This window comes from Aotus nancymaae, unplaced genomic scaffold (assembly GCF_030222135.1).
Source record: "Aotus nancymaae isolate 86718 unplaced genomic scaffold, 86718_ANA_hifiasm-v0.15.2.pri h1tg000030l, whole genome shotgun sequence".
NCBI lineage: Eukaryota > Metazoa > Chordata > Mammalia > Primates > Aotidae > Aotus > Aotus nancymaae.
In genome coordinates, this window is record NW_026988443.1 from 38,894,291 (window position 1) to 39,180,292 (window position 286,002).

Genomic DNA, 286,002 nt, shown 5'->3' on the forward strand with positions numbered 1-286,002 from the left:
AGATATATGGCCCCAGTCCCAAAGCGTGGAAGGGATCAAACTGGGGCCCTGGAGCTCAGCCCCACACTAAATCTTTCCCATGGGAGGGTGTGACTCAAGGCCCTTGTCTGAGGATGGGCAGACGGCCACCTCCCAGGGCTCTGCCTGCAGAGCTGGGCCAGGAGTACGCTTGCTGCAATTTCCTGCCCTCATTTCAGCATCAATCAAGAGCCTTGAATGTTGTGCAATAGCTGCTGCTCTCCTAGACCGCGCATCTCCACCCCCTTCTCCCCTGCCTGCCAGGACTCTACTCAATCTTTAGAACCGGCTCTGCATCACCTCTTTGGAAGTCTTCCTGGAGCCTTACCTACTGGTTCCCTTCGTGTCCCCACTGTGTCCTGCGCACAGTGTCATCATAACACGTGCCATGTGGTTTTGTTCGTTCTCTGGACTGAGAGCTCTTAGAGGGCAGAGACCCTAAGTCATCTCTCCTTGATATCTAGTGTGGTGCCGGCAAACAGGAGGTACTCAGTCCATGACTATTGAGTCAGTGAGTAATCAGAGGGATAAGGTTGAGTCTCCTTCCTAAGTAGGCTGAGAGCTTCCAGGGAAGGACCTGAGAGTCATAGTCACTCCTGTCTGTCCTGACCCCCAGCCTTTCTCCATGCCTGGCAGTAGGGGGTGGTCAAAATAAATTTGTGGTTGGGTGAGTGGGTAGATGGGTAGGCGGAGGGGTGGGTGGGTAGAGGGGTGGAGGGGCGGTTGGATGGGTGAGTAGGTGGGCGGGTGGGTGGGTAGATGGATGGATAGGTGGGTAGTTGGATGGATGATTGGATGGATGGGTGGGTGGGTGGGTGGATGGATGGATGGATGGATGGATGGGAGGATAGGTGGGTGGATGGGTGGGTGGGTGGATGGATGGGTGGATGGATGAATGGGTGGATGAATGATGGGTGGATGGGTGGATGGATGGATGGATGGGTGGGTAGATGGATGGATGGATGAATGGATGGGTGGGTGGATGGGGGTGGGTGGATGGATGGGTAGATGGGTGGGTGGGGAGGTGGATGGATGATTAGATGGATGGGTGGATGGGTGGATGGGTGGATGGGTGGATGGATGGATGGGTGGGTGGGTAGGTAGATGGATGATTAGATGGATGGGTGGGTGGATGAATGGATGGATGGGTGGGTAGATGGATGGATGGATGTGTGGATGGGTGGGTGGATAGATGGATGGATGTGTGGATGAATGGGTGGGTGGATGGATGGATGGATGAATGGGTAGGTGGATGGATGGATGGGTGGGTGGATAGATGGATGGATGGGTGGATAGGTGAATGGATGGAAGGGTGGGTGGGTAGGTGGATGGATGATTAGATGGATGAGTGGGTGGATGAATGGATGGATGGATGGGTGGTGGATGGATGGGTGGATGGATGGGTGGGTGGATGGATGGATGGATGGATGAATGGGTGGGTGGATGGATGGATGGGTGGATGGATGGATGGATGGATGGGTGGATAGGTGAATGGATGGAAGGGTGGGTGGGTAGGTGGATGGATGATTAGATGGATGGGTGGGTGGATGAATGGATGGATGGATGGATGGATGGGTGGATAGGTGAATGGATGGAAGGGTGGGTGGGTAGGTGGATGGATGATTAGATGGATGGGTGGGTGGATGAATGGATGGATGGATGGATGGGTGGTGGATGGATGGGTGGATGGATGGGTGGGTGGATGGATGGATGGATGGGTGGATAGATGGATGGATGGATGTGTGGATGAATGGGTGAGTGGATGGATGGATGGATGGATGAATGGGTGGGTGGATGGATGGGTGGATGGGTGGATGGATGGGTGGGTGGGTGGATGGATGGATGGGTAGATGGATGGATGGGTGGATGGATGGATGGGTGGGTGGGTAGGTTTGATTGGATGGATGGGTGGGTGGATGGATGGATGGATGAATAGATGGATGGACAGATGGATGGGTGGGTGGATGGATGGATGATGGATGGATGGGTGGATGGATGGATGGGTATGTGGATAGGTGGATGGATGATTGGATGGATGGGTGGGTGGGTGGATGGATTCATGGGTAGATGGGTGAGTAGATGGATGGATGGATGGATGGATGGGTGGATGGGTGGGTGGGTAGGTAGATGGATGATTAGATGGATGGATGGGTGGGTGGGTGGATGGATGGATGGGTGGATGGGTGGATGGATGGATGGGTGGGTGGGTAGGTGGATGGATGATTAGATGGATAGGTGGGTGGATGAATGGATGGATGGATGGATGGATGGGTGGGTGGATAGGTGGATGGATGATTGGATGGATGGGTGGGTGGGTGGATGGATTCGTGGGTGGATGGGTGAGTAGATGGATGGATGGATGGATGTGTGGGTGGATGGATGGATGGATGAATGGGTGAGTGGATGGATGGATGGGTGGATGGGTGGATGGGTGGATGGATGGAAGGGTGGGTGGGTAGGTGGATGGATGATTAGATGGATGGGTGGGTGGATGAATGGATGGATGGATGGGTGGTGGATGGATGGGTGGATGGATGGGTGGGTGGATGGACGGATGAATGGGTGGGTGGATGGATGGATGGATGGGTGGATGGGTGGATGGATGGATGGGTGGATGGGTGGATGGATGGGTGGGTGGATGGATGGATGAATGGGTGGGTGGACGGATGGATGGATGGATGGATGGATGGATGAATGGGTGGGTAAATGGATGGATGGATGGATAGATGGATAGGTGGATGGATGGATGGATGGGTAGATGGGTGGGTACATAGGTGGATAGCTGGGTGGTCTAGCTGAAGGCAGTGAAGCATGATAGGAGTGCAGGTTCTGGCATCGGACTCCAGGAACACAGAACCTGGTTTTCGTCTTCTCTTAGCTGTGCGGCTGTGATCAACCCACTCAACCACTGTGTGTCTTGGATCCTGTGTCAGGTCAAGTTCTGCAGAAGCAGGTCCTGAGACAAACACTCATGTGCTGGGAATTTTTTCCCCCCAGACAGAGTTTCACTCTGTCACACAGACTGGAGTACAGTGGCACAGTCAGAGCTCACTGTAGCCTGGAATTTCCGGGCTCAGGCAGTCCTCCTTCCTCAGCCCCCTGAGTAGCTGGGATCACAGGAGTACACCACCAAACCTGGCTTATGTTCAAATTATTTGTAGAGATGGGGTCTCCCTAGGCTGGTCTTGAACTCCTGGGCTCAAGCAATTCTCCTGCCTCAGCCTCTCAAAGTGCTGGGATTACAGGCCTGAGCTACCATCCCAGGCTACATGCCAGGGATTTATGAAGGAAGCGACTCAACAGAAATTGGCAAGGGAGTGTAGGAACACAGTGCGATGGGGTGAAGTTTTAGGCCAAGTCCCAGGCCTGGCCTCACTCCACTGGGAGCTGTGGAGGGTGAGTTAGGTCTCTGCCTTGTCCCATCAAAGGCTAGGGCCTCCTGCATCACACTTGCCAGTTACCTGGGGGTGAGAACATTTCTAGGCACATCCAGGCAAAGCAGCCCAGGAGCCCAGACTTGGCCTTCAAAAATCTGTAGGTGCTGGGGGTTATTGAGGAAGCCCCCACACTGAGGGAGGGAGGCACCACCCGGGGAAAAGGGGTCTGAGGGGATCTGGATGGGTACCACATTGTCGGCTACGGTTTCCCCTTCTGTAGAATGGGGTTGCCGAGTGCAAATAGATTGTTACAAGGATTAAGTGAGGGCAGAAATCTGAGCACCGGGCCTGGCGGCAGGTCCGCAGTATCACTTACTCACACTGGGCTGCTCTTACCCTACCACGAGCTCCTCTCACTCTCATTAAATTTATTTGCCGAATGAATGAACCAGCTTCCCTACTGGTTTAACTGGGTTCATGAGGCCCGCCCCTGCACCGCCCAAACTGTTGATCAAAAGACCCTTTGTATCCAGGCTGGCTGGTAAAAATGACAACGAGACCCAATTCGAAGAGACACAGCTGTGGTATCCAGTCCCATCGCCCTGGGGGCTCCTCAGGCATCCTGGGGCGGGCGCTTGAATGTGGTCATTGTCCCGGGGTTTTGGCTCCCTTCCGGTTCACTGGGGCCAAGGCACTATGCCGCCTAGGGCCAGGGCTCGCTCGTTCATTCCACACAACCTGCTCTCTGAGTTCTGTTATCTTTCCTGCTTGATTCCCAGCACCTGGAAGTGTGTCTGGTATGTGGAAGGTGCTGGAAAGGATTCCAGGTGCTGGGAATCAAGCAGGAAAGATAACAGAGCTCAGAGAGCTGGCAGTCCCGAGGAAAGAGTGATAAACAGCCCAAGTCAGCGGTAGCAGGGCTTTGGAGGAGAATAAAGCTAAGTAAGGAATGGAGAGGGACAGACGTGTGTTTCTTTTATTTTTTACCTTTGTATTTTGGAATAATTGCAGATTCCCAGGATGTTACAGTTGGTACAGAGAGGCCCAGGGTCCCCTTCACTCAGCTTCCTCCCATGGTTACAGCTTACATAACCACAGTGCCAAATGCAAGCCAGGAAACGGGCAGAGCACGATGTGAGCACAGTGGCCCTTGGTATCCACAGCGACTGGCTCCAGGACCCTGACTCCCAGGATAGCAAAATCCTGGGATGCTCAGGTCCCCCAGGCAGCCCTTCCGGTATCTGCAGGCCTCAGAAACCTCGGATGCAGGGAGGGCCGCGGTGTGTGGTTTCTGAGTCATTTGATCACTGTATAGATTCATGGGACCGCCAGCACGGCTAGGGGAGAGAATGATTCCACCACGCCTAGGTCTGCCTTGCGCAACCTTTGTGGTCCCATCCACACCACCCCTAACCGCAACATTCTCTCATCTGTCCTCCTTGTCTATGATCTTGTCATTTCAAGCATGTTATATAAGTAGAATCACATGGTATGTGACCTTTTGAGATTTGAACATATTCACTGGATTCTCCAGGTCTGTGTGTTCTCTCTCCCCTTCCCTTTTCCTCTCCCCTTCCTTCTCCTTTACCCTAAAAAAACCTCAGGGTGCATTTTTTTTTATTTTTTGAGACGGAGTTTTTGCTCATTACCCAGGCTGGAGTGCAACGGCGCGATCTCGGCTCACCACAACCTCCGCCTCCTGGGTTCAGGCAATTCTCCTGCCTCAGCCTCCTGAGTAGCTGGGATTACAGGCACGCGCCACCGTGCCCAGCTAATTTTTTGTATTTTTAGTAGAGACGGGGTTTCACGTGTTGACCAGGATAGTCTCGATTCAGGGTGCATTTTTAAAAGAACAGGGACATTCTCTTACATAACTAGAGTCCAGTGATCAAAATCAGGAAGTTTACACCAATACAAGCCAAATCTCTACAGAACTTATCCAAATCCACCAAATGTCCCACTGATGCGCTTTACAGCAAAAGAGAAAGGCCTTTTTTCCCCTAATCCAGGATCTGATCCAAAACTGTAATTTGCATTTGACTATCATTGGGGAGCACTTTAGTCTCCTTTATTTATTTATTTATTTATTTATTTATTTATTTTTGAAACAGAGTCTCTTTCTGTCGCCCAGGCTGGAGTGCAGTGGCGCGATCTCGGCTCACTACAACTTCCGCCTCCTGGGTTCAAGCAATTCTCCTGTCTCAGCCTCCCAAATAGCTGGGATTACAGGCGCCCACCACCAAGCCCAGCTAAATTTGTGTATTTTTAGTAGAGATGGGGTTTCACCATGTTGTCCAGGTTGGTCTCAAACTCCTGAACTCAAGTGATTCACCCGCCTCAGCCTCCCAAAGTGCTGAGATTACAGGCCTGAGCCACCACACCCGGCCTTTAGTCTCCTTTAATCTGGAACATTCCACTGCCTTCCCTTGACTTTCCTAATGTGGATATTCTTGAAGAATCCAAGCCAGTCAAACTCCAGGACATCCTGCCCTTGGGTGTGATGCACGTCTTGATGAGATTGAGGTTCAGCCTTGCAGGAGTGCCCCAGACGCGGCACCACGTCCTCCTTTGCAAATCATATTGGGGCACTGATGTCGCTGGTCCCATTCCTGGTAACGATCACGTTGATCCCCTGGCATGGTTGGTGTTGCCAGGTTTCTCAACTGTAAAGTGACTGTTTTCCTTTTGCAAGGAGTAAGTAGTCTCTGGTAGGGACGTACTTTGAGAGCTTCAAATATCCTGTTTCTCATTAAACTTTGACCTTCCTTGTTTTCAGAAGTTTTAATTGAAGTGAAACTTACCTAGAGAAAAGTACACACTGCAGGTTCCACTCAGTGGGCTATTACAAAGGAAACGCAGCGGAAGGGCAGCAGGCAGGTGCACATTATGTGGGGTGCTCAGGGAAGGCCTCCCTGAACGGGGAGTAGTGGGGAAGAGCTGGGGGAAGAGTGTGCCTGGCAGAGGGGCGTAGGAAGCACCAAGGTCTGGAGGGGCACTGAGCTCAGGTCATTTCACAAACAGCCAGGAGGCCAGGGAGAGAAGGAGGGGAGTGGACAGATGGGGCCTCTTGGGCCAGAATAAAAAATCTAGTTATATTGCAAGGGTGATGGCAAGGTCTTCACTTGGGTTCTCTGAGTTCCCGGGGTTCCCCAAAGTAATCCTAGTAAACAGTCTTGGAGGAGTGGGGAAGTGAGGCATTTCACTTCACAGCCGGTGCGGAAGCTGGGGCGTCTACCCATCCCCTGGGGTCAGTCGTGGGGGAATGCCTGGAGGTGGGGGGGATTAATGCTTCCTTATTTCTGGCCCAGGTGCCAAAATAAAGTCCCTCAAGCAGAGAGCCTTGGGTGTTCGCAGTAAGCAGACCTTGTTGAGGGTGAGTGAAGAGGGGCTGTGAGCAACAGCTTCTGCTACAGTGAGCTATGGAGGGCTTGAAGTGGGGAGGGATGCGCTCTGACGTCCACTTTTACCATTGCTCTGTGTTACTGAGAATCGGCTGTGGGAGGGGAGACTACCACCACCCTGTGCCCTTGCTTTGGGGGGATTCCAAGCCCCTCTGAATTCCTCAACAGGCAATTGAGTCTGAGGACCAGGCTACACCAAAGGAAGAGAAAGGAGGGTCCTGCCCCAGCCCCCCGTTTCCACCCGCCCCTCCCGCATTTCTAAGAGCTGCTTTCCTGAGAACTGACCTCACCCCTCAGGCACAACCTAACCTGGGAAACCCAGAGTTCCAGGAACTTACAGAGAGAAACTGGGAACTCTGAACTCTATTATATCAAAAAGTCAACAAAAATCATAGATTTAACTTCTCATCAGGCTTCCCAATTAAAAATACTCATTCATTCATTTTCCATTCAACAAATATGTCTTCGCAGTCTATTTTAAAATGTATTTGTATCAAAACAATCCAAATAAAATTCACCATTTAAAAGTGTGATTCAGTGGGTTTTCCTATATTCACAAAGTCATGCAAACCCTCCTCTAATTCCAGAACTTTGCCATCACCCAAAGAAGAAATGCCAGTAGCTCCAAACGCCCCCTCCCCGCAGCTGCTGGCGACCACTCAATGGCTTCCTGTCTGTATGGAGGTGCCTGTTCTGGGCAGGTCACTTGAGTGGAGTCACACAGGATGTGGCTCTTGTGACTGGCTTCCGTGACTTGGATGGTGTTTTCAAAGCCCATCTATGCTGTCGTGTGGATGGGTGTCTCATTCCTTTCTATGGCTGAATGACGTCCCATCCTCCGGGCATCCCACCTGCTGTCACCTGCTCTCTGTTGATGGACGTTAGCGCTCTTTCCATTCAGTGCCGCCTTTGAAACTTGTAACTGTGGTAAAGTTGCCATCACTTTGCGGAAAGCATTGGTGCAGCGGGGCTCCCGGCTGCAGGAGATCGCATTTGGTCCAGGGATCAGGAGGGGCCTCTCTGGAGAAGCAGCAACTCAGTTACAACCTCAAGTATGCACAGAAGTTGGAAGGGTGAGATTTAGGGGTGCTGGGGCCTCTGGGCCATGTTCTAGACAGAGGGAACAGGTCAGGCAGAGGCTGGCAGGGAGAAAGCATGCACCTGGGGCCTAGACCAGGAAGGAGTTAGACTGGCAGAAGTGGAGAGATGGGGAGAGAGTCAGGCGTCAGGGCTGCAGGGCCCTGGTATGGCCTGTGAAGGAGTCTGGATTTTAAACCAAGGGGATCACTTCATCTCTTGTGAGTTTCAGGATGCCAGGACATCCCACAGTAAAACTGGGACCATCGTGGCCAAATGCAGGTGGTTCCCTCCGTGAGTGACCATTGCAGGCAGGAACTGGTGAGTTTACACATGGAATGCCCTGGGCCTCTTTGCTTTGGATTGCAGTTCTCTTGACTCTGAGTGACAGGCCTGGATGCTTTTGAATTTTTGGAAGTAGAGTAAGTTTGAAAAGGGAGTCACATTTCCAACTATGTGACGTTCTGGAAAAGGCAAAAGATCATAATGGGTCAGCCCGGTGCGGTGGCTCATGCCTGTAATCCCAGGGCTTTGGGAGGCTGAGGTGGGTGGATCACGTGAGGCCAGGAGTTTGAGATCAGCCTGTCCAATGTGGAGAAACCCTGTCTCTCTTAAAAATACAAAAAAAGAAAAAAATTAGCTGGGTGTAGTGATGCACACCTGTAATCCCAGTTACTTAGGAAGCTGAGGCAGGAAGATGACTTGAACCCAGGAGGCAGAGGTTGCAGTGAGCCAAGATTGCACCACTGCACGGCAGCCTGGGTGACAGAGTGAGACTCTGTCTCAAAAAAAAAAAAAGGGACTCAGTTAATAATAAATCAGTATTTGCTCATCGGTGGTATCAATGTGCCACACCAACGCACAATGCTATTCATAAGAGATGTGGGGTGGGGGTGAGGCTGGGAGAAGGGACACATGGACACTATTTTCTGTGTAATTTTTCTATAAATCTAAAATTGCTCTAAAAACTAAAATTTTTTTCTTTTTTTTTAAGGAGTCAGTTTTATACTTAATAATCGCCATGGTGTTTGGTAGACAAAATCCTGCTGGACAACCATCCATTGGCCTGGGAAAGAACTGTGAAAAGAGATCTTGCAGAAATTAAAAGAGCTGGGTCTGGGGGTGCTGACCTGCAGTCCCAGCTCCTCAGGGGGCTGAGACTGGAGATCTCTTGAGCCCAGGAGTTGGAATCCAGCCTGGGCAACCTAGTCAGAAGTTGTCTCTTAAAAAGCTTTTTATAAGGGCCAGGTGCGATGGCTCACGCCTATAATCTCAGCATGTTGGGAGTCTGAGGCAGGTGGATCATGAGGTTAAGAGATTGAGACCATCCTGGCCAACACGGTGAAACCCCATCTCTACTAATAATACAAAAATTAGCTGAGTGTAGTGGTGGGTGCCTGTAGTCCCAGCTACTCGTGAGGCTGAGGCAGGAGAATCACTTGAACTTGGGAGGTGGAGGTTACAGTGAGCCAAGATTATGCCTTTGCACTCCAGCCAGGTGATAGAGTGAGACTCCGTCTCAAAAAAACAAAACAAAACAAAACAAAACAAAAGACACACACAAAAAAACAAACTTTTTTTCTTGACCGGGTACGGTGGCTCACACCTGTAATCCCAGCACTTTGGGAGGCCGAGGTGGGTGGATCACAAGGTCAGGAGTTCAAGACCAGCCTGGCCAACATGGTGAAACCCCGTCTCTCCTAAAAGTACAAAAATTAGCTAGGGATGCTGATGTGTGCCTGTAATCCCAGCTACTTGGGAGGCTGAGGCAGGAGAATCACTTGAACCCAGGAGGTGGAGGTTACAGTGAGTTGAGATCATGCCACTGCACTACAGGATGGGCAACAGAGTGAGACTTTATCTCAAAAATAAAAACAAAAACAAACAAAAAAACCACTTTTCTTTTTTCTTTTTTAAAGCAGGCAGGCTTAGAGAGAGAGAAAAGATCATGAAGTTTGGGAATCCTGAGGTCAGTCTTTCTCTGTTTGGGTCTCTTTCTGCCTCTCCACCTGACTTTTCTCTCTACACATGAAGAGATCCTCTCCTTCAGCCATCCCACTATCTTCTAGAAGGTTCCACAACTCCTACCTGTCCCCATCATTGCTTATTCTGAAAATCCTTTGATATATGGGTTTATTCATTTGCCAGGTGCAAACCATTGTCAGTGACTACTTGAAGTTTGATAAGGAGGATTCAGAGGCCTGTCCCAGCCAAGGGGGACATGCCGCCTGGTGGTCAAATACTGATACTTGCTATAGGTGTCAGAGGAGGGAAGAGGAGCAGAAGTATCTGTGCTGTGTGTTTACCTCCTAGAACCGAGCAAGGCCCAAGGCGTGTTCATTTGGCACCTGGTGTCATGTTCTAAGGGGCAGAGGCTTGTTGCTTCTGCTGGAATTAAGTCCTTCAGAAGCCCGGTGATGCCCACAGCTGCAGAAAGTGCTCTGCTAGCGTTTGCCTGTCATTCAGCAAATAATGGCTATGGAACAGTGGAAGTTGTGAATAGCGCCTGGACACAGGCTGTGTGTGGGGAGCGTGTGAGCGTGCCCATCGTTTTGGTGCAAATGCATAGACTGGTTCATGTAATGGGGGGTCTCACTATTGTGGTGCCAGCAGAGCTGTTTCCACCTCGGGGCCTTAGCTGCTGCCCTTCTCTTTGCTTGGAATACTCCCTCCTCCCCCCAGTACCCACAGAAGTCCCTTGATGCCTCTCCTGACTCCCCTAGCTGTAAGAAGCTTCACTCTCCAGGCCCCATCTTGCTCATTTTTCATTTTTTCTTTTTCTTTTTTTTTGAGGCTGAGTCTCACCCTGTCACCCAGGCTGGGGTGCAGTGGCGCAACTTCGGCTCAGTGCAACCTCCTCCTCCAGGGCTCAAGCGATTCTCCTGCTTAAGCTTCCAGAGTAGCTGGGACTACAGGCACGTGCCACCATGCCTGGCTAATTTTTTATATTTTTAGTAGAGACGGGGTTCCACCATGTTGGTCAGGCTGGTCTTGAACTCCTGACCTCAGGTGATCCGCTCACCTTGGCCTCCCAAAGTGCTGGGATTACAGGCATGAGCCACCGCACCCGGCCTGACTTTTCTTCTTAGTGTCACCCACTGTCTTTGTCTCCTTGGTCTGCTGCAATAAAGCTCCACAAACTGGGTGGCTACAGTGGAAATGTATTCCCTCTCCATTTTGGAGGCAGAAGTCTGAAATGAAGGTGTGAGTGGGGCTGTGGACCCTCCGGAGGCTCCATGAATGGGTTGGGGGGAGGTTCCTCCTGCCTCTTCCAGCTTCTGGTGGCCCCAGGTATTTTGCAGCTTGTGGTCACATCCCTGCCTTCATTTCCCAGTGACCTCTTCTGTCTCTTACCAAGGACATCAGTCCCTGGACTTAGGGCCTACCCAGTTAATCCAGGATAATTTCATTTTGAGATCCTTAATTATATCTATAAAGGTCTTTTTCCAAATAAGGTCACATTCACAGTTTCCCGGAGTTAGGACGTGGACACACCTTTTGTAGGGGGAGGCATTATTCAACCCAGCACACGCACTCCACATGGATTTGTCCGTAGCCCGTCTCCCCCGGTAGGAGATGAGATGCAGGAAAGCAGGGAGAGAATATCGTGTTCCCAGCTCCACCTCCAGTGCCACGTGGCAGGTGCTGAAAAGTATTTGTTAAGTGAATGAAACGGCCTTACCTCTCCAAGTCCCAACGTTCCCGTCTATAAAATGATTACTGCCTGTGTGCACAGCTATTGCAAAACAAACAGAATTGAGGGTTTAAGCAAGGAACCATCACTTCCACCTAATTCCTAAAATTAGAAACAAATTGTACAAATTCTACCTTTGTACAGTGTACCCTTTCCAAAAAGGATGCCTCCAATTTTAACCTTATGGAACTTGTGAGTGAAGTTCGTTACCAAACAAAATACGGGCACCTTGAGGTTACAAAACGGCTTGCCAGCAGGATGCATTGTTGGGGATAATTTGTGGGCAGTGAAAAGACACCACTTTGACATAGAGAGTGAATGGGAGTCGCAGAGCGTGGCCTCATTGTTCAAGGCGCCCAGAGCAGACATTTCAAGAAAGGCTGGATGCCTTTGCTTGGGTCCCAGCCTTGGCGTTCATCGTTGGCCAGTGTGGCAGAATCACCCTCAGGCGTTGAGCTGCAAACCCCAAAAAGTTCTTCAGCCAGCTGTCTTGTCAGATTCTTTGCAAGTGAGCTCTAGAATTTTACAGGCTGAAGGCAGAAGAAATAAACTAAAAACTTGAAAAACCAGAATCTGGAAGTCTGTGGGGATGACCACGGAATACAAACAAAGTGACAGAGCTCAGAAAGGTCGTTTAAGACAAAGATAAATAGCAGGTGTAATCACAGGGAAATGGACAACCACCACAGCAAAGACTGGCTCAGAGGTAAGAGCCTGGGCCAGACACAGGGACTCACCTGTAATCCCAGCACTTTGGGAGACTGAGGCAGGCAGCTAGATCACTTGAGGTCACAAGTTTGAGAGCAGCCTGGCCAACATGGCAAAACCCTGTCTCTACTAAAAAACAAAAACAAAAAAACCAAAAAATAGCCGGGTGTGGTAGTGCATGCCTGTAGTCCCAGTTACTCTGGAGGCTGAGGCACAAGACTCACTTGAACTCAGGAGGTGAAGGTTACAGCAAGCCGAGATCCTACCACTGCACTCCAGCCTGGGTGACAGAGCAAGACTCTGTCTCAAAAAATAAATAAATAAATAAAAGAAGAGTTTGGGTAATCAAATTACTTAGAATATAAAAGGATGCAAAAGTTAGAAAAACAAAAATTAAAGTTGGAAAAGTCCATTAAATCTGGAAAAGGAAACTGAAACAGACCGTAAATACTTGTCTGTATTTCTTAAGTGTTTTCAGGTAGCTCCTAGTAGAACTTTCAGTAAGATGCTTTTTCTAAAACCCAAAGTAAAAATTGACAGCAAATTGAGTGCTTGCCTCAAAAGGCACAGAGATAAAACTTGAAAGAGGATGACAGAAGTCAATCTAACAGTGACAACTATAACAATGTAGACATGATACATTTCCCCATTACAAAGCAAATCATTCATATGAAGCTTCTATTAAATACAAATTTTAATGATCTGCTGTTTACGATAGACATATTCAATAAATATTTTGAGGTATTTGCCATGTTTCAGGCACATACCATAAGCAACACTGGTGGAGCCTAATTTACTCAGTTTACACACCACAAACCTATTTTACCAGCCTGGGCGGCATAGCAAGACCCCATCTCTACATAAAAATAAAAATGAGGCCAGGTGCGGTGGCTCATGCCTGTAATCCCAGTGCTTTGGGAGGCTAAGGTGGGTGGATCGCCTGAGGTTGGGAGTTCGAGACCAGCCTGGCCAACATGGTGAAACCTGTCTGTACTAAAAATACAAAAATTAGCCAGGTGTGGTGGTGAGCACCTGTAATCCCAGCTACTCGGGAGGCTGAGGCAGGAGAATCACTTGAATCCATGAGGTGGAGCTTGCAGTGAGCCGAGATCATGCCACTGCACTCCAGCCTAGGTGACAGTGCGAGACTCCATCTCAAAAAGTAAATAAATAAAAATTTAAAATTAGCTGGGTGTGGTTGTACGACCTGTCCCCCTACTACTTGCTTGAGCCTACAAGTTCAAGCCTGCAGTGAGCTATGGTCGCACCACTGCTCTCCAGCCTGGACTACAGTGAGACCTCGTCTCTAAAATGTATGTGTATATATCCGCCACCTAGAGTTTCCTTCCGGAATGCCCTGGGCATTTTCAAACCCAGCCCAGGAATTCCAGCCTTGACATCTCTGGGCTGGAGCAGAAGCTATAGTGATAGAAGCTGAAAGCCTGGGCTTTCAATATCCCCAGCTCCAGAGATGCTGATCCACCTGGAGAGATGGTAACTGGTTAACAGCTTGGAAAAGCATGAAGATGCCAAGAAGGTATTCTTCTTCCCTGGATCCAACATCATCTTGATATCACAGAATGCCAGTTGGGAAGGACCTGAGAAATAACCGAGCCAAGTTCCCATACATTCTTTTATATTAGTGATATTACAGAAGTGCCTGAGGACCTGCGATGTCGGGCACTACCATGTCTTACTACTGGGTACTCTACCTGTGTACACATTCACTCAGCCTGCACCATACGATGGTGACGTCAGCTGCAGGATGTCTCCTCTTTGTTCCTGTACAGCACTCTTTTTTTGAGATGGAGTCTTGCTCTGTTTCCCAGTCTGGAGTGCAGTGGCTCAGTCTTGACTCACTGCAACCTCCGCCTCCCGGGTTCAAGCGATTCTCCTGCCTCAGCCTCCAGAATAGCTGGGATTATAGGTGCATGCCAGGCTAATTTTTGTATTTTTAGTAGAGACAGGGTTTCCTCATGTTGTCCAGGCTGGTCTTGAACTCCTGACCTCAGGTGATCTGTCCACCTTGGCCTCCCAAAGTGCTGGGATTACCGGTGTGAGCCACCGTGCCTGGACTCCTCTGCACCATTGTCAACTCTTTTTCAGGTTCTCGGCCCGGGAGGCTGCATCCTTGGCTCCACTGCTCTCCCACTTCTGATCCAAGCAGTTTTACTCCGCTGAAGTTATCAGCCCCTCCCCGCCCCACCCCCCACCCCAGCTCCCCTCTCCATCCTCTCTCCTCTCGTCCTTCAGGCTTTGGGTGGGAGCAAAGCCACTTCTCACTCTTTACTTGTCTTTGTTAATGGCACAACCTCTTCTGGTTTCTCCACATCATCCCCACACCTTTGTAAAAAGTCTGTTTCTCAAACTCTCCTCAAATCGCTGTTTCCTACTGGGACCCTGACCTATATAGGTAGTGACATCCCCATTTTATGGATGAGTAAACTAAGGTGGAGAGAGGTGAAGAAAGTTGCCCAAGGTCACACAGCTGAGAGAAACACTCCTGGGATTGAAATCTGGACTGACTCACATCAGAGGTTTGCTATTCCCATTATTCCTGTACCTTTGTTGAAACTGGTAGAGCAGGGGCAGGCAGATACTGTAGCCTTTGTCTCCTTAAAAAAGCAAGATGCAGGAGAAACAAGAAGGGCTGCTGGAACTACCCCACAGGTTTTCAGGGGCTGGAGTCAACCCTCGGGAGTAATTGAAGTAGGTGGCAAATATTTGCTCAAAAGGGGTGGATGAATGTCATGGACAAATGCAGACACCACCTCCTGTAGCCGGTAAGCAACTTCCCTGTAGAGATGAGGAAGCCAGCGCAGAGGGGAGTGGCACAGCCTTAACCAAAGCTCCCCCTCTGCTAAGTGGTCGGTCTAGCTATGGATCTAGTCCCACCTGAAGCCAAAGAAAACCCTTGCACTTGCCGGGGGTTTTGGCTCAGGCCTGCAATCCCAGCACTTTGGGAAGCCGAGGTGGCCGGATCATGAGGTCAGGAGATCAGGACCATCCTGGCTAACATGATGAAACGCAGTCTCTACTAAAAATATAAAAAATTAGCAGGGCGTGGTGGTGCACACCTGTAACCCCAACGACCCGGGAGGTTGAGGCAGGATAATTGCTTGAATCCGGGAGGCGGGGTTGCAGTGAGCCGAGATCAGGCCACTGCACTCCAACCTGGGTGACAGCAAGACTCAGTCTCAAAAAAAAAAAAAACTCTTGCTCTTCAAAGCAGCCACTTGGTGGCTGGCAACTGTCTACACTGCGTGTGTACTCACATACTTTGGGAGTCATCGAGCTCAGCACCTTGTGATGATGATGGTGATGATCATGGGGCTGGTGTCATGAGGACACCCACATACTCTACGCCAAGCCCTGCCCGCTGGGCCTTCTCAGTGTCACTATGAAGGAGGCGCCGTCGTGGTGACCATTCTGCAGCGCAGTAAACCAAGGCGCAAAAAATGTAAGAAACCTGCTCAGGTCCCACGATGAACAAGAGCAGGCGCTGATCCTGCGGATGAGGACAGAGGGCCCTGACCCTCCAAGACCACGCGGTCGCCAAAGGCCGTAGGGTTCTCAGTAGTTCCGGTTCCTGGACCACAGCCAGGGCCCTGGAGGTGGGGTCTTAGCCTCTGCTCCCTGCTTAATGATAGACAAGGCCACGGAGGCTCCGAGAGGCCACGTGACTCGTCCAGCGCGCACAGCCGCAGGTGTGAGTCTGAGTCAGCTCCGGCCACCTGGCTCCCAGCACCTTAGTGCGGCCCACACTGGGCTCCTCAAGAGGATCACCTGGGGCTCGTTAAAAACCCAGCTCCCTGCGGCTCCAAACCCAATGACTGGGCAAGGAGGGGTCTGGGAATCAGGATTTCAAACCAGCGTTTGCTCCTCCACCTCTCCCACTCCAGGTGATTCTTAGGATCTGCAAGTTTGGGAAAGAGCCCAAGCCCTGAGGCGACGCAGCCGCTCCCCGGGCCTTCCCTGGCCAGCCGGGGCCGACCCCAGGGGCCCTGGGGTCCCAGGCGCGCTCGCGGGGCGGGGCCAGGTGAGCCGGCACCTCCCTGTGCGCAGCCCCGCCCTGGGGGCGGGGCCTCACCTGCCACGGGCAGGTAGACGCTACCTGGTAACCCGGGCTGGCCCAGGAGGCTTGGGCGCGCGCAGCCAGCCCGGGCCTCGCCGGGGACCGAGGGACGCAGGCAGCGCCTGCGCCCGCTCACCATGGTCGAGGGACGCGTCTCCAAGTTCCTGAAGAAACTCGGCTTCTCGGGCGGGGACCGGGAGTACCAGGCGCTGGAGAAGGACGAGGAGGAAGCCTTGGTGAGTCCGGGCGACCCCGCGCCCCCTCCGTCGTCACCGCCCCGCCCCTGCCCGGGACCCCGCGTTCGCGCTGCGAGCCGCCACCCCGCCCTCCTCCCCTGGCTCTGGAAAGAAGCCGCCCTCATAGTAAGCACCACCTCATCTGTGCTCCGGCGCGGGGAGCTCAGCATTGCACCCTCACGTGAGCCCTTTTTGCGGATGAGAAACTGAGGCCGAGAGTGGTTAAGGCTATTCCCTTAGGGGCACGCAGCCGGGAAGTGAGCTGGCGGGGAACTTCACCTAGGTTTCTCTGACTCCAGAGAATTAAAACTCCTGGGTCTCCGCCGGGCGCGGTGGCCACGCCTGTCATCCCAGCACCTTGGGAGGCCGAGGCGGGTGGATCACGAGGTCAGGAGTTCAAGACCAGACTGGCCAACGTGGTGAAACCCCGTTTCTACTAAAAACTACAAAAATTAGCTAAGCATTGTTGCTCGTGCCTATAATCCCAGCTGCTTGGGAGGCTGAGGTAGGAAAATTGCTTGCACCGGGACCCGGGAGGCGGCGGTTTCACTGAGCGGAAGTCGCGCCAGTGCACTGCGGTCTGGGCTACAGAGCGAGACTCCATTTCAAAAAAAAAAAAATACAAAAATTAGCTGGGTGTGGTGGCACGTACCTGTAATCCCACCTGCTCAGGAGGCTGAGGCATGAGAATCACTTGAACCCGGGAGGCGGAGGTTGCAGTGGGCCGAGATGGTGCCACTGCACTCCAACCTGGGCGACAGAGTCAGAGTGATGCAAAAACAAAACAAAAGGTTGCTGAAATGTAGCAATAATAGGAAGCAAAGTTGGAGCAGAGGGACCTCCCAGCCTCACTTCCTACCGTCAGGCACTGTTAGAAGGCCACTTAGAGCTGTATCCCTGCTTTGCCACCTCCAGGGGACCCTCTGGGATAAAGAAACAGGGTGCCAAGGCAGGGTGGTTCATGAGGGAGCAACGTGACAAAGCTGTCAGATAAAGCCCTTCCTGTTCCTCGGATTCTTGGAAGCCAGGGCTGAAGCCGGGCTTGAGGGTGACCCAGCAACCTTCTCCTTAGCTTCGCAAACAACTCCTTGCATGATTTAAGGGCAGGGGGCACTGACTTTCTGCAGAAGCGTTTCTCTGCACACCATAGGGGCCTTGCACTTTTTGTTTTCATTTAAGTTTAAGCAGTCATTCAAAAATAAAATTTCTGAACGAGTCCCCTGGGTTGCTAATAAACATGACCCAGGAATGGGCTTTTGACCAGTGAAAGGAAACTTCGAAGGTAAACTTACGTTTTATTAAAAAAAAAAAAAGCTGAAAAAAAATTTGACTTAAACTTTTATTTTTTTTCTCCCAAAGAATGCTAATGTTCAAAACATTTTGGTGGTGAGATTACGTATTCGTGCTTTTTAAAAATAGTGTTTTATACATTGCTGTTGTAAGGATTCTGGTGTTAGGGTGGTAGACCACGGGATCATGTAACTAGCAGTTTTTGAAGAATCTCTGTTTTTCGGAAGGGACATGTTAATATTGATGGGGTATAGAGTTCGGTTAATTTGCTGTGATCCATTTCTCTACTGATAAGCTGCGTGATACGTCCTGCCAAAGGAGTCTGAAGTTTATTTGCCAACACCGGTTGCCTTTCCTACGTTGCCATTCCTTTTCTTTCCCTTTCCATCTTTGGATTTTTGCATCAGGCCAGGATTCGTGAAACACTCCTGATGTGTTGGTTACCATCAGGTTTTATAGGATGTGCAGGTATGCAGGTGCAGGGATGGTGTAACCTTCAAGGGAGATGCTGGAGAGATTTGATCTCTGAGCCAAGTGGACTTCATTCCTTCAAAGCTTTGCAGAAGGGGTCTCAAGGGTCCAACAGGTGTTCAGCTGTCTGTTGGTATGCTCTCCCACCTGGCTGTGGACCGGGGTGTGAGGCTCCGTGGTGCGTGATGATGGGCAGTGTGCAGCACCAGGAGGCGGGTGATGCCAGCAGCCAGCACCAAAGGTCAGCTGAGAAACAAGGTGTGCTGTCTCCAGATGCAGCCTTGTGCAAACCCAGGAAATGACAATAAAGATCAATGAAAAGTGTGAGGAGGGAGGGAGGCGGGGAGGCCGGGAGGCTAGATGAGGCACTCACTTCCTGCCAGGTCGGCTCAGGCCCCAACACCTCCTTGGCTCTCGTGCTGGTGTCCTCTCGTTGGAACTCCTTTCTCCCAGGGATTGGAAAGGAAGCAGTCTGTGTGGAGGTGGTCACTTCTACAGTAGCTGGAACTGTCTTTAATGAGCGCTAATTATATGCCACGGCCAGGATGCCTGTAGAAGGCCTCTAAGCCCTCCCCTACCTGGGCCACCTTGACCACTTACCCCAGTTCTAATAGTGATTGTTACTGAGAACCTGCTGTGTCTTGTCCTGGGCCTCTTACCTCCAAGGTGAGTTTTACGGTAATCATGTGATTAATGAGGACACGAGGCTCCTAGAGGGGCCTCGTTCATTTGCTCAGGGAGCATTTTCTCACAGCCAGTTTTGCCAGGTGCTGAGGAAACAGAGGTGTACAAAGCGAAGTTCGTAGGGGAGACCAGCGGTCAGCCGAGAAATTGGGCGATGCTTCATTTGAGACCCAGTGGTCTTAGTTGCACTGGAGAATCAAGGAGTGGAGAACCAGACAGAGGACTGGGGGTGCAGAGGGGAGCTGGAGAGGACCCTGTGCTGGAAGCACTGGATTTCAGCACTTCCAGGAATGGAAAGAAGGATGTCTGAGCCGGGCGCAGTGGCTCATGCCTGTAATCCCAGCATTTTGGGAGACTGAGGCAGGAGGGTCGCTTGAACCCTAGAGTTCAAGACCAGCCTGGGCAACGTAGCCAGACGCCATCTCTGCAAAAAATTTAAAAAATTAGCCAGGCATGGTGGTGTGCACCTGTGGTCCTAGCCACTCAGGAGGCTGAAGCAGGAGAATGGCTTCCACCTGGGAGGTCGAGGCTGCAGTGAGCTGTGATCATGCTGCTGTACTCCAGCCTGGGCAACAGAGTGAGACCCTGTCTCAAAACAACAAAAAACAAAGAAAGGTGGTTGAGAGGCCTTCTTAAATTTAGTTACTAGAAAAAGCTTCACTCTGCTGACCTGAACATTAAGGTAAGGAAGAAATTGGACCAGAAATTCCTGCTTCCCTGGTGACTCAGCAGCGACTCCGGGGGAAGCTGTCTCTGCCCCTCAGGGCTCCCGTCTCTTAACTGAGGCAGGTACAGCCCCAGTCCAGTGCCTTCCTGGCTGATGAGCAGATTCATCCTGGGCTCTCCAGAGCGAGGCTTGAGTCCCAACAGACACATGTAGTGGCCACCCATCCATTCAACCTAGATTCATGGAGCCCCCACTGTGTGTAATGTGGGTGCTACTGGGTGGGGATAGGGCTAAGGGCGCACAGCTTCCTGCCCTCAGGTATCTCATCCGGGGGACAGAGATGGCACCCAGCAATAGGCATAGTTCACTTTTAATGCCGATGTGTCAGAGCTGGGAGAAAGATGGGATGTTTAAGATGGCTAGGAGTGGTGAAAGTTAGGGTGAGTTGGATGAAAGGCAGGGGCTGTCAGCGAGTTCTAGAAAAAAGAAGGCGAGGCGTCAGGGTTGGTAGGAGGAGGCTGCAGAGGAGGACCCTAGAGAGCCTTTTCAGAGTGTGGGCTTTGTCCCTAGAGCAGCGGGTATCACTGAAGGGTTTTAAGTCAGGACATGACAATCACTTATTTACTTATAGATGGGCCAAACATTAGGAGTGTGATAGATAAAACAGGCACAGTCAGATTCATGTTTTTAAGAGATCACACTTAGTTACGGGAAAAGAGTATATCGTGGGAATTCTGAGGCTCCGGCCCGCACAACCTTAACCTGAGGCTTGCCCAAACTCTCAAATCATCACTTTCTCAGAATTTAGCAATACGTGGTCATCTTCTGAAAGACACGTCCTGCAACCCCACAGTGTTGTCTTAAATGATTTGTATGGAAGTGTGACTTCAACTATAAGCATAAAACTTGTAATAAACGTTAACTGTTAGTTTATAACTCAACTACAAAATCAAGTTCAGTTTAGGCCAGGCCTGGTGGCTCACGCCTGTAATCCCAGCACTTTGGGAGGTTGAGGCGGGTGGATCACTTGAGATCAGGAGTTCGAGACCAGCCTTGCCAATATGGTGAAACCTCAGCTCTATAAAAATACAAAAATTAGCCGAGTGCGGCGGCAGGTGCCTGTAATCCAAGCTACTGGGGATGCTGAGCAGGAAAATCCCTTGAACCCGGGAGGCGGAGGTTTCAGTGAGCTGAGATCATACCACTTCACTCCATCCTGGAAGACAGAGTGAGACTTCTGCTCAAAAATAAATAAATAAATAAAGTTTAGTTTATAATAAAATTATTAAGTACAAATAGAACAACCTTATTTTGATATACTGGTGACGTTCTATTAAAACTCAATCAGGCTGGGAACGGTGGCTCATGCCTGTAACCCCAGCACTTTGGCAGGCCAAGGTGGGTGGACACCTGAGTTCAGGAGTTCAAGACCAGCCTTGCCAACATGGCAAAACCCTGTCTCTACCAAAAATACAAAAATTAGCCGGGTGTGGTGGTGGGCATGTGTAATCCCAGCTGCTCAGGACGCTGAGGCAAGAGAATTGCTTGAATGCAGGAGGTGGAGGTTGCAATGAGCCTAGATTACACCGCTGCACTCCAGCCTGGGTGACAGAGGGACACTCTGTCTCAAAAAAAAAAAAAAAAAAAAAAAAGAGAGACTGGAAACCAAAGTCTTTTTTGAATCTTGTCTCGGGAATGAGGTCTGATAACTTCTGTCATATTCTATTCATTTGATGCAAGTCTAGGTCCAATCTGTACTCAGAGGGGAGGGTTGCACAGGCCGTGGGTACCGGGAGGCAGTGATGACTGGGGCATCAGTCAGTGAGGCAGACTGACTGCCTTAGAGGCCGCCCCTCGGAATAGGAGAAAGAAATATTTCCTTAAATGACATCATTCACATTAAAAAAACAATCCTAGAACCGCATCTGACATGTCATCTGCTCACTAGTTACCTATTTTTGTTAATGTTTTCATTCATCTGGAGTTCTGTTCTTTAAACTCTTTTGTGGGACTTTTGATTTTGAAAATACTGATGCTGAGAATGTCTGCTAATGCATATGTGTGTAGAATGACATTTACATTTGTTAGGAATTTGTTTGCTAGTTTAGGGTAAGCAGCGTCCAACTCAAGTCCAGCTGCCAGAAAGCAGCCTGCGAATGCCAGTGGGGAATGTTCTCATCTGATAACTGTAGAACTGGCTGGTTCACTTGATGATAAGGTCAGTGTTAGGCATTGTTGAAAGGGTATTTCTTCATTGGGTATCTTTTCGTATTTATTACCACACTTACTGCTCATTGACCAGGCAGTTGCTGTGTACAAAGACGGGATTCACGTAAGCCACCTGCTTGCAACACGGCTACAATTCTCAGTTTTTAGGTATCTTAGAGTTTTCTCACCGATCCCACAATCATGCGTGGTGTGATGACTCAGTTCTCCTGCTAACCTTTCTCTCTGAGCCATTGTAGCTTTCAGTGTGTGTCAGCTTTCACCGGGACACTACAGTGTGTGCTGTGATTGTTGTCACAGATGCAAATGTGCACACTGGTGTCATGTCACAGTCCTTAGTTGTAAGCTGGCCACCCAGAAGGTCTGTATTAATCAGACAGTCATTGAAACACATGTTCAAGGTTAGTAAGTTCTGAGAAAACTTGAGGGCTCTTGAGAATGTCTGAAGATGGCATCCTGGAAACTCTGCCCCCAATCCTAATGTCACAAGCTTTTTTATTAAGGGTAATGAATCCTAGAGTCCCACACTCCTAGAGGGAGGAAACTAGAAGGAACTTCCAGTGTGTTATGATGCTTGGTGGCCATCAACAGGGGTTGGGACTGGGAGCTGATGGTGGGGTGGGGGTCTTGTGGTTTTCATTCATGTGCACACAGGTTGTTTGTAGATTTGGTATTTCTCCTAAATCAGAGGTCATCTGATTGAGAACACAGGCATCTGCTCTCTTCAGCGGTAGACATTCAGCTGCTGTTTCTGTTTTATGGACAAAGAAATACAAGTTTGAAACACTGAAGAGTTTGAATTTTATTCTCACCACACCTAATAATCTATCAAAAATGAGAGAAAGAGAATTAGCAGAAAGCTTATTTAGGGACCTCGGAAATCATATAGAGTATTTAGATGAATCTGTCCAAGTCAGATGTTGAGAAGGATGGTATTTGGATGGTTGTTTGAGGGTTAATATAGACACCAGTTAAAAAGGACTTGTCTCATATCAGGTATGATGAAAACAAATACTTTAAAACAAGAAATGAGATGTCCAAAATATTAAAAAATGCCCAGGAGTAGAGGTTGTTTACATATGTTCTGGGATATCTGTATAAGAGAATTCTCACAGGCATTGAAACTGATGGTATAGAAGAATACGTAATGACACAGTGGATGTCCATGATTCTCGCTAACACTTTTAATATGAAAAATGTCAAACATGGCCCGGCCCTGTAAGCCCAGTACTTTGGGAGGCCCAGGCGGGTGGATCACTTGAGGTCAGGAGTTCAAGACCAGCCTGACCAACATGGTGAAACCCCATCTCAACTAAAAATACAAAATTATCCGGGCATGGAGGCACATGCCTGTAATCCTGGCTACTTGGGAGGTTGAGGCAGGAGAATCGCTTGGATCGGGGAGGCGGAGGTTGTGGTGGGCCTAGATTGTACCCCTGCACTCCAGCCTGAGTGACAGAGCCAGACTCTGTCTCAAAAAAGAGAGAGAAAAAAAAGATGTCAAACATACAGGAAAGCAGAAGGACTAGACAGCCATCTGCTCGCCACGTGGATTCCATGATTCTTTTGCCGTCTTTGCCCTGCACGATGTGTCATTCAGTGGAAACAGGGGGTCATCATTTCTTTCAGAAAAAACAACTTTTACAATGTACAGAGAAAATCTGGAAAAAGATCGTTTCGAGCAACATTTTTATCTTGGGGTGACTAATTTTCTTCCTGGCGATCTGCATTTTCCGAATTTCCAGCAACAAACATGGTTTAATTTTGTAACCAGAAGAAAGGAGATGTGAAAAAAAAGAAAAAGTTTGAACAAAAGGAGGGGATAAAAAGGATTGTGGGTTTATAGGTCTGCGTTGCCTTTCTGGGCTGGGTGGGGGTAGCTGGGTGGGAGTGGTATTGTAAACAGTATCATTAGGCAAGAACCCAGATCTAGGCCAGGCACGATGGCTCACGCCTGTAATCCCAGCACTTTGGGAGGCTGAGGCGGGCGGATCACTAGGTCAGGAGATCAAGACCACCCTGGCCAACATGGTGAAAAATACAAAAATTAGCTGGGCATGGTGGTGGGCGCCTGTAATCCCAGCTACTCGGAAGGCTGAGGCAGGAGAATCACTTGAACCCCTGGAGGTTGCAGTGAGCCAAGATCACGCCACTGCACTCCAGCCTGGTGGCAGAGTGAGACTCCATCTCAAAAAAAAAAAAAGAGGAAAGGAAAGAAAAGCCAGATCCCGGGCAGCAGGGGGCAGGGTGTGGGTGTACCAGCAGTGCCAGCACAGCACATGGGGCACCAGTGGGAGAAAGAGGAGATGGGATGGGGTCTGCATGTGGCCGTTTGGGGGCTCCCGCAACCCCTTGGGGCTTCCCAACACAGAGATAAGTAATTTGGGTCTGCACATTCGGGACTTCCACAGGGGAGTCTGAAATGACCAAGGGTACGGTGGAAATGTCTCCGGTTCAAGGAAGGCAGGAGAGGCGATGCGGCTGACATGAGGGCAGGGCTGGCTATAGAACTGGTGGGGCTGACTGCCAACAGCAGGAAGACACGTTCTTCTGTCTTCTGTGCTCTCTCCCTTGACTGTCCTGGCGGCTTCCATTTGCTATAGATATGACCACCGGGTGAGCGTGGACCAAATGTGTTCAACCCACAGCCCAGGATAGCTTTGAATGCAGCCCAATACAAATTCGTAAACGCTCATCCACTATCATTAGTGTTAGTGGATTTTATGTGTGGCCCAAGATAATTCTTCTTCCACTGTGGTCCAGGGAAGCCAAAAGATTGGACACCTCTGGTGTAGACCCTCCCAGGCGTCCCCCATGGGGGAGGGCGGTCGTGGTCACTGGGTGGAGGAGGGGAGGTGCCAAGTCCCTGGCACACATTGCCTCATGGGACTAAATTTCCACACACACACATTCGGATCCAGTGATGATGCATTTCCAGATGGCAGCTATGGAGCGTGAAGCCTCAAGCCCAGCACCCATCCCACGTGGGGATCTCTGTGCAGCTGCACTGGCCTCATGCTTATGAGGCTGGCCCTGCCAAAGGGTTCTGCTTGGAGAGGAAACATCAAATTGATACTGCCCTTGTGGACTGTCAGCGGTTCTTCTGAACTGTCCCAGGGTTAACCTGGGCCTGTGGACACCTCAGGGGCTAAGAATCCCAGCACCTCTGGTCTCCAGCTCATCTCACATGATGGTGATAAGAGCAGTGGAAGCCATGTGCTAAGACTGAGCAGTGGAAGCTGTGTGCTAAGTCTCAGTGAGTAGTGATAGTCGTGTGCTAAGTCTCAGGGAGTAGTGGAAGCCGTGTGCTAAGTCTCAGTGAGTAGTGATAGTCATGTGCTAAGTCTCAGGGAGCAGTAGAAGCCATGTGCTAAGTCTCAGTGAGTAGTGATAGTCATGTGCTAAGTCTCAGGGAGTAGTGGAAGTTGTATGAAGTCTCAGGAAGCAGTGGAAGCCATGTGCTCAGTCTCAGAGAGAAGTGGAAGTCGTGTGCTAAGTCTCAGTGAAGTAGTGGAAGTCGTGTGCTAAGTCTGAGTGAGTAGTGGAAGTCGTGTGCTAAGTTTTAGCGTGTACTGGAAGTTGTGTACTAAGTCTTCCATAGTGAGAGCTGGTGGGAGCTTTCAGTCCAGATCACCTGTCTTCTCTCTCCCTGGCTGGAAGGTGGAGGGGGCCGGAGAGGCATCTTTGTTGCCAGTAAATGTGAATCTCAAAGGTGTCCCACCAGCTGCCCTCGCTGGAGACTTCACCTCCTCACAGGTCTTTCGTTGTCTCAGTTCTGGAGGCCGGAAGTCCAAGGCCAAGGTGCCAGCAGGGTCGGTTCCTCCGGAGGCCGCTCGGCTTGGTTTGCAGATGGCCGCCTTCCCCCGTGTTCTCATACGGTTGTCCTCTGTGCATGTCTGTGTCCTAATCTCCTCTTATATGGACACCAGTCGTATTGGATTAAGGGCCACACCAGTGACATCATTTAGCTGTAATTACCTCTTTTGTGGGTGGGGAGGGAGGGGACGGAGTCTTGCTCTGTTGCCCAGACTGGAGTGCAGTGGCACGATCTTGGCTCACTGCAGCCTCTGCCTCCCAGGTTCAAGTGATTCTCCTGCCTCAGCCTCCCAAGTAGCTGGGACTACAGGTACCCACCACCACACCTGGCTAATTTTTGTACTTTTAGTAGAGGCAGGGTTTCACCATATTGGCCAGGCTGGTCTCAAACTCTTGACCTTGTGATCTGCCCACCTTGGCCTCCCAAAGTGCTGGGATTATAGGCGTGAGCCACCACGCTGGCTGTAATTACCTCTTTAAAGGCCCCATCTCCAAATACAGTCACATTCTGAGTCATGGGGTGTGGAGTTTAGGGCTTCAGCCTGTGAATGGTGGAGGGTTGGACCCTCAGCCCAACACCATGTTCTGTGTAGAAATTGACTTGAAAGGCATGTTTTTCTTTGAGGCGCTATGGGCGACATGGAGCAATGTGTAACAGTTTTCTCTTGAGGCTGCAGCCTCTCTGGAAGTGTTTAACACCGCTGCTGTCGGCCGCAAGTCCTCAGGCAGGAGATGCGGGGACTGCGCCCCTCTAGCGGTGCCATATTCTTGTGACCTTCCCTAAGACCTCCCTGTGGCCTATTGGAGAGAAGAGAACTAACTCAGCAGGGCCCGTAAGAAAGGAGGTAGATGTGGCCCGGGTGCGGGGACAGTGGGAATGCGACTGTTAAAGTCCACTGCCATCTTGAAGACTTCCTGGAGGAGGTGGCAGGAACTCAGAGAACTGAGACTTGCATTTGGGCTACACATGCTCCTGCATTTATTATTTTTTTAATATTAGCCACATTTTGCACACCCTGGAGCCTACAGCCTGACCTGCAGGAGATTTCAGGGACGATAAGCTGGCTTCTCTCCCCTTTGATCTGGGAGGTGCCTGCTTCCCAGGGAAAGTCTCTAAATAGCCAGTCTGCTTCAGCAACGCCCATCTCACCAGGGCTTCTCCTCCGTCCGTCCCCGCCCCCAAATCCCAGGTATTGACATTTGAGTGACAGTTTTGCCTTCACTTATTACTGAATTCTGCTAATAGTAGTTGCCGTTTGCTATCTTGTGTGAACCAGGAACTACTTTTTTTTCTTTCCCTTTTTTCTTCCTTCTTTTCCTTTCTAAACTTGTCTTATTTTCTGTTCATAAACCACAAATAAAAATTGGCACAATCAAAAATTCCTCCTTCACTCCCCCACTTTATGGATCCCATTTTCCCCCTTGACTTGGGGTTGGGGGAAGCAGAGGGAGGAAGGTCCTGTTGGTTTCTGATCAGTTTGCAGTAATCAGGCTACTGTTCGCTTGGGTGTTCTTGGCCCTGTTCTGTTAAGTCCAGAGCTAGGCTGCAGGATCGTGGTTAAGAGGGTGGGAGTCTGCAGCCCAGGCTGCCTGGATGCACATCCTGGTTCTGCCACTTGCCAGCTGTGAGACCTCGGGCAAACTTAACTTCTCCTTGCCTCTGTTCTTCTGTACAGTGGGGTAGTGGGTAACTGTACATACATCAGGGGTCCGTTGTGGGATGGAGTCATTTACTATGCATCGAGCGTGTAGGGTAGCACCTGGTGGTGGTGGGTTTTATAAGTAGTAATTCTTTAATTATAATCAATTTTTTAAATTTTTCAAGACGGAGTTTCGCCCTTGTTGTCCAGGCTGGAGTGCAATGTCACAATCTTGGCTCACTGCAACCTCCGCCTCCCGATTCTGGCAATTCTCCTGCCTCAGCCTCCCAAGTAGCTGGGATTACAGGCATGTGTCACCATGCCCGGCTAATTTTTTTGTATTTAGTAGAGACGGGATTTCATCATGTTGGTCAGGCTGGTCTCAAACTCCCGACTTCAAGTGATCTACTTGCCTCAGCCTCCCAAAGTGCTGGGATTACAAGTGTGAGCCACTGCACCTGGCCATTATTAATTATTATACAGCTACAGGCCGGGTGCGGTGGCTCACGCCTGTAATCCCAGCACTTTGGGAGGCTGAGGCAGGCAGATCCTGAGGTCAGGAGTTTGAGATCAGCCTGACCAACGTGGTGAAACCCTGTCTCTCCTAAAAATACAAAAATTAGCTGCGTGTGGTGGCGAGCGCCTGTAATCCCAGCTACTCAGGAGGCTGAGGCAGGAGAATTGCTTGGACCTGGGAAGCAGAGGTTGCAGTGAGCCGAGATCACACCACTGCACTCCAGCTTAGACAACAGAGCAAGACACTGTCTTGAAAAAAATTTTTTTAAATCATATGACTACATAAGTGTCTTCCTACATCGGTTCGTGCTGGGCACGCTCTTCAGCCCACTCCACGCTCCCATGTTCCTGCAATGTATGTGGGTCAACACATCATCCTCAGTGACTGTGTAGGCATTCGTATTTAACCCGTTTCCTGCCGACATACAGTTAAGTGGTTTCCTTTTTCGATTTTGAGAACAATGTTATAATGAATATCTATGGATACACCACATTGTTTTGAATACTTACAAAAATCCCTGTAGAAATCTGAGGCTTAGAAAATGAAGTAACTTGCCCAGGGCCACACAGCTCTTCATGGAATCGGGCCCAGGGCTGCCTGAATTCTAAGTTTGATTCCCCTGGACTGCTGGTAGATGTTAGGAATACCTCTGCTTCAAATGCATTCTTCACAGAAACCTCCCCACCCGCTTTGAAGAGCAGCTGAACTGACTTGACTCATACCTCTCAATCCCCTCCCCTTTGGCAGTTTCTCAGGGTCAGTCCTGGGGCAGGATGGGTACCCAGGTTCCTCCTGGCATGGGGGCTGATCTGTTCAGCTCAAGACCATTGCAGCCAGGCCTCAAAGGCTGACCATAGAAATGGACAAGCCACAGGCAGATGTGGTGGCTCACGCCTGTAATCCCAGCACTTTGGGAGACTGAGGTAGGAGGATCACTTGAAGTCAGAAGTTTGAGACCAGCCTGGTCAACATTGTGAAACCCCACCTCTACTAAAAATATGAAACATTTAGCCAGGGAAGGTGGTGGGCACCTGTAGTCTGAGCTACTCAGGAGGCTCCGGCACCAGAATTGCTCGAACCTGGCAGGCGGAGGTTGCAGAGAGCCAAGATCTTTTCACTGCATTCCAGCCTGGGTGACAGACTGAGACTCTGTCAAAGAAAAAAAAAAGAAGGAAGAAAGGAAGAAAGGCAGGGAAAGGAAGGAAAACAGGGGAGGGGAGCGGAGGAGGGGAGAGGGAAGGAGAGGAGAGAAGAGGAGAGGGAAGGGAAGGGAAGGAGAGGAGAGGGAAGGAAAGGAGAGGAGAGGGAAGGAAAAGAGAGGGGAGGAGAGGAAAAGAGAGGGGAAGAGAGGAAAAGAGAGGGGAGGAGAGGAAAAGAGAGGGGAGGAGAGGAAAAGAAAGGGAAGGGAAAGGGAAGGAAAATAGCCAAGCCAGGAGGAAGAGCTGCTTCTCTCCCTGGACCACCCAGGTAAAGGCAGCCTCAGGAGACACCAGCAGGAGTCTATAGCTGGAGCCAGGGGCGTGCCTCCTCTCCCGGGACATGCTGTGACCCAGTGCTGGGCTTGCCCAGGAGCAAAGCTAGTGGGTTCCTGGAGCCACTGTCCCTGTCATCCTGGGCACAGCTCAGTGGCCCTGCTACTTTTTGCTGCTTAGGCCACAAGCAGGTCAACTAGGAACCAGCCTTACTGTCCCAAAAGTGTGAAGTGTGAATCCGTGCCAGGGAGGTCCAGCTGTGTGTCCAGAGGCAGAGAGCGGGGCTGGCAGGAAAGCCTGCATCAGACCCTCGCTCCACACCCACCTGCTGTGACCTTGGGCAAAGCTCTCAACTCCAGGGCCTCAGTTTGCCCTCCCAACAGAATGGGCACAGCACCTGCCAACCTGAACTTTTGGTCAGATAGAAGAGGGAAGGTGTGCGTGAGGATAAGCAGTCGTGTTTGGTTCATAGTATGTGCTCAGCCAATGCGGATTGAACCTGAATATAGGAATGGACCTGGTTCCTCCCAGCCACACCATCATTCTGGAATCATTTCTTCACTTAGTGTCTGGAAGTAATTTCAAATGGACAGAAAAGCTGTAAGGAGATGATCACACAAACACGTCTGCAGCTCCTTCCTCCGGGGTCTCTCACCATTGTGAGCCCCTTTCTGCACTGGCTACATCGTCCTCGGCCCCACCACCCCGACTTCGGCATACACTGTAGACGTGACACTCTGCCATTCCTGAACGCATCTGCATGTGTGGATTTTTGTTGTTGTTGTTGTTAGTTGTTTTTTTTTTTTTTTTTTTGAGACAGAGTCTTACTCTGTCACCCAGCTGAGTGCAGCAGCGCAATCTTGGCTCACTGCAGCCCCGACCTCTCGGCCTCAAGCAATTCTCCCACCTCAGCCTCCCAAGTATCTGGGACTACAGGTATGTGCCACCACACCCAGCTAATTTTTGTATTTTTGTAGAGATCAGGTTTTGCCATGTTGCCCAGACTGGTCTCAAACTCCTGAGCTCAAGCCAGCCTCCTACCTCAGCCTCCCAAAGTGCTGGGATTACAGGTGTCTGCTACTGTGCCCAGCCTATTTTCTTTAACTGACAATCTTCACTAATCACAACAGCACCCTAAAATCAGGAAGTGGACATCCACGCAACATGACCGTCCAGTCCACAAGTGCCAATCAGCGTTGTCCCGGTAACAGGGAGAGGAGGTGGCTCTTAGTTGCCATGTCCCCCGGTCTCCTTCTGTGTGGAATACTCCTGTGGTTTTCCTTGTCTTCCTTATTCTTGACCTTTTTGAAGATTCCAGGCTGAGAGAGTCATAGGATCGCCCTCGATTTGAGTTTGTCTAATGTTTCCTCAGGATTTGGCTCAGGTTACGTGCTCTTGGAGAAAGCCTTGTGGCGTGACGCTGTGCTCTCCTTAGTATATGATATCGGGGGCCCACCCAGCTGTTTGTCTCGTTACTGGTGGTAGTAACGTTCGCCCCTTGGGTAAGATAGTGTCTGCCAGGTTTCCCTTTGTATGGCTATTATTTTCTCCTTTGTAGTGATTAAGTATTTTACAGAGACATGTTGAGACTGTGTCAGTATCTGATTCTGATTTTATCTTCACTCCTTAAGTTCAGCATGCATGGACTGTGCTTGGCTGAATGGATTACTATCATAATGTTTGTTGAATGGTGATTTTTAAAATTCCATCTGTATTACTCCATTCTCACACTGCTGTAAAGAAATACCTGAAGCCAGGCATGGCGGCTCATGCCTGTCATCCCTGCACTTTGGGAGGCCAATGTGGGCAGATCACTTGAGGTCAGGAGTTTGAGACTAGCCTGGCTAACATGGTGAAACCCGGTCTCTACTAAAAATTCAAAATTAGCTGGGCATGGTGGTGCATGCCTGTAATTCCAGCTACCTGGGAGGCTGAGGCAGGAGAATAGCTTGAACCCAGCAGGTGGAGGTTGCAGTGAGCTGAGATTGCACCACTGCACTGCAGCCTAGGTGACAGAGTGAGACTCTGTCTCAAAATATACACAAAAAGAAGAAATAGCTGAGACTGTGTGATGTATAGGGAAAGGAGGCTTAATTGGCTCACAGTTCTGCAGGCCGCACAGGTAGCACGGCGGCTTCTGCTTCTGGGAAGACCTCAGGACGTTTCCAGTCACGGTGGAAGGCAAAGTAGGAGCGAGGTCTTACATGGTGGGAACGGGAGCAAGAGAGAGCAGAGGGAAGCGTCACATGATTTTAAATGACCAGATGTCATGAGAACTCAGTCACCAGGACAGTACTAAGGGGATGGTGCTAAACCATTCATGAGACACCTGCCTCCGTGACCCAGTCACCTCCCGCCAGGCCCACCTCCAACGTTAGGGGTTACAGTTCTACGTGAGATTTGCTTGGGACGCAGATCCAAACCCTGTCACCACCATCATCATTCTGCCTTCATTTATGGTCTTCGATGAGGAGGAGCTTTCTCTTCTCCCTGTTGACTTGGGCACTGATTCATTGGTATCAGTAGGAATGCAAGGAGTCTGTTAGCCCCTTCCTGTGCTGCCATGAAGAAATGCCTGAGACTGGGTCATTTATAAAGAAAAGAGATTTATTTGACTCATAGTTCCACATGCCTGGGTGGCCTTAAGAAACTTGCAGTCATGGCAGAAGTCACCTCTTCACAGGGCGGCAGGAGAGAGAATGAGCGCAGAGCAAAGGAGGAAGCCGCTTGTGAACCCCTTAGGAAACCATCAGCTCTTGTGAGAACTCACTCCCTATCAGGAGCATGGGGGAGCCGCTCCCACCATCTAATCACCTCCCATGAGGTCCCTTCCCCAACACGGGAGGATTACAATTCAGATTATAATTCAAAATGAGATTTGTAGGGGGAGATGCAGAGCCAGACCATATCAGACTCCTAGCTGATTAAATATGTGAGGACTTATTTTGATGCTTGATTATCTTAATTTTGCCGCTGGAAACCCTTCAAGTTCCCATCGAACTTGATAAAGGAGAAGTGGTTCCCAGCCGCTTCCATGTCCTCTTACGTTTTTTCTGTGAGCCTTTGAACACTTCCCTTCTGGCGTGATGAGAAGCATCAGCTTGATTTTGTACTTTCTGTACCTTGGCCCTGGAAGAAGCCATTTCTCCCAGGATCCTTGGCTGTCTTTATCAGGAGAATTATATTCAGAAAGCAAGATCTGGAATTTTGTGTTCACTGTTACTGGGTGTTGTGGCTCCTGACCCTCTCTGCGGAGCGGGTGTAAGTGTGTGTATGCTGTGAGATCTATATACTGAGTTTTACATCTTTCTCTCTCTCTATCTGCATAGATTCCAGTCCAGTAAGTGCCACAGGCTTTGTGCCAGCTCTTTGTATATTTTTAACTCTTTCACCAACAGTAAGAACACCAGCTACCATTACCATTATTTTATTTCCTTACTGCACAGTTTCCCTGTATATCATTCATCTCCTCACCTTGTCAACAGTCGCACTGGCCACCACTCTGCCTAGCCATCTCCTCTTGGCCCAAAGGCACCAGCCACCCCTGAGCAAGGTGACTCTGTGTAACTCACTTTGTCCTGTTGATAGCTCCTTGCTCTCCGGGGTCACGGTACCACTGCACTTGCACACACACACACAGATGCACACAGATACTACCTAGAAAGGACTTCAGGGGCTCTGATGCCCCTCTTGACCTGAGGCTGAAATTTCACAAGCCCTTCCTCACATCAGTGCTGGGGCGAGGTGTCATCATTTCCACGTTAGAGGGGAGGAGACTGAGACTCAGAAGAGACAAGGGGCTTGCTGAGGGTCACACAGCGTAGGTCGGGGAGCCAGAATTTAAGCTCACACCAGGCTGAGTCTGGGCCTGGTGATGCCTCCTCTACCCTGTTGGCTGCATTTAGGGGTTTTGTCCTTAGCATTAAGAAGTACTCAGGCAGGCCCTTCTGAGTTCACTTGCGATGTTCTTCCCCGTTTTCCCACATGGTCTTAAGCTCAATTGTCAGCACTCACCTGTGGACAACGAGGTCGGGAGGTGCAGATCTGAGGGAGAAACTGTTTGGCAGTGACGACCATCACTGAACAAGCATGCCACACTCAGAACCTTAGACCGAGAGAACCCTAGACTTAGTTCCGCTTCTGAGCACATCTGGGCACTCGTTATCCCCTGGAAGGCTTGAACATGAATGGTCACAGGAGGGTTCTGTGTAAAAGCCCAAACTAGGCCGGGCGCAATGGCTCACACCTGTAATCCCAGCACTTTGGGAGAATGAGGCAGGCTGATCACCTGACTCTGGAGTTCAAGACCAGCCTAACATGGTGAAACCCTGTCTCTACAGGAATTAGCCAGGCATGGTGGCGGGTGCCTGTAATCACAGCACTCAGCGGGCTGAGACAGGAGAATCACTTGAACCCGGGAGGCGGAGGCTGCAGTGAGCCTAGATCACGCCATTGCACTCCAGTCTGGGCGACAGAGTGAGACTCCATCTCAAAAAAAAGAAAAAGACCCAAACTGGGCACATAATGCCAGCCACGTGCACGTAGTCAAATAAACTGTGGTAATGCCATGAAGCAGAATACTTAGAACACTATGGAGCAGCAAAAGAGAATGACTGACAGTTATTCGTGGAAAGGCACCCGTGAGGTTCACTGCCTTTTCCCTTCTCCACGCTTGTGGCCCCTCAAGAAGAGGGCCTTGCTGGGCTGGCGTTTGAGTGCGTCTCCCAAGACAGGCCTTCTCAGACAGCTCTGGGTACATTTTAGAATATTAGAACGGTCTAGGGGACTGGTTGTGGTGGCTAATGCCAGTACATGATACTTTGGGAAGCTGAGGTGGGAGGATTGCTTGAGCCCAGGAGTCCCAGGCCAGCCAGCCTAGGTGACACAGTGAGACCCCATCTCTACATTTTTTTAAAAAATAGAATCACGTGGGGGCTTTTGGCATCCTGATGGCTGGGCCTCACTCTTCTCTTGGTCTGGGGCGAGGCCATGGCAGGTGTGTTTTTATAAGAAACCAGTGGCAACTTTTGGCTAGGCACAGTGGATTATGCCTGTAATCCCAGCATTTTGGGAGGTCAAGGTGGGTGGACCTCCTGAGGTCAGGAGTTCGAGACCAGCCTAGCCAACATGGTGAATCTGTACTAAAAATACAAAAATTAGCCAGGCATGGTGGCGGGCGCCTGTAACCCCAGCTACTCGGGAGACTGAGGCAGGAGAATCACTTGAACCTGGAAGGCGGAGGTTGCAGTGAGCTGAGATCATGCCACTGCACTCCAGCCTGGGTGAAAGAGCGAGACTCGGTCTCAAAAACAAAAAGCGGCAGTTTTTGAACGCATCAGAGTCCCCTATAGAACTTGCTGAAGCACAGACTACCTGCCCACCCCCAGGACCTCTGAGGTAGTAGGCCCAGAATAGGGCCCGAGTTTGTGCATTTCCAACAATTTCCAGGTGATGCTGGCCTGAGGCCCACACTCTGAGAATCCTGGACTAAGATAAAACTGAGGATTCCCAGGTCTGTGCCTTGGGAGAGAAGGATAGAGGAGCCTTGGAGAGAAGGAAGCATTTGCCTGGGGGGCGGCTCATTTGAGGTGTGTCTCTGATGTCACCTCTGTCAACCCACTCGATTGTTCTTGTGTCATTGTGACCCTTGAACTGATTCTCTCCAATGGCATCGATCCCAATAATTACATGCCCTATATTGTGAAATTCTGGAAGGATAGGAGCTGGAGGATTCACTTGGCCCGGGGCTTTCTCTACCTGTTCTCTTTCTATGAAACCCCCAGGGGCCAAGTGCTTTCCACAACCCAGGGCACTGGAGATTCCCGCAGGAGCCGCTTTCTTGTTCCAGCACCTTCACACCTGTTCTTCCTTCAGCCCCAAAAGTCCGTTTGCCACTCCCCAGGGACCTCATTCCAGTACCTCTCTCAACCGCCTTCTCACAATTCCGGTTGCCCTTCTAGATCCCCCGCGATCTGCACTGGGGCCCGCCCATCTCCTTCGTGGTTAGCTGCACCCCAGCAGGGCACCACCATGCGAGTTTTGAGCGTCTCTCGACTTGTTCATGCCTGGTGTGGTCAGATTTACACAGGACACACATTCGTGGTTGAATTTCAGAAGGTGATTTTAGTGCACGTGCGTCCGGCATGGTGCTTGGTGTGTGTGTAGACTGGAAAATCATCGGGTGTTTATCTGGAGTGCAAAGGTGACTGGCACCTGTATTTTCACCTGTGAAATGTGGCTGGCCTCTTTGGGCCCCTTGGTGTTCTCTGAGGACTCCTGCTGTCCCCACTGCTGGTCACCGGATCACCCTAAGGCTCGTGTGTCCTCAGCGTCCCTGGTGCAGAGCACTGTGCTGGGAACCTCACGCTCACTGTTTCCTTTTTTTTTTTTTTGAGATGCAGTTTCATTCTTTCACCCAGGCTGGAGTGCAGTGGTGTGATCTCAGCTCACTGCAACCTCTGCCTCTCAGGTTCAAGCGATTCTCCTGCCTCGGCCTCCCGAGTACCTGGGATTACAGGCATGTGCTATCACGCTTGGCTAATTTTTTTATATTTTCCGTAGAGCTGGGTTTCACCATGTTGGTCAGGCTGGTCTTGAACTCCTGACTTCAAATTATCCACCTGCTTCGGCCTCCCAAAGAGCTGGGATTGCAGGCCTGAGCCACGGCACCCAGCCTCACTTTCCTTTATCCCACGGCAGCCCTGTGGATCCCAGCTGTTATACCTCCGTTCCCCCACATTCCAGAGGAGGAAAGTGAGGCATGAGCTAGGCTTCGGCCAAATACGTTGAAGAAACGCATATCTGCATAAGCCCTCTAACGGGGAAGATCATTAGGGTGTAATGCGGTCCAAGTTCAAAATGAACAGAATCCCAGGGCTGGACGGGAGCACGCTGCGGCAGCGCTGGGCTGAGAGAGGCTGTTGGCCCGGAGGTGCCGCTGGCTCCCTTGCTCTGGAGTGAGCTCACGGCTCACTTTTCCTGCCAACACACCTTTCAGCAAGGGCCATACGTGCCCTTCGTGGTCCCCTCGGGAGCCTCTGGTAGGTTAAACATCCGTCCTGAGCGGCGCTTGTTTGCTGCAGCTTCTCTCAGGAGGTTCTAGAGCATGTCCTTGGGGCTAGGGAGCCCAACTCACCATCACCTGTGTGGCTCTGTCTGCAGCAGGCAAACAACATCCTGGGGGGTCCCAAAGGAGATACAAACCTAGAAGATGGATGTGAAGTAGGCAGGACCATGACATCCAGAGACAGGAAGCAGATGAGTCATTCCAGGGGCTGCAAAGGGCGCGCGGAGTGCCTGCTTCCTGGGCACAGGGTTTTCTCTGGGGTTGGTGAAGTGTTTGCGGACGAGTGCCACGTGGTGCTTGCACAGCATTGCGAAGGTACTAAATGCACTGAACTGTGTATGCTCTAAGACAATTAATTTTTTGTTATGTGGATTTCATCTTATAAAAAGCTTTGAAAAAGAAAAACACAAAAGAGAAGGGGGCCAGGCGGGGTGGCTCACACCTGTAATCCCAGCATTTTGGGAGGCTGAGGTGGGCAGATCACCTGAAGTCAGGAGTTTGAGACCAGCCTGGCCAACATGGTGAAACCATGTCTCTACTAAAAATACAAAATTAGCCGGGTGTGGTGGTACATGCCTGTAATACCAGCTACTCAGGTGGCTGAGGCAGGAGAATGGCTTGAACCTGAGGGGCGGAGGTTGCAGTGAGCTGAGATCACACAGCTGCACTCCAGCCTGGGTGACAGAGTGAGACTTAGTCTCAAAGAAAAAAAAAAAGGGAAGGTTTGGCTCTGCCCAAATCAGGTGTAATGGAGAGGGAGAATTAGGGACGCTTTCTGACCTTTACCAGGATGCGCCACTCTCACTGCAAAAGGGACACATTGACATTCACAGTGGACTGATGTCTGCCATATAACAAGAGGCTACAGTCTCAGACCCTTCAGCCCCACAGCCCTGGGGCAGCTACCGCCATCTCTCCCACCTTCTGTGGACGCACGTACGTGCCGTGATGGTCAAGCCGTGTCCTCCCCAAAACGTGCTGAAGCCCTAACCGCTGGTACCTGTGAATGCAACCTTATTTGGAAATAGGGTCTCCATCCATGCAGTCAAGTTAAAATGAGGTCACACTGGATTCGTGTGGGCCCTAATCCGATGACTGGGTCTCTGTAAGAAGAGCAGACAGGGAGGCTTGGGAATACAGCCGTGTGCTTGCGGAGGCAGCGACTGGTGTGATACGTGCACGTGCCAGGAGCGCCAAAGATTGACGGCCACTGCCAGAAACTGGAGGATGAAGGAGGGATCTCGCCTGCAGGACTCAGAGGGAGCATGGCCCTGCCAGCACCTTGATTTCAGAGTTCTAGCTTCCACAACTGAGAAAATAAATTTCGGTTGTTGTAAGCCCCTCAGTCTGTGCTGGTACTTTGCGACGGCCCCGGAAACCAAGCATCCGTGGGAAACTCACACACAAAGTTGAGTTGAAATTGTTTTGTTTCTTTTATGTGAGTGCCTCCTTGCTTCCTCCCTACCTTCCTCCCTCATTTGACTTTCTTTCCTCTCTTTCTTCCTTCCTTTATCTTTCCTTTCTCTCTCTCTCTTTTTTTTTTTCTTTTAAGAAAACTAGTATTATACTACGAAGACTGCTCTGCAAGGTATTTTTTTTTATTTGATAACATATCAGTGACATCTCCTTAGGTCAGATCCTATAACACCTCTTTTCTCTTTAATTTTATACTATTTAATTTTGTATTTTGTATTGGAGAATTCCAATCATATGCAAAAATAGAATAACGGAATGAGCCCACTTGACTCATTTTTCAGTGCCCACGAGGGGAGCCAGTCTTGATTCCTCTCTACCCCAGATCGCTTTGACACCAATCTCAGGCTTCCTAGCATTTCATCTGTACATATTTCTGCATATGCGTGGCTGAAGATGAGCACTTTTTAAAATATCACAATTATGATCATATCATGAAATATTAACAATTACAGAAAAATCAAATATTGGCCAATGTTCAGGTTTCCTTCGTGGGTTCCTACACACGGCTTCACGGTGTTTATTCAAATCAGGGCTCAAGTCAGGTCCCCAGCCTGCGCTTGGCTGGGGTCTCTGATGTTTCTCTGCATCTGGAGGTTTCATCCTTGTGTTTTTGTTTTGTTTTGAGATGGAGTTTTGCTCTTGTCACCCAGGCTGGAGGGCAGTGGCACCATCTCGGCTCACTGCAACCTCCATCTCCTGGGTTCAAGTGATTCTTCCACCTCAGCCTCCCGAGTAGCTGGGATTACAGGCGTCTACCACCATGCCCAGCTAATTCTTGTATTTGTAGTAGAGACAGGGTTCCACCATGTTGGCCAGGCTGGTCTTGAACTCCTGACCTCAGGTGATCCACCCGCCTTGGCCTCCTAAAGTGCTGGGATTACAAGCGTGAGCCACCGCGCCCGGCCCATCCTTGTGTTTTTGTGGTAGTTTACGTGCTGGGGAGGCTGGGCTGTGTGTCCTGCAGTTCCCACGGTCCAGTGATCGTGCCCCTGTGGTGTCATTCAGTGTGTCTGTTATCTCCAGTATTTCCTGTAAACTGGTGGGGGCGCCTAGACTGGAGGCTTGGTGCAACTCAGAGGATGCTTTCGGCTGCCCAGCCGTGTAGGTGCGGCACAGTTGATCAGCCTTCCCCACGGATATACCCTGACTTTGTTTCCAGTTGTTAAGTGCACCGGCTTTAAGGTGGGCCATTCTGGGTCATGGCCGTGTGCTGATCAGAAGCAGGAATGGGCCCATTTGGAGAGAAAAAGTGAGTGTGTGTTGAGGGTGGTTACAGGGATGGGGGCGGTACCAGAGTCTGCAGTTTCTGGAAACAGAGTGGGCGATCCTGTTTTCAGTGAAGTCAGCAGGGCTGTGCTCCCTCTGGAGGCTCCCGGGGAGAGCCTGTTCCACACTTCTCTTAGAGCTTCCAGCACGGCCAGCAGTCCACAGCGTTGGTTGACCTATGGACATGTCACTCCAGCCTCTGCTTCCGTCATCACAGGCTGTCTCCTGTGTCTCCACGTGGAGTTCCCTGTGTGCATGTTTGTCTTTGTGCAAATTTCTCCTTCTTGCAAGAACATTGCTCATATTTGACCTCATCTGAACTTGGTCATTTCTGTAAAGACCCCATTTGGATGAAGTCACATTCTGGTGTATCACGTGGTAGGCTTTCAATGAACGGTTTTGCAGAGGCCACAGTTAATAACATCTGCATGCGTTGGTATTTCATGACTGTTCAAAGCTGAGTTGATGCTCTGCTGCCTGGATGGACCACATTTCGCTCCTCTGTCATCTATGGATGTAGATGGGCATTGGGCAGTATCTGACTTTTGGGTCTCATGAACTGTGCTGCTGTGAGCAGAGTCCCTGTTTCCAGTACCCTTGGCTACAGAGCTAGGAGTATGTAGGTGGCTTTTACTCACAGAGGGAAGTTGGAGGATGGGTCCTCTCCCCTTTGGGCTTCGGACTCTGTCCCCCGAGTCACGAAACACAGGGGAGTGAGGGAGGTCTCTTCCCCTCCAGTGTCACCATGGCATGGCACCCTGCCACCCCATGCCCTCCTCAATCCACCTGGCTCATTCTCCAGGGACGTGTGGGCAGAAAACCTAAGGCCTTCAGATGTCCAGAGCACCTGAGAAAGGTTGGGGCTCCTGCTAGTCCTGCCCTCAAAGGCAGGGGTTTGGGTGCCTTTGATCCTTTTCTTCTGGATTTCTTTCTTTTTTGAGACAGAGTCTCACTCGGTTGTCCAGGCTAGAGTGCAGTGGCTCGATCTCGGCTCATTGCAACATCTGCCTTCCGGGTTCAAGCAATTCTCCCTGACTCAGCCTCCCAAGTTGCTGAGATTACAGGCACCCGCCACCATGCCTGGCTTATTTTTGTATTTTTAGAAGTGATGGGGTTTTGCCATGTTGGCCAGGCTGGTCTCAAACTCCTGACCTTAGATGATTCGCCTGCCTTGGTCTCCCAAAGTGCTGGGATTACAGGCAGGAGCCACCATATCCGGCCCTTTTCTTCTGGATTTTTATCGTGGCAAAATGTACAGAACATAAATTTCACCATTTCAACCATTTTTAAGGGCATGGTTCACTGGCATTAAGTATATTCCCATTGTCGTGCAACCATCACCAACATTCACCTCCAAAACTCTTTCATCTTTCCCGAAGAGACTCCGTAGTCATTAAACATGAACTCCCCAGCTCCTGGTAACCTCTGTTCCCCTTTCTGTCTCTATGAGTTTGACTATTTTAGGGACTTCCTGTAAGTGGAATCCTGCAGGATTTGTCCTTTTGGGTCTGGCATCACCAGGCATAACGCCTTTAAGGTTCATCCATGTTGTAGCATGTGTGGGATCTGGGCTGGCTCTTGTCCTGAGAGCCCTGGAATCTAGGCAAGTGTTTTCAAGCATGAGGTATGTGTGTGTGTGATGGGATTTATGTGTTTCGAGCCAGGTGCAGTGGCTCACATCTGTAATCCCAGCATTTTCACAGCCTGAGGTGGGCAGATCACTTGAGGTAAGGAGTTCAAGACCAGCCTGGCCAACATGGTGAAACCCTGTCTCCACTAAAAATACAGAAACAAATTAGCTGGGCATAGTGGTGCGCATCTGTAGTCCCAGCTACTGAGCCAGGAGAATTGCTTGAACCTGGGAGGAGGAGGTTGTAGTGAGCCGAGATCACACCACTGCACTCCAGCCTGGATGACAGAGCAAGACTCCATCTCAAAAAAAAAAAAAAAGAGGAAAAGTGAATTCAATGTAGTGGTGAGAAATGGCAAGACCCAGGCTGTTGAGGGAGTGTGGGGGATGGGGAGGGTGGCAAGCCCCCAGCCTGCCTCCACCTGTGGTGTGAGCAAGAATCAAGCACTTTCTTTGGCATAGCGGAACCAGATCTTTAGAATTGGGGGAGGGGAAATGTCTTATTGTGCAATGCAGATTTTTCTTTGAAGTAACTCTACAAAGAACGCAATGTTGACTTAAGGAAGGCTGCCAAAGGACATCTACGTCTGCTGAAAGATCTGTGTAATTGCTGCTGTGCTCCCGGGCACTGGACATGAGTGAGAAGCACCAGGAAACGGAGGTGGCTAGCAGAGCTTTTCTAAGCAAACAAGCATTTGGGAGGAGACAGTTTGGGGATGGGGAGGGTGCTGGCAAAAAGGAAGAGAGGGATTTGCAATCTCTATTACAGCTAAAGGAAGAAGTTAGTTAGTACCTCTCCTGCTTCCTCCTTCCCAGTTTCCAGTAACCTGGTGGAAAAGGAAAAGATGATTATCACATCCTGGGTATCAGGATACTAGGAATGATATTGGAAAAATACCTTGTGCTTTCCTGATTCTCAGATCTCGTTTGTGTTAGCAAAGCCTCCCAAAGCCTCCAGGTGTTTCACATGGCTTCCTTCCAGCCCCGTGGGTCTCAAGACAGAGTGCTGGGACTCCCGGAACTTGGCTGTGTTTCCCCTCCCCTTTTCTTGGGTTAAAGTGTCCCATAGAGCCAGGCTGCAATACCACCTATCACCAGCAGGAGGCTCTCTCTACAATATGGTGCAAACTTGATGGAGAATCCCAGAAGTTCAAGGTTCAGGATTCTAAATATGTGTATTGTTGCCCTACTCCGTCCACTTACAAGTTTCAGTTCTGTTAAATAAGTTTGCTCAGCCTGGGCAACATAGGGAGACATTATCTCTACAAAAAATTAAATATTAGCCAGGTATGATAGCATACACCTGTGGTCCCAGCTATTCAGGCGGCTAAAGCAGGAGGATTCCCTGAGCCTGGGAGGCTGAGGTTGCAGTGAGCTATGATTGCATCACTGTACTCTAGCCTGGGTAACAACAACAGCAAAAAAGCTTGCTTAAAAATAGATGCATCAGTATCAGCCAACAACTAACAACTGGAACCCAAATGTTTATCAACAGGAGAACAAATAAATTGTGATACACTCATACAGTGGAATACTAAGCTGCTGTGAAAATTAGCAAACTGTTGCTACATGTAACATCTTGTATGAATCCACTAACAGTGTTGAGTAAAAGAAATCAGACACGAAAGGATATATGAGTGTACGGTGCATGTTACCACTTCCATAAAGTTCAGACCTAGTCTATGAGGATAGAAACCATGATAGCAGTTACCTTTCAGGTAGGTGGGTAACCCGAGGGAGCATCTGGGGACCGGTCATGTCTGTTTCTTAATTTGGAAGCTGGTTATAAGGGTTAGTTTGTGAGTTGCACACGTGTATACTTTTTGCGTGTATGTTATACTTTTAAAAACCACATCTGGATGGGCACAGCGGCTCACACCTGTACCCCTAGCACTTTGGGAGGCCGAGGCAAGCAGATCACCTGAGGTCAGGAGTTTTGAGACCATCCTAGCTGGCCAACATGGTGAAACCTCGTTTCTACTAAAAATACAAAAAAATTAGCTGGGTGTGGTGACGCGTACCTGTAATCCCAGCTATTTGGGAGACTGAGGCAGGAGAATTACTTGAACCCAGGAAGCAGAGGTTCCAGTGGGCTGAGATCACACCACTGCACTCCAGCCTGGGTAACAGAGCGAGACTCCATCTCAAAAATATTAAATTTAATTGGAAAATAAATGCATCAGTATGAAAGTTCAATTTGCTAAACAGCAACCCTGCTCTTTTCACAGATTGATGAACAGATTGAGCTGAAAGCCATCGAAAAAGAGAAGAAGGTGACAGCCCTGCCCCCAAAGGAAGCGTGCAAATGCCATAAAGAGGATTTGGCCAACGTGTTTTGTGTAAGAATTGAATTTGCGTCTGGTGCTAATTATGTTTAAGAGAAAACAACGCAAAGCCCTGAACAGTGGTCTGAAATTCCATGTTATCATACAATTTTATCATCCATGTTGAAAGAGATTGTTGATGTTGAACAGTTGGGATTCCAGGGGTAGAATATCAGTACTTGTCAGTAGAGCTAATCCTCACCAGGCCCTTACCGGAAGACAGGCGTCCTTTCAGGCTCCCTGTGTACACTGCTTCTCTTAATCCTCACGTTTGTTGGCAAAAACATGAAGGCATGGACGACGAGGCTGAGACGCAGAAAGCAGCACAGCGCAGCGTTAGTGGTCACACAGCCCAGCATGGAGTGTGGGTGTTTCCCATCAAAGCCAAACTCTTAGTCATCCCGTATTCCCACCCCGTCATCTTTTGTAATCCATGGAGTTGCCAGGTACTGAAACCAAGTTCTCCCAAGTTTCTCAAGTGAGTTGGAATTCCTGGCCAGTGCAAGACAAGAAACATTTGCATTGCACAGAGTGTGTGTGCACGTGCGTGTGTGGGTGTGTGCATGCGCACGTGCATATTCATAACCACTACGCTTTGGGAGAGTAAATAAACCCACCTAGTAAAAGGACTTGGTACAATTTCGGGACGATGGAAGCTGACATTTCATGCATCTTTTCTTGAGAATAACTCAAGTCTGTTTAAATTCAAGCCCTGTTTATTAGTATTTGAAGACGGGGAGGAAATACTTCTTCTCTACCTAGACATTATCCCTACCTAGGAAATGAGCTAAATTTTCTTCCACTGTTCCAAAGAATCTAGAAATCAATTGTTTTCCCTATTACCTCTACCAGTGAGTACTGTTTTCTTGTTAGTGACTTTTCAAAAACAAGGACACCTTTGTTGTGACCAGAACAACAAACTTCTTCCATTGTTACTGACTTATAAATTAGCTGTGTTTAATGAATTTGTTTACAGAAAGAGCTTGAGAGGCCGGGTACGGTGGCTAACGCCTGTCATCCCAGCACTTTAGGAGGCTGAGGTGGGCGGATCACCTGAGGTCGGGAGTTTGAAACCAGCCTGACCAACAAGGAGAAACCCCATCTCTACTAAAAATAGAAAATTAGCTGCGTGTGGTGGCGCATGACTGCAATCCCAGCTACTTGGGAAGCTGAGGCAGGAGAATCGCTTAAACACAGGAGGCAGAGGTTGCAGTGAGCCGAGATCATGCCATCGCACTCACGCCTGGGCAACAAGAGAAAAAGAAAAACTCCATCTCAAAAAAAAACAAAAAAAGGAAAGAGCTTGAATGGTGTTGGGCACGGTATAATTGTTTTAGCTACTGTTTCTTTTTTATTTTTAATTTTTATGGGTACATAGAAGATGTATATACACATGGGTTCCAGAGATACTTTGACACAGGCATGTAATGTGTAATAATCATGTCAGGGTAGATGGGGGTACCCGTCCTCTGAAGCATTTCTCCTTTGTCTTACAAGCAATCCAGTTATACTCTTAGTTATTTTTAAATGTACAATCACATTATTTTTGGCAATGGTCACCCTATTGTGCCAGCAAATACTAGGTCTTACTTGTTCTTTCTAACTATATTTTTGTACCCATTAACCCTCTCCACTTTCTCCCACCTGCCCTTACCAGGCTCTGGTAACCATCCGACTATCTCCATGAGTTCAATTGTTTTAATTTTTAGTTCCCACAAATCAGTGAGAACCTGCAAAGTTTGTCTTTCTGCGCCCAGAGGTCACTATGTTATTTCATTTAATGTGATGACCTCCGGTTCCGTTCATGTTGTTGCAAATGACAGGATCTTATTCTTTTTTCTGGGTGCATAGTACTCCACTGTGTATATCCTCCACAGTTTCTTTATTCATTTGTCTATTCACGGGCACTTAGGTTGCTTCCAGACTTTGGCTATTGTGAATAGTGCTGCAATAAACATGGGAGTATAGCTGTCCCTTCAGTATTCTGATTTCCTTTCTCTTGGTTGTGTACCTAGGAGTGGGATTGTGGACCATATGATAGTTGTATTTTTAGTTCTTTTAGGAACCCTCCGAACTGTTCATTAGAGTTGTGGTCCTAGTTTACATTTCCACCAACAGTCTACAAGGGTTCCCTCCTGTCCACATCCAGGATTTGTTATTGAAAAGGCCATTTCAACGGTGAGGAGACGATACCTCCTTGTAGTTTGGATTTGCATTTCTCTGATGATCAGTGAGCACCTTTTCATGTACCCGTTTGCCATTCACATGTCTTCTTTTGAGAAATGTCTGTCCAGATCTCTGCCCATTTCAAAAGCAGATCATTAGATTTTTTTTCCTGTAGAGTTGTTTGAGCTCCTTATATATTCAGGTTATTAATCCCGTGTCAGATGGGTAGTTTACGAATATTTTCTCCCATTCTGTGGGTTGTCTCTTCACGTTGTTGATGATTTCCTTTGCTGTGCAGAAGCTTTTTAACTTGATGTGATCCCATTTGTCCATTTTTGCTGTGGTTGCCTGTGCTTACAGGATATTACTCAAGAAATCTTTGCCCAATTCAATGTCCTGGAGAGTTTCCCCAATGTTCTCTTGGTAGTTTCATAGTCCATAATCTTAGATGTAAGTCTTTTTTTTTTTTTAGATGGAGTCTCACTCTGTCACCCAGGCTGGAGTGTGGGAGTATGTTGGTGCAATCTCGGCTCACTGCAACCTCCGCCTCCTGGGTTTAAGCAATTCTCCTGCCTCAGCCTTCCATAGTAGCTGGAATTTCCACCTCCTGGATCAAGCAATTCTCCTGCCTCAGCCTCCTGTAGTAGCTGGGATTACAGATATGCACCACCACACCCAAATAATTTTTGTATTTTTAGTAGAGATGGGGTTTTGCCTTGTTGGCCAGACTGGTTTTGAACTCCTGACCTCAGGTAATCTATCCACCTCATTTTTAATCCATTTTGATTTGCTTTTTGTTGATAATAAGAGAGAGTAGTCATCTCAAATTTTATTCGACCCCTATCAAATTTCACTCTCCTTCATATGGATATTTAGTTTTCCCAATACCATTTATTAAAGAGATTGCCCTTTCCCCAGTGGATGTTCTTGGCACCTTTGTCAAAAATGAGTTCGCTGTAGAGGTATGGATTTATATCTGGGTTCTCTCTTCTGTTTCACTGATCTCTATATCTGTTTTAATGCCAGTACCATGCCGTTTCAGTTACTAAAGCTCTGTTATATAATTTAAAGTTAGGTAATATTCCTCCAGTGTTGTTCTTTTTCCTTAAAATAACTTTGGCTATTCTGGGTCTTTTGTGATTCCACGTAAATTGAATTTTTTTTTCTATTTCTGTAAAGAATGTTGCATGTTCTCACTCATAAGTGGGTGTTGAACAATGAGAACACATGGACACAGGGAGGGGAATATCATACATCAGGGCCTGTTGGGGGGTGGGAGGGCTAGGGGAGGGATTGCAGGGGGTAGGGGGGATCAGGGAGGGATAGCATTAGGAGAAATACCTAATGTATTGATGACAGGGGGATGGATGCAGCAAACCACCATGACGTGTATACCTGTGTAACAAACCTGCACACTCTGCACATGCACCCCAGAACTTAAAATGTAATTAAAAATGAGGGAAAAAAAGAATGTCACTGGTGTTTTGATAGGGATTGTGTTAAAGCTATAGATTGCTTGGGGTAGTGTGGACATTTTAACAGTATTGATTCTTCCAGCCCATAAACATGGAATAGCCTCCATTTTTCTGTGTCTTCAGTTTCTTGCATCAGTCTCTATAGTTTTCATTGTAGAGGTTTTTTACTTCTTTAATTCCTATATATTTAATTTGCAGCTATTGTAAATGGGCTTACTGAATTCATTTCTTTTTCACGTTGCTTGCTCTTAGCATATAGCAAAGCTACTGACCTTTGTATTTTGAGTTTGTATCCTCCAGGTTTACATGGAATCTTTAGGTTTATTTCAAACGTAAGATCGTATCATCTGCAAACAAGAATCATCTGATCTCTTTTTCAATTTGGATGCCCTTTTTCTTTTATTCCCGTCCGATTGCTCTAGCTGGAACTTACAGCACTTTGCTGAATGACAGTGGTAAAAGTGGGTATCCTACAGGAAAAGCGTTCATTTTTTTCTCATTCACTATGATACTAGCTCTGGGTTTGTCATATATTGCTTTTATTATGTTGAGATACATTCCTTTTATACCCAGTTTTTTTTTAGGGCTTCTTACGAAGAGATGTTGAATTTTGTCACGTTTTTTCAGCATTAATTGAAATGATCACATGGTATTTGCCCTTCATTCTGTTGATATGACGTATCGCATTAATGGATTCGTGTGTGGTGGACCATCCTTGCATCCTTGGGATAAGTCCCGCTTGGTCATGATGAACTTTCTTTCTAATGTGTTATTGCATTCGGTTTGCTTGTATCTTGTTGAGGATTTTTGAATCAATAGTCAGTGATGTTGGCCAGTAGTCTTCTTTTTTAAATGTGTCTTTGTCTGGTTTTTGTATCAAGGTAGTAGTGGCCTCGTAGAATGAGAGTATTCCCTACTCCTCTGTTTTTTGGAGTAATTTGAGTAGGATTGGTATCAGTTCTTTAAATGTTTCATGGAATTCAGCAGTGAACCCGTTGGGTCCTGGACTTTTCCTAATGGAGGACTTTTTATTATGGCTTCAATCTTACTACTTATTACAGTTCTATTCAGGTTTTGGAGTTCTTCCTGGTTCAGTCTTGGTAGGGTCTGTGTGTCTAGAAATGTATCCACTTTTTCTGTATTTTCCAACTGACTGGCCTGTAGCTGCTCATGGTGGCCACTAACGGTCCTTTGACTTTCTGTGATATGAATCGTAAAGTCTCCTTTTCCATTTTTGTTTTTGGATGTTCTTTTTTCCTTAGTCTGGCCAAAGGTTTGTCAGTTTTGTTTATCTTTAAAAAAAATACTCGTTTCTTAAGACGGGCCTATTTTTTGAAATCTCTGTGGCAAATACACAACATAGAATTTACCATCTTAACCATGTTTTTTTTCCAAGACGTGGTCTCATTCTGTTGCCCAGGCTCAAGTGAAGTGCTGCAATCAAGGCCCACTGCAGCCTCAACCTCCTGGGCTTAAGCAATCCTCCTGCCTCAGTCTCCTGAATAGCTGAGACTACAGGAGTCTGCCACCACCCTGGGCTAATTGTTTAAATTATTTGTAGAGCCAAGGTCTCTATATTGCCCAGATTAGCTCTGAACTCTTGGGCTCAAGCGATTCTCCCACATCAGCCTCCTAAAGTGTTGGGACTACAGGTGTGAGCCACTGTGCCTGGCCTTAACCATTTTGAAGTGTACATTGTAGTTGCATTAAGTACATTCACATTGTTGTGCAACCATCACCTCCAGAATTCTTTTTTTTTTTTTTTTTTAACATTTGCCAGTTTATTATAAAGGCGATCGCCAAGGATACAGATGAAGAGATGCATAGAGCAAGTAATGGGTGAACGGGGGCAGAGGTTCCATGCCCAGTGCTGCTATGAACAGGGTTGTTCAAACATCTCCCTGGGTGCCACTCTCCAGGGACCTCCCCGTGTTCAGCTACATAAAACCTCACTGAAGTCTGTCTTTGGGTTTTCAGGGAAGCTTCCTGACATCGGCATTCCTTCCCCCAGATTATAGGGTGCGACCCTCTCATGGGAGGGTCTTAAGACCCAGTCAGCAAGTTGGGGGGTACGTTAGCATCTCCAGAATTCTTTTCATCTCGTAAAACTGAATCTGTCTCCATTAAATACTCACTCCCTGTTCCCCCTCCCTCTAGCCTCTGGCACCCAGCATTCTACTTTCTGTCCCTATCAATTTGACCAGTCCAGGTAACTCATATGTGGAATCAACAGAACTTGTCTTTTTGTGTCTGGTTTATTTCACTTAACTTCAGCCTCAAGGTTCAACTTAAAGGTGTATCCATGTTGTAGCCTGTGTCGGCATTTTCTTTCATTCTGAGGTGAAATATTTCATTGTATATGTATACCACATTTATGCATTCATTCAACCCTTGACAGACTCGTGGGTTATTTCCCCCTTTTGGCTTTTGTGAACAGCGCTATGAACGTGGTTGTACAAACACCTCTTTGAGACCCACTTCCATTTCCTTTGGATGTACACCCAAAAATGGAATTGCTGGATCTATAACTCCCTTTTTAAGTTTTTGAGGAACTGCCACCCAGTTTTCCATAACAGCTGCACCATTTACATTCCCAAGACCTGTTGGAAACAGGTTTATAACGTTGGGAAGAATCCACACCGAGACAGTGGATCACTCAGCAAGGCTAGCTTTCTTCTTGCAGAAAGGGTGCAACTCGCTGGCAGTCTTGCCACGAGAGCACACCTGAACAAAGGAGACAAGGACATTCATAACTTTCATAACCTGACACAATTGCCCTACTGCTGTGTCCAGTTTCCATTGGCCAGAATGGGACCTCACATTCTATGCTTGACCCGATTGGCTAAAAACTTGGAAATTTTCTGAAGAAATAAAGGCAGAGGAGAACAAAGGAAATGAGAAAGTAACTTGAGGAATTCTCAGAGAAGTGATAACATTTCCAAGTAAGGAAGGGGAATAAGCTATGACCTAAGACTTGCCTGGGCTTGTCCAGACATGTCAGGGCAAATATCCAGGTTGAAGGGTAAGAACTAAGAACACGGATGCACTTATTTCTTTATTATGACTAACAGCTACTTTAAGATTATTAGCAAAAGCTTTAAAGTAAATTAACGTTTGAATAAACTGTTATTTATTTGTAATGAACTAAGAGAAAAGCTTTGAAGAAGAACTTTTTATTTATTCTTATTTCCTACAGACCCATTTTTTTTTTTTAAGAAGAAAGTCTAAGTTTCGGCATTTCAGGAAGTCCACACTGCAATTCCATTTGTCGAAATCTGAGACAGGGGTCATCTTTTCTGCTGTGATTATAATGGTGACTGGACTGTGCATTTTCCTTCTCTCTCTGTCCCATCTGCACAGGGTCTTTGAACAAGTCCCAGCACCTGGGTGGACGAGCCCGTGTCCCCGCCCATCACGGAAGCCACTGCCTTCTAGAGTGGGAGTCTGTGCCTTGCGGCCTCATTCCTTGCTGGGTCCATCAGTGAGCTTGTGCTTCACCTCTCCCTCCAGGTGGACTTACACACTGGGCTGTCGGAGTTCTCGGTGACGCAGCGCCGGCTGGTCCATGGCTGGAATGAGTTTGTTGCTGAAACTACAGAGCCTGTATGGAAGAAATACCTGGATCAGGTAGGACCAGAGGTGTCATTCTTTGCATTAATAAGCCTAAGCCAGGGAGGGTGGGGCAGCCATTAGTTCTTGCAGTGTTGACTGAAGGCATCTTTGGACTGGTCCCTCCTCTTTCGGGCTGCTCCTAGTCAGCATGAGCATCCCCCATGAGCAAATCGCCAACTCCTCAGGAAGCCATGATCAGGAAAAACAGTGATCACATTCATAGACAGTATAGCAGGCAGGCTCCAGGCCCCATGCTAAATGAGTAGGTGAATAAGTAAGCGTGCACTTAAAAATCCTCCTAATCCTGGCTTTGCACATGAGGAAAGAGAAGTACAGAGGTTCAAAGATTTCCCCAGAGTTGCCAGGTTTAGCAAATAACAATATAGAATGCCCTGTTAAATTTGAATTTCAGGCCAGGCGTGGTGGCTCACGACTGTAATCCCAACAATTTGGGAGGCTGAGGCAGGTGGATCACTTGAGCCCAGGAGTTGAAGACCAGCCCAGCTAACATGGCAAAACGCCGTTTCTACTAAAAATACAAAAATTAGCTGGGCATGGTAGTGAATGCCTGTAATCCCAGCTACTCAGGAGGCTGAGGTGGGAGGGTTATTTGAACTCGGGAGGCAGAGGCTGCAGTGAACTGAGATTGCACCACTGCACTCCAGTGTGGGCAACAGAGTGAGACCATGTCTCAAACAACAATAGCAAAAACCTGACAAAGTAAATTTCAGATAGGGAAGAAGCAATTTCTAGTGTAAGTGTGTCCCAAATAATACAGTGGACATGCTTCCACTAAGAAGAAAAAGTTCCTTGTTGATCTGAAATTCAGATGTAATTGGGTGTCCTATGGAATCTGTAACCTGAGCCCAAAGTCACATAGCAGTGAGGGGCAGTGCAGAGAAGTGCAGCCAGGGAGCTGCACCCAGAGCCCCTGCCCTTGCTAGCTGCTGCCACCAGTGCTGTTGTGGCACTGAATGAATGGCACACAATCAAATGCCTGGAAGCCACTAGGAAGAGGAAAGAAAACACTGCAATTGACATGGCTCCAAGTTCCAGTCGAGAAGTCTGCACCCCCTGCCACCTTCCTAGGACACGCTCAGAAAGGCCCAGTGAACAGGCAGGATTTTCCAGGTGTCTGATGGCAATTAGATGGCCTTAGATTCCCTTTTCCAGCCTTTTGCTTGCCCTTGGCCCCATCCCTGACGTCTCCCCTCATTCATTCTCTGGCCCCTGGGCTGCCCCAGGCTTCAGCTGCCTTCCTATTGGCTCTGTGTTTATAGCTTCCTCAATTGGTTGATTCAGGGACCAATCACAGTCCTCCATGTAGCATGCTTAGTCTCCACTCTCCTTGTGGTCTCCTCCCTGATCATGGCTCAGTTCTCAGTGTTCTGGGGATGTTCTTCATGGGTGCATTTTGGCACCAAAATAGGTTTCTGGATATGCAGGTGGCTCTGGGCAGCCCAGAAGCTTCCTAAAACTGCAGGGCTGAGAAGAGGCAGTGGAGGCTTCCGGAAGCTGGGGTTCAGGAAAGGAGGCTGAGACATGGACTGTGAGGGAGGAGCTCCCCTCTGCGGCTGGAGCCCTCTTCACTTTGCCCTGGCACCCCTTCCACTAGGACCCACTCCCCCCACTTCCCCTGATTGTCCTCCTTCCCCTCTGCCCTGTCAACCCACCATGAACATCTTCCTTCACACCAAGGGTCCTCTTCTAGCCTCCAGCCAGAGTGTTCCCCAAAATCAAATCTCTTAAATTTCTTGAGAGCAGAGGACCTGCTCATTCATTTTATACCTTGTTGATTCAGCAATGTATCTGTGTGAATCCTCGTAGGACTGGATGGGAGCTCCCGATGGCTGGGTTTTCCTGCCCTGAATGAGTATACAGATTCTGTCTGCACTCCCTTACTAATTCCTTACATGTGTTGAGTTCTTGCCGTGTGCCAAATGTTGCGATTCTCCTGTCTTTCCACCAGTAACAGGGAACTTACCACCTCACAAGGTAGCCCTGTTCCTCTGTCTCAGGAGTCTCACCAGTTGGAATTCCACCTTAGCACAACGTAAGGCTCTGGATGGATTGGCTGGGTGAATGCTCTGGATGGGATGGCAGGGAGGCACTAGGCTGGTGCTCTTGGCAGAGACCTGAGTGAAGTGAGAAGCTGTGTGAGGATGTGGATGGAGGGCGTCACTGGAGGGCAGGGTGCAGAGGCCCTGAAGGGACAGGAGCCTGGCGGCCTGGGAATCAAGGTTCCCAGACCTGGTGCATTATTATTATTATTATGATTATGCCTGGGATAGGGTTTCATTTTGCTGTCCAAGCAGGAGTGCAGTGGCACAAACGCGGCTGACTGGAGTTTCGCCTTCCTAGGCCCCAGTGATCCTCCTGCCTTAGCCTTCTCAATAGCTGGGATCACAGGTGCACACTACCATTCCTGGCTAATTTTTTCATTTTTTTTTTTTTGTAAAGATAGGGTTTTGCTGTGCTGCCCAGGCTGGACTCAAACTCCTGGGCTCAAGCGGTCCTCCCATTTCAGCCTCCCAAAATGCCAGGATTACAGCGTGAGCCTCTGCACCAGCCCTTGTTAATATATTAACTCTCTTCCTGATCCTGATCTGTGGTCTGCCCTCTGAAACTGCTTTTATACGTTCATGTTCCTTTCAAACCTCTGGAAGATGCACTACCATGAGATGTCTCTGAAATGAAGGGGCAGATATATAAAACAAAGTAAAAATCTTATCAGGGAGTTTTGGGAATAGCTGTTTTAAGGAGGGGCCTCACTGAATCCACAGAGGCTGTTACCGGAGCAGGTGGCACTGAGTTTGGTGACTGGGACGTGCAGGATTTGGGGAGCCGGTGTGGTGAGAGAGGATCCTTGGCTGTGCTGAGCCAGGATTGGCATCTTGCTGAAGGTCCTGGCCTGGAGTGTCGTGTAGATGTAGAGAGGCGAGCCCAAGAACTCAAAGGCAGGGCCGAAGCCGACGTCTTGATGTGGACAGTGTGATGACAACTCCCGGGAGGGTCACTGGGGTGGAGTTCCAGGCAGAGGAGGACCATTGCATAGGGGCAGTCTCCCCAGTCCTTGGTCACCCTGGTGTTGACCTGGGCTGGAGCCTGGCTTCGAACTGAGAACCCTGTCACACACGCTTCTGCGCGGTAAGAAACCCATTCCGGTTCCTGAGACTAAAGAACGTGCCCCGCCGTGTATTTCCTCTTCAGTTTAAGAACCCCCTGATCCTGCTGCTGCTGGGCTCTGCCCTGGTGAGCGTCCTTACCAGGGAGTACGAGGACGCCGTCAGCATCGCCACGGTGAGTTCCCCGACAGCCTTTGGCTCCCGGGCGGGCAGCCCCAGGTTTGCTGAGTCTCTGCTTGTTATTATCATACAAAGAAAAAAGGAGTTTGCTGTAGTGGGGGGAAAGGAACACACAGAAGAGAGAAAGGAAAGCAAATCCACGTCCTCCTTTACCCCCCTGTCAAGGAGCCCTGGTTTATCCGGCCGCCGCTTGCTTGGTGGACGCACAGGTGCTTCTGGGTCTTCGCTGGAGCAGTGCTGCAGGGAATTCCTTTCCCGTGACCCTGGGATGGGGGACATAGACACTGGGCTGTGCATGTTTGCCTTCCAAAGAATAACACCCTTGATCCATTACCCAGAGACAACCACTGGGCACTCTACATTTTGTTTTATTTAGGTGAAATTCGCGTAATAAAATATTGACTGTTTCACAGTGAACAGTTCAGTGGAATTGAGTACATTCGTGACGTGGTGCAACCACCACCTCGGCCTAGTTCCAGAACATTTTCATCACCCCAGAAGGAAACCCTGAACGCACCAGGCAATCCCTTCCTATTGCCCTCCTGCCAGCCCTTGGCAACCACCCTATTCTGGATATGTCACAGAAATGGATTTAGACAATACATGGCCTTTCATGTCTGACTTCTGGTAGCTTTTTTTCTTTCTCTTTTTTTTTCTTTTTTTTTTTTTTTGAGACAGAGTCTTGCTCTGTTGCCCAGGCTGGACAGCTCACTACATGAGCTCAGCTCACTACAACCTCTGCTTCCCGGGTTCAAGTGATTCTGCCACCTCAGTGTCCTGAGTAGCTGGGTTTACAGGTGCCTGGCACCACACCCAGCTAATTTTTATGTTTTTAGTAGAGATGGGGTTTCCCTGTGTTGGCCAGGCTGGTCTCGAACTCGACCTCAGGTGATCTGCCTGCCTTGGGCCTTCCAGATAGCTGGGATTATAGGTGTGAACCACCACACCCGGCCTGAGCACCTTTTGAAGGGTATCATTGCCCACTTTTTTCTGTTTGTTCAAGCTGGTGTTTTAAAATACAAACACAGACTCATTCTCCACGATGGAATTTGCTGTTTCCAATTAAAAGGCTGTGGTAGGCCGGGCACAGTGGCTCATGCCTATAATCCCAGCACTTTGGGCGGCTGAGGCAGGCAGATCACAAGGTCAGGAGATTGAGTCCGTCCTGGTCAAATGGTGAAACCCTGTCTCTACTAAAAATACAAAAAAATTAGCTGGGTGTGGTGGTGCACACGTAGCTACTGAGGAGGCTGAGGTAGGAGAATCACTTGAACCCAGGAAGCGGAGGTTGCAGTGAGCCGAGATCACGCCACTACACTCCAGCCTGGCGACAGAGCAAGACTCCATCTCAAAAAAAAAAAAAGAAGGCTGGGGTTAGATCCATGTCTCCATGTCTGCTGTGGAGAAGGACGTTTGAAGCACGTTCAGTGAAAATGGCAGTTTATAAAAGAATATGTCCATATTATATGATGCAGTGCCTTAAGGGTGTCTACATAGAAAAATCTAGATGGGAACTCCAAAATGTGCACCTCTGGGTAGTAGAATGTAGTGTGAATTTTTCCCTGCTCTTCTGGCTAGTTTATTTTCTGAATTTCTGCACTATGCACTTAATTTGCAAGAAGAATGGAAATGTATCATAAAAGAGAAGCCCCTCGCCTGCCACGCCCCATTCCCGCCCTCACTGAGCCTCTGGCACCCACTCCCTTTTCCGTTTGCCCTCTAGGCAGTGCTCATCGTGGTCACCGTGGCCTTCATCCAGGTGAGTATTCCCCGAGGTCCCGGTCAGGGTAACCCGGGCAGGGCAGGAGCTTCGTGGAGTTCCCACCTCTGAACAGTACATCTGATGTGCTTCCTGCCAGGAGTACAGGTCAGAGAGATCTCTGGAAGAGCTGACCAAGCTGGTTCCTCCAGAATGTAACTGGTAAGTCCGGGCCTCCCTTGGACTTTTTGGCTCATTGGAGGAGCCAGGGAGCTGGAGAGTCTGGCAAATGTTTGGTGAAAGTTGTTTCCTTGGTAATGTCAAACTAGAGAACCACATCTCACTGGGAGTTCTAAGGTCTGCTCTCCGCCTGCCAACAGGTTGCTGTGTGTCCTTGGGCATATCACTCAACCTCTGTGGGCCTCAACTCTCCCATCCGTGTCTAGATCAGGGTACCTAGCCTGAGGGCCACAGGTGGCAGGAGTGACTCTGGGAAGAGGGTAGTCCACAAAGCCTGTGAAATAGTATGTAGAACTGTGTGTACTTTTTCTAGGGAGAGGGCGTGGAGGTTTATTTGAATTCTCAATGAAGGGACTCAGGAGAGAGTAAGACCCAGGGCTTTAGCAAGCTGAGGCATCAGAACACCGGCTGCAGCGTAGGGCACAGAGAGTGAACTGGAGCAACTGCTCAGTAGCCGCAACAGCCTCTCTCCTGCCCACACCTTGCCACAGTGCTGTTTGGTATTGCACGGCTCTTACCAAAGATGTTTAACAAGGAAAGAGAAAAGATTCAAATGTCTGCCAGTATCACATGGGCATTTCTGCTTAGCCTAGCCCTGTGCAACAGAACTTGCAGGAAACATTCTGTTAATATCATCTGCCCTGTCCAATGTGGCACCTGACAAGCTAAATTTTTTTTTTTTTTTTTTTGAGATGAAGTCTTGCTCTTGTTGCCCAGGCTGGAGTGCAATGGCACGATCTCAGTTCACTGCACCCTCCACCTCCTGGGTTCAAGCAATTCTCCTGCCTCAGCCTCCTGAACAGCTGGCATTATAGGCATGTGCCACTACACCTGGCTAATTTTTATATTTTTAGTAGAGATGGGGTTTCATCCTGTTGTCTAGGCTGGTCTCAAACTCCTAACCTCAGCTGATCTGCCTGCTGCAGCCTCCCAAAATGCTGGGATTACAGGTGTGAGCCAGCACACCTGGCCAACAAACTAGATTCTTAATGTTATTTAATTTTTATTTAAATATGCACATGGACCTAGTGGCTGCCATATTGGGCAGCTCGGCTTAGAACAGCTGCAGGGGCCCTTCTAGGAACAGCTGCCGTTGGTGGAGGAAGCTGGCAGGCCCAGGAGGGAAAATGACCTTTTCTTTCTTTTTCTTTTCTTTTTTTTTTTTGAGACAGCGTCTGGCTCTGTTGCCCATGCTAGAGTGCAGTGGCAGGATCTCAGCTCACTGTAACCTCTGCCCACCTCCTGGTTTCAGGCGATCCTCCTGCCTTGGTTTCCCGGCTTACTGGGAATACAGGTGCATGCCACCACACCTGACTAATGTTTTGTATCAGTTGGTGCAAAAGTGATTGCATTTTTTGCATTTTTAATTTTTAAACCTGATCGTGTGTGTGTGTGTGTGGAGATGGGGTTTCACTGTGTTGCCCAGGCTGGGAAAACAGCTCATTCTAAGCTTCCCTTTTAGCATCACAGTGGTCCAACAGCTCGTTCTGCTTGTGGAAAATGAAATGATTTCAAAAATGGCCGAAGTCTTCTCCCAGCCCCTGCTAATATTGGTTGGGGTTGTTTCAGGCTGATTTCTCTTTCCCGAACATACGTTGCTGCTCAAAGTGATAGAAAGTATCCCATGATTAGCCGGGCACGGTGGCTCATGCTTGTAATCCCAGCACTTTAGGAGGCCAAGGCAGGCGGATCACCTGAGGTCAGGACTTTGAGACCAGCCTGGGCAACATGGTAAAACCCTGTCTCTACTAAAAATAAAAAATTAGCGGCCAGACATGGTGTCTCATGCCTGTAATCCCAACACTTTGGGAGGCTGAGGCAGGTGGTTCACCTGAGGTCAGGAGTTCGAGACCAGCCTGACCAACATGGTGAAGCCCTGCCTTCACTAAAAATAACAAAAATTAGCTGGGTGTGGTGGCTGGTGCCTGTATATCCCAGCTGCTTGGGAGGCTGAGGCAGGAGAATCACTTGAACCCGGGAGGCGGAGGTTGCAGTGAGCTGAGATCCTGCCATTGTTCTCTAGCCTGGGCGACACCGCGAGACTTCGTCTCAAAAAAAAAAAAAAAAATTAGCTGGGCCTGGTGGTGGGCGCCTGTAATTCCAGCTACTTGGGAGGCTGAGGCAGGAGAATTGCTTGAACCCAGGAAATGGAGGTTGCAGTCAGCCGAGATCACTCCATTGTACAGCAGCCTGGTGACAAGAGCAAAACTCTGTCTCAAAAAAGAAAAAGTTTCTCGTGATCTGGGGTGCCTGGGAACAACTCAGCACACCCTCTTGAGTCTCCAAGACCCATTTCCAGCATTTCCAAATATACGGCAAGTCTGTATGTTCTGAAGGATAACCTTCAGAGAGAGCTGTGGTGTGTATCTGGGCACATATTGTGCCACTGAGCCATGGGGCCGCAGTGAGATGCGGTCCCACCTCTCAGAGAGTCAGCATTCAGGGTGGGGTGTATAATACAAGGCAGAGAATGACGGAGGACCAAACAGAGACAAAAAGGGGATGCTACAGAATTGCGTCACATGCGGGGGTGAGTCCATTGTAGAAGGCCTGCCGGAGCAGTAGCAACGTCTGGACTCACTGGTCTCATGGACGGCGCTGTCAGAAATCCAGATGTGCGATGTCCTTAACTGAGCAAACGGAAGCATACATGATTTATGTGATCTGATGATCCGACCTTCAGCTTAAATATCAAGTCTTGGCCTTTCAGGAGACTAGTGTGCATTATTGATGTCTCCCCGGGAGGTCACTTCTGAAAGACAGTTTTGTTTACAAAAACAGCAGTGTCGGGCAGCCCGGTGGAGTTGAAAGAGTGCTGAAGAGGTGGAGCCCACCTCTGCGTCCCTGAGACCCATTTCCCAGTCAGGGGAAACCCTGCAGTGCGGGACCCCTCCCTGTGGTACTCCATCCCTGGTGCAGGCATCAAACATTCATTGAGTACCTACTGTATGCCCGGGGAAAGGGCACTGAGGTCATACAAGTGGAAGAAATGAGGAGGCCTCGGCCTTTGGGGAGCTCACATTCCGAGCAAGGGACTACATAACGAGCCAGGGAAGAAACAGGATGATTTTGGAATTGTCCAGGTACATGAAAGCCAAAAGATACCCAAAGCCACCAAAATAAATAAAAATGCACCACTGCGAGGTAATAGTGACTGGTGGCAGGGTGAGGACAACCTAAACAGCTGTTGATCAGGCTGACATTTAGAGAGGAGGTGACATTTAAGTTGAAGCCTGAGGAACAGGAGCCAGCCATGGGAAGAGCTGAGGGAGCAGCAGGTAGCTCTCTGGTAGGTGCCCCTGGCTACAAGGAACAGAAAATCCAATTGCACAAACCCCAAGGAAACTACATTGTCTCATAGCCAGGGATCTGAGGAGGGGGCTGTGGGCTCAGTTAATTCAGGAGAGCACCAAGGGCCTGACCCGTTCAGCTCCTTACCCTGCCGCCTTCATCTCGCAGGGGTTGGGTTGGTTCTTGGCTTGCTCCCCATCATGGTCCCAAGATGGCTGCCACAGCTCCAGGCATCACAGCCAAACATGCAAAGGCCCTTTAGAAGAAGAGGGTGTGTGTGTATGTGCACGCACATGCAGTAAGGAAATCTTTTCCCACAAGTCCCCAGCAAACATTCACTCATGTCTCACAGGCCAGTGTTGCTTGATGTGCTGATACCTAAACTACTCATGGGCAGGGGTCTTAGCCAGGCATGACCCACTCCCTGGAGCACAGGGCTATGGAGAGAGGGTGGATACCTGAACAAGATCGAATTCCATTAACAAGGAAGAGGGGAATGTCTGCTCCTGCATTCGAGGTCTGCAAAACCCCTGAGACCAGACGGACGGAGCCTGTGTGTTTAAGGGGGCTGCATGGAATGAGCTGGGAGCTGCAGGAGGCTGGTCTGCCCAGGAGGGGATCTTCGAGTTTGGTACCAAGGTCCTGGGAAAGCTATTGGAGGGTTGGGAGCAGGAGGGAGTTGGGATCTGTTTGGGGCTTCTAAGAGCTCTCTGGTTGCCATATGCAGGATGGGTTGAAGGGGCCGGGTGGGGGACAGGTGAGGGGCGGTGGTGTGGGGGGGATTCCAGTTGGAGCCTGCACAGAAGCACATCTGTCGTCTGAGGGCAGCTGGTCATGGCCCTGAGGGAAGGGAGGTTCTGGGCTTCTTAGGCATTTAAGATGCTCCTCCCAGCTATGACAAGGCTCTGCCACCCCTGACTTCCCGAGACAGACTCTGCACCCTGAGTGCTGTGTGCTCTGAGGACAAAACTCTGCCGGATGCATTCGGAAGCTTTAGAACCACTGACCTTGACCCCAGGAGCCTCCCTGGGGCATGTGGCCACCTGGTTTCCAGGCAGGGTAAACACAGTGGCCTCATCTTTTAGATGGGGCCCAGGAGTGCCCAGAAACCACATGCTTTCCTTAAAGTCCTTTAGGATGTGTTAATTTCAAAATAATCACATCCTAAAGGCACAGAATTGGTGTGTAATTAAAAGAAAAAAATGTGTTTCTGTTCTCCTTGCTCAAATGCATCAAAGTGAGTAATGTCTGCATGAGTGATTTTGCTTTTTACCATGTCAAATGCAGCCTAAGAGAAGGGAAACTCCAGCATCTGCTTGCTCGAGAACTGGTTCCTGGAGATGTGGTATCTCTCTCAATTGGAGACCGGATCCCTGCAGACATCCGACTCACTGAGGTGAGTGGTCCCAAACCCTTGTCGATGGGGTATTAGATTGGTTGCGGGGGTGGGGGGTCAGGGAGCAGACGCTTAGCTTATTGTAGGCCTGCATATTCTCTCTCATACACACGTTCTCAAACATGCATGCACACGCACATGTATGCACACAAGACAGGAAGGAAGTTAGCAGACAAGCTTGTTATACACGAAAACCCCCCCAAACTGTATTTCTTTTTTTTGAAGTTGAGTCTTCCTCTGTCACCCAGACTGGAGTACAGTGGTGCCATCTCAGCTCACTGCCACCTCCACTTCCCGGGTTCAAGTGATTGTCCTACCTCAGCCTCTCAAGTAGCTGGGATTATAGGCGCCTGCTACCATGCCCGGCTGATTTTTGTGTTTTTAGTAGAGACAGGGTTTCACTATTTTGGCCAGGCTGGTCTCGAACTCCTGACTTTGTGATCTGCCCACCTCGGCCTCCGAAAGTGCTAGGATTAGAGGCGTGAGCCACCACACCCGGTCCAAGCCATATTTCATAAATTGTTATTCTCACTTTAAGCCTAACAAATTTTGTCTATGTGGTTTTCCAGTTTAAAGCAGGCTACAATAACAAATTAAACTGAGGTAGGCTTGGGGAATGTCACAAGAGTTGCCTCTCAAAACAAATACACAAATGTTAGAAGTGATATTAGAGACAGGTGGATCACCTAAGGTCAGGAGTTCAAGACCAGCCTGGCCAACATGGCAAAACCCCATCTCTACTAAAAAGCAATTATTAGCCAGGCGTGGTGGTGTGCACCTATAATCTCAGTTACTCAGGAGGCTGAGGCAGGAGGATCACTTGAACCTGGGAGGCGGAGGTTGCAGTGAGCCGAGACCACGCCACTGCTCTCCAGCCTGGGCAGCAGAGCGAGAAGCACACGCTTTTAGGGTAGCGAGGTTTGGGGACGTTGGCTCTGGGGCAAGCTTTGTGGGTCTCTGGGTTTCACAGAGCCATGCCTGAGGCACTCTGCTGAGATTATCCTGGGTTCTCAAGAGGTTCAATCAAGTTCAACATGATTTGTTGATGGGAGTAATCTATTTCAAGAATCCGTCCAAGAATGTGTAAGGACTGTTCAAAGCTTTGCGTGATGAAGGATTAAGCACAGATTATCTGCCTGATTTATTTACTGGTGGGATGTGTTCTCAGAAACTGAAGGATCAAGGACCTGCTGTTAAAAGGGCAGTGTCAGGGAAGGGGATGGAGCCGCTCCCTGGGGCCTGCGTTTACAACATTCCCAGCCTGTCTGTGAAATGGGTGGTGGCCAGAGCCACTTTATGTGTGGCCACTTGGGCGTCGAGCCTCTCTTTCCTGACCACCTCTGCCCAGATTTCCAGGCAGGGCAGGGATAGGGTACAGGATGTTCAGGTGCCACAGTGAAAGAGGGCTCGCAGTGCCCTTTGCCGCACCGGAGATAGATCCTTTGTGGCCCCCGCCTCTCCCCGTGTTCAGCTCCAGCAGTCAGTGTGTGACCCCAAGTCTGGGGTGCGTGGATCCGGCCAGAGGAACCACTGTCGGCGGTCAGTCCCCACCTTCAAGGAGGACGGGGGAAGCCGGTGTGATGTTTTCCACTTTTCTCCTGAGAGGGGGGTCCTAACAGTAGATACCCCAGACGCCAGGCGGTCCATGAGAAGGACACAGGTCCCCACAGGTGCTGGTGCAGAGGCAGAGAGAGGCCGTGTGAGAGGTGCCCAGGGACCCGCGGCTAGGCATTAGCCTGGGCTTGAGCCCTGGGCCCATCATTCAAAGCTGTGTGACCAGCTGGGCGCTGTGGCTCATGCCTGTAATCCCAGCACTTTGGGAGGCCGAGGCGGGTGGATCACCTGAGGTCAGGAGTTTGAGACCAGCCTGACCAATATGGTGAAACCCCATCTCTACTGAAAATACAAAAATTAACCAGGCTTGGTGGCGCACACCTATAATCCCAGCTACTCAGGAGGCTGAAGCAGGAGAATCCCTTGAGTCCGAGAGGCTGAGGTTGCAGTGAGCCGAGATTGCACCACTGCACTGCAGCTTGGGTGACAGAGTGAGATTTTGTCTCAAAAAAAAAAAAAAGAAAAAAGAAAAAAGCTGTGCGACCTTGAGCAAGTTACTTAACCTCTCTGTGCCTCAGTTTTCTCATCTGCAAAATGGGGAGTGGTGATGCCCAGAGGATGCTTGTGAGGATTAAAAATGTTCAGAGACATCAAGTGCTGAGAACGGTGCCTGGCATGGGTGAGTGAGAGGTGAGCGCCAGGCTGCCATTGCTGCAGTGTGTGTTGGGAGTCAGAGAACCCTGAGCCCCGCTCCTAGGGGGTGACTTGGGGAAGGAATTCACCTCTCTGAGCTTCGATCTCATCTCTCAAAGGGGCCGATGTTGGTTCTCATTTCACAGGGTTATTGTGAAGATGGAACAAGCTATGATGTGCTGTGCTTAGCACGTGCCTTTCATGGGGCTAACAGCCACCAGATACTAGTGATTGCTTTTCTTCTTATTATCGGTCTGGTCTACGTAACGGTTCTTTGAAATAGCTTTTTAGACCCCAGATCACGTCCTTACTACTTCAGTTGGCTTTCTGTCTGCCCTGCTTATATTAAATTAAACTGTGGCTGGCCACAGTGGCTCACCCCTGTAATCCCAACACTTTGGGTGGCCAAGGCAAGCAGATTGCTTGAGCCCAGGAGTTCAAGTCCAGCCTGGGCAACATAGCAATACCTGATCTGGACAAAAAATATTGTACGTGTGTATTCATATCGTGAAGGTTATTTTAAGGCGACTGGCTGTGAACACTCTGGGTTTACCTGGTGGTATTTTGCAATTCCATTGAACAACCAACACCTTTGTCTGTTCGGTGCAAAGTCCTCATCAGCTGTTCAGCTCCGAGATCCAGGACTACTTCAAATGTACATTTTCAGACCATTTAGGTCCAGCAGATTCGGCAGGAAGCAGTGAGTTCAAGAAAGCTCTTTAAGTAATAGTCCCTTTTGCGCAGTACATGGGGTCCCAGAACATTTTTTGCCCTTTCCCAGAGTTAAAGCAGAGGAAGCCCTCAGTCAGAGATGGAGCTGGGTCACTGGTCATTCTTTCTCCCTACCCATGTCTAAAGTAAAAAGGGAATTGGGTTGGGGGTGACAGGATGCCAACGGAGGCTTTGTCTTGGAGGTGGGCATGAGCCCTGCGTGTGGGGGATGGGAGGTGAGCCCGTGACTGTTCCCCCGTCTTCAGGCTGGGCCCACCTCTTTGGTGGCCTCGGGTTCTGTGGCCCCGACTCTATTCTTGCCCTGTCCAAGTTCTTCCCTCACCCCTCCCTGCCTCTTACCTGAGATTGTGCCCTGGGAGCCTGGGAGGTCGCCTGCAGCCCCTCCTGCCCACCTGCCGAATACACACACACAACCAGCTTCCCGTCTCTTGGTCTGGAGGATCCAGCTAAACTTCTGCCTGCCTTTATTTTTCTCATGTAAAGACGACAAATGTTTTTCACTATATGAGGTCTGTGCTAACAGACCAGTCTATAAGGTCTGTATGAAAATTGCCTCGTTTCATTTCCAGCGCTGTGACTTTTCCTCCTTGTTACTTTACTACATGGACACAGCAGCCCCGCGAGGTCACATGCCAGTGGGCGGCGGAGGGGACTCGACCCTGGGCCTCTGCTCCACAGCCCACGTCCTTACCCGCAGGACGTTTTCTCTCTCCGTGTGAGCAACTCTTTAGACTGGTCCTGGCACTGCCTCTCCCCCGGCTTTCCTCGGTGTATCTGTTGACTGCAGCTCCTGTGGCAAATGACCACTTACTTAGGGGCTTAAAACAAGGCGAAGGTATGGTCTGACCTTCTGGGGGTCAAAATTGAAATTGATTTCATCGGGTAGAAATCGAGAGTGTTAGAGTGTTATCAGGGTCCAGGCACAGTGGCGCACTCCTGTAATCCCAGCACTTTAGGAGGCCGAGGAGAGCGGATCACTTGAGGTCAGGAGTTTGAGACCAGCTTGGACAACATGGCGAAACTCCCATCTCTACTAAAAATACAAAAATTAGCTGGGTGTGGTGGCATGCGCCTGTAGTCCCAGCTACTCGGGAGGCTAAGGCAGGAGAATCGCTTGAACCTGGGAGGTGGAGGTTGCAGTGAGCCAAGATTTCACCACTGCACTGCAGCCTGGGTGACAGAGCAAGACTCCATCTTAAAAAAGGGGGATAAAAAGGTGCTATTGGGGCCATGTTCCTCCAGAGGCTCCAGGGGAGAAGCTGTTTTCTGGCCTCTCCCAGCTTCTAGAAGCCGCCTGCATTCGTTGGCTCATGGCCCCATGTCCCCACAGCACTCTGGTTCTGTTACCACACCTCCCTGATGTCAGACATTCTCCAACCCTCCTGCCTCCCCCTCCCTTATGGGGATCCTTGTGATCTCACTGGGCCGCCCCCCCCAAGTCACCCAGATCAAGGTCCCCATATCAAGGTCCCCATATCAAGGTCCTTCAGTTAGTCATATCTGCAAAGTCTCTGTCACCGCAGTAGAGAACACGTTTCCAAGTTCTGAGGATTAGGATGTGGATCATGGGAAAGCTGGGGGGCGGGGGACATTATTCAGCAGGCCACTCTCGGGCCCTTCTCCGGGTCCCCTCCTTCCTCCTTTCCTGCCTTGGGGCCCCCAACCTCACTCCCCATCCACATCACTCATTCATTCCACAAGTATTTCCTGAGTGCCTACCATATTCCAGGCCCTGGGCTGGGTGCCGAGGACACTGTGCAGGAAGCAGACCTGGTCCCGGTGCTCATGAGTTTATAGCCCAGAGTGACAGACCAACCTAAATCTACTCATGACAAGCACTGTTCCAGGACTGCTAAGGGACCCATGAGTGGAAGTACTGGGAATCCTGGATTTACGAAATGAGAGAGACTTGCCTGGCCTGGTGCAGTCAGGGAGGGCTTCCTGGAGACAGCAGCTTTTGGCAAAAAGCTGTTTTAGGCAAAGGAGGCCCAAGGTACTTGTCTCACTCTGACCTAGAAGCCTGATAAGTTGTTGCTTTCAGCTGCCATGGGGGTGCCTGAAACCCCCTCCCCAGCACATGTGACTCAGCCTGCCTCATCCAGAGGCCTCCGCTCCTGTCCCTCCTCCCAGGCCTTCCCCCGACAGCCTCTTCTGAGGGGCCTCCCTCCCTGCTCTGCGCACGTTGGTGTTCATTCCAGTGCTGGTCTATCGTCAATCCCTCCCCGTCCTCCATGGAGTATCGTCTTCTTGAGGCAGGGATTCTGTCCCATTCACTGCTGTATTCCCAGTGCCCAGAGGAGTCCCTGGCCCATCGCAGGGTACGGATGAACACATCTCACCTGCATCCCCATCTGCACAAACCCACACCCACTCCCCACCCTGCGTCCTCCTCTTTCAAACGCCTCCTTGTTCTTCCTTCTCTGCTAGCTGCCTTCCTGGGGTGGGGTTCACCTTTGCTGTCTCTCTTTCTTCATTATTTTAAAAAGGAGTATATTGTTTAGAAATGTTTTAGATTTGCGGAAAAATTCAGCTCGGGGTTCCCATGTACGCATTGCCCAGGATCCTTTCCCGTTAATACCTTACGTTACTCAGGTGCATCGGTCACAACTAAGGACCTGTATCAATGCCTTCTTGTTACCTTGAGTCCGTGCCACTTTCTGAGCACTGTGGATTTCCCCCGTGTCCTTTTGCTGCTCCAGGAACCCACGTGACATTTAGTGGTCATGTCTCCTGAGGCTCTTGTTGGTTGTGACAGTTTCTGACTTTCCTGGGTTTTGATCTTGACCTTGACAATTTTGGGTTTTTCTTTGTTTTATTTTTGAGACAGAGTCTCACTCTGTCACCCAGGCTGGAGTGCAGTGGTGCGATCTTGGCTCACTGCAACCTCTGCTTCCCGGGTTCAAGTGATTCTCCTGCCTCAGCCTCCTGAGTAGCTGGGATTATAGGCGCCCACTAGCATGCCCGTCTAATTTTTGTATTTTTAGTAGAGACGGGGTTTCACTGTGTTGGCCAGGCTGGTCTTGAACTCTTGACTTCAAGTGATCTGCCTGCCTCAGCCTCCTAAAGTGCTGGGATTACAGGCAAGAGCCACTGCACCCGCCCTACCTCGACAGTTTTGAGGAGCACCAGCCAGGTATTTTTCAGAATATTCCTTGAGCCTCCTTCAAAGATTTTCCCCAGCATCACTCAGTGACTTCTTATGCTTGATTATCCAGAGCTGGAGCCGTGGGAGCCACAAGGAGGCAGGAATGTGGCTGTGCAGCAGGGGCTGACCTCCCCAACACTGTGGGGTCCATTAGGAAGGAAGCGGGGAGACAGGCATTACCTGGACAAGTGGCGGCCCCTGTCGTTCTTGGGGACTGAGATCCTATGGCAGTGCACATGTTTTTAAAAGATTATTACTAAATTTAAACATTTTTAAATTATAGAGAAGTCACAGGCCCGTTTGAGAATCACTGATCTAACTGGTTCACTGGTGTTTTGTGAAAGATGGCTTCTCTCTAGGTTGGTGTTACATCCTTACGTGACCAGGTCCCAAGGGTTAGGCCCACCCTAGCCCCACTCTATGAACTTACAGGTGTCTGGCTTGGTTCTGGCCCCAGGAGCCTCACCTTGGGAGTGATGCGTGCTAAGTGTCAGGTCACGTGGTTTTGCAAGATGGTTAAGAGTATAGTTTCTGGAACCAGAGCTTTGGTTCAAATCTCTGTTCTGCCGCCAACTAGCTGTGGAAAGTTGAACAAATTACTTAATCCCTCCATACCTCAGTTTCCCCATATGCAAAATGGGGACGGTAATAACATCTTTCATTGGGGGTGGTGAGGTCTGAGGGCTAAGCCTTGTGGGGAGCTTAGCACAGGGCTTGGCACATAGTCCGTATTCTACAAACGTCAGGACCTCCCTTCCTCTTCCCAGGAAACGTGGGTATCTCTGCCTCCCGGTCTGTGTTTCTGGTGTTAATATTGCCCTAGATTCTCACCGAATAGGCTGGCTCAGGGATTGTGTGGGAACCGCACAGCTGGTACAGACATCTCCAAGGTGAAGAGGAGCTGCGTGTGAGGAGATGCACACACGTGTTTTGGAAGATATCTCCTAAAATAGCCATCGCTTTTGTTTTTTTTTTAGATTGTATCCAAATTTCAAACAATATTAAGAGAAGGTATAAGACTTCTTTGTTTTTAAGAGGGGCCACTCATTGAAAGTGTTTCCAACCCTGGAGGACCCAGAGGCCATCAGTGTGACGCTCATTCCCAGAGGTCCCTGTGTTCTCTGTTTCATGTCCATTGAGGTGCTGGTCCCATTTTGTGCTTTTAACACCAATTCCTCAGGTGACAGGGAGATTCCACAGGCTTTTCCCCTTGTTCTCCTAGGTCACGGACCTCTTGGTGGATGAATCCAGTTTCACCGGGGAAGCCGAGCCATGCAGTAAAACAGACAGCCCCTTGGCAGGCGGTGGGGACCTCACCACCCTGAGCAACATTGTCTTCATGGGGACCTTAGTGCAGTATGGGAGAGGCCGGGTAAGCCCCGGGGCTCCGAGGCCTTGGGCTCCCATAACCCACAGACTCCCTGCTGTTAGGTTTCATGCTTCGCTCTCTCTCCTGGACACAGGGGGTCGTGATTGGAACAGGGGAAAGCTCTCAGTTTGGAGAAGTGTTTAAGATGATGCAGTCTGAAGAGGTAAGGGCAGGAGGGGGCTGTGGGACTTTTGAGTTTGAGATGATTATAGGCAAATAATACCAGCCCTGACTACTCCTTAGGAATGAGGGGCATGTGGTTAATGTGAGTATACTTTTTAAAGATTTAATTTTTTTTTTAATATACAGACAAGGTTTTGCCATGTTGCCCAGGCTGGTCTCGAACTCCTGAGCTCATCTGCCTCAGTCTCCCAAAGTGCCATTATTACAGGCATGAGCCACCAAACCTGGCCTCTTTTTAAACATTTAAGACATTCATTAGCATTTTCATAAAGATACAGCTTTCAGACAGTAACACGCACAGATCTTCAGTGCAGAAGTCAATGAATGTTGACATACGTCTACCCCATAGTCATTCAAGCTGTAGGATGGCAAGGTGAAGACATTTTGAACAAAGGCAGGCAGAAGCTGGGCTGTTGTCCAACTAACCCATTGTGCTCACCCTTTCAGACACCTAAAACTCCTCTGCAGAAAAGCATGGACAGGCTAGGAAAGCAGCTGACACTCTTCTCCTTTGGCATAATCGGTGAGTGAAGCAGTTTCCGCACTGGGTTCTGGGAAAAGCTGTAAATGCTCTGCAGGTGGCAGGGCGCCATCACGGGGCGGCCACCATGACCATTTCTTAAATATCTTGCTACTCAGCTGAATAAGGCTTGGGGATTGGGATCAGAGGTGGTCCAAAAGCAACAAGAGCTTTCTGTACAGTTGGACCAGGCCGACCGCTGTAAGAAGCAGCCCCTACATTTTCTTGGCTTACCATAGTAAACGCTTGTTCCTTGCTCATGCCGCAGTCTGTGGGTGTATTCCTGGTCCAGTGGCTCTCCTGGATAGCTCCCTTATGAGCACTGACTTGTTGCTCTGTCTTCCTCTGGGTCCTTAGAGGCCATATTTCTGTTCAGCCAGCAGATGGTGAAAGAGAGGACATGGAGGCTTGTGGGGGACCTTTTTAACGCCTACGCCAGGAAGTGGAGTCATCAATTTGCCCATCTTTTATTGGCCAGAATGGAGTCACATGGCCTATGTAACTGCAAAGGAGACTGGGAAATGTAGTTTAGCTGTGCACTCAACCATATTTCTATGCTTCTAAGCAGCCTGTGCCTGGGCTGGGACTTCCTGACCTTTGGTAACATGCTCAACAGCATTGATATGATACTGCAGTCCTGAATCTAGATCTTAAGCCTTAACATCCCCATGGTGCTGCCCCAGTCCCTTCACAAGCTTCTTCCTGCTGTTTCCAGCTCTGGCCTTGCTTCTGTGTCCTTTATTCCAGCCTTTAGGATTAAACATTGCCTGGCCTCTAATAGATAGATTCTCAGTAAATATTTGTTGAGAGAAAAATTTAAACAAGGAATAAAGCAACAAATCACTGCCTATAGCACGTGCAATAGTGAGGAAGGTGCTGGTGAATGTGGCCGAAACTGTGGAGCCAGAGAACGGTCTTGGGAGAAACAGATTATGTAAGCCTATGTTTCTGTAGTTAAATTAGAACTGAAACTGACGTGTCCAGAGCAAGGCCTGTGATACTACTCAGACTTTTTTTTTTGAGATGGAGTCTTACTCTGTTGCCCAGGCTGGAGTGCAGTGGTGTAATCTTGGCTCACTGCAACCTCCACCACCTGGGTTCAGGTGACTCTCCTGCCTCAGCTTACTGAGTAGCTGGGATTACAGGCGTGTGCCACCATTCCTGGCTACTTTTTGTATGTTTGGTAGAGACAGGGTTTTGCCATGTTGGCCAGGGCTGGTGTTGAACTCCTGGCGTCAAGTGATCCACCCACCTTGGCCTCCCAAAGTGCTAGGATTACAGGCTTGGGCCACCACGCCTGGCTTTTTTTTTTACATTTTGAGAACTGCTCTAGCAGAGGGAGAGTTTTAAAACTCAGTCCCATGGACCCCCTGGAAGGCCCAAGGGCAGGTGCAGGGAAGCAACGCCATGCTTGTCAGTACTTCTAGGGGAAAGTAACATTTGCCTTTTATCCTGTGTTGTAAATACTCTCTGCTTGGCCATTTCAAGCTACTAATATGTAGATACAGAACAGGGATTTTGGAAGAGATGAACATAGTTGATTTTTGTGAGCTCCTGTGAGGAATCTCCAGCTTTCTACTATGGGAAGGCCATGAGGGTGGGGTAAGTTGCTAGCAGGGGTGGCTCCAGGCTCACTGCCTCAACCCTATTTCCAATAGCACTCTCCTTGCTAATCTGTTTCATCTGAGTTCATTTGGGTTCTAGCTAAGATTTCAGTTGATGACTGAGTTTAATAGCTGATTGTAGGATGCCCAAAACAAAACTACCAGATACTGTGGCAGCCCCATCCCCCAACACACATATGCCCACACACTACTACCACCCAGCAGAAAACATCCCTGGCTCCCTGTCCCCGGCAAAGCAAAGCTGACTTTCTTTAGCAAGCTCTCCAAGGGTGTCACCTGGCAACCCCACCCACCTTCCCAGTCCCTACTCACTCCTTCCTATAATGATGGCAACAAGAGTTAACAGTTAGGCTGGTGTTTGCTGTAACCCAGGAGCTGTGCTGAGCACAGACTGTCACACTTTAAACCAGGGAGCTACTCTTTGAGGAACCCATGTCCATTAGCCCCGTTTTACAGATGAGGAGACCGGGCAACCCGAGCACATTCCCCAGATGCCAGAGCATCTCGTGACATTTCACAGGCCCCCTGCAGCTCTTGCCATTTGTGCCTTGAGGGTCTATCTGTGATCACCTCCCTGTCTCCTACACCTAGGGAAGTTCCTGGCGTTCAGTAAATATTTGGTAAATTATTAATGAAGGAAAATGGAAATGGAGTATGTTTAATCGTGAGTGCCACAGAATAAGATAAAACAACAGTGACCCATCTGCCCATCACAGGAGCAGCTGCGTTGGCCACAGCAAACACCACACAGGGGCATGTCCTGGATACACACAGCAGGTGGGAAACTTTGGGAATAAGATGTAGATGCTTGCAAACAGTCCAAAATAAACGAATCGGGTCTTTAACTTAAACTTGGCTTGGACCTTTCCTGAGAAAGTAAAACCAGGTTTTTTTTAGGTGTAAAGGTATCTCCCTTAAAGAGAAAGAAGGAGAGGGTTTGAAAGTGTTTGAGGCTATCAGTGGTTTCTCTGTGCATGTGTCCTGTAAACTCTTTAAGGAGGTGGGCTTGAATGCCTCCAGGCATCAGCGCGTGCTGTGCATATGCAGATAAGGGTGTTTCTGTCTCTTCCTAGGTCTCATCATGCTCATTGGCTGGTTGCAAGGGAAACAGCTCCTCAGTATGTTCACGATTGGGGTCAGGTAAGGATGCCGTGGCCACCCTTTCTTGCCAGGGTGGTAATGAAGCAGGACCGGCCTCGAGAAACAGACCTCTCAAACACAGAACTGGGAGGGAAGAGGTGTTATTATTATTATTATTATTGCTATTACTATTATGGCCGGGAGCCAGGCGACAATTTGTCTAAATGACCAAACTCGCCTAACGAAGACAGGCTCTGTCTCTACAGGCTTACACTCTAGATATTACACATGAAAGAATCTTAGGTTTACAGGCTTAGAAATTACAGGTGAAAGGGTCTTGGGTTTACAGCTTTAGAAATCACATATGAAAGTGTCTTGGGTTTACAGTTTTGAAATCACATAAGAAAGGGTCTTGGCAGGTGGAGGAGTGGGGCGGGGTTTTGATCTTGTTTAAGTAAAAACAATGTCTTCCGGAGAGATTCCCCCCCACCATGCCTGCTATTTACAGGAAGGTGATTTAGGAGGCACCAGTTGGCCAGCCTTTTCTTCTATTGAAATGCAGTGTGGAAGGCAAGGGGGAGGTGATCCTAGATGCCTGGGTCTCCTTCTTCAGTAAATGAACTCTGAGCCTTTCCCTGCAGCAAGAGAAGGTGGGGAGGCTGCAGAACAGGAAGGTTTGGGGAAGGTGCATCCCGGTCACCCAAACCCCAGTCTCCCAGTAGCACGTTCTCTGACCGGTACAGAGTACCTGGTGAATGCTTGCAAAATGAATAAAAGCATACGATCTGGGGCAGGAGGTCCCTTTTGTATCAGGCTGTTCTTGCATTGCTAAAAAGAAATACCCGAGGCTTGGTAATTTATTAAGAAAAGAGGTTTAATTGGCCCATGGTTCTGCAGGCTGTACAGGAAGCATGGTGTCTGCTCAGCTTCTGGGGAGGCTCCAGGAAGTTTCCAATCAAAGCAGAAGGGGAAGGGGAGCAGGCACATCACCCGGCAAGAGTGGAGCCAGAGATGGAGGGCGGGGAGGTGCCACAGGCTTTAAACAGCCGGATCTCACAGGAACTCACTATAGCAAGGACGGCTAAACCATTCATGAGGGATCCGCCCGTCCTCCAGTCTCCTCCCACCTCCAACACTGGGGCTTCGGTTACAACTTGAGGTTTGGGTGGAGGCACACGCTCAAACTGCATCACCTTTCTTGTCACTCTTTGCCTGGGATTTTGGGTCGTTCTGGCTAAGAGCAAGGACCCCAGAGCCAGCCTGCCTCTGTTTAAATTCTGCCCCTGCCACTTGCTGGTTTTGTGACCTCCAGCAAGTTTCTTAGCTCTCTGTGCCTCGGTTTCCTCCTCTGAAAACTGGGAATGGTCACATACCCTCTCCTTGGGTGGCTGACGGGATTAAAGGAGTTGGTCCGTGCAAGTGCTTACATGATATACGGTGCATAATGAGTGTTAGCTCTTATTACTAGTTTAGAACTCGATCCAAGCCCTTGTTTTACAAAGGAGGTTATCAGAGAGGCAATGGACGTGGAGCCCAAGGCCACACGGGGCACACAGGGCTGGGAGGCAGGGCACTTGATGATGCTAAGCCCAGGGGCCCCGCCCTTCTACATAGTGATTCTCATAAGTCCTCCCATGCCCTGGGTCCTGGTGGCCGAGACGGGGAGAAGCATGGGCAGCCCAGCTTTGTGCTGTGCTGTGACTGTCGGTGGCTCTTCCATGGCTGTTTGCTAAGGCAAGGGAAGCAGAGGGCCGGGGATGGTCACTAACTGGGTGTGTCCCATTGGAAGAGAGGCTGGGGGCTATTCCAGGACTCGGAGGAACCAACGCATGCCTAGGCTCACGTCAGACCCAGTGGTTCCCAGAGGGTAACGCACATGCTGCTGATGTCTGCAAGATGCTTTTAGGTGACGTGGAAAATTATTTTAGTGTCTGTTATATATATATGTGTCTCTCTGTGTGTGTGTGTGTGTGTGTGTATATGTGTCTGTGTGTGTGTCTGTGTGTGTGTGTATATATGTGTCTGTGTGTCTGTGTGTGTATATATGTGTCTGTGTGTGTGTGTCTCTGTGTGTGTGTGTGTGTGTGTGTGTGTAATTAGTACATCAAACCCATGATGTAAACAGACTTCAGTGTCCATCAACTAATGAATGAACAAACAACATAGGAACAATGGAATATTTTTCAGCCACAGAAAGGAATGAAGTACTGATTCATGCTCCAACGTGGATTCATGTTGAACCCGTTTTGCTAGGTGAAAGAAGCCAGTTGTACATATTATATGATTTCATTGATATAAAATATTCAAAAGTAGGTCACTTGGCCAGGTGCAGTAGCTCATACTAGTAATCCCAGCACTTTGGGAGGCCAAGGCAGGACGATCACCTGAGGTCAGGAGTTGGAGACCAGCCTGGCCAACATGGCGAAACCCTGTTTTTACTAAAAATACAAAAACAAACTGGGTGTGTGGCAGGCACCTATAATCCCATTTACTCAGGAGGCTGAAGTAGAAGAATTGCTTGAGCCCAGGAGGCGGAGTTTGCCATGCCCAAGATTGCACCATTGCACTCCAGCCTGAAAGGCAGAGTGAGACTCCGCCTCAGAAAAGAAACAAAAACATAGGTCACTTCATAGGAACAGAAAGTAGATGCGTGTCTGCCAGGGGCTGCGGTGGGGGGATGAGTAGTGACTACTCACAGTTAGGGGGTTTCCTTTGGGGCTGAAGAAAACGTTCTGAAATTGATTGTGGTAATAGGTGTACAACTCTGGATACACTAACAACCATGAAATTACATATGTTAAATGAGTGAATTTTATGATATACAAATTAAATATCAATAAAGAAACCAGAAAGAAGGTTTAGAACAGGCAACTAAGAATGCTGTTATTCAAGGGTCCTTGGAGCCTTTCTAACTTATATGTGAAGAGTAAAGCGTTGCTGCAAACACGTGTGCGGAGTGAGTGACAGCAGACAAACTCCCAGGGAATTGAGGCATCCCAGTGTGTGCTAGGACATGGAGGTTCCTCTTGCTGGCCGGTGTGGGCAAGAGAAGCTTGCTTGAAGGGTTGAGAGTACTGGGTCTGGTACATGGTGTCAGGTACATAGTATCAGGTGTACATGGCTTTGGTGCATAGTCAGGCTTGCCTGTGTGTACATGAATGTACATGGTTACCTGCTATTTAGAAGTAGGAGAGATTCCAAATGCCTTGTTTTTTTCAATGACACTGCACAGTACGTGTAAATTGAGGGGCAGGTGGTAAAAGGAGTGTGTGGGCAGGTGTGTGTCATATTACAAGAGCATTCAATTACTGTGTTTTGAGTGAATGGAAATTGGAAATACTGTGTCTGGCTTTACATACTTTGTCACTCGGTGTATTTAACAAAATCTTAACACCAAATCCTGAGATCACCCAAGAAAACATGACGAAAAAGAGGAGTTGGACTATTACGTGATAATAACTTGGGCACACAGATGTGATAAAAATCATAAAAGCAAAATACAAATGAAGACATTTGGAAAACCCCATCCCAGATCAATTCCAAGCCGTAGTAAAGTTCATGTCTTCCCTTAAAAAAAAATCCTGTAACGAGACACACAAGGCATTCAAACCACATCAGAATACCTTTAAAGGATGGTTCAGTACGAAAAGAAGAAAAAGAAAAAAGCTAGCTGGGCATGGTGGCTCACGCCTGTAATCCCAGCACTTTGGAAAGCCGAGGCGGGTGGATCATGAGGTCAAGAGATCGAGACCATCCTGGTCAACATGGTGAAACCCCATCTCTACTAAAAAAAAAAAATACAAAAAATTAGCTGGGCATGGTGGCATGTGCCTGTAATCCCAGCTACTTGGGAGGCTGAGGCAGGAGAATTGCCTGAACCCAGGAGGCGGAGGTTGCGGTGAGCCGAGATTGTGCCATTGCACTCCAGCCTGGGTAACAAGAGCAAAACTCCGTCTCAAAAAAAAAAAAAAAAAAGAAAAGAAAAAGAAAAAAGCTGTACTAATAGAAAATAGTCTTTAGGTTTTAGCCTTAAACAACCTATGTAAATAAGGAGATGAATGCCAGAGTTTGGACGTCCCCCCCAAACGTATTCAGAACCGTGAAATGACGCTGTGGCACTGTACAGATGATCCCTGCTGGGTTGCAGGCTTGTTCCCTGAGAATATGCCCAGTTCCTCAGTTCGTTTTGCTGTTGGCCCTGCCTTGGATAATGAAGCCCAAGGGGCTCTATTGAATGCAGGATGGTCTTGATCTCCAGTGAACTGGGGCTTCCTGGCTTAATATCCTGAATGGAATGATCTTCATGGAGTGTTTTTTGTTGTTTGTTTTTTAATTGAGATGGAGTTTCACTTTTGTTGCCCAGGCTGGAGTGTAATGGCACGATCTTGGCTCACTGCAACCTCCACCTCCCAGGTTCAAGGGATTCTCCTGCCTCAGCCTCCCGAGTAGCTGGGATTATAGGAGTGCACTAGCACGGCCAGCTAATTTTTTGTATTTTAGGTAGAGACAGGGTTATATTTTAAGTAGAGAGAGGTGTACTGGCCAGGCTGGTCTCAAACTCCTGACCTCCGGTGATCCACCCACCTCGGCCTCCCAGAGTGCTGGGATCACAGGTGTAAGCCGCTGCACCCAGCCTTCACGGAGCTTTTGAGAGGCATTTATCCTTCTGTGTTAGTGTATGTAGCATGTAACTGCATGATCTGTTTCTATCAATTTCATTGAATCCCTTTCATGTTGACATAGTGTTGGGATAGGGGGAGGTTGTGAACTAGACAGTCATGGTTCCTACCTTCAAAGGAGTGTGGGTCTCAGTGGGGATGGAGAATCGATGGGACTCAAGGGCAAGAGGGAGAAGGTTGGAAAGAGAGGCAGAGGCAGGTGGGAAAGAGAGCCTGAAGCTGAGATCTGGAGGAGCTGTGTCTGACGTGATGAGGCCTTGGATGAGACTGGGTGTGCAAAACGAAGTACCACAAACTAGAGGACCAGGAACAGAAGCTTATTCCTGCCATTCTAGAGGCAGGAGTCCGAGACCCACGTGTGGCAGGCCTGTGCTGTTTCTGAAGACTCCAGGGGAGAATCAGCACCACGCTTCTCAGCTTCTGGTGTCTCAGGTGGTCCTTGTCATGTAGATATCTCGCCCCCAACCTCTGCCTGTCACATGGTCTCCTCCTGTGTCTGTCTCTGTGTCTCTTCTCCTCTTTTTATAAGGATACCAGTTTTATTGGACTCAGATAGATACTCTAATGACCAAATCTTTATTTGATGATATCTGCAAAGATCCTATTTCCAAATAGGGTCACATTCACGTGGACCAGGAGTTAGGATGTGAGCATATCTTCTTGGAGGGATGCAATTCAACCCCTCAGCAGCAGGCAGTGGGCTGCCGAGGGAGCAGGGTGGCTGGACAACGAGCTCACTGAAGGAGATGAGGACAAGGAGGCCTGAGCCAGAGCTGGGAAGACCCATCCACTTGAATGCCAAAGTTCCCAAGAGCAGACTGCAAGTGGACAGAGTAAAGTCAGTTCTGGGCTGGGCACAGTGGCTCGCACCTGTAATCCCAGCAGTTTGGGAGGCTGAGGTGGGCAGATCACTTGAGGTCAGGAGTTCGAGACCAGCCTGGCCAACATGGTGAAACCCCCGTCTCTACTAAAAATACAAAGTTATCCGGGGGTAATGGCAGGCACTTGCAGTCCCAGCTACTCAGGAGGCCAAGGCAGGAGAATCACTTGAACCTGGGAGGCGGAGGTTGCAGTGAACAGAGATTGTGGCATTGCACTCCAGCCTAGAAGACAAAGCAAAAGTCCGTTTCAGGAAGAAAAAAGGGGAGGAAGAAGGGGATGGACCGAATGAGGTGACTGGAGAGGAGCTGCGGGTGGAGAGTTGAGGAGTTGGGAGGTGAGCAGGAAGGGTGTTCCAGGCAGGGGGAATGGCACCAGCAAAGGCTTGGGGGTGGGAGCATGTCCAAGGGCCACCGTGGGAGACAACAGCTGAGCTCAGTAAGCAGAACCAGATGATGGAGTCACTTAGATCATGGGGAAACTCACAGCCGTTTCTCCCATTCCCAACCTCATCATCAGAGCCTTTCTCAATATGCCATGCCAGGCTGTCTCCATGAACACTTTAGAACCACAGAGATGAAAAGTGTTGATCATCCTTGATTTAGAAGCTGAAGGAAGTGGGAGATGGGAGCCCCAGCTTATTACAGAAGTGTGGAGCAGGACTCCAGTCTGTGCTGGGGACAGTAGGGTTTGCGGCATTGGAACGGCACCTGCAGAGGCAGGCACTGGAGAGCGAGGTCCGGAGCTGAGCTGAAGAACGGGAGGTCCCCTCGAGAGCCTGGTAAACCCAGATGGCCGCTGCCCGGACTCGGGGCTGGGGGCAGCCTGAGACTCACATTTCTTTCTTTTTCTTATTTCAATAGGTTTTAGAGGAACAGGTGGTGTTTTATGATTAAGTTATTTAGCAGTGATTTCTGAGATTGTTATGCGCTCATCACCTGAACGGTGTACACTGTACCCAGTGTGTTTAGACTCCTATTTCTTTGGTTTGCTGATTTTTTTTTAAAAAATTTTAAGTTCTAGGATACGTACAGAATGCGCAGGTTTGTTACACGGGTATACATGTGCCATGGTGGTTTGCTGCACCTATCAACCCATCATCTAGGTTTTAAGCCCTATATACATTAGGTATTTGTCCTAATGCTCTCCCTCCCCATTCCCCTTACTCCCCGACAGGCCCCGATGTATGATGTCCCCTTCCCTGTGTCCACGTGTTTTCATCGTTCAACTCCCAGTTAGAAAGAGAATGTGTGGTGTTTGTTTTTTAGATGGAGTCTCGCTCTGCCCAGGCTGGAGTACAGTGGCGCGATCTCGGCTCACTGCAACCTCCGCCTCCCGGGTTCAAGTAATTCTTTTGCCTCAGCCTCCCCAGTAGCCGGGATTAAAGGCACCTGCTACCACGCCAGCTAATTTTTGTACTTTTAGTAGAGACAGGGTTTCACCATGTTGGCCAGGCTGGTCTCGAACTCCTGACCTCAGGTGAGCCGCCTGCCTTGGCCTTACAAAGTGCTGGGATTGCAGGTATGAGCCACTATGCCTGGCTGAGACTCACATTTCTAACAAGCTCTCAAGGCTGGTCCAGGGGGCACCCTCTGAGCCTGAGACTGTGATTCGACACTGACCTTCAAGAGCAGGCCCCAGCAAGAATAGGACCAGGAAGGAGGCCAAGATGCCTGAGCAGCATTCTGAGGTGACTGAGCCTTTAGAGGCAGGGGTGGTGGCAGGGAGAGAGACGTTTCAGCTGCAAGGAGGCTACTAGAGAACACAGGACTCTCAGAAGACAGAATCCTTCAAAACTTCCCCAAACAGGCCACGCACAATGGCTTACACCTGTAATCCTAGTACTTTGGGAGGCTGAGGCGAGAGGATCCCTTGAGCCCAGGAGTTTGAGACCAGCCTAGACAACATAGTGGGACTCTCTCTGTACAAAAACAAATGTTTTTAATTACCCAGGTGTGATGGTGCACGCTTGTAGTCTCAGCTACCCAGAAGGCTGAGACAGGAGGATCGCTTGAGCCTGGGAAGTCAAGGTTGCAGTGAGCCATGATCTCACCACTGTGCTCCCGCCTGGGCAACAAAGTGAGACCCTATCTTAAAAAAAACTCTCCTGTAGAACACGAGGTCAGGAGTTTGCAGCCAGCCTGGCCAACATAGTGAAACTCTATCTCTACTAAAAATATAAAAATTAGCTGAGCATGGTGGCGTGTGCCTGAGGCCCCAGCTACTCAGGAGGCTGAGGCAGGGGAATGGCTTGAACCCGGGAGTCGGTGGTTGTGAGGAGCTGAGTTCATGCCACTGCACTTCAGCCTGGGCAACACAGCAAGACTTTGTCTCAAAAAAAAGAAAAAAAAAAAAAACCTCCTTCCTGCAAATAATGATGCATCCCATTCCTGTCTTATAAGCCATGAAAAGTTTCATGAGCCAAGGAAGATGATTAAATATTTCCAGGAGAAAAAGCAAAAGAGGCTTCTGTGCCTGCCCCAAACCCCCTGCTTCTCCCCCGCCCAGTGCTGTTGGTCACTTCTGGTTTCTTCTCCCAACCTCCCTTGCAACACAGGCATCCCGCTTGAGCTATGCACGTGGACTTTCATGCGAGAGACACTTTCCCCTCTCACTTGTGATTTTGGGGTGAGGATTTGCCATTTTAGTGCCAGATTAAAGTCACCCAAAACCACTGAATCAAAAGGTGGAAATGGCAGCTTAGCCAGCAGAGATTTTCCAAAATACGTAAAATGAGAGAATCATTTGTTAAAACTTTTCAAACTTTTCAAAACCAATTCCCTATGTATTAAGTGATACTCAAGATTACCTGAGGGACTTGCTTTTCCTGGTCCATCTCATCGGTTTTTGTTTTTTTGTTTTGAGATGGAGTCTCACTCTGTCACCCAGGCTGGAGTGCAGTGGTGTGATCTCGGCTCACTGCAATCTCCACCTCCTGGGTTCACGTGATTCTCCTGCCTCAGCCTCCCTGAGTAGCTGGGGCTATAGGTGTGCACTACCAGCTAATTTTTTTTTTTTTTTTTGAGACGGAGTTTCACTCTTGTTACCCAGGCTGGAGTGCAATGGCGCGATCTCGGCTCACAGCAACCTCCGCCTCCTGGGTTTAGGCAATTCTCCTGCCTCAGCCTCCTGAGTAGCTGGGATTACAGGCACGCGCCACCGTGCCCAGCTAATTTTTTGTATTAGTAGAGTTGGGGTTTCACCGTGTTGGCCAGGCAAGCCTTGAACTCCTCAGCTCAAATGATCCACCCGCTTCGGTGTCCTAAAGTGCTGGGAATACAGGTGTGAGCCACCATGTCTGGCCCATTCTAATCTTTATTAGTTTCTGGATTAATTTTTCGTTATTATGAATTCATCCAGGAACATGCAAAGATGCCCTTCCCCTGCCTATGGGATGAAAGTCCATGTCATAACTCTCCACAAATGTTTGCTTAGCTGGTCTTCACAGGCTGTGCCATAAAACCAAGGAAGCCTTCTGGCTGTCACTGTAAAAACTGGGCACAGCCCCCTGGCCAAATTCTATATCTTGGTTTATATAGCTTGTCCCTGCCTGTTCTATTGTCCCTGGGTGAAAGGTCACTATTCAGAATCATTCTATTCAAACTGTCTGTTTTGCAATTGGAATTTGTTGCCAACATTTAATATACCATATTTCTGTGATTCTGAGATGTACTTTTTTTTCTTTTTTGAGACAGAGTCTCACTTTGTCGCCCAGACTGGAGTGCAGTGGCGTCATATCAGCTCATTGCAACCTCTTCCTCCCAGGTTCAAGCAGTTCTCTGCCTCAGCCTACCGAGTACCTGGGATTACAGGTGCCTGCCACCACACCTGGCTTAATTTTTGTATTTTTAGTAGACATGGGGTTTTACCATCCTGGTCTTGAACTGCTGACCTTGTGATCCACCCACCTCAGTCTCCCAGAGTGCTGCGATGTACGGTCTTTTTCACATTTCAACTCCTCTGAAATCAGATCGCTTTTAGTAAGCAATGTAATTAGAAAACATGGTGTTACTGATTAACTGACAGTGTGGATTCTTTTCCAAGTGCTGCACAAAATAATGGTGCCCTTCACAATCAACTGTGTCTTAGTGCTGATGAAATATGGTCTCCCTGTGTGATCCTGGTTGAATGGATCCTCACCAGGTGTTCTATCAGCCACCCCAGGTAGAGTGCTGACTGTGTGCTAGGCCAGCGCAGACTGAAGCATTGCGTGTACCCACTTCTTCATGCAGCAAGTGCTGACTGCATACCTCCTTGCTCTGCTGGATTTTCTAATGCAGAGGATAGAAACAGCCTCCTCGGCAGGCTTGGTGGCTCATGCCTGTAATCCCAGCAGTTAGGGATATTGAGGCGGGAGAATCGCTTGAGCCCAGAAGTTCAAGACCAGCCTGGGTAATAGTGAGACCTTGTCTCTACAAATAATTTTCAAAATTAGGAAGTAAATAGGGTGCATGCCTGTGTCCTGGCTACCAGAGAGGTAGAGGCTGGAGGATTGCTTGAGTCTAGGCGGTAGAGGCTGCAGTGAGCTGTGATGACGACACCACTCCAGCCTGGGCAACAGAGTGAGACCCCATCTCAAAAAACAGGCCAGGTGCAGTGGCTTAGGCCTGTAATCCCTGCACTTCGGGAGGCTGAGGCAGGTGGATCACTTGAGGCCAGGAGTTCAAGACCAGCCTGGCCAACAACATTTGAAACTCCATCTCTACTAAAAATACAAATATTAGCCAACCATGGTGGCGCATGCCTATAATCCCAGCTATGCGGGAGGCTGAGGCAGAATTGCATGAACCTGGGGGGTGGATGTTGCAGTGAGCTGATATTGTGCCACCGCACTCCAGCCTGGATAACAGCGAGACTCCATCTCAAACAGACAAACAAACCCAGCCACCCTTGTGTGAGATATAGCCAGGAAGTAGGTTTTGTTTGAACTCTATTTTTTTCATTGTAATTTGTTGCCACATTTAAAAACTGGGAGTTTGTATGAAAAAGATACTGGGTTTCCAGCTTCTTTTGGGGAGCGTGGGAGGCCTGGCAGCACTGGGCATTGCTGTCGTCCTTGGAGACTTGGTGGTGGCTCTTTGCTTACGGCAGGGCCTGGACTCTGGGGTCACCGTGTGGTCTCGCTCATACTGGCTGATTTCATGTATTTGCTGGGGAGCCTGGCTCTGGGAGCTGGACCAGGCGGGTGTAGAGAAGCTTCTGCCAGGTCCGTGGCAGTGGCTGTGGGTGGGCTGCAGGTGTGGCGGGAGACAGTGGCCCTCTTCTCCCATGACTTTTCTGATGTTCTCAGATAACAGAAATTCCTCATCACTTTTAGCCCCCAGAACAGTCTCTTTCTAGAAATTACACAGAGTGGTTCCACGCGATAAAAGCACTTGGAGCTCCATTGAAGTCACATCCTCCTCACCCCTCAGGCTGGCCTCAGGTGGAGGCTTGGTGGGGAGGATCTGGCCAGCCTCCACCACCTGCTCAGTCTCTCCTCCCCTCCCCATAGCCAGTCAAGTGTGCTTTAGTTTTTCTTTCTTAAACAGCTTTATAGAGATGTAATTCACATATCATATAATTAATTCATTTACCGTATACAATTTAATGTTTTTTAGTATATTTACAGATAGATACAGCCATCACCACAGTCCATTTTAGGACTTGTTTTCTATTCTATTCTGTTCTGACAGGGTCTTACACTGTTACGCAGGATGCAACACAGTGGCATGATGACAGCCCACTGTACCCTCAGCCTTGACCTCCCAAGCTCAAGCGACCCTCCCACCTCAGCCCCCTGAGTAGCTGGGATTATAGGTGCACACTGCCACACTCAGCTAATTTTTATTTTTATTTTTTTGTAGAAATAGAAAAAAATGTTGCCCAGGTTGGTCTCGAACTCCTGAGGTCAAACGATCTGCCTGCGTCATCCTATCAGAGTGCTGGCATTATAGGTGTGAGCTACTGTGCCTGGCCTTAGAACATTTTTTCTTTTTTTGAAGCGAAGCCTCGATCTGTCACCAGGCTGGAGTGCAATGGCACGATCTCAGCTCACTGAATCCTCCGCCTCCCGGGTTCAAGCAATTCTCCTGCCTCAGCTTCCTGAGTAGCTAGGATTACAGGTGTGCACCACCATGCCCAGCTAATTTTTGTATTTTTAGTAGAGACTGGGGTTTCACCATGTTGGCCAGGTTGGTCTCAATGACCTCAGGTGATCTGCCTGCCTCAGCCTCCGCAAATGCTGGGATTACAGGCATGAGCTCCTGCACCTGGCCTGGAACATTTTTTTATTGCCTCAAGAAGAAACCCTGTGCCCTTTAGCTATTGCCCGCGTCTGCATCCCAGCCCTAAGCAGTCACTCATCTTTCTTTCTGTGTAGATTTCCCCATTGTGGACGTCCCTTATGAATGGACTCATGCTCTGAGTGGCCTTTGTGTCTGGCTGCTTCCACTCGGCAGCACATTTTCGTGTGCCGGTGCCTCGCTCCTTTCTTCAGCTGAAGGGTATTCCGCTGTATAGATGAGCCACATTCGGCTCATCCTTCTGTTCACTGATACACAGTTGGATTGTCGTGCTTTCTTCGTGTTGGTTTTTACATTTTTTAAAGAAAAATGTCAAGCATCTACAAAAGCAGAGAGGATGATAAAGCGAACAGCTGTGTCGCCTCTGCCCCGCTTCCATGGTGGTCCACTTGCAAGCACTCTTGCCCCATCTATAGCCCACCCCGGCTATGTCAAACCAGGCACCAGGCACCAGGCATCATACCTTTCCACCATTTCAGGAGCGTGGGATGTGGGGCCAGTCGGCCCCAGTGGTGTGGAGTCTCAGCCAAAAGGGACAGAAAGAGCCCCGTGTGCATGTCCTCTCACCTGTTGACACACCCAGGGAAGGGGCCTCTGTGTGCCGCAGCCCCAGTCTTGTTTCCAAGACACCATCTTACTGGCTCAGCTTGGGTCAGACTCTCTCCTCGAATCCAGTCAACCCTGGTTATGCGGGGTGGGGTCGCATAGTCCAGGGGGAGTTGGAGGGATAAGAAGGAAGTGAGCAGACACCCTGAAACAGATCCACACAGCGGGCAGGGCCATCGCTGTGGCCTTTCGCCTCCCCTGACTTGGACTTCCTTGTCTGGCTTCCTCATAGGAAGTGTCTGCACCACTACACTAATGAAAAGTGAAATTCAGGGGACCCACGAGGACCCTCCGTACCAAGAACTCTTAATCCCACTTACTGTCTGATTCTGAGAATTCCTTTCATGGGACCCAAAGCCTTTTCTCTCTAATTAATGAGAATAATGTAAATGCAAAATACTTTTAGCCAGGCACGGTGGCTCACGCCTGTAATCTCAGCACTCTGGGAGGCTGAAGTGGGTGGATCACCTGAGGTCAGGAGTTCAAGACCAGCCTGACCCCGTCTCTACTAAAAATACAAAATTAGCCGGGCGTGGTGGCACATGCCTGTAATCCCAGCTACTTGGGAGGCTGAGGCAGGAGAATCGCTTGAACTGGGAGGTGGAGGTTGTGGTGAGCTGAATCACATCATTGCTCTCCAGAATGGGCAACAAGAGTGAAACTCTGTCCCAAAAAAACAAAACAAAAACAAAAACAAAACAAAAACTTTTAAAGAGCCAAAGCAGCTGACTGATTAATTCACACTAAGGTGTGGATGACTGACAGGAGAGGTCCCTTCCCAAGAGCAGGGTCTGCAGCGGAGGGCTCAGGACCATGGGCGCTGAAGGAGTCAGGTGCCCCTTAGGATTGGGAATGGAGAATAGAACCAGGACACTGGGGACACCAAAGCCGAGCTTCACCAGCCAGAAGCATCGCCAGCCCCAGTCGAGAGTCACGCTCTCCTTAAGTGGGTGTTAGAGGTGACTCGTTTGACCTTTCGCTCCAGCCTGGCTGTGGCGGCCATTCCAGAGGGTCTGCCCATCGTCGTCATGGTGACGCTGGTCCTCGGAGTGCTGCGGATGGCCAAGAAGCGCGTCATCGTGAAGAAGTTACCCATCGTGGAGACTTTAGGTGAGGGACTCTGGCCGGTGGAATTCCGACATTTGGAGCTGAATGGAAGCTTGGCTGTCAGGGCCGTCCAGCCTGGGGGTTTCACAAACCTGAGGGTGGCGATTTCTCTTTTCTATAAACTGATGCTTATTGTACCAGGTTGCTGCAGCGTTCTCTGTTCTGATAAGACGGGAACTCTGACTGCCAACGAAATGACGGTGACCCAGCTTGTAACGTCGGATGGGCTTCATGCCGAGGTGAGTCCCAGAGGAACTTCCAAGCCTTAAAGATGCACCCAGCCAGGCCGTCTCCTTCTAGACAAAGCACACGGTGTCTTCTAGAACACAATAAGGAAGAAATAAATTGGGGTCATCTTATAATCTCTTGGCTAACAGGACTGGTTTTGTTTGTAATCATCTCATATTTCCTTTCAAAAGACATGACCAATTTAAGGGAGTCTCCTTTTCTTACTACTTGTTAATTATAAGCACATTACAAAATTGAAAAGCTAGAAAAAATTTTCCATGCTGGGCAAGGTGGCTTATGCCTGTAATCCCAGCACTCTGGGAGGCCAAGGCAGGTGGATCACCTGACGTCGGGAGTTTGAGACCTGACTGACCAACATGGAGAAATCCCGTCTCTACTAAAAATACAAAAATTAGTCAGCTGTGGTGGTGCATGCCTGTAGTCCCAGCTTCTCAGGAGGCTGAGGCTGAGGCAGGAGAATGACTTAAACCTGGGAGGCAGAGGTTGCAGTGAGCCGAGATCATGCCATTGCACTCTAGCCTGGGTAACAAGAGTGAAACTCGTCTCAAAAAAAAAAAAAAATTCCATACCTCCCATGATAAACTAACCATGATTAGTCAATTTGCTCTTTGTTTGTTTTTGAGACACAGAGTCTCACTCTGTCACCCAGGCTGGAGTGCAGTGGCTAGATCTCAGCTCACTGCAACCTCCAGCTCTCGGGTTCAAGCGATTCTCCCATCTCAGCTTCCCAAGTAGCTGGGACTACAGGCACGTACCTCTACGCCCAGCTAATTTTTGTATTTTTAGTAGAGATGGGGTTTTACTATATGTTGGCCAGGCTGGTCTCAAACTCCTGACCTCAGGTGATCCGCCCACCTTGGTCTCCCAGAGTGCTGGAATTATAGGCATGAGCCACCACGGTGGACCTTTTTTTTTTTGAGACAGGGTGTTGTTGTGTCACCCAGGTCACAGTCCAGTGGTACAATCATGGCTCACTGCAGCCTCTAACTTCTGGGCTCAAGTGATCCTCTCTCCTCAGCCTCCCAAGTCTCCTCATTTTTTCAGTGTCTTCTGTGTGCTTGGCGCATTGGAAGCTCCCTGAATGTGCAGTTTTTTATCCTGATATTTTTTCCACAAAACTGGCCAGAGCAAGGAGTGGACAAATGATTGCCCGTGGGCCAGGGCTGATGTTTGGAAATAAAGTTTTGTCGGTGTCCTGCCACACCCATTTGTGTCCGTGTTGCCGATGGCTGCTTTCATGCCTCAGTGGGCCCTAACGGTAGAGCTGAGTAGCCACGACAGAGGTGGTATCGGCTGCAAAGGCTAAGGCGCCGGCCCGCTCTGTTCTTAGAATATAAGCACTCTTCTATGCTGGGTCTTAGTTTTCTTAACCATCAGTTGAATCGGCTGCAGAGTACCCCATTGAGTAAACTTGATGTAATTTACTAACGTGTGCCTCTTTGTCCGTCAGTGAGGTATCTGATTAATAAATAATCTTTCAGGGAACATGTTCATACTTAAAGCCCTGTACGTGTTTACAATTATGTCCTTGGCATGGATCCCCAGGACAGAGATGGTGGGCCAACCAGGGAGCACGTTTTTGACTCTTGGTGACACGCTTTCTCCTGCCTCTGCCCTGCAGGTCAGCGGAGTTGGGTACGATGGCCAAGGGACCGTGTGTCTTCTACCATCCAAGGAAGTAATTAAGGAATTTTCCAACGTCTCAGTGGGAAAATTAGTGGAGGTAGGTGTCGAAAGCACCGTGGGGGAAACAGGCATTTGCATCAGGGCTTCCGGGGCTTCTCTTTGAAAAGGGAAACGGCTATCAGACAGTGACGGGACCACCCAGGGGTTAGCCTGTCACAGCACTGGAAAGGTGACCCCAAAACTGATGGAGACATTGGAGGTCAGAGAAGAGCTAGGCCGGGCACAGTGGCCTCACAGGAGGCCAAGGCTGGAGAATCCCTTGAGGCCCAGGGTTTGAGAGCAGCCTGGCAACATAGTGAGACCCTGTCTCTATCATTTTTAAAAAAATTATTTAGGCCAGGCGCGGTGGCTCATGCCTGTAATCCCAGCACTTTGGAGGCTGAGCTGGGTGGATCATGAGGTCAGGAGTTCAAGACCAGCCTGGCCAAGACGGTGAAATCCTGTCTCTATTAAAGATACAAAAATTAGCCCAGTGCAGTGGCAGGCACCTGCAATCCCAGCTGCTTGGGAGGCTGAGACAGGAGAATCACTTGAACCTGGGAGGTGGAGGTTGCAGTGAGCTGAGATCGTGCAACTGAACTCTGTCCTAGGCGACAGGGTAAGACTCCATCTCAAAAAAAAAAAAAAATTATTAAAAAAAGAGAAGAGCTAGAAGCCTTTGTATTCATCACTGCCCACTGGGAAGGCCCTAAGGAGACTCCTGCACAGAGACGTGCCCGATGAATGGTGGAAAGTGAGCCTGTGATGACTTTCCCCGATTGCTGCGATCAGTCCTGCAATCCGGGCTGCACTCACCCTCTCACAAAGGCTCCCTCCTCCCCACGCAGCAGGTACCCTTCTTCCTCTGTACGGTTCAGTGAGCACTGCCTGAGAAGGCCCTGCCTCCAGGGCCCACTTCACTATCACGGCAAACACTGTCTCAGTTTTGCAGATGAAGAAAAAAAAATAGGGCCAGGTGTGGTGGTTCACCCCTAGAATCCCAGCACTTTGGGAGGACAAGGTGGGTAGATCACCTGACATCAGGAGTTCAAGATCAGCCTACTAACAGGGTGAAACCCCATCTCTACTAAAAAATATAAAAATTAGCCACGCATGATGGCACACCCCTGTAGTCTTAGCTGCTCAGAAGCCTAAGGCAGGAGGATTGCCTTGAACCAGGGAGGTGGAGGTTGCAGTGAGCTGAGATCGCACCACTGCACTCCAGCATGGGTGACAGAGTGAGACTCTGTCTTGAATGAATGAATGGATGGATGGATGGATGAATGAAACAGAAATGTGCAAAACTATTAAGTAACAGTAAAAAAGAAAGAAAAGAAAAGAAATGGGCTCAGAGAAGTACCGCGAGTGCCAGGCTCACCAGCCGGGAAGGAAGAGCACCAGGAGCCCCACTCTCTTTGCTTGTCTCTTTTTCATTTTTTAAGTATTTATTTTTTAATTGAGATGTCATCTACCATGAAATCACCCTGTTACAGTGTACAATTCCGTGGCTTCGACATGTTCACAAGCTGTGAAGCCATCCCCACTGCCTAGAACACTTTGTCACCTCAGGTGGAAACGCCATCTTCCCCACTGTAATCACCACTCATCACCACCCGTCCACCGGCCTCCCTGCTGGATTCCCTCGTGTTATCTTTGTGGCAGCCAACATTCAGCACAGCCAAGAAATAGGTGTTTCTTTTAAAAAGCTAGGGCGCTGAGTCGTTTTAAAGAGCAAGCCTTGTCCCTGCAGCCCCCGCTGTAAAAATGGGCCAAGCCCGCAGGTCTTTGTCATGAGCCCAGTACTAACTACAGCTGTCGGACAATCCCCTTTCAGGCCGGCTGTGTCGCTAACAACGCAGTCATCAGAAAGAATGCCGTGATAGGGCAGCCCACCGAGGGTGCGCTGATGGCCCTGGCGATGAAGGTAGGAGGTCCTGGGGTGTCTCTGCGGGGAATTCTTTCCCTCGGGGCTGGATTTGTTGGTAAAAAGCCAGCTCCTGTCTGAGCTGACAGTTCCTGGGACATTAGGTAATCATGGAAGAAAATGGCCCAGGCTGGCCTTGGACCATCTGTTGATGGTGGAGGAGGTGAGCTCTGGACGGAGGAGATTCCACAGGACTTCAGGAATTTCCACAGGTCTCTAATTCCTCCATCAGCGATTCTGAAAGAATCCTGTGAGCTCCCCTGTGGTTCAGGCCCTGTGTAGGTGCTGGGGCGACAGACAGTGGAACGAGACTCCCTGTGCGCCCAACACAATCCTGTGCTCACCGAGGCACCATCGGGCTGCTGAGGGGCTGGATCCTGGGAGTGCATTTGATGGACTCCAGGGCTCCGCGTTAGACCCTGGGCTCTGTGGCTGTGCAGGGCTGCCCCGGGCCATTCTGTGCCCAGCACCAGGTACCACACGGCTGCTCAAAGTGTGGAGGGGATGGGCAGGGGTGATGGGGGCCTGCTGCGTTCTGTGCTCAGAGGACAAGTTAGCAGAAGGAGAGGCAGAAAAATGTGGGCTGGGAATGCAGGTGACAGGAAAGGGAGAAGAGAGGACAAAGGACATGGGAAAGGAGGGGCTCAGCAGAAGTTAGGAGGGACCGAAGGAAGGACGAAGGTGGCCCTGGTCAGCACCCACGTCCGTTTCCATGGCCACTTGGCCTGGGTCCCTCCTCTTCAGCCAGAGCCGGGGCTGCCCTGGACACCGCAGAAGCTTCTCTCCCCGGCCGCCCCGTGCTTCCTGCTGTGTGACTTGTCTCCAGCTCGGGTCTGGTCAGACCCCGCTCCATCAAGGTGAAGAGAAAAGCCCGACTCAGGGTGCTCACCCCTCAGCACTGACCCCTCGCTGCTGCCCAGCCTGGCCCCTGCACTCGCCCCCATCCTCCTTCCTCCTTCCTCCTGGTCTTTGACCGCTTCTGTCTGTCCTCACTGGCCAGCTCCGACTTTCTCTTCAAGTTCACTCCAGTTTCCACCCCGGCAGATGCCTCTTCTCACCCAGGCACCCAGGCTTGCTTCACTGCCTTCTGTCGTTGGCTCACCTCTCCCTCCCTCCAGCGAAAGACTTCGACCTCCCGCTCAGCTGCCTTCCTGGAGCCGCTGCTGGGCGGGGAAGGGGTGGTCGCCCTCTCATGAGTCCCTGAGACGGTAGATCAGGTGCTTTTCTCCAGTGCAAGAGCATGGGGAGGTCGTTACAGGCTGAGTGCAGTGGCTCAAATCCCGGCACTTTGAGAGGCTAAGGTGGGAGGACCACTTGAGGCCAACAATTTGAGATCAGACTGGACAACATAGCTAGACTTCATCTCTACAAGAAATATAAAAATTAGCTGGGCCTGATGGTGCATGCCTGTGGTCCCAGCTCCTCGGGAGGCTGAGGTAGGTGGATCCCCTAAGCCCAAGAGTCTGAGGCTACAGTAAGCTGTGATCATAGCACCACACTCCAGTCTAGATGACAGAGTGAGATCCTGCCTCAAAAAAACAAAAAGGCTGGGCGCGGTGGCTCCTGCCTGTCATCACAGCACTTTGGGAAGCAGAAGTGGATGGATCACCTGAGGCCAGGAGTTCGAGACCAGTCTTGCTAACATGCTGAAACCCCATCTCTACTAAAAATACAAAAATTAGCCGGGCATGGTGGTGCGCACCTGTAATCCCAGCTACTTGGGAGGCTGAGGCAGAAGAATTACTTGAACCCGAGAGGCAGAGGTTACAGTGAGCTGAGATCACGCCACTGCACTTCAGCCTGGGTGACAGAGCAAGACTCTATCTCAAAAAAAAAAAAAAAAAAGAAATGACATCATATTATTTTCCTTCCACTCACAGAAGAGGATTCTCCCTGCAATGTCTGTCATAGCGAATGGAGCTCATTTCCCCCTTTAAAATAGTGCTGAGTCCGCCCCACTCAGCAACTCCTTGATTCACAGAAAGGAAGGCACCCCCGAAGCCTAGCGAGACCCCAGAAGCTGGCAGATTCCTTGATGTGCTACCATTTTCCTCTTTCCTGGGGCCTGGTTTAAGATTTTAGAATATAAGATAAACACTCGCTGGCATGTGTGACAGGCACGGGGCAGGCACATCGTGGTTCTTATGTGTCTCACCTGTCGTAAATGGCACTGAGGCCAGGCCAGAGGTTCCCAACCTTTCTTCCATGATTGCTCCTGGAATAGTGTCCCAGGGTTGCTGAAATAAAGCACCACTGGCGGGTGACGTAGAGTAACCAAAACGCATTGAAACACAGCTCTGTTGGCCAGAAGTTGAAATCAAGGTGTGAGCAGGGCCAGGCTCCGTCTCCCAGCTTCCGGGTGTCACCGGCGGCCCCAGGCGTTCCTTCACTCGCAGCTGGGTCTCCGCCTTGGCTTCTCACACCAAGCTCTGCCTCCATCACGAGGTGCTCCCCACCATGGCTCCACGCAGCGTTTTCCTCCTCTTTATGTTTTTGAAACAGAGTCCTGCTCTGTTGCCCAGGCTAGAGTGCAATGGCATGATCTCAGCTCGTTGCAACCTCCGCCTCCCAGATTCAAGCGATTCTCCTGCCTCAGCCTCCCAAGTAGCTGGGTCTACAGGCGTGCGCCACCACGCCTGGCTAATTTTTTGTAGTTTTACTAGAGACGGGGTTTCACCGTGTTAGCCAGAATGGTCTCGATCTCCTGACCTCGTGATCCACCTGCCTCAGCCTCCCAAAGCGCTGGGATTACAGGCGTGAGCCACAGCGCCGGGCCTTCCTCCTCTTGGACTTGGTTGCATTGGCTTAGGGCAAACCCTAATGGCCTCATCTTAACTTGACAATGTCTGCAAAGGCCCCACTTCCAAATCAGGTCACATTCAGAGGTTCCGGGGTTAGGACTGCAACATATTTTTTTGTGGGGTACAATTCAACTGCACTAAGGAGTTGTTTTAGGTATTTTTTCCCTAATCGCCCCACTCCCACCCCCTGGAATTTAATACTGCAGATACACTGTGTTGTGTGCATATCTGCACTTTCTACCTAAAAGGAGGAGGTTTTTTGCCCTCGAGGCAATCCACTGTCACCCCCTGTGGGGTAGTGGGATGCATGGGTCATCACTGGTTTACACTTGGGGAAACTGAGACTCTGAATTGTCACATCACTGATCCAAAAGCCATCAAAGAGCAACAGATGGCAGGCCGGGCGCGGTGGCTCGCACCTGTAGTCCCAGCACTTCCGGGGGCTGGGCGCAGTGGCTCACACCTGTAGTCCCAGCACTCTGGGAGGCCGAGGCGGGCGGATCACAAGGTCTAGAGATCGAGACCATCCTGGCCAACATGGTGAAACCTCATCTCTACTAAAAATACAAAAGTTGGCTGGACATGGTGGTGTGGGCTTGTGGTCACAGCTGCTCAGCAGGCTGAGGCAGGAGAATCACTTGAAACCAGGAGGTGGAGGGTACAGTGAGCCGAGATTGTGCCGCTGCACTCCAACCTGGTGACAGAATGAGATTCTGTCTCAAAAACAAAACAAAACAGAACAAAAAAGCAACAGCAGGCTGGCAAAGCCCCCGGGCTGTGGACAGCGGGGCTGCCTTGCTGACTCGGGGGCTTCCTTTCGGGAAATTGCTGCACCTTCAAGTCTGCAATGTTCCTCCCGGCAGAAATGCTGCAGGGTTTTGGTTCTAAGCAGGTTTCAGATAAAAGCAGTTCAGTGGCAAAGACCATCGGGTCTGCCCTTCAGCCAAGAGAAGATATATATATATTTTTTCAAGTGGGACATTCCAAGAGAAATGGCCTTTTTTACTTTGTGCTCAGTGCTTGGATTTATTATCTGCCAGAGGTGGCTTGAACAATGAATAATTTAAATGGACTGAGCTTTGTGTACAGATTGGCTTTGGATGACTCACTAAAAATGTCTCATTTTATTATGCTAGATGGACTTAAATGATATTAAAAATTCATATGTAAGAAAAAAAGAGATTGCGTTCAGTTCAGAGCAGAAGTGGATGGCAGTGCAATGCAGTCCGAAGACCGAGGTGAGACCTTTCAATCTCCAGCCTCTTCTCTCTTTCCACCCGGCCCCCACCCAGAAATAAAGCAAACTGCAGACTTCAAAGATAATCTTAAAGTTCCTGGCTGCTTCTGTGCAGTTCCACACACATTGAAACACTTCATCACCATCAAACCTTTGATTCTCTTGGGTCTGCTTCTGGCTTTTTGTTTAAAACATCAGTTCTTAAAGCAGGGTTCCTGGGGCAGCAGTATCTGTATCACGTGAGAGTTTATTAGAAATGCAGAATCTCAGGTTCCATGCCAGACCTGAGTCGGAAGGTCCAGGGGTGGGACCCGGTAACCTTTGTTTTCTGAGGATTCTGATGCAGGTACAAGTGTTGAAATTCACCAGCCTGCCACATCAGATGACTGAGGCTCTGCTGCTAACCCCGTCCCCAGTCGCTAACTTGCCAGGCCTCACTTTGCAGCCCTGTGCTGCTTTTTATACTACTTTTTTTTTTTAAGATGGAGTCTCACTCTGTTGCCCAGGCTGGAGTGCAGTACCACAATCTCAGCTCACTGCAACCTCCTCCGCCTGCCAGGTTCAAGCGATTCTCCTGCCTCAGCCTCCCGAGTAGCTGGGATTACAGGTGTGCGCCATCACGCCGGGCTAATTTTTTATATTTTTAGTAGAGACAAGGTTTCACCATGTTAGCCAGGACCTCGTGATCCTCCCACCTCGGCCTCCCACTGCACCCGGCCACTGCACCTGGCCAGTTTTTTATACTTGTTAACTCATCTCCCTGTCATATTGGGGAGCAAATGGTTCAGTACCGAAGGCGTGTCTGGGTGGTACGTCCCAGTGTGTGCACACATGTTGTCCCTGACTAGAGGAACACATACCAAGCTATGGCAACCCCGGGTGGACATTACAACTGATTTTTCAAATTGTCTTTTCAGATTTGTTGTGGCTTTGCAAACTTTCTTTAAAAGCTATTTTTTAAGGTGTTTGTTGCCTTCTACCTTTTTCCCCATCCCTCCTCTTTCCTCCCATTCTTTCTAGAATCTACCATGTCTGCCCATGCAGATTTCTCAGGTCCTGCTCAGGGCTGTGGGTGGCTCAGCCAGCTCATGCCAGGGCCTTGCTGGGGTGGGTGGGCACATGGACATTTCAGGGGCTTAGAAGGGATTACGGATTTTCAGAAAACTTTTAGACCTTTCAGTCTTTTTCCCTGCAAGGCAGTGGTAATATATTATCATTGAAAAACTATAGAAATATGACTTGAAAGCTTTTTTTCATTCCACCCCTTTCCTCCCTCCCCCCCAACCACCCACCCAGAGGAAACTCTGTTTTAAGTCTGGAATGAAGCACTGCAGGTTCTAAATATGCACATGGCCAACATCTGGATGGTAGTTTTTAAAACAAAGTCACTGTTTATATTGTTTGTAATTTGCTTTTTCCCCTAAGATTTTTCTTTTAATATGTCTTAGATGCCTATGTTGGTTAATATAAGCTTGTTATATTAACAGTATTATAATATTAATTATAATACATTATGTATTATAAGTTTATTAATTATATTATTTTAATATTATATTACCTTAATTTTAACATGTTAATTATATTTATAATACAATATTAATTGTAATATAATTATACATTTTAATAGTAATTATACATTATAATTATAAAATTAATTTTAAATTTAAAATATTAAAATTAATATATTAACTAATACATTATATTATAATTAATATTATATTAACTTATAACAGAGTGTACACCCACGTGAGCCAGGTAGGTCCAGTAGTGAGGCTGGGGATACAGTGTGACTCTCTCTGACCCAGGGCCTGCCCACATGGAGCTTAGAGTCTACACATTTTTCATGACAGAGCTGAACAAAAGCATGGGAGAAATGATCAGCTACTCGTGTGGGTTCACTATGACAAGCCACATGCTGGGGGTGGGTACGAAACAGACTTGGTGCTGCCCTAGGGAAGCAGCAGTCCAATCGAAATATTCACAATGAATCACACACCCAGAGGCACAGCCCAAGCTGGGATGATACCTCCAGTTATGGAAACATACAGCATGCTCTGAGCGACAGTAACAAGGGAACTGAAAGAAGAATGAGGGCGGTACGGGTTGAAGAACATTCCCGGGATGGATTCCGGAACTTAGCGAACCCGTCCAGCCTCTGTGAACAGCACCAGCCCACTGTAAATAACTCCGCCGCCAACGTCCCCATGCGTGTCTTTATAACCTTGCACAGAGTGCGGTGACGGTCACTGTGAACCAAGGCATCCGGTGACAGTGGATTTCTTCCCTTTGTCTTTTCTAAGGATCAGGAAGACATCTACTTCATGAAGGGGGCCTTGGAAGAGGTGATTCGCTACTGCACAACGTACAACAACGGAGGCATCCCCCTGCCGCTGACGCCCCAGCAGAGGTCATTCTGCCTGCGGGAAGAGAAGAGGATGGGGTCGCTCGGTCTGCGGGGTCAGTGCCTGTGGCCCCCGTCCAGAGCTTTAAGTTTGCATGTAACATTGATCTTTTTTTTTTTTTTTTTTTTTTTTGAGACAGACTCTCACTCTGTTGCCAGGCTGGAGTGCAGAGGCGCAATCTTGGCTCACTGCAACCTCTGCCTCCCAGGTTCAGGCAATTCTCCCGCCTCAGCCTCCTGAGTAGCTGAGACTGCAGGCGCCTGCCACCACACCTGGCTGATTTTTTTTGTATTTTTACTAGAGATGAGGTTTCACCATGTTAGTCAGGATGGTCTCGATCTCTTGACCTTGTAATCTGCCCTCTTGGGCCTCCCAAAGTGCTGGTATCACAGGCATGCGCCACCGTGCCCAGCCAGCGTTAACTTTTAAGTGCATTCAAGCAGGGTCCCCCATCAAGAAGGTCACCTGTCCCAAGGAGTCAGGCAGCATGCTGACAGCAATGACGCATGCTTGGAACCTGATGGTCAGATGAAAGGCAGAGAGGCCCCCACCTCACCCCAGCTCCTCATTTACCCCTGTTAATCCAGAGAAGAGGGGACCCTCCCTTGCTGAGTTTCCTAAGGCAGGTGAATGGGCTGCACCCCAAACGTTGATTTCCCAGTAGGTCTTTTTGCTCATTGCCTCTTGTCAGGAAAACCTGAAGCTTTTTTCAGTCAAGGAACACAATTCTTCCCTTGGCCATTTTCAGTTTTCGCACCAGAGCCAGTGATGGGCTGAACACTGAAACTCACCTTTCCCATGGTGTCATGTGCACCCTGGCCAGTTTCAGAGGAAGCGTTTAGAAGTGCTCCTGAGCACTGAGATTCCCTCGGGGGGAAGTGAGAAGCATCGGGTGGCCTTATTGACTCCAGAGCCTTATGTTTGTAGGTCGTTGGCAAGCTTGCTTAGAGGTGTACGGGGTGAGACCCTGCGGCTTCCTGGGGCACAGTGAAGCCAGTGCCCAGTGAGTATCCCCTCTTCCCGAGTGAGGGGAGCGTTCCCCAAAGCAGGGGTGCTTTGTGCATCTGTGTCGCCCAAATGGTTTGTGTAGCGCTGGGTCTACAATAGGTCCATAGGTAAATACTGTGCCTCAGTTTCCCCATATGCAAAGGCAGGCACGAGAGCAGTGACTTCATTGATTGTTGTGAAGATTGGAAGAGACAGTCAATCTGGTCTTAGCTTGCCCGGAGCGTTGACTCTTTCAGTGGCAGAGAAGCCAGGCCCAGCTCCTGTGAGTCGGGTGATCTGAGAGGGGGTGGTGTAAGAATGTCCTTTTCATCTCACTGACACCAAAGATGGGGCTGGCATCCCTCCTGCACAGTGGAGGCATTGAGAGACGATCTGGCACGTGGGGAGCGGCTGCTTCCATCATGGTTGATGCAACCAAGCCACTGGGTAGCTCCCTGTTCTGGTCACATCATTGCCTTTGCTGACAATATAATGACTCACTTAAAGTGGACATGTTAGTAAGTAAACATCCCACGTGGCACTGGCTTCTAAATCTGCTCCTGGCACTTGGGCCCCACCTGTGTGCTGGGCACTATGTTAGATGCCTGTGTGAGGCCACGCCCCCAATCCCCACTGGGCAGAGGAGCTGGCCCAGGTGACACAGCCCAGGTGATACAGCCCGGCCTAGTGCAGCCAGCGCCTAAGCCCGGATGTCTGCTGCAGAGCATAATGACATGTGCCAGGGGCTTGCTCCAGGCCTCGGGGGAGAGTGTAATGAGAACTGGTCAGTGGTGGAGGGGCAGCAAGACCCTCTACTGTCTCTGCAGTCCACACGCGGGTCCTTTTGTGTTTACAAATGGACTTGTCTCCCACCTGTGGCTGGGAAAGCTGCAACCCAGGGACTGGCCTTAGAGAAGGCCTGTGCGTTTTTCCAACCCATGTCTGCTCTGGGAATAGAAGGGATGAGTGTTGCCTGAAGGCCTGCCGCCTGGTAGGCCCAGGGGAGTGCCTGAGTGACTCAGAGAATCCCCCAACCTGCTAGATCCCCTGGAGTGGCTTTGGGACCCCCCACCCCATGCGCACTCAGTGGAAGACGACAAACCCCATGGAGCGGGAAGGAGAGTCGGGGTGAGGAGAGCACGGAGACAGGAGTGAGGACCCTCGAGGGATAGGGTGCTTGCAGGTGGCCCCTGGAGGCCGGGGATGCTCCTGGGTTGGCAAAGCCCAGGTTCAGGGAGGGGAGGGGACCCCTGGGAAAGGGGAGGTAAGGCACCAGCGTCATTGGTGCAATGTCATGACTGTGCGGGAGGGATGCCAGCCCCATCTTTGGTGTCAGTGAAGTGAAAAGCACGTTCTTACACCACCCACTCTCAGATCACCTGGCTCTCACGAGCTGGGCCTGGTTTCTCTGCCACCAAAACTGTCAAGGCCCGGGCCAAGCTCATAGCAAGAGTCTCCTGAGCTGGGCTGCTCCCCTGTCAATTTTTCTTAACCTCTGTACTGACACCTCACATCTGCTGGAGGTGACAAGATGAGTTAGCACAGAACGCATGAGGTCAAGAACTGTTGGAAACATCCCATCCTACCCCCTCCCACATCCGTTCTGGGCCAGCTCACAGGTTTCTGTGGCCACTTTTGTTGGGAAGGGGCGTGGGTCCTATGCCATGAGTGTGTATTAGTCCATTTTCATGCTACTGATAAAGACAGACCTGAGACTAGGTAATTTATAAAGAAAAAGAGATTTAATGGACTCACAGTTCCATGTGGTTGGGGAGGCCTCACAGTCATGGCAGAAGGTGAAAGGCACATCTTACATGGCAGCTGGCAAAAGAGAATGAGAGTCAAAACAGGAAACATCTGATGAAATGGTCAGATCTCATGAGTCTTATTCACTACCACAGAACAGTATGGGGAAACCACCCGCATGATTCAGTTACCTCCCACCAGGTCCCTCCCACAACACGTGGGAATTACGGGAGCTACAATTCAAGATGAGATTTGGTGGGGACACAGCCAAACCGTGTCAAGTGGACAGCAGTGATGCTTTCTGCTACGTGGCTGTTTCTGGCTTCCCTCTCTGGTGTGTGTCTTCACAGGCCTGAGAGCCACTGGAGGCGTCTCTGCCCTCCCTTTGCAGTCTAGGAACTTGCTGCCTGAGCCCCTGCAGACTGAGGAGGATCTGGGCCATGGTGGGGCTGACTGGGAGCTAACAACTGGGTGCGATGGCTCACACCAGTAATCCCAGCACTTTGGGAGGCTGAGGTGGGAAGATCACCTGAGGTCAGGAGTTTGAGGGCAGCCTGACCAACATGGTGAAACCCTGTCACTACTAAAAATACGAAAATTAGCTGGGCGTGGTGGTGAGCACCTGTAATCCTGGCTACTCAGGAGGCTGAGGCAGTGGAATCATTTGAACCTTGGCAGTGAGCCGAGATGGTGCCACTGCACTCCAGCCTGGGCAACAAGAACGAAACTCCCTCTCGAGAAAAAAACAAAACACAAAAAAAGGCCCCTAAGCCCCCAGTGACCCCTCCTTTCTCTCCCTCTCTCCGCAGTGCTGGCCCTGGCTTCTGGGCCTGAGCTGGGGCGGCTGACATTTCTGGGTCTCGTGGGCATCATCGATCCCCCAAGGGCTGGTGTGAAGGAAGCGGTTCAGGTTCTCTCTGAGTCAGGCGTGTCTGTGAAGATGATAACAGGAGATGCTCTGGAGACGGCCTTGGCCATAGGTAACCAGGACTGGGTCGGGGGTGAGGCCGAAAGGACCCGTCTATCCTTTACCATGGGGGGCGGCTACCTTAGGGAAGCCTCAGCTAACTCGGTCAGGAGTGCTCATGTCCAGCCCCATGGGCTTAGAAAAGATGCTGAGATTCATGGGCCAGCATTCCATCTTCAGAGGTGTTCCTGTTTCTGTAGGTTTTGCAAAAGGGGAAAGTCCTCATGGATACTGTCAGGGGCTTTTCATCCACTATCTTCACAAGCAGCCTCATGCCCATGTAGTTTGAGTCTGCCGTACCTTTGGCAAACCATTGAACCACTCTGACCCTCAGTCTCTTCATCAGTAGAGGGCTAGCAGCCTCCTCCCCCATCCTCATCCTCCCTCCTCCTCCCTTCTTTTCCCTCCTCTTCCTCCTCCTTTCTCCTCCTCCCTTAACTGTTGTAGTTTAGGGGAAAACTACAACACATGCTATCTTTTGTCTTTTTTTGGTGGGGAGCAGTACTGAGTCTCACTCTGTCACCCAGGCTGGAGTGCAGTGGCACGATCTCGGCTTACTTCAACGTCTGCCTCCCAGGTTCAAGTGATTCTTCTGCCTCAGCCTCCCAAGTAGCTGGGATTACAGCGTGTACCACCACACCTGGCTAATTTTGTATATTTAGTAGAGACAGGGTTTCACTATGTTGGCCAGGCTGGTCTCAAACACCTGACCTCAGATGATCTGCCCACCTGGGCCTTCCCAAGCGCTGGCCGTTCCTTGGCATTATTCCTGTTATTCAACTCTGTGCCTCAGTTTCCTCCTCTGTAAAACAGGGGTACTGTTAATGCCATCAGCTGATTCACAGAGTTGGTGAGAGGATTAAACAAAGCCGGACCCATGAATCTCTTCCTCCTCCTCCTCCCTCCCTCCCTCCTTTCCCCCTCCCCCTGCCCGGTGCTATGAAAAGGTCCATGGGCTTTGGAATGAGAGCCGTGTGAGCTTCCGGAGTTATTCCTTATGAGCTGTGTGTCCTCGGGAAGGTCACTCCTCTCTGTTTCCTCATCTCTAAAGTGGGGATAATGAGGTGTTCGTTGCCAGTTAATCCCGTGGAGAGCACTGAGGCCACACGGCACGGGGGGTGCCCAGGACACCATCTCCAGCGTGGTTTTATTCTTGGTGTTGTCCCTGGCCAGGGTAGGGCTGGGAGCGGTGGTGGGGAAGGGGACCTCAGATCAGGTTCTCCTGCAGGAAGAAACATCGGCCTGTGCATTGGGAAGCTGCAAGCCATGTCCGGGGAGGAGGTGGACAGCATGGAGAAGGGCGAGCTAGCCGACCACGTGGGGAAGGTGGGTCTCCGGAGGCGTGGCTGGCAGTGGGGCTGGGTCAGAGCTCTGAAATCTGATTCTTCGCCTTCCCTGTATCCACGTCCAGGTGTCCGTGTTCTTCAGGACCAGCCCAAAGCACAAGCTCAAAATCATCAAGGTTCGCTGGGCAAGGCAGGCACAGGCTGTACCACCGGGGCCGGGCCACAGATACTGTGGCTGGAGGAATTCAAGCGTCCGTCGGGTGATAGCGCAGGGCTCGACCGTGGTTTCCTTCTCTAGGTCCAGGGCAGCTGCCCCAGGGGTTACCTTTTCACAGCCTGGGGAGGGAGGAGGAGGAGGAGCGGGGGCGGGCAGGCAGACCCCTTGGAGAGGATGAGGCCCTGAAGTTGCCAGCGTCACTTGTGCTCACAGCCCCTTGGCCAGAACGCAGTCACGGGCCCAGGTTTAGCTGCAGGGGATGCTGGGAAGTGTCATCTCTAGCAGGGTGGACACGAGCTCCAGTGAGCCTGGGGTCCTTTTAAGGAGGAGGGGAGAACTGGGGGACCCTTGCCACATAGGCCGAAAACAGCCGTAATTGGATAATGCAGAGGGAAAAACTGCAACAGATGCTGTCTTTTTTTTTTTTTTTGGTGGGGGGCGGTACGGAGTCTCACTCTGTCACCCAGGCTGGAGTGACTGGCACAATCTCAGCTTATTTCAACCTCTGCCTTCCAGGGTCGAGTGATTCTCCTGCCTCAGCCTCCCAAGTAGGTGGGATTACGGTGTGCACCACCACACCCAGCTAATTTTTGTATTTTTAGTAGAGACAGTGTTTCGCCATGTTTGCCAGGCTGGTCTCCAACTCCTGACCTCAGGTGATGCGCCCACCTCGGCCTCCCAAAGTGCTGGGCGCTCCTTGGCATTATTCCTGTTATTCAACTCTGTGCCTCAGTTTCCTCCTCTGTAAAATGGGGGGACTGTGAATGCCGTCAGCTAATTCACAGGGTTGGTGAGAGAACTGGACAGAGCCAGGCACACAGCAGGTGTCCACTGAAGAGCTGCTGTGATTTTGTGACCCTGCATCCAAAAACTGAGAGGTGGAAAGTGTGCTTGCTTTTCTCGCCTGCGTGCACTCCGAACGTTTGCCCTGGAGCTCTTTTAGCAGATGGGCTTTCTTCTTTCATGTTATTTTTAGTTCTGTAGAGTAAATCCCTGTGTGAGTTACTCCTCAAAAAAAATAGTAGTACTGACCAGGTACCTCATGGCTTTTAGGGCTGCATCTTTTACTACCATTTGTTACTGGTGATGGATAACCTTTATGAGCCCTTGCTGACCGTGCTGGGCATTGTCACATCCGTCATCTTAGTTTGGGCCTCACAACAGCCCTGGGAAGAAGGAACAGTTGCTCCCACTTTGCAGATGGGGAAACTGAGGTTGAGAGGGTCAAGGGCTCACCCAGTTCCTGCAGCTAATGTGGGTGAAGCTGGGATTCAGACTCTGGTGCCTTCCAGACAGAGGTCTCTGCAGCTGGCCACGTGGTATGCCTGGCAGAGCACTGGGAGGGAAGGGAGGAGCCAGGAGGGGTCCTCGGGCTGCAGGCCTTCATGGCTGCTCTGTCTAAAGGCTCTGCAGGAGTCAGGGGCGATCGTGGCCATGACTGGGGATGGCGTGAATGATGCAGTGGCCCTGAAGTCTGCAGACATCGGGATCGCCATGGGGCAGACGGGGACGGACGTCAGCAAAGAGGCCGCCAACATGATCCTGGTGGACGATGACTTCTCAGCCATCATGTAAGCTGCCCTTTCGGTAGTTTCTTAGTTGCAAAAAGGCCTGGGGTCACCAGCTTCTCCCTGGGACCTGCTACTGTGCAGATAGAGGGGCTCTCAAGGAGTCCCCAGGGAGAGCTCAATCTTGGGGTTCATCACTGTGGCAGTGCCCCCAACCTCAAACACCAAGAGCCTCTCAAAGCAAGGTCATGGGGTCCATGACCTCTGGGGCACGTTACGGACACGAAGCAGGGATGGGATTCGCTGCCTGCGGGTGTGTTTCGTGTGTTACTGGGAGTGCCCGCCTGGCTCAGGCCAGTGGACAGCAGCTGAATCTGTAAGGAAACCTGCAGCCAAAGCCACGCCCTCACTGGAGTGTCAGGTGAGAGAGGATGAACTGGAGCGAGGCCAGCACGTTGATACGCGCGTCTCATGCACTGAAAAGAACCACCGGTGGGCTCTCTAGGTTCTGGGATTGTACAAAACTATTTGTTCTGTTTCACTTTTATGTATTTTTTTCTTAATGCATTTACCTTCCCTCTGGATCTAATTTTAATTAGTTCAAATTCCCTCCTCATAAGTAAATCACAGTAGTTGGGGATAAGGGAAAAAAATTTTTTGAGACGGAGTCGTGCCCTATTGCCCAGGCTGGAGTGTGATGGCGAGATCTTAACTCACTGCAACCTCTGCCTCCCGGGTTCAAGCGATTCTCCTGTCTCGGCCTCACGAGTAGCTGGGATTACAGGCATGCGCCACCACACCTGGCTAATTTTTTGTATCTGTAGTAGAGATGGGGTTTCACCATGTTGGTCTCAAACTCCTGACCTCCTGATCTACCCACCTTGGCCTCCCAAAGTGCTGGAATTACAAGCATGAGCTACTGCGCCCAGCAAGGGGAAACTTTTCTAAGGCTGATGTCAGAAATTCAAATGAACAAATGCTAAGGTTAGGTGTGATCGCCCACTTTGCAAAGGCGTCTCCTCGACTAACTCACCATAGGAAGCCCTGACACACTTAGTCAAAAAAAAAAAAAAAAAAAAAAAAAGAGTCCTAACGTGGCTTGAGGATCAGTCCCCAGTGGCCGAGGGGCACCTGTTAGAACACCATCTCCTACAGATGTGTCCCCAAGAAAGCAAGTCCAAGCCCGACATCCATGTGTGCGCGTCACCACTGCCCCTTGCAGCAACCGACACGGCTGCTGGAGCCCTCCCGCGGGGCCCCTGAGTAAACGGCTCTCTTCTCTCGCAGGAATGCAGTGGAGGAAGGGAAGGGGATTTTTTACAACATCAAAAACTTTGTCCGATTCCAGCTGAGCACGTAAGTAGAGGTCGGCTTTCCGAGGGCATGAGGCGCCAAGCCTGCTGGGCAGCCCCTGACTGGCTTGTGCCCTGCAGGAGCATCTCCGCCCTGAGTCTCATCACTCTGTCCACCGTGTTCAACCTGCCCAGCCCCCTCAATGCCATGCAGATCCTCTGGATCAACATCATCATGGATGGGCCCCCGGCGCAGAGGTGAGGCCGGGCGGGGCCCTGCGTCTCGTTACCCCTCTGCGGGGCTTCCTCCAGGGGCTGCTGGCTGTGCCCCAAGGCTATAGGGATGAACGAACACAGCCACTTTCCATCAGGAGTTCCCAGAAAACTGGAGTGTCTGGCACTGGAGTGAGACTGAGGGTAGAAGGCAGAGGAGAAAGTACCTGGGCTGGCAGAGGATGGAACTTTCTGCTCCCTCTGCCGGCATGCTCTCCCTGGGGAGCCTGCCTGGCTTGTTCTCATTCTTCATTCCCGTCACTGCCTTCAGGAAGTCTTCCCTGATTGCACTCCCCCTCCATCTCCTCACGCTGCTGTATTTTTCCGTAGAGAGGAAATACGTCCATACCTTTCCTTATGGATGTGATTATGATCTGGCTCCCCCTTAGAACATCAGCTTCATCGAGGCAGAGTTTGTGTTTTATCCCTGCTGTATAGAGATAAAGTACTTGCTACCCAGTAGGTGTTCAGGAGTTCACCTGCGGCACAACTTAATATCCACAACAACAAGGGGATATTAAGCTAGCCGAGTGGCCCAGGGGAAGGAATGGGCTTTGGAGTCAGGGGACCCACGTGGCCACGCGAACGTAACCGTGTGAGCACAGAGCTGACGGTGCTTCCACTGGAGCTGACTCGGTGTTGCTGTTATCACCATTGACAGCTGCCAAGAGAAAGAGTCCTCATTTGTGTCCCCACAGCCAAGTGTGAGGGTTACCTCTCCTGCACCCGCTCTGCGGGAGCGGAAGTGAGGCCACGAAGCTGGCCTCAGCTGCGTCTGAGCAGTGGGGCGTCACCCAGCTGCTCCCGCCACGCCGCCCGCTGCTGGTCTAGCCTCAACCCTGCTGTGTGGGGTTGGCTGGAGGCAGGTCTTCCTCTACCGATGAGGGGCCCTGCGGAGGGCAGAGCCTGTTTCTCCAGGCCCAACGTTGGGGGTCCCCTCGTGGTGATAGAGTGCACCTGGGTGTAGGGAACTGTGTGTGGTTGGCCTCACTGGGTGGTCTTCCTTCACTGTCTGGGGACAGATGGAGGGGCCCAGGCTCTGGGGCTTCTGGAAGGTGCCAAAGAGGGCATGCAGGATGCCTGGGGGCATTCAGCAAATGCCTGGCCCTGCCCCCTGTGCCAACTTGTCCTCGAAGATGTAGGCACAGCTGTTTCAAGCGTCCTTTTTTCATTCCTGGTTCATTTCCAAGTGTCTGTCTTTTGTTGGGAGCAGCCTAGGGGTAGAGCCCGTTGACAAAGACGCCCTCAGGCAGCCACCACGGAGCGTGGGGGACACCATCCTCAGCAGAGCCCTCATCCTGAAGATCCTCATGTCCGCGGCCGTCATCATCAGCGGGACCCTCTTTATCTTCTGGAAGGAGGTGAGCGAGGGCCTCCACTGCTTGTTCAAGCCCCGGTGCAGTGCAGACGCTGGGGACTGCAGGCCCTGCCCTTCTGCCGCGGCTCACATCTGGGAGAGGCAAACACGTACACACACAGGACAGTGTGATGCCGTCAGAGGGAGGGGAGGCCTGAGGCGGAGGGGCTGGGTGACCCCTGAAAAAAGGGACGTTGCCAGGTGTGTGCCTGGAAACTGCAGAGGCCAGCGGGATGGGGATGACATGGCCGGGACCAGAGTTGAGATGGACAGGATGCCCACTGTTCCTTTTACTGTCACCAGGAAACAAGTAGAAACCTGCTAAAAGATCCTCCTGTCTTACTGTCTAGAGGTGACTGTTTGCTTCGGATCTGGTCCTGGGTCACTTTTTCGTGGCCTGCAGGTTCAGGGAGCTCTGGGCCAGGACGGGCAATGACCTAGGTGGGAAATGAGGCAGGTTGACTCCTCTTACATCACAGATAGCCCATGTGCAGGAAGGGCGTGGGAACCCAGCCAGGCACCCCGTGTCCATTTCTCTTCCAGCTCTCCTCCTGCCCAGCCCAGAGTCCACCTTCACTTGCCCCTCCCTCCGCCCCTAGCAAAACAGCTCTATATTTCCCGAGCATTCTTACTCGCCTGCGAAGGCAGTCAAGGTCTTGTCCAGCTTAGGGTGGGAGAGACAGGCTGTCTTTGGTCCAAGCCGGTGGTCCTCAGAGTCGGGTCCCAGCACTGGTGTCAGCAGCCCGGGCACCTAAAAAATCAGATGCCCAGGCCCTGTCTCAGCCTCCACTTTAACACACATGCTCCAGGAGACTCAGCTGCGAGCTCATGGCTCAACCCTCTGATCTGGCGCTGAGTGCAGGAGGGAAACTGTGGCATGCTGCCCGGGCCGGGCACAGGAGCCTCTCCTCAGGTGTTGGGAAGTTGAGCTGAGAACTGCCAGCTGGGCACGGTGGCTCATGCCTGTAATCCCAGCACTATGGGAGGCCGAGGCAGGCAGATTACCTGAGGGCAGGAGTTTGAGACTAGCCTGGCTCCACATGGCGAAACCCTGTCTCTACTGGAAACACAAAAATTAGCCAGGCTTGGTAGCTCATGCCTGTAATCCTACACTTTAGGAGGCTGAGGCAGACGGATCGCTTGAGGAGTTCAAGACCAGCCTGGCCAACATGGTGAAACTCCATCTCTACTAAAAATACAAAATTAGCCAGATGGGCATCTGTAGTCCTAGCTACTTGAGAGGCTGAAGTGGGAGAATTACCTGAACTTGGGAGGCAGGAGGTTGCAGTGGGCTGAGATCGTACCACTGTACTCCAGCCTGAGTGACAGAGTGAGATTCCATCTTAAAAAAAAAAAAAGCAAACTGCCCAGGAACTTCTGACCGTGGGCTGGTCTGGTCTCAGCTCCAGCCATGCCCTGCTGGGGTGGCCACCCCGAGCCTTCGTCTGTGGCTCTGCAGGGCTCAAAGCTGGGAAGGATTCCAGGGCTTTTCTCAGTCACCTTACAGGCCCTCATGATCTTGGGGGTCAGCCAGCCTTCAGCCTTCCTTGTAGGAAGTGGCATTCACTGTGTGAGTTTAACTGGAGGGGCATCACCTCCCTGGGAGACAGTTACTTCCTGGAGGAGGCGGCGTTTCCTCCGCCTGTAGGTACCCTGCCCCCATCCTCATGGTGGCAGCAAACCAGCATGTGCTGCAGAGACTGGTGAGTACCTGCTGACCACACACCTGAATGAAGCTGTGTCACCAAGTCCTCTTAATGAGCTTGTAAGTGGCCGGGGCCATGTCCCAGGAGCCGCCAGGCAGGCCCGTGCTCTTTTGTTCAGGATGGATGACGTCTCTTCCCGTGTGACCTCTTGCCTGCTTCCTTGCCTTCCAGATGCCTGAAGACAGAGCAAGCACTCCCCGCACCACCACGATGACATTCACTTGTTTTGTGTTTTTCGATCTCTTCAACGCATTGACCTGCCGCTCTCAGGTGAGACCCGGGCTGACCCATCTCTGCAGAGCTGCAGGGTGTTCTCGACAGCAATGCCCTGGTGCTGCCCACAGCACGGAGCAGCTCTGGCTCAGCGTGGGCAGCCAGGGCTCCCCTGCCTTTACCTGGAGTGTGGACAGCGCACAAGCCCCCATGTGACCTTCTTCCCGCAGACCAAGCTAATATTTGAGATCGGCTTTCTCAGGAACCGCATGTTCCTCTACTCCGTCCTTGGGTCCATCCTGGGGCAGCTGGTGGTCATCTACATCCCCCCGCTGCAGAGGGTCTTCCAGACAGAGAACCTGGGAGCGCTTGGTGAGTGGCGGGGACGTGAACTGGTGACCCAGACCAGGGCCCTGGTGGGCGGCAGCTGCCAGGTGGGGAACCGCAGCCCAGGAGGGGTCAGTGCAGCTCACCAGGGGCCGGCTCCCTCTTGGGGCTCTTCTGTCCTCACAGGAAGGGACTCTAATGTGGGTGATGTGAGGGAGGCACAGAGGACACACAGAAACCCCCAGGAAGATGCCCCTCACTCTGGAGTAGGGTCTGGGGCCCAAAGGGCATCGGGATCCCAGGCATCGGCTGGAGGCTCAGAGCACGTGCAGGGAGGCAGGAGGGAGCTGAGTGAGGCCAGGACTCAGCCTGGGGTGTGCCCCTAGCTGGGGAGCCTGGATTTGACCCTGGGGCTAGTAGTGTGACTTACAGATCTGGTCACCTGAAGACAGGGAGCTGGGCTATCTTCCAGTTTTGGCTGAAAGGGACATGATTCAGTCACGATGGCATTCCAAGGGCACACACCCTGGTGTGGACTCCCCGACATCCTCAGCCAAGCGAGCATGGCAACTTTCTCTGAAGCTGCAGTGACAGCAGTTGTGGGGCGAGGGGAGGGCTGAGTGGAAGCCAGGGGCAAGTCATCGAGCCCACCCTTCTTCCCAGGGTGCTGATGGCCACTCCCAGCCCGGAGTAGAGGACAAGGGAGGCAGCCCCCACGGGCCCATCCCCCATGGCAGGGCTCAGAGCAGGTCATGGGATTATCCATCAGGCCAGAGGCTGCAGTGACAACGGTCCTTACGACCTCCAGCCAAGACTGGGCTGCTCAACTCTGCCTTGTCTTCCGAAAAGCAGTGTCAGTGTGGGTCACCAGTGAATGGGTCACCAGTGAATGCCCTGTAGGAACAGACAAAAGAAGAGGACCACCCCAGCCACCACCACCAAAACAATCTGCTCCCTGGATGTTTCTATGCACTAGGAAGGAAGTCGGCTTCCCACAGCTGAAGGGGTTGTGCGTGGGCAGCCTGTAGGTCAGGAGTTAGCAGCAGGGAGCCAGGGATGGTTCCGCACAACAGGAGCAGAGGGAGGCATTAGCAATGAATCCCAGGGAACGCGTCGGGGTGCACGGGACAGGGAGCCCAGATGGGTCACACGGGACATTTGCAAGTAGCAGCACGAGGGGACAGCTGCTATCGGGGATGGGCACTCATCCCCCTTCTAGCCCGAGTTCCTCATCATAAAATGAGTGCTTTTTTAACTAAAAAAGCTGCCCGCTGGACCCACCTTGTGCTCTGGAGCTGCCTGGAGTTTGCCTGGAAAGACGTGCGGGGCCTTCTGGAACTGCAGCATTTTAGATCCGGGATGGGGAAGATCTCCCCGCTTAGGGGAATGGAAAGGGCTGGTCCTCCTGCACCTCTGACTTGGTTAGGAGGACTTGCAGGGAAGGCACTTCCTGCCGGTGCAGCAGAGCTGCGGCTGTGCCCTCAGACGCTCTTCTGTTTTCCCCTTTGGCAGATCTGCTGTTTTTAACTGGATTGGCCTCATCCGTCTTCATTTTGTCAGAGCTCCTCAAACTATGCGAGAAATACTGCTGCAGCCCCGGGAGAGTCCAGACGCCCCACGAAGCTGTGTAGCGGACCTCACTCCGTGGCAGCCTCTCTAATCATCTCCATTTGTACGTGACTGCGGCCCCTGCCGTGTCTACGATTCAGGGGAGACTTTTAGGACCCGCAGCCTTCGGTCACTAGCTCGATTTTTCCAACTGGTAAAGCTGCAGGAATCTCGTGGTCTCGAGAGACCCAGGCCCACATCCATCCAGCACTCCCGCTGGCTCTGGGACAGACAGGAGGGCCCTGTACAGAAACGTCACACTATTTATTAAATTACAATGATTTTTATTAACCACGTCTATCTACGTTATCTGTGTCACAGCTTGCAGTGAGGCAGGCCACTCGTGACAGATCCACGAGGCTCCTGACAGGCGGTGCATAGGATGGCCACACTCTGACCACTGTCCTCCTGGTGGCCCCATTTCCTCATCATAAAATGAGGGCTTTTTTAATAAAGTGCTAATTATTCTTTTGATGCATTTACTTAGGGTTTTTCATACAAGGGGCCAGGTTGGAACCCACAGCCCTGTCTTCATGGCCATGTGGGGTAAGCAGTAATCCATTCGAATGGCCTAGAGGAAGGCCTGGGCTTTTGGAAATAGAGTAGGGCTGGGCATGGAGGCTCTTGCCTGTAATCCCAGCACTTTGGGAGGCCAAGGCATGTGGATCACTGGAGGCCAACACAGTAAAACTCTGTCCCTACTAAAAATTTTTTTAAAAAAGTAAGTAGCCGGGCATGGTGATGCACACCTGTAATCCCAGCTACTTGGGAGGCTGAGGCAAAGAACGGCTTGAGCCCAGGAGACAGAGACTGCACCACTGCACTGCAGCTGGGCAACAAAGCAAGATTTGGTCTCGAAAAAAAAGCAAGTGGCCTTTTTCTCTGGAACCAGGAAGTGCAATATCTCCTGCTGCCTGCAGTCAAGCTTTATTTCCCACAGCCCCAAAGTCTTCGTAAAACAGATCAGCTCTTCCATGTGAAAGATGGCAGAGGAGACAGGTCTCCATGACATTCTCCTGCCTGAAGCCAGGCCAGAACCACCAAAGAAAACCAGAAGGGGAACTCCATCTCTCAAGAAATGAGGCCAGAACTAGAACCCCCCAGCTACTAGTCAGGCCTCACCAGAGAAACAAAACCAACAGGATGGAGGGAGATGCAGAGGTTTAAGGAACTGGCTCACAGGACTGTTGTGGCTGGCAAGTCTCACATCTTGAGGGTAGGCCAGCATCTTGGAGACCCAGGGAAGAGCTGGTGGTGCAGACTGGAGGCAGAAATTCCTCCTCAAGGATGCTCAGCCTTTTCTCTTACAGTCTTCAACTGACTGGATGAGGCCCACTCACATTATGAAGGATCATCTGTTTTACTTCGAGCCTCCTGACTTACATATTAATTACATGGTGCCATCTAGACCATTGTTTGACGAAAATCAGCTCAGCCTGGTCAAGTTGTCAGATAAAAGCAACTACTGCACCCAGCCACAGTAGCTATGCAGAAGGCTGCCGGGGGTGGTAACAGCTGGGTCAGAACAAGACAAGGGAGATGAGAGCGGAACCTGGCCAGGGTTCCAGGCAGAGTCCAAAGTCCTCCAAGGTAGGATTCACAGCCTGGGAAGAAGCCCCTCCGTGACCCAACCTGTAACACCGCCCACGGCTACAGGAAGAGATGCACAGACAGGCCAACCTCGTGAGACGCAGACACAGGGCTGGCTGGAGAAACCTTCAGAGCAGTGGGCTGCCTCCCCAGAAGCTGCCAACCCGTGAAACCACTAACAGGTTAAGGCTGAATTATGCCACTTACAGAGTCTGCTAAGGGGTGCTTCCCCCAGAGTCGGGGATCCTTCCTGTTCCGCTTTTCAGGAGACTTTGGCACATTGCTGGCCCAAGAAATATACTTCCCATTAAAAAATAACCAAAAAACCAGGGTCAATTGGTATTTGCAATAGCAACAAAAACGACTCTTAACTCCTGTTTGTACCATATAAAATAAAACTTTTGGAAGAAAAAATAGGGATAAAATTGTAATAAGACAAAATGGTAACAAAATATAAACTCGACATTAAAACGAAGACCTTTTCACTAAGGATACAGTAGACCTGAACACCGCCATTAAGCAACTCAGCTTGGTTTATATTTACAGAACACACCATGCACAAGTAGCACAAACAGTCACCAAAATAAACAGCAGAAATCAAACTAAGAAGCAAAGAGAGGAAAATCAATCAAAACCTAGTTCTTTGAAAAGATCAATAAAACTCTCTTGCAAGAAGCTTATCAAAGAAAACAGGGAAGAGAAATTACCAAGGTCAGGAATGAAAAGAACATGTATCACCACAAATCTTTCAAGATATCCCAGCAAGAATAAATAACACCATGTACATCTTTATGTGCCTAAATTCAACAGGTTAGATGAAATAAACCAATTCCTTGAAAACCAAACACTCACTGAAGATGAAATAGATAAGCTGAAGTTGAAACCCTTCCAAAAAAGGCACTTTCTGAAGCCAGATGATGTCACTGGTGAATTTTACTAAACATGTAAAGAAATATTAATTCTATACACTGTATTCCAAAAATAAAAGGGGAGACAGCACTTCCCGTCTTATGAGGCCAACAATTATTCTGATACCAAAACTAGAGAAAAACAGTACTAGAGGCCAACATCCCTCATGAATGTATGCACAAAAATCCCCAACAAAGTCTCATAAACCAGATCTAGCCATGTGCAAAGAGTATAAGACACGATGACATGGTAGGGTTAATCCAGAAATGGAATGCGAACATTCAAAAGTTCAACATTCAAAATCCAAGCTAACTCACCATATTAATAGTCTGAAGAAGGAAAAACACATGGTTATATCAATTAATGCAGAGAAGGCAGTTGATAAAATACAATCCCCATTTGTAATAAAAACTCTCAAACTAGGAATTGACAAAAACCCGACAGCTAACATCATACTTAATGATGAAAAACTGAATCATTTCCCCATAGGATAAGGTCCTACGGTGGCCAGCCTCACCACTCCCATTCAGGGTAGTATTAGGAGTCCTGGCCCGTGTAATATGGTAAGAAAAGTTAAAAGGCATTCGAAAAGAGCCTGGAAAGGAGAAAATCACAGATAACATAATTGTCTACACAGAAAATCCCAACAAATATTTTTAAAAAAGAAAAACCCTCCTAGAATTAACAAGTGAGTTTAGTAAGGCTGCAAGATACAAAGTTAACATACAAAAAGCAGCTGTATTTCTATATATCAGCAAAGAACAACTGGACACTGAAATTTAAAAGTGAACACTATTTACCTGTCTCAAAAAAAAGTATTAATTCTCCCCAAATTGGTCTATTAGGTTTAACACAATTACCATGAAAATCCCAGGTTTTTTTTTTGTGTTTTTTTGTAGACACAGATAAACTTGTTCTAACAAGCTTGGTACAGTACTTTTATCAGCAGACCTATTTGAATTTCACTGTTTTTTACATAGTACCTGATGTTAGGCAAACCTGAGTTTATGGGGACAGTGCTCCAGATGGCTGGCCAAGTCTGCCCAGGCCTTCTGATGCCAACTGCAGGTTCAGGAATTTCCCACAGCCATCTCCAGGTTGGATAATTTGTTCATGAGGCCCACAGTGACATCTGTCATGCTCACAGCCACGTCTATTACCAGGAAAAGATACAGATTAGAATAACCCAAGGGCTGCAACTGCAGAGACCGATCACCATCTCCCTCTGAGCCCAACAGTTTCTGAGTTCTGAGAGTCTTTCTAGCAAATCGCTGGGTCTCAGGTCTAAGGTTTGCCACCCCCTGACAAGAAAAGTTCTATGAAATTGCATCAATTCATGTAACCACTGCTACAATGAGGAGGCAAAACTGTTCCATTGCCCCTGAAGAGCTCCTCCTTACTACCTTTTCCAGATACGCCCTCCAAATCCTGGCAACCTCTCATCCCTGCTTCATCACTGTCATGTTCCTTCAATGTCACATAAACAGAATCATGCTATAGAACCTTTTAGGACTGGCTTTTGTCACTAAGCATAATACCTGTAAGGTCCCTTCAGGTTGTTCTCTGTGTGCTTTTTCATGGCTGACTAGCATTCCACTGCATAAATGTACCACAGTTTCTTTATCCACTCACTCACGGAGTGACAGAAACTCCCATTTTTTTTCAAGTTCTATATGAATCTAAAATTATTTCAAAATAAAGTGTGTAAGAAAAGACATAACGGCCGGGCGCGGTGGCTCAAGCCTGTAATCCCAGCACTTTGGGAGGCCGAGGCGGGTGGATCACGAGGTCACGAGATCAAGACCATCCTGGTCAACACGGTGAAACCCCGTCTCTACTAAAAAAAAAATACAAAAATTAGCTGGACACGGTGGCACGTGCCTGTAATCCCAGCTACTCAGGAGGCTGAGGCAGGAGAATTGCCTGAACCCAGGAGGCGGAGGTTGTGGTGAGCCGAGATCGCACCATTGCACTCCAGCCTGGGTAACAAGAGAGAAACTCCGTCTCAAAAAAAAAAAAAAAGACATAACACAGAGCAAAAATACACCAGGTAAAGGCAAACAACACACACGACAGGGGTGACACAGTCTAATCAGACAAGATTAAAAGCAAAGCCAAAAGCATTGAGAGACACCAAGAAAGGAATTTAACAAGATATAATCACCACTGAAAAATCCATAGGCAGACTATGTACCAACACAACATCCAAATCTAAAGAGTAAAGAGTAAGAGAAATTCAGGAAAAGCATACAGAAAACTCCTCAGGAGATTCTTACCCCATGAAAGGACTCAAACCTCAAAGTGATTCCAAAGAGTAGATCCAATACAGATGACTTCTTGGCCAGGCACGGTGGATCGCACCTGTAATCCCAGAACTTTAGGAGGCTGAGGCAGGTGGATCGCTTGCAGTAAGGAGTTTGAGGCCAGACTGGGCATCGTAACAAAACCCCATCTCTACTAAAAATACAAAAATTAGCTGTAATCTTAATTACACCTCCAGGGTGTGGTGGCAGGCACTTATAATACCGGATACTCAGAAGGCTGAGGCAGGAGAATCGCTTGAACCTGGGAGGCAGAGGTAGCATTGAGCCAAGATTGCGCCACTGCACTCCAGCCTGGGCAATGAATCGAGGCTCTGTCCCAAAAAAATAATACAGATGACGTCGCTAATCACTATGCAATGTAATTTAAGATGAGGATCAGGACTAGGGTAAGTTCTCTAGCATACCAAACTTTAAAAACTCTTGGGTCCAAGAGGAAATCAAAATGAAAACCACAATCGGCACACATCTATCCGCATCTACACAATACTGCAAAGTAACTCAGGGCCCAATAAAGAAGTAATAGCTTTATGTATTCATTTACTTCCATTCTTTTTTATTTAGTAAAATAACTTTAAAAAACTGAAAAAATATACAGAAGACAAGCAGGAAGAAATAAAAGCAAAATTAGTAACTGAATCCAATCTAGGAAAATGAAAACACAAGGGGAGAAAACACGTACCTACAAAAGAGATCCAGTACTAAGCTCAGAATTACATCAAGTAATGTGAACACGTCAATAAAAGGGAAAATTTACCAGTAAATATAAAAAAATACTAATCACAGCAGAGATTTAAAACAATCTGATGGTAAAATCAAAGAATAAGGTTGTCCAGAGTTAATCCCATCCTCACCTGCGTAATCAGAAACAGGAATGCAGACCCACAAGCTCTGGGTAAACAGGAATGCTTACCCAGAAGCTCTCTAGGTAAATCTGAGGCATGCTCACAGCAGGAGAGCTATTGGATAAAAGAGGTCAGTAAGGGGCCAGGCAAGGTGGCTCAGGCCCGGAATCCTAGCACTTTGGGAAGCCAAGTTGAGTGGATTGCTTGAGCTCAGGAGTTCAAGACCAGCCTAGGTAACATGGCGAAATCCAGTCTCTACAAAAAAAAAAAACAAAATTAGCTGGGAGCGGTGGTATGCATCTGTAGTCTGAGTTACTCGGGAGGCTGAGATGGGAGGCTCACTTAACCCTGGAAGGCAGAGGTTGCAGTGAGCTGAGATCATGTCACTGCATTCCATCCTGGGTAACAGAGCAAGACCCTGTCTCAAAAAAAAAAAAAAAAAAACAAAACCAGAATACAGTAAGGTAGCTGGGAATAAAACTGTGTACAAAAATCAAGAGCTTCCTATGTTAAGGTAACCATCACTTAGAAAAAATGGTCCACTGACAGTAGCAGAAATGACAATAAAAATTTACCTAAGCTCAATATTCCTGTTCTTGGATAGAAGAATCAACACTAGCCAAATGTCAGCATTAAATATAGATTAACAAAGGCAGAACCATTTTCAAAGTATCTCATTTTTTAGAAGTGGTCACAGTGCAGTCAAAGGTCAGAGAAAAGGTCAGCCAAGCATTTGTGGAAAAATCCCAAAAAACAGTAGTAATAGAAAAATAGTTCTTACATATTTTTGTCATAAAACCCCAGCAATTAAAACATAAGAAAAAGAACTAAATCCATACAGAAACTCAGCTGATGAGAAAGTATCATTATATGTCAATGGGAAAAAAACATACCACTTAATATAAAAAGTAGTAAGACTTTATTTTGGGTTAAGATGTGGGGATACACGTTTAAAGCCTTTTGAAGGCCGGGCGCGGTGGCTCATGCCTGTAATCTCAGCACTTTGGGAGGCTGAGGCGGGAGGATCATCTGAGGTCAGGAGTTTGAAAGCAGCCTGGCCATCATGGTGAAACTCCGTCTCTGCTAAAAATTAGCCAGGTGCGATGGCATGCACCTGTAATCCCAGCTACTCAGGAGGCTGAGGCAGGAGTATGACTTGAACCCAGGAGGTGGAGGATGCGGTGAGCCAAGATCGTGCCACCACAGTCCAGCCTGGGCAAAAGAGTGAGACTCCATTTCCAAAGAAAAAAAAATACACGTGTGGTGTGCACGCACACACACACACACACACACACCTTTTGAATAAATAAACGATTTAAGAGGTAAAAAAAAAAAAGAAGAAAATGATGTTTTTAATACTCAGAGTAGAGATAGACTTCCTCAACAACCTGCAAATCCAAAAAGCCTTAGGAAATGATGGCAAATATGTCAGAAACTGTAAAATTTATGGGCAGAAAAATGCCACAAACTAAGTCAAATAAACTGTAAAAAAAAAAAAAAAAAAAAAAAAAAAAAATTGGCCATACATGGAAAATGCTACTTCATTCATAAAAAGCACTGTTGTCCAGGTGCGGTGGCTTGCACCTATAATCCCAGCACTTTCAGAGGCCAAGGCAGAAGGATCCCTTGCGTCCAGGAGTTCAAGACCAGCCTGGGTAACATACTGAGATCTCATTTCTATTTTTTTTAAAGCACTGTTGCATTAAAAAAAATGACCCATATCCTAGAAAACCAAGAAAAAGATATGAAACAGAAAGCTTCTGGAAAATGAAGCTCTTCCCCGTCACTTGTAAGAAAAATGTAAACAGTACAGTTTTGAGCAAGGCACCATGTGGAAGCCCAGCCCACAAGAAACTGCACACTGGCCTGGGGCTCAGCGGCACCAGGGCAGAGGCACAGCAAAGTGGGGGCTGCCACTGCCAAGGTTCACGTGGGTGCACGTTCCCCACTAGCTGCCATAGGCTGCTGCCACTGAAAGCAGCCTCACCCTCCCCAGTGGCAAGGTCACAGCACAACTGCTGTCACCTCCCATCCAAGCATTCCACCAGAGACCTGGGGACTGCCCCTCCCCACCTACCACAGGAAATGCCTTTGTACACCATCAAGGGACCTCAGAACAAGCCTGCCCAGCCAGAACACACAGTCTGGACAACTGGGGACGGCCCAGCAAAGGCCACCACTGTTGGTACCTGAGCACTCTTCCCAGACGACTAAGGTTGGGTTCACCCATCCTGCCACTACCTGTACTATTGGCATCTACCTGCATGTGCCACCTGTGGGCCTGGAGACTGGTCCACCCAGCCCATCACAGCCACCACCACCACCAGCATAAAGTACTAGGGACCTAGAGGGTCACTCTGCCATTGCCACTGCCATCTCCCTGCCACATTGGCTGCCCAGGGGCCCAAGAGCCCACGCACCCAGCCCACTGCTGCCACTTAGCATCCAAGCAAGCCATCCTCAACAAAACACTAGCAAACTGAATCCAACAGCACATCAAAACAACAACAACAACAACAAAAGGCCAGGTGTGGTGGCTCACACCTGCAATCCCAGCACTTTGGGAGGCCTGGAGTTCAAGACTAGCCTGGCCAACATGGTGAAAGCCTATCTCTACTAAAAATACAAAAATTAGCAGGATGTGGTGGTGGGCACTAGTAATCTCAGATACTCGGGAGGCTGAGGCATGAGAATCATTTGAACATAGGGGGCAGAGGTTGCAATGAGCCGAGATCATGCCACTGCACTCCAGCCTGGGCGACAGAGCAAGATTCCATCTCAAAAAGCAAAACGAACCAAAAATAATACACCATAATAAAGTGAGAGTTATCCCAGTTATGCAAGGAAGCTTCAACATAAAGTAATAAATGTGATACATCACATTAATAGAATGAAGGACAAAAACCATATGATTAGATATGATCAATTGCTAAATTGACGCAGAAAAAGCATTTAATAAAATACGACATTCCTTCCTGAGAAAAACTTTCAGCAAACCAGACAGAAAGGACATACATACCTCAACATAATAAAGACTGTATGTGACAAACCTGCAGCTAACATCATCCTGATGAAGAAAAGCTGAAAGCCTTTCCCCGAAGAACTGCAACCAGACAAGGACGCCCACTTTCACCCTCCCATTCAACACAGTACTGGAAGTCCTGGCCAGGGCGATCAGGCAAGAGAAAGAAAGAAAAGGCATCCCAACTGGAAAAGAACTCAAACGTCCCTTTTTGCTGATGATACAATCTTGTATCTAGAAAAACCTGCAGACTCTATCAAAAAATTTATGACCTCATAAATTCAAGAAAGTTACAGGATGCAAAATCAACATTAAAAAGTCAGTGTTTCTATATACCAATAATGGAATATCTGAGGAAGAATTCAAGATGACAACCCCATTAACAATCGCTATATATTAAAAATAACCCCTACTGATCATCTTGTTTGTAAAAAAAATTTTTTTAATTAAAATTTAAAAAAACGCTAGGAATAAATTTAACCAAGGAGGTAAGTAAATGATCTATACAAGGAAAACTACAAAGCACGAATGAGACATTGACGAGGACACAAACGAATGGAAAACATCCCATGCTCGTGGGTCAGAACTCGTACCATTAAAACGACCATACTGCCCAAAGCCACCTACAGACTCAACGCAATCCCTATCAAAGTATGTCATTTTTCACAAAATTAAAAATAAATCCTCAAGTTTATATGGAACCAAAAAAGAACCCGAGTAGCCGAAGCCATCCTGAGCAAAAAGAACAAAATTGCAGGCATCACACCACCTAACTTCTAAATCTATTACAAGACTATAGTAACCAAAACAGCATGGTACTGGTTAAAAAAAAAAAAAGACACATGGACTAATGGAACAGAATAGAGAAACCAGAAATAAGTCTATGTATCTACAGCCAACTTATGTTCAACAAAAGTGCCAAAAACATACATTGAGTAAGGACAGTCTATTCAATAGATGGTGCTGGGAAAACGGGTATCCACACACAGAAGAATGAAACTGGGCCCCTACCTCACACCACATACAAAATCCAACTGAAGATGGATTAAAGACCTAAATTTAAGACCCAAAACTATAAAACCACTCAAAGAATACAGGGAAACACTTCAGGAACCCAACAATTTAAAAATAAATAATCCCATTACAAAGTAGACAACAGACATGAACAGCCATTTCTCAGAAGAAGACATACAATGGCCAAGGGCTATATGAACAAAAAAAGAGCTCAATATCACTACGTATCATACACTCCAGCAACCCCACCACTGGGTGTTTATTCAAAGGAAAAGAGGTCAGTGTGTCAAAGGGACACCTGCACACTCACCTTTACGGCAGCACTATTCACAACAGCAAAGATGCGGACACAACGCAGTGTCCACCAATGGTTGAACATAAAGAAAATGCGGCACATGCCATCTCATGCCAGTTGGCATGGGGATTATCAAAACGTTAAGAAACAAGAGATGCTGGTGAGGTTGTAGAGGAATAGGAATGCTTTTCCACTGTTGGTGGGAATGTAAACTAGTTCAACCACTGTGGAAGACAGTGTGGCAATTCCTCAAAGATCTAGAATCAGAAATACCATTTGACCCAGCAATCCCATTATGAGGAATCCCAAAGGAATATACATCATCTTATTACAAAGATACATGCACACGTATGTTCACTGCAACACTATTCACAGTAGCAAAGACATGGTATCAGCCCAAATGCCCATCAATGATAGATTGGATAAAGAAAATGTGGCACATATATACCATGGAATACTATGCAGCTGTAAAAAAGAACAAGATCATGTCCCTGTTCTCACTTGTAAGTGGGAGCTGAACGATGAGAACACACGGACGCAGGGAGGGGAACCACACACTGGGGCCTGTTAGTGGTAGGATGGGGGAGGGAGAATATTAGGAAAAATCACGAATGCATGCTGGCTTAAAACCTAGGTGATGGGTTGATGGGTGCAGCCAACCACCATGGAACACGTCCACCTATGTAACAAACCTGCACATCCTGCACACGTACCCCAGAACTTAACTTTTTAAAAAGAAAGAGAATGGGGTACATATACACAATGGAATACTATTTGGCCATAAAAACTGAAATCATGTAATCTGCAGCATGGATGGAACTGGAGGTCATTAAGTGAAAAGGCCAGATACAGAAAGACAGTCTGCATGCTCTCACTGACGTGTGTCAGCTAAGAGAACAAGTGGGTCTCATGGACGTAGAAAAAAGAATGACAGATACTAGAGGATGGCCAGGATGTATGGGTGGGAGGGAGGGACAAGAGATGTTAGTTAGTGGGTATAAACATACTTAACAGAAGACGTAAGTTCTCACGTTCCACAGCAGCGCGGGTGACTACAGTCGGCAGCAATGCATCGCGTGTTCCACAGTCGCTACGAGAGAAGACTTGAAATGCTTGGGATGTGGAAATGATACTCAAGATGATGGATACCCCCAAATACCCCGACTTGATTGTTACACAATGTACGCATGTAACGAATACGTGTACCCCGTAAGTATGTTAAATGTTATGTATCAACAAAATAAATTAGTTTTTGTCTATCAGGTTAAATAAAACATATTTTAATATAGTGTTGCTGAAAATGCGGCAAACAGGCACTCTGGTAGATTAAGAGTATAAACTGAGCTCAAGAGGTTTCTTAATTCATCCATATCTAAACAGAAGGCATACACCTCTCAATCCAGCAGTTCCAAGAGTTGATCCCACCGACACCATCACACGAAGACATACATAAAGGATATTCACGACAGTGATGATTAGCTGCAAACAAAATGTTCCCCAGCGGAGGACAGTGCAATGCTAGGCCCGAGAGAGCATCTGTATGGGTAAATCGTGCAGTCCATAAAGTCAAGAGGGAGGCACGTGGGTGGATACGGACCTCCCTTTACAAAAGAAAGCGAGGGACCCATCAGTGTGTAAAACACAGTGACACTCAGGTGTGCTCCAAGTCACAGGGAGGAGACCTGAGTGATTCTTCCATCAGTGCCTTTGCCTCTCAGGAGGGAAAACAGCTGGAGAAGGGGCAGGAGGATGACTGGCTTTTCAAGTTATCTTCTTCTATCTTTTTTTTCTAAACCAGTACACAACGTTTTTTAAAACATAGGGTCTTGCTCTGTCGCCCAGGCTGGAGTGCAGTGGCACAATCACAGCTCATAGCAGCCTCGACCTCCTAGGCTTAAACAATCCACCCATCTTAGCCTCCCAAGTAGCTGGGACCACAGGCACATGCCACCATGCCCTGCTAATTTTTGTATTTTTTTTTTTTTGTAGAGAGGGGTTTTTGCCATGTTGCCCAGACTGGTCTTGAACTCCTGGGCTCAAGCAATCTGCCTGCTTCAGCCTCCCAGAATGCTGGGATTACAGGAGTGAGCCATCCCACCCAGGCTTTTTTTTTTTTTTTTTTTTTTTTTTGAGATGGGAGTTTGTTCTTGTCACCCAGACTGGAGTGCCATGGCACAATCTCAGCTCACTCCAACCTCCACCTCCCGGGTTCAAGAGATTCTCCTGCCTCAGCCTCCCGAGTAGCTAGGATTACAGGCACGAGTAACCACGCCTTGCTAATTTTGTACTTCTAGTAGAGATGGAGTTTCTCCATGTTGGTCAGGCTGGTCTCAAACTTCTGACCTCAGGTAAGCCACCTGTCTCAGCCTCCCAAAGTGCTGGGATTACAGGCATGAGCCACTGCGCCTGGCCCCAGCCTTTTTTTAAATTAAAAAATATGGTGGGGAAAAAATAATAGCTTGCAATGTAGACACTATGTTTTTAAACCTCTTCTAGCACTTTCTAGAGTCCTGATAAGTGTTCGCTTGTAGGGAGACCTCTGTCCTTAGAACCTAAATTCTCATTCTGGTTTCACAAAAGAACAAACTATCCAATCGTACAAACTAGAACTGCAAGTTTCTCAGAGCCAGGCAAGGTACTGTGAGGTCCACTGGTCCCATGCCCGCACATACCCTAAAAAGGTTTGTGTGCTCAGAGGCAGAACCGTGCACCGAGAGAAGCCCACGGAGAGGGCTGCATCCCCAGGGCCCCAGCCTGGGCCAGTGCCCTCTTTCTCTAAGTTCGCTGTCTGGAAGCAGGTGCACCTGTGATCTGCGCTCTCGTCAGAACAAGCTTAGGGTAGAAAGCACTTGAGCGGACAGAGTCATAACCTCTGCGGCAGCCCAGGCAGAGGCAGCAATGAACGGTAATCAAGGCACAGATACTGACAGACCTTTAACTGTTTTAATTTTTTTTTAACTGAGGTGTCATAGTGGTTTAATAGTGAGGTATTTAATTGTATTTTTATAAAAAAACAAACAACATTCCAAAACAAAGTGACAATAGGGACCTAATTCTTTGGACTTACAGTAGAGATGTCTGAGGATCCTAATGCTCTATACCCGCTAACCTGCCAGGAAGATCACAACATTCCCCACAAGCCATGAAAAATCAGCTAAGGAAAATCAAGCATGACTAAGTCCTTGTCTGAGCCAGGCTCCTGCCCCTCCACATGCTGTCTGAACATGCACTTTTCTTTTGAAGGCCCATTTACGAGGCCTTCTGCCTGAGTCAGGGGTATTGCTAATGGAAGATCTGATGAAATTTCTAGTAGAAAATGCAGAACCTGCAAAATGCAAACAGCTCAGTTTACTATGGCTTATAATCAAGGCAAACTATACAATAAGAGGTGGTATTTTCATCAGAGATGCCCAAGGTCAAAGCTTACGGCAAAAGACCAAAGGAAGAGGCATGTATCTTACAGACAAGCTCGCAGTGCCTTTAAGTGGGGAATTCTTGTGGCCAGCTGGTGACTCACCATGACTTGTTTTCCAGACGTGGGTAGACGGCAGCTCTGCTGACACAACAACCCACCTACATGATCTTCAGCATTTCAGGATCACTGGAGCTTGTTGAAAGTGAGTCTACACCGCTGAATTTCCCACTGCTGCATGCCCCTCGGGAGCAGCCCGGGGTAAACGGCCGTACTGACAGCTGTGACTCAGGCACTGGTTCCCGGAGCTCTAGAACCCAGGCCAGCACAGAGGCCTAGACGGCTGTGACTCAGCCACTGGTTCCTGGAGGTCTGGAACTCAGGCCGGTTACTCACGACTGATTCATGGGATGCACCACTTATGTATTTATCAATCAAGTTCCCAAACTTAGGGCGCCCAGTGTCCCTCGCCTTGAAGTTAGCAAGAGAACCACAACTTTGCTTCTCTGCAGACAGATCTCCCAACCTCCCCATCTGATCATGACACAGGTTGATTTAAAAGCAGCTGAGAGGTTGGGTGCAGTGGCTCACGCCTGTAATCCCAGCACTTTGGGAGACCAAGGCAGGTGGATCACCCGAGATCAGGAGTTCGAGACCAGCCTGGCCAACATGGCAAAAATCCATCTCTACTAAAAATACATAAAAAATTAGCCAGGCATGGTGGCGCGTGCCTGTAATCCCAGCTACTCGGGGGATGAGGCAGAAGGATCACTTGAAACTGGGAGGGAGAGGTTACAGTGTCACTGCACTCCATCCCGGGCAACAGAGAGAGATGCCGTCTCAAAAAAAAAAAAGGAAAGAAAAGCAGCTGAGAGAACTGGGTGTGGAACCGTAATTACAAACACCTTCTGAGGACTCATGCCACCACCAAACCAGGTTACCTCAAAGTCTCCCACCTCCATTTCCCCATTTTGAACAGTTGATGCTTTTAAATACAGAACTCCCACGCCCTTGGAAGCTGTCCCTAGAAAGCGCTGAGATTCTCATCCAGATGCCTCTGTCCCTTACCCGTCAGAACAGACCATCAGGGCCACTTCTAACAAGGATGGCCTGAGTGAGGCTATATGAACCCCAGTGGGAGGAACCCCCTCCTCCATAGAGAGAAGTTTCACTCCCAACAAACACTAATGCAAGCAGAATTCCCTAATCCCAGCAGGGGGTCTGAAAGGTCTCAGCTGCTTAGGATTTCATTGGTAGAAATGAACAAAGCCTAAGATTCAGTTACTAATTTGACACGTAAGATTTCTGGGAGAGATCCTGAGAGTGACCCTGTATGGCAAAAAAGAACATAAACATCTATTTCTGGGAGATAAACCCATCAGTCAGGACATGGCTTCAGAGGGCATTTTCTGGGCACATCTGGGACTACCTGGTCATGACCTGTGTGGCACTCTATTGCAGTTAAACCATGGGGGAGGGAAGAGGGACTGCAGGCAGTGGCCTCCACCCAGAGGAATCCAGGTTCTGGCTCCAAGAAGGCTCAGGCGGCTCCTCACTCATCGTCCGGGACTTCCCGGAGCCCTTCACTGTGGCGCGAACGCCCACTGATCTCCAGCAGGGCCTGGGCCTCGGGGTCCGCGTCCAGGATGCTCTTGTTGCCCTTGGCCTTGAAAAGAGAAGAAAGGGTGGGTGTGTTCTGTGATGGCCCAACCACAGGCAGCGGCTTCCCGCTCGTTTTCCAGCCTTCTCGGGCTCCGGTTCCCCCAAGGCCCCTCCCACTCTGGGATTCAATGGCTGGGTGGGTAGGAAGTGTTACAGGAGGGTCAGGGGCCAACAGCAACTCAGGTGCGGAACCAGGGAAGGAGAAGGAACCCCAGACCTTTCTCCTCTTGCAGATGGGCAGAGAGAATGAAGGGCCCTCTGGGCTCACGTTTGGGGATGCCCCCGTTCCCAGGGCTGCTCCACTAAACCACCCACGAACCCCAGCCATGCAGCTCCTGGGATCCAAGCCAGCACCAGCTGCCAGGATCAAATTTGGGATAAACTATCTGCATACAGAAGAGTAAAGGGGGGTAACGGCAAGAAAACGCAGAAAGGCCCCCAGGCTCAAGGTGCCATCATGGGATGCGGAGGATGGCGCCACTCACCATCTGCGTCTCCGAGGGGTCTCCGACCGCCCACACCTCCATCTTATCAAACTGGAAGTTCTCCTGGGCCGACAGCTGCGGGCTGTTGTACGTGGTACACGTGGGCTTGGCTCTGCTGTGTCCTTTCCCGAAATCAACATCCACCCAAAGCCCAAAGTAATTGTGCTGCCCCCCCATGCCCTGTGAAGGAAGCCAGGACACAGAACAGCATCAGCAACTCCTCAGGGTCTGCGAATCAAATACCACGAGCCAGCCTCTCTCCTTGAGTGCCAGTTAAGACAGGGCGGGTGAGTGAATGCAGTCATCTTGTTTTCCCTAACTGTAAAATGTATCAATTGCTGCCATTTACGTATCCCATGCCAAGTCACTACAACAGTCACCCAAGGCTCCAGACGTCCACCCCATGGCTCTTCAAGAGGCTTTGCTGGCTGAAAGCCCAAGTGACGCCAGAGAATTAAACATATTAAATATATATATACAGAAATAGACCTCTAGGGCCCAGAGCCCTGCCCAGTTAAGATAAGGGGAGAGGCGGACACAGAAACTGAATGGCAAACCCTATGCTGGGGCCCAGTGCCCCCACTTCCAGGCAGCGATCCTCATCCCAAGACAGCCTGGGAAACTCAGCTCCGAGCGTGTGGCTTACAGGATGCGGAGGCAGACCCAGAGGCGGATGCAAACCCCTGTGCCTTTCACCCCCAGTCACACACCTGGGCTCTGAGCTGTTCAACCTTGCCCCACCCAGAACCTCCTCTGGTCCCTGGTAGGCCTGGAACACCTGGCACACCCTGGTTCTGACTTTGGGCAACAAAAGACCCGAGCACAGTGTCTGGAGTTGACACTCGGAGCTGCTCTGTCCCTTGGGGTCAATGACAAGTGATGACCAGGGCCTGCTGGGTGCTGCCTGTGAGGCTGGCACCCTCACTCCAGCCGCCACCAGACTGCCCTTTCCAGAAGGTGCCAGGTGTTCTAGGTGGTCAGGCCACACCCCTCCCTTTCTCCAGGGTGGCGGTGCATTGAGCCTGGAAAAGACACTGGTCCGTTTAGCGGACCAAGGGGGACCAGCCTTCTCTGCCCTCAGCTCTGTACACACAGAGCTGGATTTTCCCAATAAGAGCTTTTCATCAAGCAGCAGAGGAAAGAAACTGGCAGGGCAGGCTGGCAGGAGCAAGCTGAGCCTCGGCGTGAATGCTCCCCCAGCTCCTGGCCTCGGCCCTCCCCGGACCGTGTTCACCCTGCTCCCTGCACCTGGCCTAGGCTTCCCCCATTTCCCCTTCTTCCTGTGACAAGTCACCAAGCTGAAGTGAGGGCTGGACAGGAGCCACGGTCACCCCTACTGGGGCACCACATGCTGTCTCATGAGCTGCCAGGTCTCCAATCCCCACAGTCCCATTCCCCACCGTCCAGCACTCCTAAGTATGAGGCAGGCGAGCGATGCCCCTGGACAGGTTATCCCCAGCCACAGAGGCCACAAACCAATCATCTGAGGGCCAGAAAAATGGGCTAAGTGTGCCATCTGCACACAAACCACTGAGAAGCCCCAGCAGAGGCCACATCCTTCTGGAGGCAGAAGGGAGTGTACATGGCGTGTGTGAGGAGCTGAATGCCATGCGCTCTGCCTTGATCTGTGGAGCTGGGCCTCAGGGTCAACAGCTTCATGGGGGGACATCACCAAGGCGAGCCCGCCATGCTCTGCCCAGCCTCACCAGTCCGTTTGGGATCGTCTGCTGTCCGTGGTTCAAGTACATGTAATGGTCGTTGTAGCCCGTGTGTGTGTGCACGGCCATGCTGGGGCAGACGGAGAACAGGAAGCATCTGTCGTCCCCTGAAAGTGACCAGAGAGCAAAACAAACAGGATCGGTGTCCGAGTCGGGCCCAGAGAGCCGGAAATGCTGGTGAGCTGCGGCCCAGGAAGCAACATGGCCAAGACCCCTCACCCATGTCCAGGTGTCAGCAGATCAGGGGTTAGGACAAGCTGCTGCGGACCCAGATAGATGAACTGGGGGTGCAGGGATTAGAGGACAGCTAATAAGGAATGGGACATCTTTTAGCAGAGATCAGAACTGCCCTTTCCAGGAGGTGCCAGGTGTTCTAGGTGGTCTGGCCACACCCCTCCCTCTCCCCAGGGTGTCTGCTGCAATCAGTTCAGGCTGGCCAAGCACATCCAAGCCAGAAAGAAACGGCTTCCTTTAGCTTATGAGCGAGGGGCAGGCGGTCACTCCACAGAGCCTACCAGAGCAGGCAGGTGACACTGAGTGGGGCTGTCCCCAGCCTGAAAGAATGTACCATGCAGAGAGAGAAAACCTGCAAATGCAGAGCTGCCCCAGGGGGCACGGCCTGGGAAAGGTGGTTGTCCACCCTCGCCTGCACGCGTGGGGCGCGCACACAGGCCATTAAAAGACAAGTGCCAGTCAAAACTCTGGAAACTATGGGGTCCCCAGTCTCAGAGACTCCTTCACTCCATAAGTACCTCAGCACTAAGGAGAGGGCTGGAGGCCAGGCCTCACCCTCAGGGAGCTCCCAGCAGGGGGCGCTTCCCTCCGAGTTATGAGGACTTAGCCGGAAGGGCCGCCGGCCTTGACACCAGCATGCACAATTGTCACAACAAGCAGAAAAGGCTGCAGAGAAACAAGCTCATGGGAATTTGGCGTTGGGCTATTCATCAGGTAGGAAAGAAGTCACAGGAAGCAAACTGGGAGCGCAACGCAGGAACGCAGATCAGAAGAGGGCACCAACACCCGAAGGCCGGAAGAGGACAGGGGCCTGAGCAAGCAAGCAGGGCCCGTAGAGTGCAGGCTGACGACGCCCCCAGCCTCCTATCCAGACAGATCCCCGGGGGCCTCTGCCATCGGGGAGGCTTCTGGGAAGCCACTTAGAAGGTCAAGAGGAGGCCCTGAAACAGAGCTGGTTGGGGCAAGAGCCCCATGGAGAAGGGATCCCATGAGGACAAGGTGCGGGACAGGTAGGGAACAGCGGGGCTTGAGAGCATCAGGTGGAGGAAGGAGGGCCTTTAGCCTAGAAAGTTCCACCGGAACCGGGTAAGAGAAAGGCCTGACTCTGGGCTACAGACTCAGGCTTGCTTCACTGGGTTTCAGCACCCCAGTGGGTTGAGGGCAGGTTTAGACACCACCGTGAACGGCTCGGTCACACCCGACTGCACTGACCCCGCCCCACCCTCCTGCACTGGACTTCAGACAGGCGGCCCTTTGCTTTGTAATTCTAAGCCTGTTATGCTTTGAAGCAAGGTCGCAGGGCCACAGAGTTTAGGCCTTGGCTATGATGGGCCCAGATTCTAGTCCACCCCCAGGGCTGTTCTCCATAGGGAAGGCCAGGTCGGGGAAGCATCATTCCCCAGGATACAGGGCAACGAACTGAGGAGTTGGGATTATCTGCAAAAAAAAAAAAAGTCACGCCAACAGTAAGGGCTCCTTATCTCATTCCTGTAAAACAATACTCAACCGTGCCACCCTCACCACCTGGCGCTGGGCTGCGGAGTAGCTGCCTGCCCACACAGCATGGTTTTGTGTAATTCTGGGGAACTGAGGCCCAGAAAATTAATCAGTCACCTTGCCCAGTGTCAGAGCTAGGACTCAAAACCCTGTGTTCAATCCAAAGCCTTGGGCCTTTTCAACTACTGCACAGAAAACACAAGCAAGAAGGTTCTAAGTAGAATACATTCTTCTTTTCTCAAATAAAAATACTCTGATGAAAACAGTCCTTTAAAAATCTTTACAAAGCCAGATCGCCCTGCAGTGAACGGTCCTCTGTACTCAAGGAGGGGGCCACCCTCCCCAGTATTTGCTTTCACTGTTTACCCCACAGCAATTAAATCACTTAAAGTCTCAAACTTTACAGGTCACTATTTCCAGGACAAGCAGACAGCAGCCCCTCTCAACTTGACCCAAAGTCCATGGATTTGCACCATGCGTGGTGTAAGACTGCCCTCTGCTGTTATTTCATGAGTATGGACACAAATGACCTCAGGTTTGAAAACTTGACCACTGTCTTTTTCCACATGCTCGGGAAGATTAAGTCTGCTTGTTAATAAAACATGAAGAATCCATCTGAAATTAACATGAATCCATCTGAAATTAACATGAAAGGCTCTGAAGGTGGCAATAGCTTTAACTTGATCATGATCCTCCGGGTTTTTTCATATTCTACAGCTGAGCCTTCGGCCATGCAACGAGGCAGAGCGATATGTCATTTCTCCAGAGCCTGAGGCTGGGCTGGTGAGCACATGCCCCATGCCCGTGACACGGAGGCAGGGAGAGCTGGGTGTGCAGAAGACAGTGGCCATGGCAAGGCTGAGGCTGCTGTCTCTAGAAAGGCCCACTACAGGGCTGGCCCTGGACTGGCACCCGGAAACTTCGATTTGGGGAAGGTTCCCAACATTCCCAGAACTAAGATAAAGATCCAGAACATCCTGAAACCTAGAAATAAATCAAACCCTAGAAACAATGGGATCTAGGAGACAGAGGCACCCAGCCCCTACCTGATGATCCCGCCTACCTGTCCCAGCCAGATGCCACCCAGCCTCTGCTAAAAGCTCTCCTGCAACAGCAGTGCCACCTGGACACAGTTCCCGGCCTCCAGAACCTCTGCCTGGTAGAGACGATGACGATTCCAGGGGTGCGGGGTAAGATACAGGATGTACGGGGGAATGTCGAAGGCAAATCCTGGGGATGGTGGCCCAATCTCGAGTACAGAGGACAGCCCACTGATGGGCGGTGCATCTAAACACTTCAAAAACTTATTATTTATTTATTTAGAGACAGAGTCTTGCTCTGTTGCCCAGACTGGAGTGCAGTGGCACCATCTAAGCTTACTGCTACCTCCGTCTCCCAGGTTCAAGCGATTCTTATGCCTCAGCCACCCAAGTAGCTGGGATTACAGGCATGCGCCACTGTGTCCAACTAATTTTTGTACTTTCAGTAGAGACGGAGTTTCACCACATTGGCCAGGTTGGTCTCAAACACCTGACCTCAAGTGATCCACCTGACTTGCCCTCCCAAAGTGCTGTGATCACAGGCTTCAGCCATGGCACCCAATCTTATTATTTTATTTTTTTAAAAGACAGATGAGGTCTCACTATGTTACCCATGCTAGTCTCAAACTCCTGGGCTCGAGTGGTACCCCAGCCTTGGCTTTCCAAAATGCTAGGATTCCAGGTGTGAGCCACTGCACCTGGCCTGTTTGTAAATGTTTTTCAAGAACCATTTTCATCAGATTATCCTTCCTTGAGGGAAGAAGAATTTACTTACAGCCTTTTATCCAGTGCATTCAAGATCTTGCAGAAAGCTTCCAAATTCCAACCAGCAAACACCAGTTGGGGCGGGAGTGGGGGCGAGGGCAGGGGCGAGGGCAGGAAGCCCCAGGGAAAGAAAATGTCCGACCTGAACTAATCAGCATCTCCTGGACCCTTCTCTGCAAGGCATCTGCGGCTTGACTTCTCCCACCGCCTATAGACCTGGTGCCTTGTAATAACTGGGCCTGTGTTCTCACCTGAAAACTGGGAGTCACAAGGCCTGTCCTGAAGAACTGTGATGTCATAACCACCACAAAGAAGCATCACATTTCCCTATCACCCCGACTGTGTCTAGAGAAACACTTGGAGAGGAAGGGAGAACTCTATTTAGCAGCCCCACCCTCTCCCTTTCTCCAGAGCTCTTTGCCCATGCTGAGCCACCCCTCGAGGTTCAGGCCACCAAGTCTTACCTTGAAACTGAGGCTTAACCTCCCAGGAGCAGGAGGCAAATCCACCGAACACGTGCTTGTCATGGTCCTCGAGGACGGCCACACAGGGCCCCCGGTGAGTGATGTGGCCACAGAGCTGGGAGAAGCTGTGTCCGTGGAGCTCGGATGAAAAGAGCAGGCGCCAGCGGTGCTGCTGCTCCCGAGGCAGGTGGGCATTGATGTACACGACAGAGAGGACGTCCAGGATGCTCTCAAAATGCCTGCCCTGGTCCACTTGACGCTCGGGAATCAGGGTAGTCAGATCAAGGGATGAGCTCAGGATGAGAAGACCCTTGCGAATGACCACACTCAGAAATGTGGCCACGTGGGGGACCCTGAACACCCAGTCCTCGATCACAGCTCGGTCACAGTCACAGTCCAGCCACCGGGGCCCCTGAAGCCTCTCGCCATCTAGGGAAAGGGACAGTCAGCACGAGCGGGGCTGTTCCCGTATAGTTACTATCTAAACCCTCACTGACCAACGTGGGAGCCACGAGCCACGCGCAACTTCTGAGCACAGAAAACGGGGCTCGTTTGAATTGAGATGTGCTGTGAGTGTAGAAGGGTCACCTGATTTCAAAGGCTTGGTATGAAAAAAGAATGTAAAATAATCTCCATGTTTAAAAATTCATTACCTCTCAAAACTGTATTTAGGACACAGTAGACTCCGTTGTCCCTGTTTCTTTCTACTCTTTTAATGTGGTCCCTAGAAAAGTGAAAATTTCACACAAGTCTTGCTTTATCTATTGGCCAGCACTGATCTAAACAATCTGACTTCAGCATTTCTCTCTGTTCTCCAAGCAGCATTTCAGAGGCCCTCGAGAGGGCAGTGCCCCCCCGGCAATGGGGCTGGAATGGACACCTGAGCTATCCCTGGGGCCGCTCATCAGCGGGTGTCTGTCCTGCGGAGGGCACTGGGAGGGCACTGTTCCCAGCCAGTCGGGGGCTGGCAGGCCACTTACTGGGACTCCTGTAGATGATCTGGGAAGAACAGGTTTCATTCACCACTAACCACGCTTCACCATGCCGCGCCTGGAGCCTATTTTCCATCCCTCGCTCACGAAGAGTCGGGGTGACGGGTAAGAGCATAGGAGCACACAGCCAGGATTCCAGCAGCCTGGATCCACGCCCAGGCTCAGGAACGGCATGACCTTGGCAAGGTCTTCGCCTTTCTGTGCCTCAGTTTCCTCAGGTGTAAAATGGAGGTAGGCCCAGAACCTGCCCCACGTTGTTATTCTAAGGACCAGAGGAGCTTTTCCATTTTCAGCTCTTGAGGACGCAAGGTCTCCATTTACGGCTATCAGAATTCCCAAGCTAGGGGAAATCTGAATCTAAGCTGAAATAACATTTTGTCTAACCTAGGCCCACTTTATTAAGCAGGAGAGGTAAAACTACTTCCCAACTGATATTTTGAAATTCCTATTGTTTCTACTGATTTTTCAAAGTTTCATTTTTCATTATCTATATACTACTTGAAATCTTAAGGATAATTTTAATCATTCGAATTAACTTTCTCTACTTCAATGACAACTTCCATTTTTATTTTCATTATTCTCTTTAAAGCGCACTAGACAGATGGACATTTTACCCGTGGATGATTTACCGATACTTACTTTTAAAATTCCTTCCAAGTTCCAAATACCTCATCTAAATTAATTTCTGAAATATAACCTATTTTCAAGCTGTACTTTAAAATCTGGCTTTAAAACAAAAGAGTAACACATTTATAAAGTAAGTCTGCTTTGCAAAGTGATTTGCCATAAGGTTTTTTTTTTAAATCCCAAGTAAATTTAAATATATTCTGCTTCCCACCCACCCAACAGCAGAATACACATTCTTCTCAAATATGCTTTAAGCATTACCCAGAAGTGACCATATTAGAGGCCATAAGTGATGCATCAAGAAATTGTAAATGACTGAAATCATACATCATGAAATGAAATTAAAAATCAATACTAGAAGGCAATTTGAGGAATTCACAGGCATGCAGAAGTTAAATAACACATTTTACACAGCCCATAGGCCAAAGGAAAAAATCCTAAGGGATGTCAGAAAATATTGAGATCAATGAAAATAAAAACATAACCTACCAAAACTTATGGCATGCAGCTAAGGCAGTGCTGAAAGGGAAATGTGCAACTGTAAACACTTATTTGAAACACAAGATCTCAAGTCAATAACCTAACAGTCTACCTTAAGAAACCAGAAAAAGACCAAACAAATTTAAAGTGAACAGAAGGAAGAAAATCAAAGCTAGGGCAAAATAAACCAGAAACTAGAAAGACAACAGAAAATGTAATGAAACTAAAAACTGGCTCCTCAAAAAGAACCAACAAAAATGTGAAAAACTTTTAGCCAAACTAAGAGGAAAAAGGGACAAGACACAAATTACTCAAATCAGTAATGGAAGCGGGGACATCACTACTGCTTTTGGGAAAAGAAGAAGGATTATTTAAAAAAATGGCAACAAACTAGAAAACCTAGAAGGAGGTTTGAGGGCTCCCGGTTTCTGGTTTCAAAGCTTTACTACAGTTACAGTAACGGAGACAGCGGGTACCACCCCACGGCAAAGGCCTAAGCCACCGAACCCACCCACACTTGCCTTGCAGCTTCATCTCAGAGAGCAGCTGAGCAGCCAGCACCTGCACCCGTGGGGAGGGCCCTGGGGCTTCCTGCCCAGTCCAGCCTCTCAGCTCCTGTCTGTGGTTTAGCACGTGCACCATAGAGCCAACCAGATCCTCTGTAAACTTAAGATCACAATTTTACCATTAAAAACAGTTTCACCGTGACCTGAGACCTATGTCATGTGCCATGGAGAAGGGCAGTTTTCTTTATTGCCAACTATGATGAGCCACAGTGTGGGGAAAGGTCATGCAATATAAGTAGTTGTTCGGTTTTCTTTTCTGGTTTTTATTTTATTTATTTATTTATTTATTTATTTATTTATTTATTTATGAGATGGAGTCTTGCTCTATCGCCCAGGCTGGAGCGCAGTGGCGCGATCTCGGCTCACTGCAACCTCTACCTCCCGGGTTCAAGCAATTTCCTGCCTCAGCCTCCTAAGTAGCTGAAATTATAGGCGCCCGCCACCACGCACGGCTATTTTTTGTATTTTCTGTAGAGATGGGCTTTCACCATCTTGGCCAGGCTGGTCTTGAACTCCTGACCTTGTGATTTACCTGCCTCAGCCTCCCAAAGCGCTGAGATTATAGGTGTGAGTCACTGCACCCAGCCGCTACTAATTTTTCTAATGATACGCTTGGCTGGCCTAGAAGTTTTTCCAAAGCCTTCATCCAGGAGTTCTGACTTCAGGCCAACAGTACTGGGGTTTAGGGCTCGCCAAGGATGGACACCTCCACAATGCCTGCTGTCTTCATTGCTCAAACCAACAGGGCGATTTGCTGAGGCCCAGGGGCTCCCCGCTCCAGAAAATCCCTGATCTTCTCGAATTTGGTTGAGAGCTAAGGTTTATTTTGCCGTGCGACTCTTCTCTGCAGTTTTACTTGCTTCCAGCAGGGAAGGCAAGTTTTCCTCTTCCATGAGGACAGAGGGCAGGCAACTGCTTTCTGGAGTTGGAGCTCGCTTCCAACAGGGAAGGAGAGTTTGAGATTTTCCGGCTTCTAAGATGGCAGAGGGCAGTCTGCAGCCTGGGCCCCACTCCTAGGAAAGCAGCTGAATTGAGGTTTTGCCTTAGAAATTCTCCTTGACGGCTGAAACTTCAGATTAACAACCGACTGGTCTTACGTTCTCCTCACCATTACAGCACTCAGAAACTGTACAAACCGTGTGAGCTTTTGTTTCTTTTGCTGTTTTGTTTATTTGCAGTTTCTGTTTTTGTAGTTTCTTTCTGCCATTTGGTTTGACCAACTCTACCTGACTTGGGCGAACACAAGGGAAAGTTCCAAATCACGGGAAAAAAGGCCTCTGAATTGGCTAAATCCCCACAGCTGGGGAAAAGAGAGCGGAAATAACAAGGCCACCGAAAGGAAACAAGACCATGACTACCTGAGGGCTATCTCCATAACCTGTGCCGGCCATGACTACCTGAGGGCTATCTCCATAACCTGTGCCGGCCATGACTACCTGAGGGCTATCTCCATAACCTGTGCCGGCCATGACTACCTGAGGGCTTTATCTCCATAACCTGTGCCGGCCGTGACTACCTGAGGCCTATCTCCATAACCTGTGCCGGCCGTGACTACCTGAGGGCTTTATCTCCATAACCTGTGCCGGCCATGACTACCTGAGGGCTTTATCTCCATAACCTGTGCCGGCCATGACTACCTGAGGGCTATCTCCATAACCTGTGCTGGCCATGACTACCTGAGGGCTATCTCCATAACCTGTGCTGGCCATGACTACCTGAGGGCTATCTCCATAACCTGTGCCGGCCATGACTACCTGAGGGCTATCTCCATAACCTGTGCCGGCCATGACTACCTGAGGGCTATCTCCATAACCTGTGCCGGCCATGACTACCTGAGGGCTATCTCCATAACCTGTGCCGGCCATGACTACCTGAGGGCTATCTCCATAACCTGTGCCGGCCATGACTACCTGAGGGCTATCTCCATAACCTGTGCCGGCCATGACTACCTGAGGGCTATCTCCATAACCTGTGCTGGCCATGACTACCTGAGGGCTATCTCCATAACCTGTGCCGGCCATGACTACCTGAGGGCTATCTCCATAACCTGTGCCGGCCATGACTACCTGAGGGCTATCTCCATAACCTGTGCCGGCCATGACTACCTGAGGGCTATCTCCATAACCTGTGCCGGCCATGACTACCTGAGGGCTATCTCCATAACCTGTGCTGGCCATGACTACCTGAGGGCTATCTCCATAACCTGTGCCGGCCAAGCCCAGACGGAAAGACCCGTGGCGGCTGCCCCCGCTGTCGCTCGGTGGCTAAGTCTCTGCCCTTTTTTCACCACAACAGCCGGAGTTTGGTTCTTATATCAAATTCTTTCTGTTTGATGTTTGCGTTACTTTTGAAATATGAGTCATTTGTCCCAGGTAGAATACGACTGTGAGAGATTCAAAATGATGGTTTTAAGAGCTCAATGGTTAAAGTCAGCTTAATTAAAAGCTAGTATCTAAGATATGTGTATGTGTATTTATATTTAAAGGGATATAATGCTTTCTTCTCTCCTTGGGTCTTGTTTTTTGAGAAAAAAAAAATGTTTGTTTCCCTCTCAGTCAAATGACTTGTTTTCTCCATTTACTTCTGCAGGCCTCTCATTCCTCTTGCCACCCTCCACTGTACGAAGGACCTAAAATAACTTCTAACAGCCTGGCATTCCTTAAAGAAAACAGAGAAGGTGTCAGACTCCTTTATTCTTTTCTTTTGAGATGGAGTTTTGCTCTTGTTGCCCAAGCTGGAGTGCAATGTGTGATCTCAGCTCACTGCAACCTCCGCCTCCCAGGTTCCAGCAATTATCGTGTCTCAGCCTCCCAAGTAGCTGGGATTACAGGCATGTGCCACCACACCTGGCTAATTTTTTTATTTTTAGTAGAAACAGGGTTTCACCATGTTAGCCCGGCTGGTCTCGAACTCCTGGCCTCAGGTGATCCACCCGCCTCAACCTCCCGAAGTACTAGGCTTACAGGTGTGTCACTGCACCTGGCCCCAGACTCCTTTTTGAGAGAAATTTGTTTTTCTTTATGGGAACCCGACAGTATCAACAGAGCAGTTCTTCTCAGATCTTAAACTGCTTGCTCTTGTACTCTGTTACCTGATTTTTCTTTTGGTCTAAAATAGTTATTACTACTTGGGCTACTCTTTAATAAAACCAAAAGTTGGTTTATTGAAAAGATCAACAAAAATCTGAAAAGCCTGTAGCTAGACTAAAAGAAAAAAGATGACTCAAATTATTCAAATCAGAAACGGAAGTGGGGGGCTGGGCACAGTGGTCCACTTTAGGAGGCCGAGGCAGGTGGATCACTTGAGGTCAGGGGTTCAAGACCAGCCTGGCCAACGTGCTGAAAGCCTGTCTCTCCTAAAAATACAAAAATTAACTTTGGGAGGCCGAGGTGGGAGGATCGCTTGAGGTCAGGAGATCGTGACTAGCCTGGCCAACATGAGAACCCATCTCTACTAAAAGTACAAAAATTAGCCAGGTGTGGTGGTGTGCAACTGTAATCCCACCCACTTGGGATGCTGAAGCAGGAGAATTGTTTGAGCCTGGGAGGTGGAAGTTACAGTAAGCAGAGATCACTGTACTCCAGCCTGGGCAACAGAGTGAGACCCTGTCTTAAAAATATATATATATATAAATCAATTAATTAATTAAATATATACAGAAATTAGCCAGGCGTGGTGGTGGGCAACTGTAATACCAGTTACTCAGGAGGCTAAGGCAGGAGAATCACTTGAACCTGGGAGTCAGAGGTTGCAGTGAGCCAAGATTGTGCCACTGCACTCCTTCCTGGGTAACAGAATAAGACTCTTGTCTCAAAAACAAAAACAAAAACAAAACGAAACAAAGAAAGAAAAGAAAGGTGGGGGCCAGGCGCAGTGGCTCACACCAGTAATCCTAACACTTTGGGAGGCCAAGGCGGATGGATTGCCTGAGCTCAGGAGTTCAAGACCAACGTGGCCAACATGATGAAACCTCGTCTCTACTAAAAATACAAAAAATTAGCCAGTGTGGAGGCACACACCTGCAGTCTCAGCCACTCAAGAGGCTGAGGCAGGAGAACAGCTTGACCCAGGGATGTGGAGGCTGTAGATCACACCACTGCACTCCACCCTGAGCGACAGAGCAAAGCTCCGTCTCCAAAAAAAAAAAAAAAAAAAAAAGGAGAAAGAAAAGAAAAAGAAATTGAAGTGGGGACATCATTACTGCTTTTGGGAAAATAAGGACTATTTTTATTTTTAAATAAACCAACAAACTAGATAATAGAAGAAGGTTCGTGGGCTCACCCTTTCTGGTTTCAAAGCTTAACTACACGGCCACAGTAATGGAGACAGCGGGTGCCACACTACAGCACGGAGTCCAAATCACCGAGTCCACGCACACTTGCCTTGCAGCTGCATCTCAGAGAGCAGCTGGACAGCCAGCACCTTGCACGTTTAAGATAAAAAGGTGCAGCTTGAATACTTACAGAAATGTCTTCGTTACAAAATGTACTGTAGATGCATTACGTGGCCTAGTCTTTAGTCCCTCTCTTTCTGGAGACCCAGGATTCAACGTGGGCTCCTCCCAGAGTTCCAAGGCCCAGTTAAAAGATAGGGACTAAATTGAAAACCACCTATCTAAATAAAATTGGTCTCCTTATAAAAGCCTATGGTAGATTTCTATAATTTTTATGTTTGGTTTGGCATCCATTTCAAGTATCCTTCTAACACACTGACACATATTATTTTTCCCTACTTTGAGATGTAAATTTCACTATCCGACTTTCACCTGAGTTGTTCCTTTAATGTGCAAATTTAGGGCTATCTAGCTGACAATTGCCTGGAGTCATGAAGCAGGTTATCAAGACATTGGAAGTTTCAAATAGAAAAAAAATAAAAGGGGTCCTTGTAAATATGTAAGATCTACTTCTATCTGTGTATCTAATACATTTATATGTTGTATATACAATGTTCCACTACCAAAAATACAATGAGCTCTAATTAATTGGCTTGAAGAAAAAGGAAAAAACGCTTAAATACTTTATCAGAAAAATAGAAACTTTAAGGCCAAATGCCTTTTCAAGTTTACATGATTTCACTGAATCTTTTTTTTTTTTTAAAGTAAGTGTCATTCTTGTTGCCCAGACTGGAGTACAATGGCACAATCTCGGTTCACTGCAACTGCCACCTCCCATGTTCAAGCAATTCCCCTGCTTCAGCCTCCTGCGTAGCTGGGATTACAGGTGTGCGCCACCATACCCAGCTAATTTTCGTAGTTTTAATAGAGACAGGGTTTCACCATGTTGGCCAGGCTGGTCTCCAACTCCTGGCCTCAGGTGATCCGCCTGCCTCGGCTTCCCAAAGCATTGGGATTACAGGCGTGACCCACCACGCCTGGCCATAATTTCAGTGAATCTTAATAAGTTGGTTTTTAAATTATTGGTAAAATAAAATAAGAAATGTCTTTAGAATTGCCAGCATATATTATTGTTTACATTTGTTGGTCAAGCAGTTTTATACTTATCTTGCTAGACATTATATATAACATGTCAAAATTTGGCATGAAGGTTATAAAGCTATAAATGCAGCCCAAAAGAGAATTATCTTTGTGTAATTTTTTAATAAATATGGCATTTAATATTGGTTTAATGAAAATAACTAAATCCTAACTTACTGGCAAAATAAAGCATGCACATTTATTTAACCTTAAGGTTCTTACTTAGACAAACAACTGAAATTCACAGGCTATAAAAATGGTTAACAGGTCATTTCCTTGGGAGGTAAAATAAAACAAAACGGTTAACAGCGAAATAACCGTAAATGATGACTACCATCATTTTCGTAAGTACTCTAGGTAAACTATTTTTAAAAATCAGGTAAACGGAATGAATGCTTGTAAACAAACTTGTCATATAATTTAGAGCCTAAACTTACATTGAATAAAATAATATTCGTTAACGTTGATCATTTCTAAATTTTTTTAAAGAAATTATTCAAAAATTTTTTTCTAAAAAATGTATTCTTGGCCAGGTGCAGTGGCTCACACCTGTAATCCCAGCACTTTGGGAGGCCAAGGCAGGTAGATCACCTGAGGTCAGGAGTTTGAGGCCAGCCTGGCCAACATGGCAAAACCCCGCCTCTACTAAAAATACAAAAATTAGCTGGGCATGGTGCCATGCACCTGTAGTCCCAGCTACTCAGGGGGCTGAACTGCTTGAACCTGGGAGACGGAGGTTGCAGTGAGCCTAGATCACACTACTGCACTCCAACCTGGGCAACAGGAGTGAAACTGTCTCAAAAAAGAAAAAAAAAAAAAAGTCTTCTTAAAGAAAAATAATTTTAATCTAATTCAAAGGTTATTTATGAAAACAAGGTGAAAGGAATCAGTAAGAGATGTAAAGAAAGTTGAAGTTATATATAGTTCTTACAGTTATATAAAGAGGCTTTATAGAACTTTTAACTTTTAACTTTTGTTGGTAAGAAAAGTTACAAGGAAAATCATTTTATATGGGAAAGAATCCTGTATGGTAAATTTTTTTGTCCTCAAATAACATGACAGTTTATTTAAGAAAGTGAAATGTGAAGGACAAAACAGGAAGTTTAAGCCTGTCATCAATGTTTTGTGTAAGTCATAAGGTTTGTATAAAGATAACTTATGGCTGGGCACAGTGGCACACACCTGTAATTCCAGCACTTTGTGAGGCTGAGGCGGGAGGATCACCTAAGGCCAGGAGTCTGAGACTAGCCTGGCCAACATGATGAAACCCCGTCTCTACCAAAAACATAAAAATTAGCTGGGCATGGTGGTGCATGCCTGTGGTCCCAGCTACTTGGGAGGCTGAGGCAGGACAATCTCTTCAACCTGGAAGGCAGAAGTTGCAGTGAGCTGAGATCATGCCACTGCACTCCAGCCTGGGCGACAGATCAAGACTGAATCCTAAAATTTTTTCCTGGCTGTAAGTCTTTAAAATAACATTCCACTTTTTTCTTTCTTTCTCTTCCTTTCCCCCGCTCATTGTTCCAATTGGAAATCACTGACAATTAAGCTGTGCTCTTCCTAAAGCCCTGAGAACTAAAGCTAACTTAGACTTTGAAATGAGAGCAACCTATTTCCATACATAACCATTCCCACACCTGCCTACTGATACACAGACTTCAGAGTAACATGGCCGATGTCTGTTTCCTGGTACCGTCTTCCCCTTTTCGTCTTTTGTGTTTTTCTCTCTTCCTCCCCCACTACTTTTTCTTCACGGGACATGAGACTGCACAGCCTTTTTTGAGCTTCCCTAACAACGTGGACCCTATCTGACTAGGAAGAAACCATTCTGGCCGTGACAGATCAGACAAAACTCAAGCCCTGACACTCATTTCCTCTAAAATGCTTTCTCCAAAAGATTTGTCAAAGACATAGGGGAAAAAAATGTGAAAGGAAAATAAAAACTCAGGACTCCATTCACTCTGCCACGAGGAAAAATTACGCTAAAAGCTGAGTCATGCAAGAAACTGCCTTTTCTATTATTCCTAAGCAGAGAGCTACAGATAAAAGGTTTAAAATCTCCACAGCTGGCCGGTGCGGTGGCTCACACCTGTAATCCCAGCACTTTGGGAGGATGAGGCGGGCACATCACCTGAGCTCAGGAGTTTGAGACCAGCCTGGCCAACTTGGTGAAACCCTGTCTCTACTAAAAATAAAAAAATCAGGAGGGGCGTGGTGGTGCACGCCTGTAGTCCCAGCTACTCAGGAGGCTGAGGCAGGAGAATTGCTTAAACCCCAGAGGCAGAGGCTGCAGTGAACCAGTATCGCCTCACTCCACTCTAGCCTGGAAGAGAGATCAAAACTCCGTCTCAAAAAATAAACAAATAAATAAATAAAATAAAATCTCCACGGGTAGTGACTATGCTCACCTGATCGTATGTCAAGTGCCGATTTACTGAGCACAAGACAGATACATATTGACTACTCCACTGCCTGCTCCCTTCCACTTGCAAAATGTGGATTCAGTAATGGGACCAGACCCTCCCTCTTTCCCCTGCAGCCTGCTTTTCCCCTTTAAATCCTGAAGCCCTCAAAATCATCTTTAGAGAAAGGCACAGACGTCACTCCCAGACATGCCCTTAATCTTGGCAAAATAAACTTCAATTGATTCAGACCCATCTCAGATACTTGTTGGTTTACTCCTCCATCTGCCGTGTAACTGGCCTCTGCCCCCAACCTATGGTCCCCAAGACTGCTGAGGAGGCTGCAAAGGGCCTTGCGGCCTCACTACCTTTTGGACTTCTCTAGCCTTCACGGGACCTTCTGTGGCAGAAATCATTTTCACAATCATGAGACTCTTCTCTTGGGAGCTTCCTTTCAACAGGTGGGACATGGATGCTGTGAACTGCTCCTGGGACACGTTCTCACTGGGTCCCTTCACCTTCCCCATCAGGTCAACCCTCCGCATGCCATCATACAACCTGGTGACCATCTCCGGGGGAAGAGCTTCCCCAACGTGGTTCTGTTGGGGACAAGCAGAAAAAAATGGTGAGACAGCGCATGAGGTGAACTTGGTAGTGTTGTGGAAGTTATCAAGGAATTATTTTAGGCAGAAAGAAAGGAAAAGGGGTCCTTGGGAAATTTTCATCTTTTAAAGAAAAAGTTTCTTGTAAAGCCCCTGCTCTTAGAGCCAGGCCAGCAATCTTTGATATGCAAATGCAGGCCATCAGAAACTGGGTCCACTTAACATGGCACTTCCCGTGGCCTTCCTGCCCCTTCCCCACATGTTCCTGGCAACATGGCCACCCCCACATATCCCCACATGTGTAGAACATCCAGGGCACCCTGCATTTGCATATTAAAAGGCTAGGGTGGAACAGTCAGCTTTTTCATGGCTACCTGAACGACATGTCTGGTCAAACCAATCCCCTGAGCCCTATGCAAACCAGACACCTCCTCCAGCCTCTGCATATAAACCTGGCTGATGTATACCATACTTGGGGACCTCTTCTTTTGGCTTTGGAGTCCCCCCCTCTCTGTACAGGAGAAGCCTCTTCCTTCCTTCTCGCCTATTAAACTCTCTGCTCCTTGAAACCACTCCATGTGCGTTCATATCGTTTCATCTAAATCGGCGTGAGGATGGAGAACCCTGGTGCTCCTCCACTCATCAGAGCCATCGCAGTAGTATTCCAGGAAAATAAGTAGGTGGCCAAGCCCAACCTCGGCCACTTCACAATGCCACCGACAGCTACCAAATGCTCCTGCATCTCCAGGGCAGTGTTCTCCCACCTAAGGGCCTCACACCACCCAAGCGTCCTGGGTGTGGCTCACCTTGGCCATCAGACCCTCCCACAGTCTGCTCCCATCCTGCCTCCAAACTCTCCATCTCCTCATTCCTGCCTCTGGCCACCATCTGATCTTTACTCTGCTCTCAACATCATCATCTTCACTCTAGATTCTAGTAGCTGCTATTTGCATGTCTGAATTTATTAACATATGTAACATGTGGCTGTGTATAGCTAATTTGGTCTCTATATTAGGAGTTTCCAAATATATCAGCTTTTACTTCCTGTCCATGTTCCTTGGGCTCAATATGCATTTTTCATTCATTCTTATTTCAATTTTAAGTTTAGTTTGTTGGGGCTTTTTTGAGACAGGGCCTCCTGTCACCCAGGATGGAATGCAGTGGCTCAATCACAGCTCACTGCAGCCTAGGCCTCAGAGGCAAAATAGATCTGCCTACCTCAGCCTCCTGAGTGGCTGAGATGACAGAGGCATGCCACCACACTCAGCTAGTTTTAGTACTTTTTGTAGAGTTGGGGTCTTGCTGTATTGCCCAGGCTAGTCTCAAACTCCTGGGCTTCAGTGATCCTTCTGCCTTGGCCTCCCGAAATGCTGGGATTACAGGTGTGAGCCACCGTACCCTGCAAATTTAATTCTTAATTAATGCTTGGATGAAAACATCGTTTTCCTTTTTGGCTCCAGCATCAAATCTGCTTTGGTCCTGGATTTACAACAAAATGGAAAGAGCAAGCAAATCCCAAACCAATCACATCCTGCAGGGCAGGGTCTGCGAGCTGGGCTCTCCTGTAACAACCGGCTGTGTGGACACTGCTTGTCCCAGCGTGAATATTCAGCAGCTCTTGTAAGGCAGGTTTCCGCCCTCTCCACTCAAAAAGAGCACCGCTATTTTGGTCAAGGTCTGCAAAGTTCTATTGGAAAAGCATTCTCTCATCCTTTCCCAAAGGAAACTTCATTCCATCACCAAGGTCTTCTGATCACCTCCTCGCCGTATTTATCTGAACATTACCACCCACTCTACAGTCAAGTCTGAAATGGGCCTGGCTGGTTCCGCTCGTTCCCGCAGGCCTACTGGGGCGCTTCTGATCTAGTGGAGCTGAACACACGAATGCACACAGGTGCACAACACATGCACACACAACCACACGGCTGTGACCCAGACAACCTCCCTGGCCAGTTTCCTCATCTGCTCCCACTCTGCACATTCTCCAAGAGGAAGCAAGCTGCTAGGATGGCTGTCTGGACCAGGAAGACGAGCTGACGGCATCTCCTTGTCAGTGCCTTGCCTCAGTCTGAGCACTCAAACCTGCAGTTGAGAGCCCCAGGCAGTGGGGCAAAATGTGGACAAATGGGCAGTTTCAACTCCCTGCAACGTGAACCCTGAGTCTGAAATGTCATTATTTTGTTAGAAATATGACAAAATTCCTAGACATCGAGCATGGACACATTCTAGTGGCAAAGGTACACCTGACACGTCACGGTTCCTGGACCTCCGAGTCCACAAGGGCAGACCCGTCACCCCGTCTGTCTCCCCATCTCTGCAAGGGCAGTTAGGAGGGACGAGGTGCAAGACACACAGGAAGCAGGCTATCTCCTCTGATGTTAATCTCAAGTCAGAAATGTCCCCAAAACGACGTGTAAATCATTCATTATCTACTCCAGTTTCCTGTAGTACAGATAAGAGACTATAGATTTCAACAAGGGGGAGGGATGTGTTTAGACACTGTCTACAGCCATTTCACACAGACATGGCAGAGCAGAGGAGCTGCGACAGAGGCCACATTGCTCACAAAGACAAAAGTAGGTCAAACCCGGCCCTTTACAGAAAACCAGCTTTTTAGTGTTGCTGTCCACTGCATTACAAACACAAGAAAGCAGATTCTGGCCTGAGGACCAGAGAGTGCAGGCCCCTGCTCCCAATTAAACATGAACCACTGGTGGTTAATCTTGCCTGCAGTGCCTTCAGAGAGAAGGATCTGGACGAGGTATTCGGGCTGTTTTTATCTGATGACAGAGCATCGAATAACTGATCGATCTCGGCCTGTTCCTCAGGAAGAAACTGTGAACGAAAGCTCTGCCCCACGCGGCTTCTGCTGTTGCCCATCTCTCCAGGTATCTGGCAGAATTCTCTGCAGAAGGAAAAGGCACAACGTTAGAAAAATCAAAATTTAATCATCACGGAAAATAAATATTGATAATTTTATGGTCAGGTTAATATATACTGATTTAGATGCGAAGTGTAGCTAAAACACATCAGAGCTACATAATATTGGGTTTTGGGTTTTGTTTTGTGTTGCTAAGGTGGGATCTCACTCTGCTCATCAGGCTGGAGTGCAGTGGCGCCATCACAGCTCTCTGCAGTCTCAACCTCCTGGGCTCAGGCGATCCTCCCCATTCAGCCTCCTAAATAGCTGGGACTACAGGACCACACCATGATTCCTGGCTAATTTTTTTGTCTGTCTTCTGTAGAACTGGAGTCTTGCTACGTTGCCCAGGCTGGTCTCCATCTTCTGGCCTTAAGTGATTCTCCTGCCTTAGCCTCCCAAAGGGTTGGGATTGGAGGTGTGAAGCACTGTGCCTGGCTAATATTGTTTCAATGTGGCAGAAATTAATAGTTGATACAAACAAAGCTGGAAAAGCCCATCCTGACTCCCATGACCTACTGAGATACACCCATAATTGTCAAAAAGTCCGGGTTTATTTGAGAACACAGTGCCCAAGCTAATATAATCAAAGGCAGAACGAAAAACAATCTGTATTTTAATTAATCTAAATATTCATTTTTTTAAATTTGAGATAAAGTCTCGCTCTGTAGCCCAGGCTGGAGTGCAGTGGAGTGATTTCGGCTCACTGCAACCTCCACTTCCTGGGTTCAAGCGATTCCCCTGCCTCAGCCTCCTGAGTGACTGGGATTACAGGAGCACACCACCACGCCCGGTTAATTTTTGTATTTTTGGTAGAGACAGGTTGGTCAGGCTGGTTTTGAACTCCTGACCTCGTGATTTGCCTGCCTTAACCTCCCAAAGTGTTGGGATTACAGGCGTGAGCCACCATGCCTGGCCTAAAAATTCATTCTTTAAAACCAGAGCTGGAAAAAATATGTATCGAAGGCTGAACAATCACATGTATTTGAATAAACTCACCTTGAGAATACTGCTACACACTAGTGGGAAGCTTTTCCTTTGTGGTGCTGGCTCTGCCTCCTCCTAGCTGTGTAGTCTTGGGCAAGCTACTGAAACTCTCTCTGCCTCCATTTTCCCATTTGTAAAGCAGCAGGAGTCACAGTCCAGCCTCAGAAGACTGCCGTGATAATCAACCAAGTCAACCAAAGCAATGGGCCAAGACGCGCCCGGCGCTGATGTTGCCTGTATGACGCCAGCCCGCCGGCCTCATCCGTGTCAGGCGCTGGAGGAGCGTTAGCAGAGATTGGCACCAACGGCAGGTGACCTGGGGTCTTGTTCACTGTCACAAACCTCACTATAGGAAAAGGTCAAGCGCCAAGAAATCAGGGAATTCAAACAAAAGAGCATGGTTAGAAATGAAAAAAAAAACCTCCTAAGAGGTAAGGCGCTGTGACTGTTAATTCCTGGCCCTGGACGTTTCCTGGAAGCCCAGTGTCAATGAGACTGCTGGAGAGACAACCACCCTTTCCCGCACAGACAACTCGGTAAACAAAGTCACTGCAACGGCAAATTATCTCCCAAGGGATTCAGCCAGTGAGGGAAGGGCCATGCTACTAAGGTGGGGCATGAGCCACGGTCCCCATCAAGACCTGACAATTCAAACCCTCAAAGGATAACAGGGTACGGTCAGGATCTCTCTTTTCTTTTTACTGAGATGAGATCCACCTAACATAAAATTAGCCATTCTAAAGTGTACAGTGGCATTCAGTACACTCACAATGTTGTGCGACCGTCACAGTTCCAAAACATTTTCATCACCCTCACAAAAAATCCTCTGCCTGTGAGCAATCTCCTCTCATTCCTCCCTCCCACATCCCCTGGCAATCACCCCTCTATTTTCTGTCCCTATGAATTTCTGTATTCTGGACAATTCACATAAATGGAATTATATGGCTGGGTGCGGTGGCTCACACCTACAATCCCAGCACTTTGGGAGGTGCGGTGGCTCACACCTATAATCCCAGCACTTTGGGAGGCGCAGTGGCTCACACCTACAATCCCAGCACTTTGGGAGGCGCGGTGGCTCACACCCACATTCCCAGCACTTTGGGAGGCGCGGTGGCTCACACCTACAATCCCAGCACTTTGTGAGGCGTGATGGCTCACACCCACAATCCCAGCACTTTGGGAGGCGCGGTGGCTCACACCCACATTCCCAGCACTTTGGGAGGCGCGGTGGCTCACACCTACAATCCCAGCACTTTGGGAGGCGCAGTGGTTCACACCTACAATCCCAGCACTTCGGGAGGTGTGGTGGCTCACCCCTACAATGCCAGCACTTTGGGAGGCCAAGGCAGGAGAATCAGTTGAGCCCAGGAGTGTGCAACCAGCCTGATCAACACAACAAGCCCTCATCTCTACTAAATATTTATTTAAAATGAGCTGGGCACAGTGGCATATGCTTGCAGTCCTAGCTGTCCCCAAGGCTGAGGTGGGAGGATGGCTTGAGCACAGGCGGTCAAGGCTACAGTGAGCTGTGATCATGCCACTGCATTCCAGCCTGCGTAAAAGAGCAAGACCCCATCTCTAAAATAATAACAATAAATGGCATTATACGATACGTAGGCTTTTGAGACTCTCTTCATTTGGCATCACGTTTTTGAGGCTCACCTATGTTGTAGCATGGGTCAGCATTCCACTCCTTTTTACGGCTGATTAGTATTTCGTTTTATGGACAGACCACATTTTGCTTATCCATCATGAGCTGATGGACACTTCTGGCCACTATCAACAGTGCTGCAATGAACATCTGTGTACCTGAGTCCCTCTGTTCCCATTTCCAGCACAGACATCTAGGAGTGGACATGCTGGGTCACACGGTCATTCTGTGTTTAACATTCTGAGGGGTGCCATGGCGCTCCCCACTTCATACTCACATCAGCAAGGCATGAGATTCTCATCTCCCCACACCACCACTAAAGCGTGTTATTGCCCTGCCTTATGCCAGCCATCCTCGCAGGGCACGGGCCTTTGACAGGCTTCACTGCAAATGTGCCCCCTGCATGGGAAGTCTCCAGCGGGGGGCTCCTTGGAAGGGGACCGGGGTGCACTTTGCAGAGACAGGCTGGAAACCCGACCCAGCTTGGGGCTCTCCCCCACGCCCCATCTGATCTCACTGCTTCCACTCCTCAAGTTTCACAGAAGCAGGAGAGCCAAGAAGGAAAACCTCCAGCCCAGACTCAATCTCCACTCAGTGGTGCGTCCCCAGCTCTGAAACAGAGGGGCTGCGCCGGCTGAGTCAGAGCCCGGCAGGGACACAGCCCAGGCAGCCACAACAAAGCAGACCCAGCCTCTGCATCAACTCTAAGAGGCTGCAAGGTGGGCCACACCACCTGTGCCCAAGTCTCAGGAAACGACCTTATCATGCAGGGCTGCATTAGGACACCATCGTAAGGTGATTTCTGAACATTCGCTGGTTCCGGAGGGGAGAGTGCAAAGCAGAGGGGGACAGGACCCTCACAGGACTGACTCTGTAATAATATCCACCCCTCACACGCCCCTGCTGGAGGCTCTGTGAAAAGTCCATAGGCTCAGGAGAAATTACAATGCAAAATGTCAACACCCACTGGGTGAAGAACAGCAGGAACACGCAGTGGTCAGAGCTGCACTTTCAGCTCCAGCTCCCAGACGGATGGAAGAAAGGTGCAGGGCTGGGCAGGCGCCAACAGACGGGACAGGAGCCCAGAAACGCTCCAAAGCAGCACACAGCCCACGGCAGGCCCAGGAGGTGGCAGGAAAGGCATGGATGCAGAGCTAGGCTCGCAACACATTTTACAAGCAAGAGAGAGGAGGGTGTGGGGGAGCCTCCGGTAGAAACCCCAGGGCTGGTGCCAATGAGGTAGGAAGATAGGCAGCCCCTAAGAACACAGCGCTATCCACAGCATTGCCATTCCCAGTGCCTACAGGGTGCTGGTGAAGGGACACATGTCAGAACAGCTCAAGGACAGCCTGTCTCCTTTGAGAGACCCCTGACAGACAAGACGAAGAAACGGCAATGGTGCTAAGTGTCCCACAGTCCATCCATCCTCGCCCCAGTCTCTTTCATCAGGCCGGACATCTAATTAATTTTGAGGAGGACATGAAGGCCTTTGACGCATTCTTCTCTCTCTCCAAACCCAAATTCCTGAACTCTCAGTCCCTGGCAAGCTTTCTCGGTGTCATGGGACTTTAAGCTGCACGTCACACAACCCTGCACTGGCCTCGAGACTACTGCGGGTCTCCTCGTATCAAGTTCTCCCAAAGCACAAAGCACGCTGGTGCTGAGAGTGCACATCAAGGTTGCCTGTGCCAGTGGAGCTCAACTGGGGACAGGTTCGTCCTCCAGGGGACATTTGGCAAGGACTGGAAAAGTGTGGTTGTCACAACTAGGGGACGGGAGTGCCACTGCCATCTAGCAGGCAGAGGCCAGGGATGCTGCTAAAAATCCTACAGTGCACACCAAGGCCTCACCACAAGGAAGTGTCTGTCCCAGACATCAGTAGGGCTGAAGGTGAGAACACCTGGCTTCTGAAGAGGTGGGCAGGGAACAAAATGGAGGCCAGGTGCAATGGCTCAAGCTTATAATCCCAGAACTTCAAGCGGATCATTTAAGGCCAGGAGTTTGAGAACAGTCTGGGCAACATAGTGAGAACTCCTCTCTATCAAAAATACAAAACTCAGCCAGGTGTGGTGGCGTGTGCCTGCAGTCCCACCTATTTAGGAGGCTGGGGTGGGAAGATCGCTTGAACCTGGGAGGAGGAGGTGGCAGTGAGTCAAGATCACAACACTGCACTCCAGCCTGGGTGACAGAAGGAGACCCTGTCTCAAACAAAAAACAGAAGTTTCAGCAGCCCATAATAAGTGGCCAGGATTTTTTGTGTGGCCAGACTCTTTAGTGAGGCCCTTAGGCCCATCTGTGTACTTCTTTGTAAAATCTGGTTTTAGCAAAAAAAAAAAAAAAAAAAAAAAAAGAAAAAAAACCCACCCAATCTTGATACCTGATCACCATTACCTGTTCACTCCTTATCTAACCAGGATCAACACTTAGGCCAGGGGTATCCAATCTTTTGGCTTCCCGGGGCTACACTGAAAGAACTGTCTTGGGCCACACATAAAACCCACTAACGATAACTGAAAAGCTCGTGTGTGTGTGTGTGTGTGTGAATGACCAAAAAAAAAATCTCATAATGTTTTAAGAAAGTTGACGAATTTGTGTTGGGTGTCTTTCAAAGCCATCTTGGGCCACATGCAGCCCACGGATTGGACAAGCTCACCCTAGGTGATGTCTGATCACCCTGATCTGCCTTCAGTAAGAATCTCTTCGGTCAGCTTACCCAGAAGCCACCTTACCCCCTGATGTTTCCTTAGTCATTTTCCATCCACTGATCCCCACCCCGCTCCCTGGCTTCCCACTTGCCCATGCTATCCTCAGCATTGAGCCCAGTCTCTCTCCTTTACTACAAAATCCCATTGCTGTGGTCCCTATACCCATTGCAATGGTCTTGAATAATGTGCTTCTAATAAGCATCATTAAGTCATTTCTTTAACATAAGGTTAAGAAGATGAAATAAGGTAACCCAGGGCATCCAACCTGCTTACTGAACATCAGAGACAGAATAACGGACCCAAGACAACAGAGTGGCTCCCTGAGTTCTTGTCTGGGAACAGGAGAAACGGGTCTGCTTGGAAGGAACGAAGTTTGCTCCACTTCAGTGCTGGAAAGGTAGACAGGGGCCGACTGTGCAGGACGGGGCCCACGGCTCCCACTGGTATGCCTCAGTCACCTCCTACTCAGAGCTTCTCCGACAGGCAGTAACACGGGTGCTTCCCGCCCTGCAGAAGCCCCAACTCTCTATTCCGAGGGCCCCACATCCCTAGAGCCACGCAAGCGGCCCTCGGTATACCCACAAGCTGGGGAGATCCAGCTGCCTCATGTGGACAGGCTTCAAGTCCTGTCTGTCTCTCAGAGCCCAGAGGCCCTTGTGCGAACGCGCAGCTTGAGCCTGAGAAGGAATTCCTGCGGGCCAGAAGGTAACCAGTCCTGCGCTGGCCACCTACATGGCCTGGGAACAGTTATCAGCTAGTCGTCCTGGAAAAGTCCAGCAGGGTGTGGTCAGAATAAGAAGGAAGACCCACTCCACGCACACTTCAGTGTCTACCCTGGACTGGCCTCCTCTGCAGAGGCACCACTCCCCTTCCGCGTCTACACTGGCTCAACACGGCTGGCCTTGACCCTGGGGGAGGCACCTCCCCACCCTCTTTACCTTGACCACATGAATAGCGGGAGGTGCAGAGTGATTCTCATTCCACCAGAAGAGCTTCCCTCCATCCCTCCCAGCTGTCCCCACCCCTCATCTCCCTGCAGCCTTCACCTCTTCCCTCCCCGACCTCTGACCTCTCTCCTCTCCCTCCCCGACCTCTGACCTCTCTCCTCTCCTTCCCACGACCGGAGGGCCTGGAGAGGTGTGGGCGGCCAGGGAGGGGCAGGGCCCAGGCCTACTCTGGGCCCGTCTGCTCCAGTCTCCACCTCAGCTGGGCCCACGCCGCCGGGTCTGCTCACCGAGGCCCCCAGCCTAAGTACCTACCCCGCCGGGCTTCCTGGCGCGGTTCGGTTCGGTCCGCTCCGATCCAGCAGCCCACAGGTTTCCCTCAGGAGCCGCCCCTTCCCCGTTGCCAGACAACACTGCTGACGGGCAGTTATTTGCCCCAATCGTGGAAGCGAAAGCGGAAGCCGGGGGCGGAGCCAGTGGTGACGCACCTCGCAGGAAATAGGCCGAACCCGGTGGGGCGTGGTAGGGGGCGGGGCTTCGGTCTGCCGGAGGAGCGGCAGCAGTGTCAAGAATCTCGCTGGGTTGCTTGCGTTCGGAGACGTCACCAGGAGAAGGTGGCCAATGACTCAGGCCAGGCATCGCCTAGGGCCAGCAGCCATACCTGGGGAGAAGGGGTGTCTGGGCTGGGCGCTGGAGCGGAGTAACTAGGGTGTGGGAGATCCTGGGGGAGACGCTGAGCTTGGGGTGAAGACACCGGGGAGGAGAGTGGCCCACGTGGAGCGGAGAGGAGGCCGGACCCGCCCTGCAGAGGCCTCTGCAGTGCAGCCTCGTGGGCCCGGGCAACTCTCCCCTGACTCCTCAGCGTGCTGGTCCTGGCCTGGAGCCTCGGACCGCCTCCCCTCGGGCCTCACGCCGCCAGCTGCCCCTGGCTCGCCCTTCCCTGGCTCCAGGTGCTTCCCGGCAGCCATCAGGCTCCAGCTCTACAGCCTGGCTAAATAGACTCCCTCCACCCCACGTGCTCCGCTTGAGCCGGTCCCCCTTCACTCCAAGACGTCTGAACCTGTCACCCCACTTCTTCAGCTTGTTCCTTCTCAAAGCCACCAAAACCTGGTCCCAGTGGGCCAGTCACTACATCCAAGGGGCGCTTTGGGTCCTCGCAGGCAGCGTTTGGTGCTTGGTGATCGCGATCTCATCAGAGCTCTCTCCTGGGCACCCTGGCGCCCATTCCTTGCCCTGGTTCTCTCGCTGTCCCTGGGCCCTTCCAGCTTGTGCTCTGGAGTTTTTCCGCCTCTCCCTACTCTCTCCACTCTACGCGTCCTCCCTGGGGGCCACCTTTCTGCAGATTCAGCTCCCGCATGTCCACGGTACCGCATATCCCCTGCACCGCCTACTGGTTTTCCAGCCTGGAAACCGTGACCCCGCCCACCAGCGTCCACTCACTTATCAGGCATCTGCACAAGGCTGGTTTGCTAGCACCTCAAAGTCAGCCTCTTTCCTCCCAAACTGAGTTCACCTCCTTCCTCGGCGCATCATCGCCCCTTCCACAGCCTGAGTCAGAGACCGGAGTCAGAGTGGACACGGCCTCCACGCTCTCCCCCAACTTTTGAGTGCTCACATCTAACCTCCAGGATGTGCCCTCCGTCTGTGCACTCCCCTCCGTGTCCCCAGGGCCTCTGGTCCAGGCTGGAGGGCAGTAATAGCCTCCTTCCTTCCTGCAGCTCATACCCCACACTGGGACTATAAAAATCCGCCTGGTGAGGCAGGCAGATTGCTTGAGCTCAGGAGGTGGAGACAAGCCTGGGCAACATGGCAAAACCCCGTCCCTACAAAAAATTAGCTGGGGGTGGGGTGGGGTGCACACCTGTAGTCCCAGCTACTCAAGAGACTGAGGTAGGAAGATCATCTCACCCCGGAAGGTTGAGGCTGCAGTGAGCTGTGACTGCGCCACTGCACTTCAGCCTGGGTGACAGAGCGAGACCCTTTCTCAAAACAGCAACAACAAAAATCCACCTGACCACTCATCAAGCTGGAATAACAGGCTCAGATAAAACCACTTGCAAATTTAACAAGGAACCTGTTTCTCAAGGACACACTGCGGCAGCTATCACATGTCACAATGACCCCGTCCTTGAGGGACGACAGCTTTTCTAGTCACAGAGAACTTTGCTCTCTCAAATCACTCATTTGCAGTAACTTTGCTCTCTGAAATCTATCAGTAAGAAGGAAAAACCTGCTAGTCCCTGTAGGGTACAAGTCACTTTGATACCGAAGCAGCTTGGGTTTCCAGCCTGGAGGAAGAGCCCCACATAGTCCACTTCCGGCGCAGTATTCCACAACTATCACGACTTGGGGGCTCCCAGAAAAAACAGGAGCCCCTTTGCAGTCCAGCCCTGCTGCCGGCTGGCCCCCTCGCACATAGCCTTGCTCTGAGCCTCTCAGAAGGCTGCCTTGTCTATGCCTATAATCTCTGCACCTTGGGAGGCTGAGTGGGGGTGGATCACCTGAGGCTGGAGTTCGAGATCAACCTGGTAGAACCAGGTGAAACCCAGTTCCTACTTAAAATACAAAAAGCTGGGCGTGGTGCTGGGCGCCTGCGATCCCAGCTACTCAGGAGAATCGCTCGAACCTGGAGGTGGAGGTTGCAGTGAGCTGAGATCTCACTATTGCACTCCAGCATGGGCAGCAGAACGAGACTCAAATAAAAAAGGCTGCCTTATCTAAACCTTATCTGTGCTTCACCCTTCCACAAGATCCTAGGAACATTCTCGTTACCTGTGTCCCATGAGGTATTTCCTGGGGCCACAGATGAACAAACTTGCAGGGTCCAGCCCTACAGGGTCCCGTGAGCGCCTCTCTGCTGGTGTGCAGACAAGAAACTGTGGAAATAAGACACAAGGTACTGAGAAAGAGAAAGGAGTTTGGGCTCAGGGGTCCGCCGCCAACAAAACTGCGGAGTCCGGCGGTGGCCCCGAGTGCCCGGACGCTCTGACTTTTACTGAGTACAAAGCAGGGGCAGGGAAGGTCGCGTGAGGGAATGGTGGTCGGTGAGAGGGTCAGTAAATCATGTGACTTGAAGACACGGGGCCTGGGACTTCCAAGTAGCCGAGGCCAGGAGAAAACCTAATGCGTCAGCGCTCTTCGCGTATTTGTCAGAAATATCAAGGGCATTAAGATTATGTTACTGTTACTAATTCTTACCTGCTAAGAAACAGAGAAACCAGGTGCAGAAGCGGAGCGCGAGAGTGGACGTGGAGCGTGATCCCTGAAGCGCAGCGTCGCACAGACACAGTGCAGCCCCGGACGTCTGCGGGCCTCCCTGACAGCTGCCAGGCACACCGCAAGAGCTTGGAGGAGCGGAGTTTTCTCCTAACTCCCCCAGGAAGGAGATGTCTCAGCCATTCTGGACGTCTCCTTCCCGAGCTGGCTAAACAGCGGGCCTTTCCCAGCGCTGGCACTGCCGCACAGCCGAGGCGCCCCCCAGCAGCACTTACGCGGGCATGACAGAGGCTTAGAGCATCTTGCCTTCGGGTCACTTTGTTCACAATGTCACCTCAGTTCCATGCTTCATGTCCCAATAGTCATTAGTAAAATTAAAGGTTATATTGAGTATATATCTTTATAAGTGAGTAACTGTAAGATTATATATGATTATATAAAGGAGTAACTATGTACTTACATTTCTAATTCTTTTCTAAATCACTATTTATACGGGAACAGGCTGAGGCTTCAGACCCCTGCCATGGCATTTGCGGGGTTTCCCCCACACACAAACCTGACTTAGTCAGGCTACCTGCTCCATCCGAGTGGTGTCAGGCTGGTTACACTGGCACAATGGCAAGACCCCCGGGCAGCATTTGTCCCTACGGTTTGCAGATACCTACTGCACACCCACTATGTGCCAGGCAGCGGTGACCCAGCCATGAGCAGGAGCCCCCGCCTTCCGCATGCTCCACCTCTAGCACTCACTCCCCACTTGCCAAAGAGGTGGGCATGACAGGTACATTGAGGGGAGAAAGATGGGTAGGGAGGGGTGGCTGCGGATGAGACAAGGAGAAAAACGAGGACGGGGCAGGGTTGCAGGTAAGGCTACCAGCAAAGCAAGAGGTGGGCTTTCAAGGTAGAAACCGGAACCTCTAGGCTTGAAAAGAACTCAGGGGCCTCCAAACCTTTTCCTTTCTTGCATCGAGTCTGCTGCCTTTCCAAGCCTTTTCCTATCAGAAGCCAGCACCAGCTCCCTAAAACCCCTGGAAGGGAGGCAATGCTCCCATCATGAAAACACTGGGGTTCAGAGACGTGACTTTTCCAGGGACACACAGCTAGAGTGCAGGGCTCTTCCCAGTGCGGCACGCTCCCTGCCGTGGAAGTAACCTGTTCTGATCATTCTGCAGCCCTTTCTGTGGAGTAGGAGGATGCAGCCTCTGGTTCTCAAAGACCCCACGGGGTCAGCCCACAGTGGGCACTGTACTTGCAGGGGAAACCCAACAGGCCTCAGGGAAGAACTCATTTCAGAGAGAGTCTCGGGTGATCAGAGTGCGGGCCATCCTGCAGCCCAGAGGTGCCAGTTGACAAGAACTCCATGAAGCCACCATTCTGTAAGGTGACGGCGGCACAGGGCTCCAGAGCTGGTGTGAGAAGTGGTGGGGAAGAGTCTTTACCCTCTGTCTCCTCCCTCTCCCTCCAACAGGTGGCCCGCCTGGACGAACCTGAGGACTCCCACCTCCACTGCTGCCTGCTTCTCTCCAACTCGGTCACTAGAGTCACCGAAAACCACATCATCTCACTTCTGCAAGCCCTTCAAAGGCTTCTTGCCACGGTTCACAAGGCCTTGCCTAATTTCTAATCTTACCTGCCGCCCGATTTCTAATCTCACTTGGGCTGCTCTCTTTTGCCCTTCTGCCAGCACTTGGAGCAAGGCAGGCCCTTCCTCGCTCACTCCTCCCCAGGAGGGGCACCCCCAGCTTGTGGCCTGGCTCCACCCTCTCACCCTCCAGGTCGGGCCTGGCCCCGCCCACCTGCTTCCCGCTCCCGTCTCCCTGATCGGCTTTCAGGCCCTGGCTGCTCTTCACCATCGTTTTCTTGTGCTGTTTCTTTCCTCCTCTCCCCGCACAGCCCCGGAACGCAGACTCTTAATAAACACACCCACCAGGATTGCCTTAACACAGAGCCAAGTGCCTGGCACCTGGTGGATGCCAATAAATAACTGTGGCAAGAAGGAAAGGATAGGGTGGCACTTGTGACTTCATTCCACTCCAGCAGGTCTCATGATACAGTGGCAGTGCCTGCACCTGCCAAGCAGAGCTCTGCAGGGAGCATGGCCATGCTCGGCCGGTGCATTCCAGCCAGCGATGGGAAGGCTGGTGTCTCAGCCTGCTATCCTGATTTGGGAACACAGGATGACAGCACCTGTCGTGTGCCCACCCAGCTGTGCTAGCCTTTGGGGGGCTCCCCGGTTCCAACATCAGCTGATTAGGGCTGGCTGGGCTGCCTGTCCAGACATCCTCAGATCCTGCCAACCAGACATCTTTTTTTGGTAGGGGGGCAGGCACAGAGTTTCATTCTGTCACCAAGGTTGGAGTGCAGTGGTGCAATCCCGACTCACTGTGACCTACGCCTCCCAGGTTCAAGCGATTCTCCTGCCACAGCCTCCCAAGTTGCTGGGACTACAGGCATGCACCACCACATCCAGTTAATTTTGTATTTTTAGTAGAAACGGGGCTTCACCATATTGGCCAGGCTGGTCTCCAACTCCTGACCTCAGGTGATCTGCCCGCCTCGGCCTCCCAAAGTGCTGGGATTACAGGCGTGAGCCACCTCGCACGGCCAGATCTCGCTTATTTTTTAAGCTGGAACAAAAGCAGAAGGCTTTCTGCCTGAGGGCAGCAGACCTGGCTGTTGATAGAGCACAAGCCATGGCCCCTTGGAGCAGCATGAGCTCCAAGGCCGACATCCCAGGAGAAGCAGCTCCATAGACGAACGCATCTAGAGCCAGGGTGCCCCCAGCCTGGGGCGCCGATGACACAAGTGAGTAGCCCCAGCTCTTCACCTCGGCTTCTTGGAGTCAGGTGCCTGTACCTGCAGCCGAGGCTCCTGATGGCCGAAGACACACGGGCCTTTAGACATGAACGACTGGGCCCTGTCTCCAGCCTTCACACCCCTGTGCTTCCTGCACACGCCAACCAAGTGTGTCTTTTTCAGTGCTTTTTAGACAGAGCAGCAATTTTTTGTGGGCTGAGGCATACCAAGCGTGGACAGCAATGGTGGCCTCTCAGATGCAGGCACTGGGGGTCTGCAGGAGCAAACAGGAACCGATGTGCCAGCCTGGGCAACACAGTGAGACCCCATCACCACAAAAAATCAAAAACTTGGCTGGGCATGGTATGGCACACCTGCAGTCCCAGCTACTCAGGGGGCTAAGGCAGGAGGATCACTTGAGCCCGGCAGAGTCAAGGCTGCAATGAGCCGTGATTGCACACCACTTTACTCCAGCTTGGGCAGGAGAGTGAGACCTTGTCACCAAAAAATCCCCCCAAAAACCAAAGAAAACCGAACCAGCAGTTTGCGAGATACTGAAGTGGCGCCACCTCGTGGCCATACCCTGCAGAAACAGCCTACGCTGTAATCTGCCCACCCGCCTGCTTGGAAAGTTACTCCGTTTTTGTTGATAGAGTTTCGCTCTTGCTGCCCAGGCTGGAGTGCAATGGCGCAATCTTGGCTCACTGCAACCTCCACCTTCCGGATTCAAGCGGTTCTCCTGCCTCAGCCTCCCAAGTAGCTGGGATTACAGGCATTAGTCACCACACCCGGCTAATATTTGTATTTTCAGTAGAGACAGGGTTTCTCCATGTTGGCTAGGATGGTCTCAATCTCCTGACCTCATGATCCACCTGCCTCAGCCTCCCGAAGTGCTTGGATTATAGGCGTGAGCCACCACGCCTGGCTATTCTCAATTTTATTTTAATAAGATATTTATATTACTTGACATTTTGCATATAAAGTGAGACTGTCTCTTTAAAAAATATACATCATGCAATTTCAACCAGGTGCTGCTCCCTGGGACGTCCAAGTGCTGCCCAGCTGTCCCCTGGGCACCAGCTCCTGTTTTTTATGCTGACTTTGGGCACTGAACCCTTCTTGGCTCCCAGGGATCCAGACAAGGCTGGTCCTGCCATCCATGGTGGTGCCTCTGCTAGTGACACCCCTGCCCAATTTTCCAAGTCCTATTTTGATGCCTCCATAGAAGGGCTGAACCACCACCAGGCCCCCATTGAGGCTGAGTATCCACTCTCTCTTCCCCACGTGCTCCATGCCCCTGACTCCCCATCTCTGGACACATCCAGGGAACCCCAAAGTTTGGGTTGCATGGACTACCTTTTGGGCAAGGCTGTTAGGAGGCCACCACCAAGAAGCAAACACAGGAGCAGCTGTGTCCCCAGGAGCGCCCCCAGCAGTCTCCAGCAGCACTCAGTGAGGGGAACGATGATCTGTCTGTGCCGTGAGCATAGAGCCAGGTGTCGCGATGGCTTGTGCAGCAGCAGAAGTCAAGTTCGTTTTATTGAACTTGTACTCATTTTCAGTTTGAATGGCCGCGTGTGGCGGGCAGTTATTATATTGCACAGAGCTTGCTGGACCACACGCAACACTTCAAAATCACAAATCAAAAATAAGTGTACGGTTCACCCACTGGGATGGATAACATGTTTGTTTCATTTTTGAGACAGGGTCTTGTTCTATTGCCCAGTTAGGAGTGCAGTGGTGCAATCACAGCTCACTGCAGCCTCAACCTCCCAGGCTCAAGCCATCCTCCCACCTCAGCCTCCTAAGTAGTTTGGACCAGCATACCCCACCACACCAGGCTATTTTTATTTTTTGTAGAGACGGGGCCTCACGATGTTGCCCAGGCTGGTCTCGAACCCCTGGGCTCAAGTGATCCTCCCATCTTGACCTCCCAAAGTGCTGGGATTATAGGCATGAGTCACCATGCCCAGCCTAAGAGGGCTAAAATTTTTTAAATAACAAGTGTTGGAGAGGAGTTAGCTCTCTGCTTCTGCACTGCTGGTGAAATGGTGCCGCCAGGGGGGAAAACAGTCTTCAAAAAGTTCAAGAGAGTTAGCATAGAACCAGCAGCCCCACACCTAGATACACACAACCCAAAGCTGAAAGCCGTATTCAAACACGTGCTAGGACATGGATGATCAAACAGCACTGCTCACGACAGTCAAGCAATGGAAACAAACGTGAGATCCCATCTGAAGAACGGATGAACACGATATGGACCTCCACACGATGGAATATCATTTGGTGATTTAGAAAAAAGGAATGAACCACTGACACGTTACAATGTGGATAATCCTTGAAAATCTGATGTTACGTGAGAGCAGTCAGACACAAAACACCATGGATTGTAGCTGTGATGCAAAACATCCAGAAAAGACACATTTAGAGACAGAAAGTAGATTGTGGCTGCCCGGGCTGGAGCGCGAGGAACGCGGGGGGACGGCTGAGAATGGCTCTGGCATCTCTTGGGGGTAGAAGAGTATTTTGGAAATGGAAGAGGCCACAGCGGCAGCAATTATGAATGTATTACCCTAAACGTCGTGGAATCACACACTTAAAATGCGGAATTTTATGTGATGGGAATTACACTAAGATTTTTTTTTCTTTTGAGATGGAGTTTTGCCCTTGTCACCCAGGCTGGAGTGCAGTGGTATGATCTTGGCTCACTGCAGCCTCCGCCTCCTGGATTCAAGTGTTCTCCTGTCTCAGACTCCCAAGCAGCTGGGATCACCTGGCTAATTTTTGTATTTTTAGTAGAGGCGGGGTTTCACCATGTTGGCCAGGCTGGTCTTGAACTCCTGATCTCAGGTGATCCACCCGCCTCGGCCTCCCAAAGTGCTGGGATTACAGGCGTAAGCCACTGCACCCAGCCACTAAGATTTTTTTTTTTAAGGAAAGCACACAATCTTTTGAGCCCCTCACACAGATAGTGGTGTCAAAGGGTCAAGGCTGTGGAGACTTGCTGGAGGGCCGAGTTCCATTTCCCCTGAAAGGGGGTGCTGCATCTGCCTCTCAGGGCTGTGGCCCCCCACTCAGAGAGCTCCAGCCAATGGCCACATCACACGTGATGCAGCAGAGGGGCCAGGGCAGCAGAGCGAGGTCTGATCCCGGGAACTGACTGCCCTGCCACCCAGCAGCAGGCCAGAGGTGGGGCGTCCAGGACAGGTGGCCGCAGCAGTCTGTAGACACTGCAGAAGGGGACCCTCCGCAGAGCACCAGGAGCCCAGCAGTGAGAGGCTGCCCGGCCCACGGCCCAGGGTGAACCAGGAGGGTGAAAGGCCAGGGGCTGTTCAGCTGAAGGGCTGCAGCGGGCACGGCGTGGCAGCAGAATCTCAAAGGACATGCACAAGTGACCAGGAGCTCAAAGTTAGCTTCAAACATGGGCTCCCGAGCACCTGAAGCCACCTAACCCCCCTGGGACGCACGACAGCCCCCAAAGACATCCATGCCCTAATCCCCAGAACCTGCACATATGTCACCTGACACGGCAAGAGGGACTTTGCAGATGTGACTAAGTTAAGGACACTGAAACGGAGTGATTATCCCAGATTACCCAGGTGGGCCCCAGGCGACCGCAGCAATCCTAATGGGGAAAGACAGGAGGCTCAGGGTCAGAGGATACGTGATGGAAGTGGGGATGGAGGTGGGGGAGGGAGGCGCTGGGCAGTGCCATGCCACTGTCTCAAAGATGGAAGAGGGGAGTGAATGTCTTCTAGAACCTCCAGAGAGGACGCGACGCTGCTGACCCCTTGGTTTTAGACTTCTGACTGCACACTGTAAAGAGAACACACTGACGAGTCTTCAGCCACTGAGTTTTTGGGTCATCTGTTACAGCAGCAATGCGAAACCAGTATCTCACTCCACTGGGCAAGTGGAAATGTTCTGTGCCATATCCCTCCTTCCAAGTCGGCAGGGGGTCACAAATCAGGCTGTCAGACACCGCAAATAAAAATAGAGGATGGCGGCCGGGTACAGTAGCTTATGCCTATAATTCCAGTGCTTTGGGAGGCCAAGGCAAGAGGATCGCTTGAGTCCAGAAGTTCAAGACCAGCCTGGACAACAGATTGAGACCCTATATCTTAAACAAAAATTAGCTCGGCATGGTGGTGCGTGAATTTTAAATTCATGAATAGCCTGAGGTCCTAGTTAAGTGGGAGGCTGAGGTGGGAGGATCACCTGAGCCCAGGAGGTCAAGGCTGCAATGAGCTATGATTGTACACTGCACTCCAGCCTGGGCAACAGAGATCCTGCCTCAAGAAAAAAAAAAGTCCAGCTAAGTTTGCATTTCAAATAAATACATTTTTTTTAGTAGAAAAAGACCCCAATATTGCATGAGAAATAATTATACTAAAAAGTGTTTGTTGTTTATCTGCAATGTAAACTTAGCTGGGCATTCTGATGCTATCTGGCAATCCTCATCAGAAACAGCAGCTAGAGGGGAGCAGGGAAGAGAAAGACCACAGTCCCTGATGTCCCCAGCAGGCTCTTGAGGGCATGGGGGGAAAATGGTAAGTCCATGTCCACATTTTACCATCTGGAACCAAACATTTTAAATTCATGCATAGAGGCTGCTTCTGAGCTAAAGTGATAACCAGGAACTAATTTCCTAACAACAGATAGAAAAAAATTCACGGACAGGTCTGGGCTTTTCATAGCAGGGAAAGAAGGGACAAGGGGACCGCCCTGTTCCCCCATCCCCACGGAGCAGGTTTGAGGGGCAGCAGAAAACAAGGCTGACTGCATCGTGGCACCCTCCAGGCCGCCTGGGACCCGTTAGGTCGGGATCCGTCAACTTGGTCTCTCACCCCAGCTCAAGATGGAACAGCTGCTGGCTGTGACCGGGAGTCCGGTTCCCTCTATCGGACTGGGAGCCACTGTGGGGCAGGAAGCGGCCTTTTCCATTTCCCAAGACCAGAATGAATCGCAGGGGCTCAGCGCGTCCCTGATCCTCTGCAACTGTTCCTTCCTTTCCAGGGAGATGGGTCACGGCCAATGCTGCCCTGTGTCCACGAGGTGGCGCCCGCGATCACTGCAAAACGCATTGCTACAGTGATGGGTTTTTAAATAAGACATCTTAGGAAGGTTTTAGATATAAAGGACTGTTGATAGTATGCCACCGAGAGTTCCTGTGCAATCCGCACCCTGTTCCACCTAGCCTTAATATCTAACGTGACTCTGATCGATCTGTCACCATGAAGGAGCCAATTCATACATTAGTAACTCGTTTGCATTTTTTTTTGAGAGGGAGTCTCACTCTGTAGCCCAGGCTGGAGTACAGTGGTGCGATCTTGGCTCACTGCAACCTCCACCTCCCGGGTTCAAGCGATTCTCCTGCCTCAGCCTCCCAAGTAGCTGGGAGTACAGGCGCATGCCACCATGCCCAGCTAATTTTTGTATTTTTTAGTAGAAGCAAGGTTTCACCATGTTGGCCAGGCTGGTCTTGAACTCCTGACCTCGTGATTCTCCTGCCTCTGCCTCTCGAAGTGCTGGGATTACAGGTATGAGCCACTGTGCCTGGCCAAATTTATTTATTTATTTGAGACAGTCTCACTCTGTCACCCAGGCTGAAGTAGAGTGGCATGATCTTGGCTCAATGCAACCTCCGCCTCCTGGGCCCAAGCAATTCTTCCACCTCAGCCTTCTGAGTATCTGTAATTATAGGCATGCCCTACCATGCCTGGCTAATTTTTATATTTTTTGTACAGATGGGGTTTCACCATGTTGCCCAGGCTGGTCTCGAACTCCCGACCTCAAGTGATCTGCCCACCTCAGCTTCCCAAAGTGCTGGCATTACAGACGTGAGCCACTGAGCACCTGGCCTAGCATGTCGAATTTTAAAATCCCCATGGTTGGGGGGAAAAAAAAACCCTAATAATTGGAGTATCAGGCAAATTATCCTAACTCTGATTTACAACCCAGACCATTACAACTCTGACTGGACAAAGGACCGGACTTACATTCTTTTCCCATAAGTAATTACGAACCTTAAGCCAGTTTCGGCAGCTTACAGAGGCTACCCACAAACTGTGTGCCCTACCGTTCACCTTTTCACGCCAAGAGCCAAGTTCCAACTTTAATGCTAACTCTGCTCCAACGTGAACATGTGATGTATGTTACATGTACGTTTACCCACTGCCCATGCACTCTGCTCCCCTCATAAATATATACCACCTCCCCCAGACCTGCTCAATATGTATGACTATTGCGGGATAGAGGCCCTGAGGGGCTTAAAACCCAGCCTCTTCCTCCCCTCCTTGAACAAAGGGGACCTTTGGCACACACTGGAGACCGTGTCTTCCGGTTTGCAACTGATGCCCCGCAAAGCTCTCCTTCCTACCATTTAGCCACCCTTGTGGTCTTTCAGACGACGAGAAAAATCCAGGAAAGGGCAGCCAAGGAAAATCAGTGCAAAAGGCTGAGGGAGACTGTCACCCAGTCCTCTAAGCGCCACCAAGACGCAGAGCTCGAACGCAGGGACACCATGTCTATGTTGCCCGCACCTGGGCCCAGCCTGGCCCACAGTGGGGATGCAAGAAACAGCTGCTCAGCCAGGCACGGTGGCTCACACCTTGAATCCCAGCACTTTGGGAGGCCAGGATGAGAGGATCGCTTGAGCCCAGGATTTCAAGAACAGCCTGGGCGACACAGGCAGGTCCCCCATCTCTATAAAAAATAAAAAGTTAGCTGGGCGTGGTGGTGCACGTCTCTGGTCCCAGCTACTCGGGAGGCTGGGGCGGGAGGATCGCTTGAGCCCAGGATGCAGAGGCTGCAGCGAGTTGTGATCGTGTCACCACTCTTCAGCCTGGGTGACAGGGCCTGTCTCAAAAAGAAAAGAAAGAAAAAGAAATGGCCGCTGAATGAACAAACGGTCGGTTGGTTGCTCCTGCCTACCTCAGTTTCCCCAGGTAAAACAAATCCTGCCTCTCACCTACTTTAAAACGCTTCCATGATGCCCACTGCCCACCGCCCTGGGCCAACCTCTCACTCAGCCACCATCATCTGGGCCTGGCCCTCTCTGCCCCTTGCCCGTGTCTCAGCTCGGCGCCTTCACCCAGGCCTTTCCATGCTGCCTGGAACACACGGCCCTGCGTTCTTCCCTCCCTTGCCCTTCAGGACTCCCCAGGATCTTCCCGCCTACTCTTTACCGCACCTCAGACACGTGGCCCCCAACCGAGGCCTGGGATGAACATAACGGCAATGGAGAGAGGTGATGTTCTCTGGCCACAATACAGGCTTCAAGGACAGCTGGGGAAGGCAGTGGCGGGGAAGACCCCGTGGGTGAGCCATGAGGCTAAGGACGGGTCCTGGGGGAGGGTTATAGCCCCTCCAAAAGCCCCCGACTTAAATTCTGTGGCTGATCCCTGCAGCGGCTCGCTCGCCCCGCACAGGAACCCCGGGCTCACAGCTCCACAGTCACTCCATCTCGTGCACCCAGAGCCTACAGAGTCAGCTGCATCCCAGGCTCCTCACAATAGGTTGCTTTTGCAATAGGAGTCGCTGCGAGTTCAACCCACAGTTTCTCTCTGTGCGAAGGCTGTTTCTGCTTTTGTGGTATACAGGTCTTTTTCTTCTAAGACCATAAAAGGTCACAAAATCTCCTAGTTGCTGAAGTCCTCTGTGCCACACTCAGCTGGGGAGCCTTTGTGGCTTAGTGGAGCGAGGCTCCGGGGCCGCCTGCTTACCTGGGTCCCTGCCTCTGCAGGGATTGCCTTATATGGTGAATAGGCCCGGTGACAACGCGCAGCCGGGCTCCTCAGTGACGGAAGTCCTCAGTTTCGAAAGGCTTTGCAGGATCTTTGCAGAAGGTCTGGGCTCCAAGCAGGTGGGCAGCAAGCCACCTTTCTAGAAGGCACCAGGCATCGAGGGCAACCAGGGACTCAGTGCCCAGGCTAAACACAGAGAGGTCATTCTGCTTCCCGCCCAGCAGTTCAAAGAAGAAGAAGAGGTTCCCAGGAACGGACTGTTTGCGGGAGCCGAACAGAGAGGCAGCAGGGCTTTCTAACCTTAGGCAGAACCAGAGGAAGCTGCCATTTGGGGTTTCAGATATGATTAATACTAGGAGACATGGGCCAGGCTCACAGTCACCCACCCATGGGTGGTGCTAAGTGCGGAACACGCAGCATCCCACTCAACTCTGGCAGCCAGCACTCCGGGACAGGCACTGCCATTCCTCCCACTTAACAGATACGCAAACCGAGGCTCTGAGCAGGGCAGTAGCTTATCTACCAGACATCTAGTCCACGGGAGAGACGGTGCAGGCCTCCAGCAATCCCAGCTCAAGAACGCTATGCTTGGGGCAGGGAGTGAGGGACATGGCTGGCTGACACCGTGGCCTCAGGCCACACCCACTACTTGAATGTCTTGGGGCCAAACCTAGACGTGCTGTAAGGGTGAAAGATGTAGCAGTGTTCAAAGACTTGGTTAATTTTTTTTTTAATATTATTTATTTTTTGTTTTTTTTGGATGAAGTCTTGCTCTGTCACCCAAGCCAGAGTACAGTGGCATGATCTCGGCTCACTGCACCCTCTGCCTCCCGGGTTCAGGCGATTCTCCTGCCTCATCCTCCCAAGTAGCTGGGACTACAGGCATGCTGCAATAAGGGTTTGGCCAGGCTGGTTAAAATCTCAAATTTTAAACTATTTTATGGCCAGGTGCAGTGGCTCAAGCCTGTAATCCCAGCACTTTGGGAGGCCCAGGCAGGCAGATCACCCAAGGTCAGGAGTTTGAGACCAGCCCGGCCAGCATTGTGAAACCCTGTCTCTACTAAAAATACAAAAATGAGCTGAGAGTGGTGGTGAGCACCCGTGGTCCCAGATACTCTGGAGGCCAAGGTAGGAGAATTGCTTGAGCCCGAGAGGTTGAGGTGGCAGTGAGCCGAGATCACGCCACTGCACCCTAGCCTGGGCAACAGAATGAGACTCCATCTCAAAAAAAGTTAAAAATAAAAATAAACAAACTACTATTTAGAAACAAGTACGTGTTGACAGACAGTTGCAAACACAGTGCACGGAAGTCCAATATACCCTTCACCGAGTTTCTCAGTGGTCCCATCTCACCTAATCCAAACCGGGAAACGCATCGGTGCAACGTGTGTGCCCAATTCTGTCACTTCATCACGAGGGCAGTAGATTCCTGTGACCGCCATGACCAAACACAACAATTCCATCTATACCTAAGATACAGAAGGATTCCATCACCACGATGAGCTCCTCCTCCACGTTTCCCCAAAATAATTGTGAAATGAAATTCCATGTAGGAATTGTATTTTGGCTATATTAGATTCAAAATGTATTAATATTACTGTCACTATTTCTGTTTTGTTTTTTTTTTGAGACGGAGTTTCACTCTTTTTACCCAGGCTGGAGTGCAATGGCCCGATCTCGGCTCACCGCAACCTCCGCCCCCTGGGTTCAGGCAATTCTCCTGCCTCAGCCTCCTGAGTAGCTGGGATTACAGGCACACGCCACCACGCCCAGCTAATTTTTTGTATTTTTAGTAGAGACGGGGTTTCACCATGTTGACCAGGATGGTCTCGATCTCTTGACCTTGTGATCCACCCGTCTCGGCCTCCCAAAGTGCTGGGATTACAGGCGTGAGCCACCGCTCCCGGCCCATTTCTGTTTTTAAGACACGAGAACTAAAAGGCTTAGAACCACACGCAGGGCTTGCGTTCTACCTCCATCGTCTATATTTGGATGCTGGGCAGCACTGACTCTGAAGGTGGGACCGCAGCTCTGCTGCTTTGGATGGGTTAACTAACCTCTCTGAGCTACGCTCAACCAGACCTGCAAGAGTAACTGTTCCATACACTCGAGTGCCTATCATGTGCTGGGCATCATGTGAGAGCAGGGACACAGGAGGCGGCGAGAAAGACCGTATCCTCCAGAGAGAGAGGAGATGCCCCATAAAGGCTCACACGTGGGCTGGCAGTGAGAGGGCTCAGTGCACCTGCGCCGCCAGGCAGCGCGGAGACGCAGAATGAGTTAAATAACAACAGTCAGGGAGAGGACTTAGGAGCGTGGCACAGACTCACCCGCACGCGGTCAGGAAAATAAACACGTGCTATTAGCAAATCAACAGCAGAAACTAAGAATTTTTTTTTGAGATGGAGTCTTGCTCTGTTGCCCAGGCTGGAATGCAGTGGCATGATCTCGGCTCACTACAACTTCCACGTCCTCGGTTCAAGCCTCCTGCCTCAGCCTCCCAAGTACTGGGATTACAGGTGTACACCACCACACCCTGATAATTTTTGTATTTTTAGTAGAAACAGGGTTTCACCATGTTGACCAGGCTGGTCTTGAACTCCTGACCTCGGGTGATCTGCCTGCCTTGGCCTCCTGAAGCACTGGGATTACAGGTGTGAGCCACCGTGCCTGGCTAGAACGGTGCTTAGAAACCTAAATTATCCCTGTAGCCCCAGAGCAGGTAAACCATACTGGGGGATGCCAGAATCCCAGCCCTTCCTGGATGCTTCCCAGTACCCACTCAGAGGGCAAGGGGAAGAAGTGACTGAGGTTGAATAATAATAAAAATGTAGCAGCCCCTGTTCCCACTTAGAGAACTCCACAGAGGGCTGGGAACTGATACCAAGCCCCAAGCAGCCCACCCCAGGGCCCATCCCAGAGGTACTCAGCCCCAGGTGCTGGAGAGCTTTTCCAAAGAGATTATGAGAAATGTTGGCCTGGCATGATGTCTGCAATCCCAGCACTATGGGAGGCAAGACGGGTGGATCGCCTGAGGTTGGGAGCTTGAGACCAGCCTGACGAACGTGGAGAAACGCCATCTCTACTAAAAACACAAAATTAGCCCGGCAGGTGGTGCATGCCTGTCATCCCAGCTATTCGGGAGGCCAAGGCAGGAGAATCACTTGAACGTGGGAGGCGGAGGTTTCGCCACTGTACTCCAGTAGGCAACAAAAGAGAAACTCTGCCTAAAAAAAAAAAAAAGAAAAATGTCTAACATGCAGAAAAGCAGAATAAAAAACCAAGCCCTCTTACACCCACCACCCAGATCAGCCATTGTTAACATTTTCCCGGTTCCTATTGCTCATTGGAGTGTTCAGAGTGAGTCAGTCCTGACATTTGAGCTTTCAATATATTTGACGCATTTTTTTAAAAATGATGCCTTTGTACTAACCACAGGACTGTCACAGCATCTAACAAAACTAACAATCGTTTCATCACAGAACCTGATAGTCAATTGCTGGACTCTGGTGGGCAAGGCAGAGCCCCCGGCTCCAGCCCAGACCTCCTAAATCAGAATCCGCACCTTCACGAGGTCCGAGTCCTTCGTGTACTCACGACGGCTGAGGAGCGAACTCTTTGTTTTGGAGACAGGGTCTTGCGCTGTCACTGAGGCTACAGTGCAGTGGTGCAATCATAGTTCACTGCAGCCTCCACTTCCTGGGCTCACGTGATCCTCCTGCCTCAGCCTCTTGAGTGGTGGGGACTACAGGCATGTGCCACCGTGCCCGGCAAATTTTTTATTTTACGGGTCTTACCAAGTTGCCCAGGCTGGTCTAGAACTCCTGGACTGAAGTGATCCACCCACCTCAGCCTCCCAAAGTTCTGGGATTAGATTACAGGTGTGAGCTGCTGCGCCCGGCCTAGAAGCCAACCTTAGATTCACTCTCATTGGATTAAATTCTGTCCCTCCACAAAATTCATGTGTTGAAGCCTTACTCCCAGTGCCCCAGGATGTGACTTATTTGAAAACAGAGTCTGGGCACATGGAATTAGTTAAGGTTAGGTCACAATAGGGGACTGGGCCTGCCAGTGTAACTGGTGTCTTTTTTGTTTTTCTGAGATGGAATCTCACTCTATTGCCCAGGCTGGAGTATAGTGGTGACATCTCGGTTCACTGCAGCCTCCGTCTCCCAGGTTTAAGCGACTCTCCTGCCTCAGCCTCCCCAGTAGCTGGGATTACATGCACCCACCACCACGCCTGGCTTGTTTTTTTTTTTTTTGTTTTTTTTTTTGTATTTTTTAAAAATAGAGATGGGGTTTTGCCATGTTGGCCAGGATGGTCTCGAACTCCCACCTCAGGTGATCCACCTGCCCAGGCTTCCAAAGTGCCAGGATTACAGGCATGAGCCACCGTGCCTGGTCTTGCATTTGTTTTAATAGAGATGGGGTTTTGCCATATTGGCCACACTGGTCTTGAACTCATGACCTCAGGTGATCCACCCACCCCAGCCTCTTAAAGTGCTGGGATTACAGGTGTGAGCCACCACACCTGGCCACTGTTTTTTTCTTTTTTTAATTAGACAGAAACAGACATGCACGGAGGGGAGGTGGTGTGAAGAGTCACACAGGAAGCCAGCGTCCCCAGGCCTCAAAAGGCAGCAGCCCTGCTGACACCTGGACTTCGGGCTTGTGGCCTCCAGAGCTGTGAGAAGTCGATGTCTGGCAATTTAACCCCCCCAGTGTGTGGTACAGCAGACCTAGGGAATGAATCCACAGGCCCCATCCAGAGTTCATCTGGGGTTTTCTTAAACATACCCATGACCAAGCCCACAATAACGATTCCGAAGTCCCGGGTCTGGTTAGGGCTCAGGCGTGGGTACTTTTATAACTGTGAGACCACCCTGCAGCTGAGGCTGACCTGGAGTGGGGGTGCTGCTCTCCTGGTTACCCATGAAACAGCAGCCGGGTGGCGTGGGGCGCCTGGGCAATCGCTGAAGCAGACCCGAGAATGGGAGAATGACCCTGGACGCAGATGCACCTGCGTGCATGTTCCAGCGAGGGAATCTGGGCTGGCCAACCCCGAGATCTGTTCCTTGTCTATGACGAACGTTTGAGCCTCAGCCCCCTTCTCCCACCCCCACTCCAGCCTGGCCCGTGGAATACGAGCTGTACGGGGGACTGAGGCCCCGAGTTTTTGGTTAAATGCAGGTTGCCAGGTGGAGGGCGTTAGGGAAGGGGGCTAAATGAAAATGCTGTGTGAAGTGCAAATGTGTGCAGACAGCTGTGGTGCTCCCGGCCAGCCCGCCCTCCCCTGTCTGCAGCCCCCAGTAAAACCCCGTGTCTCGTTTGCTGTCTCGGGGTCTCTTCTTTGGCCTCTTAAACCTGGTGGCTTCCCTACGGAGGTTAATAGGGGTTTCAGCACCAAGGGTGGACCCTCATCTGCCACCTGCTGTTTTGTGGGGAAAGGGTGGTAAGTTATCTGAAGAGAGAAATACCCAGCACCAGGGCTTGAACCCGGGCAGCACTGGTCCTCAGCGTGGGGTCTGACCCGCAACAGCCCCTGGGAACTTGTTAAAATACAAAAATCCTCGTGCCGAACACACAGCTCTGGAGTTGGAGATTCATGGAGCGGGCTGCGTGTTAAGGAGCCTCCTGGGGGCTCTGATGCGGACTGGAGAGTGAGAACCCAGGTGAGAAGTGTGGGCCCCACGCTGTGCGCACTCAGGCAGCCCCGGACCAGCCCACAGGGACAGCAGTGCGACGGCTCTCTATGCCGAGCAAAATCCCACATCCACAACCCCTGACCCGAGAGTTTCCTTCCTCATCCCCGAACATTTTCATTTCAGACATCCACAGTAACATTTTCAAAAAATCCCGAAGACACAGAAGCAAAGTTCCTCTCCGCCTCCTCCAGACCTGTGCCCTGGAGGCGACCGCCAGAGAAGCTTCCCATGGATTTTCCCCGAGTTCTAGGGGTGCACATTCACATCCACCTTCCGCCTCTAAACACGGACACACTGGGAGCAGACGACTGTCTTACCCCCTTTTTTCTCACTTAACAATCCATAAGGAGCTCACACCAATCTACGTTTCCCTAACACACCACTGTCTGAGTAGGTAATAACCGATGGAGGCAATCCCCGCTGACGGGCTCTTTTGCTTTTATGCACCACACTGCGTTTGACATCTAGTACGCACACCTTCCTGCACACAGGTGGCTAAATCTTGTTCCAGACCTGTGCGTTTCACGGGCGCGTTACAACATCAAGGCACTGATCCAACGCTGCCTCTTATTGGACCGACTAAGGACACTGAAAAGAAAAAAAACCTAATAGCGTTTTTCATTGCCTGTTTCACAAAGTCAAGTCATTTTCACACCTAAACCTTAGAAAAGACAGAATTCAAAAAACCGGCTTAAATGCGTCGCGTTCTCACATGACCGGGGATCTGCAGGCTGCTCTTCGACACGGTTCTTCAGAGGAAAAGGGGAGACGGGACCAGAAGCGTGCCTGAGCCCCGCCCTACGGCAGCTGCCCGCCCCCACCTCCCAAGGGCACCACTCTGTCTCCTTCCACCTCCTTCCATCATGTTTGCAATTACACCACCCTGGTTTCCCAGGCTTTTCTCATTTAGAGTGAACGCGTCCATTCTCATTAGGTTCTCGGAGAAGGTGATTCCACCAGGCGCCTAACGAGACCAGCAGGGCACTGGACAGCTGTTGGGATTTCAGAGCAATCTGTTAGCAGGTGCTCATCAAGCAAATGAACACTTCGCTCGATTAAATGCCAATTGGTCTGTAATTCCAAGGCAAAGTGTTTTGTATTACCCAGGTGTTACCATGGCTGGGAAACAGGATGGCACTGCCCAGGTCAGGACTTGCCCCCACTCCCTGACAGGTGCCATGGTTTCATCTCTTGAGAGTTGGTGGAGCGAGAAGTACCCTTGCTCACAACCCCACACCAACCACTGCCTGGTCCAAGACCAACAGGATTGACATCACCTGGGAGCCAGCATGTGCATTTTAACCAGGTGACTCACGTCCACATTGAAGTTTAAGAAGCACTGGCTTAAACAGAGCTACACTGAGACCACACAAGGGGGCAGGGGTCACACTGTGAAGCTGGGAGCGGTGCACCGTCAGCCAGCTGGCTGGAAAGCTGAGTCTGCCACCTCTGTCTGTGCAACATTGAGCAGACGTTTCGTCTCTCTGGGCTTCAGCTTCCTCATCTGTAAAATGGGAGTAAAAATAGGACCTGCCTCACAGAGGGTGCTCTGAGGATGGATACACTAATAAATGTAAAGCACAGGGCTTGGCACAGCACAGGAGCTTAAAACAGGTGGTGGTTCCTTCCCTTGTTCCCACCCAAAAGAAATTCTCAGGTTCTTCCAAAGGCCACTGTCTTAGCCTTGATCATCCCAGAAACCCACAAAGATGTGGCATGTCTATTTCCTGTTCTCAAGACCCTGAGTGTTTGTTTTTTTTTTTAATTGAGGCAGGGTCTTGCTCTGTTGCCCAGGCTGGACCGCAGTGGTGTGATCATGGCTCACTGTAGCTTCAACCTCCTGGGCTCAAGAGATCCTCTTGCCTCAGCCTCCCAATTAGCTGGAACTACAGGCATGCACCACCACACCTGGCTAATTGTTTTGAGTGTGTGTGTGTGTGTGTGTAGATGAGGGTCTCACCATTTTGTCCCGGCCTGTCTCAAACTCCTGGCCTCAAGCAATCCTCCATTGGGCCTCCCAAAGCACTGGGATTGCAGGTATGAGCCACTGCACCCAGCACAACCCTGAATACTTTAAACCTCGGTAGTTTTACGACTGTTCTGGGAGATGGTTAAACACACAAATGTCTGGGGCTCAGTCCCAGACAGGCTGATTTTGTAGCTCAGGAACGACACCCTGGATTTTCCAATTTTTAACCAGCATCAGGGTGACTTTGATACATGTGGCCCAGGGAACACCCAGGAAGAAGCATTAACCTAAGGCCTCACTGCTCAGAGGAGGGTCCGGGGACCAGCAGCGCCAGCATCACTAGAGAGCCTGTTAGAAAGGCAGCCTCCAGCCGCCAGGACCTACTGAATCGGAGTCTGCATTTTAACAAGATTCTAGGAGTCTCGTGTGCACCTTAAAGTTGACTAGGCACTGCCCAGGGATGTCCCCTACCCAGGCTTGGCTAAAGGAAATGAGGGGACCCTTGGTGCTCGGGTTTGGGCACTCCCAGCCCTCGATGTGCCCAGCCCCTTCTTCCGGGACCAGGATTGGAGCTCACCCTCTGGGGCTGGAGCTTGATTTTTTCTGGAATGGATCTTGTATTCGTTTCCTGTAGCTGCTGTAACGAAGTGTCACCAACTGGGTGCCTGGAAGCAACAACCAGTCTTCTGTCTCACATTCAGGAGGCCAGAAGTCCAAAACGAGGTGTCCACAGGGCTGTTTCCTCCTGAGCGCTGTGAGGAGCCTCTGCCCAGCCGCTCCGCCACTTCGCTTCTAGGGGAGGTTGCCTGCAGTCCCTGGCTCGTGGCCGCATCCCTCCAATCGCTGCCTCCAGCTTCATGTGGCCTTCTCCGTGTCCATCTCTTCTCCTCTTTCCTCTTCTGCTTCGTTTTGGTTGTTTATTTTTTATTTTTTGTTTGTTTTTTGAAATAGGATCTCACTCTGTCACCCAGGCTAGAGTGCAGTGGTGTGATCACAGCTCACTGAAGCTTCGACCTCCTGAGCTCAGGTGATCCTCCCACCTCAGCCTCCCGAGTAGCTGGGAGCTGGGACTACAAGTGCACCACCACACACAGCTAACTTATTTATTTATTCATTTATTTATTACTTTTAGTAGAGATAAGATGTCACTATGTTGCCCAGGCTGCTCTCAAACTCCTGGGCTCAAGTGATCCTCCTGCCTCTGCTCCCAAAGTGCTGGGATTACAAGCGTGAGGCTCTGCACCCAGCCCTCTTCTGCCTCTTAGAAGGACAGCAGTCGTTGGATTTCGGACCCACCCCTAGTCTAGGATGATCTTATCTTGAGATCCTTACCTTTGTCACAGCTGCAAAGACCCTCTTTCTAAATCAGGCCACAGGCGCAGGGGTTAGGACTGGACATGTCCGCCATTCAGCTTATGACAGGCCTCCTCTGCGGCTCACACCTGTGAGTATTTAAGTCACTGTTCTGCAGGCGGTTTTACATCTGTCTCGTCCCTTCTCTCATCCAAGAGGAAGAAAGGTTGTGCCCCTCTTTAAAGATATTTCAGTCCTCTGCAAACTGGCTGCGAGCATTCCCATGACAGGCTGACGTCCCCAGTGACAGCTTTTTACACTCACCAGGAAACGGAGGGCAGAGAGGGGCAGCCAGGGGGCTGGGGCTCAGCAGCTCCCCCGGGGAGGGGACGCCACATGGGCATCACAGCTGGATGGACCACAGATCGGGGGGCATCCTTTGGCCTTCAGCAGCAGCTCCCCTGGGGAGGGGACGCCACATGGGCATCACAGCCGGATGGACCACAGATCGGGGGGCATCCTTTGGCCTTCAGACACAGCCCATCCGCCAGCCTGCAGATTCCACGGACTAATCTGGGACACCAACACGCAAGGGAAGCCGCCAGGAAATGACCTGGCCCCGAATAAAAGAATGTTCATCTGTCTGTGCTTTTTGAAACCTCTAACACCTGACACTAAGGGACCTGGGGGTTGGGTTGATGAGACCCACAGGATGGGAGAGCCCCATAGCACTGGTGCGCAGGCTTCAGGCAGCCTCGGAGCTCGCCTGGGCGGAGACACACGCGTGGACGCACAGGCTTTGGCAGCACACACTGTCCACTGCAGCCGACAGGTAATTGAGTCAAAAGATCAGCCCACCTGTTGCTCTTGGTGCAGTCGGCAGCCCTGAGCCCCGCTGCTGCTGCCGGAATCTCAAGGGATGCCTGGGCCGGAGTCTCGAGGGATGCTTGGACAAGCCGTGCTGCCTGGGCTGCTCCTGGCTGAATTGCAAGCTCTGGGAGACGGGCATAGGCACCTGGGGTTCCAGTCCCCAGCCGAACCCAGAACCACTGATGTGTAACTGTAAGCTGTCGTCACACTGGCGGGAGCTTTGGAAGACACAGGGCCTTGTGGCACAAAGGGCAGCTTTGGGAACCTGCAGGTCGAGGTGGCTGCCACAAGGCAGAGTGTTTGAAACGGTGTTGAAACTGCTTCCATCCCATGGAGCCCCTGCAGCCCTCAGCCTGGGACCATCCTCACCTTACCCTGGGTCCTATAACACAGCCCATCCTTCCTTGTGGGCCACTGTGTCTGCGTTCCTGGGTATGTGGTGGCCACGGCGGTGCACAGCTGAGATCTCCCTGCAAGAGAGAATCTGGCAGTGTCCCTGCTCCCAGCCAATGTCAGAGCAGGGCAGGGCTCCTAAAGCCCCCCTGCCACTCCGGCCCCCCCGCCCTGCCACTCCAGCCCCCCACCGCCACTCCGGCCCTCCCGCCCAGCCCTCTTTGTTCTGGGACCCCGAGGTTCTCATTGCTGCTCTGCAGGCTGAGGCTCTTTGCCGCTCCCAAACTGCCATCCTCTCTCCCCCTGTGCTCTCTCAGTGTCACATCCGCCCCAAGGCTGAAGCCCTTCAGCACCCACTCCACCCACCCCAGCCCCTCGACCCGCCATGGGCATTTCATTAAGTATGCTGCTGGCACGTCTAACTCCCACTTCGGATTCGAATCTGCTTCCCATGAGACTGGAACTGGCATAAAGTTCAACATGGCTTCTAGGTCAGAACTCGTAATGTCTGCTTGCCTCCAAATCTAGAAGTGGGATTCAAGAGACAGGTGACAAGTGTCCTCCGTGCTCACACATGGCCCCAGAGGCCACGCCAAGCAGCAGCCCACCCAGTGTGGGCTCCACCACCTCTTCCTCTTCCTCACCCCTGCACGACCTCATCGTCCATGGGTCTTTCACAGTGCGCTCCCTGATGTCAGTATAACCCATTACCTGATTGGAGCCGCAAAGATCCCAGACCTGCCAAACTATCATCCATCATCAACCCTTCTTGGAGGCTCAGAGAAGGACATGTAGACTTGTTAATTTTCTTCTTCTTCTTCTTTCTTCTTTTCTGAGACAGGGTCTTACTCTGCTACCCAGGCTGGAGTGCAGTGGCACCATCGCAACTCACTGCAGCCTCAACCTCCCGGGCTCAAGCAATCCTCCTGCCTCAGCCTCCTGGGTAGTCGGTTCTATGGGTGCATGCCACCACACCTGGCTAATGTTGTTGTTTTGTTTCTGTTTCTTAGAAACAGGGTCCTGGCCAGTCGCAGTGGTTCACATCTGTAAACCCAGCACTTTGGGAGGCCGAGGTGGGTGGATCACCTGAGGTCAGGAGTTCAAGACCAGCCTGACCAACATGGTGAAATCCCATCTTTACTGAAAATACAAAAAATTAGCCAGGTGTGGTGGTGGACACCTATAATCCCAGTCACTCAAGAGGCCAAAGCAGGAGAATCACCTGAACCTGGGAGGTGGAAGTTGCAGTGAGCCGAGATCGTGCCACTGCACTGCAGCCTGGGTGACAGAGCGAGACTCCATCTCAAAAAAACAAAAGAAACAGGGTCCCACTTTGTTATCCAGGATGGCCTCGAAATGGGCTCAAGTGATCCTCCCACCTCCACCTCCCAAAGTGCTGGGATTACAGGTGTGTGCCACCATGCCGGCATTCTGTTTAATATTTTTGTCCCTGCCCCAAGGACACCAGCCAAGGCTACAACACCTTGCCCTCACATCTCACCGCATTACTGCTGCTAAGCGTCGCTTGGTTGTTGTGAAAATGAAGACCCAGGGAACTGCTGACCATTTGCTCAGAGGAACCTAAGGAGGGAACTTTTGGAGCCCCTGTTTCCAGGAACCGCCTCGAAGGCTGTGTGTTCCACGTCCAGCCCTGGCCCCGTCAGCCCTCCGACAGCCGCAAGCGGTCAGGCCTCACGCCGCAGGCCTGGGTGCAGGGCAGGCGTCCGCTCTGGACTGGAGGAGGGGTGTTTCCCGCTGGCTTCCACCTCCTTCCTGGCCCCCCTGCAGCCACGTGGGCCCAGCCTATGCCGCTGCCTTTTGTGTGGTGGCACCAGCCAGGCCAAGAGTCTAAGCAGATTTCACGCAAATCCCCATCAAAAAGCACGAATCTGCCTAGTCAGCACAACCAGGCAGAGGCTGCCCCTGTACACACGACAAGGAAGGGGGAACTTTCCCCGCTCAGGAGAGCCATGTGAGGCCTCAGAGAAGGGGCGAACGGGTCCAAGCCTCAGCCCACACCCACAGCGGAGGCCACAGCCGTGGACAGCCCCGGGCGTACTGTTTTCTTTGTTGGGACTTAGAGTTTCCGAGTCCTTCCAGTCCCACTGTGGAGATGACAATTCCAGCCCCTCGTCAGCCCACGAGCTGGAAAACAGGAAGACAGTGGCTGTTATTTTTGAGACTGTGTTGTGAATGACTCTGAGGCTTTCCAGTGGCAGCAGGCAGCCAAGCTCATGGAAGCAGGGTGACTCCTGGGATGTTTGATGTGCCCGTGTGAATCTTAGATTACGTGGTTAGAAGGACGAGAAAAGACTCTCAGATTCAGCTACTTGCTGCATTTGAGTCTTTCTTTCTTTCCTTCCTTCTTTCCTTCTCTCTCTCTTTCCTTCTCTCTCTCTTTCTTTCTTTCTTTCTTTCTTTCTTTCTTTCTTTCTTTCTTTCCTCTCTCTCTCTCTCTCTTTCTTTTCTTTCTGAGACAGAATCTCACTCTGTTGTCAGGCTAGAGTGCAGTGGCGCAATCTCTGCTCACCGCAACCTCTGCCTCCTGGGTTCAGTCGATTCTCCTGCCTCAGCCTCCCAAGTAGCTGGAGCTACAGGCGCCCGCCACCACACCTGGCTAATTTTTTATATTTTTGATAGAGACAGTGTTTCACAGTGTTAGCCAGGATGGTCTCGATCTCCTGACCTTGTGATCTGCCCACCTTGGCCTCCCAAAGTGCTGGATTACAGGCATGAGCTACCGTGCCCATCAGTCAGTATTTCTTTGAATGCTCAGAGGCCTCGTGGTGGAGGATGACACCTGATTTCACAGGTGTGAAAATGGATGTTTAGGGAGACCCAGCAACTTGTCAAGGACATACAGCAAGGGGGGCCAGGCCGGGCAGGGACTGGAGCTGAGTCTTCTAGTTCTAAGCAGAGCAGACTGTTTGGCAGGGCGCTCAGGAACAGATTAAGAGAATTTTCCAACAAAGTTCCATTCTTTGAGCAAATGTGGATTTGTTATCTTAAAATATGTTAATAGCAAGCATGCACATGGCTGTTTGTGGCACGCCCTATTCTAAGGCCTTTACCAGCAGCAACTCATTTCATCATCGCCACAATTCTGTGAAGCAAGCTCAAGTAACATGCAAATATTACATACGAGGAAGTCAAGGTACAGAGAGGTGGACGGACTTGCTTGAAATCACACAGGAGGGGAAGAGCTGAGGGTTCACACCTTGGATCTGACTCCAGGAGTGATGTCCTCAGCCACTGCCCTAGATCACAGAGACCAGACGGGAGACACAAAGAAGAGAGAAGTGGGTTGGGCTGACACACAAAGTCAAACTCACTGAATCATGTGAAGAGCAAAAATCCCGAAGGCCTGTGCATGGAGCAGCTCCCTGTAAAGTGCTCCCCGTCAGCCAGAGGCAGCAGAGCCCAGGGCCAAGAGCTGGGGCCAAGGAGCCATGCTCTGTGCATCCACTGGCTGTGTGACCTGGGCCAGCTATCTAACTAGCCTCGCTTTCCCTATCTGTAACATGTGGGTGGCGACACCTGCTTCAGATGTTGGGCACCTACCAAACGGGGCTCTCAGAATGGTGGCCGCTCTTCCTAAGGGCGCAAAAGAGGAGCTCTCACAGGCCTGTCTTTCTGTCCGGTTCCACACACCTGCCAGACCACCACCCGCGACCCCTCTTCGAAAGCTGCTGTAAATTTGCAGGGATGATGCACCCCTGCAGAAGCTGCCAAGCTCACTTAGTGCCACTGTCTATGGGCCACAGGGGGCTTGTGATTTCTGCCTATGGCTTTTGTAAAAGTCATGAAGGGGTCACAACTGTTTCTTCAGGTTACTTCTCTCATTTAGACACCCAAACCCTCGGTGTTCATGCCTTCAAAGACGGAACTACTGTTTCAGCTCCTCCCACGCTGAAACCGTGAGTATGAAGATTTAGGAGCTAGAGACAGAGGTGCCTGTGGAGATGGTGTCTCATTTCTTCATTTTCTTTTTTTCTTTTCTTTTTTTTAGACGGAGTCTCACTCTGTCACCCAGGCTGGAGTGCAGTGGCCCGATCTCAGCTCACTGCAGCCTCTACCTCCCAGGTTCAAGTGATTCTCCTGCCTCAGCCTCCCGAGTATCTGGGATTACAGGCATGTGCCACCAAGTCTGGCTAATTTTTGTAGTTTTAGTAAAGACAGGGTTTTGCCATGTTGACCAGGTTGGCCTCAAACTCCTGGCCTCAAGTGATTCCCCCGCCTCAGCCTCCCAAAGTGCTGGGATTACAGGCATGAGAGCCACCGTGCATGGCTGTCATTTCTTTATTTTCTCATTCATTCATTCACTCAACAACTGTTTCTGCAGCACCTACTCCTTGCCGGGCACCGGGCTAAGCACTGTCAGAGTGGTGAATAACATGGACACAGTTTCTGCCACTTGGGATATTCTAAAGGGAAGACACCATCAAACCCCATATCATGCACCTAATCACTTAGTTACAAGTGCTGAGGAGAAACATACCACAGCGCCCTCAGGGCGGGTAACTGGATGGCAGCCACTCAGGGAGAACAGGGGCTTCCGAGGAGTGAAAGGCAACCTGGGAGATGGAGAGGAGAAGATGGATGAGGGGAGAGAATGGACATCCGTCCAGGCCATGGGTAGGCCTGGGGAAGGAGAGAGAGCTGCGCGGGAAGTCTAAAGGAAGCTGGTGTTAGCTGGAGAAGAGCGAGCCAGGACAGATGTGAGCAAGACCAGCCCAGGAGGAGCCTGTAGGACCGTGTTCTCAGAGCAATGGGAGGTGCGCACAGGTTTCAGCAGGAAGTGTCATGCTGAGACGTGTATTGTAGGAAGGCCCCTTAGGCTGTTTTATGGGAATAGATGGAAAGAGTGGAACCCAGTGAGGAGGTGTAGGAAGCAGGGGCGTGGACTAGAGCACTGGAAGTGGAAAGGAGCCTGGGTTTCTTGGATGTGCATCTGGGAATGTAGGGGACTCCTTCATTGAGACAGTGACAGGAACAGGTTGTGGTTTTGCAGCTCCCTGTCTACTCGGCTGTTTCTCCACCAGAGTCATCAGATGCAGCCAAAGCTGCATCAAGCAGCATCTTCACAGCCTCTGCGCTGTAGGTAAACCATCAAAAGATGGAGACAGGTGCTATGCTTGAGCAGAGTGCTGGTGATTCAGAACTGATCCACCACTACATTACAGAGGGCCTGGGGGTCTTTTTATTTGGAAAGCAGAACTCAAGCTTGAACTCTTGACGTTTTCAACAGAACCATTGTGTCTTTAGCTCTTGACATCTGAGAAAAAGTCTTTTCTTCTCCCAGAAATTCTTTCCTGATCAGCAGTGATCTGCAGTACCTTTATGATGTTTGCCATGAGCCTGTGGGGAAGGTGCTTTTATTCACCCTACATTCCAGTGACAGAAACCAAGGCTCAGAGATGATAATGTCTGACCCAAGACCATGTGTCTAGTAAGTAGCAGAGCTGGGATTCCAGGACATGTCAGCTACTTCGTGTGTGCCCTTCCCCCGCCATTCTCAATCTTTCTCTTCTCTGCTCTTCAGCCCAGAAAGCAGATCTCTAGGATCTCACCCCTTGGGCTCCCTTGGATTTGGCCAGTGGGAGGCACTAGCAGGAGACAGAGGCCAGGGCGCCCGTCACCCTCCCCTCAGCGCCAAGCACACTGGGCTTGCTTCCGGCAGTGGCTCCATTCTTGTGCCACGGTCTTGGCTCCTATCTGTAGACTTTGTTCCATGCTGTGGCCCTGGCTCACAAACTCCAGAGACGCCATTCTCTCCTCTCACCACTTCTGCAGCTTGCTGGCTGCTCTGGCATCTCATTTTGATCCCTCTGGCCTGCCCATCCTCTATGAAAAGCCCCTTCATTTCTCTGGATGTGTCACCCTTCCCTGATGGCATACGCCCATCAGAAAGTCATCAGGCACTGAGAAACCTTGAGTCACACAAGAGAAAGAGGGCTTTGGAGCCAGAAGGTCCTGGGTTTTCTCATTGAGCCTCAGTTTCCTCATCTATGCAATGGGCACAGTAAGAGCTGCCTACCTTCTTGTCTTTCAAAGCGTGGTCGTGGATCAGGAGCATGAGCATCACCCTGTAGTCTGTGAGAAATGCAGGCGGGGCTGAGCGTGGTGGCTCACACCTGTAGTCCCAGCACTTGGGGAGGCTAAGGCAGGACAACGGCTTCAGCTCAGGAGTTTGAGGCCAGCCTGGGCAACATAGAGAGACCCTGTCTCTATAAAACATTAAAAAATTAGCCAGGTAGGGAAGAAAAATAAATAAATACATGCAGACTCTTAGCCCCCAACCTAGGACCTGCTAAACCAGAGTTTACATTTTAATGAAATCTCTAAGGAATTTCTGTGTACATTACTTTTTGAAAAGACCAACTCCACCTGAGAAGAATTCCTGTTTGGATTAAATAAAATTTAAAGTTCCTGGTACATTTTGATTTTGATAAAGGTTAATTTCCTTCCCTCACCCTTCCTTTCTTTCCACAAGAATGTAGAAACTTTTTTTTTTTTTTTTTTTTTTGAGGCAGGGTCTTACTCTGTCACCCGGGCTGAGTACAGTAGCATGGTCACAGCTCATCACAGCCTCAACCTCCTGGGCTCACGTGATTCTCCCATTTCAGCCTCCTGAGTAGTTGAGACCACAGGCACGTGCCACCACACCCAGCTAATTTTTCTATTTTCTACAGAGACGGGATTCCACCGTGTTACCCAGACTAGACTTCAACTCCTGGTCTCAAGCAATCCTCCCACCTCAGCCTCCAAAGCGCTGGGATTACAGGTGTGAGCTCCCGCACCCGGCTGGAAGGTAGAAACTTGACGCTCCTCCTGACTTGCCCTCCTGATAAACCCTGAGGAGCTGGTAGTTGCCCGAATGCCTGCCCTTTGCATGCATGATTGTATTTCATCCTCACAGTGCTCCTCAAAGTAAAAATGATGGGCACCATGTGACAGATGAGGAACCAGATGCTCGCGGATCTTGCCTAAGATCTCTGTGGCCAGCAGCCAAGTCAGATGCATGACTTGTCCAAGTTCACTGTGGGGGAGGCATGTCTGGGAACCAAGTCTGTCTGACAGCACAGCCCTTGCTCCCACCACTACGCTCTGCTCCCTTTCTCATGGAGGCTGCTACAGTTTGGGATCCGGGGTTGGTTCACTGTGTTTCTTGTTTGTTTGTTTGTTTCTTTTCTTTTTTTTTTTTTTGAGACGGATTTTTGCTCTTGTTGCCCAGGCTGGAGTGCAATGGCATGATCTCAGCTCACTGCAACCTCCGCCTCCCGGGTTCAAGCGATTCTCCTGCCTCAGCCTCCTGAGTAGCTGGGATTACATGCGCCCACCACCACACCCAGCTAATTCTGTAGTTTTAGTAGAGGCGGGGTTTCACCATGTTGGCCAGGCTGGTATCAAACTCCTGACCTCATGTGATCCACCCGCCTCAGCCTCCCAAAGTGCTGGGATTACAGGCGTGAGCCACCCAGCCTGGCGGGTTCACTGTGTTTCTAAGCACCATGCCTGCTCATGCACTCATTCGTTTGCTCATCCATTCACCTCTTCCAAAAGCTGGGAGATGTGGCATCCTTCCCAGGTGAACCGGTCCCCCGCCCCCACCCCCAGGTCAGTCTGAACACTCCAGACAAACGCACCCTCCAAGCGGACAAGCCAGAACCTAAACAAAAGGAACCCAAAAATGTTACCAACTTGCAAACTGATGCAACCTGAAAATGTATTGCAGTTTGACACGTATTGAAAATGATCGCAATCTTGGCTGTGGGGTTTGCATTTTTGGCAACGTGTCCCTTTAGCCCCCTCTGCTTGCTGAGATCACTCCATTCTCATTCTCTCATTCACAAGCTTAGTCAGGGCACTCACTAGGGCGGTGAATGTTAACACAAGCCGTGACCTTTCCAGAAAAGAATGACCATTCGCCTCCACATTCCCGAGAGGAAGTCCCCAGGAGCGGCTGAGGAGCTTGGTACCATTTCTGAAAGCACATTCTTGGCTACTTAACATCTCATGTCCATATTTGGGAGTTCTTGTGTCTTGTTGCGTTCACGTGTGGTTCCCTTTCAGGGGCGAGGCCTCGGTTCCAGGATACGTGGGTCGTTTCCTGCCTGCAGCCCAGTAGGAAGAGAGGTAGTGGTGCCTTCTGACAACGTCCACGGGAGGGGTGTTGGAGCCAAGGCCAGGGCGGGAGGGAAGCTGCCGCTGAGGATGTGGCATGGCACCAGGAACGTGACCTTGTTACTGTCAGAACATCATGGCTGCACGTTCATGTGGCAAAACTTAGAAGCGTATTCGTTTTTTCCTTATGAAAGTAACATAACCACCTTCCAGAAAAAAGAAGCAAGAAACCTCACACAGGTGACTGATGCTGGTAGTCCCAAAGCTCACCCCCACATTCACAGATTTGCTAAAAGAATTCATGGGCTTCAGCATATTCAGGTAGTTGTATTTGTGGCTAAGATTTAGTTACAACAGTGCAGTAAGAATACACAGTCAGATCAAAAGGCGAAACCACAGAGGCAGAGTCTGCAGGAGTCCAAGTGCGGCTCTCTCGTGCCCTCCCCTCCCCATGGAGGGTTGCAGAGAGCACATTCCGCCCCCATCAACAAAGGTAGCCACGTGTCAGGCATCTTCTCCTTAGCGCGTACCAAATTCCAAACTCCCAGAAGGAAAGCACCTGTTTAGCATGAACCCCATCGTTTGTGGTCTAGGCACAGTGAATCACTTTTATCATTTAGGAAACAGCTCAAGTGCCACGTTCCCAGACACCAGCCAAGAGCCAACCTAGCCAGCAGGTCTTCCTAAAGATTGCAGTCTCAGGCCTGCTCTGCTCACTCCAGGCCGCACATACAAACAGCTGGAATATGGCCACTCCTAGCACTTCTGCGAATTGCCCTCCTTTCTTTCCATTTTATAACCTGTGAATATTTATACATCTTAATTAGAATCTTGTCATATGAAGTGAAACAACACAGAATTATACAATTTTGTATTCTTTTTTCCACTGGATATCATAATTTTTTTTTCTTTTTTGAGACAGTCTCGCTCTGTTGCCCAGGCTGGAGTGCAGTGGTGTGCTCTTGGCTGACGGCAACCTCTGCCTCCCAGGTTCAAGTGATCCTCCTACCTCCGCCTCCCAAGTAACTGGGACTACAGACGCATGCCACTACGCCTGGCTATGTTTTTTTTATTTTTAGTAGAGACAGGATTCTGTCATGTTGGCCAGGCTGGTCTGGAACTGACCTCAAGTGAACTGTCCACCTCAGCCTCCCAAAGTGCTGGGATTACAGGCGTGAGCCACCGCGCCCGGCCATAACGTAACTTTTAATGGCTGAATTCATGCACGCGTCCTGCCAGTATTTACTAAATGAGTGATATTTCCTTCAGCAGATGTTCTGTGATTTATTACAGTGCCTGGCTGTCTCTCTGAAGTTCACTGTTTATGCATCTATTGTGTGCCAGCCTGATAAAGCAGGCAAGCTCTGCTCACTAAAGAGCCGGGGAAACGGCTTTATTTCAGGTCTGGTGAACAAACTAGCTTGATGTCAGCCCCAGCCAGGACTCTAGAACGGATTATGAAACAGAGGACCTGGAAACCTAAAACACTTGGAAAAGAAATAGGTAATGTTCACTATGAACTAGCATGAATTAGTAATAATATTAATAATTTGTATCACCAAATGCCAGGCAACTTTATCTAATTAGTTCCAGATAATTAAAAATCAAATTATCTCCCTATGCCTCACAGCCATCTTGGGGGATAAAGAAATATTATCATTCTCATTTTACAGCTGAGGGAAAGGGAGGCTCAGACAGGTTAAGTGACTTTCCCAAGGCTGCACAGCCTGTAAGTGGAGATGCTGTGACTCAGATCTAGACCTGCTCACAACCTAAGCCTGATCTCACGACACGAAGAGCACCACGCCAACCTATTGCCAACAGGCTACAAAAGGTAAATTAGGAAAAGGTAACAGACACAATGAACCTGGATGTCAGAGGTGGCGGGCAAGGTCTCTCATTATTTCCTTTGACATTTAATCCAATTAGGTGGGTCCCAAACTGTTGCAAGATGGCCCTGAATGGGAAGCTACTGATTCATGGGCGGGACTGACGGCCACCCAAGGGAGCGACATGCCACGGGGCTGTGGTCTCAGCATGTCCTGGCCCACAGTCTAATGAGTGACCTGGAAAGAGGCAGAGAGGCAGGCTATTCCTGACACTCCCGTGCCCCACCCGCCCCCAGCATGGTGCCTAGATGCCATGCGCTCCTGACCTGGGCAGACACAGCCAGCGAAGAGAACCCCTGTGGCCACTGCTGACTGACCCCTTCCCTTCCACTCAGAGCCCCAGCAACTCGGCTGCCACACACAGATGGGCTTTTTTTTTTTTTCTTGAGATGGATTCTTGCTCTTGTTGCTCAGGCTGGGGTGCAATGGCAAGGTCTCGGCTCACTGCAACCTCTGACTCCTGGGTTCAAGCGATTCTCCTGCCTCAGCCTCCTGAGTAGCTGGGATTACAGGCATGCACCACCACACCTGGCCAATTTTTGTATTTTTAGTAGAGATGGGGTTTCTCCATGTTGGTCAGGTTGATCTCGAACTCTCGACCTCAGGTGATCCGCCCGCCTTGGCCTCCCAAAGTGCTGGTTTTACAGGCATGAGCCACGGCGTCCAGCCCAACGGGCTTCATCCAATCCATAATCTTCTTTCTCCTTCTCTTTTTCCCCCTCCCCCTACTCTCCTCCTCTTTCTCCCCCACTCCTCCTCTTTCTCGCCCTCCTCCCCTTCCCCCTTCTCTTCCTCCTTCTCCTTCTTCTGCTTTTCTTGTTCCTGTTCTTTTTTTTTTTTTTTTTTTTTGAGACGAAGTCTTCCTCTGGCATGATATCAGCCCACTGCAACCTCCATCTCCTGGTTCAACCGATTCCCCTGCCTCAGCCTCCTGAGTAGTTGCACACCACCACGCCCGGCTAATTTTTTGTATTTTAGTAGAAATACAAAATGCATGGTTTCACCATGGCCAGGATGGTCTCAATCTCCTGACCTCATGATCCACCTGCCTCAGCCTCCCAAAGTGCTGGGATTACAGGCCTGAGCCACTGCGCCCGGCCTTCTTCTTCTTTTTAACCTGAGAGTTTATAAAGAATTGGATACTGGCTGGGCATGGTGGCTCACGCCTGTAATCCCAGCACTCTGGGAGGCTGAAGCGGGCGGATCATCTGAGGTCAGGAGTTTGAGACCAGCCTGACTAACATGGTGAAACCCCATCTCTAGTAAAAAAAAAAAGAATTGGATGGGGGTATTTGAAGCCACCATGGAGAATGAATACAGTATTCAGTTAATTCCAGTCAATCAAACATAATATAGCCGAACTGCAAGGGTTCAGACACATTACCAAAAAAACACCAGGGTCCTGCCTGGCCCTTCTTACTGCACTGCTGATGCATTTGCTGAAGAGAACGGTCTCTGTCTCTTTGCCCTGATCTGTCCCGGACTCCTTTTCATCATCCTGCCTGCGCTGGTGCCTTTTGGATTCTCGGGCTGTACCATCTGGCCTAGGAGCTGTCCTCCCTGGGCCTCGGGCCCTGTCTGCACTTGGGCCAGCAGCACAGAGTTTACAGGTGTTTGCTCCCATCCACCCCCAGGCTCTCTGTTGACCACCTGCCGCAGGAACGCCTTTTCTTTCATGTTGTTTAGTGATCCCGAACTTTCTCTGTCTTCTGAAGTTTTACTGCCCATAGCTGCCCCTTTGATGTAATTCTAGGAAAGCGTTCTAAACACTGATACAGGAGTTAAGAAATCACTTAGGCAGATAGTAAGTGTGTGGGAGTCCTTGGTAACGCTTTTCTTTTTAATGAGAAGCAGCCCCAAATTATTTTCTTGTCTAACAAACAGCAGCCTGTAAAATCGAGCTACAGACACAGACCCTGGCAGTTGTGCCAATCATGTTCAAGATGGAGGCTCCATCTTCCCTTCTCTTTGCCAGCCACCTGTGCAGTGAGGAGCAGGCAAGATGGCTCCATCAACTGGAAAGCCCATTTGCATAATAAGATTTGTGTGGGGCAACCAGCCTTCCCTGTGCACTATGTCAACGTCATACCTGATCAAACCAATCTGTGAGCCCTACGTAGATCAGACACCTCCTTCTCCAGCCTGCCTATAAAATCTGCTACAGTCCACCACCTCCCCCTTTTTCTTCGGATTTCTCTCTCTCTCTCTCTCTCTCTCTCTCTCTCTCTCTCTCTCTCTCTCTTTCAATGAACCCCAGGGCATATACACCAGACAACATAGCCATTTCAATGCGTCTCCTTCACATGGGAAAGCCACTTTCCAAACAGGTCAGTCTTGCTCAAGGTTCTTTCGGTTGCAGGCGACATAAACCCACAGCGGGCTCCTACAGGTGTTCAAGCTACCAGCTGCACCGTTTCACACTGGGAATGGCTTCACGCTTTTGTTTCGGGTTCGGCTGCTGCCATATTGAAATTCTTAACACATTTTGAACAAAAGGCCCCACCATTTCCTTCTGCAACTATGTTCTGTAGTTGGCCCTGCATACAGCCATTCTGATAGGTTGGATTACCAAGGGGAGTTTTACTAGAAGGACAAGGGGGGTGTCTCAGAGGATCCAAAGGTGAGAACGTGGTTGGACCTTGCAGAGCTGGAAGCCAGGCCTGGAAAAGCAGAGTCCAGGAGGCCAGCACTTGCTCACTCTCTCTCTCAATCTCTCTCTCTCTCTCTCTCTGTGCCTCCCTTTGTCTCTCCTTGTGCTTCATTTCTGCCTTACTCTGTTTGTTTTTAGACGATGTCTTGCTCTGTCTCCCAGGCTGGAGTTCAGTGGCATGATCTCAGTTCACTGCAATCTCCGCCTCCCAGATCCAAGCGATTCTCCTGCCTCAGCCTCCCTAGTAGCTGGGATAACAGGCTTGCACCACCATGCTTGGTTAACTTTTGTATTTTTGGTAGAGATAGGGTTTCACCATGTTGGCCAGGCTGGTCTCAAACCCCTGACCTCAGGTGATCCACCCACCTCGGCCTCCCAAAGTCCTGGGATTATAGGTGTGAGCCACCTTGCCTGGCCCATTTCTGTCTTATTCTCTCTCTGCGAGAGACAACATAGGCCGGGAGTGGTGGCTCACGCCTGTAATCCCAGCACTTTCGGAGGCAGAGGCAGGTGGATCACCTGAGGTCAGTAGTTCCAAACCAGCTTGACCAACATGGTGAAACCCCGTGGCTACTAAAAATACAAAAATTAGCCAGGTGTGGTGGCGGGCGCCTGTAATCCCAGCTACTTGGGAGGCTGAGGCAGGAGAATGGGTTGAACCCAGGAGGCGAAGGTTACAGTTAGTCAAGATCACACCATTGCACTCCAGCCTGGGCGACAAGAGGATAACTATGTATCAAAAAAAAAAAGAAAGAAAGAGACAACATGGATGCTGTCCCCACCCAATACTCCATCTCCTTTGTCCCAGACATCAGACGCAATGTCAATTTCATGAGACGAGACTCTGATTGGCCCAGCTTGGGTCAGGTGTTCAGCCCTGGTCCAATCAGCTCCAGCCCATCGGGCAGGGTCCTATCGTGCCAACATGGAGCCCATATGGAAGCAGGAAACAGTCAGCAGTTGGCGAAAAAAAGATTCGCCTTGAAGCTTCCAGGAAACACATTCAGCCTCGCCCCACCCCACCCGCTGCAGCAGCCCTGAACTCACTGCCTAGCCTTCTCGTGCTCACTCTCCTATGGGCGCCCCTTCTAGGAATGCCCTCAAAATGTATTTGGTGATTGATTAGTTGACCTTTGGCCTCAAGCCCATTTCTAGCTGAGCTATTGACTCTTGTGCTGGAGGTTTAGAGAAAATCCTGTCTTCTATTGTCATTTTCTTTCTCCTGTTTAAAAACAAAACAAAGCAAACAAAACTCCTTCACGAGGAGGCTGGGAGGGCGAACAATATAGACAGCTGTGAAAAAGGCTGGTGTAGGGAGAAGCCTCTCTCTCTCTCTCTCTCTCTCTCTCTCTCTCTCTCTCCCCCCCCCCCCCTCTCTCTCTCTCTCTCCATGCACACAATGTATGTTATCTAAGGCTCTGTCAGCAAGCTATATATCTTTGACCCTTCAAAGTCTGGCTCTTTGTAACTCATTGCAAAGAATTCTCTTGGGGTCGCTCAGTTCTGTGAGGGACAGATAGCTGCCTCTCCCAAGGAAGTGGATTTGACTCTGGGAGATAAATCTTCCCTGCTTCCTTCCTCTCGGAGACGATTATGAAGAAAGCGCTCCCATAGTCCTGGCAGGAACAAAGGGCCTGTGTCCAGAGAGGCTCCCCTACCCGACCTCTCATGCATTATGAATGGGGCCTCAAGATCATTTCACAAGCTTTTCACGCTCCAAAACGGCCATTCCCCAGCCCCAGCTGCCCAGAGACTCCTTGGCCCCTTCAGGGCTGTGTTCCCTGCCTCCTTCATGCCAGCCCCAGGGGACTGCCAATCTCTCAGCTACAAATGTCAACTAGGCCTTCTGCTGATGCCACCGGGGGATGTGGAGGGTGAGCAGGACATGCTCTGTTGTCCTACTGGTGAAATTACTAGGAATTTCAAGGCAGCAACCACAGAGAAATCCCAAGCACAGGCTCTTCTGAGTGCAGGGCCCTTGGCCGCTGCCCTGGGAGGTAATTACCCGTGAGGCCAGCCCTGACTGTAGCTATAATTTCAACTCATCCATCACCCTGATTGTTTGACTCAGAGAAGTTATTCATTAAATAAACATTTTTCTAAGAATGTCAGAGCATCCACTAAAGCAGATAAATCTGCACCATAACCCAGGACTTTCACTCTATGTACACCCAACAGGGGTATGTGTGTGGATAAGGACTGGCACTAGAATGTTCTTTGCAGTGCTGTTCACAATAGCCCCACATTGGAAACCACCCAAATGTCAATCAGTAGTAGAATGGCTGAATAAATGTTGTCTATCCAAGTGATGGAAAACCACACAGAAAAAAGAATGGCTTAAAATCACACACAATATGGCTGACTCTCACCAACAATACGGAATGAAAGAAGCCAGACACAGCAGCGTACACAGCATACGGTTCTGTGCTGTTGGAAGTTAGAGTCATGCTTACCATTGAGGGTGACTCAATAGGGGGCATGAAGTGGGGCTGGGGCGCTGACGCGGGTGTGTTATTGATCTGAATGCCTATTACATGGTTGTGCTCAGCGTGTGCGTGTTCTTTCAGCTGTGCACTTCAGGTGTGGACTTCTCTGTATATAGTACGTCTCGATAAAAAATAAAAGTTGCTTCTCAGAATGGGGGCTTAAAAAATAAAAATAAGGGGCCAGGCGCGGTGGTTCACGCCTGTAATCCCAGCACTTTGGGAGGCCGAGGCGGGTGGATCACGAGATCAAGAGATCGAGACCATCCTGGTCAACATGGTGAAACCCCGTCTCTACTAAAAATACAAAAAATTAGCTGGGCACAGTGGCGCCTGCCTGTAATCCCATCTACTCAGGAGGCTGAGGCAGGAGAATTGCCTGAACCCAGGAGGCAGAGGTTGCGGTGAGCCGAGATCGCGCCATTGCACTCCAGCCTGGGTAATGAGAGCGAAACTCCATCTCAAAAAAAAAAAAGAAAGAAAGAAATTCTGGCCTGGGTGCCGTGGCTCACGCCTGTAATCCTAGCACTTTGGGAAACCAAGGCAGGCAAATCATGAGGTCAGGAGATCGAGACCATCCTGGCTAACAAGGTAAAACCCCGTCTCTTCTAAAAATACAAAAATTAGCTGGGCATGGTGGTGTGTGCCTGTCATCCCAGCTACTCAGGAGACTGAGGCAGTAGAATTGCTTGAACCTGGGAAGCGGAGGTTGCAGTGAGCCGAGATCACAAAGCGAAGTTCCATCTCAGAAAGAAAGAAAAAAGAAATCCTGATCCTTGCCCTGGGGGCAGACATCTGTCTATATTGGACAGAAAACAAACATGCCCTTTGATCTGGAGAGAGACACTATCTCTGTCTTCCAAGGCTGTTTGCTGCATAAACATCCTGGTAAAGATATTCAGTTCTTCTACTTGCAAGACATGTAGAGACCTGAGGGACCCATGGGGGATCTGATGGATTGTCTCCCAACAATGACATAGAAAGAAAATTTAAGCTGGGCATGGAGGCTCATGCCTGTAATCCCAGCACTATGGGAGGCCGAGATGGGCAGATCACCTGAGATCAGGAGTTCGAGACCAGCCTGGCCAAAATGGCGAAACCCTGTCTCTACAAAACTAGAAAAGTTAGCTAAGCGTCATGGTGTGCACCTGTAGTCCCAGATACTCGGGAGGCTGAGTCAGGAGGATCACTTTAACCCAGGAGGCAGAGGTTACAGTGAGCTGAAATTGCACCCCTGCATTCCAGCCTGGGTGACAGAGCAAGACTCCATCTCAAAAAAGAGAGAAAATTTAGAGTCACCAAGAAACAGGTAACAAAACAGTATCTATGTGTGAATTTGAACATTGGGTATATACACATGCATATTATAAAAGTGCTAATACGAGACCAGCAGAATATACCCACAGATGTTCACAGGGGTTCTCGCTGGGTTTTTGTTCTATGATGAGCAAAGCAGTGACCATTGTACGTAGGAATCAATAGCCAGCCCTTGCTATATGTTTGCAACATTCCAACCCCTGTTCGGAGCACGCTGTGGGTTATCACCTCATTTAATCCTCAGGACAACCTGTGAGCCAGGAGCTGATTATCATCTCCATTTTCAAGATGAAGCAAACCAAGGCCTGGAGTGGTCGCTCAGTGGGGAGTGAGTACAGCTGAGATTCTGAAGCCAAGTAATGTAGCTACAGGCTCCACATCTTTTTTTTTTTTTTTGAGATGGGGTCTCACTGTTGCCCAGGCTGGAGTGCAGTGGCGTGATCTCAGCTCACTGCAACCTCTGCCTCCTGGACTCAAGTGATTCTCCCACCTCAACCTCCCAAGTAGCTGGGACCACAGGCGCACGTAAACACACCTGGCTAATTTTTGTATTTTTTGTAGAGACGGGGTTTCGCTATATTGGCCAGGCTGGTCTTGAACTCCTGACCTCAAGTGATCTGCCCACCTCGACCTCCCAAACTGCTGAGATTACAGGCGTAAGCCACTGCATCTGGCTCCATCCTCTTAAAACCACATTCCTTATGCCTTGAATAAAGCCTTATTATTATAGGAGAAAACACCCTCTTACCAGCATCCTTTTATTTATAGATTTAATGATAAGTCTAAAATAGAAAAACAGGAATTGTTTTCTCTACTCAGAAAATTAAGTGAATCAAAAACCAACCATAGTAGAATATGAAGACCGTGTAATAACATGCAAATGCAAACATGATTACATTAAACGGCAGTTTATATAATTTATATGGTGCAATAGTGCAAATTTATTTGAAAATACATATCCACAGGAAAAAAGCTCTAGAGTAAGATATACGAAGCTTCCGCTGTGTTTGCTTTCGGGGACTGAACTCTTGGCGAATTTATTTTCTTTACTCCATTTTCTGAATTTTCCATAATGTGGTTATAATTCTTTTATCATGAAAACGGTTATAAAAATTTAAGAAGGAAAATAAAACAATGAAACAGATCATAGGCCACCAGGGCTCATAGAGAAGGCAAAGTCTTATCTAGAATAAAGATTGTAAACCGGCCACCAGCAGGTCTGACCCGCCTGAAGAATGTTTTGTTTGGGGGAGTCTCTGTTGTTTAAAAAAATATATGCGTTAGCTTCTGTCACTATAAAGTCAGGAGATTTCAGATAAAATTCCATCCTTCTCTGGATGCTCCTTGGATATATGCAATGGAAATGTGCACAGCAACAGCCATGTCCCAGGACACTCACAGCAACTGTCTTCATAATAGCCTCAAACAAGAAACCACCCCAGCGGTCATCACAGTAGAATGGGTGAACAAATTGCAGTGTGAATTTGTGAAAATCATGTGTTGATTGATGTCTTTTCTCTCCCTAAAACATCTAAAACCAACCATGAAAAACCATTTGAAAGTTGAGGAAGAATGATTTACAACCACACCCAAAACCTGTGTGGATTTCAGACACAATGGGGAGGGAAGGTAGCCAGACACAACGCCCACCCTGCATGTAAAACTTAACACAAACCAGCCTCTCCGGCAGCTGGCACTCCAGGCCTGCACCACAGTGCCCAGCTAGTTTTTAATTTTTTTTTTTTTTTGAGGCAAAGTTTTGCCTTTGTTGCCCAGGCTGGAATGCAATGGTGCGATCACAGCTCACTGCAACCTCCACCTCCCAGGTTCAAGCGATTCTCCTGCCTCAGCCTCCTGAGTAGCTGGGATAACGGACACGCGCCACCACGTCCAGCTAGTTTTCTCTATTTTTAGTAGAGATTGGGTTTCTCCATGTTGGTCAGGCTGGTCTCGAACTCCCAGCCTCAAGTGATCCACCCACCGCGGCATCCCAAAGTGCTGGGATTACAGGTGTGAGCCACTGCACCCAGCCTTTTTCTCTTTTTGAGACAGAGTTTTGCTCTTGTCGCCCAGGCTGAAGTGCAGTGGTGCAATCTTGGCTCACTGCAATCTCTTCCCGCCTGGTTCAGGCAATTCTCTTGTCTCAGCCTCCCGAGTAGCTGGGACTACAGGTATGCACCACCATGCCCAGCTAATTTTGTATTTTTAGTAGAGATAGGGGTTTTGCCATGTTGGCCAGGCTGGCCTCAAACTCCTGCTCCTAACCTCAGGTGATTCGCCTGCCTTGGCCTCCCAAAGTGCTGAGATTACAGGCATAAGTCACCGTACCTGGCCTTTAAAATTTTTTTATAGTGATAGGGGTCTCATTATGAAGCCCAGACTTGTCTCAAACTCCTGGGCTCAAGTGATCCTCTTGCCTCAGCCTCCAAAAGGGCAGGGATTGCAGGCGTGAGCCACCGCACCCAGTCCATGTTTTTTTAACTCAACCCACTATGGGATTTTGTTTTCTCCCTTTCTCAGCATAACCCTAGGCAATAATGTCCATGAAGTCGGGGTTTAGATGAGCTGTAGAGTTCAGTAGTTAACAACACAGACGGTGGATCCACCGTCTAGGTTTAAAGCCTGCGTAGTGTAGAGGACTTTGGGCAAGTTACTTAAACTTCTTGGTCCTCAGTTTCCCCATCTGTAGAACGGGAATAATAATACCACGTATCACAGGGTGGTTGAAAGAACTAAATGAGTGAATTATGCAGAGTCGTTAGAACAGCTCTGGGCGTGCAGTGGTGTGCCGGTACATGTTTACCAGTGGCTAGGAAGGAAGGCCTGATTTGCAACCTTTGCTGATCTTCAGTTTCCCTGATGGAAATACTTCCAGCGTGGCTGAGTTCAGGCTACCAGTGAGAGGTCACTAAAGGTGGTGTTGGTAAAGGGGCCGCTAGGTCATCTCAGGGTTGAAATCAGCAACTCTGTGACCACGGTCCAGAAGTGTGTTTTGGAACAAAACCCAAAGAACCATGGAAAAGGCCTCTGACATTAACTCTCTGCTTTTTTGTTTTTTGTTAAGAGAGACAGGGTCTCGCTCTGTTACCCAGGCTGGAATGCAGTGGCACCATCATAGTTCACTGCAGCCTCGAACTCCTGGGACCAGGTGATCCTCCCACCTCAGCCACCCGAGTAGCTGCGACTACAGGCGTGCCACCATACCCGGCAAATACATATATATATATATACACACACATACACACACACACACACACACACACATATATATATATTTTCATAGAGACAGGATTTCACCATGTTTTCCAGGCTGGTCTGAAACTTCTGGGCTCAAGTCATCCTCCTGCTTCAGCCCCCCAGAGTGGGATTACAGGTGTGAGCCACTGCGCCTGGCTTAGCCTCTCACATGAACTCTTCTAAAAATTCTGAAAAAAAAATTGTGACTCATGGGAAATTAAACAGCCATCTGGTCCTTATGATGGATACCTGGGGGTTCCCAGAGCACTCAGGGCTGTGTGCACAGGGTCCTCCCTGCCAGGTGTCTCCAAGGGGAGCGCTCATGACAAACAGCCTTCATGCCGCCTTCCTGCTCACCTGGTGCCCTGGCCTCGGCCGACCCCCGCCTTCCCTTTCTGGATTTATTAAAAATTCTTTTTACTTCCGTACAAAGAACTCATGGAGGTGCCAGTTCCACCTCTGGAGGATCTGTGTGGAGTGCATCTCAACTTTCCTGTTTTATGTCATGAAGCCTGATCTACACACAGTTTGGAATTGCCCCCACACTCCCTCGCAGTCATTGTCACGCTGCTAATATTTGACAACAGGAACAGAACACCTGTTTGCCAAGCACCCACGAGGGCCCAGGCGACAGGAAGGAAGTGAACTAAGCCGCCCCCCAGCACTGGCGTCTGACAGAGGAGGCTGACGGCTCGGGAGAAACTGGAGCAAATCATGTCATTGCAGCCTGAGACTTCTGCCAAGAAAATAAAGCAGACGAAGGGGCCCGGAGGCCTGGAATCTGGGCTGGGGGCTTCAGGGGCTGCACACACCCAATTTCACATAATCTGGTCCCCAGGATAATTTTGTTTTAAATGTGCAAAAATGAAATTCAATTTCTAACTGCACTCCATTGCTTATGAAGTAGTAGAAAACTCTGAATGGTGGCACTTTAGGATAATTGACCTCGTTCAGGTTTAAAAGCCCCTTTGGCCAATTCCTCAGTAAATTCAGGATTTGCATTCCATCAGGGCTGTTCTCGCTAGTCCACTCCTCCTGGCTGACCCCTGACCCTCAGTCCTGGGATTATTTTTAAAGCCTGATTTTCACGCTGCTTCGAGATGCCCTGTGAAGTACTTGGTGTTTCTGTTACAGGGGACACCCGCCTGCTTCCAATTTTTCAGTATTTAAATGATGCACACTGCTGTCTCTAGAGGAACGTCACAGGATAATAGCTCACTTTTGAGGACTGCTTAGCAGACCCGAAAGTTTTCGCAAGTATTAACTTATGTAATCCTCCCAACTCTCCTTGAGCAGATGTTGCTATTGTTAGCTCCATTTTACAGATGGAGAAACTAAGGCACGGAGAGATGAGGTGATGGTAAGTGGCAGAGCTGAAGTATCACAGAGGAGGGTGGGGAGGAGCTGGCATAGAAACAGCAGAAGAGGATGGCCTTTGCTCCATGCTGGGGACAAGTCTCCCTCTGATTGGGAGAGGCCCTTGGGAGAGGTCTCAAAGCCATCACTCACAGCACAGATGGTGGAAGCTGGTGCGCCTGCCATGCTGTGCTGAAAGTGTGTTTTGGTTACAGCCTGTTTGAAGGGTGACTTGACAAAGGCTCTCTCCATTTCAAAGGGGCACATCCTGGCCGGGCACAGTGGCTCATGCCTGTAATCCCAGTACTTAAGAAAGCCAAGGTGGAGGAATCTCCTGAGGTCAGGAGTTCAAGACCAGCCTGGCCAACATGGTGAAACCCCGTCTCTATTAAATATACAAAATTTAGCTGGGCATAGTGGTGGGTACCTGTAATCCCAGCTACTTGGGAAGCTGAGACAGGAGAATCACTTGAACCCAGGAGGCGGAGGTTGCAGCGAGCTGAGATGGTGCCATTGCACTCCAGCCAGGGCAACAAGAGTGAAACTCTGTCTCAAAACAAGCCAACAAACAAAATACAAAAAGTAACCAGGCATGATGGTGTGCATCTGTGATCCCAGCTACTCTGAAGATTGAAGCAGGAGAGTCACCTGAACCTGGGAGGCGGAGGTTGCATTAAGCAGAGATCACACCACTGTACTCCAGCCTAGCAAGACTTCATCTCAAATACAAACAAACAAAAAAAACCCAGAAAACAAAACAACGGTGCACATCCTCCTTTGACCCTCTGCTGGCTATCTGTCCTCAGAAACTACCTGCCCATGTGCATGAAGAAGCATGGATGTTTATGCAGGGACGTTCCTTGCAGTATTGTCTGCAACACTAAAGAATTGGAAATACCCTGGGCCGGGCACAGGGGCTCACGCCTATAATCCTAGCACTTTGGGAGGTCGAGGGGTGTGGATCACAAGGTCAGGAGATGAAGACCATCCTGGCTAATATGGTGAAACCTCATCTCTACTAAAAATACAAAAAATTAGCCGGGTGTGATGGCACACGCCTGTAGTCCCAGCTACTGGGGAGCTACTGGGGAGGCGGAGGCAGGAGAACCACTTGAACCTGGGAGGCAGAGGTTGCAGTGAGCCAAGATCACACCATTGCACTCCAGCCCGGGCAACAATGCAAGACTCCGTCTCACAAAAAAAGGGGGTCAGGGCAAGCTTCTCCACTAAGGTGACATTGAGCAGAGAGCTGTGTGAATGAGGGCGAGCATGGGAACTTAGAGGTCAGCGGGCTCCAGGCAGAGCAGGAGTCATGCAAAGGCCCTGAGGCAGGATGGTGCTGTGTGAGCATGAGGCCCAGCGAGGAGGCCCGAGTGCCTGCAACAGAGTGAGTGAGGGGCGTGGGGGGTGACGAGGCCACTGAGACTTCGGGGTCGCAAACACAGCCGGCCTCGTTGCGTAGCCTTGACTTTGTTTTTTGCCTCAAGAGCTGGAGAGATCAGCAGAATATCCAGCTTGGAATGTAAAGTGGCCATGGGTGCACGGTTCTGGGAGTAATGGAACAGAAAAGGAGGAGGGAGAGAGAGAGAGAGGAAAGGACGAGAGGCGGGAAAGCAGGGAGGGAGGAGGGGAGAGAAACACCAGACTGTCCAGCTCACCGATGGGTTCAAATCCCAGCTCCTCCTCCTCCTCAGGCTACCAGCTTCGCCTCCCTGAGCCTCAGTCTCCTCTTGTATAAAATGGTTGAACCACGCCGTACTCTCACAGGAGAGAATGATGTCAGCAAAGTTCCCATTACAGCGCTTTTTCCATAGGCCCAATGACAATGGAAGCATCTCCCTGTCCTGCCCCTCCCCCAGATGACCCAGCCAACCCCTCTGCAGCAGCCCAGGGACCCCTGTTTAGGCCGCAGGCTCCATGGAGGCCCAGAGGGAACACCTTCCCACATGTCAGAGAAACCCGAAACCCTGAGTTCTTATCAACTGCAGACCTTTGGGCCTAATGGCTAGTGCCAAGAAAAGCCTTTTACAAAAACATCCCAGCAGGGGCCAGGTTTGAAGGCCCCCAGGGGCTTGTGGGAGCAGACATTTCCCTCTGTCTGACAGCCCCCTCAACTCCCCCAGCCAGGATCCCTTCCTGACAGCTGATGGGCTGAGCCTGTTTCCAGAGGCTGCACTTTGGGGTTGAGGTCTCAGCCCAGGAATAACCCAGCCCCCGCCCCCCGTGCCCTCCCTGCACAGTTCACCCTGCAGGAGAGGTCAGGCCCTCCCACAGCATCTGCCCAAGATGCTGGTAAATCCACAGGGGCGATCCCTGGCCTAGGGCGTCTCCACGTCACACGGGTGGGGAGGGGGCTGCTCAGCCGAAAACAGGGCCTTGAGAGACTCTAGAGACAGCAGCACACTGCTCACTTTTCCCTCATACTCCGCAGGGCCATGGAAACAGGCACAGGGACTCAGGCAGCTGAAGAGAATGTTCTAGAATCCACAAAGAGCCTGGCAGGAGCCAGGGGACCTGGAGACGCATCCAGCTGTGTCTATTCAGTCTTTCAAGGCTCCAGCAACCTGGACACCTGCTGTCTCCCTCCGTCACACGGAGCCAGCCTGTGGGGCGAGTGGCTCCCACGCTCCCATGCTCCCTCTCCTCCACGTCGGTCGGCCGGGGCAATGAGAATGTGCTTGTTTTGATGAAATGTCAATCACTTTTATATAAATATCTATATTTAGGATGCCTTTAGAAAATAAGAAGATCTGGGAACACACAGTCACCATGTGTGTGGGGTGGCAGCTGCCCTCTTTAGAAAGACATGGGCCCTCCCCTGGCCACAGTCCCCACCCCTCCCTGTTGTCTCCCCGATGCCCAGCCTCCAGCCCTTCTCCCCTTACTCGCCAGGCCCCAGAGGCCTTGGATCCCCAGTCCCCTGCCCAGAGATGCCCCGGAGCGGCCAACCCCGTGCCAGACGAGGGTCTCAATGGAGCAGGGAAGCAGGATGGGATGCAGGAGGCCTCGCCCAGTTAGAATCAGCCGCCAGGGCCATGGAGGGTGGAGGAGGAGAGGCAGGAGGGTGGAGGAAGGACATGCCAAGGTCTTAAGCCTGAGAAGTCAGGGCTGATGCGGAGGTGGGAGGTGCCAGAGACAGGGGCTGCTGGGAGACGCGGGAAAGGCAGAGAATGTGTCCGTGCATCCGGAGCCCTGACCCAAGGTGGGGCCATTCTGTTGGCAACCAGGACACATACTGGTCTGAGCTCCAGGAGGAGAGACCTGTGTGCACATCCTGTCATCAGAGTGGCTTGAAATAAATGCCCCTATTTGCTTATCCAATTGGCAACAAGTAAAAAGGTTAATGACAGGAGACAGGAAGCAGGTGAGTGGCTGCAGGGCCAGGGAGGGGTGGGCAGTGACTGCCGCACAGATCTGGGTTTCCTTTTGGGGTGACAGAAAAGTTCTGGGACTAGAGCAGCGGGGGTTGCATAATACTGTGAGTGTGCTGAATGCAATGGACTGGGTCCCTTTAAAATAATCAAAATGGACCAGGCACCGCGGCTCATGCCTGTAATCCCAGCACTTTGGGAGGCCAAGGTGGGCAGATCACCTGAGATTGGGAGATCGAGACCAACCTGACCAACATGGAGAAACCCCGTCTCTACTAAAAATACAAAATTAGCCCAGTGTGGTGGTGCATGCCTATAATCCCAGCTACTCAGGAGGCGGAGGCAGGAGAATCACTTGAACCCAGGAGGTGGAGGTTGCAGTGTGCTGAGATCACGCCATTGTTCTCCAGCCTGGGCAACGAGAGTGAAACTCCAACTCAAAAACAAAAAAATTGTTAAAATGGTAAATCCCATGTCATATGTATTTTAACCACAGTAAAAAAAGATGACTCATATCCAGGGTTGGTGATGGTGGGGGCAAGGAGGTGGACTGTCAGTCAACATGTGACTTCAGGAGGACAATTTGGTTATTCACAGCCATAATTTCCTTTTTTATCTTTTAATTTTTATTTTTTGTAGAGACGGGATCTCATTTTGTTGTCCCAGCTGGTCTCAAACAAGTGATTCTCCCAGTTCAGCCTCTAAAATGCTGGGATTACAGGAATGAGCCACTGCTCATGCCAGCACACATCAATAATTTAAATGTGGTTAGCCCAAAAATCTTTTAGAAATCTATCCCACAGGAATTCCGAAATAAAGATGTGTGTGCAAGGAGGTTCAAGACAGAAATGTTCCTTAAAAGCACATACTATGGCTGGAACCCATATGAATGCCATACTATGCCATGCACGTAACAAAGGACAAAGAACCTGGTGACTTTCAACAACTCCCTTCCCTCACCAGAAAAACACCTAAGTCACTGATGATGTCACACTTCTGCAGTTTAGAAGTCTGGACTGGAACGGCTGGATTCTCTGCTCACGGCATCCTAAGGCCAAAATCAAGGTGTCAGCTGACTGCATTCTCACCTGGAGCCCACATGCCTCTCTGAGATCACTAGTGAGCTCTACAACAAAGGTCCCCGTATTTGCTGACTACGAGAGCCAAGAGTCATCCTTATCTCCTGGAGGCCTCTCTCAGGCCCTTTTCCACCCACCCCTGCAGCAATGGAGAATCTCCGTGATGTCACATCCCTCCCCCACTTACAATCTCCCAGCCAGAAAGAATCCCAGCCCTTCTAAGGGCTTGACTGAGTGGGTCAGGCCCACTGAGGATCATCTCCTGTTCTTAAAGTCAACAATGCTATAAAACACACTCTAGGCCGGGCACAGTAGCTCACGCCTGTCAACCTACAGCACTTTAGGAGGCCGAGGTGGGCGGATCACCAGGTTAAGAGATCGAGACCATCCTGGCCAACATGGTGAAACTCTGACTCTACTAAAAATACAAAAATTAACTGGGCATGGTGGTGTGCACGTGTAGTCCCAGCTACTCAGGAGGCTGAGGCAGGAGAATTGCTTGAACCTAGGAGGCAGAGGTTGCAGTGAGCCAAGATCATGCCACTGCACTCCAGCCTGGCAACAGAGTGACTTTGTCTTAAAAAAAAACACACACAAACATTCCAATCTAATCACAGAGTGATACCCCCATCATCATATTTGCAGGATCCTCTCAACCCAAGGGGAATGGAATGTACAAGGGTGTGGGTTCTAGACGTCAGCCTGCAACAGTGTCTGTCAATGTGGACTAGTTCATCTCCAGAATCTCAGTAAATGAGATATACCTATATGAACATTTTCCTTGAGGCATTGCTAATGACATGCAAATAATTGATGCAATTTCATCAGTTTCCTGGATGTAATTGCAAAACTATACATATACATATATATGTGTATATATATATAATTTCATGTATCATTGTAATGTACAATTTCACTTATATATATAAAATTTCATTTTGTAAAAAAAAAAAAACTATGCATGGGCTGGTTATGGTGGCTCACACCTGTAATCCTAATCCTAGCACTCTGGGAGGCCGAGGTAGGCAGATCACCTGAGATCAGGAGTTCAAGACCAGCCTGGTCAACATGGCGAAACCCGGTCTCTACTAAAATACAAAAATTAGCCAACTGTGATGGGGGGGTGCCTGTAGTCCCAGCTACTCTGGACACTGAGGCAGGAGAATGGCTTGAACCTGAGGGGCAGAGGTTGCAGTGAGCCAAGATCGTGCCATTGCACTCCAGCCTGGGCAACAAGAACAAAATTCTGTCTCAAAAAAAAAAAAAAGATTAAAACGTTAAATTTAAGAAAGCTCACAATGTAACCATTACATTTGTAAGGTACAGAAAGGAAAGCCGGCCCCTGTCACTGGGTGAAGTTCTCAAGCCAGGCTCCTCTTTTTTGTTTGTTTGTTCGTTTTGAGACAGGGTCTCACTGTCATTCAGGCTATAGTTCAGGGTCACCATCACAGCTCACTGCAGCCTCAACCTCCTGGACTCAGGTAATACTCCAGCCTCAGCCTCCCAAGTAGCTGGGACTACAAGTGTGTGCCATCACACCTGGCTAATCTTTATTTTATTGTAGAGATGTAGGGGGGTCTTATTATGTTGCCCAGGCTGGTCTCAAACTCCTGGACTCAAGTGATCCTCCCTCTGCAGCCTCCCGAAGTGCTGGGATTGCAGGCGTGAGCCACTGTGTCCAGCCCAGACTTGTTATTTTTAGTTCTGAACTATTTCTTAGTGACTCTTGAACTTCCTCATGGTTAAGTGAGAGGTCTAGAAATCAGAGCATGGTGAGGACCTGGAACCACATCCCATGCTCTATTCTCTCAGAGGGGCCCAAATACCTCTGTGCAGGCAGCCACAGGGTAGAGGGATTGTCTACACTGAGGTCAGCAGCACCCCTGAGCCCTGAATCAGGCTGAGGGTCAAGCCGCAGCTGGAGAGGATGGAGCAGGGCGGGCGCACACACCAGGCAGCAGGGATGTGTTTCCAGGGGGGCAGTGGGTAATAAGTCAGGCTCCATGCCAAAAGTAGGAACAATTCTTTTCTGCCTGAGGGTTGCAAACTAGGCTGCCCCAAAATATGCCATTCAGGTATCAGGATTATTTTGAGTTGAAGACAGTTGAGAAGAAGCAGATGCAGGAAAAGCTCTGCCCTCTCCTATTTAAGCAGGACATAGATTTCTTTTTGGTTGTTGTTGATTTTTTTTTTTTTTTGAGACCGAGTGTCGCTCAGTAGCCCAGGCTGGAGTGCAGTAGCGCAATCTTGGCTCACTGTAACTTCCGCCTACCAGGCTCAAGTGATTCTCCTGCCTCAGCTTCCTGAGTAGCTGGAACTACAGGTGCACACCACCATTCCCAGCTAATTTTTCCCCCCAGCCCCCTCTTTTTTTTTTGAGATGGAGTTTTTCTCTTGTTGCCCAGGTTGCAGTGCAGGGGCACTATCTCAGCTCTCTGCAGCCTCCATCTCCCAGGTTCAAGCAATTGCAATTCTCCTGCCTCAGCCTTCCAAGTAGCCACCATGCCCAGCTAGTTTTTTTTATTTTTAGTAGAGATGTGGTCTCACCATGTTGGCCACCCTGGTCTAGAACTCCTGACCTCAAGTGATCTGCCCGCCTCAGCCTCCCAAAGTGCTGGGATTACAGGCATGAGCCACCGCACCCAGCCCTAAAAGCAGGACATAGATTTCTAATGGTGCCTCTGGCCATCTTTCTACCAGGAAGGGCAGAAATTCATCACCAGACCCAGCCCTAGACCCTTACTGCCCAGATGGCACCAGAGGAATCTACGTAACAAACTTTGCCAACCTGCCTTATCTTCTATCGGTTACCCCATCTATGCCTTCCCCCAAGTCTTCTGTTGCCCCAGAAACTCCAAGTCCTTTTTTTTTTTTTTTGGCACTTTTCTCCAGATGTGTTGCTGTTTTTTGTTGAGATGGAATGCAAGCTCCAGTTCTCCCCGCCCTGGAGCTACTCGTCAGTGGGCGGCCCTGAGCGTATCTGTGACACACGGGCTAATAAACTGCTGTTGGTTTTTCTCTTGTTAATGTGTCCTGAGACAGGGTCTCACTCTGTCACCCAGGCTGGAGTGCAGCGGCACCTTGACAGCTCATTGCAGCCTCAACATTGTCAATTCACAGGGCCTCAGCCAAGGAACCTAAGGTGGGCACAAGAAAATGAAAAATTTCCTCCCCTACGTAAGTATTTCAGGCAGAAGGCAACTGAACACAAGGTGCTTGATGCTGACAAAACCGACGGGCTGGCTGGAGGACGGTAAGAACCCCCAGACGCTGCAGAACCGACTCACCAGCAGGGCTGCCATGTGGAGAATCAGAAACCTGCCCAAGAGATTACTGAGCTAAGAACACACCCTCAGAGCTGCAGCGCAGTGATCGGAGGCCCCACAGCTGCCTCTGCACCCGCCTCCAGGCACCCACAAAGCTGGAGACTGGACACTCGTATCCCCACAGCCTTGCTTGCCAAGAGAAAACGGGCCGCTGAGAGGTGGCTCCGCCTCCCTCCTGTCTTCCAAATCTCATGTGAACATGCTTACCTGGCACAACCAAACGTGCCCCCAGAACTCCGGATGTCAGAGAGTCTGGGTAATTCATTTTAAGTTTTCTGCGTTGAAAGCCCTGGAAGGAAGTGGGAACGGATGCTGAGTACCAAGAGTCGCTAGCAGGATGGGGATCACACCGCAGAGGCCAAGACCCAGACTGGGGCCCAGGAGGCAGGAGATAATCCAGCTAGAGGTCCAGCGCCATGTTCACTGTCTGAGCTGGGCCGTGCTTGTATTGCTAGAAAGAAACCCCTGAGACTGCATACTTTATAAGAGATGTAACTGGCTCACGGTTCTGCAGGCTGTCCGGAAAGCATAGCACTGGCATCTGCTTCTGGGGAGGTCCCAGGAAGCTTCCAATCATGGCAGAAGGCAGAGAGGGAGCAGGCCCGTCACATGGCATGAACAGGAGCAGGAGATGGAGTGAGGAGGTGCCACACACTTAAACAACGAGACCTCACAAGAATTGGCTCACTATCGCGATACAGCACCAAGGTTTAGCGTGGGCTAAACCATCCATGAGAAATCCACCCTACCCGGAAGGCGGAGGCTGCTGTGAGCTGCGATCGCGCCACTGCACTCCAGCCTGGGCGACAAAGTGAGGCCTTGTCTCAAAAAAGAAAAGAAAAGAGAAGGAAAAGAGAGGGAGGGGAGGGGAGGGGAGGGGAGAGGAGGGGAAGAAATCCCCCCGCATGATCCACTCACCTCCCACCAGGCCCCACCTCCCACACTGGGTACTACAATTCAGCATGAGATTTGAGTAGTATACAAACGATATGACCACTCCAGCTGCAAGGAAAGCCTTGACGCCGCGACATCACTTCCCGTGTAGGTTTCTTGGGTGACCTCATGGTCTTTAAACATAGTATCGGGGATGGAGTTTCTCTGCTTTGACCCCGGCGTGGCTGAGCAGATTCGGTCCCGCGAAGCGCACACCCTGATGGTTACTGATCATCACAATCTCAGTGGCTGCTCTGCACCGAGTGGCTGCTGCCCGCCGAGCACTGCGCTGAGAGCTTCGCGCGTTACTGTGCATCAGTATTTTGCTGCAACCGTCTATGATTGGGACCGTTGTTACTATTATCGTTTAAAAGGTGATGAAACTCAGGCTCAGAGAGGTTTTGTGACTTGCCCAAGGTCACACAGCAAGTAAATGACAGAGCCAGGCTTAGAACCTATTTGCTGAATCACGTGATGACATTGGCTGCCACTATTCATTATTTTATTTTATTTTTGAATAAGAAAACAAATCTGTGCTTCCTAAATCAAGTTTGTCTAGAAGACAATTGTTCCAAAATATAAAATGCATGGGAGGTGAATAGTAAAAGGAATGCTTTGTAGGGGAGGAACCTCAGCCTGTGGTACTCAACGATCCCTGTACCCTTTCCGAGCCAACGTTCTGTTCTACAAGCACGCCTCTTTATTCCCTGCTCAATAGCAACTGGGACTGCCTCCATGCTGGAAGTTACTGCCCGTGGAGCTGGGGTGGGAGGCAGGCTGGGGGAGGGGGCACTGCTTGGATGCTCTGTGATCCTCCCTGAAGCAATCTACAATATGGTCCCAGAGTTGCCATAGCAACTCCCCGTCTGGGCTATATAAATGAAGTAAAGGAAGCATCTTCTGTCTCCAGACTACTGTGACTTTGAAGAATGATTCCTTCAGAAGACATTTAACAGTGTCACCCTGGGGTGGCAAAGGCAAATGCTCACAGGAAGCAAAGAGACGATGTAAAGGAGCTAATGAAAGGACGGCAGGGAGGTTCAGTGGGTACTCAGGGGCCGGTGGGCACTTCCCCCGCCCCCGTCCATGTCGGCAGCTGTAGCTCAGTCATAGCCCCGTGTTACTCTGCAGGAATGTAAACCCAGAGTGATTGGATCTTCAGGTTTGTCAAGAAAAGCTGAAAGCTAGATTTTTATGTGCAATCTTTTCATCTTTAAATGTTAGCAACCAATCCAAACTTTGGATGGACTGGGGCTTCCAGGCACTGTTGTGCAAGTCATGCACTGCACAAGTCCGACGATGTCAGTTTCCTGTTAGTTTAAGTGGGATGTGCTCCCTGCAGTAAACGGCCACTGCGCAGCCATATGTGTGCAGTCCTGTCATGTCAGGGGGCCGAGTCTGGCTTGTCACCGGTGTGCCAATTCCAGTTCTAAGTATCCGGCCATAGAGGTCTGGCTAGAGAAATTCTTATTCAGCTAACCAATATAAGCCACCAAAAATGGTGAATAGTATTCATAGGTGTGAAAAGGTGTTCACCGTATATTGACGTGTGAATAAAAGCACATTATAAAAATATAAACAGAGCATAATCTTAGTTTTTGAAAATAAAGATGTACATGCTGCATTACAAAGTCCTCAAGGAGAGGGGAGGGAGAGCATTGGGAAAAATAGCTAATGCACGCTGGGCTTAGTACCTCGGTGATGGGTTGACAGGTGCAGCAAATTACCATGGCACACATTTACCTATGTAACAAACTGCACATCCTGCACGTGTACCCCAGAACTTAAAATGTTAAAACACAGTCTGCAAAGCTGCACCCCCAAATGTGACAGCAGTGACTTCAGAGATGTAGAGTATAAGGTCATTTCTATTTTCATCTTCTTTATCCCTGTGTTTTTTCAGTATTTTTTTATGATGTCATGTAAATACTTATAAAATAAAAAAATTAAGTTTGTTCCAAAAATTCTTCTAATGGCTGGACACAGTGTGTCACCCCTGTAACCCCAGCACTTTGGGATGCCAAGACGGGCAGACAGCTTGAGCCCAGGAGTTCGAGACCAGCCTGAGCAACATGGCGAAACCCCGTCTCTACACTCACACACAAACACACACACACACACACACACAAAAAGCTGGGCATGGTGGCCTGCGCCTGTAGTCCCAGCTACTTGGGAGGCTGAAGTGGGAGGATCACTTGAGTCTGAGCAGCCAAGGCTGCCGTGAGCCATGATCAAGCCACGGCACTCTAGTCTGGGCAACAGAGTGAGACTCTGTCTCAAAAAATAATAACGATAATTCTTCTAAAATGGAATCAAAGTTTGTTTTCTGGCAAAAAGGAAGAGAATAGGGTTGTGGGCAAAAGCAATGGTTTTTCAACTCCAACGTGCTCCTGCGTGGCCCTAAGGGTTTGCTCAATCACTGATTACTGCCTGCCCTGGGTGTGCCTGGGATGGGGCTTGTGGAGTCTGCTGTTCAAGCAAGTGTCCAGGTGACCCTAGTGCTTCGGTTCCCAGGTCATGCATTCCAAACACTGGAAAAAAAGCCTCATTAGGCTCTATCCTCTGTAAGGATATTTTCATAGGAATATCTAAGAATCACCTGGTAAATTCGCTTAAAATGTAGTTCTGGGACAATCTCCAAAGGTTGAAACTCACTGGGTCTGGAGTGGGGGCCCGGGAATCTGCATTTTTGTAAATAACTATGCAGGGTGGTTTTGCTGTAGGTGGTTCCTGGGGGCGGTCTTTGAGAAGCACAGCTCTAAAAGCTGACCTGGAGATGGGATTGAAGGGTTGCTGGTCTCTTTGTGGTCTGAGCTCATTTAGGTGGCATCCATCTGTGAAGCCAGCAGCTATTGGGCTCCCACTGTTTGCCCAGCACTGGGCCAGGAGCTGGAGGAGCCGGACAGGTGTGTAAGACACTCCCCTGCTGCAGCCAGCACCCAGGTGGAAGGCATCTGAGGAGGCTGGGGACAGAGACAGGGGGACAGGAAATGAGGGCCTGGGCAGTGGGTGTCCCCGGGCTGAGGGAGGCAGCCGGCAGGAGGGCACTGGGAGGTTTTGGGGCCATTCGGTCTCGACCTTTCAAAGAATTTGGTTCTCAGCAGCAACCAGCTGCATTGTAGGGTTTGAATCTTCAGCCTCAGAACGCACGGGGCAGCACCCTGTCCTCTCTGTTCTTCGCCGACCCTCTGTAAGAACACTATGACTTTCTTCTCAGCTTCCGGCCAACCCTTCCAGGGTGCCAGGTGCACCGTAAACCAAATCACCTGCTCCCGGTGAGCAGTTCAACATTCCTCCCTCTGATTGGTGGATGTACTTCATGAATTCCCTGCTTGTTTACAAAGCATTTCTAAACTTTAATACTCCAAACAGAAAAATAGGGAAAATTCTCTACTGTCCACCTACTCCTTGGCTGAAGGTAATAATCCCACCACTTCGGGAGGCCGAAGCTGGAAGATCACTTGAGCCCAGGAGCTCGAGACCAGCCAGGGCAACATAGCAGGATCTTGTCTCTATTTTTTTTTTCCCTAAGATAAAGTCTCTCTTTGTTCCCTCGGCTGATCTGAAACTCCAGGGCTCACGCGATCTTCCTGTGCCTCGACCTCCCGAAGTTGTGAGCCACACAGATGCTAACATCTTACTATAAGCATCGGTAAGGTGTGTTACCCAGATGCTAACATCTTAGTTATTTCCTTCAGCTCTTTTTTTTTTGAGATGCAGCCTCGCTCTGTCGCTCAGGCTGGAGTTCAGTGGTGTGATCTCGGCTCACCGCAACCTCGGCCTCCCGGGTTCAAGCGATTTTCCTGCCTCAGCTTCCTGAGTAGCTGGGATTACAGGCGCCCGCCATCACGCCCAGCTAATTTTTGTATTTTTAGTAGAGACAGGGTTTCACCATGTTGGTCAGGCTGATCTCGAACTCCTGACGTCGTGATCTGCCTGCCTTGACCTCCCAAAGTGCTGGGATTACAGGTGTCAGCCACCACGCTGGGCCCTTCAGCTCTTTTAAAAATACACGCGCTCAGCCAGACACACCAAAGCTCCACAGAAGCGCTGACCTGCCCTCCTCCCGCCCCGCTCCCAGGGCGTACCTCTCGTTCTCATTGTGCCGGATGTACCTCTGCTCAGGTGGATGCCCTCATAGCCAAGGTCCCAGGATTTTGTTTGGAAATTTAGCACAAGTGTTATCACTGTGCCACTATCACTTTGTAAGCTGCCTTTTACACCTGCCTTTAGGTTCAGGATTTATCAGAGTCGTCACAGCTTGTCTTGCCTGCACACACAGTGGCGTGACCTGACCTCAGCAGTGACACTGGACATAAGAACTGCTGGAGACGAGCCAAGGAGAAAGAATTCAATGCCTGCTCTCATTCTCTCAGCTTTACCAGAAATAACCCAGGGACTTTAGCCTTCAGTTCAAAGGGGCATTTATCATTTTTTTTTTTTTTTTTTGAGACAGGGTCTTGCTCTGTTGCTCATGCTGGAGTTCAGTGGCACGTTCATGGCTCACTGCAAACTTGACCTCCTGGACTCAAGCAATTCTCCCCCCTCAGCCTCCTGAGTGGCTGGGACCACGGACACACGTCACCATTGCCTGCTAATTTTATTTTTATTTTTCATAGAGATGGGGTTTCTGGCCGGGCACAGTGGCTCACGCCTATAATCCCACCGTTTTGGGAGGCTGAAGCTGGAGGATCACTTGAGCCCAGGAGTTTGAGATTAGCCTGGACAACATAGCAAGATCCCGTCTCTATTTTTTTTTTTTCCTGAGATAAAGCCTCTCTTTGTTCCCTAGGCTGGACTCGAACTCCAGGGACCAAGCAATCCTCCTGCCTCGGCCTCCCAAAGTCGTGAGTCAGCGCTCCTAGCCCAAAAGGGCCTCTTTACTCCCTTGTCCCCCAGTTGCAGGGCAGCTCCCTCCACCAGTTCCCAGCACAGGCAGACAGAGCAGCCCGTGCCCCAGACCTGGCGCTGTGCCTTCAGCCTCTCCTGCCCCACCCAGAGGGAGCCAGAGTGCCACACCTGCCACCTGGGGAGCACCTGGCCGAGCCCGAGGCCTGAAACAGCCGGCAGAGATTGGAGTGAGGCCTCTGCAAGCCTGCAGCCAGCCCCCTCCTGGCAGTGGTATCTTAAGACTCAGAGACGATTACAGGGAGGACTCAGGGTAATGGGGTCAAGCCTCTGGGGTGGAGGAGCTGGACAGGTGGACAGGGGCACAGGACAGTTGCCCTCCAGGGCTGGCTCTGAGGCAGAGCCAGAGGCGGGATCCAGCACCAGGCAGAGAAAGCCAGGCAGGCCCTGGTCTCTCGGTGCCTAGCTCATCAGGGACTAGGTGTGAGTGCCATCTGAGCAGGTGTGGACACTGTGTGGGGTTCGAAGAACTGGGCAGGGCCCCACCTCCTCCGCTTTCAGGCTGGGGAACTCCACTGCGGCTGACTCACCGACCACTTAGTGAGCACCTACTGTGTGCAGGGCCTCGCGCCAGGCACTGGGATGGGGATCTGCCCTGGAGAGGTGCACAGTTAGTGGGGGAGGGGAGAAGCAACTGGAGGAGGGAGGGAAGAGGCATATTCAGTCACCATGAGTGCCACGGCCAGTCACCACACGGGGGCTTAACACAACAGAAAGATATTCTCTCACGATTCCAGAGGTCAGAGGTCAAAAATCAAACTACGGGAGGCTCCTTCCTGCCTCTTCCAGCTGCTGGTGGCTCCAGGCTCACAGCGGCCTCACTCCCGTCTCTGCCTCTGTCTTCCCGAGGCCGTCTCTCTCATCTCTCATCTCTTTTGTGTGTTGTCTCTGTCTCAAATCTCCCTGTGATGCCCGTTGTGGGGTTTGCTGGCCCCCCTAAATCCAGGATGATCTTTAATTATATCTATAAAGACCCTCTTTCTACGTAAGGTCACATTTATGGGTTCTGGGGCACAGATCTTTTGGGAGCCATCATTCAGCCCACTTCACAGGGCACAGGGAACCTTCTAGAAGAGGCAGACCAGCAGAGACCAGTCTCTCTCTAGAGGGAAAGAGAGAGGTCTTCAGAAAAGTAGAAGAGGGATATTGGCCCGGATGAGGGCGTGGGTGGACAAGGTCCTGGCTGGAGGGACACGCAGAGCCCCTCCAGCCCTGCCGGAAGTTTGCCCTTGACCACAGGATGCTGGGAGGGGGGCGGTGAGGGGTAGCAGAAAGTTAGCACGGAGCTGCAGCTGCAGAGGTGAACTTCCCTTCAGTTTAGGATGAACTGTTCTGATGGGCAAGGAAAGGCTCAAAACTAAGGCATAATCCTGAAGGAAAAAAAAGCTCTAAACAATATTTTTCCCTTTTATGACTTAAGAATTTATTTGGCCAGGTGTGGTGGCTCATGCCTGTAATCCCAGCACTTTGGGAGGCTGAGGAGAGTGGAACACTTGAGGTCAGGAGTTTGAGACCAGCCTGACCAACATGGTGAAACCCCGCCTCTTCTAAAAACACAAAAATTAGCCGGGCGTGGTGGCAGGCGCCAGCTACAGGGGAGGCTGAGGCTGGAGAATCATTGGAACCCAAAAGGCAGAGGCTGCAGTGCCAAGATTGCACCATTGCACTCCCGCCTGGGCGACAATGCAAGACTCCATCTCAAAAGAAAAAAAACAAAAAGCAGGGCTTCTGTGCCTTCGGGGGTCTCATTATCCCTCAGGATTCCCAGCAAGGGCCCAAGCTGCAGTTTTTGAGTTAAAGCGAAGCTCCTTGACACACGAACAAGCTGCTTCGGACCCTGCTTCACCTGGGAGCAAAGGTTCTATGCAGCCCGTGTCGCCGCTTTCCTGTTCCTTCCTTCATCTCCCTGCGTTCTCAGCTCAGGTCCCACCTGCTCAGGGAAGCCCTCCCTGATAACCCAGCCAGATCCAGGGCCTTTGTGATCTTCTCTCATGGAACCTGGGCTTTTTTCTCAGAAGGGAACTTACCCTCATCTGCAAACACACAACCTCAGGTGGGACAAGCTAGTTAATATCCGCCATCCCTGCTAGACTCAGCCTCCTTGAAGGTGGGGGCTGTCTGAGTTTGTTCAGCATCAAATCCCCACACCTAGAACAGTGCCTGGCACATAGTAGGTGCTCGATAAACCTCGGTCTGCACTTGCCATTCAAGATTCCACTCATGGCTGGGTGCAGTGGCTCACACCTATAAGCCCAGCACTCTGAGGCCAAGGTGGGAGGACTGCTTGAGTCCAGGAGTTTGAGACCAGCCTGCGCAGCACAGGGAGACTTCATATCTACAAAAGAAATAGAAAAATTAGCTGGGCATGGTGGTGTACACTTGCAGTCCCAGCTACTCAGGAGGCTGAGGCAGAAGGATCGACTGACCCAGGAGATGGAGGCCGCAGTGAGCTGTGACCGTGCCAGTGCACTCCGCCTGGGTGGCAGAGTGAGATCCTGTCTCAAAACAAAACACAAAGAAAGATTCCATTCTCCACTGGAGGGAGATTTGGGCCTCCCTCCCAGCCCCTCCTGCCCAGGATCGGGGCCACTTCTGCAGCCGTCCGGAAAGGAAAAGCTGGTGTTTGTTGAGTTTGGCACTCGGATTTCACTGGTCTGGGATAGGGAGGCCTCATCTGTATTTTCAAAGCTCCCAGTGAACCTAATTCAGAGTCAGGGGTGAGACCACAGGCCTAGGGGCAGACTCGAGAGCTGCTCATTCTTTCTAGTCCGCTTCAGGGCAGGAAGTCGGGTGGGTGGTGAGCCTGGAAGAGGGCTTGGCTGACCAGGAGATTCCAGAAGAGGATGGAAGGCTTGCTGGGCCGGAATACACGAGTGATGTGAAGTCATGCACCTGCTGAGCCCACGTTCTGACCGTAGCTAAAACCCGGGCACTGGGAGCAGACCTAGTTTAGCTCCCTCGGTTCTAGGTATAGGAAAAAACGTAAGCCCACGGAGCTAACAAGACCAGTGGCAGGTGTGAGGTAAGAACACCACGCCCCGACAGACGCCCTTTGCATGCACAATCCTTGCTGCTCCTTAAGGCTTTCTACGTGTAGGCAATGTTGTCCATTTTGCAGATGAGGAAACCAAGGCTGAGAGGTTAACTAACGTGCCTAAGGCCACACAGCTGTGAACAGATGAGCAGAAATTAGAACCCACACGTGGCTAGAATGAAGGCCTCATCTGTGTTTTCAAAGATGCAGATGAGGGCAGGCTGGGGCTGGGGGTGGTGGTGACCTCTGTCCCCCATGCCGCCCTGGGCAGCATGATCAGGGCCTTGTCTGCCCCTTGCAGGATTCCTTCCTGCTCTGATTTTGGCTTCTGCCCTCTCCCCCGCACCCTCCCGGCCCCATACTCAGCTCCTTCAAGCCCAGCTGTCTGCATTTCAAACTCCATTGGCCTGATTCTGGGTTCCCACAGGGCTTGGTGTGCTGGAAGTCCAGTTTTTCAGCTAGAGGATAACCTCAGAAAGGATGTCACACCCAGTGAGGAAGATGCTTTCTCTTGGCTTTTCCTGAAAAGGCAGACAGGGGAGTTCTGGCCACTCAAAAAGCAGCACAGCCTGTGGTCCCATCATGATCCCCAATCTGTGGCCTCCCTGCTCCCCTCACAAGCCACAGCGCCTGGGGTGTTTAGAGATCTCAGTTTAAATCCCAGCTCTGGCTGGGCACAGTGGCTCACACCCATAATCCCAGCACTTTGGGAGGCAGAGGTGGGCAGATCACCTGAGGTCAAGAGTTCCAGACTAGCCTGGCTAACATGGCGAAAGCCCATCTTTTTTTTTTAAATTCAGTCTCCTTAGAGACTGTCAAAAATTGCCAATGCTGACTATACTGCAAGTCATCATGGCAGGGTATTGGGAAAAGACTTCAATTAGCAATAATAGCGCCTCGGATAAACCTCATTGGCTACGATACTGCCACTGTGCAAAGCTGAAACCCCATCTTTACAAAAATATAAAAATTAGCCTGGCATGGTGGCAGGTGCCAGTAATCCCAGCTAGTATGGAGGCTGAGGCAGGAGACTCTCTTGAACCTGGGAGGTGGAGGTTGTAGTGAGCCCAGCTCTGCCACTTTCTATCCGGGTGACCTCGGGTGAATTAGTCCCTCTGAGCCTCAGTTTTCAGGAAATGGGGATAGAAGCACTACCTGTTTCTTATGGTCACTAAGAATTCAATAAGCTCCTGAACACGAAAGGGCCAGCCCCAGCCGCTCCGCAAACGCCTGTGAAATCGGAGTGCGATGACTGCCTTTGTTTTTACAGCAAAGAGAAGAACTTTGTAGGACAAATCAGAAACCAAACTGTTTTTTGAAAAACAAAAAAAAACATTTATTTCTGTCAACTGAGTGCAGAGATGTTCTTCACAACCCCAGCGCAGTACAGATTTCTTCCCCAAAACGAAATGAGCAAGGAAAAAGAAAAAGAGCTCTATCAGATGTGCTCAAGAAGAACCAAGCTACGCTCATCGTTCTTTAAAAACGAAACACAACGATCCTTTTGAGCGTGTGGTGCGGGCGTAGGATTGAAGCCGAAGGCTTTCGGGGCACCGCGACCAGGGCTTTGCTCAGCTCCCAGCTCGGTGGAGCAGCCCTGCGGCCTGAGCCATCCTCGCAGCTTGCACAGAAGCTTCCAGAACCTAAAGGATCCATTCCCAGCAACCCTTAAATTCCCAGTCCCCACCCTGGGCCTCTCTCCCTAGCATCCTCATTGCTTTGGGAGCCCATGAAGTGAACCCTGAAATACTCCGTCAACTCTGGGCTGACTTTTGCCCTTCTCTGTGTCACAAGGAAATTTCTGTCAAGAGGGTGGGAACAGGTGATTTTAGACCGTGCAGTAAAGCCACTGCCAGGCAAGTTTTAAGGCAAATTTTCTCTCCTTATTCGGTCTGAGCCAGACCTGACCTCACCCCCAAGCAATCCTGCCTCTGCCAGACATGCAACTTAGGCAACTCTGGATGGAGGTGGGATGGAGGAGGCCGGGGCAGATTCCAGGAGGTCTGGGTCTGACTAGGGAATGGACGTGTGTGCTTATGAAGGCCGCAGGCACCGGGCGCAGCTCGTGGCCCAGCTGCCCGAGTGGTACGCAGAGGCCCAAGGAAACCAAGATGGCAAAACAGGCCCCGGCTCTGGAAGCAACGCGAGGCCGTGCAGATCCCACTGGGCGGACCTCGTCGCATGTAACAGAAACTCCAGGAAAAGGGGTCACTGCAGGAGGCACCTCGGATCTGATGGCAGGCAGGACCTTGCATCAAAATGATTTTTCTTTAGAACAAAAAAGAGGGGGAGAAATGAAAAAGAAGATCAAAGAAAGAGGTTCCATGAGCGTCATGAGACAGGACACAGCAGGGTTGTAAGGGAAGCAGGAAGGTGGGGGCTGCAGACACAGGGTGGCGGGCGCTGCCTCTCATGGCTTCTTTTCTCCCTGGTGGGCTGGTGGGCTGGTAGCTGAGGCTGGCAGTCCCCTGCCCTGGGGAGCAGGCAGATGACTTTGGCAAGGGGTGGGGGGGGCTGGGGTTACTCCGTCTGGGCGTCGTAGTTGGCTCCCCCCGCCTTCTTCAGCTCACTCTTGATGAAATCTTCCTCCAGCTCCTTCCGATCACTGATCACAAACTCCTTAGCGAAATTCTGCAAGAACAAAGGAAAACACAGCGTTCCTATTAAGAAGGAAAGGACAGGATGTGAGGGTGGCTCAGGAACACGCTGGGAAGCAAAGCCCTGAAAACACTGACAAGGGATGGAAATGAAACCTCAGCAGCAGGGTTGTCTGGCAGAAGAATCCTGACTAGGGAGGAGGGAATGGGGCAGAGGTGATGCTGTGTCTTCCCATCACTGTGGGGACGGCCCGAGGAAGCCAGGGCTTGAATTCTGGCTGCATTACCTTGGGCAAGTCCCTTCAATTCTTTGTGCCTCAATTCCCTCACCTGTAAAAAAACATCTTGTCAGGAGAATAATAGGTTATGAGGCTGGAAAGGCAGGTGAGTGTGCTGGTAAATGTTTAAAACTAGGCACTCAGAAGAAAAGAAAAGAGAAAAGAAAAGGAAGGGGGGAGGGGAGGGGGAGGGAAAAGGAGAGGAGAGGGGAGGGGAGGGGAGGGGAAGGGAGGGGAGAGGAGGGGGGGAGGGGAGGGGAAGGGAGGGGAGAGGAGAGGAGGACAAAACTCTGATTGGTGGCTTTTGCCCATTTCCATGGTGTTAATATTCCCACAGTGGCTGATGTCAACCTATCAAAGTGATGTCACCATACATGGAAGTGGAAGTAGACAGGCGTAATTTGCTCTCGCCAGCTGTTACCAGCAAGCTTCGGCCACCAATGTTCCTAATGACACAGGAGCTTCCAGTCCTGGGTCTGCCATGGCTTTCCATCAGCATCGAATTACATGAGGGTAGAGGCTGTGCTTCATTCAATAAATACCATGCCAGGCTGTGGGGCTACAGGGCTGAGCAAAACAGATGCAGTCACTGTCTCCTCTTGGGATACACAGGTTTCACCCACAGCCTGCAGGCCGGGCACCCATGGGGCACTACGTAAACACGTGTGGCGTGAATGAGTGAAGCAGGTGACCTGGCTTATCAGATGGCCCTAAGTCAAGATGATACACAATTATCGCCATATGTGAATCCTAAGACTTTAACAAAGAAAATTTCAGGATGATGATAGCTTGACAAAAAAAGCTATCAAAACCACAAATACCACATCTAAAAGAAAGTCATCCACATTAAAAAAAAATAGCCAGAAGAAAATAACATAAACAATGACCGATAGTTTGTTTTCTTCTTGAGAGAAAAGCCTGTCGCCCAGGCTGGAGTGCAGTGGCTCAGCCTCGGCTCACTGCAAACTGCCTCCAGGGTTCAAGCCATTCTTATGTCTCATCCTGCCGAGAAGTTGGGACTACAGGCGCCCGCCACCATGCCTGGCTAATTTTTCTATTTTTAGTAGAAGCAGGGTTTCACTGTGTTGGCCAGGCTGGTCTTGAACTCCTGGCCTCAAGTGATCCACCTGCCCTGGCCTCCCAAGGTGTTGGGATTATAGGCGTGAGCCACCACGCCCAGCCAACCACAATTATTTAGCATTTCTGTGTACCAGCACAGTGCCGTGGTACTGCTAATGACACACAGTAGCAAATATGAATCATGGAAAGTGGAAACAACCCCTATGTCCATCAACTGAGGAGTGGATTATCAGCACAGCCCATCCACACAATGGAATAGTCCTCAGCCACAGAGAGGAATGAAGCGCTGACTCACGCAGCAAGATGGATGAACCTCGAAAACCGGATGCTGAGTGCAAGAGACCAGGCATAAAGACCATACACGGCCGGCTACCATTTGTATAAATGTCTAAAAAAGGCAGAGGCAGAAAGCAGACTCGTGGTTACAAGGAGCTGGAGATGGGAACAGGAAATAATAGAGACGTTCTAAAATTGGGATTGTGGTGATGGGTGCGCAAATCTGCAAATTCACGAAGAAGTACTGGAAAAAAAGTACTGACAAAGTGCACGTAGGACGAGCTGATTTTGTGGTGTATACATTATACCTCTATCAAGTTCTTTTTAAAAAGGCCTTTAAAGTGAAAATAATGTGGCTAAAATAAGGCCTTATTTTAAAGGTGATCGGCATTATTTTCACTTTAAAGATGAGAAAACAAATGCTGGAGATTGCAATGCTTGACCGAAGTCACACACCAGAGGTCCCGTTAATGCCAAAGCTGGCATCTTGAAAGAGTCACCATCTCTTTTTGGGGTGATGAAAAAGTTTTAGAACCAGACAGGGGTAGGGGTTGCACAACACTGTGGATGTATTAAAAGCTACAGAATTGTATACTTGTGCACTTTAACATGGCTCACGCCTGGAATCCCAGCACTTTGGAGGCCGAGGCGGGCAGATCACCCAAGGTCAGGAGTTCGAGACCAGCCTGGCCAACATGGTGAAACCCCACCCCTACTAAAAATACAAAACTTAGCTGGTCATGGTGGCACATGCCTGTAATCCCAGCTACTCGGGAGGCAGAGGCAGGAGAATTGCTTGAACCCAGGAGGCGGAGGTTGCAGTGAGCCGAGATGGCACCACTGCACTCCAGCCTGGGTGACAGAGAGAGGTCAGTCTCTAAATAAATAAATAAAAATAAAATGTTCATTTTATGTTAAATGAATTCCACCACAATTAAAAAACAAAAAACAAAAAAGTCGCCATACTGCCAAGAATGACGAACCCAGGAATATCCTCAAGGTCAAGTTTAATAATAAAAAGAGCATTTGGTGTGCAAAGCCGCTGAGAACACTACCAAGGTGGAGAAGGGGAGATTAATTTTTATCAAGCAGCTGAATACGTGCCAGGAACAGCCTCACTCATGCTCTCATTCAGCCCTCAGTATATTAGCTTTATTTTATTTTACTTTTTGAAGATAAGACTCGTGGGCTGGGCTTGGAGAGACCTGCCTGGAATACAAAACACCCTTTAGATCCCTTCTGTGCCCACCGTACTATAGTGTGTTACTAAGTGTATGTGATCAGTGCAATGAAAGAATACAAGTTAGATGGAAAAGCCGGAAAGGAGAATTGAGAATTAATGCATTTCTCAAGCCTGAGCCCCAGGACATGAGGGGCAGAGAGCGATCAGAAGTAGGAAACCAACAGCTTAAGATGCTTCTAGAATAAAGTCCAAAGTTCCTCTGCTTTGTGATAGCTATATATGGCAATCTACAGAAATAAGAACACTTGAATTTCGAGCCAGTTAGCTATTAGAAGATTTAGATTAAGAAAAACAAGTTTGAGGGCCGGGTACAGTGGCTCATGCCTGTAATCCCAGCACTCTGGGAGGCTGAGGCGGGCAGATCATGAGGTCAGGAGATTAAGAACATCCTGGCCAACATGGTGAAACACTGTCTCTACTAAAAATACAAAAATTAGCCAGGTGTGGTGGTTCGAGCCTGTAATCCCAGCTACTCGGGAGGCCAAGGCAGGAAAATGGCTTGAACCCAGGAGGCAGAAATTGTAGTGAGCCGAGATCATGCCACTGAACTCCAGCCTGGCGACAGAGCAAGACAGACGGACAGACGGACGGAAGGGAGGGAGGGAGGGAGGGAGGAAGGAAGGAAGGAAGGAAGGAAGGAAGTTTGATAAGGTCTAAGAAATCTAAAATGAAAGATAAATGGAGCAAGGCACAGGTCAACCTAAAACCATAGGTACTTAGGAAATCAAATTATAACAAAACAAAAAGAAGCAAAACATAACAATAAATGTAAATGAACAAAATTACCTTTAAAAATGCTATGTTTCAAACTATAAAAAAACAACCTCAAACCTTGTACTGCATACCAAGGACATGTTTAAAATCAAAAGAGCAGCAGAAAAATAATTCCAAGTCATACAAACAGAAGTATACACAAAAGCAACCATATGATCTGTGAAAACGTTTAAAGCAAACCGAATCTCACAAGATAAACAAGGGCATCCTGCAACTTGCTAACCCCCCGGCTCAGCTGATGTTCTTTCCTCTCTGCTCAGTAGAAAATAGAACGGAAGGCTATCTTCCCTGTAGAAGGGCTGTTTTTATTGTCCATACTTAGGTCTTGAAAGACAAGCCGTCCAGCAATCTGATTACTGTCAAAAAGCAAAGAAGGGTTAGAGAGCAAGCGTCTTGACACACTGAAATGGCTCACACCTAGAAGTCCTGTATTCATATTTCATTTCCAATTTACCCTCGGAAACACAGAGTTACACTGTGCAAAATTGAGTCCTTCCTCATTCCTTACTGCCTTTATTTTTTTTTTGCCTCTTCCAATGATCAAGAAAGAAAAACACTTTAAACATTTCTGAAGCTACAATGACGGTGGCCATGCTCTAGTCCCCATTAGAACAGAACCCAGATCATCTGTTCGGGAGAATTCTGACATGCCGCCTCCAGGGCTGGGCTGAAGACCTTGTGTGCTCCCTTCACCTTCAGTTTGGCTGACAGCTGGCACATTTGGCTCAGCTCCCCTCCTCACATAAGAGTCCCCGCCACGTGACTGCCCAGGTGTACAGCCTGGGACTCACTGCAGCCCACGCAGCTGCAAAGCTGAGCAGAGGGAAGGGATGGATGGAGGATCCTAGAAGGGCAGGCTTCCTCTGGGCCTTCCCATCACAATGGCCTCATAGACAGCAGGGCTGCTGGTCCTTAGAGGTCATCTCTTGTCCCTCAATTCAGAAGGAGAAACTGAGGCTCAGCAAGTGACACCATGAGACTAGGTAAGTGGCAGTCATCCCCCAGCCCGCTGCTCTCCACCCTTGCACCTGGGTCTGCTCGCCTTTCCCCACACCTGTCTCCTCCCCTCCCCACTTCGTGTCTCTTCCCCTCCCCCCTTCATGTCTCTTCCCCTCCCTCCCCGCTTCGTGTCTCCTCCCCTCCCCTCCCCCCTTCGTGTCTCTTCCCCTCCACCCTTCATGTCTCTTCCCCTCCCTCCCCACTTCGTGTCTCCTCCTGGTGCTTCTCTTGTGTCTTGTCCACCCCTTCCCCATTCTTTGAGTCTGGAAGTGACTCCTAGCGCCTTCCAAATAAAGTGTTCGAATGTCAATCCAATCACCCCCCTGGAAGCGGCTCCGCCCATCACCTCACCAGCAGACTTGTCACGGGCGGGCCCACTGCCTGGACACCACGTCGACATATGGGTCAGACAGGCCTGTGACCGACAGTAGTCAGTTCCCTTGAAGCCAGAGCTGGACCCCAGCCTGCTCCTGAGTGGACACTGAGCCGCTCCTGCCTTCTACAGGGCCAGAGCCCATCCTGAAGGGGGGCCGAGGTGGTCCAGCCGCATAGAGGTACTAGCAGGCCTCCATCCTACACGGGGTGCTCCCGAGACCCCAGGGGCTTACAAAGGTGAGCCAGCACCTCCCTTTCAGGGCATGGACTCCACAGAATGTCCCCAAAATGTCTGATCTGAGCCTCAGCCTAAAACCAACTCGAAACAACCTCCACACCTCTCCACCAGCTCCCGCTGGATAAGGGAGTGGACAGCGTCACTGAGGAGTGGGCTTCACTGCATGTCTTCAAAAAGAGCCAGAAGCTGAGCAAAAACGGCTCTGGACAGAGGACCCTGACTGGGGCGCAATGCCTGAGACTGGAGGGAGCCTGCGTGGAAGTCTGCCTCACACCTGAGGCCGGAAGCCACAGGCAACGTATGTGTGCAAAGCATGGCCACCCCACACCACACACCTCCTCACGACACGGCACTAGCCGGCACCCACATGCCACAACGCCCATGGGGGCGGGGGCAGGTGGCAAGACTCAGGAGCAAGTCCTTCACAGAAGGAGATTTCCAGAGAGGGCCTAGAGCAGTGCGGACACATATAGCATTTTATGTTTTCTTTTTTTTGAGATACAGTCTCGCTCTGTTACCCAGGCTGGTGTGCAGTGATGCGACCTCGGCTCACTGAAGCCTCAACCTCCCAGGTTCAAGCAATCCTCTCACCTCCGTGTCCCTGGTAGCTAGAACTACAGGCACAAGCCACCACGTCCAGCTGATTTTTGTATTTTACTGTAGAGACGTGGTTTCGCCATGTTGCCCATGCTGGTCTCCAACTCCTGAGCTCAAGTGATCCACTCATCTTGGCCTCCAAAGGCCGGAATTTTAAATTTTCTTTCTTTTTTTTTTTTTCTCTCTCTCTCTTTCTCTCCGCTGCCTTTCTCTCTCTCTTTTTCTTTCTCTCTCTCTCTCTCTTTCCTTCCTTCCTTCCTTCCTCCTTTCCTTTCCTTTTCTTTTTCTTTCTCAGGGTCTCACTCTCACCCATGCTGCCAGACTGGAGTGCAGTGGCACAATCTCAGCTCACTGCAACCTCCACCTGTGTTCAGGCGAGCCTACTGCCCCAGCCCCTCAAGTAGCTGGGTCTACAAGTCCCACCACCATGCCTGACTAATCTTTGTTTTATTTATTTATTTTTTTTTTGATACAGGGTTTCACCATGTTGCCCAGGCTGGTCTTGAATCTTTGTTTTATTTATTTATTTATTTTTGATACAGGGTTTCACCATGTTGCCCAGGCTGGTCTTGAACTCTTGAGCTCAAACGATTCACCTGCCTCGGCCTCCCAAAGTGCTAGAATTACAGGCATGAGCCACTGCACCTGGCCAGAAATTTTCAAATTTCTAGTAGTCACCATTGAAGAAAGTAAAAAAGAAATCAGTGCCATTAATTTTAATAGCATTTTATTTAATCCAACATATGCAAAATATTGTCATTTCTACATGTAATCAATGCTAAAAGCCACTGGCGAGGTCCTTTACCTTCATTTCTTTTGAACAGCCTTAGAAGCCCTGTGTGCGCTCCAGGTTTACAGCACACAGAGGCCACACGTGGCCAGCAGCAGCCAGGTCTAGACAGAACATTAAAGAATCTGAAAGAATAATGTGATCAGCCAGAGAGAATCATGAATTGCAGAGCAACAGAGCCCTTCTGAGGGGAGAAGAGTGACTGGCAGGGGCGCCATGGAAGACTTCGGGGGCTGGAAATGCGCCACGTCCAGATCTGGGTGGTGGTTTCACAGGTGTGCACCATGAACATTCAAAATATACAACGACTTGGGCCAGTCGCAGTGGCTCACACCTGTAACCCCAGCACTTTGGGAGGCCGAGGCAACTGGATCACCTGAGGTCAGGAGTTCGAGACCAGCCTGGACAACACAGTGAAACACCATCTCTACTAAAAATATAAAAAATTAGCTGAGTGTCGTGGCAGGTGCCTATAATCCCAGATACCTGGAGGGCTGAGGCAGGAGAATCGCTTAAACCTGGGAGGCAGAGGTTGCAGTGAGCCGAGATCATGCCATTGCCCTCCAGCCTGGGCAACAAGAGAGAAACTCTGTTTAAAAAAATATATATATATATATATTTGTACATACGTATACGTATATATATGCATATGTATATACAAAAACTCATTGAGCAATATTCCTAAGATCTGTGCATTTTACTCTATGTAAACTGTGTTTCAGTTAAACAAAATAGTGAAGAGAGGTGGCTCATGCTTGTAATCCCAAGCACTTTGGGAGGGCAAGGAGGGAGAATCGCTTTAGCCCTGGAGTTCAAGACCAGCCTGGGCAACATAGGGGAACCCCATCTCTACAAAAATAATAATAATAAATAGCCGAGAGTGGTGGTGTGCGCCTGTTGTCCCAGCTACTTGGGGGGCTGAGGTGGGAAGATCACTTGAGCCTGGGAGGTCGAGGCTGCCGTGAGCCATGATCGCACCACCGCACTCTACCCTTGAAACCTGCCATTCACCTCTTCATTACACAGAGGACCAGCAAGCAATGCAGAGAGGAGACACAATTCATCCCAGGGCACACAGCAACTTCCCGGCGGGGCCCTGGGGATGTGTTCCAGATGCCGGCCCGACTTCCTCCCACATCCCGCCCCAGGGACTGCTCTAGACGGCCAAGCCCTAGAGGCAGCCGCCACAACTGGCCAGAGACTGCACGGCAGCGTGCGCCCATCTGGGGGCGCTGTCACCTGTGGCTGAAGAAACATCTTTGTTTTGTCTAGGAACTCAGTGTCGCTCTCTGATAGCTGCCACAGGGGACTTCTCCTTTCTTGCCAAAGCAGGATTTTTTTCCAAAGGACCTTATCCAGCTAAGTCTGACTCCAAGCAGCTGAGGCTGCTTGAATGGTTTGGAACAGTGCAACCCGCCAAGTGGAAGACAAGTTTTTGTTTTTTTGAGACAGACTCTTACTCTGTTGCCCAGGCTGGTGTGCAGTGGTGTGATCTCAGCTCACTGCAACCTCCTCCTCCCAGGTTCAAGTGATTCTCCTGCCTCAGCCTCCCGAGTAGCTGGGATTACAGGCACCTACCACCACACCTGGCTAATTTTTGTATTTTCACCATGTTGGCCAGGCTGGTCATGAAGACAAGTTTTGTCCCTGTGACCTTTCCCAGCTGCTTATACATTCGTGCCTCAAAAATGCAAAACATTCAACAAGACCTGTCTCCACTTTCCTGAGGAGGGTAATATAGCAAAGGGCACGGGGCAGGCACTGGGCCTCCGGCCAGAGTATCTAGCTGTCTGTCTCCAAGGCTGGATTTTAAAGTGCATATTTTCCTATCTTGGTTTTAAATCATCCTTTTCTTATTTATTTGTTCATTTATTTTTGAGATGAAGTTTTTGCTCCTACAGTGCAGTGGCACAATCTCAGCTCACTGCAACCTCCACTTTCTGGGTTCAAGCGATTCTCCTGCCACACCTGGCTAATATTTGTATTTTCAGTAGAGACAGGGTTTCACCATGTTGGCCAGGATGGTCTTGAACTCCTGACCTCAGGTGATCCACTCACCTCAGCCTCCCAAAGTGCTGGGATTACAGGTGTGAACCACCATGCTGGCTCATCCTTTTCATTTTTATTTTTATTTTTTGAGATGGTGTCTCACTCTGTCACCCAGACTGGAATGCAGTGGCATGATCTCGGCTCACCACAACCTCCACTTCCCAGGAGAATTGTTCAAGTAATTCTCCTGCCTCAGCCTCCAAAGTAGCTGCGATTACAAGCGCATGCCATCAAGCCTGGCTTGTTTTGTATTTTAGTAGAGACACAGTTTTATCATGTTGGCCAGACTGGTCTCGAACTCCTGGTCTCAAGTGATCTGCCCGCCTAGGCCTCCCAAAGTGCTGGGATCACAGGTGTGAGACGCCACGCCCGGTTCCTTTTCATTTTTAAATGGCTCCCAACTGCCTGGGTTTAAACCTCAGCGTGTTGGGAGTAGGTTTGAGCCAAATACAAACAGGCACAGTTGTCCACAGGTATCTCCAGTGGCCTGAGCCTCCCTGGGGGTCAACCTTCCTGAGCCTTAGTCTCCTCATCTGCAAATGGGGATAATTACAGCTTCACCTCCTAGGGCTGCTGTGAGGATCGTATGAGCATAAAAGGGCCTGGACGCTTGATGAGTGTGCCGGGTACAAAGTTAAGTGCCCGTCAGTCACGGACAGAGCTCTACAGGGCTGCGGGCTCACCTGCACTCTCGAGATGTGAGGGGAATCTGAGATACACTGAAGTTCTCTCAGCCCCTCAGAGTGAAGGCACAGGCAGTGGCTGGTTCCTCTTCTCATTCCCAGTGTTTATTTTTTAACTAAGGGAAGTCCCAGGAATTCCTAGGAATAACCAAGGCAATGAAACTGGCAGAGAGAAGATGCCAGCTCTGGCTGCAAACCTCAAAGCCAGGCCCAGGGTTAGCTGCGGGGGAACAGGGAGGAAGCCTGTCTGGGTACAAGTCACTCTCCCCACAATCACATGCTAGAGAGCAGCTGTCATATGCCGCACACTCTCCTAGGCTCTGGGAAGTCAAAATTCTGGTACTGACGGGTTTGTGACAGACTGAGAACAGAAAAACAGAAGCAGGGGGCTCTAAAATGCCCTGAAGGCAGTATTCAACGGTTCTGGGCCCTGGTTTCCACCTCTGTGAAACAAGAAGGCTGGACAACAGCGTCCCCCAGCCTCTCCCCACCAGTCGTCCAGGGATCACACACCTGAGCCTCCAGAGCACATGGATACAGGATGAAGTTCCACCAGGGCCACGAGAATCCTGGGGCAGTGGGGAAACCTGGCATGGAAAGTCAGCTGTGGGATCAGAGCATGGCTCTCACAATGAAGGCTATGCTGGCTTCAGGTCCACCCTTGCAAAAAGGTGTGGGGGACAGAATCTTCCCTTCAGCATGCATGAGATGGGGCTGGGGGTAGACAAGACACATGCTGGCCACATGAATGTGCCTTTTCTATAAGCAGGTGAAGGTGATTTATAAACCAAAGACCCTGGAGTGCTGAAGAAAAGCAGTCAGTCCCCAGCACCCTGCATCTTGCCAGGAGACGAGGCAATTTCCAAGGAACAGGAGCCACATGAAAACGCACAGCCATGTAACCTGCTAAGCATCCACTGCCAACCCCGCCGAGGCCCCTACACCTCCCTCCCACAACTATTCAAAGTGCTTGAAAGACCAGGGTTTTAAAAATTCTACAGCAAGGTGTAATTTACTTAAAAGGAATGGGTTCTTTCTCTTTCTTCTTCTTCTTCTTCTTTTTTTTTTTTGAAACAGAGTCTTGCTCTGTTGCGCAGGCTGGAGTGCAGTGGCACCATCTCGGCTCACTGCAACCTCCGCCTCCCAGGTTCAAGTGATTGCCCTGCCTCAGCCTCCCAAGTAACTGGGACTGCAGGCGTGCACCACCATGTCTGGCTAGTTTTTGTATTTTTAGTTTCAACAGGGTTTCACCATGTTGTCCAGGCTGGTCTGGAACTCCTGATCTGCCTGCCTCAGTCTCCCAAAGTGCTGAGACTACAGGCATGAGCCACTGTGCCCGGCCGGAACAGGTTCTTATAATAGGCGTGAGTCATCATAGATAAAGAGAATAACAAACAGATGAAAATGGCACAGGCGAGGGTTTGACAGATTCTGGAACAAAGACACCCGTGTCACCCTCACAGCTCAGGAGTGACTCGACCCTCCTTCAGTGGGGAGAGAATGAAAGCCAAGACAGAGGCACACGGCTGTATTTTGGGTGGGCACAGGGTAACCATCTAATGAAGATGGAAGGCGTGATGTCCAAGAAGCACTCCGTGAGGGTTTTGGCCAAAACCAAATGGGGCGGCTGTTCACGTGCCTAGATCCGCGACCGCCGCAAGGCCCCCACCACTTCAGCGTTTGGGCAACTGCCTGTAGTCTAACACTTGGCTTTCCCGACCATAGAGATTTACAGAAGCCCCAGATGCACACTGCCTAATTTCTGACTGCGGCTTCATCTAGACCAGGGAGGTAAAGCATATGGGAAACACACTCTCCTCTCTCCGGCATCCACAGCAGACATCACAAATTAATCGTGGCACTTTCCCCACCGAGTCCAGGCTTAACCTCAGATTAATCCCCCTTAACCCGGAGCTCCAAATAGCCCAGGCTTATTGATCAGTTGACAAGCTAGAGATTCAATCCAGGTTCAGATCTTCAACTTCTGCCCCATCGAAATGGTGCCCAGCATTTCTTAGTCCTCAGCCACACCCATGTTTGGGGACTTTTTCCAAATAGCAGAATTTTTTAAAACATGACAATGTACATACTCAGAGATGTTCATTGCCAGTAAATACCAGGCTGTTTCCATTTTTCAGCAGAAGTTGGATAAGTAAGTAAACAGTATCTACATAACACTTCATATACACGAGGAACTTATTATACATGGTATCTTTCTGAACTTTCACAATTCCAGGTGTGAGATATTGTCATACACATTTTTCAGATGAAAAAACTGAGGACAAAGGAAGTAAAGTAGCCAGCAGAAGATCACAGGACTGACTCCATGCCAGGAGGAACACACACACAAAGGCATGCACGCACACACACATGCAGGCATGCATACACACACACACAGACACGCACACACACACATGCAGTCATGCACGCACACACACGCAGGCACGCACACACAGGCATGCATGCACACACACATACAGGCATGCACGCACACACACACACAGGCATGCACACACACACAGGCATGCATGCACACACACAAGCAGGCATGCACACACACACATGCAGGCATACACATACATGCAGGCATGCACACACATGCATGCATGCCCACACAGATATGCACACACCCACACACAGCCATGCACACACACACAGAGGCATGCATGCACACACACACAGATATGCACACACCCACACACACATGCAGGCAGGCACACACACAGGCATGCACGCACACAGAGATAAGCACACACCTGCCACACACAAGCACACACACACACACAAACACAGATATGCACATACCCACACACATGCAGCCATGCACACACACACACAGGCATGCACGCACACAAACACAGATATGCACACACCCAGGCATGTACACATACAGGCATGCCACACAGGTGCACACAGATATGCACACACATGCATGTGCATGCACACACAGGCATACACACATATACACACATGCACACACAGGCACATAGAAACACAGGTATGCACACACATGAACATGCAGGCATGCATACATATACACATGCATACACATACAGACACATGCACACACAGGTGCACACAAATATAGGTAGGCACACACCCACACACAGGCATGCACACACACACAAGGGTGCACATACATAAACACATATGCATCACACAAATCCACACTCACACACGAGTGCCACACATACACATATACACACACACAGGCACACACACCCCACAGAGAGGTACACACACACAAAATCACAGACTTACATATGCTGTACTACATCCACTTACAAAATAATACTTGGCCATTAAAATTATAAAAACAGGCCAGGCACAGTGGCACATGCCTGTAATCCCAGCACTCTGGGAGGCCCAGGCAGGCGGATCACCTGAGGTCAGGAGTTCTCAACCAGTCTGGCCAACATGGCATTTCTGTTAAAAATACAAGGGCCGGGCGCGGTGGCTCACACCTGTAATCCCAGCACTTTGGGAGGCCGAGGCGGGTGGATCACGAGGTCAAGAGATCGAGACCATCCTGGTCAACATGGTGAAACCCTGTCTCTACTAAAAATACAAAAATTAGCTGGGCATGGTGGCGCATGCCTGTAATCCCAGCTACTCAGGAGGCTGAGGCAGGAGAATTGCCTGAGCCCAGGAGGCGGAGGTTGCAGTGAGCCGAGATCGCGCCATTTCACTCCAGCCTGGGTAACAAGAGCAAAACTCCGTCTCAAAAAAACAAAACAAAACAAAAAAAATACAAAATTAGCCGGGTGCATTGGAACGCACCTGTAGTCCCAGCTACTTGGGAGGCTGAGGCAGGAAAATCACTTGAACCAGGAGGTGGAGTTTGCAGTGAGCTGAGATTGTGCCACTGCTCTCTAACCTGGGTGACAAGAGCAAAATGTCATTCTCAAAAAAAAAAACTATAAAAACAAAAAGCATTTCTGAAATGTCAAGAGGAAGGACACAGGCTGTATCCCCGCTCCGCTAAAGGCTGTGGCACGGGCTCCGTGGGAAGAAGCTTTCCTCTGTGTGACGTGGCGGGTAGCAGTGGCTGATCGCTTAGCTCCTGCATTTTGTCGGAACCCTCTGTGCAAACCACAGCGACTTAAAATAAAACCACCATGGGGAGAAGACTAAGCGTGTGTGCTGGTTCCATAAGGGAATCTCACAAGGCAAGATGTCCGAGAACAAAGAATGACAAGAGGTGGACGAAAGCGTGCAGGGGTCCAGGGAAGGGGAAGAGAAGAGGGGAGTAAAAGCGCTCAACACAGGGGCAAGACTTAGAGTGCAGTGAGTCTTCGGCCTTTCACGACGGCTAGGAAAGCTGTACTTCACATACAAGGAGCTCTCCAGATTCATTTCTTCAGGTTAAGACCCACACACGTTCGAATGGCGCATCTGCACGGCGCAGAGACTCTGTACTGTGCTAGCGACTGTGTCGGGAATCGCTGCACCAGAGCATCCGGAAGCCAGCTGCTGGCAGGCGCCTGGGGCAGGTACCAGGCCAGGGCAGGCTGCCCAAGGGCTGGCACTGGTCTAGACTTTAGTGGAGGGCAGCCAAGTCACAGTCCACAGGGCAGAATTCTTTGCTTATTAAGATGGCTTCATTTACATGTCCAGCCCAAAGCCAGGGTGCAGGGATCTTTTTTTTGAGCAGGGTCTTGCTCTGCCGACCACACCTGAGTGCCACTGCATCCCCACAGTGGTGTGATCACAGCTCACTGCATTCTTGCCCTCCTGGGCTCAGCCTCCTGTGTAGCTTGGACTATAGGTGCACACCACCATGCTCAGCTAATTTTTTTAATTTTTTGTAGAGCCAGGATCTCACTGTATTGCCAGGCTGGTCTAGAACTCCTGGGCTCAAGCAATCCTCTCGCTTCAGCTCCCCTAAGGGATTTTAACCACTTTAGAAACAGATGCACAAAGCGAACCCATTGCTCTCATCCCAAATCTTCCCAGTGCTCCTCACTGCCCTCCCATTACACAAGCCCCACATTTAAAGTGGCCTCTGTTCCCCCAGCATCTGGCTTCTGCCCGAACACTCGCCTGTGTTCTCCAAGCCTGTTTCCTCATCTGTATACTGGGGTCAGTACCACCCTGGCTCATGGATGAATAAGCCTGGACCTCTGTACGCGACACCTGATCCCACCATTCACATGCTGCATGGGGGCTGTTCATCTTTCAATTGTGCAATTTGTGTTTTAAAAATACGTTAACATGAGGCTGGGCACAGCGGCTCATGCCTGTAATGCCAGCACTTTGGGAGGCCAAGGTGAGCAGATCACCTGAAGTCAGTTTAAGACCAGCCTGGCCAACATGATGAAACCCCAACTCTACTAAAAATACAAAAATTAGGCCGGGCGCGGTGGCTCAAGCCTGTAATCCCAGCACTTTGGGAGGCCGAGGCGGGTGGATCACGAGGTCGAGAGATCGAGACCATCCTGGTCAACATTGTGAAACCCCGTCTCTATTAATACAAAAAAATTAGCTGGGCATGGTGGCGCGTGCCTGTAATCCCAGCTACTCAGGAGGCTGAGGCAGGAGAATTGCCTGAACCCAGGAGGCGGAGGTTGCGGTGAGCCGAGATCGCGCCATTGCACTCCAGCCTGGGTAACAAGAGCGAGACTCCGTCTCAAAAAAAAAAAAAAAAAAAAAAAAAAATACAAAAATTAGGCTGGGCATGATGGCAGGTGCCTGTGGTCCCAGCTACTCGGGAGGCTAAGGCAGGACAATCACTTGAATCCAGGAGGTGGAGGCTGCAGTGAGCCAAGATGGCGACACTGCACTCCAGCCTGGACAACAGAGTGAGACACCACCTAAAAATATATATACGTATGACATGAGCAACAAGAGGCCGCCCTGACCTCGGCCCAGGTGAAATGCATCAGGCCAAAAAGGCCCTTCTGGTTATGCCAATATAAAGTCTTTCCATGAACCGCTGGCTTAAGGAAGCGTAAACACGCCACATAGAAATAAACAGCTGAAACCCTCTGGAGGCAATGAATAGTCTACGGATGGCCCACAGAGTGCCTGGTGGTAACTCATGCTCTGTAAGGGGGAGGACCAGTCTCGTACATCTCATCCCATAGCGTGGTGTAGGCTTTCCTGGCTGCCAATCAGCTCTCTCTCCTGCTTTCTTTAATTCTTTTCTTGTTATTGAGATGGAGTCTCATTCTGTCACCAGGCTGGAGTGCAGTGGCACGATCTTGCCTTACTGCAACCTCCGCCTCCTGGGTTCAAGCGATTCTCCTGCCTCAGCCTCCTGAGTAGCTGGGATTACAGGCATGTGCCACCACGCCCATCCTAATTTTTGTATTTTTAGTAGAGACAAGGTTTCACCTTGTCTGGTTAGCCTGGCTGGTCTAGAACTCCTGACCTCAAGTGATCTATGCACCTCGGCCTTGGCCTCCAAAACTGCTGGGATTACAGGAATGAGCCACTGCGCCCAGCCCATTTCTTAAGTTTTTAAAATTATTTTAAAACAGAGATGCAGCCTCACTATGTTGTCCAGGCTGGTTTCAAAGTCCTGAGCTTAAGCAATCCACCTGCTTCAGCCCCAAAGAGTGCTAGGATCATAGGCATGAACCATGGCACCCAGCCTCATTTCTTCTTTTCTTAGCCCTTGTCATGTGCTAGCACATAGCACTCTTCCAGCACTAGGAATACAATTCACAAAGCAGCCGTGGCTTCTGCCTTCTAGGAGATTAAGGTTAGTTACTTTATTATTATAATTCCTGGAATCTAGACCCTAGTAGAAACAGATACAGGCACAATTAACTCTGATTGAGGCTGGTAGGAGAAAGGGGTAAGAAATCAGGGTTTTGAAGGATGAATAGGAGTTCACCAGGCATCAAAATGGAGCAGCCCTTTATATACCCACTGCTTTTCTTTAATCCTTCCAACCACTCTGAAATTTTACATTCTCTTTTTCCTAAGTGAAAACGGAAATTCTAGGGATAAAATTACGTGCCCAAAGTCCTATAGTTGTGGACTGATGGAGCTAGAATATCAACTTGAATCTCACTCTCCCACATGCGTAACTTTTTCTATTTTGCACAGCAGCATTTTTTAAAAGTAAGCACAGAGCAACAAAGCTCACCTTCCAGTTTAAAGTTGCCACCACCAAGAAAGACTGGGAATCAGGAGATTTAAAAACTAACTGCATGTGCAACGCAAGTCTGCAAAAGGAGCGTGCAGCCTGCTTCCGGCTCTGAGCCTCCTCCCTGGTGCCGGAGGACTGGGGAACGTGCAGGGTGGTGAAGTGTCTGAGTCGGGGCTCTGAGCCCACAGCCTGGATTCCAGGCATAGCTCTGCCACGTCCAGGCACCCGGACCTTTAGCAAGTTACTCAGCTTCCTCGGATCCCAACCTCCTCATCTATAAAACAGGGCAAGTAGCAGACCTGGCCTCGTGAAGGAGAAATGATTTAATACACAGAGTCCTTCAGATAGTGTCAGGCACACAGTAGGCACACTATTGTTATTCATATTATTGACACATTGGTACCCAAAAGAGGCCCTCAGAGGGGAGGTGGATACCTCTGGTCCCAGAAATTCAGCCAGTCCTGCCCCTGGGGTTTATATTTTTTTATTTATTTACTTATTTTTGAGACAAGGCTTCCCTCTGTCACCCAGGCTGGAGTGCAATGGCACAAGCACGGCTCACCGCAGCCTCCAACTCCCAGGCTCCTACAATCCTCCCACCTCAGACTCCTGAGTAGCTGGGACTACAGGCATGCGACACCACACTTTGGCTAACTTTTTTTATTTTTAGTAGAGATGAGGTCTCACTATGTTGACCAGGCTGGTCTCCAACTCCTGAGCTCAAGCAATCCTCCTGCCTTGGCCTCCCAAAGTGCTGTGATTACAGGTGTGAGCCACTGAGCCTGGTTGCTCCCAGGGCTTAGAAGCCATCAGAATAGACTCCGACTGGCTAGTTCACACCACCCCTGGCACGTCCGTCCTTCCCACCTCCACTTCTCCTTGGACGCAGCACCCTCCGTTGTCCTCCGTTCCTGACCCTGAAAGCTGAGCTGCACGCCCTCTGGATTCCTGGCTCCGTGAATGTTTGTATTATGTTAAAGAATGAATAAAAGGATCATGTGAATGAACCCATTCTGCAAGACAAGCATGTCGCAGCACTGACCAAGCATGGCTCTCAACCGAGAGAGCCTGGCCCTAGCACATCGCAGGCCACTACCAGAGGTCACGGCATTGTCCCCGCAATCCTGCAGAGACAGGAGAACAATGGGACAGAGGTTCTGTCCTGGGCACCAGCCGGGTACTTCGGTGTGGCAGACAACAGCTGTGGCCAGGCAGCCGTGCGTGCTGAGCGTTCAGCGCATTCCCCAGACTCGAGTCCGGGCGTCGCAGTCGCCAGCCCAGCCTGCCTGGCAGCCCCTGCTGCCCCGTGGCCTTGCTGGCATTTGTCTTGTTTTCCCAGCCACCACCGCCTCTCACTTTCTCAGGCTCTGAATAGACTAAGGAGACTCAGAGTCGAACCTGACTTACTTCTCCCAGGCTCTAGCCCCGGCTCTGTTACTCATTAGCTGTGAGTTTAAGGCAGGTCCTATCACTGCTGTGGGCCTCAGTTTCCCCGTATGCTGATGCACCTGTGTGGCAAGCCACAGGTGAAGTATGAACTGTTGGAGGTCGGCGCTGGCAAGTGTGGGCAAGGCCAGGCCCTTCCTGTGCTGCTGATGGCTGTGACTTTGGCCCAAGCCATTTACAACACAACTGGCAATATCGGTAAACAAGAGTCATGCTCTGTGCCCTGCAGCTCAGCATCTGTATCGAGCATCTCCTAAGAAAACAATCTACAGGGGAGAAATGTTTCCTGCCAGAACTGTGCGTCATGGTGTTGTCTGAAAGGAAAGCTGGAAATAACAGCTACTACTTCCGGGTCCCAGAAATTAAGACACTGTTCTAAGCACTTTCCCTATATTTGCTCATTTAATCCCCACCACAATCCTACAAGGCACACACTATAATATTACTCTTACTTTACACATCAGGTGACTGAGCCCAGGGCATGTAAGCCATGTGCCCGAGGCCACACAGTGAGAGACAGAGCTGAAATGTGAACCCAGGCCATCTGGCTCCAAAGTCCACTGTACTGCACTTTCCTCCTTGACAAAGTAACATAAGGTGCATTTAAAGGCAAAATGCGTTCATAAACAAATTACTCCATTAAAATAAAAGAAGAATTTTCAGAATACGCCAAACTAGAATATGACACAGCAAGTCAATTTATCCGAGTCTTCATTTTACAAATGAGGACACTGAGGCCCAGGGAGGGAGAGATGTGTCCACGGTCAGGCGGGTGGTTAGTAGCATAAAGATCCCTCCTCTAAATTTGCTGGGCGTGGTGGGGTACACCTTTAATCTCCAGCTACTCAAGAGGCTGAGGCATGAGAATTGCTTAAGCCTGGGAGACAGAGGCTGCAGTGAGCTGAGACTGCGCCACTGCACTCCAGACTGGGCGACACAGTGAGATTCTGTCTCAAAAAGAAAAAAAAAATGCCCCACTGGATTCCAGTTCCTCCACATCAATGACCACGCAATGAATTTACACCCTCCATGTTTCACACAAAGCACGAGAACGCACGTGCATGACTTTTATTACAACCAAAGTCAAGGGTTTATGAATACAATAATCTTAAACTAAAGGCCAATCCACTTCTTCTTCACATGGAAATGATGGCAAAAAAGCAATCGGGTAAGTGACCTGTCCCCAAGACATGGCACCCAGAACGGGCCCATCTGGAAGGTCCTCAGAGAACATCTGCTCTGAGTCTCCACGAGGCAGAGGGGAAGCCAGCTGATAGGCAGGCCAGTCTCAGCGGGGTTTTTAGTGGCTGTGGAAAGATAGCATCATGCCAGCAGAATGGACCCTTTGTAACCTAGATGGCTGTATTTGCAACTGCAGCATGAATGTAAAGTCTTGTAGTAGTTTCAGATAATTACCATTTTTAAATGGAGCGGTGGAAAATGCAAATGGTAATGGTCAAAATATGACCCTGCACCTGTCATTCCGGACAGCATTCCAGCCGCCACCCTCCCCCCTGCACATCTGTGCTTCATTCACCATGAGATCCCTTTCTTTAACAACTGCGATCACAGTGGAGCTTCCCATCGTGAAACCCCGCTTCCCCGCCCGGGTTGTGCATGTGACCCAGGCTGGGCCAATCAGGGTCTTCTTAAGAGATTGACTGACACGGAGGAAAGAGACCTCTCTTCTGGGATCCTGACCCAGAAGGACCACCATAGCGTGGACCATTTCTTCGGCTGTGCCAAGGCTGCCTGACTCTAAACCCAGAGAAAAACAGAACTGAGAGATGAGATGAAAACACTGCATGAGCCCTCAATCCAGCCACACCTAAAGCCAAAAACCCCTGCACTTCCCGCCTCCAAGAGCCAAGCAATTCTTCCTTGTGCTTAATTTACTGGAGCTTGCAAATATGAACTATCACCACTCCTCCTACCTAAAGGTTCCCACCAGGGAATCAATTTCCTCCAACCCTCCCAACCAACCAAACTGAAAAGAGTTCTAGATAGACAGGAACCTGCAGACTGCCTTAATGGGTATAAGGTTTCCTTTGGGGTTGATGAGAAAGTTCTGGAACTATATAGCAGTGATGGGTATACACCATTGTGACTCTGTTTAATGATGCTGAATTGTACTTTAAAATGGCTAAAATTTATGTTATTGTATTTTACATTTATTTATTTATTTATTTATTTATTTGAGAGAATCTTGTTCTGTTGCCCAGGAAGGAGTGGCACGATCTCAGCTCACTACCGCAACCTCCACCTCCCAGGTTCAAGCGATTCTCCTGTCTCAGCCTCCCAAGTAGACGGTACTACAGGCGTACGCCATCATGCCTGGCTAATTTTTTGGTATTTTTAGTACAGACAGGGTTTCATCGTGTTGGTTGGCCAGGCTGGTCTCAAACTCCTGACCTCAGCTGATGTGCCCGCCTTGGTCTCCCCAAGTGCTGGGATTACAGGTGTGAGCCACCACACCTAGCCAGTATTTTACCACAATTTTTTATATGGGAAGAAAAAAGGAATCACAAAATCTGCAATGTGGTGCCCCGTGCCCACATCCTGGCGAGCGCCCCCTCCCTCTGCTCTCCTTCCTCCAGGCCACGTCCAAGAGCGGGCCGAGCATGGCAGCCGGAATTCAGCAGGAGATCTTTGGTCACGAACAGGACTTCTTTTTCATTTTCCATCCTGCTGCCACTCGGAAGACCCCTGAAAGCTGATTAACCATTAAAACCCAACTGGCCTGGAGAAAAACAGCCTGCGGTGTTGAATAAGTGCTTTTGCAAAACAAGGGCTCCACGGCCAGACGGGGTGCAGACAGCAGTGTCAACCAGGAACGCTGACTGGCGTGTGAAACAAATGGCCTTTGTCAGCATTTCCTCGGTCCAGGCACAGTGCTAGCACTGCTCAAAGCCAACCTGACGCCCATACCTTTGAAAAATGATTATCTTGCCTCTTAACTCCGGAACCCGCCTCCTGAGACTGCATTCTAAAGGAATAATTCAACAGAAGAGAGAAGGGAGCTGCATGTATTAAAATGTTGGTTGGAACATTATTTATAAAAATAAAAATTGGAAGCAACTTAAGAGGCCAGGAACAGGGGAACACTTAGTACGTTACAGCACATTTGTGAACCAGGACACTCTGCTACCAGAAAACATGAATTACAAAGGCGGTGCAGCTTACCATTTACGAAATCACGTTAACCTTAAAAAAAGTAGCTGGAGATGAGAGTGTGACCTGTAGGCTAGGACCACGGCAAAGCCGAAAAGGAACCCTGGGCCTCTTAGCTGTCACCACCTTCTCTCATTAGACTGTTGTTTTTATTTTTATTTCTTTATTTAGAGACAGGATAAGAGAAAGGTCCCTCCCTCACCTACCCTTCCCCAGGTCTCCCTTTCTGAAGTTCAGATTTTATTTTCTCAACACAATCCCATTACCTGTACCCCAGGAGAACAACCTTGGAAGTTTCTGGAACGGAAAATGTCCATTTTCTTTCATGGCCAGAATGGCAAAGACCTAAAGTGAGCCCTGTTCAGAGAGGGCACACATGAATTCTCCCACGGGATCCTCGAGACCACCACTGAGAGTCAGCCAGGACGCCACAAGGTAGTGGCCGCTATTCTGGTGCCCCCACCAGTCCCCTTCTCTAGAAGTAAGCCACTGCCCCACCCATGGAGGTAGGTGCCCAGCTGCCATGCTTCTATTACGGGATAGGTGGGATCGCAAACACAGTTACTTCCTCCTAGCCCGCATCCTGAAACAATTTTGCTGACATTTCACTGATGGCTCTACTGGTGCAGAGACTCGGCATGGCTTATCCCAAGTCACAGCTAAGCTACAGACCCAGGAGTCCAACCCAGCCCTCTCCATCCTTGCAGGATGGAGACCCCGGGTGAGCTATGATCTCCAGACCCTGGAGGAACTCCGAGAATTACCTGTACGACCTCCTTGACCAGGGTCTTGTCCGTCCCAGTTTTGGCGCGCTGCAGCCCGCTGACGTCCTCACCGATCCACGTGATGAGGGCGAACTTGGACCTCTTGCTCATGGCATCCCCGGTGGTGAAGCGCACGAAGGCAAACAACCGGACGTCATCTGTGGCCAACAGCAAAGAGAGAACACGGTGCTCTGTTAAAACACCCTAGCGTGTTTAAAGGATTGCTTTAGCCCAAGAGTTTGAGACCAGCCTGGGCAACATGGCAAAACTGCCTTTCTAAAAAAATACCAAAAAATTATCTGGGCAAGGTGGCGTGCACCTGTAGTCCCAGCTACCAGGGAGGCTGAGCGGGGAGGATCACTTGAGCCCACGAGATTGAGGCTGCAGTGAGCAGAGAGCACGCCACTGTACTCCAGCCTGGGTGGCCAGGTGACACCCTGTCTCATATAAAATAAAATAAAGTTGTGTGTGTGCATTGCATGTGTGTGTGTGGCATGCGGGTGCACGTGTACCCCACTAGGATAAAACAAAATTACTCAACATCAGCTCAACTAGCATGTGGGGCCAGATCATTCTCTCTGGTAGGGAACTTTCTGTAGGTTGCAGGGTGTTGAGTGGCACCCCTCACCTGGACCCACCAGTTATGACAAACAAAAATGCCTCCCTGCATTGCAGATGCCCCCTAAGGGGGGCCGAGCACCCCAGGTGAGAACGACTGCTCTCAACAGTTGGTGTCCCATTGAATCAGGCTGTCTTTTGTTTTTCCACCAGAGTTCTGCGCCTCTCGAGGGGATCACATATCCTTATTCCGCTTACTTCACAAATAGTTTATATTTTAATTGCCATTATCACCAAGATCTCATTCCAATTCCTAACTGGTGGTTGCTGGCACACAGGGACACTGATGGTTTGGAACCATTCACCTTGTATTAACCACCTGCATCAACGCTGATACTCTCTCAGGGCTCTTCGTTGCTGGCGTGAGGATTTCTCAGGCACCCGGTGATATCATAGAGCAGTATATGTTTGCTTCTCAAACCTTGCGTGGATTTAAATCACTGGGGAAATCTTCCTAAAATGCAGATTCTGATTCAACAGGTTTTGGGTCTATGCTTCTAAGAAGCTCCCCAGGGATGCTGATGCTGATGGTCAAAGGACTACGCTTTGAGTTAAAAATAAATAAATAAATAAATCTGCGTTTCTTCCTAGAATCTAAGTACCTCCCTGCAGGGTCCCACACAAAGCATTTAAGTTAGCACCAAGACTCAAGGTCACAAACCACCTGTCTAAAGGAGACAAGCGCTGGCAGGGAGCTGAGAAGTTCACTTCCTGGTGATTATCTCAAAGCCTGAGGGGTTACCAGCTGTACGCCTTCAACAGGAAGCCATGCGGTCTAATGGCTCATCCATCTGTCCCCAGGAGCTAAGGAACACACAGCTCTCAGCAGACCGTGAAGTTGTGATCCTAACTCCCGTCCAGGGTCAGGGACTCCACAACACTTACTTCTTAAAGGAGACCAGTCATCATCACCACTCACATTGGCACAGCACTTTTCAGTTTACAAAACATGCTTCTATTTTATCTCATTTGGTCTTTATAACAATGCTGGGAGGTAGATGAGGTACGGACTTTGATCTTTCATCAACAACATCCAAATCACCTTCATAGATAAGGGCTGGAGGCTCAGGGGCCACATGATGTGGCCAGAGTCACGACAGGGCGAGGCCAGGCGAGGCCAGAGCCAAGGGCCTGACACCTTGGGTGCATGTGCTCAGCCCCCTTTCTCCAGGGAAGTGCCCCACCAGGCCATGGCCATCTGGAGGTCAGTAGGTGACCAGGCAGCAGGGACAGAAGGAAGGATGGTCTCAGGGACACCGCGTAGGTGAATCAACAGAGCCTGGCTGGACGTGAGAAGTGAGGACAGAAGAGTCCAGAGCACGGGAGACCACGAGGGGTGAGCTCCACCTCCCAACACCCGGGGACTGTGCCTGAACTCCCGAACATCAGCCTGGGCTGCCTCACCTGTAAAACACTTTCTTTTCTTTATTGAGATAAAAGTACATAACATAAAATTCACCATGTTAACACTTTGAAGTACACATTTCAGTGGCTTTGAGGACACTTTCAATGCTGTGCAAACATCACGACTATCTAATGTCATCACCCCAGCGAGAACTCCCCACTCTCCACCCCACTCCCCCAGGCCGTGGCACTCCCCAAGGCCCTGGCACTCCCCCAGGCCCTGGCACCCACTCCTCTACTTTCTGTCTCTATGGACTGGCCCGTGCTGGACATGGCAATGGACTCATATGCTATGAGGCCTTTGGTGTCTGGCTTCTTTCACTCAGAGTCACATCTCCAGGTCCCTCCCTGCGGCCGTGGGGGTCAGCATTTCATTCCCTTTCATGGCTGAACGGCATTTCACTCTGTGGAGAGACCACATTTTGCTTATCGGTCCATCAGGTGATAGACAAGTGGGTTCCTTCCAAAATGGGGTGATTTCACGCCTCCCTTATCAGTTGACCCTGAAGACTAAATGTGAGAGCTACAAAACCCACCTGGCCCCTCAGGGTAGAACCTTCACGCTAAAGCTCCTGACACAGGGTGGGGCTGCCAGGTGGCCACTGCCCACAGGAAACGAGGCTGGTGCAAGTGAGGGCGGTTCCTCACATCTGAGGTGCAAAGGGCGAGGCCACGGCCGGCTGATGCAGACTGGAGTGTGGGGAGCAGCCCTTTAGCTCAAGAGCGTTTCTCAGCAGTCCCCGTGGTGTTTGGGAAGCCAGGGCTCTGTTCTGAGTAGTGTCGCCAGAACATCAACACCAAAGTGCTTAATGAAATGGCAGCCTTGACCCGAGGGGGAGGAGGGGCTGCACACCCGCCTCCAAATGCCTTTCACAAGCAAAAGAACACTGCGAGTCTGTTTCCATGGTAACCACTCTTGGGTTCCCATTTCTACACTGATCAGCCGGGACTTGTATCCAAACTGCCCACCCCTGGCCCAAGCCTCCACGGGGGAAAGTTACCAGCCCTGCTTTGGGCCGACGTAGTTTTCGGGGACCCCGACCATCTGTTCAGTGCAGTGCCAGGCCTTCTTGCTGAGCCAGCTCTCCCAGGCTCTCTCTCTTCTCCAGGTCACCCCCTCCCACTCCCATGGCTCTGGCCAGCTCCTCTGTGCAGCACCACGGCTTTGCCAACGTCTTCCCTCCCTGCTGGCTGCCAAGTACCTCCACACCGCCCTCCGAGTCCACCCCTCCCCCTTTCAGACCTCCCAGGTCTATTTGGGCAACATCCTTTCCCCCTTTAGGCTCACATGTTTCTGTTAAAGAACCACAAGCAGCCAGGTGCGGTGGCTCACGCCTGTAATCCCAGCACTTTGGGAGGCCGAGGCGGGCTCATCACCTGCGGGCGGCAGTTAGAGAACAGCCTGACCAACATGGAGAAACCCTGTCTCTACTAAAAATACAAAAATTAGCTGGGCATGGTGGCGCATGCCTGTAATTTGAGCTACTCAGGAGGCTGAGGCAGGGGAATCGTTTGAACCTGGGAGGTGCAGAGGTTGCAGCGAGCTGAGATTGCGTCACTGCACTCCAACCTGGGCAACAAGGGGGAAACTCCATCTCAAAAAAAAAAACAAAAAAAAACTACGAGCACTGTCCCTGTGTCCCAAGTACCAGCCCAGGGCCTGGCACAAGATAGATGTACAATAACTAAGTCACACCCCCCAATCCCAAGGCCACTGGGAACCTTCCAGAACCACAGCCTGATGTCATTTGAATGATCGTGGGGGAGCAGGGTGACAAGGGACATGGTTTGCTAGGTTACTGCTGGGTGCTTATCTGACAATGGCTGGTCAGTAAGATTGCTGACAGGCCTGTTTTGAAAATCTGAGAGTCACGTTGTGGTTACAAATGTTTGCTGCTGGAGATCTGGCACGAAAGTGACAGGTCAGCTGAGTCTGAGACGGAAAACCTGTTGGTCTATGCACCGTTTCTGCAGCTGCCCGGCAGACTGGAGGCCTCTCCCCGACCCCGCTCACCCTGAAGGAGGTTCTCAGCCCCTTTGACCTCACAGGGGGCAGTGCAGGGGAAAGCGCTGGTTCGTCATCCCTGGTTCAGCTACTTTCCCTCTTCTGAACAAACCGTGTCCACAAACCCGAGGGGCACTCACAGCCCCACATCAGCAGTGGGAAGCCCCAGGCTGCCTCGTCTACCTCGGGCTAGTGTCACTCTTGTTCACAGGAAAATGGCATATCTACTGAAGGGCATGGAGAAATGCCATCGTGTATATATTACTGTGATGTGTGTGTGTGTGTATTTGTGTATGTGTGTATATATGTGTGTGTACAGGTGTGTCTGTATATGTGTGTATATACATATATTTGTGTGAACAGATATATATGTGTGTACATATTCATGCATTTGTGTGTGTGTGCATGTGTGTTGTGTATGTGGGGTGTGTGTGTGTGTGTGTGTGCATTAAGTTGGCAAAACTGCTTAGAAGAAGGTTGGTACCTGGGCTTCCCATCACCCCCATTGTACCACTCGGTCTGCAACGGGGCCAATGGTCCGTCTCTTCAGACTGAGGTTGAGAGTCCAGTTCTAGGCAGAGAAGAGAGGGAGACTGCGCAGCCCCAGTGGGGGACAGGGGACCCAGGACTTCACCCCATCACAGGCACCAGGAGACAGAAGCCATGAGCTCCTTCTGCTGGTGGCCTCAGCACAGTGGAGCAGTCGACACCCTCAACCTTGTCTGCAACGTCCAGGGTGCAAGTTCAAATTCCAGAATCCTTTAGAAACTGACCCCCACATATACTAGTCTCGTGACCTGGACCACAGTCCTGAATGTCTCTAAGCCTCAGTTTCCTCATCCACAAAATGGGTCAAATACTACCTCATGAAGTGGTGGGGAGGACTACATGAAAAAGAAATGAGATCTGAAGAGCTTGGCTGATAGGACTCCTTGCTGTTTTTTGACCCCCAACATCTCTCCAATGAAACTGCCCTCAGGTCCACAGGGATCTCCTCATTGCCAAATGCAACACCATCTTCTCCACGCCCACTCGTGGCATTTCACACCATTGTCAATTCTGCCCTCCATGAACTTCTCCCTTCCCATGGCACCCAGGGCATGGCGCCATCTTGGTTCTCAGAGCGCTGATCCCACCTTCTACTTTCTTCCTGGCTCTTCTACCCTCTCTGTCTCCACACAGGCACTCCCCAAGGTTTTCCACCTCATCCTCTCCTTTCCCCGACACGCTCTCTCTGGGAGATCTCAGCTACCACCATGGAGTACGGGGGCACCAGCCTCTGCCCTCACAACTGTCCACTGCTCTGTCCTTAACAAGGCGGGCAGAGTCCGCCCCCCGTTTCTCGCCATCTCCTGGCACCTTGCACCCCTTACACACAATTGTTTACTAAGGCAACCTGGTGCACTGAGAAGAGCACCAGCTCCAGAGATCGGCCAGCCGGGGCCGAATGCCGGCTGCTTCCTTTAGCTACGGAACATCACATGAGGATGCTTCATGCTCTGTTCCCGCTGTAGAATGGGGACAACCTTCTGTATCCAGCTTTGGGTTTCAGAATGGGGCACTCCGAGGCACACAGAGTCACGAAGTCACTCCTTCTGTGAGTCTTCCTTGAGGGCCGATGGAAGACAGTTAAGGTCCAGGAGGTAACTGAGCCCCAAGTCTACTTAGCACTTATAAGGTGCCAGGCACCACTCTAAGGCTTTGCGCACTGCACCATTCCAACTTCTCTGTGAGGGCAGCACAGACCACCGTTCCATTTCACAGATGAAGAGACTGCAGCTTGGAGAGGTGAAGCGACAATGAGCCACACAACTCCTCCCTGCCCGCTGCAGAACTCCTGAAGTCTAGAGCAGCAGTTCTCAAAGCACGGTCCTCACACCAGCAGCACCACAGCACCCAGGAACTTACTAGAAATGTGGGTACTGAGGGTCCACTCGGCCCTACTGAACCAGACACTGGGAGCGAGGCCCAGAAACTGCTTGAACGAACCCCCGGGGTGATTCTGAGGCTGCCAAACCTTGAGACCCACTGACTTAGAGGAAGAGGTGGGGAAGAGGAAATGCGAGAACTCACAGTTGGGAGACGGGGAGACAAAGCTCTCAAGGACAGAAAAGCTGAAGTGCTCAGAGTTCAGCCCCCACGCCCTCCTCGCCACCCGTCTGCCTTTTATTTTGAGGAAGTGACTGCATAAGCAGCTTCCTGCAGGGTTCATGGCTCCTGAGCATGATCATCAAAGACCACCAGGACTCTCCCTCCCCAAAATCCCACGCCCAAGAGAGGGAACAGCCCTCATTAGCAAGAGAGCTACTGAGCCTTGGCCCTGGGTACCAGGAGGCCTTTCTGTCTGTGCTGCCTCTAGCGCCTCTGCTTCCCCATAAGCCACGCGGATTTAGATCAGACCTCAGGGCCTCCGCCACGGAGGATACAGCAAGGTCAGGGCCCCATCCTGAGGGCTGTGGTTTCCTTCTGGTTGATGCCATGCACTCAGAGCCCAGGCCAATTGCACTCTGGATGTTCCTGATTCGGAGACTATGGACGCTCTCCCCTTCCCACCAAGGGAGAGTGTTGTTCATGAAAAGACAGCTCTCATGCTCAAAGTTAATAAAACTCTACTCTCAAAAGAGCCTGACCCTTCCTTCCACTGGTCTACGAAGCCTCATCAGGGGCCAATGATAGAGCTCTGGCTCGGGGAAAGGACCCCTGGAGACCTAGAAGGCCCAGGCAGGACCCGGCAGGCAGGTAAAGGGAGGCTTCGTCCAATGCCCAGGTCATCTCTTCAAGGTCCTCTGCCTTCATGTACTAAGGAAGTTTATCTATGTGAACGAATCAGCATTCGAACATTCTCAGGACACCAGCTGGTGCAGAGCCGAGCTCAGAAGCCGGCCCTGGTGGCTATTACCCGCTCTTCTCTGTGGCCTTCCCTTCTCCTGGCTCGCCTTTGACCTTTCCCTGGGTCCTGGAGGTGCCTTTATGCCTCTCCTGCCTCCTCCCCATCCATGTGCCCTCCTCCCCGTCTTCTCTCCTCCCGACCTCTCTGGAAGAGAGAGGGATGGGGCAGGGTAAGGCCAGAGGGAGCAAAGGAGAGACAGTGTGGGTAGAGGGGACCACGTAGGGAGACCAAGTCGGGGGGAACAAGCTGGGTGTGGGGGGGACCAAGACGGGGGACCAAGTGAGGGAGCCAAGCAGCGGGGGTCCAAGGTTGGCGGGGGATCAAGCCAGGGCTGCTGAGCAGTCAAAGTGATGGAAATGTGGGAACAAACCCAGTGACAAGAGAAACGGAGGATGACCATGACCATGAAGGGGCAAGAGGGAATCAGAATTCTCTGCAGTCACCAAAGCCACCAGGATAAACCGCTCTAATCCTTCCCCAAAAGTTACAAATGGCATATGGTCCCCAATAAGCTCTCAAGTGCTGCCCCTCCTTCCCCCTCCCACCCAAACATGAAATCTCAAGCTCAGGTCAGCACTGAGAAAGAGACTCTGACCAGGCCCACCCAGGGTTCTCACCAAGGCGGCCCGACACAGGATCCACACTGTGTCGGGCTGCCTTCTCTCCAAAGACATTCTAGTCTCCTCTGCATATCCCCAGAGCCAGTCCTGGCTGGAGGGCCAAACCCCCGAGGAAGCAGGATCTGCTATGGGCCGAGTGCTGTGTGACTTTCTTAAGACTTCTGCAAACCCTTTCAACAACTCTGTTCATTACAAAAACACATACTACGTGTAGAATAATGAGAAACACAAAAAAGCAAAATTAAGAAATCAAGGCTCACCTTGCCAGCCCCCAGGCGCCAAAGCAGCCCTAGGGCGCCAAGGCCTGGAAGCTAAGAAATCAAGGCTCCCCCACCACCCTGGAAACTTTTTAGCGTAAGTCCTTTTGATCTTTTCAGCTATTTTCATATCCCTCTGAATCTTGTTATTGCCCCAGCACTGATCACCACGCCAGGCACGTCAAAGGCACCCTATACACTACCTGTGGGCCAACGGAAAGAAAAAAAGAATCATTTCAAAATTCCCACCAAACACTGAACTGCAGAGAAAGGCAAAAGAAAGGGGGAAGGTGGCCGGGTGCGGTAGCTCACGCCTGAAATCCCAGTACTTTGGGAATCCAAGGCAGGAAGATCACGAGTTCAGGAGTTCGAGACCAGCCTGGCCAACATAGCAAAACCCCATCTTTACTAAAAATACAAAATATTAGCCAGGCATGGTGGCAGTCACCTGTAATCCCAGCTACTTAGGAGGCTGAGGCAGGAGAATCGCTTGAACTGGGGAGGCAGAGGTTGCAGTGAGCTAAGATCGTGCCACTGCACTCCAGCCTGGGCAACAGTGCAAGACTCAAGACTCCCATCTCAAAAAAAAAAAAAAAGAAAGGGGGAAGAGGACAGCAGGAAGTTGCCCCAGAGAGCAGCAAGATTGCAGCTCACTCTAAAGCTGCCCTAACTTTACAGAGACTCCTGAGAGGTTATGCAAACAGGGCTCAGGAAGGAAAAAAAAACAACCCACACACCAAAAAGCTGAGCTGTCAGCTTCCACCCAGGGAGCCCCTGGAGCGAGGATGAAAGGAAATGGGAAAGAAACTCTCACATCCTGCTGCCCAGAGCAAGGGGACAGCTGGGCAGTCGCCATGGCAGCGGCTGGCTTCTAGCAGGCTGCTAAGGGGAAAGGGGGCAAGGCTGGGGAAGGAGAAACAGCCTCTCCACCAAGGAGGAAGGAGGGCTCAGTGGGTGCCCACATCTGTAAGAGGGAGGGGCCTGAGGCCGGGGTGGAAGGAGCCAGGTTGGTTGCTGAGGGTGAAGGGAGAGTGCTCATTACTAAAAGGGCCCGTACCACTTGCTGCCTTTTTTCAGAGTGACTTTCGTAACTCCCTCTGATTGATAAAAACAAAACAAAACCAACAAACATCCTTCTGTCTTGCTCAGAAAATTTCAAAAATATTAAAAAGCATAAAAACTAAAATCCATTACTCTAGAAATAAACCCCTTTTGGTTTATTCCTTATAGGGAATGAATGAAGGCTCTATTTCTTTTCCCTTTTGAGGAGTTACGCTCTGTTGCCCAGGCTGCAGAGCAGTGGGACGGTCTCAGCTCACTGCAACCTCCACCTCCCGGGTTCCAGTGATTCTCCTGCCTCAGCCTCCTGAGTAGCAGGGATTACAGGCACCTGCCACCACGCCTGGCTAATTTTTGTAGTTTTAGTAGAGATGGGGTTTCACCATGTTGGCCAGGCTGATCTTGAACCCTGACCTCAGGGGATCCGCCCAGCTGGCCTCCCAAAAAGCTGGGATTACAGGTGTGAGCCACCCACGCTGGGCCAAGGCTCTGTCCGTGTGATTTACATTGTGTGGGTACCTGCCCGTAGGCACCTCCTTTCTGCCTTGGACTCTACATCTTCATTAGGTGTGAATGATCCAGCTTTCCCAGCTTGACCCGGAGTGCAGGATGGCCAGAGGAAAAGAAAGATGATTACTTCCGCAGAACCTCCAGGATATAAGCTGATCTGAATACCCAAATTAAACCGAGAGCTAAAGGTTTTCCCCCTATGACCAAGCCCTAGCACTTTCTTTAAATGATAACTTTCTACTTCCTTAAATGGAAGTTAGGGTGTTAGACCTGACTCCACCTTCTGACTTAGGGAACAGTGGCTGTAACCAGTCCCTGGAGGCTCTGAGGACCTTATTACAGCATCTACAGCGTCTACAATGAGACACTTGGCCACTCAGGGATTTGGTGTCTGACTCCCAATCACTGAACGGCCCTGGTCTCCAACTCCTGACCTCGTGATCCGCCCACCCTGGCCTCCAAATGTGCTAGGATTACAGGCATGAGCCACCACGCCATCCTAATCAGGGTCTTGGAGGATGACTTAGAGTTTCTCCAGAGAACAGGGTAAAGACAAAGAGGGTTCATGTTAACAATTTCAGAGAAAGACTGTGACAGAAGTCCAGACAAAACAACAGCCTCCGCTGGCAAGTCCACAATGCCTTCCTCCACCGGCTCTTCTGTTTCCAATTTACTTACCATAAGCAGAAGGCCATATGATGTGGCCGATTATAACTGTGTGCAAAACAAGAGTTTAAAGGCTCAGAATGAGCTGCCGGGCCCCTACGGCTTGCTCAGCCCTACTCCAGGAGGGACGAATCTTGTTCCCTAGCACACCCAAAGCACCCAGACGATGCCCACATGTGCTCACTGAATAAATGACCACATCTGCACATCACCTTTGACTTCTCAGAGACTTTGCAGTTCCCAATTTGCAGCTGCGTTTCAGTTCAATGGAGGGTGCCATTTTATAAGAACAAAACCAAGAAGATGGGCATAGTGGCTCACACCTGTAATCCCAACACTTTGGGAGGCCGAGGCAGGAGGACAGCTTGACTCCAGGAGATTGAGGCTGCAGTAAGCTATGATCGCACCACTGCACTCCAGCCTGGGCCACACTGAGACTCTGTCTCAAAAAACTTATTTCCCTTTAATTAAAAGAAGAAGAAGAAGAAGAAAACCAATTCCTTCTCAGGATTTTTAAAGTATGACTTCTGCCCCCAGAAAACAGGAATGAATAGACAGGCAGGAATGAACATAGACAGACATAACAAGTGATTCGTTTCAACAACTTTGTAATTTAATAAAAGTGCATGAAGCCAGACACCTGTAATGCCAGCACTTTGGGAGGCCGAGGCAAGCAGATCACTTGAGCTCAGGAGTTCAAGACCAGCCTGGCCAACCTGGTGAAACCTTGTCTCTACTAAAAATACAAAAATTAGCCAAGCATGGTGGCGCACACCTGTAATCCCAGCTACTCAGGAGGCTGAGGTAGGATAATCACTTGAGTCCGGGAGGCAGAGGTTTCAGGAAGCTGAAATCACGCCACTACACTCCAGCCTGGGTGACAGAATGAGACTCCATCGCAAAAAATAAGGTGCATGGAAAGTGCAGGCCAACAAGGCAGTGTTGCTGGAGTCGCGGTGCCAGAACCCGCAGTGCCTACGGAACAGGGAAGCTGCTTCTCCACCTTTCATGTGCACCAGGGACAGCCCAGAGGGGTGCAGCCGACTCGAAACCTCAGCCACAGGAGAGCCCTGAGACCAGGGTTTGGGTCCTGGCTCTGCCCCTTTCCTCTCATGCGACAACGGCCCAGCGACTTCCCCTGTCTGCCCCCCAGTTCCCCAAGGTCTCTCCACCTCCGCCTGGGAGCCCCTGGTCGGCCAGGGCAGAACTCACAGCCAGTTCTCCTTCCCCGTGGACTTTAACGGCACTCCAGCCCCGAGCCTGCGCACCACCAGCCCCCACGGGGACGGCTGACTCACTTTACTTTTCTAAGGATTCACTTATTCATTACCCCATGCCATATCCGAGGCAGAACCTCCCCTCTTCCCAAAGGACCGAGACAACAAAGCGTGACTCAGCCAGGGCTCTGCGCCAGGCCCTGAGTGAGCACACTGGAAACCCGGCCACGGGTACAACACGGCGTTGCAGCTCTGCCCTAAACACGGGGGGACCCACTGAGAGCCGAGGGGACCAGCAAGCCACCCCCTGGAGGTCTCCTCATTGGTGACACAGCACGGTGATCTTCATCAGAGCCAGCTGAGGGGGTAGCACCCTGGGAATCAGGCCTGGCACACAGAAAGTTTTGAGAAGCATTAGGTGAGAATGATAAGGACCAGGCAGCCTTGGGACCAAGGGTGACAATGGCAATGACTGGGAAGCGAATGGAGGCAGGAGGGGAGCCGGGAGCTCAGTGGGGAGAGGCAGGGCTGCGCTCAGGGCAAGGAGCCACTCAGGGCCTGTGGGGTTGGCACATCATCCCCGGGGACCCCGAGGAAGCAGTGGCAGAACAAGACTGTCCAGCCGGGAATGAGCCACAAAAAGGGCCAAGGCACAGTCGTAGGAGGATGTGGAACAACGTAGCGGGAATAAAATGCGTGCTGCTCCAGAAACACCCGGAGGCCTCACATGGCTCCCGGGGTCACTGCGCCCTGGGCCCTGCCCGCTCCCCACTCTCATGCTTTCCACCCCCGACTCCCTACCCACACTTCCCCCCATGACCCCCACCCCATGATCTCCACCCTCACTACCCCCTCCCTACTCCCTCCCACTGCAGCCCCATGGCCCCCACCCCACGCTCCCCAAATCCCTTCCCACCCATGCTCCCCTCTCACTCCCCACCACGCTGCACCCCCACAGCCCTCACCCCATGGCCCTTACCCCATGGCCCACAACCACACTACACCCCCTCCCCAACCCCTGCGCTCCCCATCCACACTCAGTCCCCCCACAGCCCTCATCCCACAGCCCCCACCCCTAGCTCCCCACCCCACGCTCCCCACCCCACACTCACCCCCCACAGCCCTCACCCCCTGCTCCCCACTTCCCCACTCCCCACCCATGCTCCCCTCCCACAGCCCCCACCCCATGGCCCCGATAGGTTCCTGCTCTCCTGCCCACCCAGGAGCTTCATGCTCCTTTTTTCTTTTATGCTTTTTAAACCTGAGATACATTTACACAGCATAAAATGTGCCCTTGGTTTTCAGTACACAGCCAAGGTTGGGCACTGCGATGTACCCCACTGAGCTCTTCCAGTGCGAGTGCCCGGCACGCCATGCATCCTCAGTTTATATTTGCTGGGGGGATGAGGAAGAGAGGGTGGTGTTTCCAAGAACCAGCCACACAGCAGCCAGGTTTGGCCAAATCCAGAACAGAGCAAATGGTGTCGCAGGGCAGGCTACAGGAGCTGCGGTGTCAGGCACTGGCCCAGAGCGGACTGCGGCTGCAGGGTCAGGAGCCTGGCTCTTTGCATCTCAAGCCAGGTTCTTTTCAACCCTCCCCCAGCTCCAGCTGACCCCTGCCCTGCCTGAGGCGGCAGCAGCTTTTACTTGCAAACCATGAACAATACACTCCATTCTATAAGCAGGGTAGAATTCTAGCCAGAAAGGGGAGAAAAGTGCTTCCGGGTCACATCAGATGACCTCCAAAGGCCAGCCCTTCAGGCAAAAGTAGGGAAGTCAGGATTTCCTGGGAAAGTCTCTCAGCACAGGAGGGGGCATTTGGGTTCAGGACTTAAGGCACGTTGCTTCCCAGGGACACTCACAGGTTTTGTGTGTCAACAACAATGGCAGAAATGGCCTCTAAACAACAGTGGCCTCTCAACAGTGCCAGGGCTCCCCCATGGCCTGGGCCTGGGCCTTAGATCTCCCCCTCGGTGTTCCACAAAAGAGCCTCCTGTGGTCTTCCCTCCTTGTTTCACAAAGATTTTCCACTGCAAGCTGGGGTGCAGGGGGTGTCAGGACTGGGGCGAGAAGCACACACACCAGGTGAGAATTGCAGCCCAGCCTCGGTGCTGCCTCGGCTATGAAACAGGATAACAGGGCCCACAACACTGGGTCACGGCACAGATTAAGTGAAATCGCAAGTAACTGACTGTGGCAGGCAAAACAGTGACCCCCAAGACATCTACGTCCTAAACCCCGAAGCTGTGAATATGTACCTCACATGGCAAAAGGGACCTTGCAGATGTGATTAAGGTAAGGTCCTGAGGTGGGAAGATTCTCCGGGGTTATCTGGATGAGACCAATGTGATCACTGCAGTCCTTAAATGGGGAACGGTGGGGAGAAGGGCCAGAACCAGAGATGGCGTCATTGAGGTCTCGACCTGCCACTACTGGCTTTGAAAACAGAGGAAGAGGCCACAAGCCAAAGAATGTAGGCAGCCTCTGGAAACAGGAGGAGGCAAGGAAATGGATTCTCCCTTGGAGCCTCCAGGAGGAACCAGCCCTGTCCACACCTGGATTTTAGCCCTACGAGGCTCATGTCAGACTTCTGACCTCCAGAACTATGAGATGATACATTTATGTTGTTTTAGTTCACTAAGTTTGTGGTCATTCATTACAGTGGCCATAGGAAATTAACACAACGACCTTGGCTAATGCCTGGCCTAATAAAGGTCCACTGTTAACCATTACGGTTATCAACTTGTTTATTTATTACTGGCAACAAAGCTTACCTAAGCGCATAGAAGACAAAATAAGAATAAATGCATGAAGAAAAATGTGATGACCATAAACCAAAAACGAGATCTATGGCAGGTTTATTTCAACATGCACTAATGAAATAAAATATTAAATGCTGAGGTGCCATGCCTACCTTCAGAGACTGGCCCGTGGGGACCTGCCACTGTTGAGGCCACCGAGCTGAATGAGAAAAGTCACAGGCACATGTCTAAGAGGGAGAGGAAGGTGGTGATGTCTGGGCTCTGGGGAAAGAGGCCTGGGCCTGGGGCCAGAGCAGTCACGTGGCCAGTGGTAGTGACCGGGGAGCCTTGTGGACTGCCGGGCTGTTATTTTGGAGGAGGGGACAGCAGCCCCTCCTGTGTCAGTTTAGTTCTTGGACATCTGCACAGACTGTCATTCATTTGCCTACTCCACAACATCTGTGCAGGATGCCAGGTACCGTTCCCGGCGCTGCCAATACTGCAGAGAACAAAGCTGACCAGTTTCTGCCCCACAGGGCCTGGATGCCCCCAGGAAAGTCACACGATCAACAGATGCATGACTGCACATGCGGCTGGGATCTCAGGCACTGCTAAACGCTGCAAGGAGATGCTTTTGGACTCCTTGTCACCTTCTCAACGGCCAACTCTGGTTTCAGTGGCCATGGGAGTAGCCACTTGGGTACACCACGACATCCTGCCATGTGCCAGCCGCTCAACCCCACAGAGGCACAGCCTGGAGTGCAGAAACCCTAAAGCCCCTAAAGGACCCCTCAACCAATGAGGGACAAGAGTCAGCGGCTATGTGCCCCTGCCTCCCAGGGCTGCGCCCTCCACGTTCCTCTAAGGGTCCCTGCAGGATTCTGTCCCAGCATCCACAGCACTTAACTGGGGATTCTGTCCCAGCACCCACAGTAGTTAACCGTGGGATTGTGTCCCAGGTGCCTACAGCTCATAATAGGGCTGGAATGTGAACCCAGGCATGGGTTCTCTTCTCTAAGCAAGAGACACAGGGGTGGAGAGCCAGCACTTGCTGGGAAAACCTACACCCCAGGAAACAGCCCATGACTTGGGTCCACTCAAGTAAGCGACATACCCAGGGGGAAAAAGAGATTGGGAGCCAGCTAACCGTGAAGGGAGGGGATTCTCCACCAAGGAGCTGAAGAAACAGACATGCACACAACCACCACACGGGACATCAGCACCATGAAGACAAGGAGGGCGTCCGAGCAGAGGGAACATTTACGCTGGGCCTTGATGGGTGTGTAGACGTCCTCCAGGAAAGCAAAACAGACGAAGACAGTGCAGGCAGAGGGAAGAGTGTCCACCATGCCTAGGGAAGCGGGAAGGCAGGGCAGCGCAGCTTGGGGAAGAGCTGGGCGCCTCGGACACAGACCTGGAGTCAAAGGGCAGTTCTTTCTCTGACTGCAGCATCTCCAGCAAGCGACTCTGGCTCTCCAAGGAAAACGTCAGGTTCCTTCTTAGTGAAATGGGGATAATTCCTACTTCTGGGTGTCACTGTGCTCATAACTCCCTCAGAGATAAGATAAATTAGATGAGCCAATACACGCAGAGCCCCTACGTAGTGCCTGGGTCTGGGCACCCCTGAGATCACTGTCGTGTGTGTTTGGGACATGCACTAGAGGCACTGGCTGGCCAGTACCTGTCATAAAGGGCACCCATGTCACGTCTGAGTGTTTGGACCTTACGGGGAAAGGTGTTGGGAGTGGGGGGCTGGGGAGCAAACCAACCTGCCATCTAGGAAACCACCCCTAGCCTGGACTGCAAGCTGACTGGGGTCAGGGAAAGGACTCGGTTTAGTACTTGGGAAAGGACTCGGTTCAGTACTTGGCAAAGGGCTTGGCACATAGTAGATCCTCAAGAAATGTCCTGTAGACAACAAGGTCATGATCAAGGGTGGAGCCCTAAGAAACGCCTAGACTTATCGGGCAGGAGGGGGAAGGAGAAGCAGCAGAAGGAAGTGAGAATGAGAGGAGAGAGACATAAAAGAAGAACTAGGCAAATCTAGCTGTGCAGAAGCAGAAGCGACGGGGGGTATTTTTTCAGGAGGTGATGGCCACTGGCAAATGCTGGAGGGAGGTAAAGTGGATGCGAGACAAAGAAATGACCACTACACTTGGCAACTGGAACATTTTCAAAGACCTAGGCATAGAGCTCCCTGCACTGGGTGTGGATGCGCACCCGAATGAAATGGGGCAAAGAAAGGAAGGGAGACCAGGAGGTATTTATCGCACCTATAAAAGCTATAAGCAATGCTTTCACAAAGTTTACATTACTTTCTGAAGATTTTCAAGCAGCAGAAATCCAATTCAACTAATATCTAGGGAACGCCTTTTTTGAACATGAGACACTGTACTCAGCAGGAAGACACACATCTACCATCCTTCATCATGGGTAACACAGCCACAAACACAGAAGAAGCCACAAATATCACCATGCAGCAGACTGAAGGAGCCGTCACAAAGCCCATGCCCCTTTGGACACAGAATAAAGCTACACAGTGTGGCTCAGGGCCTCCCAGCAACAGATACGTGGGCAGAGAAGGCAGCGGGAGGCTGCGGTGCAGAAAATTACAGCTGTCTCAGCAGCCCTCCAGGGTATCACTCAAAAATAAAACCCTGGCCGGGCAGGGTAGCTCACGCCTGTAATTGCGACACTTTGGGAGACCAAGGTAAGTGGATCGCTTGAGCCCAGGAGTTCAAGACCAGCCTGGACAACGCAGCAAAACCACATCTCTACAAAGGATACAAAAATGAGCCGGGCCTAGTAGTAGGCACTTGTAGTCCCAGCTACTGTAGAGGCTGAGGCAGGGGAATTGCTTGAGCCTGGGAGGCAGAGGTTGTGGTGAGCCAAGACCACGTCACTGCACTTCAGCCTGGGTGATAGGGCAAGATCTTGTCTCAAAAATAAAATAAAAGGCCGGGCATGGTGGCTCACTTTGGGAGGCCGAGGTGGACGGATGCCGAGGTCAGGAGTTCGAGACCAGCCCGGCCAATAGGGTGAAACCCCTGTCTCTACTAAAAACTACAATCATACAGATCAACCCGAAATCTATCCAATACGGTGTGGCTCTGTGTCCCTACCTGAATCTCCCCTTGGATTCTAACAATCCCCACGTGTCAAGGGCAGGACCAGGTGGAGGTAACTGAATCACAGGGGCAGCTTCTCCCACACTGTTCTGGTGACAGTGAGCTCTCACAACAGCTGATGGTTTTATAACAGGCTTCCCCCTTGGCTTGGCTCCTCACACCACGTAAAGAAGGGTGTGTTTAATTCCCCTTTTGCCATGATTGTAAGTTTCCTGAGGCCTCCCCAGCCATGCAAAACTGTGAGTCAATTAAACCTCTCTTTATAAATGACCCTGTCTTGGGTATTTCTTCACAGCAGTGTGAGAACAGACTAACACACTATCCCTGAATTCCTACTGTGTGGTCCCATTTACCACACAGCGTTAGTGTGGGGGTAGAACACAAGAAGTCCACACTTGCCACATGACAGCCCCTCAAACATCTGAAGACAACACTCGTGTCCCCCCGAGGATCTCTCCTCTTAACCTCACAAGGTTAAATATGGTCAATTTCCTCAGTCAATTCTCACATGAAAGACTTTAAATTCCTTGTCCAGTCTGGATTCTCCTCTCCTCGGAGACTCTTTCCAGCTGCCTAACCTGGAGGCTCTGGCCAGGACTCTTTTAGATGGAAACAAAATCCAGAACCCACTCACAGTGGCCTAAGAAAAAATATGAAAGTGGACAGTCTAAGGACAAAGCTGCAGGCATGGCTGAATCCCAGCGTTTTATCCACCTCCCCACCAGGCTCTGTTCCTGCGTTCTCAGACAGGCTGTCTCTATAAATGGTAGTAAGGCCCCATGACCTCCAACCTCATCATTCTTACTCGTTTTAATCCCAGAGAAAGATAAAAAGACTCTTTGCTAACAACTCTGTCCAAAGTCTCAGGGATGAATCTGATTGCCTAGATTTGAGTCACATGGGCCCTTGAACTAATCAGTTAGCAGAGGGGTGGCTTACTCTGATGGTCCAGGTCTGGGTCGTGTGCCCTCTCACAGCACCCACACTGGCTGACCAGGATTATTATGAAATGGAAGGGAGAGGTTCCCCCAAAGGAGGGAATGCTGGACAGTAAAAAAAACATCAATTCCTCACTTTGGGAGGCCACGGCGGGCGGATCACAAGGTCAGGAGTTCAAGACCAGCCTGGCCAACATGGCGAAATCCCATCTCTACTAAAAGTATAAAAATTAGCCAGATGTGTTGGGGGGGGCGGGCACCTATAATCCCAGCTACTTAGGAGGCTGAGGCAGGAGAATTGCTTGAACCCAGAAGGCAGAGGTTACAGTGAGCCGAGATTGTGCCATTATACTCCAGCATGGGTGACAAGAGCAAGACTCCGTCTCAAAAAAAAAAAAGAAAGAAAAAAAAAAAATCAATTCCTACATCTCTGTGTGACGTTTAGGACTGACCAGAGCCTCATGGGAATATCATCTCCATCCCGAACATCAGCCAACAAATGTCACAGGGCACCTACCTCCAACCAAGTTGATGCTGCCCTTCTTGAAGATGCCTTTTCTGGTAACCACCCCATATCTCAAATTTATTTCAACCTACTCATTAATACGTAACGCCTTGTAGACAGTGCTATTTTAACAATAACCACATTTATTGAGCATTTACATTTACCCTGTATCAGGCAGTACTCTAGAAGCTTTATATGGAACATGCCAGTTTATCCTTAAACAACTTACGTGCAGTCATTATCCCATCTTTACAGACGAGAAAACAGAGGGTCTGGGAGATCTGCCCAAGGTCACACAGCACAGCAAGGCTATCATTCAAAACAAGACACCCCAGCTCTACCACTGATGGTTTTAACCAATCCGCTCTAAAATCTGCACCAACAGACAACTGGACTCATTCCCAGACGCCTGGATTCCTTCTAAAATAAAACTGCTTGCAACAGAGAATTTGGAGTCCATGGATAGAGGACTGGGTTAACAATGTTACATTTGTATGAAGGAAACTATGTAGCCATTTTAAACTCTCCTGCAGAAGAAGAGGGGAAGATAGGGAGGAAGCTTTGGAATTACAGTTGTGAGGAGAAGTGGCTCTAAAATATCTATACCATGATCCCCATGTGTAATATAATTACATATAGAACATTGTTTCAACAATATACATAAAAATGAGACCAGTGGTCTGTCCTGGAAGATGACAATAAAATGTCAGTTCCATGAGGACAGGGGCCTTCTCTGCTTCTATACTTACCCTCAGTGCCTGGAACCATGCCCCACAGAGTAACACTCCCATGCGCTGAAAGCATTGAATGAGTAAATGAACAGGAGAATGAAGGAATAAACGAATGAATGAGGAAACAGGCTTCTGAGCGGTGAACTGTATTGAATTCTATCTACTCGGCATTCTCCTCCGTTGGTCTAGTCTTGCTTTATGAATATGCTACGAAGAATACGTACATATTACTCGAACGGTACAGAAACAAAGTGTGATCTCATACATAGCCCCAGCCACTGCCTGGTCACACATACGTGATCTGTAAACCCTTTCTGCTGTGGTCCAGTAGACCACATGACCAGTCAGTCTGGTAAATGGCCCCTTTCCATCCACATCGGCCAGCTGAGCCCTGACTGCTTCCAGCTCCCAGGGGCTCTGTCACATGAACCTGTGACCCTCCAGCCCAACTCAGCACCCACTTCCTTCCCATCATCTCCCCCGCTTCCATCTTCTTGGTGCTCCTGAACTCTACTTCCACATCACTTAAATTCCACAAACAAAAATGGCAATCACAGTAATTGACATTTATGGAGCGCCCACTATGTCCCAAGCAGCATAAGGACTTGCTTCCTTAATCCTCCTAACGACCACACTGTAGCAGGTTACCAGATGGGTAACTCACCTGCTGCAGAGCACATGACTGCCAAGTATTTAAACCCAGGCCATCCGACAAAACCCAACCTCAGGAGGATGAGGCAGGAGAATCACTTGACCCTGGGAGGCAGAGGCTGCACTCCAGCCTGGACGACAGAGAAAGACTCTGTCTCAAAAAAAAAAAAACAAAAAAGAAAGAAAGAAAAGCAGTGGTAGGGGCAGCCAACACATACCACAGCCTGTGCTCTCATTTTAGGTGCATTAGTCCAGTGAACCCTCCCAGTCACCCTCAGAGGTAGGGATGTCAGGATCCCCATTTTACAGACCTAAAAACTGAGGCACAGAGGGAGGGATGCACTTGTCCAAGGCCACACAGTGAGTGAGAAGCAGAGCTGGGATGTCAATCTAGAATGTTTCTTTCTTCTTTTCTTTCTTTTTTTTTTAAAGACAGAGTCTCACTCTGTTGCCCAGGCTGGAGTGCAATGGTGTGATCTCGGCTCACTGCAACCTCTGCCTCCCCAGTTCAAGCGATTCTCCTGCCTCAGCCTCCAAGTAGCTGGGATGACAGGCACCCGCCACCACACCCCTGCCAATTTTTGTATTTTTAGTAGAGGCAGGGTTTCACTATGTTGGTCAGGCTGGTCTCAAACTCCTAACCTCACGTGATCTGCCTGCCTCGGCCTCCCAAAGTGCTGGGGTTACAGGTGTGAGCCACCATGCTTGGCCTAGAGTGTTGCTGATTCCAAAGTGTCCTCAGAGTTGAAATAAAGAAGGAATCACACTAAGCTAGGTGGGCAGATGAATCCTAGATGAGTCAAGATGGGGAAGAGGAATTCCTCATGGTAGAAACCTCCAAAATCGAAAACACCAAGGCGGGGAAAGTCTCCGTGTTGGGCTGCAGGTGCATGAGGGAGGCTGTGTGGAGCTACTGGGGAGGAGACGTGGGTGGGGACAGACCGACTAGAAAGTCAAGCAGACAGCCTGAGTGTAATCCAGTGGGCAGAAGGGAGCCATAGAAGGTTAATGAGGAGAGGGGTGACTTGACTAGAAATGTACTGTAGAAAGATTTACCCCAGCGAGGGAGAACAGAGTGGACACCAGACAAAGAAAATTAAGGGCAAAGAGATTGTTGCTATAAAGAGGAAGGTGGGGATGTTAAGAGACAAATGGACCCTTTTCTGAAAGTGGCATGCCATTCTTCCCTAGGAAGCCACCTCCTCCAGTCAGTCTCCTGCTTTGGGTGGGGCTGCCCCATCCCCCAACTCCAAGGATGGGCATGTGGTCCAGGCCTGGCCACCCAGAGTCCCAGTGATTGGTCTGGGGATGGGCACATGACCTCGGGGGGCCAAAGACACTCAGTTCAGGGACCCCCAAAATCACTGGCAAAGAGGCTTGCTCTGTCTCGCCACCAAAATGGCTCTACCCGGGGGGTAAACCTTCCCCTTCCCGCAAGAATGGAGATGAAGGATAAAGAGAGAGCTAGAAGAAGGAAGAGAGTTGTTTGGAGTTTGGGCAGCCTTTGCTGTCGCTAGAACTTCCCCTGGAGCTTCCAACCTAGACGGCACAGATAGATTTTCTGCTTACATTCATGTGCACTGGGCATCTCTCACTGCCCTTGCAAGGTCTCTGACCATTCCAGGTGAACTGAGCTACGGAGCAGAAGAGCAGAGACGGTGTCAGGGCAGAGGTGGTGTCGGGGCAGAGGCGGTGGCGGGGCAGAGGCGGTGGCGGGGCAGAGGCAGTGATGGGGCAGGCAGTGAGGAAGGCCGGGAGCCAGGCAAGTCCAGAAGAAGCAGAGGGTGCTGGGTCCCACTGGCAGGCAGACAGATCGGGAGGATGAGTGTGGGGGCGCTGGCCTGGCAGCACAGACACCCAGCGACCCTCTGGAAAACAGCTCTGAGGGAAGAAAGGCCAGGCCAGGGGGCTGGGGAGAGATGAGGAGGGGAGGCTGGGTGGAGAGATCCCACTCTGGGAAGCCCTGGGAGAGGAAGGGGAGAAAGGGGAGAAGGGATTGTAGGTAGCCTGGGGTAGGAGGGCCAGGGAAGGGACATTTCAGAGAGTGTGACTGAGTGCCAGAGCAGGGAGTGTTGGGAGGAGGGCAGGGCCCCCGGGAAGGCCCGTACTCCAAGTGTATAAGGAAGGAACTGTGGCTGTTTCTGGCCTTCCAAGTCTGCTGCCCATCTTGTGAGATGTTTGGAAGCAGGAAGCCCGAGCCAGAGTGGAATCTTTCTTCTCAGGCCTGTCAGAATACCTGGCAGGGAATCGGAGCCACAAAAGAGCCCTCACTGCATCACAAGTGGGCAAATGTCATTTGCAACCTGCAAACAATCCCACAAGAGGCGAGAATCTGAACAACTTCCTCAGAGGCCAGGAGCACAGGACCTGGGCTAGCCTGTCTGGGTTCAAGTCCTGGCTCTGCCACTTTCTAGCTGGGTAAACTCGGGAAGTCTATGAATTTCTCTGGCCTCAGTTTCCCCATCGTAGAACGGTAACAACCTCAGTACCTGCGACACTGGGCTGTCCTGAGGCACACGCCAGATAAGGATGTCAAGCGTGGTGACTGGTATCCAGCCCGTGCTGGTGTTGAGAACATTGTCCCCGTGTTATGAGGACACAACAGCAGGAAGGAACAAGCTTTTCCAAGAGGAACAAGAGCAGACACAGCAACCGTAATTCCCCTATGCATTTGTCCAACAGATGGCAGGGAAAGAAAGCCGACTTCAGCTGAAGCTCCCAAGGCCCATTCATGAGGATCCACACACAGCACGCAGCAGAGAAGCATTTTTAGCTTCCTCGCCAGACGTTCGCCACTCCCCACTCCCATCCCTCGGGGGCAGGGGGTGGGTCTGAGCAGAAAACTACAAGCCTTCGGGAGGAAGGAGGTGTTCTCCCGCTGCGCAGAGGCCTGGGAGTACCTGCCAGGAGTCTCCTAATGGGAGGGATGCTCTCTTCCTCATCACCTGCTACGTGCTAGAGAGAACAGGAGCTTCAGACGCAGAACATGGTTTGATGGGGGAGGGGAGTAATGGGTGGACATTGGGAGGAGAGAAGCCAAATTCAGGGAGGGAAGCTGGCCCGCAAAGCACAGCCTCAGAGCCGGCAAAGTAGAAATACTGCTGAATCTCCTGGCTGTTCGCTCACCAGAGGGGAGAAAGTTAAGAGTTTGCACTTATTCCACTTGAAAAGCATTCAGCCACAGAGGTGGAGGGACGGAGGCCTGGGTTCAAACCCTGCCCCGCCAACTCTCCACGTCGTTACAGTGCTTCATGCTGCTATTTTAGGCCAACTGTTTACAAAAGCAATGAATGAATATCTAGAGCCAGCACTCAACGAGAAATTTTAGTTGTGTGTGTGTGTGTGTGTGTGTGTGTGCGCGCATGTGTTCTTAGTATCATCCAGCCTCTAGCAGTCACTCCACAAATATCCTTTGAATTCAACTAAATACAAAATGTAATTTGATTATGGAAGCAGTTAAGGAAAGAGACACCCACATGATCCCTGGCCCAATTTTATACTTTTTATTTATTTCGCAAACAATCATGTAGCTTGTCCAGACACTGTTCTGAGCATTTTATACACACTGACTCACTGATCCTCACGACAGCACTGTGAGGATGCAGGTCAAGAAACTAAAACCCCCAGAGATAAAGAAACTCGCTCCAAACCACACAGCCAGGAAGCAGCCATTCAGGGATTCAAACCCACACCAACGGCCGGGTGGGTGGCTCATGCCTGCAATCCCAGCACTTTGGGAGGCCAAGGTGGGCTGATCACCTGAGGTCAGAAGTTTGAGACCAGCCTGGCCAAGAGGGTGAAGCCCTGTCTCTACTAAAACTACAAAAATTAGCCGGGCATGGTGGTGGGCGCCTGTAGTCCCAGATACTCTGGAGGCTGAGGCAGGATAATCACTTGAACCTGGCAGACAGAGGATGCAGTGAGCTGAGATTGTACCACTGTACTCCAGCCTGGGCAACAGAGCAACTCTATCTCAAAAAGAAAAAAACAGTAAGTCTGGCTGAGGGTCCATGCCTTAACCTCCGACCTGTGCTGCTTTTGTCTGAGAAAGTTTGCTTCGAACTAAAGACAGAGATGGGAGCTGCTTCCAACTAAAGACCTTTTTAAAGGGTCCCATAGCAACATCACACAGCCTCTGCCACTACTGAGGGGTTGATGGTGATGCCTGCCACGTGGTCTTTCTTTTCATGGATCACACACCACACCGAAGTGCCTATGGCTCACAAATCTTAAGTACACACTCTGCTGATTTTTTTACGGAGATACACACCTGTGTAATGCCCTCCCAGATCAACATATGGGACATTCCCAGCTCCCAGCAGTCCCGGTGGTGTGCCCCTCCCGATCACTGGCTATCTGCCCCAAAAGCTAACCTCAATTCTGACATTCACACCATGATTAGCTTCGCCTCGTCTAGGATTTCCTATAAATGGAATCATCCGGTGTGTGCTCTTTTGCATCTGCCTCTACTCCTCAAATTAAAAATCACATCAAATCAGCACACGGGCAGACAATGATAGTGGGAGAAAAGAGGGCGCGGCTGAGTTTCTTTCCCTCCCAATCAGCCCCTAGCCTGTTCGTATTTGGGCTCAAAGGGGACGGTGGGAAGAGCTAGACACTGCAGTCTGGAAACACACGAGTTGACCTTGGAAAACCAGTGAGCCACAGCGGGTAAAAGCCGCCCGGCCTGGAGAGGGCATTGTGGAAGGGCGGAGGCAGGTGGGTCACTTCGCTTGCTTTGGATGTCCAGAGGAGAGGTTTTATGAGGCCTTAAAACGCTCCCATCGGTCTCCTCCCACGCTGTGCGCTAGGGGCAGCGCACGTGGCCACCGGTTCCTCCCGGGCTGGCCTTAGCCGCCGCTCCCCGGGTGCAGACAACCTCCCAGCGACCACGCATCCGCCCGGCAGGCGCGCCCCCCTACCTGTGCACTGCTGGATGAAGTGCTGGTACTCCGCTCCCTGCTCGCCGGGGACGATAGTGGAGCCGTCATATTTAAAAGTCACCCTTTGGATCGGGAGAAGAAAAAAAACACACACACACATCAGCGCTGGTGGCCGCGCGGCGCGGCGCTCGCCGAGGACTATCTAACGGACGCGCTGGCCAAGGAGGAGCCCGCGGGGGCCTGGCACGCCGTCTCGGAGTCCGGCGAGGAAGACAGTGCGGGAGGTCCCGAACCCGTCCCGCCTGGAGGCCGGCTCGGCGTGCGAGGCCCCGCGCGAGCCCGGGGAGCGGGGCGCGGAGAGGAATGAGAAGTTCCTACCAGATGACGGCCGAGCCGTCGTCGCGCACCAGGTTGTACGCCGCCCGGCAAGCCTCTTTGTCGATCTTGGTGGCCATCGCCGCGGGGCCGCAGCGGGGACACTGCCCGGGACGGCCGAGCGCGCCCCTGGCCGGCGGCGGGGATGGGAGCGCGGCGGGGACGCGCCGAGGGCGCACGGGAGGGAGGCGGTGGCGACGGCGACGCGGCGCCAGCGAGCTCCGAGCGCGGCGGCGGCTCCCACTGCGGACGGAGCGCGCGCGGGGACCCCAGGCCGCGGCCCGCCCCGCCCCCCCGCGCCCATTGGCCGCCCAGGCCGCGGCCCGCCTCGTCATTGGTCGCCGGGCTGCGGGGGCGGAGCGTCTTGATTCTCCGGCGGCCAATCCCAGCCCGGGAGGTTTGCGCAACTCCGCTGTGGGGGCCGGAGTAGGGGCTTTGCCTCCTCCCTCTCCCTCCTCCCTCTCGCTCTCTTACCCCTAACATCCCTAAGCTCTCCCCCGACACCCACATCCTTCTGCCCCCTCCTCCTCCTTTTCACTTCCCCTCCTCCCCTCCCGACCCCTCTCTGGAAACTTCCACTTCCCCAACCCCCTTTCCCACCCCGTCTTCCTCCTTTCCCTCCTCCTTCTTCTTCTCCCGACCCCTTGCTTCCCCCCGACCCCTTGCTTCCCCCCACCCCTTGCTTCCCCCCACCCCTTGCTTCCTCCGACCCCTTGCTTCCCCCCCACCCCTTGCTTCCCCCCACCCCTTGCTTCCCCCCACCCCTTGCTTCCTCCGACCCCTTGCTTCCCCCCACCCCTTGCTTCCCCCCACCCCTTGCTTCCTCTGACCCCTTGCTTCCCCCCACCCCTTGCTTCCTCCGACCCCTTGCTTCCCCCACCCCTTGCTTCCCCCCCACCCCTTGCTTCCCCCCACCCCTTGCTTCCCCCCACCCCTTGCTTCCTCCGACCCCTTGCTTCCCCCCACCCCTTGCTTCCCCCGACCCCTTGCTTCCCCCCACCCCTTGCTTCCCCCCACCCCTTGCTTCCCCCCACCCCTTGCTTCCTCCGACCCCTTGCTTCCCCCCCACCCCTTGCTTCCCCCCACCCCTTGCTTCCCCCCACCCCTTGCTTCCCCCCACCCCTTGCTTCCTCCGACCCCTTGCTTCCCCCCACCCCTTGCTTCCCCCCACCCCTTGCTTCCTCCGACCCCTTGCTTCCCCCCACCCCTTGCTTCCTCCCACCCCTTGCTTCCCCCACCCCTTGCTTCCCCCCACCCCTTGCTTCCCCCCCACCCCTTGCTTCCCCCCACCCCTTGCTTCCTCTGACCCCTTGCTTCCTCCGACCCCTTGCTTCCCCCCACCCCTTGCTTCCTCCCACCCCTTGCTTCCCCCCACCCCTTGCTTCCCCCACCCCTTGCTTCCTCCGACCCCTTGCTTCCCCCCACCCCTTGCTTCCCCCGACCCCTTGCTTCCCCCCACCCCTTGCTTCCCCCCCACCCCTTGCTTCCCCCCACCCCTTGCTTCCTCCGACCCCTTGCTTCCCCCCCACCCCTTGCTTCCCCCCCACCCCTTGCTTCCCCCCACCCCTTGCTTCCCCCCACCCCTTGCTTCCTCCGACCCCTTGCTTCCCCCACCCCTTGCTTCCTCCGACCCCTTGCTTCCCCCCCGACCCCTTGCTTCCCCCGACCCCTTGCTTCCCCCCACCCCTTGCTTCCCCCCCGACCCCTTGCTTCCCCCCACCCCTTGCTTCCCCCCGACCCCTTGCTTCCCCCCCGACCCCTTGCTTCCTCCCACGCCTTGCTTCCCCCCGACCCCTTGCTTCCCCCCACCCCTTGCTTCCCCCCCACCCCTTGCTTCCCCCACTTCCCTGATCTCTCCTCCCTCCGTCCCTTCCCTCCCCTCTTTCTCCCTTACCCCCTTATTCCTCCTCTTCTCCTCCTCCCTCTTGTTGCCTATCCCAGCCCAAAACTTCTCCCCAAGCTCTCTTCTTTCCTCCTCTTTGACCCCTCCCCTGCTTCTCCCTGGCTTCCCCTCCCTCTTCTCCACTTACCCTCCTGGTATCTGCTCCCTCCCTGTCCCCTACTGCCTCCTCTTACTCCCCCTCTCCCCCTTACTCATTCTCCCCGCCCCCCTGCCCTGAGGCTGCAGGGCTGCCAAGCTCCTCCGGGGACCTCCACGTGGATGATGTAATGCATCAAATCCAAGGAGACAGGCTGGCCACCGTCCCTACCCCAGCGTTTGGTTCCATGGATTCTAGGTGGGGAGTAATTGGAAAGAATAAAGTATTTTGAATAGGAGGGGTTAGAAAGTGGACTGCTTCCAAAACGCTGGTGGGCTCACTGTTTATTCTGGATTCTGGTCATTTGGATTCCCGTCTTAACCTCTCCCTTTGGGCTTCTCTGAAAGCAAGAGCTGACTCATTCTGTCTTCCTCATTCCTTCACTGACTCATTCATTCATTCCCTCATCCAGACATTGCACAGAGACCAGTTACAGCGTCCAGGCAGGTGAAAAGCCAGGGTTCTGAAGACTGGGCTGTTGCATTGCATTCAGCACTGCCACTTTCCAACGGGGGGCCGTTGGAAAGCCTTAAAACCACTCTGAAATTACCTTCCTCAAATCGGAAAAATAGTATAACTGACACCACTGCTTTCAGTTTAATTGAAATGATACATGTAACAAATATACTAGACATTCGATAAAATATCATCATTGTTGTTTATTAAGTGATAAAAACAAATCCTAAATGGAAACCCAAAAGGTCAGGGACAATGTTCAATTAATATTGGAATTCTCAGCAAGAAAAAAAAAAACAAGAAATTGAATGAATGAATGAATCAATCAATCAATGCTTAGTTGAATGGGTGGGTGGACAGGAACACAGTTTCAGAAGAGTAGAGGCAGATGCTGTTGTAAATATGACAAAAACAAAGAAATTCTCATTTCATGCCCCACAAAGCAGTTCCTCCCTAACTCCTTAATAAGGGTAATGGGACAATGGGCCACTGGAAAGAAGAGCAAAGATGGATCCATTGATCAGGGAAAATTCCAAAAGGATCAAAAATTTAAACAAAGGAAATCAGGCCAGGCGCAGTGGGTCATGCCTGTAATCCCAGCACTTTGGGAGGCTGGGGTGGGAGGAGCTCACAAGCTCAGGAGTTCTAGACCAGCCTGGACAACATGGTGAAACCCCATCTCTACTAAAAATACAACATTAGCCAGGCATAGTCGTGGGTGCCTGTAATCCCAGCTACTTGGGAGACCGAGGCAGGAGAATCGCTTGAACCTGGGGGGCAGAGGTTGCAGTGAGCTGAGATCACACCATTGCACTTCAGCCTGAGCGACACTGAGACTCCGTCTCAAACAAAAAGGAAATCACAAAAGTGCCATAAGAAAATATGGAGCGTTTCCTTCTAACCATAAACCATGTTACCCAAATCCAAATCCAAAAACCATTGAAAAGATGAATACATTCGAACATTTAAAAAGTGATCTAGCAGGCTGGGAATGGTGGCTCACACCTGTAATCCCAGCACTTTGAGAGACCAAGGTGGGTGGATCACCTGAAACCAGGAGATCAAGACCAGCCTGGCCAACACGGTGAAACCCCATCTCCGCTAAAAATACAGAATTAGCCGGGCATGGTGGTGGGTGCCTGTAATCCCAGCTACCAGGAGGCTGAGGCAGGAGAATCACTTGAACCCAGGAGGCAGAGGTTGCAGTGAGCCAAGATTGCACCACTGCACTCCAGCCTGGGCAATAGAGTGAGACTCTCAAAAATGCATACATAAATAAATAAATAATAAAATAAAAAGTGATCTAGGGGAAAAAAATACCATACCACCTCATGCAAAGTGTAAAAATAGTCAAAGCAGTGAAAAGTGTTTGCAACTCAAACAGAGAATTAGTCTTGCTAACACACAGAGAAGTCAACCTTAAAAAAAGAAAATGAAAGGAAAAATAGGCACAGAATATGACCAGACAGATTAAATGATCTTAAACACGTGAAAAGATGCCTCACCTCAACTCCTAATGAGAGAAATACAAATTAAAGCAAAACTGAGATATCTTTTTTAAAAATAAATAAACTAGCAAGTTGGCAAAAATAAAAATCTTGGACAAGCCTCCTTTGCTAGGGAGGCTATGAAGAACCACACTGTCTTGTGCATTGCTGGTGCGAGTATAAACTGACCCAACCCCCATAAAGCCCCCATGGAGGCCAGTTGGTAATGTCTAGCAAATTTACAAGCCTGTGCGCCCTTGATCAACCCATTTACCCTGTAGGGTCAGTGGTGCCCAGCTCTGGCTGGACGTGGGAATCAGCAGGATTGCCTGATCCCACAACCGGACATTCTGATATAATCGGTCTGAGATATGCCCTGGGTATGGAGTTGTTTGGTTGTTTGTTTTTAAGGCAAGGTCTTGCCTGCTTCAAAAAACCCTGTCACCCAGGCTGGAGTGCAGCGATGCAATCTCAGCACACTGCAGCCTTGACCTCCCAGGCTCAATCAATCCTCCAACCTCAGCCACTCGAGTAGATGAGACTACAGGCACATGCCACCATGCCTGGCTAATTTTTGTATTTTTTGTAGAGACAGCACAGGCCGCTGTGGAACTCCTGAGCTCAAGTGATCCGCCTGCCTCAGCCTCCCAGAGTGCAGGTGTGCACCACCGCGCTCAGCCACATGGGGATTTCGGTAAATCCTCCTGGGTGATGCTTATGTTCAGTTGCGGCTGAAAGTCACTGCTATAGATACACTCGTATGTGTGCAAAATGTATCCGGGGTTATTCACTGAGCTCTATTTCTAAAGCAGAAGGTGAGGGCTAACCTGAGTCCCCATCAGTGGGGAGCTAGACAAATAGGTAATAACACTGGTGAGCCATGCAGGACTCTGAAGCTGTAAAAGAAAGAAAGGATAAGGGCCCTTTCTAGATGCTGATTTGGAACATTCTACAAGATAGAGCTTGAAAAAGCAAAGCTAGCTACTGGGTAAAGGACAATACTACCTTTTGGGTAAAATAGGGTGGGGTGTTAAGATATATTGTATTTGTTTATATTGGCATTAAAACTTCTGGTAGGGCACACAGAGAAAAGTAACAGTACCTGTGGTGGAGGTGAAGCGGACAGGCAAAAAGGAGTAGGGACTGGGGTGGGGGAGTTTCCCTATATACCTTCTTAATTTAGTTTAGTTCTCCACCATGTGAATGTATTATCTGTTCAAAATGCTAAACTACCACCCCAAAAAGTGGCTGACATACTGAATACAATCCTCAGTCTCCATGATTCAGCGTTCCTGGAGGAATCCCATCAAAGTACCAGGTACTGGGAAGCCCTTCTTCATTCGCCTTGAACTGCTGTTCTCTTTCTAGTCATTGTTGCGATCGCCCTCTACTGGACTGAAAGTGTAAGGGATCAGTTTTAAAGAGAACCCTGATGTGGAGCATTTGCCGCCCATTCGCGCAGTAAAGGAGAAAAATAAACCTCAGATCAGAAATAAGTATTGTGTGTAAATATTTGCCTAAATTGCAATCAGTGTGATATAAAAACAATCTAATTCTATTCATGTTTCTTTAAGAGAAATCAAAGTATTTGACACTTACCGATGTGCTATGCACTGTGTTAAGAATTGGAGAAGCAGGGAGTCGGGGCGTGGTGACTCACGCCTGTAACCCCAGCACTTTGGGAAGCCGAGGTGGGTGTCTCTCGAGGTCAGGAGTTCAGGACCAGCCTGGGCAAGGTAGTGAAACCCCGTCTCTACTAAAAATACAAAAATTAGCCAGGCGTGGTGGTGGGCACCTGTAATCCCAGCTACTTGGTATGCTGAAGCAGAGAATTGCTTGAACCCCGGGAGGCAGAGGTTGCAGTGAGCCAAGATTGCACCACTGTACTCCAGCCTGGGTGACGTAGTGAGACTCTGTCTCAAAAATAAATAAATAAATAAATAAAAATTGGGGAAGTAGGCCAGGTGCAATCATCCCAATAATTTGGGAGGCACAAGCAGGAGGGTTGCTTCAACCCAGGAGTGTGAGAACAGGCTGGTCAACATGGCAAAACCCTGCCTCTAAATAAAACTAAACATAAAAGCTAGTAAGGTACGTGGCAGGTACCTGTAATCCCAGTTCGTGAGAGGTTGAGGTGGGAAAATTGCTTGAACCCAAAAGATTAATGCTTCAGTGAGTTATGATCACGCCACTACACTCCAGCCCTGGTGACAGAGCAAAACCCTGTCTCAAAAAGAATAAAAAAGGAATTGGGAACTGCTATAAATTCATCCATCCATTCATTCATTCATTCCTGGCACTGGGCCTATTTTGTGTCCAAGGAGGTCACTAACTTACTTGCCTGTAGGGGGCAGGCATGGAATGTAAATGAACCAAGCACACAGCATATAAGAAGATTTTTTCTGGAAAAGGTGATCCTCTCTGTTCTCTCTTCCTCCAGGAGTAAGTTTCACGTTCAGACCACCTTCTTCATCCAAAGAGGGTCACTGGCTCTCAGCTCGCCATAGTTGCTATGCACAATGCCAAGCTTCCAGTTGTTTAGGCAAAACAAAAAATCTGGATGTCTCTGTGAAATCTCTTATTCTTACATTTTGGTGACAAATATGTGACATATAAGAACTACTTGTGTGCAAGTGTGAACTAGGCAAATATCTTCCAGTCCTCTCAGGGCTTAAAAAGTCTATTATTGGTGACAAACATTTACTTTAGTGTGGACACAATTAGTTGTCGGCAACAGAAAACTCAATTCAAATAGGCTTGAAAAATGGAAAAAAAGAGCCAGGATTAAACCATGCCTGAAGGTGGAATTCAGGCATGGTTTAATCCTGGCTCTTTTTTTCCATTGAAGGTGAATTCAGGCATGGTTTAATCCTGGCTCTGTAGCTCTGCATGTCTCTACTTTGCCCTTCTTTGTGTATCAGTTTCATCTTCAAGCAAATTCTACTCCTCTGCCTGGCACACCACATCCCAAAATCAGCATGGTAAACTTCTCATTCTGACCTCAAAAGTTACCCCCTTCCTCAGAGGGGCTTTTCCCAGCATTCCAAAGTTAAAAAGTTCCCCTCTGGCCAAGCGCAGTGGCTCACACCTGTAATCCCAGCACTTTGGGAGGCTGAGGCAGCCAGATCACCCGAGGTTAGGAATTCGAGACCAGTTTTGCTAACATGGTGAAACCCCACCTCTACTAAATGTACAAAAATTAGCCAGGTGTGGTGGCAGCCGCCTGTAATCCCAGATACTCAGGAGGCTGAGGCAGGAGGATCACTTGAACCCAGGAGGCGGAGGCGGCAGTGAGCTGAGATCACACCACTGCACTCCATTCTAGGTGGCAGAGCAAGGTTCCCCTCTGTAACCCTCCATCAGCCACTATCACGTAACTATTTTTTGTTTTCTATAGTACTCACTAATCACTATCTGAAATTACATTTATTATTTATCCCTTTACTCAAATATTGTGTATCCACTCCTAGAACATCAGGTCTATGAGGGCAGGAATAGTGTTCATCTTGCTCACCATAGTATGCCAGCTCTGGGCACAGCACCAGTCCCAGACAACAGACACACAACTCATTGTTGAATGGAAGGATGCAGGGTGACACGGAGTGGAGAGACAAGGAAGGCGGAACAGACAAAAACACAGGCATAGAGATCAGTGGTATAGAACTGGGAGTTCAGAAATACACGCTTACATTTATGGTCAATTGATTTTATTTGTATTTATTTATTTATTTAGACAGAGTTTCACTCTTTTGCCCAGGCTGGAGTGAAGTGGTGCAATCTCGGCTCACTGCAACTTCCTCCCTCTGGATTCAAGCAATTCTTGTGCCTCAGCCTCCCGAGTAGCCACCACCATGCCTGGCTAATTTTTGTATTTTTAGTGGAGAAGGGGTTTTGCCATGTAGGCTAGGCTGATCTCGAACTCCTGACCTCAGGTGATCCACCCACCTCAGCCTCCCAAAGTTCTAGGATTACAGGCGTGAGCCACCATGTCCAGCCTGATCAATTGATTTTTGTCAAGAGTGCCAGGATGGTTCAATGGAAAAAGAACAGTTTTTCAACAAATGGTGATGGGACAACTCTATGGTACATGCAAAAGAATGGAGTTGGACCCTTACCTCACACCATATACAAAAATTAACTCAATGTGGATCACAGACATAAACTTAAGGGTTTCTCTTAGATGAAAAGGTAGAGATAAATTTTTGTCATCTTAGATTAAGCAAAGATTTCTTAGCTGTGTCACAAAAAGCAGGAGTGAAAAAAGAAAAAATTGGATAAATGGGACTTCATCAAAATTCTTAAAAAAAATTTTTTTGAGACAGAGATTTTTGCTCCTGCCGCCCAGACTGGAGTGCAGTGGCATGATCTCAGCTCACTGCCACCTCTGCCTCCTGGGTTCAAGTGATTCTCCTGCTTCAGCCTCCCCAGAAGCTGAGATTATAGGTCCACCACCAAGCACGGCTAATTTTTTGTATTTTTAGAAGAAATGGAGTTTCACCATGTTGGTCAGGCTGGTCTGGAACTCCTGACCTCAGGTGATCCACCTACCTCGGCCTCCCAAAGTACTGGGATTACAGATGTGAGCCACCACGCCCAGCCCTAAAAGCAGGACATAGATTTCTAACAGTGCCAGCACTTTGGGAGGCCAAGTAGCTGGGATTACAGGCATGTACCACCATGCCCAGCTAATTTTTGTGTTTTTCTTTTTTTTTGAGATAGGAGTCTCGCTTTGTCACTGGGCTGGAGTGCAATGGCACAATCTCAGCTCTCTGCAACCTCCACCTCCAAGGTTCAAGCAATTCTCCTGCCTCAGCCTCCTGAGTAGCTGGAACTACAGGTGAGCACCACTGAGCCCAGTTAATTTTTATATTTTTAGTAGAGACGGGGTTTCACCAAGTTGGCCAGGATGGTCTAAATCTCTTGACCTCATGATCTGCCCACCTCGGCCTCCCAAAGTGCTGGGATGACAGGTGTGAGCCACTGCACATGGCCAGTTTTTATATTTTTAGTAGAGACAGGGTTTCACCACGTTGGCCAGGCTGGTCATGAACTCCCAGCCTCCAGTGATCCACCTGCCTTGACTTCCTAAGGTGCCGGGATTACAGGTATGAGCCACTGCACCCGGCCAATGTTTGTATTTTTAGTAGGAACAGCGTTTTGCCCTGTAGGTGAGGTTGGTCTCAAACTCCTGACCTCAAAAGATCTGCCCACCTCCCTCTACCAAAATGTTGGGATACAGGCATAAGCCACCTCGCCTGGCCGAAAGTCTTAATGTATTTTTTAAGCTCAACAAAATACTACCCCCAAAATTATCTTTTTGAACTAAAAAAAACAGAATCACAGAAAGCTCCCAGGTTTTGGGCTGAGCACCCAGGTGGGAGGTTGATGGGGTAGTCACGCTGCATCACGCTTGGGGTCACTGCATTTGAGCTGCTGGTAGGATGAGGCAGTGGAGACGTCCAGCAGCCTGACAGGTCTGAAACTCAGGACAGAGCCTGGCTTGGAGATCATGGTTGTGGGAGCCACAGGTCTCTGGGCAGCAATTAGGCCATGAGGGTGTTTGGGTTGGCCCGTGGAGGATGCTTAGGTGGAAGAAGAAGGTCTGGGGCAGTGCTCCAGGGAACACCAGCATTTACAGGGAAAGGAGCTTGCAAAGAAGACACGATTGTCCAGAGAGGGAGGAAGGCTTTTTAAAAAAAAAAAAAAAAAAAAAAAAAGATTATTGCTCGTTTTAAAAAATTTTTTGAGATGGAGTCTCACTCTGTCGCTGAGGCTGGAGTACAACAGCACGATCTCAGCTCACTGTCACCTCCACCTCCCGGGTTCAAGTGATTCGTCTGCCTCAGCCTCCTGAGTAGCTGAGACTACAGGCACACGCCACCATGCCCAACTAATTTTTGTATTTTTAGTAGAGGAGGGTTTCACCATGTTGACCAGGATGGTCTCGATCCCTTGACCTTATGATCCACACACCTCAGCCTCCCAAAGTGCTGCGATTACAGGCGTGAGCCACCGCACCCGGCCAACTTTATTTCTTTCATTGCAAAAACCTTACAGACTCTTTAAGGTCAGTGTCCTGGTTTCCACATTTACCTTCAGGCTACAAATTAAAAAAAAAAAAAAAACACTTCAGCTGTAATTGGAGACTGGGAATAAGACATAACCCTGAAACTTGCTTTTCTCAGCAAGGTAGTTGTCATTCTGAAGCAGGTGCCTTAAGCGAAATGGCTATTTATAGAAAAGGATATTTATGGAATCCGTGCTGATGTCACTGATTGTCAAATCTCTGAAAAGAGGCTCACAGGAACATTTGAAGATGCAATCGTAGAGCCTCTGGCTGAGGAGTGTGAAGCGGCACTTCTAAGTGGTCCTCTCCAGGCCCCAAGACCTGGAGCTTCAGCCTCCCTGAGGAAGGGCAGAGAGGGCAGAGGGAGCCCAGGTCGCTTAGCCGGGAAGGGTGCCCTGATAGTTAAGGGCTTGGGCAGCTGCTCACCCCAATCCTGGCTCTGCCATACCTCTGAGCTCCAGTTTTCTCTTCTGTGAATGGAGTGTCTCTCATGGAGGGTTTTTAGTTTTTGAGGATCACAGTAGAAAAATTCACGTAAACATATGTAATGACAGCTGGTATTTTAATGCTAGCTTCCCAAACCTGTTTATCTGTATGCAACTTGCAACTACATTACCAAAGGTAGCCAGACTTCACCCTGGAAAACAGAAACCATCAAGTATGTAAAAGTAGGAGGCCGGGCGCGGTGGCTCACGCCTGTAATCCCAGCACTTTGGGAGGCCGAGGCAGGCAGATCACTCGAGGTCAGGCGTTCAAGACCAGCCTGGTCAACATGGTGAAAACCCATCTCCACTAAAAATACAAAAATTAGCTGGGTATGGTGGCACATTCCTGTAATCCCAGCTTCTTGGGAAGCTGAGGCAGTAGGATCACTTGAACCCTGGAGGCAGAGGTTACAGTGAGACAAGATCACACCACTGCACTCCAGCCTGGGTGACGGAGTAAGCTTCTGTTTAAAAAAAAAAAAAAAAGAAAAGCCTACAATCCCGGCACTTTGGAAGACTGAGGCAGGCAAATCACTTGAGGTCGGGAGTTCGAGACCAGCCTGGCCAACAAGGTGAAACCCCTGTCCCTACTAAAAATACATAAATTAGCTAGGCATGATGGCAGACACCTATAATTCCAGCTACCTGGGAGGCTGATGCAGGAGAGCCGCTTGAATTTGCAAGGCGGAGGTTGTAGTGAGCCTAGATTGCACCACTGTACTCCAGCCTGGGTGACAGAGCAAGACCCTGCCTCAAAAAAAAAAAAAGAGTAGGAAAAAGTGAATGCAAGGTTTTGGCTACATCAGGAATGGGTAAGCTGAAAAGCTGAGCAGGTTGGTGAAGCCTCCCAAGACTGGCCACAGCACAGAGATTAGCGAATGACCCTGGGCCAGAAGGACAAGGGGAGGAGGGGGACCCTGGAGACCAGGGCCTAGGGCCACCTGGGGATTGCTGTGGCTACTGGAGATGTGCTCCAGACAGAAGTTGAAATATCCTAGCCTTTTCTTCCCTCCTGCCCTTCCATTCCTCACCAGCAAATGCCACTGGCCAGACCCAGCTGGGAGCCACTGACCAGGGACTTGGGAACACAGCCTGAAAGGGCAACACCCACCCCATCGCCCAACCCCAGCACCCCAGCAGTTCCCAGCAGAGCAGGCTGGGCAAGGGGGAGGAGCAGGTCTAACGAGTCCCAGAGCAGGACTCACACCCCAGACAAGGGATGAGAAAGGGTGCTCTACCGTAAGCCGCTGGACCACACTCTGCAGCAAGAGAGAGCCCCTCAGGAATGGGAGACAGTCCTCAGGTCTCATGGCCTCAGGGAGCCTCTCCTCTGCGCGATCAATCCACACCCATGGCTTCTCCTCCCTCCAAAGCCCGCTGTGTGTCAGCTGAGTCCCCCCTGAAGCACATTAGAACACAATTTCCAAAGCTTGGTCCATGAGACCTGAGGCCGGTCTCCCCAGTCCTGAGGGGCTCCCTCTTGCTGCAGATAGTCATCCTCCTACGTGAACCTCTGGAGAACAGAACAAAACCAGGTACACAGAGATGGCGTTGGGGTCAACATAAAGAAGCGCTTTCCAATTGAGACCAAATACACTCCTCTGTGAGGTAGTGAGTTCCCCATGACAGCTAAGGGCTCCAAGAATTTAATTTACTTGTTTTTACTTCTAAGAGTACTTTTCTTTTTTCTTTTTCTTTTTTTTTTAAACGGAATCTCACTCTGTCGCCCAGGCTGGAATGCAATGGTGTGATCTCGGCTTACTGCAGCCTCCGCCTCCCGGGTTGAAGGGATACTCCTACCTCAGCCTCCCAAGTAGCTGGGACTACAGGTGTGTGCCACCATGCCTGGCTAATTTTTGTATTTTTAGTAAAGACAGGGTTTCACCATGTTGGCCAGGCTGGTCTGAAACTCCTCACCTTAAGTGATCTGCCTGCCTCGGCCTCCTAAAGTGCTGGGATTACAGGCGTGAGCCACTGGGCCCAGCCTCTAATAGTACTTTGGAGATAACTTTTTTAAACAGGGTCTCACTCTGTTGCCCAGTGACTGTGGCCATTCTGAACTGGTTTTTCCTTTTGCTGGATCAAAGAAGTTACGAGGATCTTGTATTATTCATTGAATTTTTACACTTGCTTTGTAAAAACTATCTGTTCTATTTCCCCTCACCGGGCTGTACATTTCTCACAGACAATGACTTGTTTGTATATCTGCATGACTTTAGGCAAAAAAAAAAAAAAAGAAAGAAAGAAAGAAAATCTGAGGTTTTGGTTTTACCAAAACCACACAAACGTACCACAGAAGTCCTTTAAATAGTAATTTTTCCTAGAGTATTAAAAATATAATCTGAGGTTTATTCTTGATTTTTTTCTGAAACACTTATTACATGCTGAAAAGGAGAAAGTATTATGCTGGGGAGGCCCACAGAGAGGAAGAAATTAATGTGAACAATATGCAAACAAAAGACCACAATTGCCTGCTGCATTTGCTAAAGTAAGCACGCCCTTGCCTTCGAGCCTCCAACAGCCGCGAGCACTAGGTGAAGAAATATTGTTTAAGTTAATTAACAGAGAACACCCCATTTAACTCAATAGATATAATAAATTAATGATCTTTAGTTCCATATTTGGGCCCATAATAAGTAGAGAAAAGAGAGAAAGAAATTGAAAGAATAGGAGAAGAGAGAACAGAACTTCAGAAAGACGTGGGGCCAGGCTCAGCGGCTAACACTTGTCCTCCCAGCACGCTGGGAGCCCAAGAAGGCAGATTGCTTGAGCTCAGGAGTTCAAGACCATCCTGGTCAACATGGTGAAACCCCATCTCTACTAAAAATACAACAATTAGCCAGGTATCATGGTGTGTGCCTGGAGTCCCAGCTACTTAGGGGTCTGAGGTGGGAGGATCGCTTGAACCCCGGAGGTGAAGGTTGCACCACTGCAATCCGGTCTGGATGACAAAGCGAGACATTGTCTCAAAACAAAACAGAAAAATATGGAAGCCTTCTTGTCCTGTGAAATCAGGACTTTGGTCAGTCAGCTAACTGTGCATCGAAGAAAGTCAACGAACTCAGAGAGTCCCCTTAAATTCATTCATATCTTGCATATTTTACTGCCCTAATATTTGTAAGTATGTCCTTTCTTTGAGAGCGGGCTGGCTAAAATAGGCTCTGTGTCTGTCTTCTCCCCTAGATCACATAGTAACCCTTCTGCTACGATTTCCCATTTCCTGTTCTTTACCCAAAGACACTTTCAAAAAATCAGTCCAGGGTTCACAATGCCGTCCACCTCGCCTTCCCCAGTTTCTGTAACTAATTCAGCAGCAATTGTCTTAGTTACTTCAAATCATCCAGTTTCAGCTGGATTTTACGGCGATGATATTCCTTCTGTTTACCCTCATATTTCCACAACTTACATAACATTTAATTAAATCAATCAATGACAATAATCAACACAACTGCCATGAACAGTTTTGAGAGCAAACTCGGCTAGTTCTAGGTAACTGCGGGGCCCATGTGGGAAGGGAAGACGCGCTCAGGAGGAGGCTTCAGCACATGGTGTGCACCTGCTGGTGCGTTTCACAGGAGAAATGGGACAAGTCTGTTCATCTAGTGAGTCAACTGAGCAGAAGCTGGTTAAGAGAGCATCTTGAATAAGGCCTTAAGAGGCCAGGCATGGTGCCTCACACCTGTAATCCCAGCTCTTTGGGAGGCCAAGGCGGGTGAATTATCTGAGGTCAGGAGTTCGAGACCAGCCTGACCAACACAGTGAAACCCCGTCTGTACCAAAAATACAAAATTAGCTTGCTGTGGTGGTGTGCACCTGTAATCCCAGCTATTAGGGAGGCGGAGGCAGAGGCGGAGGCAGGAGAATTGCTTAAACCAGGGAGGCGGAGGTTGCAAGGAGCCGAGATCGCACCATTTCACTCCAGCCTGGGCAACGAGAGTGAAACTCCGTCTCAAAAAATAAGATAAAATAACAGCTTGATAATTAAAATTTGATTATCCTCCTAAAACAAAATACAGCGAAAAAGAAGAAAAATAAAGAAATCTGATTACACATTGGAAGTTAGAGGTATCTTTCGCGTGCGTTGGCGAATTTCCTTCAATCATCCATTCATTCTTTCTGTTTGTTTTTGTTTTTGAGACAGAGTCTCATTGTCACTCAGGCTGGAGTGCTGTGGTGCAATCTCTGCTCACAGCAGCCTTGACCTCCTAGGCTCAAGTAATCCTCTCTCCTCAGCCTCCTAAGTAGCTGGGACGACAGGTGCATGCCACCATGCCCAGCTAATTTTTGTATTTTTGTAGAGACAGGGTCACCCTATTTTTGCCCCAGCTGGTCTCAAATTCCTAGGCTCAAGTGATCCTTCTGCCTCAGCCTCCCAAAGTGCTGAGATTACAGGGCTACACCACAGTGCGTGGCCCATCCACTCATTTTCACATTCAACAAATAGCTGTTTGGGGACCTCACAACACTAGACACAGTTCTTGCTGCAGGCTGATTGGCAGGGTCAGTATTGCTGTGCCCATTTTATCGGTGGTAAGACTAAGGCTCAGCCATTTGTTCATTGCCACACACATGGTAAGTAAAAGTAGGCCAGGCATGGTGGCTCACGCCTGTAATCCCAGCACTTTGGGAGGCCAAGGCGGGCAGATCACACGAGGTCAGGATTTCAAGACCAGCCTGGCCAATATGGTGAAACCCCATCTATACTAAAAATAAAAAAATTAGCCAGGCATGCTGATGCACACCTGTGATCCCAGCTACTTGGGAGGATGAAGCAAAAGAATTGCTTACACCCAGGAGGCAGAGGTTGCAGTGAGCTGAGATCGTCCCATTACACTCCAACCTGGATGACAGAGCAAGACGCTGTCTCAAAAACAAAAAAAAAAGTAAGTAAAAGTGCCAGCCCCCAAAGCCAGGACTCCTGATTGTAGATCCTGATGTGCTTTCTATGAAATGCTGTGGGTTCAGGCTGACCTCCCTGTTAGAACAGAAGTTCTGGTTCTCCCAGTTGACACCTAGAAAGCAGGCCATCCTAGGAACCACTCCAGAGAATGACGCATAAATGGATTGAAAGTTAAAGTGTCCTGGTGTAGGGAGTCACGGTGCTGACAGCTAGCAGAAGGCACACCAGGTGGAATTCTGAAGGAACTGTAAACAAGGGACTATTTAGAGAACCGGGTTAGAAGAGTCAACTACAGCAATTGCGACACCAAGGAGAGCAAGAGTGGCGCTGTCCCCATGCTAGCCAGGAGCGCTCAGGAGGAAAGCCTGTGCCGGAGCCTGGGGAGCTAAAGTCGTGGGGGAGGGATTGTCTGGACCAAAGTCAGGTTCTTCCCAGCCTGCCTCTCCACTCGGTCTTGACCTTGGACCCATCCAGTCTTTGACTTGCTGAGTCCAGTTTTAGGAAAGAATCCTGTTAAGTCAGTTCGGGGACAGTGTCCCCACCCTTGATATCCAATCACATTCCTCATCCTCCCCATCCTTGCTATTTGAGTTCTTGGTCTGTCTATGGCAAGAATCCTGTTAAGTCGGTTTAGCAGGACATCCCCCGACCCCTGGTGCCTCCCCTTAGTGACTTGTCGTCCACTGACCCCTCACTCTGCTCACCAGCTGCCAATCTCCGCTGTCTTTGCTACATTTGTACTTGAGCCCTGTCTCACTCCTCCATTGCAATAGTTTCAATAAAGTGTCCGAATAATTTCTCTGTTACAAGATCACCCAGCAGAAGCCGTGGTCATGGAGGGATGTGGCCACGGGCTGACCTCAGCCAGAAGCAGTGAGTGTGCTGAGGAAAACACCCCAACCTCTCTCCTCCCATCCTCCAGTGTCCTTCCGGTGCCGCCCAGTGGCTGAACCCAACAAGAAGTCACAGGGGAAGGAGCCCAGGTGATGCCACACTTCAAGGTCAGTCAAGGTCAGAGAAGGCGGAAAATGGGCAGTGAACAGGGAATAAGTAGCCCACACGGCTTGCCAGCGAGTGGCGTAAGCTGCTTAATTAACAGTCAGCTTTCTTCTTCTTCGTTTTTTTTTTTTTTTTTTAAATAGAGACGGGGTCTCGCTATGTTGCCCAGGCTGGAGTGCAGTGGCTATTCACAGGCGCGATCCCACTACTGATCAGCACAGGAGTTTTGACCTGCTCCATTTCCGACCTGGGCCAGTTCACCCCTCCTTAGAGCAACCTGGTGGTCCCCCACTCCCGGGAAGTCACCGTATGATGCCGAACTTAGTGCGGACACCCGATTGGCATAGCGCACTACAGCCCAGAACTCCTGGACTCAACAGATCCTCCAGTCTCAGCCTCCCGAATAGCTGGGACTATAGGCATGCGCCACCATGCCTGGCTTTTTTTTTTCCAGATGGAGTCTTGCTTTGTTGCCCAGGATGGAGTATAGTGGCACAATCTCAGCTCACTTCAACCTCCACCTCCTGGGTTTAAGCAATTCTCCTCCCTCAGCCTCCCAAATAGGTGGGATTACAGGCACCCACCACACCTGGCTCATTTTTTAGTAGAGAAGGGGTTTCACCATGTTGGCCAAGCTAGTATTGAACTCTTGACCTCAGGTGATCCGCCTGCCTCAGCCTCCCAAAGTGCTAAGATTACAGGCATGAGCCACTGTGCTCAGCTTCTTTTTTTTTTCTTATAAAGAATTCTCTGAGACTGACCCAAGAGACATGGCAGGGGCAGGCAGAGGACACGGCAGCCAGGGCAGTATTGGTGCCAGTCCTCCCAGTCGGTCCTCAGCAGTGGGCAGGGTCAGGGAACTCATTCACAAACCCAGGAATGTTCTTAATGGTGACACCTAGACCAGAAAAGGTATTGAAGATCAAGAAGGCACATGAGAGGATGGCAGAAGTGACCCTACAATTCCCAACCTGGTTCAAGGCAGTCCCAGAAAGTGTGGGACTGTGGTCGTCAGTGGCCTGGTGAAACACACACCCTTCACACCTTCCTTCTGTTGCCGTACAGCTAGCTGCTCTGCACAGGCCTCGACATTTTGTACAAGAGCAAAATGGCAGGGACCACCAGCCAGGACCACCTAACTCTCGTTTTCTGCCTCAGGATTTCCCCACGGTGTACAACTGTGAAGAGCCCTCTAGGGACTCATACATGCACAACCAGAGGATAACGGGGCTGGGGGAGCCCAACACCCATGGGCCACCTTCCACCAATGGGGGCGTAAAAGCCGTTAATCAAATGTGTCCCCTTTCTTTGGGAGGTTGAGGCGGGTGGATCACTTGAGATCAGCAGTTCTAGATCAGCCTGCCAACATGGTTGTTACGTATAAAATGTTTCTTTTGGTGCTGCAAAGAAATATTAGTGCTGGGACAAAGGATCTCTCAGCAAAGCAATTCTTTTTATTTGTTTATTTCTTTCCCATTTGGGGTTGTCCTTACTGCTATGTCTGATCTCCATTGGCTGGTGCTAGACTTCACAATCTAAACTAAAATCCGATTGGCTAATAACTTGAAACTTTTCTAAACAGGTAAACACAATGGAGAACAAAAAAAAAAAAAAAAAAAGGAAGTCCAAATAAGGAAGGGGCACAGGCTGCAAGCTGGGACATGCCTGTGAGCACGTCCAGTACAGATATCTTGGTTAAAGTATAAGGACATAGAATGTACTACGTGCCTGTGAGCATGTCTAACAGCTGCATAGGACAGGGATTCTCACAAAAAGGCAAGAAGGCTTTTGAAGAAAGTGTTTAAAACAAACTGTTATTTCTAACACTTATGAATATTTCTTAAACAAGAAAGGAAACTTTGAAGAGGAACTTTTCTACTTCCCACAATGGTGAAACCCTGTCTCTACTAAAAATATAAAAATTAGCCAGGCATGGTGGCGGGTGCCTGTAGTCCCAGCTACTCAGGAGGATCAGGCTGGAGAGTCACTTGAACCCGGGAGGTGGAGGTTGCAGTGAACCGAGATCATGCCATTGCACTCCAACCTGGGTAATAGAGTGAGACTCTGTCTCAAAAACAAAACAAAACAAACAAACAAAAAACAAATGTATCCCCCTTTCATCTCCTGGGTGGACAGTTCGGAGATGCGTTTCACTCCCCAGGAGCTCCACAGGATTGACGGCAGAGTCACCCGAACACCAGAAGGCGTGATGGTGCATCCCGGATCGGCTTCCCCAGAGCTCTATTCCACGCCCCCATCCCGAATTCCGAGTTACATGTGTTATGTAACTTGGAAAAGAAAAATCTGAAGCATGCCAGTTTCCTAACGGGAATCAACAGCATGGGAATGGCCTGGCCTGGCCTCAAGTACACAGATTCATAACCCAGGGCTCTCACCAGACAAACATGTCTTCATCCCTGAAATGCCACCACTTCTCAGTTTGGGGGATTAAGATATCATTGGAGCCAGCATTTGTTAGGACTCAGTTGTCACAATCGAGAGAAACAGAAGCTAATCAGCTTAAGCCAACATTTTTGGAGGGCAGGGGGAAGATGGGGGATCTACTGGCACATGTAAACATCCCTTAGAAAGGAGAGGTGCAGAGACCTAGGGACCTAGGGACTTAAGCATCATCATTTTCATCCTCTCTCCCTCTGTCTTGTTCATCTCTCAATCCTGTTTCTCTATGTTGGTCACATTCACTCTTCTTTTTTTTTTTTGAGACCAAGTCTCACTCTGTTGTCCAGGCTAGAGTACAGTGGCACAATCTTGGCTCAGTGCAACCTCTGCCTCCCAGGCTCAAGTAATTCTCGTTCCTCAGCCTCTCGTGTATCTGAGATTACAGGCATGCACCACCAGGCCCAGCTAATATTTATATTTTTAGTAGAGACGGGGTTTCACCATGTTAGTCAGGCTGTCTCAAACTCCTGACCTCAGGTGATCCACCTGCCTCGGCCTCCAAACGTGCTGGGATTACAGACATGAGCCACTGTGCCTAGCCTCACATTCACTTCTACTATAGATGAACTACAGTTCTCTTCCATGCAGAGCTTTCAGCTTACATTACCCTCAGTGAGTGACAGATGGAAAGAAGAACTCTGTCTCCCAGCAACTATACAAAAATCCTAGGGAAAGATTCTGATTGGCCCTGCTGGGACAATATGTCCATTCCTTGAGCCAATCACTGTAGCCAAGGAATAGGCTCCTATGATTGGCTGGACCTGGCCATGTGCCCATGGGGTGTGTTATGAGGGGTTCTCAGATGGACAGCTTCAACAGAGATTAGCAGCTGTAATAGGAACTTCTGGGAAGGCATTGAGGAGAAAGAGCTCCCTAAAGAGAGGTGCAGCTCTTGATCCATATCCCTTAGGGTTTAATTCTTTGGCTGCCAATACCTGTGTCTCTGGGCCTGAGGGCTCTCTCCCTCAAATTCATAGAAGATGGCTCTGGCCAGTTACCCAGCAAACTAGAAGTGGGGGCTAATTAACACCTGTGAGCAGCTGTCAGCCAATACTGCCAGGATGGGTGTGTGGTACCCCAATGCCCCACCATTGGGTGGGATTGCTCTTCTCTGTGGTATGAGGCCCCTGTTACCCTCCACATGATGAGCTTTATTGTGCCTTTAAAATCCCTTCCCTTCCCTTCCCAATCAGTGCTTCCTGCACTTTCCAAATTAGGTACTCAAACTTGAGGACCAGCTTCAGGGCCTGCTTTAGGGGGAGCCCAGACTAAAGACCACTAGAGTGTGGGAGCAGGGGTCGCTGCTCTGCAGGAAGGAGGACAAAAACCAGTCACTCTCAGCCCCACCCCGCCTACTCATTCACTCACTCATTTGTGGCATCCTAAATCAGCTTTGCTTTTCCCTCCCCTCCCCTCCCCTCCCCTCCTCTCTTCTCCTCTCTTCCTTTATTCTGAAACAGAGTCACTTTGTGGCCCAGGTTGTAGTACAGTGACACAATCACTGCTCACTGCAGCCTTGACCTCAACTGATCCTCCCACCTCAGCCTCCTGAGTAGCTGGGACTACAGGCAGACACCACCTCGCCTGGCTAATTTTTGTATTTTTTGCAGAGACAGGGTTTCACCATGTTACCCAGACTGGTCTCCAAATCCTGGGCCAAAGTGATCCACCTGCCAGGGCCTCCCAAAGTGCTGGGATTGCAGGTGTGAGCCACTGCTCCCAGCCAGGACAGGTTTCTAAGAAGCAAGACTTGAAACACTGATTCTTGTGCAGTGGTTTATTGACGAGGGGCTCTCAGAAGACACTGAGAGAGAGAAGAGGGAAATAGGACATGACAGGGCAGGGCAGGGAGAGAGCCTGGCACAGAGGCATCTCTGCAGGAGCCTGGCCTCAGCCTGATCCCGAGGGAACTCTGGAGTGTGGCTAGGGCCATACACTTGACCCCTCTAACTTGAGGCAAGGGAGCCAGACCTTTATACCCTGATGTTGGTCAGTCATTGACTGAATGCTGCCCTCAGCATCCAGGGAATCTTTTAGGCACTTTCAGTATTCTCCTACCCAAGGGACTGAAAGTCCCAGCAGGCAGGGGATGGGTGCAGGGACCCAGAACTGGCGATGTGGGTGAGGCCTGGACAGCATCCTCTGCTTGTGGATTGCAAGTGGTAAGAAAAAGGAGCCTCTCAGCCGCTGACACTTTTGAAGCAGACAACAAATGTATATTGAACGTGACAAAGTTAGAATACATGAGCTTCACCTTTACAGAGTTTACGATCTACTTGTGGAATTTAAAATATAGCCACTGGCTGGGTGCAGTGGCTCATATCTGTAATCCCAGCACTTTGGGAGGCTGAGGCAGGAGGATCACTTGAGCCAGGAGTTTGAGACCAACCTGGGTAACTTGGCGAGACCTCTTCTCTACAAGGAATTAAAAAATTAAGGGAGGGTGGGAGGAGGGAGAGAACAGAAAAGATAACTATTGCATACTGGGCTTAATACCTGGGTGAGGAAATTAGTATAACACGTGTCACACGGGTTTAATCTAAACTTAAATTCAAATTTAAAATTAGCCAGGTGTGGTTGTGTGTGCCTGTAGTCCCAGCTACTCGGGAGGCTGAAGTGGGAGGATCGCTTGAGCCAGGGAGGTGGCGACTGTGCTGTGGTCATCCCACTGCACTCCAGCCTGTGAGACACAGTGCAACTCTGTCTGCTGTGTCCCCACCAAAATCTCATCTTGAATCGTAGCTCCCATAATTCCCATATGTTGTGGGAGGGCCTAGGTGGGAGATAATTGAATCATTGTGGGGGGTTCTCCCATACTGTTCTCGTGGTAGTGAATAAGACCCTCAAGATCTGATGGTTTTTCTGAGGGGAAACCCCTTTTGCTTGATTCATTCTCTCTTTGCTGGCCGCCATGTAAGATATGCCTTTGCTCCTCCTTGCCTTCCGCCGTGATTGTGAAGCCTCCTCAGCCATGGGGAACTGTTAGACTGCTAAACCTTGTTTTCTCGATAAATTACCCAGTCTCAGGTATATCTTTATCAGCAATGAGAAAACAGACTACTACAAAAATACAAGAAAATATAGCCACTTTCATCACCTCGTGCCAGACACACAACTCAGTGCTGGGTGGTTTCTGCCCTCATGGCATCTAGGCTGTGCTGCTCCCACCCCATTTCCTGACGTGCTTGTTCTCTGCAAGCACACAGTGTTTCAGCCAGTCTGGGCTCTTCATGGGCTCAGAACGTTGCTTCGTTCTTCCCGGCCTTTGCACACGCTGTTCCCTTCACCTGGATCCCCTTCCCTCCCTCACCTGCATGGTGATCTCCCATTTACACTTTCAAATACCATTCAAACGTCTCTCTCCAACATTTACACATCATGACCAAAGTCACCTTATCCCAGGGATGCCGGGAAAGTGTAGTGTTTCTTATTAAAGCTAGTGGAATTTACCATCCCCAGAGCAAAACAGAAAAGTCTCAAGGATGCAGAGATGTGTGTGGCTGACAGTGGCAGCAGGCCTGTATCAGGCACTTGTTTACGGCACGTCAGCCACCGTGCTGAGACCTGTCTGTGTCATAACTTGCTAAATCCTCCCTGCAACCCTCGAGGCAGCCTCTGTTGTAACCCTCACCTCACAGAGGAGGAAAGGGAGGCACAGAGAGGCTCTGTAACTTACCCAGGGTCACAGAGCTGGCAAGCGGCAGAAGCAAGGGTCAATCTCAGACCATCGTTACACCACGTGTCATTCCAGCATGCTGTACTGAGCGAATGATTGAAAGAATGCAACCAGCAAAACCAAAATTATGCAAGATCCAGACAGAAGAGAGCCCTACTCAGCCAGTTCCTGCAGCGTGAGGGAAGAAGGTCCCAGGTGGGCAGTTAAAGGGTCTGGCTGCAGATGGAGAAGAGGCAGTCCAGGATGGGCATCCCTAATCCTGGACTCCAGAGGCAGCCAAGCAAGAAGCCCATTCCCGACACCAGGTCCGTGTGGGAGTAGCTGCTCAACTGATGAGGAACTGCCCATGCACTTGCTCTTTCCTTAAGGAGAGGCAGGCCTGGGTCTGGAATTCAAGCTCAAACTCTGCAGACAGGACCTAAGGAGTCCCAGCCTCCAGAGTTGTGTGGGACAGGCAGCTTGTCAGGGAAGGTGATGCAGGAGGTGACGTTGAATGGGGTGATGATGAGTTCCGAGAGGACTCTGCCTGTTACTGCTGCCTGCTGCTCTGCTCCTCGAATCCCATGGGTACCTCTGAGCTCAGGGGCTGCTGAGAGCAACTAACGATGGCCTCTATGGACATGGGATGGAGAGTGGAGGCATGCGTGTTAACTGTCCACCATCCTGAGTAGCAGAGCCGTGGGAGAAGGGAGCTGGGCAGATTACTAGCAATCAGCATCTTCTTAAGCACTTAGAACGTGCTAGGGACCATGTTTAATGTTTTTCCTGCTCTATCTCATTTAATCCTTAAACTAACCCTAGGAGAGAAATATTATCATAATTCCTCCTTTAGAAGGTCAGCCTTTTATGAAGGCCATAATTTTCTAACCTGCAATGATTAATGCTGTGTTGTCAGCACCTAAAAGAGTACCTAGCACATGGCAGACACCCAATCAGTATTTGCTGGCAAGTAGATTAACTCCCATTTTGCAGATGAGGAAACTGAGGCCCAGAGTGGTAAGTAACTTTCCGTCTCAGAGCAAAACAGAAAGGTTTCCAGGATGCAGAGATGTGTGTGACTGACAGTGGCAGCAAGTAACCAGGATGAACCTGCAGGCAGCCGCGTACATACCCTTCCTGCCGCTACAAAACAGGCAGGGCTTAGGACCGGGTTGCCTTGTTTTATATATTGAGATCTGACGGGTCCAAGGGAAACGTGCCTGGTGCAGGGTTACCTGCTGAGCCTGGAGTCCAGCCAGGTTTGCAACCTTGAAATCCTAAGTCCTCGAGCCATTTCATTTCCACAGTTGACAGAAAGAGAGACACACAGTCAAGTCCTGCATGCCTCAGAAGGACAGGCTGTGGGCAATGCCAGCCTGGCTGGGGACCTCAGTGGCCATTCTGTTTGAGAGGAATTCTGACCCAAGAGACCCCACGACAAGTATCAGCTCAGGTAAAACCAAGACGCACAGGGAGCCTCCCACCTGTTTCCCTCTCTCCTTCTCCATCGCTCTGTCCGGGGGCTGGTGTCTTCCCTCCCCTCCAATCAAAACACGGTCTCTAAAAAGTGTCTGTACCTGATGAACACTCTGGTAGAAATGACTACGGAAAAGGGTCCATTTCCGAATGATTTCCATTTTAACAGGAATCAAAGGCTTAAGACAAAGAAGACCTCTCAAAATGGCAGAAAAAAATGTCCATTTCAGAATGATTTCTATTTTAACAGGAATCAAAGGCTCAAGACAAAAAACATCTCTCTGCAGAGCAGAGTGTCTGCCACCATCAGCAAAAGCTAAAATTTACAGGGCTTTATGAACCAGGCACTGTTCAAACTAGTCAGCATGTATTAATTCATGGAATTCTCATGGCAACTCCATGAGAGAGGAATAAGTGCTTCATTTGGAGATGGGGAAACTGAGGCACAGTGGAGCTAAGTTGCCAGCCC

General features: G+C 50.1%; 3 protein-coding genes and 1 non-coding gene across 15 annotated transcripts; 1 reads left to right on the top strand and 3 right to left on the bottom strand.

Moving 5' to 3' along the window:
• Positions 1-16,459: 16,459 nt before the first annotated feature.
• Positions 16,460-111,933, top strand: ATP2C2 (ATPase secretory pathway Ca2+ transporting 2). Of its 2 annotated transcripts, XM_021671044.2 has the most exons (28): positions 16,460-16,586; positions 43,036-43,146; positions 50,283-50,399; positions 53,595-53,684; positions 55,413-55,448; positions 55,549-55,610; positions 60,207-60,315; positions 67,662-67,811; positions 67,903-67,971; positions 68,439-68,514; positions 71,210-71,276; positions 84,650-84,774; positions 84,913-85,010; positions 86,642-86,743; positions 88,520-88,609; positions 92,547-92,648; positions 94,948-95,104; positions 98,592-98,762; positions 99,978-100,075; positions 100,161-100,211; positions 101,657-101,823; positions 103,048-103,116; positions 103,194-103,310; positions 103,424-103,503; positions 104,532-104,686; positions 106,560-106,658; positions 106,832-106,973; positions 108,441-111,933. In XM_021671044.2, exons 1-28 carry the CDS (start codon positions 16,488-16,490, stop codon positions 108,557-108,559), a joined length of 2,928 nt encoding a protein of 975 aa, XP_021526719.2. In that variant the 5' UTR covers positions 16,460-16,487; the 3' UTR covers positions 108,560-111,933. The 2 variants fall into 2 exon arrangements, with proteins under 2 accessions (XP_021526719.2, XP_021526718.2); XM_021671043.2 differs by lacking the exon at positions 103,424-103,503 and having other exon boundaries at positions 104,539-104,686.
• MEAK7 (MTOR associated protein, eak-7 homolog) lies at positions 94,248-167,502 on the bottom strand. Of its 11 annotated transcripts, none has more exons than XM_064383363.1 (13): positions 150,474-150,578; positions 143,679-143,856; positions 140,718-140,948; positions 132,430-132,574; positions 129,810-130,238; positions 125,798-125,916; positions 124,092-124,271; positions 119,540-123,610; positions 106,409-112,188; positions 105,319-105,433; positions 103,493-105,119; positions 97,792-97,857; positions 94,248-95,064 (listed from the first exon to the last, which is right to left on the bottom strand). In XM_064383363.1, the coding sequence occupies exons 2-8, from the start codon at positions 143,829-143,831 to the stop codon at positions 123,497-123,499; spliced, it is 1,371 nt and encodes a 456-aa protein (XP_064239433.1). In that variant the 5' UTR covers positions 143,832-143,856; positions 150,474-150,578; the 3' UTR covers positions 94,248-95,064; positions 97,792-97,857; positions 103,493-105,119; positions 105,319-105,433; positions 106,409-112,188; positions 119,540-123,496. The 11 variants fall into 11 exon arrangements, with proteins under 11 accessions (XP_064239433.1, XP_064239429.1, XP_064239432.1 ...); XM_064383359.1 differs by having other exon boundaries at positions 113,312-123,610; XM_064383362.1 differs by having other exon boundaries at positions 106,409-107,510; positions 108,210-123,610.
• Positions 167,503-212,652: 45,150 nt separating this feature from the next.
• Positions 212,653-212,793, bottom strand: LOC135277335 (U4 spliceosomal RNA). The gene has a single exon (XR_010344950.1). It is a non-coding gene; the product is annotated as a U4 spliceosomal RNA (small nuclear RNA).
• A 368-nt stretch (positions 212,794-213,161) lies between these two features.
• On the bottom strand, positions 213,162-261,754 carry COTL1 (coactosin like F-actin binding protein 1). The gene is made up of 4 exons (XM_012466125.3): positions 261,513-261,754; positions 261,174-261,256; positions 236,312-236,469; positions 213,162-214,483 (listed from the first exon to the last, which is right to left on the bottom strand). Exons 1-4 carry the CDS (start codon positions 261,587-261,589, stop codon positions 214,373-214,375), a joined length of 429 nt encoding a protein of 142 aa, XP_012321548.1. The 5' UTR covers positions 261,590-261,754; the 3' UTR covers positions 213,162-214,372.
• Positions 261,755-286,002: the final 24,248 nt, after the last annotated feature.

What these genes read in the sequence shown, in the direction of transcription:
- ATP2C2 (XM_021671044.2), top strand. Translation starts at nt 16,488, where the DNA reads ATGGTCGAGGGACGCGTCTCCAAGTTCCTGAAGAAACTCGGCTTCTCG. An exon ending in GGAAGAAATACCTGGATCAG is followed by an intron (nt 50,400 to 53,594) that starts GTAGGACCAGAG and finishes TTTCCTCTTCAG; the next exon opens with TTTAAGAACCCCCTGATCCT. An exon ending in AGAGAACCTGGGAGCGCTTG is followed by an intron (nt 106,974 to 108,440) that starts GTGAGTGGCGGG and finishes CCCCTTTGGCAG; the next exon opens with ATCTGCTGTTTTTAACTGGA.
- MEAK7 (XM_012466127.2), bottom strand. Translation starts at nt 143,831, where the DNA reads ATGGGCAACAGCAGAAGCCGCGTGGGGCAGAGCTTTCGTTCACAGTTT. An exon ending in TCTCTCTGAAGGCACTGCAG is followed by an intron (nt 140,949 to 143,678) that starts GCAAGATTAACC and finishes TGTCCCCAACAG; the next exon opens with AACCACGTTGGGGAAGCTCT. An exon ending in AGGCTAGAGAAGTCCAAAAG is followed by an intron (nt 132,575 to 140,717) that starts GTAGTGAGGCCG and finishes TGTGATCTTAAG; the next exon opens with TTTACAGAGGATCTGGTTGG.
- COTL1 (XM_012466125.3), bottom strand. Translation starts at nt 261,589, where the DNA reads ATGGCCACCAAGATCGACAAAGAGGCTTGCCGGGCGGCGTACAACCTG. An exon ending in GACGGCTCGGCCGTCATCTG is followed by an intron (nt 261,257 to 261,512) that starts GTAGGAACTTCT and finishes CCCGATCCAAAG; the next exon opens with GGTGACTTTTAAATATGACG. An exon ending in TGGTCAAGGAGGTCGTACAG is followed by an intron (nt 214,484 to 236,311) that starts GTAATTCTCGGA and finishes TTGTTCTTGCAG; the next exon opens with AATTTCGCTAAGGAGTTTGT.